The 258,597-nt window shown below is 37.4% G+C and overlaps 19 protein-coding genes and 1 long non-coding RNA gene across 43 annotated transcripts; 10 read left to right on the top strand and 10 right to left on the bottom strand.

Moving 5' to 3' along the window:
* Positions 1-1,744: 1,744 nt before the first annotated feature.
* Positions 1,745-11,905, bottom strand: LOC125279783 (GRAM domain-containing protein 2B). Of its 5 annotated transcripts, XM_048209796.1 has the most exons (15): positions 11,745-11,905; positions 8,264-8,383; positions 7,766-7,853; positions 7,378-7,447; positions 7,185-7,288; positions 5,838-5,939; positions 5,692-5,763; positions 5,551-5,610; positions 5,356-5,470; positions 3,542-3,649; positions 3,360-3,450; positions 3,178-3,279; positions 2,701-2,776; positions 1,947-2,028; positions 1,745-1,899 (listed from the first exon to the last, which is right to left on the bottom strand). In XM_048209796.1, the coding sequence occupies exons 1-14, from the start codon at positions 11,855-11,857 to the stop codon at positions 1,981-1,983; spliced, it is 1,269 nt and encodes a 422-aa protein (XP_048065753.1). In that variant the 5' UTR covers positions 11,858-11,905; the 3' UTR covers positions 1,745-1,899; positions 1,947-1,980. The 5 variants fall into 5 exon arrangements, 4 of the variants coding, with proteins under 4 accessions (XP_048065753.1, XP_048065752.1, XP_048065754.1 ...); XR_007187450.1 differs by lacking the exon at positions 2,701-2,776; XM_048209795.1 differs by having other exon boundaries at positions 1,745-2,028.
* Positions 11,906-23,840: 11,935 nt separating this feature from the next.
* LOC125279782 (polyunsaturated fatty acid 5-lipoxygenase-like) lies at positions 23,841-45,688 on the top strand. The gene is made up of 15 exons (XM_048209793.1): positions 23,841-24,041; positions 26,527-26,725; positions 26,837-26,918; positions 35,538-35,660; positions 35,846-35,952; positions 37,472-37,644; positions 38,214-38,360; positions 38,469-38,678; positions 39,248-39,334; positions 39,532-39,701; positions 40,215-40,336; positions 42,089-42,189; positions 42,267-42,437; positions 42,523-43,429; positions 45,289-45,688. Exons 1-14 carry the CDS (start codon positions 23,892-23,894, stop codon positions 42,700-42,702), a joined length of 2,022 nt encoding a protein of 673 aa, XP_048065750.1. The 5' UTR covers positions 23,841-23,891; the 3' UTR covers positions 42,703-43,429; positions 45,289-45,688.
* Positions 45,438-47,816, bottom strand: LOC125279784. The gene is made up of 5 exons (XR_007187451.1): positions 47,728-47,816; positions 46,373-46,476; positions 45,813-45,908; positions 45,661-45,732; positions 45,438-45,579 (listed from the first exon to the last, which is right to left on the bottom strand). It is a non-coding gene; the product is annotated as an uncharacterized LOC125279784 (long non-coding RNA).
* Positions 47,817-57,844: 10,028 nt separating this feature from the next.
* LOC125279367 (polyunsaturated fatty acid 5-lipoxygenase-like) lies at positions 57,845-78,261 on the top strand. Its single transcript, XM_048208972.1, has 14 exons — positions 57,845-64,773; positions 65,760-65,958; positions 66,046-66,127; positions 66,538-66,660; positions 66,820-66,926; positions 67,014-67,186; positions 67,538-67,684; positions 67,793-68,002; positions 69,013-69,099; positions 70,792-70,961; positions 71,093-71,202; positions 73,018-73,118; positions 73,196-73,366; positions 77,586-78,261. Exons 1-14 carry the CDS (start codon positions 64,624-64,626, stop codon positions 77,763-77,765), a joined length of 2,010 nt encoding a protein of 669 aa, XP_048064929.1. The 5' UTR covers positions 57,845-64,623; the 3' UTR covers positions 77,766-78,261.
* Positions 78,262-78,361: 100 nt separating this feature from the next.
* On the top strand, positions 78,362-86,086 carry nudt12 (nudix (nucleoside diphosphate linked moiety X)-type motif 12). The gene is made up of 7 exons (XM_048208968.1): positions 78,362-78,492; positions 80,239-80,447; positions 80,546-81,099; positions 83,568-83,735; positions 83,820-83,933; positions 85,387-85,586; positions 85,657-86,086. The coding sequence occupies exons 2-7, from the start codon at positions 80,239-80,241 to the stop codon at positions 85,765-85,767; spliced, it is 1,356 nt and encodes a 451-aa protein (XP_048064925.1). The 5' UTR covers positions 78,362-78,492; the 3' UTR covers positions 85,768-86,086.
* LOC125279361 (interleukin-31 receptor subunit alpha) lies at positions 85,852-102,968 on the bottom strand. 7 transcript variants are annotated; one of them, XM_048208960.1, is made up of 21 exons: positions 102,548-102,968; positions 102,393-102,464; positions 102,113-102,252; positions 96,551-96,660; positions 96,363-96,422; positions 96,217-96,243; positions 96,035-96,145; positions 95,849-95,963; positions 95,367-95,497; positions 95,129-95,265; positions 92,379-92,529; positions 92,125-92,207; positions 91,944-92,051; positions 91,043-91,151; positions 90,595-90,777; positions 89,307-89,405; positions 89,081-89,221; positions 88,865-89,005; positions 88,190-88,274; positions 88,025-88,106; positions 85,852-87,098 (listed from the first exon to the last, which is right to left on the bottom strand). In XM_048208960.1, the coding sequence occupies exons 5-21, from the start codon at positions 96,412-96,414 to the stop codon at positions 86,811-86,813; spliced, it is 2,043 nt and encodes a 680-aa protein (XP_048064917.1). In that variant the 5' UTR covers positions 96,415-96,422; positions 96,551-96,660; positions 102,113-102,252; positions 102,393-102,464; positions 102,548-102,968; the 3' UTR covers positions 85,852-86,810. The 7 variants fall into 7 exon arrangements, with proteins under 7 accessions (XP_048064917.1, XP_048064918.1, XP_048064920.1 ...); XM_048208961.1 differs by having other exon boundaries at positions 102,113-102,228; XM_048208963.1 differs by having other exon boundaries at positions 102,113-102,199.
* Positions 102,969-103,085: 117 nt separating this feature from the next.
* Positions 103,086-106,913, bottom strand: zgc:101664 (uncharacterized protein LOC450064 homolog). The gene is made up of 2 exons (XM_048208969.1): positions 106,634-106,913; positions 103,086-103,823 (listed from the first exon to the last, which is right to left on the bottom strand). Exons 1-2 carry the CDS (start codon positions 106,649-106,651, stop codon positions 103,206-103,208), a joined length of 636 nt encoding a protein of 211 aa, XP_048064926.1. The 5' UTR covers positions 106,652-106,913; the 3' UTR covers positions 103,086-103,205.
* On the top strand, positions 106,761-109,701 carry srp19 (signal recognition particle 19). The gene is made up of 5 exons (XM_048208970.1): positions 106,761-106,946; positions 108,166-108,241; positions 108,326-108,397; positions 108,469-108,577; positions 109,151-109,701. The coding sequence occupies exons 1-5, from the start codon at positions 106,909-106,911 to the stop codon at positions 109,279-109,281; spliced, it is 426 nt and encodes a 141-aa protein (XP_048064927.1). The 5' UTR covers positions 106,761-106,908; the 3' UTR covers positions 109,282-109,701.
* A 1-nt stretch (position 109,702) lies between these two features.
* On the bottom strand, positions 109,703-113,680 carry LOC125279366 (protein FAM240B). The gene is made up of 3 exons (XM_048208971.1): positions 112,918-113,680; positions 112,716-112,840; positions 109,703-109,845 (listed from the first exon to the last, which is right to left on the bottom strand). Exons 2-3 carry the CDS (start codon positions 112,835-112,837, stop codon positions 109,752-109,754), a joined length of 216 nt encoding a protein of 71 aa, XP_048064928.1. The 5' UTR covers positions 112,838-112,840; positions 112,918-113,680; the 3' UTR covers positions 109,703-109,751.
* A 6,419-nt stretch (positions 113,681-120,099) lies between these two features.
* Positions 120,100-128,669, top strand: lrrc2 (leucine rich repeat containing 2). The gene is made up of 10 exons (XM_048209790.1): positions 120,100-120,353; positions 122,439-122,582; positions 124,106-124,233; positions 126,510-126,565; positions 126,642-126,798; positions 126,885-127,021; positions 127,140-127,285; positions 127,362-127,514; positions 127,611-127,735; positions 128,091-128,669. Exons 2-10 carry the CDS (start codon positions 122,443-122,445, stop codon positions 128,138-128,140), a joined length of 1,092 nt encoding a protein of 363 aa, XP_048065747.1. The 5' UTR covers positions 120,100-120,353; positions 122,439-122,442; the 3' UTR covers positions 128,141-128,669.
* Positions 128,670-131,344: 2,675 nt separating this feature from the next.
* On the bottom strand, positions 131,345-138,744 carry mfsd14bb (major facilitator superfamily domain containing 14Bb). 2 transcript variants are annotated; one of them, XM_048210777.1, is made up of 12 exons: positions 138,566-138,744; positions 138,151-138,246; positions 137,908-137,970; positions 137,686-137,813; positions 135,194-135,308; positions 134,892-135,110; positions 134,627-134,740; positions 134,383-134,454; positions 132,296-132,408; positions 132,034-132,131; positions 131,804-131,949; positions 131,345-131,727 (listed from the first exon to the last, which is right to left on the bottom strand). In XM_048210777.1, the coding sequence occupies exons 1-12, from the start codon at positions 138,584-138,586 to the stop codon at positions 131,506-131,508; spliced, it is 1,407 nt and encodes a 468-aa protein (XP_048066734.1). In that variant the 5' UTR covers positions 138,587-138,744; the 3' UTR covers positions 131,345-131,505. The 2 variants fall into 2 exon arrangements, with proteins under 2 accessions (XP_048066734.1, XP_048066735.1); XM_048210778.1 differs by having other exon boundaries at positions 138,151-138,243; positions 138,566-138,743.
* Positions 138,745-139,989: 1,245 nt separating this feature from the next.
* On the top strand, positions 139,990-143,861 carry spinb (spindlin b). The gene is made up of 5 exons (XM_048210783.1): positions 139,990-140,148; positions 141,579-141,644; positions 141,727-141,778; positions 141,856-142,340; positions 143,345-143,861. The coding sequence occupies exons 2-5, from the start codon at positions 141,605-141,607 to the stop codon at positions 143,530-143,532; spliced, it is 765 nt and encodes a 254-aa protein (XP_048066740.1). The 5' UTR covers positions 139,990-140,148; positions 141,579-141,604; the 3' UTR covers positions 143,533-143,861.
* Positions 143,862-146,082: 2,221 nt separating this feature from the next.
* On the top strand, positions 146,083-152,522 carry csgalnact1b (chondroitin sulfate N-acetylgalactosaminyltransferase 1b). 2 transcript variants are annotated; one of them, XM_048210776.1, is made up of 8 exons: positions 146,083-146,450; positions 147,335-148,025; positions 148,269-148,485; positions 148,554-148,655; positions 150,796-150,974; positions 151,074-151,162; positions 151,266-151,347; positions 151,702-152,522. In XM_048210776.1, exons 2-8 carry the CDS (start codon positions 147,473-147,475, stop codon positions 151,971-151,973), a joined length of 1,494 nt encoding a protein of 497 aa, XP_048066733.1. In that variant the 5' UTR covers positions 146,083-146,450; positions 147,335-147,472; the 3' UTR covers positions 151,974-152,522. The 2 variants fall into 2 exon arrangements, with proteins under 2 accessions (XP_048066733.1, XP_048066732.1); XM_048210775.1 differs by having other exon boundaries at positions 147,330-148,025.
* A 161-nt stretch (positions 152,523-152,683) lies between these two features.
* Positions 152,684-161,106, top strand: LOC125280319 (phospholipid phosphatase 1). Its single transcript, XM_048210781.1, has 6 exons — positions 152,684-153,038; positions 156,390-156,541; positions 156,770-157,041; positions 160,034-160,091; positions 160,312-160,488; positions 160,591-161,106. Exons 1-6 carry the CDS (start codon positions 152,924-152,926, stop codon positions 160,708-160,710), a joined length of 894 nt encoding a protein of 297 aa, XP_048066738.1. The 5' UTR covers positions 152,684-152,923; the 3' UTR covers positions 160,711-161,106.
* Positions 161,107-161,577: 471 nt separating this feature from the next.
* On the top strand, positions 161,578-176,888 carry rnf165b (ring finger protein 165b). 3 transcript variants are annotated; one of them, XM_048210780.1, is made up of 8 exons: positions 161,578-163,745; positions 170,114-170,423; positions 172,511-172,642; positions 172,720-172,843; positions 173,137-173,241; positions 173,329-173,424; positions 173,539-173,642; positions 173,727-176,888. In XM_048210780.1, exons 1-8 carry the CDS (start codon positions 163,685-163,687, stop codon positions 173,842-173,844), a joined length of 1,050 nt encoding a protein of 349 aa, XP_048066737.1. In that variant the 5' UTR covers positions 161,578-163,684; the 3' UTR covers positions 173,845-176,888. The 3 variants fall into 3 exon arrangements, 2 of the variants coding, with proteins under 2 accessions (XP_048066737.1, XP_048066736.1); XM_048210779.1 differs by having other exon boundaries at positions 172,508-172,642; XR_007187579.1 differs by lacking the exons at positions 170,114-170,423; positions 172,511-172,642; positions 172,720-172,843; ... (2 more) ...; positions 173,539-173,642; positions 173,727-176,888 and adding an exon at positions 164,505-166,701.
* Positions 176,889-178,543: 1,655 nt separating this feature from the next.
* loxhd1b (lipoxygenase homology PLAT domains 1b) lies at positions 178,544-257,111 on the bottom strand. Of its 6 annotated transcripts, none has more exons than XM_048209097.1 (45): positions 256,709-257,111; positions 215,243-215,380; positions 214,727-214,818; positions 212,181-212,971; positions 210,171-210,285; positions 209,998-210,009; positions 208,082-208,162; positions 207,815-207,999; positions 207,607-207,705; positions 205,192-205,340; positions 204,558-204,681; positions 204,062-204,312; positions 203,838-203,973; positions 203,611-203,771; positions 201,420-201,506; positions 201,205-201,340; positions 200,856-201,010; positions 199,258-199,418; positions 199,102-199,178; positions 197,778-197,974; positions 197,445-197,637; positions 197,006-197,166; positions 195,397-195,718; positions 195,169-195,320; positions 194,544-194,674; positions 194,281-194,426; positions 191,887-191,991; positions 191,652-191,780; positions 189,697-189,861; positions 189,166-189,347; positions 188,712-188,828; positions 188,287-188,449; positions 186,963-187,117; positions 186,632-186,841; positions 185,359-185,488; positions 185,069-185,277; positions 184,813-184,998; positions 184,496-184,623; positions 182,598-182,715; positions 182,303-182,480; positions 182,011-182,196; positions 181,771-181,941; positions 181,558-181,693; positions 180,052-180,204; positions 178,544-179,971 (listed from the first exon to the last, which is right to left on the bottom strand). In XM_048209097.1, the coding sequence occupies exons 4-45, from the start codon at positions 212,806-212,808 to the stop codon at positions 179,491-179,493; spliced, it is 7,161 nt and encodes a 2,386-aa protein (XP_048065054.1). In that variant the 5' UTR covers positions 212,809-212,971; positions 214,727-214,818; positions 215,243-215,380; positions 256,709-257,111; the 3' UTR covers positions 178,544-179,490. The 6 variants fall into 6 exon arrangements, with proteins under 6 accessions (XP_048065054.1, XP_048065055.1, XP_048065052.1 ...); XM_048209098.1 differs by having other exon boundaries at positions 215,276-215,380; XM_048209095.1 differs by lacking the exon at positions 256,709-257,111 and adding an exon at positions 216,660-216,950.
* ptger4a (prostaglandin E receptor 4 (subtype EP4) a) lies at positions 220,677-224,991 on the bottom strand. Its single transcript, XM_048209105.1, has 2 exons — positions 223,770-224,991; positions 220,677-221,357 (listed from the first exon to the last, which is right to left on the bottom strand). The coding sequence occupies exons 1-2, from the start codon at positions 224,574-224,576 to the stop codon at positions 220,884-220,886; spliced, it is 1,281 nt and encodes a 426-aa protein (XP_048065062.1). The 5' UTR covers positions 224,577-224,991; the 3' UTR covers positions 220,677-220,883.
* On the bottom strand, positions 230,657-240,718 carry mrps27 (mitochondrial ribosomal protein S27). Of its 3 annotated transcripts, none has more exons than XM_048209106.1 (11): positions 240,574-240,718; positions 238,795-238,872; positions 238,611-238,681; positions 237,942-238,000; positions 234,864-234,978; positions 234,705-234,783; positions 234,505-234,620; positions 234,233-234,347; positions 234,002-234,144; positions 233,049-233,180; positions 230,657-231,041 (listed from the first exon to the last, which is right to left on the bottom strand). In XM_048209106.1, exons 1-11 carry the CDS (start codon positions 240,662-240,664, stop codon positions 230,814-230,816), a joined length of 1,227 nt encoding a protein of 408 aa, XP_048065063.1. In that variant the 5' UTR covers positions 240,665-240,718; the 3' UTR covers positions 230,657-230,813. The 3 variants fall into 3 exon arrangements, with proteins under 3 accessions (XP_048065063.1, XP_048065065.1, XP_048065064.1); XM_048209108.1 differs by having other exon boundaries at positions 234,233-234,335; positions 240,574-240,717; XM_048209107.1 differs by lacking the exon at positions 240,574-240,718 and adding an exon at positions 240,469-240,513.
* On the bottom strand, positions 245,436-253,604 carry znf366 (zinc finger protein 366). Of its 3 annotated transcripts, none has more exons than XM_048209103.1 (5): positions 253,492-253,604; positions 250,883-251,951; positions 249,583-249,774; positions 246,506-246,680; positions 245,436-246,225 (listed from the first exon to the last, which is right to left on the bottom strand). In XM_048209103.1, exons 2-5 carry the CDS (start codon positions 251,891-251,893, stop codon positions 245,918-245,920), a joined length of 1,686 nt encoding a protein of 561 aa, XP_048065060.1. In that variant the 5' UTR covers positions 251,894-251,951; positions 253,492-253,604; the 3' UTR covers positions 245,436-245,917. The 3 variants fall into 3 exon arrangements, with proteins under 3 accessions (XP_048065060.1, XP_048065061.1, XP_048065059.1); XM_048209104.1 differs by lacking the exon at positions 253,492-253,604 and adding an exon at positions 252,835-253,214 and having other exon boundaries at positions 246,506-246,615; XM_048209102.1 differs by lacking the exon at positions 253,492-253,604 and adding an exon at positions 252,835-253,209.
* On the top strand, positions 254,655-257,914 carry LOC125279436 (isotocin-neurophysin IT 2-like). The gene is made up of 4 exons (XM_048209109.1): positions 254,655-255,167; positions 255,245-255,364; positions 257,277-257,481; positions 257,607-257,914. Exons 2-4 carry the CDS (start codon positions 255,245-255,247, stop codon positions 257,705-257,707), a joined length of 426 nt encoding a protein of 141 aa, XP_048065066.1. The 5' UTR covers positions 254,655-255,167; the 3' UTR covers positions 257,708-257,914.
* Positions 257,915-258,597: the final 683 nt, after the last annotated feature.

The raw sequence follows: 258,597 nt of genomic DNA, 5'->3' as shown, positions 1-258,597 counted from the left end.
TATTCATTAAACATATTAATAAATATTAATTTCCAGCATTTGGGTTCATTTTAAGCAAGAAATACAGTAATTTTTAAACAATAGTTGAGTTAAATAAAACTACCCAGCAGGTTGAGCAAACATTTAACCCAACCGCTGGGCAAAACAACCCAATTGCTTGGTTTGTCTGTTTTCAACCCAACTCGAGCTGTTTTTAGAGCATTTATATTATGGAATATTTGTTATATTAAAAAAAAAAAAAAAAATAGTGCAAAAAGTGATTAAAAAGAACATTTTGAAAATGTGCACTTCTCATTCACATTAAAACCTAAAATGTTCACATTGGTCAAATTAAAAGTGAACTCTATGTCAAGTATTTCAGGATGTTTGGAGCTGAAAACCTCAAACTCCCCCGTGAGCTCGACACTCGTCCTCATTCCAGCTCAGAGAAACAAAAGCGTTCTGTGAGAGCAGAGATGACATTCAGTCACATTAGCATACAACACAACACACTCTTTCAGCGTCCACTCTTTACAATGCCGAACTGAAAGAGATCCTTCGCAAACCACCACCCGCACAAGAACATTGTGTTTAACGATTAAGAAAACGTTTTGTCCTTCTTTTCTTATATGGGGATTATAATGCATGTCTCAGCCGCATTAGTTTCACATAAATAAAAGCAACAAGGTTCTTGTTTCTCTGTGAAAGTCTGCAGGTTGTTGTAGATTTGTGCGACATCTAAATCACAATCATCACGACAAGCATCAAGACAAACTTTATTCACTTCAACTGAAATTAATGCACAGTCTTTCATTCATATCTTACTTACAGATCTAATGAGATTCAGCAAGTGATTCCCAGCTAACAGGGAACGTTCTCAGAATGTTCTGGTAAGGTTATGAACAAACGTTCTTCATTATTTATCGTTTTATATATATAACTAATTATATCTGGTCTTAAATAATGTAAATGTCACTTTTGGTCACAACTGTAAATCGTTCATGGAACGTTTTGTCTGACACATTTTTGTTGGACGTTCGTTTAACGTTTGTATCAGAACATTCAAAAGTAACGTTCCCATAATGTTTGAAGAATGATTAAATACACTCTGGGTTAAAAACAACCCAAGCTGGCTTGAAAATGGACAAACTCAGCGATTGGATTGTTTTAACCCAGCGATTCCCTTAATGTTTTCTCTAACGTTTGCATAACCAAGAAAAAACTTTTTAAAAACATTTAAAAAACTGGACATTCAGAGAACTATCAGGGAAAAAAAACATTTTGTGGGAACGTTCTTAGAACATGTTTTTGTTAGCTGGGTTACTGCACTGCAAAAAACGCTGTTCTTAATTTTTTGTCTTGTTTCCAGTCCAAATATCTAAAAATTCTTATATCAAGAAGCATTTTCTAGACAAGTAAAAATTATTTTCTTGATTTCAAAAAGCAAGAAAATAATCTTTCTTAAAACAAGCAAAATAATCTTAATCCAAAACTGAAAACAAGATTATGTATCTTATTTTTGGTTTGATATAAGATTATTTTGCTTACCCCACTGGCAGATTATTTTGCTTGTTTTAAGGAAAAACTCACTTAATTTTTACTTATTTTTTCTGAAAACAAAAAATAATTTTTACTTGTCTAGAAAATGCTTCTTGATTTAAGAAATGTAATATATTTTGACTAGAAACAAGACAAAAACTCAAAGTAAGAACAGCATTTTTTGCAGTGTGTACAGTCTATTCATACAAAGCATCAAATATCTGTATAGTTTATCTTATACTCTTTATTAAACATATCATCAGTCAAATGAGTGAGAAAACACTGGCTCAGCTGATGTTTATTTTATGTTTGACCATTACTGAGATCAGTTCTAATGTTTGCATAAAACGGCAACTAGTTCTACTTATGATGATGATTTTTTTTCACAGTTCTTAAACAAGAAACACATTGAAATCATGACGATGACTGTGGTTTTCCACTTCTCTGAGAGAAGAACGTCCGTCAGGCGTCAGTCACGCTCTCCATCAGTCTCTGCAGGTTTCTGTGAATCTGGAAAAGCATGATTGTGTTGTTCAGAAGAGCTCATAATCAATAATCACTCATGATCATAATCGCTGTGAAATGAGCTAACAGGGAACGTTATGGCAAGGTTCTCTCAAAGTTATGAACAAACGTTCTTCCAGTTCAAAGTTAAATTTGTGAACGTTCGCGTGAACAAGAAAAAACTTTTGCAAAGTGTTCTTAGAACATATTTATGTTAGCTGAGATTTAAAATGTTATTATTTAATCTGACATTTAACCGCTGATTCGACACACTGATTCATAACGCTCCGAAGCTTCCTGAAGCAGTGTTTTGAAATCGGCCATCACTATATAAGTCGTTATTTAGTTTTTTTGGCGCACCAAAAATATTCTCGTGGCTTTATAATATTAATATTGAACCACTGTACTCACATGAACTGATTTAAATATGTTTTTAGTACATTAATGGATCTTGAGAGAGGAAATGTCATTGCTCCCTATGCAGGCCTCACTGAGCCATCGGATTTCATCAAAAATATCTTAATTTGTGTTCTGAAGATGAACGAAGGTCTTACAGGTGTGGAACGACATGAGGGAGAGTAATAAACCCCGAATAAACACCTGCTTTCTGGTACATCAGATGAGTAACTACAAATGTTTGATCAAGATTTGAGTTTGGGTCTGTTCATGCAGACAAACCTTTTCCAGCTTCAGAAGACTTGCAGAAAGAACCGAGTAGATCTCAGCTGTGTCTCCAGCGTACAGATATTCATCTCTGGAATCATAAACACACGCACAGCGTTTGGCCATGTGACATCTACATTGATCGCAAGACAAACAGATTATATGAAGCATGAAATATTAGAATTTATTCAAAGACTTGATGATCAACTGGAGTCTGGAGTGTTTCATTCACGGGAAAAAAAATCTTATTCTTCAAACATTATGGGAACGTTACTTTTGAATGTTCTCTTAACGTTCTAAAACAAGTACTGATACACGTTAGATAAACGTCCAACGTTCCATGAACGATGTATAAATAATGATTTTATGTTTTGAGAATGTTATTAAAGATCACTTTCAACGTTCCCTGTTAGCTGGTGCTTGACCAAATAACTAAAATAATGCAATCTAATCAAAGATGAATGAAAGCCATTAAATAATTTTCATCTTTACCTTTTATGAGGAAACTCCAGTGACACAAGAGACGTCAGACGTTCCTCCAGAGACACAATCTTGAAGGCCATGTAACAGGAGGACAACAGCAGGACACAAACCCTGAGAGATCAAGAGCAAATGAAGCTCAGATCTGAGTCTGGAGTGATGAATAAACGTGCTGAGATGATGATCAGACTCACAGAGACAGATAGATCAACACCAGAGCGTTCAGAGAGAGAGACACCGGCCTCAGGGTTTTCATGAACTCCACCTCCGCCGATCCTGGAGGTCCTGAAACACACGGCAGAGATCACTGAGAGACTCCAGATCTGTGTGTGTGCGAGTGTGTGTGTGTGTGTGTGAGTGTGTGTGTGTGTTTTACCAGTGTACGGTAAGTTTGTTGTAGCCTGGATTTCTTGTTGCGGATGAGAATCCAGTTCACCGTCTCGTTTAGTCACTTCAATAAAAGCTTGGGATCGTTTCGGAAATTCTGTGGAAGAATCACATGTAGACAAAAAAAAATCACTTTTTAATTGTGCATTTAATTGTATAACTAAGTGCAGCTAATTGTATCTAGTGTACTTCAAATCTTAAAAGTATATTATTTAAAATCCACTTGGAGATACTATATTATTAATTAAGTCAACTTAAAGAGTTAGGGTTAGGGTTAACCCATATAAAGATATACTTAAACTCCTACTAACTGCACTGAATATACATTTAAATATAGCTGTGAGCATCAATTATCGGGGTTCAAGCGTTTAAGGCCTTTAAAGTACATGCGCAAAAAGATATTATGTTTTAATGAGCATCTCGATCATAGATGGAAAAGACCATTTACAGCCAATACAGGCAATTTACCATAGAAAATATATGGTTTATAAAGCTTTTTACAGTTATGGAGGTTGAGCCAAAAACCTAGGACTATACTGCCCTCCAAAAGTTTGGAAACGCTCTAGAAAAGTGGGGTTTTGGACAATATTGGCATGAATCCTTTTTAATTTGAGATAATTTTGCACTGATAAGGGACAACACAAACATATTTTATTATATAAACAGTTTATACATAGAAAAAACTTAAATTTTCGATTCATCAAAATATCCAGTATTAGCAGCTATCTGACCTAAACTGGGTTCTGATTGGTTCATTGTATTCTAAACTTAATTGGCAATCAATTGTTGAAGCTATTAAGGTGTGCTGACCCAAACATCTTTTACAAACCTGGACCAAGTTTAATCCAGTAACCAGCATCACAGCATGTCTGACTTTGACATGTATATATTGCCATTATTATGTAATCAAAAAGAAAATTATTATTGCTGGTCTTCAATGATAATGTCAAGTTACTGTAATGTATTTGCACCAAAAAATGATAAGGATTTATGCTGATATTGTCCAAAACCACACTTTGCCAGGCGTGTTTCCAAACTTTTGGAGGGCAGTGTAGTTCGCCAAAGTTTTTTTTTTTTTTTTAAATAATATCCAATATTTAACGAATGATTCGGTGGACAGAGGCAGTCCTAGAGGCAAAGTCGTGGGTGAATGTCGTGGGCACTGAAGACACTGCATGCAAATTTTCAAGTCAGTTAGACAATCGGTATAGTAGTTATAGCCATTTTCAGTTTTTTTCCCTGTTATAGCGCCACCAAGTGGCCAGTCGCCCTGTCCTTTTTCACATGACCACAGAATGAGCTCTTACATAGGTGTGCCAAGTTTGGCGAAAATATCTCATTCCGTTCACGAGTTATAGACATTTTAGTAAAAGTGGCTCCGCCCACTTCTAACATTTTGGTGGCCCTTAGAGACCCTTAGAGTCAAGTTTTTTTGAAGAAAAAGAATCTCAAAGATTCTCGCTGCACTGGTTTGGTTACGATCGGGTCAAAATCCTAAGACTAGTTCACAAAAGTAGGTTTTTCAAAAAATCCAAAATACCCAAAAATTTCGCCTGATTGACGAGTGAATCCGAGGCATCCATTTTGTTTGTCTTGAGGATTCCAACGACACTTGAGTCTACGCCTAACAGTTCAGGAGTTATGAGCCATTTCATACTTCCGATCGCTGTATGCTTGGAAAATTTAACAATTACAATAGAGTTTCAGCACTTGAACCCCTAAATACATTTGAATTTAAGTGTAAATAACATGCAGTTCTTTTCACAGGGGATGTGAACAGCAGAACTTCATTGAAATACACACTCGGTGGTTTCACGAAGGTCGGCGACTCTGGACAGTCGGAGCTGCTGCTGTCGTCCACATGCTGAACTGTCGGTCTGACCGGAGCATCCAGATCGGACAGATCCACAGGGAAGTCCTGTGCACAGACATCATGAATGTATCTGAATGTAACGCAGGAAAACTGATCGATGACGGGATGAGCTGAAACGGTCTTACCGTGGGCAGAGACGCCGGATGAGCTCCCAGAATCTTCTGACTGTTTCCAAGACTCTTCTCCTGCAGTCGGGACACATTCATTCATCAGAAACTATACGATTCAGCTGAACTGAAATAAACGTGTGTGACTGAAGAACTTACAACCAGATGAGGGCACACGGACATCAAAACTTTGAAAGTCGTGTCTCGAGACAGAAACGACACAAACACATGCTGTGAAAATCACAATAACAGCGATTAGTAAAACAGACACGATCACAAGCCGATTCACAGGAAAACCAAATTACTTTTACCCGCTCGTGTGCTGTAGAAATCACCAGTGCGTTTGGCACCAAGATGGCCGTCTTCGTTTTCTTGATGACGGTCACTGAAGACACTGGAATCGCAATCTGAAGGAAAAATAATCACTGAAGACTGGAGTAATGATGCTGAAAAATCAGCTTTGATCACAGGAATAAATTTCATTTTACTATATATTCACATAGAAAACAGCTGTTTTAAATTGTAATAATATTTTGTGATTTTTACTGTATTTTTGATCAAATAGATTCAGCTTTGATCACAGGAATAAATTACATTTTACTATATATTCACATAGAAAACAGCTGTTTTAAATTGTAATAATATTTTGTGATTTTTACTGTATTTTTGATCAAATAAATTCAGCTTTGATTACAGGAATAAATTACATTTTACTATATATTCATATAGAAAACAGCTGTTTTAAATTGTAATAATATTTTGTGATTTTTACTGTATTTTTGATCAAATAGATTCAGCTTTGATCACAGGAATAAATTACATTTTACTATATATTCACATAGAAAACAGCTGTTTTAAATTGTAATAATATTTTGTGATTTTTACTGTATTTTTGATCAAATAAATTCAGCTTTGATTACAGGAATAAATTACATTTTACTATATATTCATATAGAAAACAGCTGTTTTAAATTGTAATAATATTTTGTGATTTTTACTGTATTTTTGATCAAATAAATTCAGCTTTGATCACAGGAATAAATTACATTTTACTATATATTCACATAGAAAACAGCTGTTTTAAATTGTAATAATATTTTGTGATTTTTACTGTATTTGTGATCAAATAAATTCAGCTTTGATCACAGGAATAAATTACATTTTACAATATATTCACATAGAAAACAGCTGTTTTAAATTGTAATAATATTTTGTGATTTTTACTGTATTTTTTATCAAATAAATTCAGCCTTGATCACAGGACTAAATTACATTTTACTATATATTCCCAAAGAAAACAGCTGTTTTAAATTGTAATAATATTTTGTCATTTTTACTGTATTTTTGATCAAATAAATTCAGCTTTGATCACAGGAATAAATTACATTTTACTATATATTCACATAGAAAACAGCTGTTTTAAATTGTAATAATATTTTGTGATTTTTACTGTATTTTTGATCAAATAAATTCAGCTTTGATCACAGGAATAAATTATATTTGACTATATATTTACATAAAAACAGCTATTATAAATTGTAATAATATTTCACTGTTTTTACTGTACTTTCAATCCTTGGTGAGCAGAAGAGACTCTTTCAAAAACATTAAATATCTTACAGAGCCCACACTTGTGTAGGTTCAAGTTTTACCTTTGTGTCTTTTCCAAACACTTTTGAATGGAAACAAATCCAGTTGTCGGACACAAACAGCCTCCCCTGGTACAGTATGTCCTTCTGCAGGGCGCAGGTGTAACCTGTCACACGGACGCAGGGATACACAAATCAAAGTGTGTTCATTAAAAGTGAAATAATTATTGGCAAACATCAAACTGAGAATACGTACTCTGTCTCAGATGCTCATCTTCACTTATGTCTTTAAAAACTTTGTGGTACTGGGAATTAGTGCGCAGAGACTGAAACACAACATGATGGATATTCAGTCAATGTGTTCTAAAGGTTCTTTATAAGCAGAAATGTTGCATAATATTTTCATGTTTAACAGGTTATTTGATAAAGTAAGTTTACAAGCTGCATATTCATGAAATGGAACCCCTGAAAGGTTCTATATATGAAGCGCCTGATGAACCCTTTAAGGTTCCATATAGAACCTTTTCTTCTATAAGAGTGGATTAAAAATCACAATTAAGATAGTAAATAAAATCTATTTTTATCCAGCTAATCTGTGTTCAACATCCCTCACAGGAGGAGAAACACTGGAGCGACGGACGCACCTGACAGGACTGCGGTTTCCTGCGTTCACACTTTGATTCAGAGTCACTCTGGACTTGCAGAAGAAGTGAAGGATCAAATGTTTTGGATCTGAATTAAAAGGAGCGCAGACACATCTGGAGTAAAGCTGCTGTGTGAATGCGATTTTAACTACATCAACACCGCAAAAAAATGATGTTCTTCCTCAGTGTTTCTGACAAACATCTAAACATTCTTAAATCAAGACACATTTACTGGAGAAGAGCAATGACTGAAGATATTATCTGCCAATGGAGTCAGAAAAATAATCTTGTTTTCTCTTTGAATTAAGTTTATTTTTCCGACTCCATTGGCAGATATTTGTTCTTGTTTTAAGCACAAACTCATTTAATTTTGATTCATTTTTCAGTCTCAATATCTTCAGTCATTTCTCTTCTCCAGTAAATGTATCTTGATTTAAGAATGTTTAGATATTTGTGCTGGAAAACAAGACAGAAACACTGAGGAAGAGCATCTCTCACCTAACGAGGGTTGGTTTTCTTCTTCTTGCAGAGACGTCAGCTTCAGCGTCCAGCGAGATGAAAGCGTCAGGCCTCGTCATTTTGTTTCCTTCCTCCTCGTCTCCGTTTTCAGCATAGTGACTGTGAAAACATGTCCATACAGAAACATGAATGCGTTTTGTCAAACATGAGTTTACGGCAGGGGAAGTAAATAACCAGGTAAACACCAGCAGAACAGAACTGAGAAACATCTCATGTTACCTTAAACAGTTCAGATCCTCTGATGATCCCTCAAGCTTTAAACATCTTCTAGAAAACTCTTATTATAGCACTTGTTACCATTCTTGAGGACTGGTTAATTTAACCAGCATGTTTTACTAGAGAAACACTTGTTCTGTCGTACACCTGCTCTAGTCGTGTCCGCTGCAGTTACGTCACGCGTCATTTAACCCGACCCGTCTCTTCAGTTACGCTAGAACATTCAGCCTGTGGTTTAGTGTTACTGAAATAAGAGTCTTTCAAGAAAACTCAATCTCATGGAGTAAAGCTCAGTTCTTCTGAATGATGAAGGTGTTTCATTCAGGAACATGTTACTATCTAAAAATGCTGGGTTAAACAACCTAAGTTGGGTTAAAAAAATGGACAAACCCAGCAAGTGAGTTATTTTAACCCAGCGATTGGGTTGTTATAACCCAGCGATTGGGATGTTTTAACCCAGCGTTTGGGCTGTTTTAACCCAGCGATTTATTTTAACCCAGCGATTGGGTTGTTTTAACCCAGCGATTGGGATGTTTTAACCCAGCATTTGGGTTGTTTTAACCCAGCGAATGGGATGTTTTAACCCAGCATTTGGGTTGTTTTAACCCAGCAATTGTGTTGTTTTAACCCAGCATTTGGGTTGTTTTAACCCAGCGATTGGGATGTTTTAACCCAGCGATTGGGATGTTTTAACCCAGCATTTGGGTCGTTTTAACCCAGCGATTGGGTTGTTTTAACCCAGCAATTGGGATGTTTTAACCCAGCATTTGGGTTGTTTTAACCCAGCGATTGGGATGTTTTAACCCAGCATTTGGGTTGTTTTAACCCAGCGATTGGGATGTTTTAACCCAGCATTTGGGTTGTTTTAACCCAGCGATTGGGATGTTTTAACCCAGCGTTTGGGTTGGTTTAACCCAGCGAATGGGATGTTTTAACCCAGTGATTGGGTTGTTTTAACCCAGCATTTGGGTTGTTTTAACCCAGCGATTGGGTTGTTTTAACCCAGCATTTGGGTTGTTTTAACCCAGCGATTGGGTTGTTTTAACCCAGCAATTGGGATGTTTTAACCCAGCATTTGGGTTGTTTTAACCCAGCGATTGGGATGTTTTAACCCAGCATTTGGGTTGTTTTAACCCAGCGATTGGGATGTTTTAACCCAGCATTTGGGTTGTTTTAACCCAGCGATTGGGATGTTTTAACCCAGCGTTTGGGTTGGTTTAACCCAGCGAATGGGATGTTTTAACCCAGCGATTTATTTTAACCCAGCGATTGGGTTGTTTTAACCCAGCGATTGGGATGTTTTAACCCAGCGATTGGGTTGTTTTAACCCAGCGATTGGGATGTTTTAATGCAGCGATTGGGTTGTTTTAACCCAGCGATTGGGTTGTTTTAACCCAGCGATTGGGATGTTTTAACCCAGCGATTGGGATGTTTTAACCCAGCGATTGGGTTGTTTTAACCCAGCGATTGGGATGTTTTAACCCAGCATTTGGGTTGTTTTAACCCAGCGATTGGGATGTTTTAACCCAGCATTTGGGTTGTTTTAACCCAGCGATTGGGTTGTTTTAACCCAGCGATTGGGTTGTTTTAAACCAGCGATTGAGATGTTTTAAACCAGCAATTGGGATGTTTTAACCCAGCAAATGGGTTATTTTAAACCAGTGAATGGGTTGTTTTAACCCATCGATTGGGATGTTTTAACCCGCTGGGTTGTTTTAACCCAGCGATTGGGTTGTTTTAACCCAGCGATTGGGATGTTTTAACCCAGCGATTGGGATGTTTTAACCCAGCGATTGGGTTGTTTTAACCCAGCGATTGGGATGTTTTAACCCAGCATTTGGGTTGTTTTAACCCAGCGATTGGGATGTTTTAACCCAGCATTTGGGTTGTTTTAAACCAGCGATTGGGTTGTTTTAACCCAGCGATTGGGTTGTTTTAAACCAGCGATTGAGATGTTTTAAACCAGCAATTGGGATGTTTTAACCCAGCAAATGGGTTATTTTAAACCAGTGAATGGGTTGTTTTAACCCAGCGATTGGGATGTTTTAACCCAGCGATTGGGTTGTTTTAATGCAGCGATTGGGGTTGTTTTAAACCAGCAATTGGGATGTTTTAACCCAGCAAATGGGTTATTTTAAACCAGTGAATGGGTTGTTTTAACCCATCGATTGGGTTGTTTTAACTCAGCGATTGGGATGTTTTAACCCAGTGATTTTTTGTGCAATGGAAAAGTCTAAAGAAAAGCAGTGTATAAAAAAAAGAAAAAAGATTAAAGTAAGTAAACAAATAATTGTAATTAATATAAACAATGTATTAAAATAAATAAATACAGTTTTAATTAATACATTAGATTAAAATAAATTAAGTAAATAATTATATTAAATAAATAAAATAAATTAAATAAATACATTTTGATTTAAATAAAAAATAAATAACTACATAAAAACATTTGATGAAAATAAATAAAATTTGACAAATAAATAATACATTAACATATTAAAATCAATTCATTCAAATAAATAAATACATTTTGATTTAAATAACTACATAAATAAAACATTTGATGAAAATAAATAAAATGATTAATATAAACACATTTGATAAAACTAAACAAATAAAACTTGATTTAAATAAGTAAAAACAAAATAAAGCTAAATGATTAAATGAACAAATGAATAAATAAACAAAATTTGATTTAAATAAATAAGTTAATGTGATTAAAATAAATTGATAAAAATAAATAAATGAATAAATACATCTGACTAAACTAAATAGTTTACATATTTATAATATTAATATTTCATAGTATTAATTTGGGTCTTTATATATGAAAATATGTATGTCTTCTAAATGTTAAGGATGTCTGTACAAGATTGATAAACTTTTTCCACTGTAAAGAACTTTTTGTGCAGTGGAAATGTTCCACGGATGTTAAAGGTAAAAATAAAAGAAGCTTTATTTGTGCGAATCTGTTGTGATTGACTGAAAGTTCACCATCATGTTTAGTGTTTGTCAATACAGACTCAAGACAAAGTCCTTCTGTTCACATAAAGTCAACAAACTCTGAGCTCTGTTCCAACATGACATTTCACAATTATAGGACATATGAATATTTAAAATTGAACTTGGATTCATAACACTCAAAACGACATCATGCATCATTCATGACCATAAAACAATGATCATGCATTTCACATTATTCTGTAAAACATGCTGATTAAAGACAGAAGATGCTTGATCGTACCGTATCGACACACATTCGTTCATCTGCTGATGAGGAGGAACGGAGCACATGGGTCGGCCTGCATCACTCCTGCACTGAAGCGTTGAGTCTTCAGAAACGGACTGTTTCTCCATCAGGATCAGAGTTTCTGCAGCTCTGTTCGGCTGGAGGAGCTTCTGACCCTCAAACAGCAAATAGTTAATCAGTGATTTGCTGTTTTGCTGACTAATGCAGATTTAAAGCTGAACAAAAACTCACTGTGGCAAAAGATGATTAAATTCCATCCCACATTTAGGGCAATGATGACTAAACAAATGTAAAAATCTATATAGTCACATATATTTATATGCATATGGCAAAAGATTGAACATTTATAGTCATTCTGAATTATGTCTGTTTTGCAAATGTTAGAAGATCTAATAGTAAAGTGAAAAATATGTGTAGTTCTGGCATGTGCTGCTTTTCTTCAATATCCACTCCAACTTTTAAATGAAAAACTACAATTTTTTTTGTTTGGTTTTGTAAAAAAAAAAAATTGTATAGATATAATTTATGTTTGTCTACAAAATTAATGATTAATTATTAATTATTTCAGCAGAAACCAGTAGAATAAATTATTTTTTTTATTATGAAACGATTAAATTCAGTCCAAACTTTTTGTCTGCTGCTCTGCATGTTGTAATGACCGCTTCTCTCCACTAAGTGTCACGCTTGCACAGAAAAATGACTCATACACTTCAGTGCATCATAACTCAGCGACAGACAAACACTTTACAAAACATCCAGTGAAATGTCAGAATCTGAATAAGAAGCTGCTTATCCAATCAAATTAGTGGACTGGAACTCAAATGTATAATTAAGAATGTACGGAGCCCCTATGGGGACATGTTGAAGAAAAAAAATTGAGATGTGAAAAAAAATAAGAAGTCAAGGCTTTTGCATTTTCTCTCAAATGTTTTGCATTCCCCCAAGAAACTTAGCATTCACAAAAGAAAAAAAGTTTAGCGAGTGAATGCAAAATTTCTCAGGGAACGCAAAACATTTGCGAGAGAACGCAAAAGCTAAGAAAAATCCCACCATACTACTTCCTTCTTCTTCTTTTGTTTAATGGCGATTTGGATAGCCTAATTAGTGCATATCGCCACCTATTTGGTGGCTGTGCAATCATTTTTTCAAACTTTTCATTTAATATTGAATCTTTAATCACTGAATAATAAATATATTGTTTGTTTGATGCTAATTATATAATAAGACATACGTATTTCATTATAAAAAAACATAGCACAGAAAAGGTCCCATTGCAAAAAGGAAAAAAACAAAAAAACATTTGAATGCAGATCAGATGACAATAAAATAAATATTATATTAGAATTAAATAAATATTTAACTTGCTATGATAGTGCTATATATATATATATATATATATATATATATATATATATATATATATATAGGGCTGGGACAATACTATCGATGCATCACGATTCATGGATCATTTCTGATATTTTCCAAATCCAAATCGATTCTGAGCTTAGTTTTTAACAGCAGATGGCGCTCTATGCTATTTTCTAACCACATGCTCAAATGCTCATGAAGAAGAGCGCTCGTGCATTCGGCTGAGTCTGACAATGTATTTGCACCTCAGAATGCTTTTATGACGTGAGATTAATGTAAACAGCCCACTGCACACACACTTGTAATTCACTTCAACCTTTTTTGAACTTTATGAATGATTATTTTATAGAAGGTTCAAGTGGTGTGTGTGAGGAACTGGAAGGAAGCAGAGTACAGTTGTTTCTAAAGCACACAGCGCCATCTGCTGTTGAAAACTAAGCTCAGAATCGACTCGAGAAAGAATCACAGTACATACAGAAAATATCAGAATGCATTGATGTAGTCCCAGCCCTAATATATATATATTATACATCTCTGAAGTAAACTAACCCTGGATCATGAGCTGCTCTGGAGCAGGTTATGTTCAGAGAGTAAGCTGCTATGGCTACTTACATACCCTGAAAGTTACCTCCATTTTTGGAACCGAAAGTTAAAGTTATCTGCTTTCTTACTCTTAAACATACCCAGGTATGTCGCATAACATGCTTTCTGGAATACCCCCTGGCATCAGTACCAGCAACGGCCAAGAATGTGTTTACTTTTAGTGTATGAAGAGGAAACCACACAATTTCTGAGCGCTGACGTGATGTTTCTTTAAAATTTACTGAGCAAAAGATATGGGTCACGTTGCATTCAAGTAGTTATGTGTGGGAGAGCTTGCAAGCTATTCAATATATATTTTTTGGGCTGTTAGAAACTTAGAAAACTTGTTGATAACTTTAAGGAAACTCATCATCTGCACATTTTCATTGGGCAAATGTGTAAACCCAGATGAACAGCTTCTATCAATTGCTCAGAAATTCATTACATTACCCAAATATCCTAAACCATAATGTTATTTTCCAAAAGAAAGACTTAATTATAAACACTATTTATATTTTTTTCCCTTTAACTTTAATCACAAAGTCAGCAGTTTCCACCATGTGATCATGCTGAAAGCTCTACCATCACAATGACATCACACAATCCTCTTGAACACTAATAATGGAAAATAAAGCATCAACAGGTGCAGACATCTCCCAACAGTACAGCTGTAATGACTCTGATGAATAAATTAATTTCTTTACTTACAAGATTGATACGAACTGTCTACCACAGTATCGCATCAGACATCGTGCAACTGTTTAACTTTTTAAATAATCTAAATCAGTTCCCAACCACATGCCTGCAGGCCCCCCAACACTATATATTTTGTATCTCTCCTTTGTCTGACACACCCATTTCAGGTCTTGGAGTCTCTACTAATGAGCTGATGAGTTGAATCAGGTGTGTTTGATTAAGGAGAAATGCAAAATGTGCGGTGTTTGGAGGGCCTCCAGGAATGAGGTTGGGATACACTGATCTAAATCAACAACATGTACGCGTATGTTAGACCCTTTACCAACTGAGCTACTGAAAGAGATGCTTCCAGAAGATATAGATCCTCTTCTTAATATCGTTAATTCATCGTTGTCATTAGGATACTTACTGAAAACATTCAAGGTGGCTATTATTAAGCCTCTCATTAAAAAAAACACAACTCAGTGCTAGTAAAATTAATTACAGACTGATCTTGAATTTCCCTTTCCTGTCAAAAACACTAGGAATGGCAGTATCCTCACAACTATGTTCCTACTTAGAAAGATATGGTATCTGCGAGGATTTCCAGTCAGGGTTTAGACCGTATAAATTAGCTTTTATCATCAGATCGTGGTTGTATCTCTCTGTTAGTGTTACTGGATCTCAGTGCTGAATTTGATACTAACGACCACAACATTCTTTAGAACAGAGTCAAAAATTATGTTGGCATTAGTGGAATTGCACTGGCATGGCTCAAATCAAGTAAATGATGAGGCGTCATATCGATCGCAAGTTAAGTGTGGAGTACCACAAGGCTCAGTACTAGGACCGTTTCTTTTTCACTGTTATGCTGATGATACTGTGATGGAATGTTTAATTAATCATAACTAACGTTTCTTTTTGTCTGATTATAATATAAGGGGAAATGACACTAGATGTGTCTAGTTTCATAAACTCATGACTTTTTGGCGTGTTTGCACTGCAGGAACTGGGAATGATTTTAGTTATAGGAATGCATTTGGGGGAACTTAATTAGCTCCTACTTCAGAATAGGGTGTGACCCAGCACAATATGAACTACCAGTGACGTAAGTGTATGTTGATTGGCCGAACACATACTGTGCAAAATATCGGCACCCAACATTTTTTAAAAGCCGTGTAAACACACAGTTTGCATATACTAAATATACAGCAAAAAGACAAACATACAGAAACCTAAAGTTTACGACATTTACCTGTCGCCTTTGTCTGTGGAGTTGTGTTCTTTTCTCAGCCTCGATGATATGTAGCACTGCAAGTTGTCCTAGGAGATTTCTTTTCTTATGCTGTGTTCCAGATGAGGTTGGAGGTTGGGAATATCGTAAATTAAATGTTGAGTTCCAGGCAATCAGATGTCACATTCACATGTTGACCACATGATTTCACCATAACTAAATGAGAGCATATTGTGTTTTTGTGTCAATCATGGCAAAAACATAATAAAAACATAAAATTGCTTTGAAAACAGCTGGCAAAAAGCAAAAATTAAAGTATTATTACATAAACTTAATGTTAAAGTTTGTTTTTACATTTAGGTTCACTGGAAGCAGGACTTGTCAACATCTTGGCAAGTCGGGCGGCTTGCGTCACTTCAGAGGAAAAATGGCCCTAGGGGAACATTTAGTTCTTGGGGGACTGCCCTGGTAGCTAGTTCCTATAACTGAGTTCTTATAACTACCCAGTGCAAAAGTCTGTAAAGATTCACTGGTGTCCTTGTGTTTCAAAGGCTAACAGCACTGGTGGAATTGCAGTTGTGGAAGTGATACAAAAGGCCATGAAGACTTTAACCTATAGGTCCTTGTGCTTCCCAGAGGCCATGAAAGCTCGAGGAGTGGAAGATCTGCCCAACTACTACTACAGAGACAATGGCATGATGGTCTGGGAGGCAGTGAAAAAGTAGCACAAAAATGTACAGATGTTCAGATGCTAATGGTTCAAATGCTTTGAAAAACAAAGAACAAATTAATCAAACATTTGACATCAAGATTAGTTTTTGAATTTGCTGATTTATCATTTATCTTCCTCCAGTTTTGTTTCTGATGTGGTGAAGATCTGCTATGGCAGTGATGAGATCGTTCAGGAAGACAAGGAGATTCAAGCATTTGTTAAGGATGTTTGCTTTGGTGTGAAGAATTGTCCAAAGAATTGTGGTGAGTATTGGATAATTTTACTAAAATGTAAGTGTGTTCATGTATGTGCAAGCATGCATGTAAGTGTGAGTGTGTTACCCCCTCCCTGATCCACAGAGAGGTCCTGGGTTCAAATCCCGGACGAGCCCCCAATTCTCACATGCTTCCCTAGTCTAGGGTTAGGGAGGGGGTAACAAGGGATCTTATGAACAAAAAGAATAATAAAAAAAACTTAACAGACAACCAAGAGCTCTCCTCTCCTGTTCCAGAACTCCACATTGTACACCAACAGCTAGAAGATAAACACCAGTGATGGCGCTTTCTAAATATGCTGTGAAGCTTCAATTCGGATTTCAGTAAACAAGGCTTTGTTATGCCATAACGCCTGATTCACACTGTCTGAAGCTTGGTGCTGACACAATCGTCCTAGTGACAACAGCCAATCACATTACTTTACTGGTGTTGCATGAACTCAAAGGCAATCTGATTTGTTGACGCCTGCATTGGTGCTAGAAAAGTTGAAAATTTCTCAACTTCTGCCGCAAACAACGCAAGGCAACAGAACCCACAATTCAGTTCGGCAACTGAATGTTTGCTACTAGGGGGCAACGTTCTCTGTGAACCCATTAACCAGCATCTACAGGTGCATCTCAATAAATTAGAATGTCATGGAAAAGTTCATTTATTTCAGTAATTCAACTCAAATTGTGGAACTCGTGTATTAAATAAATTCAATGAACACAGACTGAAGTACTTTAAGTCTTTGGTTCTTTTAATTGTGATGATTTGGGCTCACATTTAACAAAAACCCACCAATTCACTAACTCAATAAATTAGAATACTTCATAAGATCAATAAAAAATGGATATTTTAAACAGAAATGTCAGGCTTCTGAGAAGTATGTTCATTTCTATGCACTCAATATTTGGTTGGGCCTCCTTTTGCATGAATTACTGCATCAATGCAGCGTGGCATGGAGTTGATCAGTCTGTGGCACTGCTCAGGTGTAATGGAAGCCCAGGTTGCTTTGATAGCGGCCTTCAGGTCATCTGCATTGTTGGGTCTGGTGTCTCTCATCTTCCTCTTGACAATACCCCATAGATTCTCTATGGGGTTCAGGTCAGGTGAGTTCGCTGGCCAATCAAGCACAGTAACACAATGGTCATTGAACCAGCCTTTGGCAGTGTGGGCAGGTGACAAATCCTGCTGGAAAAAATTAAATCAGCATCTCCATAAAGCTTGTCAGCAGAAGGAAGCATGAAGTGCTCTAAAATGTCCTAGTATACGGCTGCGTTGACTGTAGACTTCAGAAAACACAGTGGACCAACACCAGCAGATGACATGGCAGCCCAAATCATCACTGACTGTGGAAACTTCACACTGGACTTCAAGCAACATGGTTTCTGTGCCTCTCCACTCTTCCTCCAGACTCTAGGACCTTGATTTCCAAATGAAATGCAAAATTTACTTTCATCTGAAAAGAGGACCTTGGACCACTGAGCAACAGTCCAGTTCTTCTTCTCCTTAGCCCAGGTAAGACGCTTCTGATGTTGTCTTTGGTTCAGAAGTGGTTTGGTACGTGAATGTGACAGTTGTAGCTCATTTCCTGAAGACGTCTGTGTGTGGTGGCTCTTGATGCACTGACTCCAGCTTCGGTCCACTCCTTCTGAAGCTCTCCTAAGTTCTTAAATCGGCTTCACCTGACAATCTTCTCAAGCCTGCGCGGTCATTCCTTTCACTTGTACACCTTTTCCTACCACACTTTTTCCTTCCAGTCAACTTTCCATGAATATGTTTTGGCACAGCCCTCTGCGAACAGCTCTTTCAGCAGTGACCCTCTGTGGCTTACCCTCATTGTAGAGGGTATTCTCACAGTTTGATTGTGATCTGATCAATCATTTTGTCCGACAAGCAAACCAGACAGTTAGCAGACCATGTTTCATGTTTATTTCATGCCATAACTAGTAGTAAAGAGGAAGAGACGATCTGTTCATGAGCTGCTTGAACTGAGGCGCTACAGTGATCTGTCACCACACATAACAGACAAAATGGTATTTATTCTTTGAATTTCTTAAAAAATTACAAAATTTGAAAGCTTTCATACCAAAAGTAACCTGCTCTGTCTCATCTGTTGGCATGTTTTTAGGATGTAACAAATGTTTGTATGCTTTAAATGCACCCTTAAATGCATACACAAGGTAAACACGTAGCCAATGTTCACAGAGTTTCCGGATTCCCTGAAAACTCGGGAGCAGTTAGTTGGACTGTTGTGATTTTTACAGCTTCAGCACAACCAGGGGCGCCGTTGACACGGGGGACAGGGGGGTCAGGACCCCCGCAGTTTTGAAAAGATAGAAGTCGACCCCCGCACTTTTGATAAGGGCTGCTTCAATTAGTCACACTATATCATCTTTTAGCTTAGGATATTTTCTTTCAAATCATGCCCGAACGTTAGCGTCTGTCAATCAAGCCAAACCGTCCATTCAGAAACCAAGCTCGCTTGACTGAAGTTTTCGTGAGGATTTATAGTTTATGGACTGTTTTGATTTCGGTAATAACATCTTGAAAGGCAAAAGCATTGATGGCATCTATAAAAGAGATATCTGAAATAGAAATGAAAGTGATATTGCCTCATCCAGTGGAGGACGCACGAGAGGAGATCTGTGCGTTTAACTGGTATGTGTATACTGTAATACTTAATTTACAATGCTTATCAGTGGCGTGCACTTTGATCGTGAAACTGCCTTTTGCGGTCGCATCGCGGTGCTCCCGTGTTCCCGATGTGAACGTGAGCTCCAGTCCATTACAATTTAGAGCGCCCGTTGTCATAAGAACCATCCGCCCCCCTCGGAGCAGTTTGGGCCCTCAGTCGGTTCCAGGACAAAGAGGTTTGATGACCGATTCTACAGAACTAGTTTGAATATACGTGCTTCCTACAAATTCTTTGATACGTTGTTTTGATTTGTGCATATCTTCTCCAGCTGTTTAGGAGAGTATCCAGATAAGTACTTCACTGAACAACCGGTCATGGAAGCCATTGAGACTTTCTGCAAGAAATTAGCCGAAGTGACCAACATCATTATAATCATTAGTCAATCACGTAATTGTCATTTGATTTATCATGTATTCATTTTATTACATAATTTGTGTCATTATGTCCCGGTTTCACAGACAGGGCTTAGCCTAAGCCAGGATTAGGCCGTAGTTTAATTAGGATATTTAAGTAGCTTTTATAAACGTTCACTAGAAAAACACATTATTGGTGAGCATCTTGAGACAAAACAATGCCACTTACATATTTTAAGATATGCGTCAGAGCAAGTTACTTTCAGTTAAAACGGCTCAAACGTGCATTTTAGTCTAAGACTAGCTTAAACCTTGTTTGTGAAACTGGGGGTTTATGTTTTTACATTACTTATTTCCTTTCTGTTGTTGTTTAATCTTATGACCCTAGTGAAAAAAAAAGTATACTTTATTGTATTTTAAATATATTCCCTTTTTCTATAGTACACTGCAAATATACTAACAAAAAATGTACTATCGTTAAATATATAAAAAGTATATTAGTATCATATTTTCACAATACAACTTTTAACACACTTTAAAATAATTGTACTTTAGTATATTTTCTAAAAAAATATATTTTAGAAAAATATACTTGAAGTGTAAGTTCAGTTTATTTTTTAAAAGTGTATTTATTTGCACTTTATAAAAATATATTTGAGGTATATTTTAACAGTGTGCTGAAAATGATCATTGTAACAATGCACTGAAAGTATATTTAAAAAATACATTATTTAATATCCTGAAGTTGTAGTGTATCTAATATTAAATTTGAGTATATTTTTTAAGTTTACTTCTTCATCCTTGGAATTCATTATATTACTTGTGTTTATTTATTTCAGTATGAATGTATTAAAAGCCCATTTAATATATGCAGTGTAGTCTATACATAATATCGCGTTCATATCGCAGATGAATCGCCTTCGATAATGAACGCGATATTGCGTAGCTTGTCAGTGATCTACGGCTCTGTCTATTAAATGCCGCTCCATTTGAAAGCAGGTGATGCCGATTTAGCGGTAATCAGGGAACCGGCTTTACTGACGAAATGCGCGTGACAATCTCATGCGATATATCGCCCAGCCCTAGATCAAAATGACATTCAACAAAAATACTTTACAGCTACCTTTATCAGTCCATTTAAATGTTTCAAATACATATACAATATGGTGCGATAAACAAAACATAAATAAATAAACTAACATTAAACAAAGGGCGCAGCTTGCACAATCTACGCTTCCTTGATTGTCTCGTTAAGATGACGCAGAAGTGTCATTTTAGTTTAAACATTTTAGTTGGATGTTTATTTAACTTTTTTTTTATGTTACTACTTGTTTCAGAATGTTCAGAGAACATTCAAAAGGTTTTGCAGGATGATACAATGGAATGTTTTCTTAACATTCGCATAACCAAGAAAAAACGCTTATAAAACATTACAAAAAACTGGGTGTTTTGAACATTCAGAGAACATTCTGAAATAATGTTTTTATTATTTAATGGGAACGTTATGAACGTTCCTTTTTGTTAGCTGGGATGTTTGTTTATCTGTGATTCCTCATAATAGTGCTTTACAGCAAAGTGTATTAAATAAAACATTGTATTACATTTAAGTAAATTAACATTTTTGCTTTTATGATGAATGCTTTGTTGTATGTTCCTCGTTTATAAGTTATTTACATAATCTGCTAAATGAATGAATGTAAATGTGAATATAGATGTGCTCAACTCAGTTTTCTTGCTTTTGTCTTGCTTGTGACGATCTCTGGTTTTGGGAATTCTGTGTTTGGTAACTTTGCCCATGATTTACCTTTATTGGCAGTCCATTGGATGCACCTGTTGCTGTGCTTCAGTACTGAGCAAACTCTGCAAATGAGTGCAAAATGTAAAACACTTTGCAATAAAGAGTAAAGCAGATTTCTTAAGTAACATTCATTTTTTAGTGGATGTATTGTATACGTACAAACTTAAAGAATTTCAATGAGAATTTTAAAATGAATGAGAATTATATAATTGAAGTAATTGTTGAGTTTTATTTTTGAAACGTGTTTGAAAAGCAAACGTCAGATATATATACAGAATAACCCTTCATCGTTTTTAACTTTAACTTTGGTCAGCCTCTCTTGTCAGATCATGATCTAAAATGAATCTGCTGTCTTAAAGGGGCTACATGTAAGAATTTTCATGTATTCATTGCTTCTTTTCTTGCCAATGCGTACAGCTTGTAACGAAATGTAAAAAACGAGACATTCCCTGACTTCATAGATTGTCTATGAAACCTTCTTTTAACTTCTAAGTAAAAAGTGATATTTGCTTTGATACAATAGTTATATAAACAAGAATTACTAAACAGTAACTGACGTTTCAGACACAATATGACCAGCTCCACAAATAAAAATATTTCCAAAAGAAACCATGTGTTGAACATTGAGACAAAACATCCAGTGAAATGGTCCAGTAAAATATCAGAATCGGAATGAGCAAAATGCTGCTTTCAGATTAGTGGACTGCAACTCAACTTTATAATCAAGAATCAATATTAAATAATGAAATAATAAATAATATTGCAAAATCTGCAAATCAATCCAAAAGAATGGGGATTTCCAAATAAAAGACTCATTTCTATAATCACAGCAGTTTCCATCATGTGACCTTGATGAAAGTGTTAGCATTCAAAAACCACACAACCATCTCACCACAACATGACACAGTTCTCACCATTTGAGCACTAGTCAGCAAAACTTTTCACAAAATCAGCCAGAACTTGTATGAAAATAGCCACAGATGAGTCCATTGGATTTAGATACAAAAAAGTGCTCAAATTAAAAGAAAAGTACAAGTAAGAGAAGGTGGAGGAGGAAGATGATGGAGGATAAATTCACCTACACACACACCCTTTTGTCCAGTCTGTAGCCACATCAAAACTCTAAACACAATTATCACATCATCCGTCTGTTGTGGCCATATGCAGTCAGTCAACATGTTTCTAAAATGCTAGAAAACGAGATACCTTTTTTATAACGTGCTGCATTACCACACAAATTTAATTTGTCAAATAAACTGACCTGTATGTGTAACAAAGTTCAAGTTCAGGGAAGGAGGAGGCGGATTTTAAATGCAACGTTTATCGTAAAATAAACATAAACAACAAAACGGAAGGAGCGGCTCTCGGCTCTGCTTCACACCACAGTATAACTTTAATAAAACCTTAATACATTAAAAGATTCAAGAACATGATTTCTCGTCGGATTGCTTTCCATCGGCTGTGAAGATGAACTCCCATGATTCCACGCTCATTCACGGCATCATCAAACTACGCCTTTGTTATTCTTTTGAATAAGCGGGTAAACTTTCATACTGTGACTTTAATCACAGAGAGAATCCACATATAGTTTACTCAGAATAGGTGCATGGGCAAAGGTAACATGATTCAATTACATATTTTTTCTCTAATGGTTGGTTCTTTATATATGCAATTCGGCAAACCCCTACTCTGTTACAAAGCAAAAGCAAAATTGGATTTCTTAAGTAAAATATACCTTTTCAGAAAGCTGTCTAGTACTCATTTCCTCTTTCGTTATTACACTTTCACCTTGCTGTTTGAGCAAATACAGCACTTTGATATAGATAACCCAAATGTCAGCTGTATACAAACTGTTTTGTCCTTTATTTACGGTAACTGTACATTTATGGGGAAAATTGTAGTATTTTGTTGTATTCATTCACATATAGATGTATACACATCCAAAAGATTAGTTTTTCACAGTTTTTGCTGCTGTTTTCATGAGAATTTTAAAGGGGACTGAGGCAAATTCATGAAAAGATCACAATTTTTTTAGGGGGGCTGGGTTTTTACCATTAAGTTGCCATGGCATGTGGTTTCTCAATTGTGTTGCACAATATTTCTTTTTAAACTCTGCCTATGGCAATTAAGAATATTAGCGACCAGCACAAATGTGCACTTCTTTTATTTTCACACACATCAGAGTCCTTCAAATTAGAATAAAGAAAGTGATTGTTAATGGTGAATGATCACATCTGTGTGGATCAGACTTTAATTTAGAATGTAAAACTATTTAAAGAAAACATGAATATGAAGGAATTATAGATTGTTGGTGCCACCATTCCTTGATAAAGATCACACAGTTATCATCACGAGTTAGATTGATAGACCACACCCCAATTCAACAGACAAAGCAGGAAATGAATTTCATATAAATTAAAAAAGCCACAGGTGTGAGAGCAGAGAGTCTTCTCATCTGAGCAGAATGTTCACGTACACAGTGTCTGTCACCACTGGCAACCAGGAGTTTGCTGGGACGATTGATTACGTTTACCTGACGCTGGTGGGCACGGAGGGACGCAGTGACCGGACTCTGCTGGACAAATCATTCTTTGATCGTTTTGCAAGAGGAGCGGTAAGACTTGTTTTTTTCCCCTCACAAATGCAGCACAATTTCAGCAGTTACATCATGTATTGAATGAAGGAAATAACATAAAAATTGTATAGGTTTTCACTATTTAAACATGCAGTTATTTCATGCATCATGATTATCAGACATATATTGTCACTCTCATTTCATTGTGGGTGTCATCAAACACTTTTGTTTCCTCACAAAAAGTGAGAAGTCACTGTCTCGATTACATTAAACATGACTGTTGATTAATTGTAACTTTATTCAGAGCAATTTATCCCCATCTGACAGATAATTGAATTTTAAATATGTTTGTTGAAAATATGTTTAATAAAAGAAAACATTATTTGGTAACGCTTTAGATTACAGCCTGGAAAGTACTGCGTGATTACAACATATTTACAGCGTAGCTTGGAGTAATTATAGTGTACCTATAAAGTAAGTAAGTGTAAGTGTAGGGGAACAATTATGTAAAGTTTGGGGGAATGAAGGGGTAACAACCAGGAAAATAACAAATTATTTATACTGTAAGTATTTTAGAACTAAGGGGTACTTACACTGTTATGATAGACAACAATCTTACGTTTGGGAGCAATTTAGTGAGAACATACACTGCACAACTTTTTGTAATAAAAGTGTACAAATATATAAAGGCTTTTTTAAAACTTACGGGGTAGGCTACATATCAGTGCAATTACACAGAATTTAGTTTATATTGCAAAAGTGCACTGATTGAGTTGTTTCAAGGAAAGTGAAACTACAATATTGCAATGTTTTAATACTGGGGAAGTATACTCTTGTTTCATGTTACAGGGTAATACAATAAAAACACATGTATACACACAATCTGATATCACTTGAAAACCTTTATTTGAAAATCAACTTCTTTCAAAACACTTCTTATCCGTTTCTCTTGCTTGGCTTCCTCCATCTACTTTTTCGTTCTTTAAATTCTGTATGTATTATAAGAAAATACAGTACACCCAGAAATGTTCACCATTTACTCATCTTTTATCCTCATGCCATCCGAGGTGTATATGACTTTCCCTCTTCAGATGAACACAAATAAAGTTTTTTAGAAAAATAAATAATCTCTGCTTTATAATGCAGTGAAAATTTGGGTGGTATTTTTGATTCATTGACAACAAGTGCAACATGTTCATCAACATTGTTGTTGATCCTGGAAAAACATTCCAATCACCCAGATTTGAGGGTCAAGTTTACAGTTTATGTCAAGTTCAGGGTTACAACCAGGGTTAGGTGCTTCAACGTCAGTGTTATTTACCCATCATTTCCATCTGATTTTAGGGATAAGTTATGGTTAGGGTTATTGTAACAAAGTTAAAGGTTCAGGGAAGGAGGAGGCACGAACCAGCGAAGTTCAACAATACATTAATCAGAAAATATATAAACAACAAAACAAAAATAAAGTTGCTGCTCCCCACGGACGACTGCCACTTAAAGTAAAACAAAACAACAACATAAAGTCCCAGGCCTGGTCCTCTCTCATCCTTCACTGCCATCACTCCTTCCTTACTCCTTAGCAATCGTGCCACCAGCCTCATTCCGTTCCCACGGCTCTCGGCCCCGCCCTGATTGCCACATACCCCCATCACCCCTCAAAGGCCAGGGCTACCCCCCAGGCCGCAGCAGTGAACTCCTCCATGATGCCTGGCCGTTTTGCTGGATACCCCTCAATGGACGGCCCCCAACTCCTCCGACACCTGGTGGACGGCAACGGCTTGTCCGGCTTCGGGCAGCCGGCTGCATGTCCCCCTTTCCCTGCTGCTCTCCATCATGGCAGACGGCAGCAGGCTCTGGCCTCAGGCAAATGGTGGTGACTCCTCTGCTCTCTCTAGGATGGGATTTGCCCCTCCAGAACCCAGGCGGAAGGCAGCAATTTGTCCATCCAGCATCCATGGCGGCAGACTCTGCCCAGCCATGCTCGATTTCCGACAGCGGCGAGGGCTCTTTGACAGCATGTTCCTCCTTCCTCCCAGGTTTCAGCACCAATATATCAAAGTTAAAGGCTCAGGGAAGAAGGATAGGGGAACCGGACAAACTAAAGTAAAGTGGTAGCCCCTCACACACGACTGCCGCATAAAACGTAATAAAACAACATAAAGTCCCAGGACTGGTCCTCTCTCATCCTTTACTGCCGTCATTCCTCCTTTTATCCTCCTGGAGCTCCTCCGTGAGACTCAAGTCTGGTGTTGCACACAGGTGATGCATTAGCAATCGCACCATTGGCTTCGCTCCGCTCCCATGGCTCTCGGCCCCGCCCTGCTTGGCCCAGTTATGTTTAAGGGTAGTCATAGGGTTAGGACAAAGTTTCAGACAGGAATGTTGTTCCAGGATCAACAAGATATGTTGATCCAGAAACATGTCTTACTTGGCAAAATCACTGTGACCCTTCCCCAAACCCTGTTTAATTTTCTGCACATAACCTGTGTGATTCAGTTATGTCTAACAGAAGCTATTGTTAAAGGTGGTATCCGTTGATGTCAGTGTGAAGGAGACCCTTGGAGACATTCTGCTGGTGAAACTTGAGAAAGAGAAATTCTTGTTCAATGATCAGTGGTACTGTAGATGCATCAGTGTGAAGATACCTTCTGGATATGAAATTGAATTCCCCTGTTATCGCTGGATAGCAAACAAACAGGAAGTGGTTCTTCGAGATGGCAAGGGTGAGTCCTACTCTCTTCACTATCCAGTACTGAAAGAAGCATGTCACAAATACTGTCGTGTGTGTGTGTGTGTGTGTGTGTGTGTGTGTGTGTGTGTGTGTGTTCTTTTAGCTCGATTGCCTCAGGATGAAAAAAACAGTTTGCTAAAAGAGCACAGGCGCATGGAACTGGAATCCAGACAACAACTGTTCAGGTTTGATGCAACAGTTACAATCCTGGAAAATATTCAATCATTTGGTGGTGTAAATGTTGTATTTATATTCCCCCAGATGATTCAGTTGGCAGTTTGTTTGTTTTAGAGTTTAAATTTATCCCTGAGATAGACGGGATTGAGACATTGCGTCATTACCTGATGCTATGGCGAAATCCCTTTCTCAGAAAAACTGAAGCCTAATAGAATCATGTCTGTGCAACTGCACAGACAAATCGTGTTTTAACCAAGCGGCAACCTCCCCCAGTCTCTCGTGAAGCCAATACGGAAGTGACTTAAACTGCGATTCATCGACTGGCCGCTAGGGACAGGCTCCAAAAGAGAGCAGAATCTCATTGAGTTCCATTTCAAATTGGCCAAGTTTACAGCAGAAAAAAACATGTTTACAAGTTGGTTCAAATTGTGGTTTTGGTCTATACTGCTAATTTTGTCCTTCATGACAACTGTGAGGGGGGTGAATTTTTTTCTAACTCATTCTTTTAAATTATATTAAGCCTTAAAGTTCTGCATAATTAAGGGCGTGGTCACTTGAGTGACAGGTAGATGCCGCTGCTGTCTGTAAGCCGTCACTTTACCTCAGCTAATTCCAGCCGCTGAATTTGGCATCTCAGCCGTATTTGTGCTCGATTATTTTATACAATTATAAAATATGGCTTGCTGCATAATATTCGAGACTGATGTGCATCTGTGTAGATGTGCATGCATGCGGAAGAAACAGAACACACGTTGTTGGATCGTGGCATTGGCTAAAAGTTTTGTTTGTGAGATTTACTACAATGACAATACCAGGAGGATATACAACTCCGACAGCACTGCTTGGATATTATAACTAAAACTGCTGCACTATTTTGAAAAAATATACTTTGGACACGGGCTCATTTGTTTTTTAGATACGATTGTATACAGTTTTACAACATAAACGCTGCTCAGATTGCATTATTTCTTGAAGAACGATGACAGAGAGCATTCAGAAGAAATGTTATGCAAACAATGGATAATATATCAATATTTCATGGACAAAAAGTACTGTTTTTTGTTTTGCAATGGACATTTATATTTTACCCAAGTGCCACAGATTGGATTCATCTCGCGATCTCTATTATAAAGGTATGAAGTCCCATTTTAATTTTCCATGTTGTTATTTGCACACCCAACACAAATTACTGGTGTTGGAGCATCTATATCTTTAAAAAAAAAAACACCGTAGATTGACAGTAAACCTTTAGAACTTTCTGATGATAAAACTTATCTTCATTAATAATTTAGATAGTATCTAGATAGATAGCTCCTTTGCTTGCTAACATGGTCACGTCGAGCTAGGCGGGCGTGGTTTCAGCCGCAGTCACATCAGCTCAAACCACCTCCCCGCCTCTTTGCCCATTTTCAGTTATCCGGGAGTGACGTGCGGTGACGCGCAGCTAAGATGGCCGCAGCCTCATTTACGCGTCAAAACTGCTGTTCAGAAATCTATGGGTGACGTCACGGACACTACGTCCATATTTTTTTACAGTCTATGTGTTAGGGAATGAACACAGAGAGAGGATCCAAGTACAAGTAAAACCGGATTTATTGACAGAATACGCTGTACAATAACTTCACTCCAAAAAGGACAGTAGTTGCAGTCACAAAGACGAGCTGACGCCGTGATGTGTAGAAACAGAGGAATCAGGTGGCGCAGGGCTGCAATGGGTATCAGAAGCCAAGGGATAATCCAACCCAGACGCGGACACAAGACGGAGATCCAGAACCCCAGGATAACAGGAGGTGAAACACAGAAACACGACAGCGGGACAGCCTGCAACGAACTGACAAAGACACCATGTAGACACACACATTAAATAGCAAACACTGAACAAGACACGGCTGGCAGCACATCACAATCAGACAGGTGGGTGACGCCCACACAATCACTCACTCAGTGCAACACACACCACAACCACACGAGGGCGAGTAAGTGAACCCATGAACCGTGACAGCACCCCCTCTCCTACGAGCGCCTACTGGCGCTCCCAGGAGAGCCTACCTGTTGACGATATTCATCAATAAGAGAGTGATCCAGGATGTCCCTGGCAGGAACCCAACTCCTCTTCTCCGGACCGTAACCTTCCCAGTCCACCAAGTACTGGAATCCGCGTCCCCTTCGCCTAGCGTCCAAAATACGACGGACCGAATAAGCAGGTTCCCCATCTACGAGTCGCGGCGGGGGAGGAACCGGGGCTGGCGGATTAATGTTAGAATGAAAAACGGGTTTAATTTTGGGAACGTGAAAGACGGAATGAATTCTGCTGTACGCTGGTGGTAATTTGAGGCGGACAGTCACCGGGCTAAGAATCTTGATGACCGTGAACGGGCCAATGAATTTGGGTGCTAATTTGTTACTCACGGAGCGGAGCGGAATGTTCTTGGCCACACTCTTTGACCAACAACGTATACGGGAGGCTTCAGCCGGTGGCGATCGGCCTGGGCCTTGGTGCGCGCCCCCACCTGAAGGAGAGTCTCTCGGGCTCTTCTCCACGTGTGACGACACCTCTGGACGAAGGCGTGAGCGGAGGGGACCGCGACTTCGGATTCCAGACTGGGAAAGGCAGGTGGCTGGTAACCTAGACTACACTGAAAAGGCGACAGGCCCGTAGCTGACACTGGTAATGAGTTGTGCGCGTACTCCACCCAAGGAAGCTGCTGACTCCAGGAGGAAAGATTCTGAGCAACCCGACATCGCAACGTTATCTCCAAGTCCTGGTTGGCTCTCTCAGCTTGCCCGTTCGTCTGGGGATGGAACCCAGATGACAAACTAACCGTCGCCCCCAGTAAACGACAAAACTCCTTCCAGAATTTGGAGGTAAATTGGGATCCCCTGTCAGAAACCACGTCTACCTGGAGGCCATGGATATGGAAGACGTGATTAATGACCGTAACCGCTGTCTCCTTGGCAGTGGGTAATTTGGGCAAGGGGATGAAATGCGCCGCCTTCGAGAACCGGTCCACTACGGTCAAAATCACCGTATTGCCCTGTGAAGGAGGGAGGCCTGTGACGAAATCTAGCGCTATGTGGGACCAGGGTCTTGAAGGGACAGACAGCGGCTGAAGGAGTCCCTCAGGGGGACGATTAGAAGTCTTACCACGAGAGCAGACAGAGCAAGCCAAAACAAAATTGTGAACATCGCGAGCCATGCAGGGCCACCAAAATCGTTGTTTGACCAAAAAATTGGTGCGACTAACCCCTGGATGACAAGCCAGATTTGAATCGTGGCCCCATCGGATAACGTCTGAACGCAACCCCTCTGCCACAAATAACCGACTCGGTGGGCACCCGGGCGGAGGCGTTACCCCTTCTAAGGCAGTGCGGACCTTCGACTCGACCTCCCATGTGAGTGAAGAGACAATGAGTCTCTCAGGAAGAATATACTCGGGAGTGGACGGGCGCTCGGAGCGATCAAAAACGCGAGAAAGTGCATCGGGCTTGATGTTTTTGGACCCGGGACGGTAAGATAGGGAAAAATCAAAACGACCGAAAAAAAGAGCCCACCGAGCCTGCCTAGAGTTAAGTCGTTTAGCGGATCTAATATACTCAAGGTTCTTATGATCAGTCCAGATGATGAAAGGTACCCCCGAACCCTCCAACCAGTGACGCCACTCTTCCAAAGCTAATTTGACCGCCAGCAGCTCCCTGTTACCAATGTCGTAATTACGTTCGGCAACAGTTAAACGATGTGAAAAAAATGCGCAAGCATCTTATCGTCCGCTGCGGAGCGCTGGGATAGAACTGCACCTACCCCCACCTCTGACGCATCAACCTCCACCACAAACTGTGTTGCACGTGTTCCTGGAGAGAAGAAGAAAAAATCAATATGTCGTCCAGGTAGACATATATGAACTGATCGACCATATCTCTCAACACGTCATTGACGAGTGCTTGGAAGACGGCGGGCGAGTTGGAAAGCCCGAACGGCATAACCAAGTATTCAAAGTGCCCTCTAGGGGTGTTAAAAGCCGTCTTCCATTCATCCCCCTCCCTGATGTGGACCAAATGATAAGCGTTGCGCAGGTCCAATTTCGTGAACAGAGACGCGCCCTGCAGCCGCTCAAAGGCAGAAGACATCAACGGCAAAGGATAAGTATTCTTTACCGTGATGTTGTTCAGTCCTCTGTAATCAATGCACGGCCACAGAGAGCCATCCTTCTTACCCACGGAAAAAAAACCTGCCCCCGCGGGAGATGAAGAAGGGCGGGTGATCCCAGCTGCCAGAGAATCAGAAATATATTTCTCCATGACCTCCCTTTCCAGATTAGAAAGTGAATATAACTTGCCTTTGGGCGGAGAAGACCCTGGAACTAAATCTATAGCACAATCATAGGGACGATGCGGAGGAAGAGAAGCAGCCCGGGACTTACTGAACACTTCCTTCAGGTCATGGTACTCCTGGGGCACATTTGACAGGTTCACCGACTCCTCCTGCAACACAGAACGAGACACAGACGAACAAGCAGACAACAAACAAGACGCATGACAGTGTTGGCTCCACTCCACCACGGATCCCTGGCCCCACTCAATCCTGGGCTTGTGCTTCACCAGCCACGGATGTCCCAGGATGATAGGATGGTGAACGGATCTGGAGAGGTAAAATGACAATAGTTCAGTGTGATTACCGGAAATTATGGCAGTGACGGGTTCCGTGGCGTGTGTGATGGTGGGTAGTTTCTGTCCGTTGAGGGCAACAACAGATATGGCGTGATCCAACGGGCAAATGGGAATGTGCAACCGAGTGGCCAGCTCAAAGTCCATTATGCTTCCCTCCGCGCCCGAGTCGACCAGGGCCTGGCAGGTGTGATGTCCGGATACCCATTGCAGTCTCACCGGGAGGAGCGTCACAGACGAGGATTTATCTATGGCTAGACCGCCCGACAGTAACCTCGGTCCTACTGCCGGACTTTGCCTTTTACCGGGCAGTCCTTAAGAAAGTGTCCAGCTCCACCACAGTACAGACAGAGTCCTTTCTCCTTCCGGAGTGTCCTCTCCTCCCGGGAGAGCCGAGCTCTCCCCACCTGCATGGGCTCGTGATCGAACAGGGGACCAACTGTGTGCTCACCACTGACCCCCGCAGCATCCAGTTCTTCGAGACGCGCCACAGGCTTCCTGCGTTCAGCGCGTTCGTGCAAACGGCCATCCACTCACAGCGCGAGCTCAATCAGTCCGTTAAGAGTGGGAGGTAAATCCAGTGAGTAGATCTCCTGCTGCACACGGTCGGCCAGCCCATGCAGGAACACATCCCACTGCGCCTCCTCGTTCCACTTACACTCCGCTGCCAGGGTGTGGAACTCAATGGAGTAGTCGGAAACAGGTCGAACTCCCTGCCGCAGGTCCGTGAGCTTGCGAGCAGCCTCCCGTCCCACCACCGAACGGTCGAACACTCGCCTCATCTCCTGCGACAGGGACTGGAACGAGGAGCAGCAAGGATGATCGTTCTCCCACACCGCCGTTCCCCATAACGCCGCTCGTCCCGTCAATAACGTCATCACTAACGCGACTTTAGACTCCTCAGAAGAGAATGTGTTAGGTTGCAGAGAGAAATAAATAGAGCATTTAGACAGAAAAGCTCTACAAGCATCAGGTTCTCCGCCATACCTCTCTGGTGCAGGAATACGAGGCTCTTGTGGCGTGCTGGTCGATGAGTGGGGAACGGGCGGTGGGGCTGGCGCAGTGGGAGATGAAAGATGTTGTACCTGGGTCGAGAGCTCGGCCACCTGCGCCACCAACGTTTGCACGGCGCGAGCAGTGGCAATCACCTGCTCGTCCTGCTGATCCATCTGTTGAGCGCTCTTGCTCAAATACTCCTGAAGATCCGACGACCTTGCTGGATCCATCTTGGTCAGTTCGTTCTGTCAGGGAATAAACACAGAGAGAGGATCCAAGTGCAAGTAAAACCGGATTTATTGACAGAATACGCTGTACAATAACTTCACTCCAAAAAGGACAGTAGTTGCAGTCACAAAGACGAGCTGACGCCGTGATGTGTAGAAACAGAGGAATCGGGTGGCGCAGGGCTGCAATGGGTATCAGAAGCCAAGGGATAATCCAACCCAGACGCGGGCACAAGACGGAGATCCAGAACCCCAGGATAACAGGAGGTGAAACACAGAAACACGACAGCGGGACAGCCTGCAACGAACTGACAAAGACACCATGTAGACACACACATTAAATAGCAAACACTGAACAAGACACGGCTGGCAGCACATCACAATCAGACAGGTGGGTGACGCCCACACAATCACTCACTCAGTGCAACACACACCACAACCACACGAGGGCGAGTAAGTGAACCCATGAACCGTGACACTATGGTTTTAACACACCCAAATGGGCAGGCCCATTAGCCTATATATGCTGCCGCTAAAGTGCCATTTCGGCAGAATCTTTTGACTGAGGAAGCAGGCAAGTGACTGCTATCAGTACAAGCATAATAACATAGCAAGTGTACGCAATGTCTTATTCCCGTCTATCTCAGGGAACCAAGGTTATGCTAGTGGATTGGCACCTGGTATAAGGAAAACTTTGCAGGTGATGCTAATCACCTGCGAACCTCACAAGGGAAGCCACCTGGAAATGCACTAGGTTCGGGACAACAGACGCCAGAGTCATCATAGTTAAAGGATTAGTTCACATTCAAATGAAAATTTCCTGATAATTTACTCACCCCCATGTCATCCAAGATGTTCATGTCTTTCTTTCTTCAGTGGAAAAGAAATGAAGGTTTTTTATGAAAACATTCCAGGATTTTTCTCCATATAGTGGACTTCAATGGAGCCCAAATGGTTGAAGGTCAAAATTACAGTTTACAGCGATCCCAGACGAAAAAAAAAAAAAAAAAGAGTCTTATCTAGGGAAACCATCGCTCATTTTCTAAAAAAAAAAACTTCTATAAGTTTTAACAATAAATGCGCATTTTGAACTAGCTCTCTTCTTCTCTATTAGAATTCCAGCAGTGTAGACACTGCTAAGTGTATTACTGCCCTCCACAGGTCAAAGTTTGAACTAATTGTTATATACTTGCACTAGCATATTGAATATGACAATTTAGCTCAAACTTTGACCTGTGGAGGGCAGTAATACACTTAGCAGCGTCTACACTGCTGGAATTCTAATAGAGAAGAAAAGAGCTATCTCAAGATGAGCATTTATGGTTAAAACTTATAAAATTTAAAAAAAAATTACAAAATGATAAAAAAATATATATATAGATATAGATAATATAGATAAAAAAAAATATTTACAAAATGAGTGATGGTTTCTCTAGATAAGACTCTTATTCCTCGTATGGGATTGCTGTAAACTGTAATTTTGACCTTCAACCATTTGGGCTCCATTGAAGTCCACTATATGGAGAAAAATCCTGGAATGTTTTCATCAAAAACCTTAATTTCTTTTCGACTGAAGAAAGAAAGACATGAACATCTTGGATGACATGGAGGAGAGTAAATTATCAGGAAATTTTCATTTGAAAGTGAACTAATCCTTTAAGCATTGCCGTCCAGGAGGCATGATGTCCATAAACAGACTTGGTGGCATTAAACACGCCATAGTCTTGCCCTCAAACATACAGGATCCACCTCTGAAGTGTGGGGACATCCAGGTTATAGAATTTGGCAAATATCTGGCAGATGTCCCAAATAGACATCCCACTCGACCAAGCCCAGGAGGAGCCCATTCCCCTGGTGGAGTGGACCTTCACTCCAATAGGACATTGCAGGCCTAATGATGTCCAGGCCAGCACAAATCACATCCAATATCCAACAGGACAGTTTCTTCTTCGTAACTGGCAGCACTTTTGTGTGGCCTCTGAAGCACTCAAAGGCTGCTCCGATATACGCTCAATATACTGAACCAGACATAGCAAGAGTCAGGAAGAGCTAACAGGAGAGCACCTTAGGCACAAAACCATGCTTTAGCTTAAAGATGACCTTACAGTCATTTGGCACAAACTCAAGGCAGGATGATCTAATAGAAAGCACCTGCAGGTCACCAACTCACTAGCGCCAGCAATATGGCAGTTTTAAGTGAGAATGTCTATAATAGTCAATCCACTCTGGGACATCATGTCCGCACCCTGGTTAAGCCTGCCCGGCACGTGTACTGCTCTCGCTGATCGGAGGTTGTACTGTGCCAGTTTGTTCAGAGGGTGTGACCTCAGTCCTCCACAGTCACGTTGTCCGACCGGAGCAGGATGTGGTGGCCTCTCAGGTCTGGCAGAAAGAATTGAGTGCTAAGTGTACCACCATCATATCCAGACATTTGATTTGCCACCGGAACCACGAATCTGATCAGGTGTCGAACACCGGCCTGCCATTGCACAGGGTGCCCCAACCCGTGTTGGAGGCATCCATCGTGACCACTTTCCTTCTTAAGACTAGCCCCAAATCCACTGGTTCAATTTGGGGGGTGCTCCAAGGTGCCAGAGCCTTGATGCAGCTGTGGGTCACCCTGATGTTTAAGTGTCCCGTTCGCGAAGCACGTAATCAAAAGGGAGCTTTGTGTATAATATAGTACACCTAATATAATTCTCGGCCCAATAACGGAAAGATTAACATTGCCTTTTCTTGAAGGTGGAAGGAGTGGCACCCTGGTTTCCCCATGAACATAGATGCCGATTCAAGCAATGAACTTCCTCTGGACATTCAGTTTGAACTTGATAAATCTGTGGACTTCGATTTGAATTTCCTTACAGCGTAGGTTACACAGTTTGTGTTCATCTCTATATATATCCCTATAACAAATTTGATTATTACTGATTTCCTGTGACACTGTTTGACCATGAAATATCTTAAAATAAAAGGAGAAACTAGTGAATCTGCACTGAAAATCTGATTAAGAGCATTCAGCTGTATTTTTCTGGCTGTGATCTTCCCTTCAGGATTGAGAATCTTGGTCTTAACAAACTAATGAGCTTGTTCCAGTCCTCTTGGACCGATATTGCAGATTTTGGAAAAATATTTGTGAATATCAAGAACCACGTGTCAGGTTTGTTTCTTCCTTGTTTTAATTCTACTTCTTCTGCTTCTCTAATATAAAATTGAGCTGTCCACTGACTGAGTATAAATTTATTGTGGGAATGCAATAGGGGTGTAACGGTGCACAGAAATGATGGTTCGGTACATGCCTCGGTTTTGAAGTCACGATTCGGTACAGCAGAGTGAGAAAACTTTTTTTTATTAAACAGTTTTACTGAACAAACTGTATCTCTGTCTTTGAATTCATTCAATTATAATTACATTTTTCTTAAGTATAAAAAAATATATCTCTGCTAATGCTGTAAACTATATAGGGAGCCCTTACTTGCAAATTACTATATTAAAGGTTACAATTAATAAACTGACCACTGAATTTAACAGTTCAAACTGTTAAATTCAGTGGTCCCACTTTATATTAAGTGGCCTTAATTACTATGTACTTACATCAAAAAATAAGTACAATGTACTTATTGGGTTAATATTGAATTGCAAAACACTTTTGCTGCTATTGAGGTGGATACGGGTAAGGTTAGGGAAAGCTTTGGTGGTATGGGTAGGTTTAAAGGTAGGGGTAAGGTGTAAGGGATGGGTCAACAGTGTAATTATAAATTACAGAAATTAATTACATATGTAATTACATGCAGGTGTTTTTAAAATATAAGTACAATGTAAAAACATGTATGTACACAATAAGTGCATTGTATCAAATGATTAATTTAAATGTAAGTACATTGTAGGCCACTTAATATAAAGTGTGACCAATTCAGTTGCTATTTATTTTTAGATATAATCATCAATACTCAAATAATAAACATAACAAATTTGTATGTAATCATGTACATTTCACATGACGGATTTATTTAAACATATATTAAATAATTAAGACATCACTAACAGGTTAATTAAAATATAATTAATATAGTGCATATATTTAGCGAAACTAACAAACTGTGGACACAGAATGGCATTTCTGAGGTAAATGTAATACTACATGACATTGTTTACAAGCTGTTTTATTGACGTCTTTCCATGGTTGAAACACTGATTACACGCGATTACACAAGATATGATACGTTTCAGTAAGTTGTACTATATCTTTCAGCATACCTTCAGATGTTCATTCATGTTTTTTCTGTAACTAGTAATGAAGAGGACGAGATGATCTCGTTCACTCACATTCCATGCTGCCAACAAAGCGCCTGTTACAAAGAGCATCAAAATAGCATTTATTGTTTGAATTTCATGATAAAATCAACAGAATTTGAAAGATGACACTTTGTTTCTCATCAAAAGTAACAAAACACAGAGCTTATTATTGGTGCTGGTTAAAAGTGGTCAGTCCACAAGCATTACCGCTTGCACCCCCTTCTGGATTGGAGTGTGGATCGCCTGTGACCGACTGTATTCATCTAACTGCATGAACTGAACCGTGATGTCTTTGCCATATGTTTCGGGACAAATACATGTACCGTTACATCCCTAGTACCTCTAAACTCACTGGCAGCTGACTTTATTATTCCCTTTGACAGATTATGTGATGCAAAACTGGAATAAGGACTCCATGTTTGGCTATCAGTTCTTAAACGGCTCCAATCCTATGATGATCCGTAAGTGCATGAAACTTCCAGACAAGTTTGCAGTCACACAGGAGATGGTGAAGGGTTCCCTGGATAGAGGTCTCACACTACAGGAAGAATTAAAGGTCAGAAGAAAATAACAGTTACAACACACAAACAAATATAATAATAATAATACAGACATAAAATCAATAATATAAATAAACAATAATATAAAACTTGGGTCCATCCTGGCCCCACGCCAAATAACAACCAATTTAAAAAAATTCACCTCCAGATTTTGAGGGAGATCATTATTAAATGTGACCACGGTCTCCAAAAACATGCTTGTAGCCAGCCAGGCACATTTACAAGTCTGATTTGTCTTGGCAGTTTAAGAATTCAAATGATTTTAAACCATTCAATCACGATAAGATGCAAAAGAGAACTCAATCCTGTACTCGAGCGCTGTTTTCACACACATACACCCAAAGTGTGCACACAGAAAGCAGCATAATTGAAGCTTCTTGAGAACAGGGGTGATGTGGTCACAGAAACAGGAGTGAGTGATCAGGAGCATCCTCTTTGGATGTGCCATAAAGAATGCTGTTGCAGTGGTCAATTATGGACGTGAATAAATAAAGATGAATGAAATGAAATGAAATTTCTCCAGTGTCACTCTATGACTCCAACACTAAATACCCCTCTATTACAGGCAGGAAACATCTACATCGCAGACTATGCGATTCTGGAGGGAGTGCATGCCAATGCCACAGACCCGAATACCCAGCAGTATTTGGCTGCTCCCTTCTGCCTGCTGTACAAGAACAGCCAGAATGAAATTGTGCCGATTGCTATTCAGGTGCCTGTAGAAATAGTAATTTAGTAAAATATTACTTAAAAACAAAAAGTTAGTGCTTGGAGGTTTTACCAAAAATGTTGTTTTGGTTTATTTTGATATCTAAAACAGCTCAGTCGTCAGGCCACTGCTGGGGAGGGGAACACTGTCTTTCTCCCAAGCGATAATCAGTACGACTGGATGCTAGCCAAGATGTGGGTGAAATCCTCCGACTTTAACTTCCACCAGCTGGTCATACACATTCTCAGGACACATCTGACATCTGAAGTCTTTGCCATAGCCATGTACAGACAACTCGCTGCAGTCCATCCAGTATACAAGGTAGCTTTCACTGCTATGAGATTTAATGTAGTTATTCAGATTCAGGGCTACACTTGACTGAGAATGCAGAAGAAAAGAAAGCGGTTTGGTGGATATTGAGTGTAGATGAAGGGCTGCAGGATCCTGTCCTTCCAGGATCCAACTGTGGTTTTTGTGCCCTTGATTAACAAAACTGACAAAGTATCTCAAAGTATAAAAAAGGGTTTGACAAGAAACTCACATTTACCCTTTTCAGAGTTACTTCTAAATTCTGATTGGACGAAGCGGTTATAAAATGACTGTAAATGCAGCTTTCTGTAAAGAGCTAATAGTTTGTTTTGTGGTGAAAAAACTGTTTATTCTTCTTCTTATAATTGTTAATAATTTTAAGTACTTATTGTATACTTATATATCATGTTGCTGATGCTATAAAAGCAAAAAGGCATTTAAGGAAGGGAGTTACAGTGATTTTACCACATACGGCTAAGGGAGTTTTGGTACCTGTGGTACAAACACAGAAATGCGTGGCTTATTACGTTAATGAAGATCATTGTCTTGCAGTCATTGCAGCCTTTATTTTCTCCTCACAGTTACTGATACCTCATGTCCGTTTCACCGTTGCCATCAACACTGCGGGTCGTGAAAAACTCATCTGTGAATCTGGGCTCTTTGATAAGGTATCTTTGTCCCTGAATAAACAGTACCTTGTAAGGAACCACAACTTTTCTCTTCATATTTATCTCTGATATCTAACTTTGAGGTCTGAAAATGCATACAGTCTTAACCCATCTTTATGACTTGTCATCTAGCTCAGTGGTTCCCAAACCTCTACAAAATGTAGTCTGAGACTCAAAGATTCACTTGTGTTTCAAAGGCTAACAGCACTGGTGGAATTGCAATCGTGGAAGTGATTCAAAAGGCCATGAAGACTTTAACCTATAAGTCCCTGTGCTTGCCTGAGGCCATGAAGGCTCGAGGAGTGGAAGATCTGCCCAACTACTACTACAGAGACGATGGCATGATGGTCTGGGAGGCAGTGAAAAGGTAGCACAAAAATGTACAGATGTTCAAATGCTAATGGTGCAAAGAATGATTTAAGCTGGTACGATTTTGGCCACAATTTGGCCATCTGAGACAAATTTTGTGAATCCTAAAAGATTGCTCTAGGCCAAAATCTGAAGTCTTTGATCACTAGTTTATGTTCGCCAACAGCCGATTAATGACCGTCAAATTTTGGCAGTATCAGAAGTTGAGGCACAGTCCTGCAATGTGGCTTCTCCAACAACAGTCGAATCAACCGGATGACGAAATTAGCAAGACAACAACAAACTACCACTTGCACCACATTTCAATCATGCATGTAAACGCAGCTCACATCGCTAAATGTGTCTCGGATCGATGATGAAACTTCAGAACGAGTTTTCTCGCGTATGACCATTTTTGACTGCCGTACAGTTTGACATGAATAACAATGGAGATCCTACAGTGTGACATGGCTTACAGTGGAGATTTATTTTTGAATTTGCTGATACATCATTTAACTTGATCTTCCTCCAGTTTTGTTTCTGATGTGGTGAAGATCTACTATGGCAGTGATGAGAAAGTTCAGGAAGACAAGGAGATTCAAGCATTTGTTAAGGATGTTTGCGTTGGTATGAAGAATGGTCCCAAGAGTTGTGGTGAGTACAAGATCATTTTACTAAAACGTAAGTGTGTTCATGTATGTGCAAGCATGTATGTAAGTGTGAACGTGTTAACAGCTGAGTAGGTCCCCGGTTCAAATCCCGGACGAGCCCCCGATTCTCACATGCATCCCCAGTCTATGGAACAATATGTTGTACACCAAAAACAAGATAAACACACAACAGTAGCACACTCGCTAATGTCTAGGACAGGATAAAACCGCCTCAGCAGCTTGGGGACAAAAAGGCCTCCATAAACTTTCCAATCAGAGGAAACAAGCAGTAGATGGTAACTAGTAGGGGTGTGACAGGACACAAGATCGGGTTCACGAGAGCGAGACAAGATTTTTACACAGTATTTTTAATAAATCCGCAATGACAAAATTCATGACTGGAAAAATAGTCTGCAGGTGCATTTTGAAACGTTTTAACTAATCATTTTGCAATGAATGTCATTTCAGTTCTAATTTTGGAGTATGAATTATCATATGCATTGAAAGACAACAATATACAAGCACTGGGAAAGGTTTTACCACAAACTCAATTGACTGGCTTCTCTCCTGTATGATTTCACAAGAGCTTCCAGAACTTCTGTTCAGAACTTTTGGCTCTGTATGACCTCCTTAATTGAACTCTTCTCCAGAATTGAACATAGAAATAAAAACAGTATAAAGATCAAAAATAAATAAGTTTTTTCTTAGTCTTAAGTGCAAACAATAACTTCAACCATGATCAAAGTACTTTCTCAACATTCAAGGTGCCAACAGAGAGCTAAGAGGTGGTTACAACTACACATCCCATCCTAAGATAGGTTTGATAATGGGAGACAGGCTATTGCACGTAGCCTAATTTGTGCGCATCAGGGAGCTCGCGTTTTACTTTCGCTTTCGAATTTGCATGTACTCTGTGTTTAGGGAGCGGCTTCATATTTATCTCTGATATCTCTGGTGACTTTGAGGTCTGAAAATGCAGACTGTTTAGGGAGTGGCTTCAGCACTTATAGAATGCATGTACTGAGCATGCATTCTATAAGATAAGACATTTATCAGATGTTTAGGCTCTGTTGTACAACGAATCCTCTGCCATGGTCTTGTCAGTCGTCTCTCCTTACTCTCATCACATAATCAGTGAACTGTGATTCCTGCTGCACTGCATGCGACTCTGCAGCTCGTGCTGGATAAGACGTTTATAATAGTTTACAATTGATTGTTATCCAACTGAATTAAATGGTTTTTATTTCTATAAAAAAGCAAAATGACAGTGGACGCAGCGCTGCGGTGGGTAACGTAATGTAATGCAAACATTGCGGTAAAGTAATTCACCCTTCGCCAGGAATTTGATTGACAGTGTAACACTAGAGACAAGCGTTGAGAGAACCCAATTGCAGTTTTATTTACAAGGTCCAAACATGATCAAACATAAACCTGGCTTAACATGGCTTGGCTAAACAATAAACAAGAACATAATCTTACCCACAGTGGTACAGGGACAACACTAGACCAGCGACTGAAACAGCATTCCTTCTGATGTTCATTCATGTTTATTTGGTGCTATAACTGGTAGTAAAGAGGAAGAGACGATCTGTTCACGAACCGCTTGAACTGAGGCGCTACAGTGATCTGTCACCACACGTATAAAGAGAGACAAAACGTCCTGGGATGTAACAAGTGTTTGTATGCTTTCATATGCATTGTGTTTACATCACTCTTAAATGCACACACAATGTAAACACGTAGCCAATGTTCACAGAGTTTCCGGATTCCCTGAAAACTCAGGATCAGTTGGTCGAGCTCCTGACTGTTGTGATTTTCACAGCTTCAGCACAACACGCTGCAGTCAACTTTGGACAGGTGAGTTTACACACTCTTTTAAGGATGTATATAGACTATGTATGGGCTGATATCTGCGCGTCTGTCCTGTGTTTCAGTATGACTGGTACGCCTGGGTCCCAAACAGCCCTTCCACCATGCGGAAGCCCCCTCCTGCACAGAAGGGCCAGGTGGATATGAAGTACATCATGGAGAGTCTGCCGGACCGCGGACGTTCCTGTTGGCATCTCGGAGCAGTTTGGGCCCTCAGTCGGTTCCAGGACAAAGAGGTTTGATGACCGATTCTACAGAACTAGTTTTCCTACAAATTCTTTGCTAAGTTGTTTTGATTTGATTTGTGCATATCTTCTCCAGCTGTTTTTAGGAGACTATCCAGATAAGTACTTCACTGAACAACCGGTCATGAAAGCCATCGAGACTTTCCGCAAGAAATTAGCTGAAGTGACCAACATCATCAAGAGCCGAAATGAAAATCTGAAACTGCCCTATTGCTATCTGTCTCCGGACCAAATCCCCAACAGTGTGGCCATCTGAGAGTTTGCAAACCCTGTTTGCAGCTATTTTAGCCAGTTTATAGAGAAAAGGCAGAGAAAAACTTAACTGGCCTATTTCACAACATGACACAATCAACAAAATAATTGCTGTAGTAACTGTAAGGATTTTAGTGCAAATGCTAATCTGGATGAAAATAATACAAAGTTACATATATCAAGAAGTTAATGTCTACACAAAATAAAAATAATAATGATAATAATTGTGCAAGTATTCAATTTACATGACTTATTTCCTTTCTGTTGTCATTTAATCTTATGATTGTGGGGACTGTGTGTTTGTTTTAAAGGTTTTTAACATCACAGGATGAAGTTGTCTTGTTTTTTCATTGCTTGTGCTTTGGTATATTAACGCTTGCTGAAATTGTACTGGTCAGATGAAACATGCACAACTAAGATTATTCAATAAACCAAATCATTTTCACCATCACTTCATCGCCAGATATAATTTATATCCACCTACAAAATTAATTTCAAGTATTTAGACAGAAACCTGTTGATTTAATGGTTTTGAGGATTATGAAAAAAATAAATTCAGTCTGTCCAAACTTCACAATATGTTGTAATTACCACTTCTCTCCACTAAGTGTCGCGCTTGCGCAGGAAAATGTGTCTTCAGTGCGTCATAACAGAGCGACAGACGAGTTACAAAACATCAAAAACACTCTGAACTTCAACCCAACCTATGAAATCAATAAACAGTTTTTCTGGTGAGTAATTGTATTTTTTTCTGGCAATTTTAATAAATGATAAATGCATAAATACTATTGTTGTAATGCGGAGGAATGCCTGTCATAAAATATAACAATAATATACAATCATAGTTTATGGTGTCATTGGTAAAATTAGGTGTCATTACTGCTGATCATTCTTTAAAAAAGACGAAAATATCTTCAAATGAAAAATAATGACATGAGCTAGTCTTCATCATGAACTGTGAAATACAGAAAAATGTGGATAGAAGTACTATTTAAATATATTTCCATTATCTAATGTTGATCTAGTTTCAATATCTAGTTCATATTCCCAAATAAATGTGAAATAAAAAAGACAGAGGAAAATATATATAGTCTATAGAATTATGTCACCAATTATTGTGACAAAATCCATTTCTAATGTGGAAATGTATTGCTAATCAAGACTGATATGAATATGTTTATGTTCGTGGGAAGGTACAATAAAGAAAAGGTATTATTTCAAATTAAAAAGAATGTTGATGTGGAACTACTTCCATCCCAGTGAACGTTCTCAGAACGTTCTTCCAGTAACATTAATAGAACGTTCATTCAGAGTTATCTTTAATCATGTTCTCAAAACATGAGCACAAAAACATTATTTATGGGTCAAAGACATTTACAATAGAAATTTACAAAAGTGATTTTATGTACACAAAGCTACGGAAGAGGATTAGGGCCAAGCAATAATAAAAAAATAAAACCATCTCGAGATTAAAAAAAAAACTCGTTAAATTTCAAGAAAAAAGTCGAGATTATGTTGAGAATAAACATTACGAGAAAAAAGTCATTTGATTATGAGAACAAATTCATTAAATTATGAGAAAAAAAGTCATTTAATTTCGAGAAAAAAAGTCGAGATAAAATGTTGAGAATAAAGTCATTAAATTATGAGAAAAAAGTCGTTAAATTATGAGAACAAATTCGGAATAACGAGTAATAAAAGTCTACTAATACTCTAATGAGAGACAGAAAGTTATTTAGTTAGTATTTTTCTGACCCAATTGACACATATTTGTTCTCGTTTTTAAGAACAAACTCACCTCATTTTGTTTTTTCATTAAACAGGACTTAATATCTTCAGTCATTTCTCTTCTCCAGTAAATGAATCTTGATTTAAGAATGTTTAGATATTTGTGCTGGAAAACAAGACCATGGAAGCTTGTTTCCACCATGAAATAAATAAAAAATGTACTTGCAACTTTTTTTCTTGAAATTGTGAGATATAAAGTCAGAATTGCGAGTTGTAAAGTCAGAATTGCGTGATATAAAGTCAGAATTGTGAGATATAAAGTCAGAATTGCGAGATATAAAGTCAGAATTGCGTGATATAAAGTCAGAATTGTGAGATATAAAGTCAGAATTGCGTGATATAAAGTCAGAATTGCGAGATATAAAGTCAGAATTGCGAGATATAAAGTCAGAATTGTGAGATATAAAGTCAGAATTGCGAGATATAAAGTCAGAATTGTGAGATATAAAGTCAGAATTGCGAGATATAAAGTCAGAATTGTGAGATATAAAGTCAGAATTGCGAGATATAAAGTCAGAATTGCGAGATATATATTCAGATAGACAAAACTGATATTATTGTATAATATAGTAAAATAAACAGTAGGCAAACTTGTATTTAACAAACATTTCCATGGTTGACAGCTACTTACAGTTTATTGAATGTTAAGACATTTATTAAAAAATGAGCTAATGCGAGAAACACTGTGAATGCGTAACTATTGCTCTTTCTCATACTGAGGGTTAGTGATGTGAACTAACCATCCAGCATCCGTATATATAAATATAGTTTAAGTGTAAATAACATGCAGTTCTTTTCACAGGGGATGTGAACAGCAGAACTTCATTGAAATACACACTCGGTGTTTTCACGAAGGTCGGCGACTCTGGACAGTCGGAGCTGCTGCTGTCGTCCACATGCTGAACTGTCGGTCTGACCGGAGCATCCAGATCGGACAGATCCACAGGGAAATCCTGTGCACAGACATCATGAATGTATCTGAATGTAACGCAGGAAAACTGATCGATGACGGGATGAGCTGAAACGGTCTTACCGTGGGCAGAGACGCCGGATGAGCTCCCAGAATCTTCTGACTGTTTCCAAGACTCTTCTCCTGCAGTCGGGACACATTCATTCATCAGAAACTATACGATTCAGCTGAACTGAAATAAACGTGTGTGACTGAAGAACTTACAACCAGATGAGGGCACACGGACATCAAAACTTTGAAAGTCGTGTCTCGAGACAGAAACGACACAAACACATGCTGTGAAAATCACAATAACAGCGATTAGTAAAACAGACACGATCACAAGCCGATTCACAGGAAAACCAAATTACTTTTACCCGCTCGTGTGCTGTAGAAATCACCAGTGCGTTTGGCACCAAGATGGCCGTCTTCGTTTTCTTGATGACAGTCACTGAAGACACTGGAATCGCAATCTGAAGGAAAAATAAACACTGAAGACTGGAGTAATGATGCTGAAAAATCAGCTTTGATCACAGGAATAAATTACATTTTACTATATATTCACATAGAAAACAGCTGTTTTAAATTGTAATAATATTTTGTGATTTTTACTGTATTTTTGATCAAATAGATTCAGCTTTGATCACAGGAATAAATTACATTTTACTATATATTCACATAGAAAACAGCTGTTTTAAATTGTAATAATATTTTGTGATTTTTACAGTATTTTTGATCAAATAAATTCAGCTTTGATCACAGGAATAAATTACATTTTACTATATATTCACATAGAAAACAGCTGATTTACATTGGAATAATATTTCACTGTTTTTACTCTACTTTTGATCAAAAAATACAGCTGGTGAGCAGAAGAGACTCTTTCAAAACATTAAATATCTTACAGAGCCCAAACTTGTGTAGGTTCAGGTTTTACCTTTGTGTCTTTTCCAAACACTTTTGAATGGAAACAAATCCAGTTGTCGGACACAAACAGCCTCCCCTGGTACAGTATGTCCTTCTTGAGGGCGCAGGTGTAACCTGTCACACGGACGCAGGGATACACAAATCAAAGTGTGTTCATTAAAAGTGAAATAATTATTGGCAAATATCAAACTGAGTGTAAGCCCTAGTGGGAAAAAAAAGTATACTTTATTTATTTTAAATATAAAAATATAAAAAAATATATATTTTAGAAAAATATACTTTAAGTGTAAGTTTAGTTTATTTTTAAAAGTGTATTTATTTGCACTTTATAAAAATATATTTGAGGTATATTTTAACAGTGTGCTGAAAATGATCATTGTAACAATGCACTGAAAGTATATTTAAAAAATACATTATTTAATATCCTGAAGTTGTAGTGTATCTAAAGTTAAATTTGAGTATATTTTATAAGTTTACTTATTCATCCTTGGAATTCATTATATTACTTGTGCTATTTATTTCAGTATGAATGCATTACAAGCCCATTTAGTATATGCAGTGTAGCCTATACAATTTCCAAATATGTGTAAATGTTTATTAAGTTTACACTGGCAGAATCATTTTACAATCGTACACACAAATCTATATTAAACAACACACCAGCAGCACAAGTAATGCGAAAAAATATGTCGAGTGGTTAAACTTATCGGAATTCAAATGTCTCTTCAACTTGGTCTGTGACCAATCAGATTTTGTTGCTCACTGCCTTCAGCCAATCAGAGCTGCTGACGTCACGGTCCTCCTCTGAATCCCCTCGCTCAGGTGAAGTATATTGTCGCAATGTATAATTTATTTAATAAAACACTGAAAGCGCAATACATCGCTCAATCTTGGGGATTCTGACCAGTTCAATCAAGTGACATCGCAGCCTGACCGTGATGGCGACGACAACCGGCTAATCTAATGGCCTACGCGATCCTGAAAGAACCGGAGAAAAGTGCTGCTATTGGGAGGTGAGTTGTAGTCTACCAGTTAACAAACTTTATTTTATTTTCTTTAACAAACGGAGAGCGATATTTCGGCTTGATATCTCCTTTTTGAGTTTGTGTGTGGTGGTTTATGGCACATGTTTGTATGCAGCACCAAAACATTCATATGATTGGTCAAATCGGCCCGTATTCTGTACAATATTAATTCATAAAGTGTTTTATGCTTGACTATGTACCGAAAACAACATCGACATGCCATTCTGATACAGTTCCCTGCTGCTAATCCTCATTTACTGTTCAAAAATATTATTGGTTCAATGTAGGATTTAGACAGACTATTGTAAACGTGAATAAAAAGTTGAACATGCTGTCTGACCTTATATCTCGTGTATGTTCTGTTAACAGATGCTGCTCTTCACGAGTCTCTGCGGTCACTGCCTCTGTGTAAGCGGCTGTTACGCCTGAGAATAAATGGAGAAAGATCACGACACATAATGAGTGATGTTTTCCATTGATGGCGTTTACTCGAATATTTTCATGTTAAACACACACGACTCATGTTAACATTCAAGTTGATCACAGTAATATATATCTACTATACACATTAACTTGTAACCATAACGCACAAAGTTCTCTAAACATTTCTCATTCTTTTCCTCGAAGTGCGATTAGAGAATTGAGATGTCCTTCAAGATGGCTGAGCTCGATTGTTTTCCGGGTCATAGGATGGAGGACGGAAGAGCGAGGAGACGAGGAGGGATATTGAGAAGCACCCATAGAGTAGCCCAGGGATGACGTGTTTTTGTAGGCCAACCCGAAAGTTAGCGGCGCACGGGTTCCCTCGGTTGAAAGCCTATGCATTTTTCCCGTAGACTTTTGGAAAATCGCAGAAAATAAGCTCTGTGTTTAACAAAGGGTTATGACACTTACACGTTTTGTCTATCAAGATAATCTTTACAAGTTAACACAACATTTATAGAAGCCTAAATAAAGTCGTCAGATATAAAAGGCTAACAGTAGGCTATAAACGGAAGGAGGCTGAATCCAGCTTGTTATTCGCAGCTTCTTATTGACGCTATCCGGTCCACCTTAAAAGACGCAACGTTTGTAGCTTCTTATTCACGCTCAACTTAGGGACAGTGCGGTTTTTCTCTTTTTCGCGCTTTTTTGAGGTATTGTGTTGCTTTTAGGGTCTATTTTCAGAATTAAAGGAAAATAAACTATTTTGAAATGCAAATAACACTGATATATCAGCGAAAATAGGCTGCAAAAATATAAAGGCACTTAAAATATAGTATTCTTTGTTTATTGAATGTGTCATCAGCTCAACTTGAAGGACCGTGTGGTTTTTCTCTTTTCACGCTTTTTATTCTATATTATCTATTTTTAGAAAAAAATAATAAACTATTCTGAAATGTAAATAACACCGAAATATCAGTGAAAATTACTGTAAAATTACAAAGGTAGGCTATATAAAAAACAATTACATCATTATTTTTGCACGTCATCATTTGAATGCATTAATGAATTAACGGAATAAAAAAATTAATTCAAGCAAATATTACAGATTTCAATGTCACAAGGTAACTAGAGACTATCAGCTCCAGCTCCATCTCCAGATTGGATCCAGCCTGTTATGAAGACTTCAGATAAAGGACTCCAGAACATCAAACATGGATGATTAAACAAAATAATCATGTTATCATTGTTTTGCATGCACACTACTTTTGCTTAAAAGAAGTAATATCTTATAACTGTACGTTCTGATATCATCTCATAAAAGAAGACTATTCCGTTTTTGCTACAAGTGAATGTGAAATAAATTACCTTTGAGTGTGCTGCGTTAAAAGTTGCACTGGGGCCTTATTCCCAATGTACTTGACTGTCACCATGCACATTTTCAGACATTTTTACTGTAGCATTTTAAAGTTATGGACCCATGAATTTGACAGATGTGGCAATACAGTTACAGGAGAAATTGCATTATTAGCCCAATTGGAGGCGCTATATCTCAGCTGCCTTTGAGGGTGCGTTAAAAGTTGCACTGGGACCTGATTCCAAGTGCAGCTGACTGTCACCATGCAACATTATGAGCAATTTTACTGTAGCATTTTAAAGTAATGGACCCATGAATTTGACAAATGTGACAAAAGTTTCATGAGAAATTGCATTTTTTGCCCAATTGGAGGCGCTATATCTCAGCTGTTTTTGAGGGTGCGTTAAAAGTTGTACTGGGGCCTTATTCCTAATGTACTTGAGTGTCACTATACACATTTTCAGACATTTTTACTGTAGCATTTTAAAGTTATGGACCCATGAATTTGACAAATGTAACAATACAGTTACAGGAGAAATTGCACTATTAGCCCAATTGGAGGCGCTATATCTCAGCTGCCTTTGAGGGTGCGTTAAAAGTTGCACTAGAGCCTTATTCCCAATGTACTTGACTATCAACATGCACATTATGAGACATTTTTACTGTAGCATTTTAAAGTTATGGACCCATGAATTTGACAGATGTGGCAATACAGTTACAGGAGAAATTGCACTATTAGCCCAATTGGAGGCGCTATATCTCAGCTGCCTTTGAGGGTGCGTTAAAAGTTGCACTAGAGCCTTATTCCCAATGTACTTGACTATCAACATGCACATTATGAGACATTTTTACTGTAGCATTTTAAAGTTATGGACCCATGAATTTGACAGATGTGGCAATACAGTTACAGGAGAAATTGCACTATTAGCCCAATTGGAGGCGCTATATCTCAGCTGCCTTTGAGGGTGCGTTAAAAGTTGCACTGGGGCCTGATTCCAAGTGCACCTGACTGTCACCATGCAACATTATGAGCAATTTTACTGTAGCATTTTAAAGTAATGGACCCATGAATTTGACAAATGTGATAAAAGTTTCATGAGAAATTGCATTTTTTGCCCAATTGGAGGCGCTATATCTCAGCTGTTTTTGAGGGTGCGTTAAAAGTTGCACTAGAGCCTTATTCCCAATGTACTTGACTGTCACCATATACACTTTCAAACATTTTTACTGTAGCATTTTAAAGTTATGGACCCATGAATTTGACAGATGTGGCAATACAGTTACAGGAGAAATTGCATTATTAGCCCAATTGGAGGCGCTATATCTCAGCTGCCTTTGAGGGTGCGTTAAAAGTTGCACTGGGGCCTGATTCCAAGTGCACCTGACTGTCACCATGCAACATTATGAGCAATTTTACTGTAGCATTTTAAAGTAATGGACCCATGAATTTGACAAATGTGATAAAAGTTTCATGAGAAATTGCATTTTTTGCCCAATTGGAGGCGCTATATCTCAGCTGTTTTTGAGGGTGCGTTAAAAGTTGCACTAGAGCCTTATTCCCAATGTACTCGACTGTCACCATGCACATTCTCAGACATTTTTACTGTAGCATTTTAAAGTTATGGACCCATGAATTTGACAGATGTGGCAATACAGTTACAGGAGAAATTGCACTATTAGCCCAATTGGAGGCGCTATATCTCAGCTGCCTTTGAGGGTGCGTTAAAAGTTGCACTAGAGCCTTATTCCCAATGTACTTGACTATCAACATGCACATTATGAGACATTTTTACTGTAGCATTTTAAAGTTATGGACCCATGAATTTGACAGATGTGATAATACACTTACAGGAGAAATTGCATTATTGGCCCAATTGGAGGTGCTATGTCTCAGCTGCCTTTGAGGGTGCGTTAAAAGTTTTACTGGGGCCTTATTCCCAATGTACTCGGCTGTCACCATGCACATTTTCAAACATTTTTACTGTAGCATTTTAAAGTTATGGACCCATGAATTTGACAAACGTGACAATACAGTCACAGGAGAAATTGCATTATTGGAGGTGCTATATCTCAGCTGCCTTTGAGGGTATGTTAAAAGTTGTACTAGAGCGTTATTCCCAATGTACTCGACTGTCACCATGCACATTTTCAGACATTTTTACTGTAGAATTTTAAAGTTATGGACCCATAAATTTGACAAATGTGACAATACTGTCACAGGAGAAATTGCATTATTAGCCCATTTAGATTCACTATATCTCAGCTGCTTTTGGTGTTAAGTTGCTTTTCTCAAATTCATGGATCCATAACTTTAAATGCTACAGTAAAAATGTTGAAAATGTGCATGGTGACAGTCAAGTGCATTGGGAATAAGTCCCCGGTGCAACTGTTAACGCACCCTCAAAGGCAGCTGAGATATAGCGCCTCCAATTGGGCCAATAATGCAATTTTATCTTCTGTGACTGTATTGTCACATTTGTCAAATTCATGGGTCCATAACTTTAAAATGCTACAGTTAAAATCTCTGAAAATGTGCATGGTGACAGTCAAGTGCATTGGGAATAAGTCCCCGGTGCAACTGTTAACGCACCCTCAAAGGCAGCTGAGATATAGCGCCTCCAATTGGGCCAATAGCGCAATTTCTCTGGTAACTGTATTGTCACATTTGTCAAATTCATGGGTCCATAACTTTAAAATGCTACAGTAAAAATGTCTGAAAATGTGCATGGTGACAGTCGAGTACATTGGGAATAAGGCTCTAGTGCAACTTTTAACGCACCCTCAAAGGCAGCTGAGATATAGCGCCTCCAATTGGGCCAATAGTGCAATTTCCCCTGTAAGTGTATTGTCACATCTGTCAAATTCATGGGTCCATAACTTTAAAATTCTACAGTAAAAATGTCTGAAAATGTTGCATGGTGACAGTCGAGTACATTGGGAATAAGGCTCTAGTGCAACTTTTAACGCACCCTCAAAGGCAGCTGAGATATAGCGCCTCCAATTGGGCCAATAGTGCAATTTCCCCTGTAAGTGTATTGTCACATCTGTCAAATTCATGGGTCCATAACTTTAAAATTCTACAGTAAAAATGTCTGAAAATGTTGCATGGTGACAGTCGAGTACATTGGGAATAAGGCTCTAGTACAACTTTTAACGCACCCTCAAAGGCAGCTGAGATATAGCGCCTCCAATTGGGCCAATAGTGCAATTTCCCCTGTAAGTGTATTGTCACATCTGTCAAATTCATGGGTCCATAACTTTAAAATTCTACAGTAAAAATGTCTGAAAATGTTGCATGGTGACAGTCGAGTACATTGGGAATAAGGCTCTAGTGCAACTTTTAACGCACCCTCAAAGGCAGCTGAGATATAGCGCCTCCAATTGGGCCAATAGTGCAATTTCCCCTGTAAGTGTATTGTCACATCTGTCAAATTCATGGGTCCATAACTTTAAAATTCTACAGTAAAAATGTCTGAAAATGTTGCATGGTGACAGTCGAGTACATTGGGAATAAGGCTCTAGTGCAACTTTTAACGCACCCTCAAAGGCAGCTGAGATATAGCGCCTCCAATAATGCAATTTCTCCTGTGACTGTATTGTCACGTTTGTCAAATTCATGGGTCCATAACTTTAAAATGCTACAGTAAAAATGTCTGAAAATGTGCATGGTGACAGTCGAGTACATTGGGAATAAGGCTCTAGTGCAACTTTTAACGCACCCTCAAAGGCAGCTGAGATATAGCGCCTCCAATTGGGCCAGTAATGCAATTTCTCCTGTGACTGTTTTGTCACATTTGTCAAATTCATGGGTCCATAACTTTAAAATGCTACAGTAAAAATGTCTGAAAATGTGCATGGTGATAGTCGAGTACATTGGGAATAAGGCCCCAGTAAAACTTTTAACGCACCCTCAAAGGCAGCTGAGATATAGCGCCTCCAATTGGGCCAGTAATGCAATTTCTCCTGTGACTGTTTTGTCACATCTGTCAAATTCATGGGTCCATAACTTTAAAATTCTACAGTAAAAATGTCTGAAAATGTTGCATGGTGACAGTCGAGTACATTGGGAATAAGGCTCTAGTGCAACTTTTAACGCACCCTCAAAGGCAGCTGAGATATAGCGCCTCCAATTGGGCCAATAGTGCAATTTCCCCTGTAAGTGTATTGTCACATCTGTCAAATTCATGGGTCCATAACTTTAAAATTCTACAGTAAAAATGTCTGAAAATGTTGCATGGTGACAGTCGAGTACATTGGGAATAAGGCTCTAGTGCAACTTTTAACGCACCCTCAAAGGCAGCGGAGATATAGCACCTCCAATAATGCAATTTCTCCTGTGACTGTATTGTCACGTTTGTCAAATTCATGGGTCCATAACTTTAAAATGCTACAGTAAAAATGTCTGAAAATGTGCATGGTGACAGTCGAGTACATTGGGAATAAGGCTCTAGTGCAACTTTTAACGCACCCTCAAAGGCAGCTGAGATATAGCGCCTCCAATTGGGCCAGTAATGCAATTTCTCCTGTGACTGTTTTGTCACATTTGTCAAATTCATGGGTCCATAACTTTAAAATTCTACAGTAAAAATGTCTGAAAATGTTGCATGGTGACAGTCGAGTACATTGGGAATAAGGCTCTAGTGCAACTTTTAACGCACCCTCAAAGGCAGCTGAGATATAGCGCCTCCAATTGGGCCAATAGTGCAATTTCCCCTGTAAGTGTATTGTCACATCTGTCAAATTCATGGGTCCATAACTTTAAAATTCTACAGTAAAAATGTCTGAAAATGTTGCATGGTGACAGTCGAGTACATTGGGAATAAGGCTCTAGTGCAACTTTTAACGCACCCTCAAAGGCAGCGGAGATATAGCACCTCCAATAATGCAATTTCTCCTGTGACTGTATTGTCACGTTTGTCAAATTCATGGGTCCATAACTTTAAAATGCTACAGTAAAAATGTCTGAAAATGTGCATGGTGACAGTCGAGTACATTGGGAATAAGGCTCTAGTGCAACTTTTAACGCACCCTCAAAGGCAGCTGAGATATAGCGCCTCCAATTGGGCCAGTAATGCAATTTCTCCTGTGACTGTTTTGTCACATCTGTCAAATTCATGGGTCCATAACTTTAAAATTCTACAGTAAAAATGTCTGAAAATGTTGCATGGTGACAGTCGAGTACATTGGGAATAAGGCTCTAGTGCAACTTTTAACGCACCCTCAAAGGCAGCTGAGATATAGCGCCTCCAATTGGGCCAATAGTGCAATTTCCCCTGTAAGTGTATTGTCACATCTGTCAAATTCATGGGTCCATAACTTTAAAATTCTACAGTAAAAATGTCTGAAAATGTTGCATGGTGACAGTCGAGTACATTGGGAATAAGGCTCTAGTGCAACTTTTAACGCACCCTCAAAGGCAGCGGAGATATAGCACCTCCAATAATGCAATTTCTCCTGTGACTGTATTGTCACGTTTGTCAAATTCATGGGTCCATAACTTTAAAATGCTACAGTAAAAATGTCTGAAAATGTGCATGGTGACAGTCGAGTACATTGGGAATAAGGCTCTAGTGCAACTTTTAACGCACCCTCAAAGGCAGCTGAGATATAGCGCCTCCAATTGGGCCAGTAATGCAATTTCTCCTGTGACTGTTTTGTCACATTTGTCAAATTCATGGGTCCATAACTTTAAAATGCTACAGTAAAAATGTCTGAAAATGTGCATGGTGATAGTCGAGTACATTGGGAATAAGGCCCCAGTAAAACTTTTAACGCACCCTCAAAGGCAGCTGAGATATAGCGCCTCCAATTGGGCCAGTAATGCAATTTCTCCTGTGACTGTTTTGTCACATTTGTCAAATTCATGGGTCCATAACTTTAAAATGCTACAGTAAAAATGTCTGAAAATGTGCATGGTGATAGTCGAGTACATTGGGAATAAGGCCCCAGTAAAACTTTTAACGCACCCTCAAAGGCAGCTGAGATATAGCGCCTCCAATTGGGCCAGTAATGCAATTTCTCCTGTGACTGTTTTGTCACATTTGTCAAATTCATGGGTCCATAACTTTAAAATTCTACAGTAAAAATGTCTGAAAATGTGCATGGTGACAGTCGAGTACCTTGGGAATAAGGCTCTAGTGCAACTTTTAACGCACCCTCAAAGGTAATTTAATTCACATTCACTTGTATAGCGCTTTTCACTATACATATTTCAAAAGAAGCTTTACAGCAAATTCATGTTTCTATGTGACAAAAACACAACAGTCTTCTTTTATGAGATGATATCAGAACGTACAGTTGTAAGATATACAAATTGTAGTATTTACTTCTTTTAAGCAAAAGTAGTGTGCATGCAAAGCAATGATAACATGATCATTTTGTATAATCATCCATGTTTGATGTTCTGGAGTCCTTCATCTGAAGTCTTCATAACAGGCTGGATCCAAGCTGGAGCTGGAGCTGGTATAGTCTCTACCTTGTGATATTGAAATCTGTAATATTTGCTTGAATTATTTTTTATTCAATTGATTCATTAATGCTTTTAAATGATGACGTGCAAAAAGAATGATGTAATTGTTTTTTATATAGCCTGCCTTTGTAATTATACAGTATTTTTCACAGATATCTCGGTGTTAATTACATTTCAGAATAGTTTATTATTTTTTTTCTGAAAATAGACAATAATAGCATAAAATGCGTGAATAAGAGAAAAACTACAGGGTCCTTCATGTTGAGCTGATGACACGTTCAATAAACAAAGAATACTAATTATATTTTATGTGCCTTTATATTTTTGCAGCCTATTTTCGCTGATATATCAGTGTTATTTGCATTTCAAAATAGTTTCTGAAAATAGACGCAAAAAAGAGAAAAACCGCACTGTTCCTAAATTGAGCGTGAATAAGAAGCTACAAACGCGGAAGCGTCGCGTCTTTTAAGGTGGACCGGATAGCGTCAATAAGAAGCTGCGAATAAGAAGCTGGATTCAGCCTCGTATAAACGGACTACAGCACACCATGGTCGCGGATCAACGTCACCACCAAGCTTCCTCAAACTTTATTTAGAAAACAACTCTATTTATAAACATGCTCGCTGATTATGATCTGTGCTGTTATGAATACTTTTCCATGAGAAATGCTGTCCAAATGTCCCGTTTTTAATGATGATGTCTAAAGACCCCGCCAAAGGAAGTAGTCCCTTTTAGCAACTTGTTAGCAACCGCCGATTTTAAGACACAGTAAAAGTTTAAAAAATCACAAGTGGGTTATAACTGGTGTGTTTTATATCATAGATCAAAACGTGAAAGTATTTAGAGGCTTTGTTAACCACAGACCTTATTTCAGGTGATTTAGCAAAAACCCATTCAAAAAACCCATAGACTTTACAGCGTTGGAACCGGAAGTCCTAAAATGCTAACTCGCTTCCGGGTTTTGCCTACAAAAATGCGTCATCCCTGAGGCACTCTATTATATTGTATTAAAATACAGTAGGCTATGTGAGCACGGATTAGGAGAGGAAAAACTTTAGGCAGGCAGAATGCAGCCGACGTGATGACATCATAAATATGCTAATTTACGCATGACGTAATCTAGCGACATTTAGCGACTTTTTGGGCAGGCTTTAGCTACTTTCCTTTGAAAATAGTTGGCAACAGTGATGAGCAATCGATCTCAGATAAACGGACCATGAAAAAGCGCGATTCCACAGCAATAACGGACGGATTAACTATAGCGATATATATCTGTATTATGTAATATACGTTGCCTTAATAAAAATGTTCATGAACTTCAGCATTGCGTGATACTATTTCAAAGTGATTTCCATCATTTTTATAGATAATAAATTGTATTTACCTGTGAAAACAAACCTGGAAAGAGACGTGAGGCTTTGAGGAGAAAACGAGAGATTCTTTGTGCATTCCAGTGAATTATTAATGGGATATATCATAAATTATATCGGGAGAACAGACCACAAATGTGCAGTATATGTTGTCCTTTTTCATACTATTACAGCGGTATGCAAAGGGACAAAAGAATCACGCGGATAGAAAGCAGCGACTGAAAAGAGCTCTTAGATATTCTTATAACATGTTATGTTAAAATACCAAGCGTTACGTTATTCTCATGATGTCTGAAAATAAAACATGAAAGAAACATTGACAGCTCATTCAGTCAAACTGACGGATAGACTTTATTTGTTGGGCAACCTTATGATTTGAAACGATTCGTTTCAGTCTTTTTGAATGGAAGTTCCCCAAACCGGAAGTGCAACCCATAATTCGAAACGCAGTAGGCTAGTCAAGAATAAGGTCAATAATAAAGATAAATCGATTTCAGACTAACGGCTCTATTATAAACATTACAAAATAAAACAATAAATGATGTTAAACCAAAATTACTTTATGAACAGAACTATAACTGTATCAACTCAGTATTAATGTCTGTGATGATGAATAATATGAATACTACCCATTACACGGCCATCAGACACAATAATGAGAAGCTCTTCAGAAAATGGAAAACAATGTCTAATTTGAGGGTCACCATTGGTCCAATAAGTTTTTTTTTCTTTAATGAAAAACATGGTAAGTTTTGCTGAATATAAAAACCATTGGATTTGTCAATGAAATATGTCTCTTCATTAGTGATGTTGTTACATTTTATTTATTAACTTTTTGTGTTAAAAAATTTACAAAAATTATATCATGAGAATATACAACATGAATTCATTTTCCAAACCGTGTTTTTGTCTTACCCTGAATCTTTATGATTCCCTTGTCCCATCATGGGGGTTCTTAAGCCCGTCTGATCTGCAATGAGGTCATCTGCTCCGCCGTGGTTCTCAAGCCTGTCTGACCTGCTATGGTGGTCATCTACTCCGCCGTGGGGATTCTCAAGCCCGTCTACCTGGCCGTCTATCCAGTCATCTTTGTTCTGGCCATCTGCCCCACTCCAATCTTTGGGTCACCTTCCTTTCCATGGACCTGGCCCTCCATCCCGCGCCCTGTTCCGCCTCCGTTCCACCTCCCTACAAGATTTAGGAGTGTCTGGAAGCCACTCCTTGGGGGGGCTTCCAGACAATAAGTGTCACGCTTGCGCAGAAAAATGACTTATACGCTTCAGTGCATTATAACTGAACGACAGACAAACAAACGCGTTACAAAACATTGAGACAAAACATCCAGTGAAATGTCAGAATCTGAATAAGAATGTTGCTCCATCCCAAGCTCCTCCTCTCTTCAGTCAGGATTGGCCTTATGATTCCCCTGAATCAAACTAATTCTTGAAATATGTGTACATGTTAAATTATTGACATTAATTATATCTGCATATGTTGGTTCTGTTCTGTTTACCCTTGGGTTATTGCTGCTCTCCCTGCTCTTATCCATGCATGGATGTGCAAGGAGTTCTTGCCCACAATATAACCATACCGCCAATACAAACTCTATGCAATTATCAATCATATTGACGATAGTGGTCCTAACAGAATAAGAATTATATTGTTTGTTTGATGCTAATTATATAATAACATATTATTTCATTATATAATGACATATGTATTTCATTATAAAAGAAAACATAGCACAGAAAATGTCCATTGCAATAAGGAAAAAAAACATTTGAATGCAGATCAGATGATAATAAAATAAATAATCTATTTAAAAATTACATTGTTATTGTCAGACTCAGACGGGAACAAGAGGGGTAACCAGATAACGACCAGATGGGGGCGACGACGACGGGGTCTACCTCGACCCCGAGGAGCAGGGCAGTCCAGATGGCCGGTATGAAACTGGGTTAGAAGTGTGGGGTTGAGGATGTCATGACGGTTGACCCAGGAACATTCCTCTGGGCCGTAGTCCTCCCAGTCTACAAGGTATTCCAGCATTGGACCCTGTTGTCTAGAGTCGAGAATCGCCCACACCCGGTAGATGTTTTCCTCCTCAGTGATGTCATGAGGAGGAGGTACCACATCATCACTGGGATCTGTGGAGGGAGGAGACAAGGGTTCAGTGTGAAGCTTTAAGAGTGAGATTTGAAATGAAGGTGAGATGCGATACTGAGGTGATAAGTTGTTTACATGACTTGGAGAACCGATCCACAATCACGAAGACACAAGTGTAGTGGTTTGAGGTAAGTTGAGCCAGTAGGTTACTTCATTGAGCTGCCTCTGGATGGTGAATGGACCTATGTACCAGGGACTCAGTTTGGGGCAAGGCAGTCGGAGACGGATGTCCCGCGTCGAGAGCCACACCTTCTAGCCAGGTTGGTAATGTGGAGTAAGGCCTCTTCTGGCATCCACTTGCTCCGAACTGCCTGCTGGAGGTGTAGATGAGCCGAGTCCCACACTCTCTCGCTCTGCTGGAACCAGTGGTTGACAGCTGGAACCTCGAAGGGCTCACCCGATCAGAGGAAGAGAGGAGGTTGGAAGCCCAGGATGCACTGAAACGGGGTGAGCGCTGTGGTGGTCTGCTGGAGGGAATTCTGGGCATACTCCACCCAGGGCAGGAACTGGCTCCAGCTGTCCTGGTTCCGGTGGCAATACAACCGCAGGTACCTCCCGATCTCCTGAATCTTCCGCTCAGTCTGGCCATTGGTCTGTGGATGGTATCCAGAAGACAGGCTGACGGACACTCCTAGGAGCTTGAAGAAGGTTTGCCAGACTCTGGATATAAACTGAGGACCCCGATCCGAGACAATGTCTTCTGGAATGCCAAAATGGCGAAACATGTTATGGAACAAATCTTCTGCTGCTTCTAGAGCTGTGGGTATACCCTTGAGGGGAATTAGCTTACATGACTTGGAGAACCGATCCACAATCACAAAGACACAAGTGTAGTGGTTTGAAGGTTGGAGGTCAGTTATAAAGTCAATCCCGAGGTGAGTCCATGGTCATGTGGTATGGGCAGTGGGAGGAGTTTACCCTCTGGGAGCCTCCTAGGAGTGTCGGCAACGGCACAGACTGAGCATCCTTTGATGTGTCGGGACACATCCTGGGTCATGGATGGCCACCAATATTGTTGCCGCAGAAGTGAGAGGGTACGTGTACTGCCTGGATGTCCAGAGTCCGGAGAGGAGTGAGCTAAGTCCATGAGGGGCTGACAATGGGTCGGTGGAACGTAGAGGAGCCCCTCAGGACCTCCCACGGAGCAGGCTCGGAGGAATTAGCCTCGTAGATTTGTTGGTTGATGGTCCATTAAATGGGGCTCACTATCATGGCTGAAGGGAGGATGGTCTTGGGGTCTGAGTTCTCGGGTTCAGGCTGGAACAGATGAGAGAGAGCATCAGCTTTGCAGTTCTTATTTCACGGATGGTAGGTGACTGAGAAATTAAACCTTGTGAAGAATAAGAAGGGGCCAGTTGAGGATGGTTTCCACCTTCCTCTGGTCCATTTGGATGCCATGTTGATCTATGATGTAACCAAGGAAGTGAATGGAGGTGGTATGGAACTCGCACTTCTCCAGCTTGAGGTACAGGTGATGGTCGGCCAGGTTCCGGGAGTAGATGAGGATATCATCGATGTAGACAATCACGAACTGATGGAGGAACTCCCGGAACACCTCATTCATATAATTCTGGAACATGGAGCGAGAGTTGGACAGGCCATACGGCATTACCCGGTACTTGTAGTGGCCTGAATGGTGTTACGAAGGCAGTCTTCCACTCATCCCCTCGGCGAATATGAATGAGGTTGTACGCACTCCGCAGGTCCAGTTTGGAGAAGATGCAAGCTCCCCGTAGCTGTTCCACAGCAGCTAGGACCAAAGGAAGGGGATAGCTGAACTTTACAGTCTGGGAGTTTAGGTGACAGTACTCAATGCACGGCCTCAAGCCTCCATCCTTCTTGGCCACGAAGAAGAAGCTTGAAGCGGCAGGGATGTCGCTCCATTTCAGGATCTCACCATTGTTCCATTGAATATGTGGTTGATGTTGTGTTAACCAGGGGTGTCCCAGGATTACATCAGTAGTAGATCCTTCCAGCACTATGATCGTGATTTCCTCTGAATGCAGGCAGCCGATGCGGAGCGTCAGCGTGGGAGAGAAGTGTTTGATGCGACCATGACCCAACGGCTTTCCTTGAATGGTTTGGATCCCGAGATCTTGTTGACATTGTTTTCGGCGTACATTCAATTTCTGAAGAACTTGGGTTCTGATGAAGTTTCCCACTGAACCAGAGTCTAGGAGGGCTTGCACTGAAAAACGGACGTGAGAGTTTAACAGTTGGACAGTAGTTCTTGTAAGAGGTGCAATACGGGCTGGAACATGAATGGTACTCACCGCTGGGTGTGGTGGTCGGATGGGACAGACCGCAATGACATGGCCTTCTCCCCCACAGTAGAGACAGAGCCGATATTGAATTCTTCTTTGACGCTCCGCTCGGGTAAGGCGAAAGGAATCCACCTGCATCTGTTCAGGTGCTGGAAGGGCGACAGATGGTGAGGTAGGCTTTCCTGTAGCTCAGTGGTTAGAGCATGGCACTAACAATGCCAAGGTCATGGGTTCGATCCCAGGGATTGCACATACTCAGACACAAATGTATAGTATAATGCAATGTAAGTCGCTTTGGATAAAAGCGTCTGCCAAATGCATAAATGTATATATAGGGCTGGGACAATACTATCGATGCATCACGATTCATGGATCATTTCTGATATTTTCCAAATACATGGCAAATCAATTCTGAGCTTAGTTTTTATCAGCAGATGGCGCTCTATGCTATTTTCTAACCGCATGCTCAAATGCTTATGAAGAAGAGCGCTCGTGCATTCGGCTGAGTCTGACAATGTATTTGCTTTTATGACGTGAGATTAATGTAAACAGCCCACTGCACACACACTTGTAATTCACTTCAACCTTTTCGAACTTTATGAATGATTATTTTATAGAAGGTTCAAGTGGTGTGTGTGAGGAACTGGAAGGAAGCAGAGTACAATTGTTTCTAAAGCACGCAGTGCCATCTGCTGTTGAAAACTAAGCTCAGAATCGATTCGAGAGAGAATCGCGATACATACAGAAAATATCAGAATGCATCAATGTAGTCCCAGCCCTAATATATATTATACATCTCTGAAGTAAACCAACCCTGGATCATGAGCTGCTCTGGAGCAGGTTATGTTCAGAGAGTAAGCTGCTATGGCTACTTACATACCCTGAAAGTTACCTCCATTTTTGGAACTGAAAGTTGATGTTATCTGCTTACTTACTCTTAAACATACCCAGGTATGTCGCATAACCTGCTTTCTGGAATACCCCCTGGCATCAGTACCAGCAACGGCCAAGAATATGTTTCCTTTTAGCGTATTAAGAGGAAACAACATCATTTCCGTGCGGAAAGTTTTTTGATGATGTTTCATGATGATGTTTCATGATGTTTTTTAAAATTGACTGAGCAAAAGATGACGGGTCTCATTGCATTTAAATAATTTGATCCCCCTTGTTATGTGTGGGAGAGCTTGTGAGCTATTCAATATATTTTTGGGTTGTTAGAAACTTGTTTTCATTGGGCACAGAATACTTGAAGGAAATTCATCCCCTGCGCATTTTCATTGGGTAAATGTGTATGTACAAACCCAGATTTACAGTTTCTATCAATTACTCAGACACTAAAATTCATTATATTAGCCAAATATCCTAAAACAAAAAGACTAATTTCTCTAAATTATAAACACTATTTATATTTTTTTCCAAACTTTAAACACAAAGTCAAAGTCATGCTGAAAGTCAATGACATCACACAATCCTCTTGAACACTAATAACAGAAAATAAAGCATCAACAAGTGCAGACATTTCCCAACAGTACAGCTGTAATGACTCTGATGAATAAATTAATTTCTTTACTTACAAGATTGATACTAACTGTCTACCACAGTATCGCATCAGACATCGTGCTGCAGACCCCCTGAGGAACAATTCCATTCATTTGTTGCTATAGGAGAGGAAGAACTGTTTAAATGTTTAAATCTAAATCAACAACATGTACACGTATGTTAGACCCTATACTGACTAAGCTACTGAAAGAGATGCTTCCAGAAGTCAGAAATCCCATTCTTAATATCATTAATTCATCTTTGTCATTAGGATACATAGCGCAAACTTTCAAGGTGGCTATTATTAAGCCTCTCATTGAAAAAACACAACTTACTCCTAGTAAAATTAATTACAGACTGATCTCAAATCTCCCTTTCCTGTCAAAAACTCTAAAAATGGCAGTTTCCTCACAACTATGTTCCTTCTTAGAAAGAAATGGTATCTGTGAGGATTTCCAGTCAGGGTTTAGACTGTATAAATGATTTGCTCTTATCATCAGATCGTGGTTGTATCTCTCTGTTAGTGTTACTGGATCTCAGTGCTGCATTTGATACTAATGACCACCACAAATTATGTTGGCATTAGTGGAATTGCATTGGCATGGTTCAAATCAAGTAAATGTAGCAGTAAATGATGAGGCGTCATATCGATCGCAAGTTAAGTGTTTATATGCCTTAGAAACCTAAATGTCCCCTACTCTTTGGCCAAAACCACAGTGTGTTTGAATCATGTCCGAATATAACAAAAGGGGAAATGACACTATAGATAGTTGTTGTCTAGTTCCATAAACTCATGACTTCGAGTAACAAAGTGAAGAAATCAAGAAAACCAGATTTGCTTTTAGAAGGGTTTGCTGAATTACACAGATTAAGAACTAAACACAAGTAGAAAAATGATGTAATGAATCATGTCACATTTGCCATGCTACTATTCTATAAAAACTGTTGTATTCTTTTTGCTGGTGGGATTTTCTATGAAATTGGTCTGAGATCCTCCCCATCCATACTGATTGCTTGTCTGGAGTCTTGTCTGATTAGGTTAGTGAAACACTAAAGATCTTAATCCCAAGTGTTAGTGTTCAAAGGGGGGCAAGACGTCATCCGACTCAAAGCAAGTTGTCGCCAGTAGACCATTAGAGTTTGTAAGTGTCGATTAAGAGACACTACACTTAGTTTAACTTAAGTCAGGTGCATAGGGAAATTTCTTCCACAACACTCAGCTTTATATTTCTTTGACGGAATGCATAGTTGATATAAAAAAAGGGATGACTATTAACTTCCTACTCATTTACGATGAACTCAAAGTAGCAAAAAAAACAAACAAAAAAACACTCAAGCAATGCAAGTTGTCATGGCATGTGGCATCCAAATTGTGGAAAGGCTGCTCACTTAAGAGCCAGTGGGTAGAGTTTGATGGTCTAACCACACCCTAAGCCTGCCCATAACTCCACGCATTAGGTGACGTCATTTGGCTCTGCAAATTTTTAACAACCAGCACAAACATGTTGATGCCACTATCTCTTGATAAAGATCACTCATTTATCATCAAAAGTTAGAAAGACCACACCCCAAACTTATTTAAAAACTTTAAAAAGCCACAGGTGTGAGAGCGGAGAACCTGTTGTACTTTTCCTTCCATACAAGCAGAATGTTCACGTACACAGTGTCTGTCGCCACTGGCAACCAGGATTTTGCTGGGACAATTGATTATGTTTACCTGACGCTGGTGGGTACGGAGAGATGCAATGACCAGACTCTACTAGACAAATCTTATTTTGATCGTTTTGCAAGAGGATCGGTAAGAATGTTTTTTTTCCCCTCACAATTTCAAACCAAATTCGATGGAAAGAGTAATTTTTATGTATTAAAAGAATGAAATTTACCACATAAAAAAACAGAATAAGTTTTTCACTATTTAAACATGCACGTATTTATTGATATCTCATGATTACAAGACACTATTATATTACACTGGTTTACGATTTTTTTTAAAGTCGTCTGCTTTAGCAATAAAATGTGCTATTTATTATGTATTTTGATGTGTTACATTTTACATCTATGCATAGTACCTTTGACCTGTCCTGTTTATGTAACACTTTATAAAGCAGCAAAAGGGTTATATAAATTAAATTTAGTATGAAACAAAAGGCAAAAAACTATTATGTACATATTTTAGTCCTATTCAGTGTCTAGGAATCTAGGAATTACATTATGCAATACCACCAGCTTCAGGTTGCATCATTCATTGTTTTGTCTAAAAAGCAAGTATACTGTCATAGATTTCTTCATAGATCCAGTCAAAGATGATTTTAGTCATTTCTGGTTTAAATTGAGATCCCTTACCTTTATTACTCACTTATCCTCCGCCATTCCCAAGTCAAGGGTCGTATAGACTGACCCAATAGGATATCTGGAAAACTAGAGACAATCAACATTCATAAGAGAATATAGTTAAGCAATACCACATGATTCCTGAATATCAGCACAATTACAAATGTGATATTGATTTTATACAACATTTCAATAACATACATTTTAGACTCAGAATATTGTTTTTGCTCTATTTTGCCAACGGAAATATCTCCAAAGAAATCTCAGAGCAGCACAGTGATGTTTGGATCAGCCTTTTTGAACAAATAGTTTGACTGAATGATTCAATGACTCACTCGTTATGACAGTGATTGCTGTTTCATATTTAAAAGTATAATTTATAAAAGTATAATCCGACTGTTTCTTTGAACGGGGCTCCAAATTGGTAATGTCTAACAGAAGCTGTTGTTAAAGGTCATGTCCTTTGATGTCAGTGTGAAGGAGACCCTTGGACATATTGTGCTGGTGAAACTTGAGAAGAAGAAATTCATGTTCAATAATCAGTGGTACTGTAAATATATCAATGTGACATCACCCTCTGGAGACAGCTTTGAATTCCCCTGTTATCGCTGGATAGGGAATGAAAAGGAAGTTTCTCTCCGAGAAGGCATAGGTGAGTCCTGTCCCAACTCCGTTCACTATCTTGTCCTGAGTGAAGCTTGTCACAAATACTGACATTTCTGTGTTTTTGTTCCTGTAGCTCGATTGCCTCAGGATGATCAAACCAGTTCGCTAAAAGAGCACAGGCACTCAGAACTGGAATCCAGACAACAACTGTTCAGGTTTGATTCCACAGTTACAATCCTGGAAAATATTCAGTCATTTGGTGGTGTAAATGTTGTCTTTATTTACCTCCAGATTTTTTGTTGTTGTTGTTGATTTGTTTTACAGTGTGCATTTACAGTTTAAAGGGATCCTATAATGCCTCTTTCACAAGATGTAATATAGTCTCTGGTGTCTCCAGAATGTGTCTGAAGTTTCAGCTCAAAATCCCCCACAGATCATTTATTATAGCTTGTTAAATTTGCCCCTATTTGGGTGTGAGCAAAAACACGCCGTTTTTGTGTGTGTCCCTTTAAATGCAAATGAGCTGCTGTTATTTGACACATGCTGTCATTTAATTTATACTAAAGGGAAAACTTTGAGTATCACCAAATATAATTCTCAGTCCGATGACTGCGTTTTCTTGAAGGTGGAATGAGTGGCGCCCTGGTTTCCCCATGAGCATAGATGTCAACTCAAGCAATGAACTTCCTTCGGACATTCAGTTTGAAGCAGCAAAAACTGTGGACTTCAATTCGAATTTCATTATAGCGTAGGTTACACTGTCTGTGTTCATCCCTTTGCATGCATCCCTAACAAATATGCATGTTATGTGACACTGTTTGACCAGGAAATATTTCAAAATAAATGGAGAAACAAGTGAACCAGACACTGAAAATCTGAGCATCCGGCTGTATTTTTCCTCTTTCAGGATCACGAATCTTGGTCTTAATAAACTAATGAGCTTGTTCCAGTCCTCTTGGAAGGATATTGCAGATTTTGGAAAAATATTTTTGAATATCAAGAACCACGTGTCAGGTTTGTAAAAATGAGCTGTCCACTGACACACATTGTTTGCATACCTCTAAACTCACTGGCAGCTGACTTTATTATTCCCTTTGACAGAATATGTGATGCAGAACTGGAATAAGGACTCCATGTTTGGCTATCAGTTCTTAAACGGCTGCAATCCTGTGATGATCCGTAAGTGCATGAAACTTCCAGACAATTTCGCAGTCACGCAGGAGATGGTGAAGGGCTCCCTGGATAGAGGTCTCACACTACAGGAAGAATTAAAGGTCAGAAAATAATACTCGGTCCTGAGTGGTGTAGACAGTAAATTGGCTACAAAGGAGCAGAGACTATGGGAAGACGTGTGGTGATGAAGCAGATCAGAGAGGTATGAGGCTTTGTTGGTGTGAAGAAGATCTTTAAAATGGATCCGTTGTAGGACAGAAAGCCAGTGAAGCTTCTGGGGGACAGGGATGATGTGGTAACAGGCGTGCAGCGGAGGTCCGGATGTGCTGGGGTTTATTTTGGGTTTTGGATGATGTGCCATAAAGAATGCTATATAAATGCCATAAATGAATGAAATAAAATTTCTCCAGTGTCACTCTATGACTCCAACACTAAATACCCCTCTATTACAGGCAGGAAACGTCTACATCACAGACTATGCGATTCTGGAGGGAGTTCAAGCCAATGCCACAGACCCGAATACCCAGCAGTATTTGGCTGCTCCCTTCTGCCTGCTGTACAAGAACAGCCAGAATGAAATTGTGCCGATTGCTATTCAGGTGCCTGTAGAAATAGTAATTTAGTAAAACATTACTTAAAAACAAAAAGTTAGTGCTTGATGTTTTTATCCAAATATTATATTGGGTTTTCCTTGATATGTGAAACAGCTCAGTCGTCAGGCCACTGCTGGGGAGGGGAACACTGTCTTTCTCCCAAGCGATAATCAGTATGACTGGATGCTAGCCAAGATGTGGGTGAAATCCTCCGACTTTAACTTCCACCAGCTGGTCACACACCTTTTCAGGACTCATCTGATATCTGAAGTTTTTGCCATAGCCATGTACAGACAACTCGCTGCGGTCCATCCGATATACAAGGTAGCTATCCTTTATAGACCCCCTGTGGTGAAAGTCAAGTTGTTAATGTTGTGTGTATGTCTATGTGGGGTTTTTTAATATTCTTTAGGACAACAACGTGCAAATTCAGTCAAGACCATGGCACCATTTCTTCTTAAAGGGTTAGTTCATCAAAAAATGAAACTTCTGTGATTAATTACTCACTCTTGTGTCGTTCCAAACTCGTAAGACCTTCATTAATCTTCGAAACACAAATTAAGATATTTTTGAATAAATGTATGGGCTTTTTTAGATCTTTCGATCTAATGGACAAAATAAGCTTGCAAAATTTGTATTTGAAGGCACCCAGAGACGACGGAAAAACATACGGAGAGCATCAGCTTTCGTTTTCGTTTCTTAGTACATTTTTCATCTTCAAACCAAACTTGGCTCTTCAGCTGACAGAGTTTAAATTCCATCTGGCTAGCATGCACTTTCCATAATGTTTACGCATTAGGACAGTTGGCGGAGAGTAGGCGGTCTTTATTGGCTGTTCAAACAGATTCAACTACACTATGAAAGCAATCCGGTCAGATGCATTTTCGACTACCTCTGGAAGTGGAGGAAAGTGGACAAGCTCAAAACATTTTAGACCCCATTTACACCTGTATTTAGCACTGTCCACTTGTGATCCAATCAACCAAAATACATCTTAAAACAGGGCCTTATGAGGGTGAGTAATTAATGACAGAAATTTCATTTTTTGGGTGAACTAACCCTCTAAAACCACAGTGTACCAAAGACAGATTCAAAAAAGCGATTTGGGTCCGCCCCTGTTTCATCACAAACACGTGACCAATCCCATCAGCAAGGGCCTTTTCCTGTCAGTCAATTATGATGAACTATATGCTTTTCTCTACTGACTTTCTATATTTTTCTAAGGGAGTTTTTGGTACACCTGTGGTACAAACACAGAAACATGTGGCCTAGAGTGGCTTATTGTTTATTGAAGGGCAGTGCCAGTCATTGCAGCCTGCATTTTCTCCTTACAGTTACTGATACCTCATGTCCGTTTCACCATTGCCATCAACACTGCAGCTCGTGAACAACTCATCAGTGAATCTGGGGTCTTTAACAAGGTATCTTTAAATCCTGAATAAACAACTTTTCATTTTCATCTCCGATATCTCTGGTTCTTTCACATGACTTTGAGGTCTGAAGGTGCATACAATCTTAACCCATCTTTATGACTTTTAGTCTGTGATATTCTTTCATCTAGCTTCTGTTTTGTAGACTTTACTGCACTTTTCTAAATATATGTCCACAAAATGTAGTCTGAGACAAAAAAGGGGCTTTCGCACCCGAAGAACGTTTTCACAGTTCCTTTAACTATTGCCGGAAGTACCCGCTTTTTGGCATGTTTGCACTGCAGGTACTAGGAATGATTTCAGTTAGAGGAATGCATTTGGGGGGACTTAATTAGCTCCTACTTCAGAATAGGGTGTGACCCAGCACCATAGGAAATACCAGTGACATAAGAATACGTTGATTGGCCGAACACATACAATGCGAAACATCTGCACCCAACATTTTTTAAAAGCTGTGTCAAGTCAAGTCACCTTTATTTATATAGCGCTTTTTACAATGCAGATTGTGTCAAAGCAGCTTTACATTGATAACTGGTACATAATTTTGGCTGCACAGCAGCTCTTAAAGAATAGTGTCAATGCAGGCAGATCAAAGCACTGTTGAATATCAAATGTCAAGTGTCCCCAACTAAGCAAGCCAAAGGCGACAGCGGCAAGGAACCCAAACTCCATCAGGTGACATCAGGTGGCAAACAAGTGGCAAACAGGTGTTAAAATGGAGAAAAAAAACCTTGGGAGAAACCAGGCTCAGTCGGGGGCCAGTTCTCCTCTGGCGAACAGTGCTTTGTTACGATGCAAGTAACTATCATAAGTCTGATAGGATCGCAACATTTAAAGTATTTATTCCAGTTCAATCCAGTTGAGGATCGTATTCATCACGCCGGTATGGACGGTTTGTTGAGGAACTGTGGCACTGGCTGTCGTGTCGATGAGGCCTTCACAGTGGATGATCTAGTTGACTCAATCTCTGCTGATACTTCAGGGCTGCATTGTGGTCGTGTCAAGGCGCAGGTCCTCAATCTCACCTGGATACGGCCCGGATTCGATTGACTACAGTAAACCTCGGGATAAACAGAAAGACTAATATTAGCATAAAATGCTAACTGTGTAAACACACAATTTACATATACTAAATAACTATACAGCAAAAAGAAAAACATACAGAGAAAGCTAAATTTATGACATTTACCTGTCGCTTTTGTCTGTGGAGCTGCGTTCTTTTCTCAGCCTCGATAATATGTAGAACTACAAGTTGTCCTAGAAGATTTTTTTTTCTTATGGGGCGTTCCAGATGAGGTTGGAGATGGGAACATCGCTAATTAAATGTCCCAATTCATACCTTGTTGAGTTCCATGCGAGAGCATATTGTGTTTTTGTGTCAATCATGGCAAAAACAGAATAAAAACATCAATTGCATAACTTATACGTCTACATTCCATCTCTGTTATCATGAAACTCACAACACACAACATAAACTCTGATCACGGCATCCTCCATCCCTCTAGTTGTTGAATGTCACGCTTAAATGGCATCTCTGTCAGCCGGCTTGCATCACTTCAGAGGAAAAATGGCCCTAGTGGAACATTTAGTTCCCGCCCTGGTAGCTAGTTCCTATAACTGAGTTCTTATAACTACCCAGTGCAAAAGTCTGTAAAGATTTACTGGTGTCGTTGTGTTTCAAAGTCTAATAGCGCTGGTGAACCTGCAATTGTGGAAGTGATTCAAAAGGCCATGAAGACTTTAACCTATAAGTCCCTGTGCTTGCCTGAGGCCATGAAAGCTCGAGGAGTGGAAGATCTGCCCAACTACTACTACAGAGACGATGGCATGATGGTCTGGGAGGCAATGAAAAAGTAGCACAAAAATGTACAGATGTTCAAATGCTCATGGTTCAAATGCTTTGCAAAACAAAGAACAAATTAGTCAAGCATTTGACACCAAGATTTGTTTTTGAATTTGCTGATTATTATTTATCTTCCTCCAGTTTTGTTTCTGATGTGGTGAAGATCTATTATGGCAGTGATGAGAACGTTCAGAAGGACAAGGAGATTCAAGCATTTGTTAAGGATGTTTGCTTTGGTATGAAGAATTGTGGTGAGTACAGGATAATTTTACTAAAATGTAAGTGTGTTCATGTATGTGCAAGCATGCATGTAAGTGTGTGTAAATGTGTTACCTCCTCCCTGATCCACAGAGAAGTCCCGGGTTCAAATCCCGGACGAGCCCCCAATTCTCACATGCTTCCCCAGTCTAGGGTTTGGGAGGGGGTAACAAGGGATCTTATGAACAAAAAGAATAATAAAAAAAACTTAACAGACAACCAAGATCTCTCCTCTCCTGTTCCAGAACTCCACAAAAATCACATAGATGTTGTACACCAACAGCTAGAAGATAAACACTAGTGGTGGCGCTTTCTAAATATGCTGTGAAGCTTCAAATCAGAGTGTGTATCAAACTGCTAAAGTCATGATTTCAGTAAACAAGGCTTTGTTATGCCATAACGGCTGATTCACACTGTGCTGACACGACCGTCCTAGTGACAACAGCCAATCACATTACTTTACTGGTGTTGCATGAACTCAAAGGCAATCTGATTGGCTGACACCTGCTTTGGTGGTAGAAAAGTTGAAAAATTCTCAACTTCTGCCGCAAACAACGCAAGGCAACGGAACCCACAATTCAGTTCGGCAACGCATGACGTCACCCATTAAAAGTAAAGGTGTCCTGTGTGAATTTCAATGGTTCGCCACTAGGGGGTGACGATCTCTGTGAACCCATTAACCAGCATCTATATATGATTCTTACCTAATATCGGATCGGTTTTATACATTTGTAGACATAAATGACAAAAATGAAGAGTTGTAGTTAAAAGTATCTTACTGGTCAGTTTAACCAAGCTCTCCATAAAACAAACAAAACAAGCCCTACAATTTAATAACATTTTTTTTATGCATGTTTGGGCTGACTTTCCACTGGAAAGACGAACTGTTGCTGTTTTGACCAGCAGGGTTCACCAGCAAGTGCCGTTTCGAGCGCTTAGAAAAGCAATTGGTTCAACTGATTTGAAATTTCAAAACACTTCATTTCTCCAATCACTACACAGGAGAAAACACGGACATTAACAAAAATGGCATCCAACTACCTACTGCTTCCAAAATAACAATCAAATTGTAAACAGTTTCAATTTAAATCCCACTTTAAAAGTGTCAGTGAACTTGATTAGCTACTTTAGTGAACAATGTGTACTCCAACAACAAGAAGATAAATACACAATAATAGCACACTTATTAACGTCTGGGCAGGAGTACACCCTCTCAGCAGCCTGGAGACAAAAAGGTCTGTTCAAACTGAGTTTCCTCTCCAGCTTCATCCACAAGCATCCAAACGGAAACAAGCAGTGGAAGAATCAGCTGGTCTCCATTAAGCTTTTCATTGAGAAGAGAGAAAGCAAGCAAAACACCAAAACATGGCACATAAAAAATTAATAAAAGTAATTCACCCTTTGCCAGGGGTTTGATTGTGATCTGATCAATCATTTTGTCCGACAAGCAAACCAGACAGGAGAGTTAGCAGATTAACATTGGTGGACTTGAAGCTAAACTCCTTCTGATATTCATTCATGTTTATTTCATGCTATAACTAGTAGTAAAGAGGAAGAGATGATTGGTTGAACTGAGGCGATACAGTGGTCTGTCACGACACATTAAAGAGACACAAAATGTTATCTATTCTTTGAATTTCTCAAAAAAATTACAAAATTTGAAAGCTTTCATGCCAAAAGTAACCTGCTCTATCTTGTCTGTTGGCATGTTTTTAGGATGTAACAAGTGTTTGTATGCTTTCATATGCATTGTGTTTACATCACTCTTAAATGCACACATAATGTAAACACGTAGCCAATGTTCACAGAGTTTCCGGATTCCCTGAAAACTCAGGATCAGTTGGTCGAGCTCCTGACTGTTGTGATTTTCACAGCTTCAGCACAACACGCTGCAGTCAACTTTGGACAGGTGAGTTTACACACTCTTTTCAGTGTGAATATAAACTATGTACGGGCTGATATCTGCGCATCTGTCCTGTGTTTCAGTATGACTGGTTCGCCTGGGTCCCAAACAGCCCTTCCACCATGCGGAAGCCCCCTCCTGCACAGAAGGGCCAGGTGGATATGAAGTACATCATGGAGAGTCTGCCGGACCGCGGACGTTCCTCTTGGCATCTCGGAGCAGTTTGGGCCCTCAGTCAGTTCCAGGACAAAGAGGTTTGATGACCGATTCTACAGAACTAGTTTGCATATTCTTGCTTCCTACAAATTCTAAGTTGTTTTGTTTTGATTTGTGCATATCTTCTCCAGCTGTTTTTAGGAGAGTATCCAGATAAGTACTTCACTGAACAACCGGTCATGAAAGCCATCGAGACTTTCCGCAAGAAATTAGCTGAAGTGACCAACATCATCAAGAGCCGAAATGAAAATCTGAAACTGCCCTATTGCTATCTGCCTCCAGACCAAATCCCCAACAGTGTGGCCATCTGAGAGTTTGCAAACCCTGTTTGCAGCTATTTTAGCCAGTTTATAGAGAAAAGGCAGAGAAAAACTTAACTGGCCTATTTCACAACGTGACACAATCAACAAAATAATTGCTGTAGTAACTGTAAGGATTTTAGTGCAAATGCTAATCTGGATGAAAATAATACAAAGTTACATATATCAAGAAGTTAATGTCTACACAAAATAAAAACAAATAAAGTTTTGTATTAAATTAAATTTTTATAATCAGTAGTCAATCATGTAGTTGTCATTTGATTTATTATGTATTCATTTTATTACATAATTTGTGTCATTATGTCCCGTTCACTAGAAAAACACATTATTGGTGAGCATCTTGAGACAAAACAATGCCACTTACATATTTTAAGATATGTCAGAGCAAGTTACAGTTAAAACAGCTCAAACATGCATTTTAGATGCACTAGCTTAAGCCTTGTCTGTGAAACCGGGGGTTTATGATTTTACATTACTTATTTCCTTTCTGTTGTTGTTTAATCTTATTATTGTGGGGATTTGTGTGTTTGTTTTCATGATTTCACGTTTTTTAACATCACAGGATGATGTTGTGAAGCAGTGTTGTGTTTTTTCATTGCTTGTGCTTTGGTATAATAACACTTGTTGAATTTGTACTGGTCAGACGAAACATGAACAACTAAGATTATTCAATAAACCAACTCATTTTCACCATCACTTCATCTCCTGCTTCTGCTCTTCTCTGGCTTTCTCAGTCAAACTCTCTGACTGATAGAAGATTGTTGATACAGTTACCAGATAAGATTTGCTGTTCACAGGTGTGACTGGTTTTGGATGCCAGACAAAACAGATATCTTCTGACAGGATTCTGTATTTGGACTATTTTGCACATGTTAGAATTGCTAATAGGAAAGTGAAAATGAGTGCAGAATGATCCGTGTGCTTGTTTTCCTTCTGTATCTACATTTTTTTGTTTGTTTTGTAAAATAAAACCTGTTGATTTAATGGTTTTGAGAATTATGAGAAAATTAAATTCAGTCTGTCCAAACTTCACACTATGTTGTACTGCTTCTCTCCACTACGTATTGCGCTTGTGCAGGAAAATATGTCTCAGAGACTTAGGCCCTGTCCCAAATGGCACCCTAAACACTCATGGGCTGAATCTGAAATCGCCCACTATACCCTCATTCACTATTCCCTACATTACTAATACAGTGCGCTTGAAGGAGTGACTGAAAACTAAATAAGATTAAAATTTATTTATAGAGCACTTTAAAACAACTGAAGTAGACCAAAGTGCTGTACAGAAAATATATAAAAACATAAAATACTCAACTCATACAAGACATAGAATACAAATAAAACAAATTAAGAAACAAATGTCAAAATCAAGTGTCAAAGGCCAAAGAGAAAAGGTGGGTTTTAAGAAGCGACTTAAAAGAAGACATTGAAGAGGCAGAGGCAGATCATTCCACAGTTTAGGAGCTGCTACAGCAAAGGCACGGTCCCCTCTGAGCTAGTTTTGTTTTGGGCACAATCAGGAGCAGTTGATCAGCTGACCTGAGAGAACGGGTGGGTCTATAAGGGTGTAGCAGCTCAGAAACGTAGAGTGGGGCAAGACAATTTAGAGATTTAAAAACAAATAAGAGAATTTTAAAAATGGATTCTGAAATGTATGGGCAGCCAGTGAAATGAGGCTAAAATAGGGGAAATGTGCTCGTATTCGCATGTTCCAGTTAACAGACGTGCTGCAGCATTTTGAACCATCTGCAGACGAGCAACAGAAGACCCACTAACCCCCACATACAGTGCGTTACAGTAATCCAGCCGAGTGCTGACAAAGCCGTGAATTACTATGTCAATGTGTTGCCTTGAAAGAAATGGCTTTATTTTGGCCTGCTGCCTCAAATGAAAAAAGCTAGATTTAACGACTGCCCTGATCTGACTGTCAAGCTTAAAGGTGCCCTAGAATCTAAGGTGTCCCCTGAATGTGTCTGTGAAGTTTCAGCTCAAAATACCCCATAGATTTTTTATTATTCAATTTTTTAACTGCCTATTTTGGGGCATCATTATAAATGCGCCGATTCAGCGCACGTCCCCTTTAAATCACGCACTCCCCGCCCCCGAGCTCTCGACTCTATATACAGTGCATAAACAAAGTTCACACGGATCTTTACAAAGTGTTCGTCATGCAGCATGTCTAATCGCGTAAGTATGATATTTATTTGGATGTTTACATTTGATTCTGAATGAGTTTGATTTATGAGATTTATAAAGAATGAAGTTGTGTTTATGAATTATACAGACTGCAAGTGTTTAATAATGAAAATAACGATGGCTCTCTTCTCTTCGTGAATACAGTAAGAAACGATGGTAACTTTAACCACATTTAACAGTACATTAGCAACATGCTAACGAAACATTTAGAAAGACAATTCACAAATATCACTAAAAATATCATGATATCATGGATCATGTCAGTAATTATTGCTCCATCTGCCATTTTTCGCTATTGTTCTTGCTTGCTTACCTAGTCTGATGATTCAGCTGTGCACAGATCCAGACGTTAATACTGGCTGCCCTTGTGTAATCCCTTGAACATGGGCTGGCATATGCAAATATTGGGGACGTACATATTAATGATCACAACTGTTACGTAACAATCTGTGTTATGTTGAGATTTGCCTGTTCTTCGGAGGTCTTTTAAACAAATGAGATTTATATAAGAAGGAGGAAACAATGGTGTTTGAGACTCACTGTATGTCATTTCCACGTACAGAACTTTAATTATTTAACTATGACGAGGTAAATTCAATTTTCAATTCTAGGGCACCTTTAAGGTTAGCGTCGATTTTAACCCCTAGGTTAGTAATGGTTGGTTTGTTGTACTGGGCCAAAGCCCCAAAATCAACAGAAGGGGTCCCAATGGTGCCACCAAAAACCATCACCTCTGTCTTTTTTACATTAAAACTTAAAAAGTTAAGAGACATCCAGGCCTGTATATCGTCAAGACACTCAAATAAACGTCTGACAGTGTCGTTCTTTTTAAGAGGCACATAAATCTGGCTATCGTCTGCGTAAAAATGGAAAGACGTGCCATGCTTCCTGATTATTGAACTTATCGGGAGCAAATACAGAGAGAATGACAAAAACACAAACATACAGAAAGTTTATGGCATTTACCTGTCGCCTTTGTCTGCGGAGTTGTTCTTTTCTCAGCCTTGATGATATGTAGCACTGCAAGTTGTCCTAGGAGATTTCGTTTCTTATGCTGTGTTCCAGATGAGGTTGGAGGTTGGGAATATCGCAAATTAAATGTTGAGTCCCAGCCAATCAGATGTCACATTCACATGTTGACCACATGATTTCACCATAACTAAACGAGAGCATATCGTGTTAAATCATGGCAAAAACAGAATAAAAACAAAAAATTGCTTTGAAAACAGATGACAAAAAGCAAAAATGAATGTATTATTACATAAACTTAATGTTAAAGTTTGTTTTTATATTTATGCTCACTGGAAGCAGGACTTGCCAACATCTTGGAAGTGATGTCAAATGAAGCATCTCGCTGGAGTTTGGGTTGATCAATGTTCACAGGTCAAATGTCTGACTTTGAGTGGCGTTCCAGACATTCTTTCCAAAAATAAGATGGGAAAAATCCAGAGATGAAGAGATGATCGCTTCATGAGCCGCTTGAACTGAGGCGCTGCATTGTCGTCGTGTTTAGGCACAGGTCCTCAACATTAAAGAGACACAAAACAGAAGGGCCAGGTGGATATGAAGTACATCATGGAGAGTCTGCCGGACCGCGGACGTTCCTGTTGGCATCTCAGAGCAGTTTGGGCCCTCAGTCGGTTCCAGGACAAAGAGGTTTGATGACCGATTCTACAGAACTAGTTTTCCTACAAATTCTTTGCTAAGTTGTTTTGATTTGATTTGTGCATATCTTCTCCAGCTGTTTTTAGGAGAGTATCCAGATAAGTACTTCACTGAACAACCGGTCATGAAAGCCATCGAGACTTTCCGCAAGAAATTAGCTGAAGTGACCAACATCATCAAGAGCCGAAATGAAAATCTGAAACTGCCCTATTGCTATCTGTCTCCGGACCAAATCCCCAACAGTGTGGCCATCTGAGAGTTTGCAAACCCTGTTTGCAGCTATTTTAGCCAGTTTATAGAGAAAAGGCAGAGAAAAACTTAACTGGCCTATTTCACAACATGACACAATCAACAAAATAATTGCTGTAGTAACTGTAAGGATTTTAGTGCAAATGCTAATCTGGATGAAAATAATACAAAGTTACATATATCAAGAAGTTAATGTCTACACAAAATAAAAATAATAATGATAATAATTGTGCAAGTATTCAATTTACATGACTTATTTCCTTTCTGTTGTCATTTAATCTTATGATTGTGGGGACTGTGTGTTTGTTTTAAAGGTTTTTAACATCACAGGATGAAGTTGTCTTGTTTTTTCATTGCTTGTGCTTTGGTATATTAACGCTTGCTGAAATTGTACTGGTCAGATGAAACATGCACAACTAAGATTATTCAATAAACCAAATCATTTTCACCATCACTTCATCGCCAGATATAATTTATATCCGCTTACAAAATTAATTTCAAGTATTTAGACCGAAACCTGTTGATTTAATGGTTTTGAGGATTATGAAAAAAATAAATTCAGTCTGTCCAAACTTCACAATATGTTGTAATTACCGCTTCTCTCCACTAAGTGTCGCGCTTGCGCAGGAAAATGTGTCTTCAGTGCGTCATAACAGAGCGACAGACGAGTTACAAAACATCAAAAACACTCTGAACTTCAACCCAACCTATGAAATCAATAAACAGTTTTTCTGGTGAGTAATTGTATTTTTTTCTGGCAATTTTAATAAATGATAAATGCATAAATACTATTGTTGTAATGCGGAGGAATGCCTGTCATAAAATATAACAATAATATACAATCATAGTTTATGGTGTCATTGGTAAAATTAGGTGTCATTACTGCTGATCATTCTTTAAAAAAGACGAAAATATCTTCAAATGAAAAATAATGACATGAGCTAGTCTTCATCATGAACTGTGAAATACAGAAAAATGTGGATAGAAATACTATTTAAATATATTTCCATTAATGTTGATCTAGTTTCAATATCTAGTTCATATTCCCAAATAAATGTGAAATAAAAAAGACATAAGAAAATATATATAGTCTATAGAATTATGTCACCAATTATTGTGACAAAATCCATTTCTAATGTGGAAATGTATTGCTAATCAAGACTGATATGAATATGTTTATGTTCGTGGGAAGGTACAATAAAGAAAAGGTATTATTTAAAATTAAAAAGAATGTTGATGCGGAACTACTTCCATACCAGTGAACGTTCTCAGAACGTTCTTCCAGTAACATTAATAGAACGTTCATTCAGAGTTATCTTTAATCATGTTCTCAAAACATGAGCACAAAAACATTATTTATGGGTCAAAGACATTTACAATAGAAATTTACAAAAGTAATTTTATATACACAGAAAGCACATTAAATCCAAGTGAAACGTCTACTTTTAAGGTTTCAAATAAGTTTTGGGAGAATAAAAAGTCAAAATGTGTGTGAAATAATGTTCCATTGTCATTCATTGAAACTCTTATATTTATGTAACACTTATTCTGATCTGTACGCATTAAAATATATAAAAGATTAAGCGAGCATATACATTTTATTGCATTTTAAATGAGTAAAATGACGAAAGGGCAAAACCTAGGATAGTGGCAAAGTTTAAAATGTAAAATTACAAGTAATTAGCGTTTGGGGTAAAAGTAATTAGTGTTTAATATGGCATAAATAGATTTTTGTTGTAAATATTCCTGACGAGATTGAATGATATTTTAGTGGGTATCTTCTGTAAATCATGGTAAAAATCTATATTTAATTTTTGCACAGAAAAAAACCCCAAACAAATTAAAAACAACAACAACAATTCAAAGCTGTATTACCCTTCTCCTCTTTGACCCACATACATCATTTAGCTGGACGTTTTTTAAATGTTACTTCTTGTTTCAAAACGTTCAAAACTAACGTTCCCATAATGTTTGAAGAATGATACAATGGAATGTTCCTTTAACGTTCATATAACCAAGAAAAAACGTTTGTTTTTGTTTTTTAATGGATGTTTTGAACATTCAGAGAACATTTAGAAATAACATTCAGCAAATGTTCTTGCTTATATGGTCACACTTTATTTTAGGATCCAATTCTAATTATTAACTATGACTTTTCCCTCAATAAACCCCTAATTACTGCTTATTAATAGTTAGTAAGGTAGTTGTTTAGGATTAAGGGATGTAGAATATGATCATGCAGAATAAGAAATTAATATGTGCTTTATTAGTTCTAATAAACAGCCAATATCCTAGTAATAAGCATGATAATAAGCAACTAGTTAATAGTGAGAACTAAAGTGTTACCAATATACCTTAAAAGTGTTGGTTACACTTTACACTAAGGTTTCATTTGTTAACATTAGTAAATGCATTAATAATGATCACTGATGGGACCTTTCAAAGCTGTGCTGTGTCCATTTGTCATCTGTCTCTTTCAGATGATGAGCAGCATCCAGATGAGTGGCAGAGACGAGCTGCTCGAGCGCTTTCTGGACGCCTCGTCTAGAGGAGACGTGGAGACGGTGTCGGTCCTGACGTCTCAGTCCAGAGAGCTGCTGAACCGGCGGGGAGATCAGGGCTGGACCGCGTTAATGCTGGCCGCCAGAAACGGACACTACGAGGTGGCCAAAGTCTTACTGTCCAACGGGTGAGAGACCAACACCTGCCTGAAGAAGCTGAAAACATCATTAATCCATATTACACTTGCATGTTTTGCTGTACTCTCACCCTCTTCACCTGTTACAGATGCGACACTAGCGTCACAAACCGCTCGGGTCAGACGGCTGCGGATGTGGCTCAGTTCTGGGGTCACCGACACGTCGCCCGTCTGTTGGCCGGCGGCTGCGATCACACTCGAGACCTCCGTCATCTTCTGCCCAGCAGAGCCGCGGAAGAGCCGGACACTTACTTCAACAGAGAGCTTCTCGACAGAAAGAGCGACAGACGGAGCGACTCGGAGTGGCTCGCCGCCAAACAAGCTTCTCCAGAGACGGTGTTCCTTCTCTTCCACCAGCTGAATCCTCTGGTGTCGTCCAGAGCGGAGGATGCGGAGGACGGTCGGCCCGACACGAGGCTCTGTAAGCTCCGAGCGCCGGCGGTGCAGGAGCTGCTGAAGAACAGCGACACGGTGGTTGTTTTCTTAGGAGTGGAGAAGCAGGAGACGGGCGACGGGCTGCTGGCGTGGTTTGCTCTCGGTACTGAAGACGATCCTACAGAACTCCTGAAAGCAGAAGATCCCGGTCGTTTTTTCCTTCCGGGAGCGATGCCGGGACTCTTGAGGCTGAGTGACGATGATGCAGGTGTTTTTCTCAATCGCTTTTGCTCAATGAGGCCTACGATCAATCTGATCTGAGCTGGCAAAAAGATTGATGCTTGAAGCTTGTTTCCGTCATATAATATGAAATAAAAAATGTACTTGCAACTTTTTTTCTTGAAATTGCAAGTTATAAAGTCGGAATTGCGAGATATAAAGTCAGAATTGCAAGTTATAAAGTCGGAATTGCGAGATATAAAGTCAGAATTGCGAGTTATAAAGTCGGAATTGCGAGATATAAAGTCAGAATTGTGAGATATAAAGTCGGAATTGCGAGATAAATCAGAATTGCAAGTTATAAAGTCAGAATTGCGAGATATAAAGTCGGAATTGCAAGATAAAGTCAGAATTGCAAGTTATAAAGTCAGAATTGCGAGATATAAAGTCAGAATTGCGAGTTATAAAGTCAGAATTGCAAGATATAAAGTCGGAATTGTGAGATAAAGTCAGAATTGCAAGTTATAAAGTCAGAATTGTGAGATATAAAGTCAGAATTGCGTGATATAAAGTCGGAATTGCGAGATATAAAGTCAGAATTGCGAGATATAAAGTCGGAATTGTGAGATAAATCAGAATTGCAAGTTATAAAGTCAGAATTGCGAGATATAAAGTCGGAATTGCAAGATAAAGTCAGAATTGCAAGTTATAAAGTCAGAATTGCGAGATATAAAGTCGGAATTCAAGATATAAAGTCAGAATTGTATAAAGTCAGAATTGCAAGATATAAAGTCGGAATTGTGAGATAAAGTCAGAATTGCAAGTTTATAAAGTCGGAATTGCAAGATATAAAGTCAGAATTGCAAGTTATAAAGTCGGAATTGTGAGATAAAGTCAGAATTGCAAGTTATAAAGTCAGAATTGCGAGATATAAAGTCGGAATTGCGAGATATAAAGTCAGAATTGCGAGATAAATCAGAATTGCAAGTTATAAAGTCAGAATTGCGAGATATAAAGTCGGAATTGCAAGATAAAGTCAGAATTGCAAGTTATAAAGTCAGAATTGCGAGATATAAAGTCGGAATTCAAGATATAAAGTCAGAATTGTATAAAGTCAGAATTGCAAGATATAAAGTCGGAATTGTGAGATAAAGTCAGAATTGCAAGTTATAAAGTCAGAATTGTGAGATATAAAGTCAGAATTGCGTGATATAAAGTCGGAATTGCGAGATATAAAGTCAGAATTGCGAGATATAAAGTCGGAATTGTGAGATATAAAGTCAGAATTGCGTGATATAAAGTCAGAATTGCGTGATATAAAGTCGGAATTGCGAGATATAAAGTCAGAATTGCGAGATATAAAGTCAGAATTGCGAGATATAAAGTCAGAATTGTGAGATATAAAGTCAGAATTGCGAGATATAAAGTCGGAATTGTGAGATATAAAGTCAGAATTGCGAGATATAAAGTCAGAATTGCGAGATATAAAGTCAGAATTGCGAGATATAAAGTCAGAATTGCGAGATATAAAGTCGGAATTGTGAGATATAAAGTCAGAATTGCGAGATATAAAGTCAGAATTGCGAGATATAAAGTCGGAATTGCGAGATATAAAGTCGGAATTGTGAGATATAAAGTCAGAATTGCGAGATATAAAGTCGGAATTGTGAGATATAAAGTCAGAATTGCGAGATATAAAGTCGGAATTGCGAGATATAAAGTCGGAATTGTGAGATATAAAGTCAGAATTGCGAGATATAAAGTCAGAATTGCGAGATATAAAGTCGGAATTGCGAGATATAAAGTCAGAATTGTGAGATATAAAGTCAGAATTGCGAGATATAAAGTCAGAATTGCGAGATATAAAGTCGGAATTGTGAGATATAAAGTCAGAATTGCGAGATATAAAGTCAGAATTGTGAGATATAAAGTCAGAATTGCGAGATATAAAGTCGGAATTGTGAGATATAAAGTCAGAATTGCGAGATATAAAGTCAGAATTGCGAGATATAAAGTCAGAATTGCGAGATATAAAGTCAGAATTGCGAGATATAAAGTCGGAATTGTGAGATATAAAGTCAGAATTGCGAGATATAAAGTCGGAATTGTGAGATATAAAGTCAGAATTGCGTGATATAAAGTCAGAATTGCGAGATATAAAGTCGGAATTGAGAGATATAAAGTCAGAATTGCGAGATAAATCGGAATTGCAAGTTATAAAGTCAGAATTGCGAGATATATATTCAGATAGACAAAACTGATATTATTGTATAATATAGTAAAATAAATAGTAGGCAAACTTGTATTTAATAAACATTTCCATGGTTGACTGCTACTTACAGTTTATTGAATGTTAAGACATTTTTTAAAAGCTAAAGCGAGAAACACTGTGAATGCGTAACTATTGCTCTTTCTCACACTGAGGGTTAGTGATGTGAACTAACCATCCAGCATCCGTATATATAAATATAGTTTGTTCTGTGAGATGTGCTTCATCGATCATCGTCTCGCACACAGGTGTCGTGGCTCAGGCCCGATCCGTTCTGGCGTGGCACAGCCGATACCGCTTCTGCCCGACCTGCGGGAGCAGCACTAAAGTAGAAGACGGCGGCTACAAGAGGACCTGTTTGAGAGCAGGCTGCAGAAGTCTCCAGGGCGTCCACAACACCTGCTATCCCAGAGTTGGCAAGTACACTCCCAATTACGGCTCAGCCGGAGCTCGGGGAATATGATCTTTCACACGTCTGTCTTGTCCATCTGCACTTCTAGATCCGGTGGTGATCATGTTAGTCCTTCATCCCGATGGGAATCAATGTCTGCTGGGACGCAAGAAGATCTTTCCTCCAGGAATGTTCTCGTGCCTCGCCGGGTTCGTAGAGCCAGGTATCTGAAACCCAAGCGCCGCTACGGGCCTCTGGATAAAGGGTTCCTGAAAAGTCTTGATCAAATTTAAGCCCATAAAAAGTATGGAAGCTTTTTTAACCACTTTTTATCTCACAATTCTGACATTTTTTTAGAGAATTTTATAGTAGAAAAGTCTGAATTGTGAGAAAAAAACCTATACAAAATTGCAAGATGTACATTTGTAATTATTACAAGTTTAAAAATGTAATTGGGACTTTTTATCTCACCAATTCTGACTTTTTCAAAAGAATTTTCTGTGAAGAAACAGAATTGTGAGACAAAAAGTATTTTTTATTCTGAGAAATTAAATCAAAATTGTGACGTGAACTCCATACTTTTCTTATACAACTTAAGATATTTAAGACTTTTTGTGGCATTAAATTTGATAAAAACAGACTTTCTTTTGCGAGTTTACAAGTTTAAAAAGGTATTTGCTACTTTTTTATCTCAGAATTTAGACTTTTATTCAGAGAATTTTTTTCAGAATTGTGAGATTTGAACTCGCAATTGTAAAAAAACAAAAAGAGTCGTAATTGTAAGATATAAATTCGCAAGTGTGAGATAAAAAGTCATAATTACTTTTAAAACGATATGTACTGTGAAAAACGCTATACAAATAAATGTGATTTCGGAGATTCCGGCAGAATTATTACAAATATAATCAAAATTGCAAGATGTATATTTGTAATTACAAGTTTAAAAATGTAATTGTGACTTTTTATCTTACCAATTACACCTTTTTCTGGACAATTTTCTGTGAAAAAACTGAATAGTCACATAAAAGTTGCACTTACCTTTTTTGTTTTTTATTTCATGGTGGGGAAAAAATATTCTGAGAAATTAAATCAAAATTGCTTTATGTAAAGTCCATACTTTTCTTATACCACTTAAGATATTTAAGACATTTTATGGCCTTAAATTTGATACATTTTACGAGTTAAAAAAGGTAATTGCTACTTTCTCAGAATTTAGACTAACTTTAGAATTTTGTGAGATTTAAATTCACAATTGTAAAAAAAAGAAAAAATGTAATTTAATTTGATTCTGAGCGCTGCATGTTTCAAAGTAAAAACACGGCGCTGTTTCTCATTCTACAGACTCGCTCTGATTTACCGCAGATTTATGCCAAGTGACTGCTGATGATGTACTATTGATGATTTATGATGACGCTTACTCTATGGTGTTTATATCATACATGCAAACTCATCGCTCTAATAAGTGCAGCTGTTTTGTATACAGGGTTTACCAGGGTAACCGCTATATTTCTGCTGTTCCAATATATTATCATAAGTTCTATAAATATAATCATTTATAATTTTGACATCCCTTTTCTTATGAAATGGTTTAATGGCTGCAATATGAGGTTTGTCATTTTATAAAATCTGCATTATTTGAAGTGTAAAGTTGTTTAAATCACCATCATGCCGCTCAGGGGAGGCGCTGGAGGCGGCGGTGAGGCGGGAGGTGCTGGAGGAGAGCGGCGTTCAGGTGGGACCCGTGCAGTACGTGTCGAGCCAGGCCTGGCCGATGCCCTCCTGCCTGATGATTGGCTGCCACTGCGTCGCTCTGACCACAGACATCAAAGTGGACGAGAGCGAGATCGAAGAGGCGCGCTGGTTCACGCGGCAGCAGGTGCGACGCTCACACGCCGAGTTATTAAACAGAGTTATTCGAGTTTCTAACGCTTTTCTCTGCCGCTCAGGTGATCGACGCTCTTGTGAAAGACAAACGGGCGGTTTTCAGCATGCCGCCCAGACAAGCCATCGCTCACCACCTGCTCAAACACTGGACTGGATTTAACGCAAACCTCTGAACTGTGCTTCCTTTATGATGGATATGAAAAGATCTATTAATCAAATTGATTTAATGAGCTTTGAACTGAATCAATCATCTGTTCTTTCTAGATTACAGAAGTGAAATTTATTTAAAATCATGACGAAACAGCAGAAAATGTTTTATATCCTTATATTGTAATCATTACAAGCACTGAGTACATGACATCACCGTATGAACGTTACATTGACACACTCATCTGACTGATACTGTAACACTCAAACTAACATGTTCTGCTTTGAAACTATATGCATTCTGAAGAGTGCGATACAAATAAACTTCAATCCTTTAACGATTTACCATGAGAAAAGCTTGAAGTCAAACATTGAAATTCATGTGCATTTGAGGTTTTAACGTACATTTGTTGCTTCATACATGATTCATACATGATTTAAACTGTTGCAAGCAGGAAGCACCATGACTATGTGACATTACACAACACTGTAACTGTGAAATACATATATTTCATCACACATCTCCTTCTAGAATTCAGCAGTTTCATTATTTAGAGCTTTACATCATGTTTCTGAAATGGTTCTCAACCTGTTTGTCCACAACAATTTTCAAAGACCCCGTGACTTTTTACTGGACAGGGATCAAGGATGGATTTTTATAATACTTTTACTCTCAATTTCTACCTGATAAAAGATTTTAGACCTTGGCATAACTAGAAAAATGTGAATTCATTTTAAAAATGCCCATTTTATTCATTTCCATGTCAAGAAATCACACTTTTAAAATGAGGCTTCCTTGAATAAAGACCATTGGGAATCATGGTTCTCAAAAAAGTAATTAAAATAAGGGTTTTTTTGCTATATAGTCTTATTTTAAATGTTTTTAATGCCCTCTAGTTGAGAACCGCTGCTTCTGTCGACACACGGTTTAAATATTATTTATTATACCGCTGCAAATGCAAAGTGAACCCAGTGAAAGTTGAGTGAGATTCTTCTGATACTAACCAGAAACTGCAGTCGCCTCAATTCAGACGAGACTGAAAGTTTCACTAGTCAGAAAATGCAGATTTCAGTCTGATGTTTGAGCTACAGAAGAAATTTGTCCAGTTTGAACATAATCAGAATTATCGGCTAATAAGGGTAAATCGACGTACTCCGGCAGACTGGAGGGGGCGAGAGCATCTGAGCTGGGTTTCCACAGAGTCGTACCTTCACCGGTTGTAGAGATCTTTGATGGAATCACCTCCTCATGTTCTGATATCAAAGACACGCGACGTTCAACCTGTATGAAGTTGTTCTCCTGCTGGTCGAACTGGAACGAACTCTCCAGCTTCAGCACACAAATCTTGCCGCTGCCCTGTTAACATCACACACATCATCTAGAGAAGCTGCCTTATATTAAACTTGATTGTGCACGAGACATACTGTATTTACTTTGGTAACAAAAGTGCCTCTATTGTCTTATTTGGTCTGCAAAGATCAAAGTTCAGATAAATGGAGTTTTTGTCTCCTAAAAGAATCGATTCTGAACTGAAACGAATCAACAGTAATTCCAGTCTCACTTCCTGCTCGTAGGTTTGTAACTAATTTGCATAATGCCCGCCTCTGGTCTTGAATGGCTGAACAGCGTCTCTTTGCCCCGCCCGTCTTATTGACCATTTTACGACGTCTTCAGTTTGAAGACAGAAGAACAATCTATTATTTTATTTAATTTAATTTAAGTGCATCTGTTTTGTAAACAGGCTTTACCAGGGTAACCGCTATATTTCTGCTGTTCCAATTTATAATCATATATGTTAAAGTACTATAAATATAATCATTTATATCATCATTTATATCTTGATTGGCTGAACAGTGTCTCTTTGCCCCGCCCTCAATCACTGTAGATGTATTTGAGACTGGAAGAGTTTGGTTCGTGTTGATCATGTCGAGAAGACGCTGTTTTCTGCTGCCAAAGCAAATCCACTTTGATGAGATTGAAACAGTAAAACCGACGCCTGTTCGTATCACTGTGAATCAAGAGCTGAGATTCAGATATGATAATGAGCGTTTGATTTCTGACCAATCAGAGCAGCTCTCAGAAAGGCGGGGTTTAGAGAGACTGAATCTTTGAACGAAGCGTTTCAGACACTGAGCTGATGCTGCAGTGGATATTATGAGAAAATTATTGTGTTTTTTGATCTTGGATGAGTGTAAACCTGCTGTAGGAGACCATAAAAATAGCATAATAGAGGCACTTTTATATAAAACTAATGATTGTCAAAGCAAAGGGGAAAAAAAGACCTTAAGATGTGGGTTGAGAAGCCAGCGTCCGATCAGACTGTACCTCGGATTGGCGACGATAGGGAAGAAATATTCCCTGAATCTGTGTGTAAACATGACAGAGGCATTAATGGAGCCGAAATAAACACAAGAGATTGATGTTCACTTCTTGAGATCAGCGCTTACATGGTCTTTGATGAAACAGAGAATATCCCAAAGACGAGAAGCAGGAGAACCACTGGAACTGCAAACCTCATCATCTCATCATAATCTGAAACATGAAGGAGGAATCGTGAAATGATTTACGAATTATGTTTCCAGTAACATCTTCCTCATCTGTCGTGTCTTTTGTACCGTTTCTAAAAGCAACATAAACAACATCTGCAAAGTTACGACACTCAAAGTTCAATGCAAAGAGAGATTTTCTTTCTACAATGACTACAATGAGCTTCTTCCCGGGTTGGTGACATCACTAACCCTAAAATGTACATAAACCCCGCCCCCGAGAACACACAACAAAGGGGGCGGGGCCATGTTGGGCTGCTTTAGAGAAGAGGAAGAGTTGTTGTAGTCGAGTGTTGTTCATTTTACGCCGGACTGCTTCACAAACGAGGGTCAATTCAACACAAAGATGAACATGACGGCACATGCTAGTGGATGAGTTGAATCAACTCCACAGCAACTACATCAATTTATCCACTAACCATTCAGAAACGTCTAAAAGTTGTAACTTCTTCCTGAGTCTCTCCATCAGTGTCGACTCCGGTTTGAACAATGTAAGGCTGAACACTTTCATCATTTTGGCTGCGTGAGATTCTCCAGCTTTGTTGTTGTTGAGCGAAGCGTGAGCTGTTATATTACCTATCAGTGGTGTGTTGACGTCCAGACTGGCCTTTGAGAAGTTCCCGGTTGTAGTTTCTTCTTGTATGTAGACTGAGTATTTGGCGTTTGCACGAAGCTGGTCGAACGTGTGCTGCTGTTTATCTGGAAAGACTGAGAGAGCTGAGAGAGAACAGAGTCAGAGTGAGCGATTAAACACGAGTACAGGACGAGCAGATTCACTCTGAACTGACTTACACTCGCTTCCATGCGCTCCTTCCAACACCAGCCTGTACTGACGCATGCTTACTCGCGGCTTCGCCTCCTTCCACGTCCACTGAACCGCCAGAGACGACTGTGTCACGTTCACAAGACGAAACCGGGCCAGATCCAACAGAGCTGGAGCAAAATAAACCAGAACGCAGGATATAACTCAACATCCGTCAACAGCTTGTGAAGTTTTCATAATGTCATCGTCATTTACCGCCATGTTGTAGATCGGCAGAGATGGAGGTCGGAGGCCCACAGAGAGAGTCATAGACGGGATACACGCTGATGGTGTAGGTCTCGTCCGGCTCGATGCCTTTGAGTTTAGGAATTTGAAAATATAAAACAACAATAATAAATAAATAATAAAGATAATAAAAATAATAATTTATATATTTTTTGACAAATGAACATTATTGTAAAGTGTTATCAAAATATTAATGCTCTAAAATAAAAAGAGAATTAATAAAAAATTAAATTTAAAAATTAAAATTAAAATATAAAATTAAATAAAATAATAAAATTAAAATAAACAATGAAAAATAATAAAAATAATAAAAAAGCATTTAATTTAAAAATATAAAAAACAAATAAATAAATAATAAATAAATAAAATTAAATAATTAAAATAAAAAATAATAAAGATAATAAATATAAAAAATAAATAAGTAAATATTTTTTTTAATAAATAATGTTATTTAGGTTAACAAATGAAACCTTATTGTAAAGTGTTATCAAAATATTAATGCTCTAAAATATAAAGAGAATTAATAAAAAAATCTAATTTAAAAATTAAAATTAAAATATTAAATTAAATAAAAATAAAATAATAAAATTAAAATAAAATAAACAATGAAAAATAATAAAAATAATAAAAAGCATTTAATTAAAAAATATAAAAAACAAATAATAAATAAATAAATAAATAAAATTAAAGAATTAAAATAAAAAATAATAAATAAAGATAATAAAAATAATAAAAAATAAAAATAAATAAATATATTTTTAATAAATTATGTTATTTAGGTTAACAAATGAAACCTTATTGCAAAGTGTTTTCAAAATATTAATGCTCTAAAATATAAAGAGAATTAATAAAAAAATCAAATTTAAAAATTAAAATATAAAATTAAATAAAAGTAAAATAATATAATTAAAATAAACAATGAAAAATAATAAAAATAATAAAAAGCATTTAATTAAAAAATATAAAAAAACAAATAAATAATAAATAAATAAAATTAAAGAATTAAAATAAAAAATAATAAATAAAGATAATAAAAATAATAAAAAAATAAAAATAAATAAATATTTTTTTAATAAATAATGTTATTTAGGTTAACAAATGAAACCTTATTGTAAAGTGTTATCAAAATATTACTGGTTTTATCAAAGTCAAAATGTTTACTTATTTCGATTGATGGTTTAAATATGTGGCAGACATGTTGAGCTCATTAATATTGTTGTATGTATTCATGTTTTATAACCCCAGATGAGCCGCTGACCTGTCAGACGGGTTGTGAACGTGGATCCGTCGACTCTCTGCCAGTGTTTCCGGATGGGGTTTGTCTCGGCGCTCCATTCGATGGCAAACTCACTGACGTTTACAGCACTGAAGTCACGTTCCCAGCGGATCCGCAGAGAAGAGCCGTCAGAATAAACCCAGAGACCCTTCACTGACCGCACATCTGATGGACATGAGACACAACTCAAGTGTTTCATCTTATTTATGTAATTCTTATTTGTTATTAATGCTTTTTAAATCCAATATTCTTTTTAAATTTGATCTCTTATGCATCATTTTTGATTAATTATGATTATTTTTAAATCCTTTTTATGTAAAGCACTTTGAACTACTTTTGTGAATGAAATGTGCTTCATAAATAAGCTTGCCTTGCCTATCAAGTATGTACTACAGATTAAGCACACTAATGAGAAAGGACAGCCGCTCACCGTGAGAAAGAGACGCATCGACCCGGAGCCGGCGGGGAGGCGAGCGTCCGGCGCTGTTATTGGCCCAAACGGTCACCTCATATTCCTCTGCCGTTACCCGAACAACTGCCTTCAGAAACAACACCATTCTTTCCTTTATTCATTCAACAAAACCTGAAAATCTTAACATAAAAATAATAATAAAATAAAAAAGATTAAATAGAAAAAAATAAATAAATATAGAAAGAAAAATTTATATTAAATGAAACAAAATGAATAAAATAAAATCAAATTATAAAATTAAAATATAAAATAAAATAAAATAAAAAATAAACAATGAAAAATACAAAATACAAAATAGATAATAAAAATAAAATTTAAAATTCAAATATTAAAAATAAAATAAAAACACATGTAAAAATTAAAATTAAATTAAATTACAAAATTTAAATAAAAAATAAACAAAAATAAAATAAAAAAATAAAATATAAAATTAAATGAAATACAATAAAAAATAAACAATGAAAAAGAATAAAAATAAAATAAATAAAAATAGAATGAAAAATTAACAATAATAAAAAATAAAATAAAAAAAAATTACAAAATTAAATAAAAAGGTTAATAAAATACATTAAATTAAAAAAAATTAAATATAAAATGAAATTAAAGTAACAATAAAAAAATGAAAAAGAATAAAAAAATAAAATAAATAAATAATAAATAACAAATAAAAAATTAAATAAAATTTCATTTTAAAATATATATATGATATATAATAAATAAATAATAAAAAATAAAAAATATTAAAATAAAAAATAAATATTTTTTAAAATAAAAACAAAATTTTTTCTTTAAAAATATAAAAAATTAAAATTAAGATATAAAATAAAAAAATAAATAAAATGAAATAAACAGAATCTACCTTGAGGTCAGCGGTGTTGAAGGTTTTCTTCAGAGAGGGCTGTTTGGTGGGCATGTAGGACACGTCATAGCCTCGAATGAGCCCTCGAGCATCTGTGACGTCCAGAGCCTTCAGAAACACACACGACTGAAGACTGACAGCATGTGAGAGACGATTCACAAACACACATGAAGAATATTACCTTCCAGAGAAGCAGCAGCTGCCGACCCCCGGAGTCTCCATCCGAAGCCACGTGATAACTGAGCGAGAGAGACGCAGACGGCGCTGCGAACACAAGAGAAAGACGTTGTGTGTTAATGGAAAAGAACATGACAGCAGGTCATTATAGGATTAGATTCTAACATATTAGGAAACTTCAGTCTGTGTGAATGACTGTCATTAAAGCAGATTCAGACACTGAACAACATTCAGCATCAGTTCAGCTGCGGCGCTCACGGCTCTCTGACGTCTTCACTCGCGTCTCGTCGCTCCAGTCGCTCCACCGCCTGTTTCCATACAAGCAGGAGACGCTCAGACGATACTCGCTGAAGGCCTGTAAACCCTCGATCACGAACATAGACTCGTCTGAGACTGGGAAATCTGCAGTCTGATGTGGAAACAGAAGAGCAGCTCTGAACATCATCAGCCAGATTCACTGTTGCACAGATCCAACAGATAACTGTGTGAATTCTGCCGGGTAGACATTTCTCCACTTAAAGGGTTCGTTCACCCAAAAATGAAAATTCTGTCATTTATTCCTCACCCTCATGTCGTTCCACACCCGTAAGACCTTCGTTAATCTTCAGAACACAAATTAAGATATTTTTGATGAAATCCGATGGTTCAGTGAGGCCTGCATAGCCAGCAATGACATTTCCTCTCTCAAGATCCATTAATGTATTAAAAACATATTTAAATCAGTTCATGTGAGTACAGTGGTTCAATATTAATATTATAAAGCGGCGAGAATATTTTTGGTGCTCCAAAAAAACAAAACAACGACTTATATAGTGATGGCCGATTTCAAAACACTGCTTCATGAAGCTTCGGAGCGTTATGAATCTTTTGTGTTGAATCATGATTCGGATCGCGTGTCAAACTGCTGAAATCACGTGACTTTGGCGCTCCGAGCCGCTGATTCGACACACTGATTCATAACGCTCCGAAGCTTCCTGAAGCAGTGTTTTGAAATCGGCCATCACTATATAAGTCGTTGTTTTGTTTTTTTGGAGCACCAAAAATATTCTCGTGGCTTTATAATATTAATATTGAACCACTGTACTCACATGACCTGATTTAAATACAAACCCGATTCCAAAAAAGTTGGGACACTGTACAAATTGTGAATAAAAACAGAATGCAATGATGCAGAAGATTCAAATTTCAATATTTTATTCAGAATGCAACATAGATGACATATCAAATGTTTAAACTGAGAAAATGTATCATTTTAAGGGAAAAATAAGTTGATTTTAAATTTCACGGCATCAACACATCTCAGAAAAGTTGGGACAAGGCCATGTTTCCCACTGTGTGGCATCCCCTCTTCTTTTTATAACAAACGTCTGGGGACTGAGGAGACAAGTTGCTCAAGTTTAGGAATAGGAATGTTGTCCCATTCTTGTCTAATACAGGCTTCTAGTTGCTCAACTCTCTTAGGTCTTCTTTGTCGCATCTTCCTCTTTATGATGCGCCAAATGTTTTCTATGGGTGAAAGATCTGGACTGCAGGCTGGTCATTTCAGTACCCGGATCCTTCTTCTATGCAGCCATGATGTTGTAATTGATGCAGTATGTGGTCTGGCATTGCCATGTTGGAAAATGCAAGGTCTTCCCTGAAAGACGTCTGGATGGGAGCATATGTTGTTCTAGAACTTGGATATACCTTTCAGCATTGATGGTGCCTTTCCAGATGTGTAAGCTGCCCATGCCACACACACTCATGCAACCCCATACCATCAGAGATGCAGGCTTCTGAACTGAGCGCTGATAACAACTTGGGTTGTCCTTGTCCTCTTTAGTCCGGATGACATGGCGTCCCAGTTTTCCAAAAAGAACTTCAAATTTTGATTCGTCTGACCACAGAACAGTTTTCCACTTTGCCACAGTCCATTTTAAATGAGCCTTGGCCCAGAGAAAACGCCTGCGCTTCTGGATCATGTTTAGATATGGCTTCTTTTTTGACCTATAGAGTTTTAGCCGGCGACGGCGAATGGCACGGTGGATTGTGTTCACCGACAATGTTTTCTGGAAGTATTCCTGAGCCCATGTTGTGATTTCCATTACAGTAGCATTCCTGTATGTGATGCAGTGCCGTCTAAGTGCCCGAAGATCACGGGCATCCAGTATGGTTTCCGGCCTTGACCCTTACGCACAGAGATTGTTCCAGATTCTCTGAATCTTTGGATGATATTATGCACTGTAGATGATGATAACTTCAAACTCTTTGCAATTGTTCTCTGAGAAACTCCTTTCTGATATTGCTCCACTGTTTTTGGCCGCAGCATTGGGGGAATTGGTGATCCTCTGCCCATCTTGACTTCTGAGAGACACTGCCACTCTGAGAGGCTCTTTTTATACCCAATCATGTTGCCAATTGACCTAATAAGTTGCAAATTGGTCCTCCAGCTGTTCCTTATATGTACATTTAACTTTTCCGGCCTCTTATTGCTACCTGTCCCAACTTTTTTGGAATGTGTAGCTCTCATGAAATCCAAAATGAGCCAATATTTGGCATGACATTTCAAAATGTCTCACTTTCAACATTTGATATGTTATCTATATTCTATTGTGAATAAAATATAAGTTTATGAGATTTGTAAATTATTGCATTCCTTTTTTATTCACAATTTGTACAGTTTCCCAACTTTTTTGTAATCGGGTTTGTATGTTTTTAGTACATTAATGGATCTTGAGAGAGGAAATGTCATTGCTGGCTATGTGGAACGACATGAGGGAGAGTAATAAATGACAGAATTTTCATTTTTGGGTGAACTAACCCTTTCTTAAACATTTTCTGACCTCTGTTCTAATAATTAATTATACAAATCTTGTTTTAGTATATATGAATTATAGATTATTATAAATCTTAGCATTCACCTATGTTATATATAGCCCACTAACATTTAACTTGTAAACTTTAAATATAATGCACTATAAGCACACACACAACTAAAACACTTTCAAGCGATTTCTGTCATTTCTGACCTCTGTCCACGACTCTGTGTTGAGATGTTTGTAGCGGATTCTGCATTTAGTGACTTGTATTTTCCCGCCGTTCCACGTGACGTTGACTGATGAGTCTGTGACGTTAACAGACGTGATCACCGGCCGAGGAGCCTGAACTACAACATTCAGATACATCACATGACACTGAATCACATCAAAACATCACAACACAACACATCAAAAGTACTTTCTGCACCCTGCTGTTATCTAATCTTACCGATTTCCTTAATGATCACTGGATAGACTTCAGAGAACTGCTCTTTCTGGCTGACACTCTTTGATTTGATTATTAAATTGAAACGTGAATTGTAATTTAAAATGGCAGGACAGTAGTCGACGTCATCAGCTCTATAAAACAAAAACGATATTAACATGTCAGTTCATATCGTTTATTTTCAGCTGGTCAGATGAAGGTTTCCACCACGGAATAAAAAAAAAACTTTTTATATCACACTTCTGATTTCTGATTGTGAGATATAAAGTTTATATACGTTTATATCTTGCACTTCTGTCGATTTCTCAGAACTGCTAGTTTATATCTCACAGTTCTCAGAACTGCGACTTTGTTTTGCTGAATTGCAACATTATAATTTGCAATTGTGAGTTTATATCTTGCAATTTAGAGGGGAAGAATTGTGAGAAAGCTTTCTGATGCATGTGACACTAAAGCATGCCATACTGATGAAATGAAACTTGTACCTCCTGAAAATAAAGGTGTTGACGGTTTCCGTTCGGACGTCGCTCATCTGAATCCATCTGCAGGTGAACGACTCCTCATACTCCAGAGAGTGGCATGACACATTCACAAAGCTCTCTAGAGGAAAAAGACTGAAATTAAATCAAAACCAGCTGCAGATATGAGTGTAAACTGAGTCAGACTCGTACCAGGTGTTGCTGTGAGAACATCTGATGCTGCGAGACAGTCATCGCTGGACGTCACGCACACCTTCTTCTGCTTCCCACAACCCTTCAGGTCTTTCCCGGTCACCGTGAGCTCTGCAGAACAGTCTCATTCACTCACACGCTTCAGGCATTAGTATGTTTTCAGTGTTTGTTTTAATGCTTACCTTGAACATGCTTTCTCTTCGAAGCACCTGCAAATCAAAATTGAGTTATTGAACTGAAGTGAGTTTGTGCTTCAAAGCAAGAACAAATATCTGCCAATGGAGTCAGAAAAACGACTAAAGAGATATAAATGATGAAGGAGACTTACAACAGAAGCTGAACACACAGATCAACACACACAGAGATCCTCCGCCGCTCATTTTCTCATCTGTGAAGAACAAATGTGAAGTGGTTTTAAGAACCTCAACGGTTCATTTGTGGTTCTGACACACACACTGATTTACACACAAAATCCACAAGCAAAAGCACACGATTTGCCAGCCTGAAATCACTCACATGCTGTTTGAGACGCTGGGAAAGAGCAGAAGATCCGTCTGGCTGCTGTGGTTTCTTTCTCTTACGGTTTCTCGCAGGTTTAGAGGAACACTGATAACATCGAAGTGATGCTGCAGAAAAACACTTCCTTTGACTCTTTCCTTCCATTTACAGCCAAACTGAAGCAGTCAACACCTCAAGAGGAGCTTTCATGTGTATTTTATCTGTCATCTATGTGTGAAAAGGGCCTGTTCAGAAGAACTGCAACATTTGATCTTTGACGTATTAGAAAATGTTGAGATTAACATGAACTACGACAAATAAATCTTTTCGACTTGATAAGAGTTTAGTCGAGTGATTCTGTTCAAGGAAAGCAAGAGAATCAAGTGCTGGAAAAAGAGATTTGAAGATTTGAACACTTACTAAGAAACTGTTGATGAACAAGATATGAACGAAAGTCACGAAAGTTGCAACATTTTTAAAATTAAGCAGCAGCAGGTTATAATAAAATTCATATACTTTGAATCTGCTGGAGGACAGAAACTATCACAGAAATAAAGCAAATTAAAGCTGCAAGCAGCGATGAAAGGGCCCTCGCACCCGGGCTCACCGCCACCCGTTGGCCTCAGGAAAACAGTGAACAGTGGGCGACATGCATGTAAGCGAGTGAATACAGGAGAATTATACCAAAGTCATTTCAAAATGCCACACTTCCTGCTATCAATAGGTGGCGCTTTGACCGTAACTGAATATTGCTATGTTGATCTCTTCAGGCCAGGACTTTTATTGAACATGTGAAGTTTGGTGCAGATCGGACATTGTATGCCTGAGTTACAACAACTTCCTGTTTCTTTCGTGGCGTTAATCGCATACATTAGCACTCAGCCAAGTGTTGCATGATTTAACGTGTTTCTAGCATGTCTGGTACTTCGTGGCATAATGAAATGTGAATCTGGTAGTGAATTACAGTGTAAAGCATACCATTTCCTGTTGCCAGCAGGTGGTGCTATGACTAACTGAATATTATCATATAGACGTCTTTAGGTTAGGACTCTTATCACACATGTGAAGTTTGGAGCAGATCAGACATAGTATGCTTGAGTTACAACAGCTTCATCATTCATGGCGAAACATCAGACTTTGTCGGTCACCACGGACACGCCCTTCAGCGAAAACTCAAGATCTTTGATATTTAACATCTCAAAGGCCTTAAGATTAGACTGACAACATATGATGTGCTTCTGCTTTAATCTCTATGAGAAGTTAATCACAGTGTAAAACATGTCATTTCCTGTTGCCCCCAGGTGGCGCTATGACTGTAACTGAATATTGTCATAGAGATGTCTTCAGGTCAGGACTCTAATAAAACATGTGAAGTTTGGGGCAGATCAGACATTGTATGCCCGAGTTACAACAACTTCCTGTTTCATGGCGAAACATCGAACTTTGCCAGGCCGCCACGGACACGCCCTTCAGTGAAAACTCTAGATCTTCGCAATTTAACGTCACAAAGGCCTTTAGATTAGACTGACCAAAAATGACATTGATCTGATAAAAGCTCTAGGAGGAGTTCATTAAAGTACAACGTCTGGAAATGGCAAAAACTGCAAAAAATTTTGCAAAGAAAATTCTAAATATCTCACTTCTAGTTGTTTTTCAGATTTCACTCCAAGAGACTTTTTTGTAGGTATTGGGCTGTTAGATGTGTGTACCAAATTTCATACCTGTACGTGAAATGTAGTGTCAGGGGCACTTCGTTGAAATTTTTTAGGTGGCGCTATCGAGCCATTTTGCCACACTTAATTCTGAAACCCACATTAGACATAAATTTTCACCACTTCTGACGTATCTGCAAAGTTTCATGAGTTTTTGAGTATGTTTCGGCCCTCAAAAAAGTGATTCACCTTACATGGCGAAACATCAGACTTTGTCGGTCACCACAGACACTCCCTTCAACGAAAACTCAAGATCTTTGCGATTTAACATCTCAAAGGCCTTAAGATTAGACTGGACATATATGATGTGCTTCTGGTTTAATCTCTATGAGGAGTTTATCACAGTGTAAAACATGTCATTTCCTGTTGCCCCCAGGTGGCGCTATGACTGTAACTGAATATTGTCATATAGATGTCTTCAGGTCAGGACTCTAATAAAACATGTGAAGTTTGGGGCAGATCAGACATTGTATGCCCGAGTTACAACAACTTCCTGTTTCATGGCGAAACATCGAACTTTGCCAGGCCGCCACGGACACACCTTTCAGCAAAAACTCTAGATCTTTGCAATTTAACGTCACAAAGGCCTTTAGATTAGACTGACCAAATATGATGTTGATCTGATTAAAGCTCTAGGAGGAGTTCGTTAAAGTACAACATGTGGAAATGGCAAAAACTGCCAAAATTTTGTAGAGAAAATTCAAAATATCTCACTTCCTGTTGGGTTTACAATCTTTGCACCTGGGGCTTTTTTGTAGGTATTGGGCTGTTACATCTGTCTACCGAATTTCATAACTGTACGTGAAACGTAGCACGAAGGGCGCTTAATTGAAATTTTGTAGGTGGCGCTATCGAGCCATTTTGCCACACCTAATTCTGGAACCCATATCAGATGTAAATTTTCACCACTTCTGAGGCGTGTGCAAAGTTTCATGAGTTTTTGAGAACGTTTAGGCCCTCAAAAATGAGATTCATTTTGGAGAAGAAGAATAATTGGCTGAGCAATTCCAATAGGGTCCTCACACCATCGGTGCTCGGGCCCTAAATATAGCTGCAAGCAGCAATGCGGGGCCATGCACCGAAGGCATTGAAAATAAGAAATAATGAGAAAAATGTCTGGGTTGTAGCGCAACGCTGAGCAGGAAGAGAAAAAAAAGACAAACAGATGCAAGGTCACATTCAGAAACAAATATTTCGGGAACGGTAGCGAATATCAAAAAAACGTTCAATCATTTCTGTGCAGTTCGGTACAAAGATCTTCTGAGCCGATTCTGGACAAAATTGAACACAATTTGTGGGAGGAGTAGCGAAAAAAAACTGTTTTTCATATACTTCAATATGGTGGACAGGTACATTTAAGGAAAATGACAAACGACACATCATCAGAATTGGCATTAGCCAGGAAATAAAACACATTTTGGATAATGTTTTCAAAAGTTATGTGTTTTTGCAAAATTCGTTAAATCTCTGGAACACTAGGTGGCGTTGAGTTCAAACTTCTCAGGTACCTTCAGGATATTCTGATGATTATATGTACCATTTTTTGTGAAGATATGTCAAATTGTTTAAAAGTTATTGCAATTTATGACAAAATTCAAAAAGTTCGGACACGTGTTTCATCCGATGTTGACAAATTCGATATCCTCAGATTCAGCAGAAGGAATCCTTAGACACCAAGATCATGATTTTCTGACAAACTGTTCAAAACTTATTGGCCATTTTCCAGATCTCATGAACTGTAGGTGGCGCTGTTCCCATATTGGGTACGGACCCTCAGATCCTGGTTCCGATGAAGCGTACCAATTTTTGTTTCGATTGCTCAAAGTTTGGCTGATATTCAGCCTCTGAACCAATTTTGGGTCGACCTCGTTAAGTTTATGACATCATAACTTTTGAACAAAGATGAATAAAAAAAATCTGTAGGGTCATTTCTGTGCGGCTTGGTCCAAAGATCATGTGACCAAAGTTTGGACAAAATTGGAGAAAATCTGAAGTAGTGAAAAAATGGAATACTAACAGAATACTTCGGTGCTCGGCCCCTAATGACCCATCAGTGCAAAAACTGTTCAAATAGTGTTCAGTCGCACAATCAACACAAACAGATGAAAAACACTCCATGATCTCCACTGAGATTCACCATGAGAACCAATCAATCAATCAATCAATCAATCCATCAATCAATCAATCCATCAATCAATCTCATATTCATGTTCATTTTATCAAGTTCACAGATGATTCGCTCGTTCGTTCATGTGCTCGCCGGATGATTTCTGCTCTCACCAACACCAGACGCATGATTCACTTTGGCATGAAATTGGGTCAGGGGTGAAAAAGGTGAGAAGGATATTACCCCTCATGGGGGGTCCGGGGGCATGCTCCCCCAGAAGAAAAATTTAAATATTCCATATTTTAAAGCATCAATCTGATGCATTTTGAGATGCTTTTTTTGCCAACCTGGGGAGAGCTGGAGAAACTTAACTTCAGCCATGAGTCAAAAATTATTATGGCCTCCTTACTAAGTATTATGAAGGGGGATCGAGCGGGAATCTTTATTGGTGTCGATTTTCAGTCTCTTTTTAATGATAGGCTTTACGCATCTGTCAATCATCCCCACTTGCTATTTGGGGGAAAAACCTAGCGCTATGACTGGTCGAACTCTTCTTCTTTTGCTGTTGCTTGATTTGAGGACTGCGCGTGCACAGAGGCGTCACCAGGTTTTTGCGTAGTTTAGAGTGACAAATCGTACCAGCGTACTTTGAAGTCAAAATGCGTATCCGCTACGCAAACAGGTTAGCATTTCTGCTTATTGATAGAACGGTGGACCACTTTACCTTCTGCCTTGTCAGTCCCCTCACTTCAAAATCTACCTCCTCAAAAACAGTAGCGTTAGCTAATAATTTTCCACCAGAGCTTTAGCTAGCTGGCTAACGTTGCGTTCTCTCCTGCTGTGTTCAATGACTCCATTCATCAAGCTGTAGCTAACGTTAGCTAAATCTATGTCAACAGAGCTCCTTTGATATACTTATCTACTTAGATATACCAGAATATATTAAAATTATTGAAACCATCCAGGGCTGGATTGGGACTCATTTGTAATTATAATGTAATTAAAACCTCAGTATATAAGTCTGCAATAGTGCACTGTTCTCTACAACCTTGTAAATGACTGTATTTTTCAAAAATATCTTCAAATACCCATGATAATACAAATGATAGTACAAAAAATGCTAAAATTTGATATAAAGTTATTTTTATAGTTATAATAATGATTTTATAATGTGAACCATTGATTAATTCTCTAGCCATCTAGTGGCTGTAGTTAAAAATTCATGTTATTTTAATTTTAATTTAATTAAGTGTTTGCTTTCCAGTAGATGGCGGTAATCGTCCACTAAACCCAGGCACATTTTTCATGTCTATCACTATGAATGAAATTTAGAAATGTAGATCTTTATTAAAGTGAATTTAACATAAAATTTTGCTATTTTATATAAATGTATATACTTAAATTATTACAAATTGGTGAAAATAAATAAAACAAAATACCATAAATCCTACAAAATTGCTCAACTTTACAGTAAAATATTAAAGTAGGCTATTACGTGTGTTTAAAAAAAAAAGTTACATGTTACAAAATCACATTTTACTCTCTGGTTAAGCTAGTTGGACAGAAAAATGAATATTGTTGGCCAATGTGTCATAGCATAGCAAGCAACATAACATAAATGATAGGCCATATATTTTATTATTTGCCTACTATTATTACAATATGAGTAATAGCTGCTTTATCTTTTGCATGTTTTCCCCTGCTTTTTATTTATTAACGTTACTTAAATCGGCCTCCGGTGGCTTAGACCTTTTGCCTTACCATAATTTAGCGTTCATTTAGAACTTGTCCCGCTGTCCCTTGTCCCGCCCTGGGCCGTCCAGGCCCTTCGCCAAGGCCATGGGTCACCTATTTTGGTTTCAAAACGGCGAATTTCGCTGAAAGGTGAGGGATTTTCATGCCTGTGAATTTGTTTTTTGAATTATTTAAATTCTTAACAAACATATTGAAGCATCAGTATGAGTGAAACTGGTTAACACTCGAGTCCAGTGGAAGTTGAATCACAATCTTAAATTAAAAACATCTCACAGTAATCTCATACCTTCTGAGTGAGTGTCTCCTCTTGATCAGGTGAAAGTGTGTGTGATCACATGATCTGAGGAATCATTCAGGTCTGGAACACAAACAGTGCAGAATGACACACACACAGTGAAAACTGTTCAGTATGATTTTTTAAGCTATTTGGTAGGAAATTACCTCATAAACCACCTTTACATTTTACCCACGTCATGAACTACATATGCCAGATCACACTCAGACACACACCTACGCAGACACACAAACACACACACACACACACTTTAATACTTAGCAGGTCTGCACTGCAAAAAACATGATGTTCTTCCTCAGTGTTTCTGTCTTGTTTTCCAGCACAAATATCTGAACATTCTTAAATCAAGATACATTTACTGGAGAAGAGAAATGACTGAAGATATTAAGACTGAAAAATGAAGTGAGTTTGTGCTTAAAACAAGAACAAATATCTGCCAATGAAAAATAAACTGAATTCAAAGAGGAAAAAAGACTCCATTGACAGATATTTTGACAATTTTTTCACATTTTTAAATATCTTTTTTATCTTAATATCATTTCTCTTCTCAGTAAATGTATCTTGATTTAAGAATGTTTAGATATTTGTGCTGGAAAACAAGACAGAAACACTGATGTTTCAGTGTAATCGGTGTGAGTTTCAGTTTCAGATGAAGATTCTCATGAAGCACGACAGAGTCAGATGTGAAACACACAGAACATTTTAATACGGGTGTAAAATTCATGTCATATAAAAACAAACAATTCATTTATGCCTAATTATAAATATATTTTCACCCTGTTTCATTGCAGAAAACTCAAACACTTATAACTTAATTATGTCTCCAAGTTTATGCGCAGTGAGCGTGATCTGCCCTGAGAGCTGGAACTCCTGCTTCAAGAAGTTCCCGATGTATTCGCAGTAGAAGACGTCACAGTACAGCCAGATCTGAGCCAGCGCTCTCTGGAAGTTGGCGTTGCAGGTGGGCAGTCGTGAGCGTCGGATGGCTCGGTTCAGCTGCAGCCAGAGCTCCTCCACGCCGAGAGCGCCGCAGTTACGCTCGCACACCACCCACTTCACCCTCTGATGGAGATCCAGCCCGTGCTTCTCAATGCTCTTACGGAAGAGCCGCGAGAACGAGTGCGTGATCTTGAGCGGTGCAGTCCTGTCTGTGATCACGCACCACGAGCGCTTGAACCTCTTGGGTTCAGGCTCCAGTTTCCTCTCGGCATCTGAAGCGTCCTGATGTTCCTCCCGCGGCTCCTCGGAGGAGATCAGAGGAGGAGGTTTCTGGGGTCTGATGGGCTTCCGGGTGTCCGATGCAGACGGGTACCAGGGTCTGAATTCAGGCAGGATTGTGCTGGGAAACTCCTGCAGGACTCTGCGTGTGAGGAACACCACATCTCGGACGTCCAGCGGCGGCCGGAAATACACACTCACATCCTTCAACACAATCACAGTCACTGACGGGTTATGAAGGAGTCGCTTGATCAAAAATACTGTATAAAATGTGAAATATTTTTGTAATGTGAAATCAGCTGTTTTCTATGGAAGCCTGTTTCCACCACTAAATAAAAAAATAAAAAGAGTAATTGTGACTTTATATCTCAGAATTCTGACTTTTTATCTCACAACTGCGAGTTATAAAGTCAGAACTGTGATATATAAAGTTGGAATTGTGAGATATAAAGTCGGAACTGCGAGATATAAAGTTGGAATTGCGTGATATAAAGTCGGAGTTGCGAGATATAAAGTCGGAATTGCGAGATATAAAGTCGAATTGCGAGATATAAAGTCCGAATTGCGAGATATAAAGTCGAATTGCGAGATATAAAGTCCGAATTGCGAGATATAAAGTCGAATTGCGAGATATAAAGTCCGAATTGCGAGATATAAAGTCCAAATTGCGAGATATAAAGTCAGAATTGCGAGATATAAAGTCGAATTGCGAGATATAAAGTCGAATTGTGAGATATAAAGTCGGAATTGCGAGATATAAAGTCGAATTGCGAGATATAAAGTCCGAATTGCGAGATATAAAGTCCGAATTGCGTGATATAAAGTCGGAATTGCGAGATATAAAGTCGAATTGCGAGATATAAAGTCCGAATTGCGAGATATAAAGTCGAATTGCGAGATATAAAGTCCGAATTGCGAGATATAAAGTCGAATTGCGAGATATAAAGTCGAATTGCGAGATATAAAGTCCGAATTGCGAGATATAAAGTCCAAATTGCGAGATATAAAGTCCGAATTGCGAGATATAAAGTCGAATTGCGAGATATAAAGTCGGAATTGCGAGATATAAAGTCGGAATTGCGAGATATAAAGTCCGAATTGCGAGATATAAAGTCCAAATTGCGAGATATAAAGTCCGAATTGCGAGATATAAAGTCGAATTGCGAGATATAAAGTCGAATTGTGAGATATAAAGTCGGAATTGCGAGATATAAAGTCGAATTGCGAGATATAAAGTCCGAATTGCGAGATATAAAGTCCGAATTGCGAGATATAAAGTCGGAATTGCGAGATATAAAGTCCGAATTGCGAGATATAAAGTCGAATTGCGAGATATAAAGTCCGAATTGCGAGATATAAAGTCCGAATTGCGAGATATAAAGTCGAATTGCGAGATATAAAGTCGGAATTGCGAGATATAAAGTCGGAATTGCGAGATATAAAGTCCGAATTGCGAGATATAAAGTCCAAATTGCGAGATATAAAGTCCGAATTGCGAGATATAAAGTCGAATTGCGAGATATAAAGTCGAATTGCGAGATATAAAGTCGGAATTGCGAGATATAAAGTCGGAATTGCGAGATATAAAGTCGGAATTGCGAGATATAAAGTCAGAATTGCGAGATATAAAGTCGGAATTGCGAGATATAAAGTCGGAATTGCGTGATATAAAGTCGGAATTGCGAGATATAAAGTCGGAATTGCGAGATATAAAGTCGGAATTGCGAGATATAAAGTTGGAATTGCGTGATATAAAGTCGGAATTGCGAGATATAAAGTCGGAATTGCGAGATATAAAGTTGGAATTGCGTGATATAAAGTCGGAATTGCGAGATATAAAGTCGGAATTGCGAGACAAAGTCGGAATTGCGAGACATAAAGTCGGAATTGCGAGACATAAAGTCGGAATTGCGTGATATAAAGTCGGAATTGCGAGATATAAAGTCGGAATTGCGCGATATAAAGTCGGAATTGCGAGATATAAAGTCGAATTGCGAGATATAAAGTCGGAATTGCGAGATATAAAGTCAGAATTGACTATTTAGACCAGTCTTCAGTGTCACATGATCCTTCAGAAATCATTCTGATATGATTATTTGCTGCTCAAGAAACATTTATGATTATTATTAATGTTGAAAATAGTTCATGTTTTTGTGGAAACTGATATATATTTTATTTTTCAGGATTCTTTGATGAATATAAAGCTCAAAAGAACAACATTTATTTGAAATAGAATCTTCTGTAACATTATAAATGTCTTTTGATCAATTTAATGCATCCTTGATTAATAAAAGTATTAATTTGGGGTATTAATTAAAAAAATATGAACTGTTTTCAACATTGATAATAATCATAAATGTTTCTTGAGCAGCAAATCATAATTTTTAAGCTTAAAATAAAAAGTGAAAATAATTGATATACTGTATCTTGCATCTGACATCAATGAAATATACACGCAGTTCAACAATATGGGGTCATGTGATTTTATTAAAGAAAATAATACTTTTATTCATCAAGGACGCATTAAATTAATCAAAAGTGACATTTATAATATTACAAAAGTATAAAAAAAAATTATTTCAAATAAATGCTGTACTTTTCAACTTTCTATTAATCAAAGAATCCTGAAAAATAAAATGCATCAGTTTCCACAGAAATATAAACTGTTTTCAACACTGATAATAATCATGAATGTTTCTTGAGCAGCAAATAATCATATCAGAATGATTTCTGAAGGATCATGTGACACTGAAGACTGGAGTAATGATGCTGAAAATTCAGCTTTGATCACAGGATATAAATTACACTTTACTAGATATTCACATAGAAAACAGCTGATTTACATTACAAAAATATTTCACGGTTTTTATTGTATTTTTGATCATTTTTGATACATGATATATAAAATAGGTGTAAACATCATAACGTAAACAAACACAATTAGGCAAGGTAATAGGGAAATATTGTCTGCATGTTTGTAAATCGATCTAACAATCGCTTCCTCTCTCACTCACCTTCACTTCCTGTGACATATTTCATGATCTTTATGAACATGTTATCGAGTTTTGTGGTCGCGTTGAAAGTAAACATGCTACATGCTAACTGCAGCTAACGCGCTCTGGCCGACAGGCGGCGCTGTGAGGGACGCCGCACCGGAAACAGCCGGAGAACACGCCCACTGCCGGATGTGTCGTGTACACAGAACCGACACTCGTCAGCGGTTCACTTCCAGTCGTTTGTAATTAAACGTGTACTTTTAAAACACGGATTTAACAGAGAATCGGGAGAAATGGCGCATTTAACGACAAACCCAGCGGATAAAGAGCGGTCAGTGACACACACACGTATTACACTACTGTATCTGTACATCTGTGAAATACCATAATAATCACTCTGTGTGTGTGTGTGTATATATATATATATATATATATATTACACACAATTACTATGAGATTTTCTAGTACAGGTTTTCAAACTGGGGTCCGGAGAAAAGTGTGAAAAAAAAAAAAAAAGTAAAAATAAATAAATAAAAATAATATTGATCAAAAGTTAAAAACATTTTTTAAAAATAAATAATGCATATGATTAAAATAAATAAAAACATATGATAGCAATAAGAATTTTAGAAGAAAAATAAATAAAACTCGATTTAAATAATTAATCTGAAATAAATAAACATTTAATAATAAAAAGTTGAATTAATACATTTTAAGTTAATCTAAAAAAAATTGATTTAAAAAATATCTAAAACATTTGATTAAAATAATAAAATAAATAAAACATTGTTTAAATAAAAACAAAAACGAAAAGCAGTGTAAAAATAAGATTAAACTTAGTAAATACATTTATTAAAATAAATGAAATTTATTTAAAATAAAATTTATATATGCGATTAAAATAAAACATGACAACTGAAACAAAAAATAACTACATAAATCATTTGATTAATTTTAAAAAAAATTGTTAAAATAAAAAAAATAGGAAAAGCAGTGTAAAAGATTACATTTAGTAAATAAATTAAAATGAAATTTATTTTAAAAATAAAATGAATACATGCGATTTAAAATAAACATGATAGCAATAAATAAGAAACTTTTAAAATAAAACTTCATTTAAATTAATACATCTGATTAAATTTTATAACAATAAAAATAATTTAAAATGCAATCTTTTTAAAATAATGAATACATTGGATTTAAATATGTTAATTTAAATGAAATTAGATTAAAACAAAAAATTAATAATTTTTTTATATATTGAAATAGGAACGGCAGTGTGAAAATAAAATTAAACAGCAAATACACTTATTTTAAAAAATAAATAATAAATTAATACAAGTTAATAACTAGAGAGTAAAAGGCACAAAAATGTAAAAATAAATATTTTTCAAATTTATAGTAATTTTTCACAGTATTAATGGGTTATTTATACGTAAAATTATATAACTGCTTTTTAAATTTTAGGATGGATCATATTTTAGTTCTAAAAGATTGAAAAGCCGTGATCTAGTGTGTTTAAACGACTCTGTTTTGATCTTCATCACCAGGTTTTTGTGCATTTATCCAGCGTACATCAACAGTAAGAAGACATTAGCAGAAGGAAGAAGAATCCCTGCGGAGAAGGTGTGTGTGTGTGTGTGTGTGTGTGTGTGTGTGTGTGTGTGTGTGTGTGTCTGACTGATCTGTGTCTGATCTGTGTGTGCTCAGGCTGTGGAGAACCCGTCGTGTGCCGAGATCCGGGATGTTCTGACCGCCGCTGGACTCAACGTTCTCCTGGAGGTGTGGCTCTTGAGTTACTCGTGCAGCGATTCTCCTGTTTACGTGAAATCATGACAGTGTCTCTCTCGCAGAACAAGATGTACCCGCGGGAATGGAACAGAGACGTCCAGTTCAGAGGACGAGTCCGCATCCAGCTCAAACTCGAGGATGGAAGTTTGTGCCAAGACAAGTTTTCATCTAGTAATTCATTTTCCTCTCAGATAAAACATTTCTTAAAGGGACAGTTCACCCAAAAAAAGAAAAAATTGTGTCAGTCACTCACCCTCAAGTTGTTCCAAACCTGTAAGAGTTTCTTTGCTCTTCTGAAGACAAAAGAAGATATTTTGAAGAATGTTTGTAACCAAACAGGTGTTGGTCCCCATTGACTTCTATAGTATGGAAAAAATACAATGTAAGTCAATGGGGACCAACAACTTAAAGGCGAGTAAGTGGCAGAATTTTCATTTTTGAGTGAACTACCCCTTTAAGGCAAGACAGCACAGGTGAATAGGGTAAAACAATGTAAATAATACTTCCCTAGCTGATTGACTACATTAAATATTGCGTACATTTGCAGAACTGCTGAAGTGGAGATTTCGTCTTGGATTGAGATTGAAATTTATATATGCACAACATAAGATAAATGTGTATTTGGGATGTTTTCTTTCAGCTAGTCTGAAAAAAGACATTATTGAGGCACTTCAGTGCATGAAAAACATAAAATGTGGCGTATAATGAGAGGAAATGACATCACTCGTCTCTCTTCGCCTTCAGGAAAAGATGTGATGTTTTATGCGGCCGAGATGATCCCGAAGCTCAAGAGCCGAACGCAGAAGAGCGGAGGAGCCGACGCCGGATCGCAGGCGGGAGAAGGAGGGAAGAAGGGAAAGAAGAAGAAGAAGTAGATGATTGGTTGTTTTGGCTCCTCGTTGATGGTTTTTGTTGGACTCCAAACGTTTATTTTCATTGGCACCTGATAGACTTTCGTTCAAGCATCAGATCGTTCTTTCGTTTTTAATATTTCTCTTTCAGGAGCTGCACGGAGAAGGTGTTTTTTGTTAATTCATGATGGATTGAGTTTAAATGAACGCTGACAGAGCTCGAAATACATTGGCTGCTCGTGTGACGGCATCTCTCAGCACGTTTGTCTAGGTGTGTTTGTGAGGATCAGTGTTTGGACACGGCCGTAACAGGCTGTGAAATGCCAGCGCTCGCGTCCTTCAGCGCACCTGTTCGCCGCTGACACATACGGACGGAGCGACCGCTGTAGCCTGAACGTTTCCATCTGCCGTTTGTGAGTGTGAAATAAAGAGAATCGAACACAAGTCAGAAGCTCGTGTGTTTATTGTGGCATCGGATCAGCGTGATCTGTCCGTTATGCGGTCGCTGAATTTGCCCCGTGGTTGTCGCCAAAATTCTTCAGATGTTTCGTCCGAGTCTCCAGTCTCAAGAGCCACTCGTCACGCAGCCTGAAATCACACAGTTACAGGTTTTCAGGCTTTTGCACTGCAGGATTATCATGTTAACAGACATGTTTCATTTATTTCAGGCATATTCACTAGTGCTCAAGAGTTTGGGGTCGGTAGGATTTTTTAAATGTTTTTGTAAAGAAGAGTCTCTTCTGTTCATCAAGGCTGCATTTATTTGATCAAAAATACAGTAAAAATAGTGAAATATTATTCCAGTGTAAATCAGCTGTTTTCTATGTGAATATATAGTAAAGTGTAATTTATTCCTGTGATCAAAGCTGAATTTTCAGCATCATTACTCCAGTCTTCAGTATGGAAGAGGATTGGGGCCAATAATAAAAGATAAAACCATCTTGAGATTAATCTCATTAAAATGTTGTGAATAAAGTTGAAAAAAGGTTGAAATACAATGTTGAGAACTTGTTAAATTTCAAGAATTAAGTTGTTTTGAGAAAAAAGCTGAAATAAAGTGTTAAGAATAAATATTAAATTGAGAATAAAGTTGTGTTTCGAGAAAAAAGTTGAAATACAATATCGAGAATAAAATCATTAAATTTCGAAAAGTCGTGTTTTGAGAAAAAAAGTCAATAAAATGTCAAGAATAAACATTAATTTGAGAATAAAGTGTTTCAAGAAAAATGAAATAAAATGTTGAGTATAAACAAAATTGAGAATAAAGTCTTGTTTTGAGAAAAAAATAGTTAAATTTCAAGAAAAAAAGTCAAAATACAATGTTGAGAATGAAATCATTAAATTTCGAGAATAAAGTTGTTTGGAGAAAAACTTGTTAAATTTCAAGAAAAAAGCCGAAATGAGAATTAAGTTGTGTTTTGGAAAAAAAAAAAAAAGTTAAATTTTGAGAAAAAAATTGAAATACAATTTGAAAATTTTGAAAATAAAGTCATGTTTTAAGAAAAAAAAACGAAATGTAATACCGATAATGAAATTGAGAATAAAGTCTTGTTTTGAGAAAAAAAAGTTAAATTTAAAGAAAAAAAAAGTCAAAATACAATGTTGAGAATTAAATCATTAAATTTCGAGAATAAAGTTGTTTCGAGAAAAACTTGTTAAATTTCAAGAAAAAAGCCGAAATGAGAATTAAGTTGTGTTTTGGGGGAAAAAAACTTTACATTTTGAGAAAAAAGTTGAAATACAATTTGAAAATTTTGAAAATAAAATCATGTTTTGAGAAAAAAAAAGTTGAAATAAAATGTCAAGAATAAACATTAAATTGAAAATAAAGTCATGTTTTAAGAAATAAAACAAAATAAAATGTCGAGAATAAAACTGAGAATAAAGTCTTTTTTGAGAAAAAACTAGTTAAATTTTAAGAAAAGTCAAAATACAATTTTGAGAATAAAGTCTTGTTTTCAGAAGAGTTGAAATACAATGTTGAGAAAAACTTGTTAAATTGAGAAAATCGTTTCAAGAGAAAAAGTCAGAATAAAATATCTAGAATAAACACATTGGATCAGTGCTCACTGCTGACAGAGTTGGATCACTTAAGCTTTATTTTAGGCTTTCTTTCAATAATGATTCTCGATTCCAGCTTTTGTCGTACTTTTATGTGTATTTGTCCGTTCAAGCTCAAGAAGAGTAGGTCTGTTCCTGCGCTACGGATGAAGCGTCATATCCTCACACCAGACTCAAGTGAATCTAATCATCATGAAGCCAAAACGTTCACTTCAAGAATGGAAAAAGTGGCATTGATGCGTTTTACTGTAAATGCGCAAACGAAAACAGAAAGGACACTCTATATTATAACTCTACATTAGCACAGACTTTATGAAATATACACACTCGTCCAGCCTATCCTTATCTGCACACAATATGGTTTATTAATAAGGTGTGTACAGAATTTGATCCTTTAATAATAAGCGTTTGAGAATGTCATGTTTTAGGCCTATGTCGAGCAAATTTCTTTCTTCTAAAAAGACCCAGCCGCTTGCAAATTCTCTTTAAAGTTCATTATTGGGTTATAATTAGCTAAAGCTGTATTTCTTTGTTACTGAAAGAAAGCCTGAAATATTCTAGCTTGACTAAGTGATCCAACTCTGTCATAATCTAGGATCAGCATGATCGAATCCATGTTTATTCTCCTTTTATTTAGACTTTTCTCGAAATTTAATGATTTTTTTTCTCAAAACAACAATTTTATTCTCAAAATTTAACGATTTTATTATCGCTTGGCCCTAATCCTCTTCCGTACTTCAGTGTCACATGATCCTTCAGAAATCATTCTAATATGATGATTTGCTGCTCAACAAACATTTATGATTATTATCAATGTTGATTTTTTTGTGGAAACTGTGATATATTTTATTTTTCAGGATTCTTTGATGAATAGAAAGTTCTAAAGAACGGCATTTATCTGAAATATAATCTTTTGTAACATTATAAATGTCACTTTTGATCAATTTAATGCGTCCTTGATGAATAAAACCAACCCCACATTTTTGAACTGCGTGTATATTTCATTGATGTTAGATGCTAGATACAGTATATTAATTATTTTAAGCTCAAGAAGTATCTTTAATAATTCTAATCAATAAACTCACTGTATGTGGGAAATATGATATTTATATGAATGTATTTGCACACCTGTCATGGATTATTGAATTTGAGGGCTGTACTCTGATAATCTTCTGGATATTAAATATCAGCTCAAAACACACACCGAATGTCCCTTCACACTCGCTCGATGGTGCAATCAAACAGAATAAATACAACAGAATATTGGGTGTTTTTGCTCTAAATTCTGTCTTATATTACTCAGTCCAGCACTTTAATATGTGCAGAAATGTCTATATTAAGAAAAATATCACCTCTACATGAATAAAAGCTTTTGTTGATCAAACAGTGTGACTCACTTTGTGAGAGCGCTCTTCTTCATTCTGTCGTCTTCAACTTCTCTCATGAGATTGTGATTGACGATCTTCTGCTCCCAGAATGTCTTGATGAAGAGTTTGTCATGAATGAGAGCGGAACTCATCTCCTGTGGAGAGACGATATCTGCTGACAGTAAAGCAGATTAATCAATCACACACACATGTGAATCATCTCTGTAGTTACCTGATTCTGCTAAAGTGAAAGATCAGCAGTTCAGTAGATCTTCATCGTCCACACGTGTTGGACTGAGCTCAGAGATCCGCTGCGTCTTTATTCAAGTATGACTGAAGTGTCATCAGCGCCTCTAATGATGCTTCTGAGCTCCTCCTCGGGTTTATTTCAGATCTCAGAGGCTTTTCTCTGTTCCTGCTGCGGATGATCATTGGACAAACGCTGCAAACTAATGAACTTATTACTGCAAACGCCTGATGACAGTATCATGTTCACATCAACAGCCTCGACAACAGTGAATATATTTGCTCCTGACGCTGAGGTCGCAGCCATCACACACAAACGGTGTCGGGGGCAGTTTTCACACCTGATATCCGCCTGCCTCCATTACATAAAGAATGTATTTTTAAGGTGGAAAGCATCCTGCATATGTTGTAAAGGACCATCGCATCCAAAATAACCCCTCTAATCATCAAGTGACAGACACATTAAAACACGTGTCTCGGAGCTCAATCTGCACTTACGCGTTCAGAGGAACATCTCTCACATCTGTCTGTCCATGAGCACAGAAATATTAAAGTCACCATCAAATCAAAACAGACAATTCTTATTTTTTTTGTTATGGAACATTGCGGTGTTTATTCTAAATGATTTATCGGTGCACATCCATATTGTGTTAAATTCATGTTCCTTGTAATCTTGAATCAGAATCTCTTCTCTTCTCTGATGATGAGGGCGGGGCAACCTGTCACTCACATGAGATCCACCAATAGCAAACCACAACCATCCAATCAATTCCTCACAGACAAAATCAAGCCCCGCCCTACATTTCTACGTTTATAAGACGTAAATAAATAAATGCGTTCATGACGTAAAATGTATGCAAACATAAAGATTTTAGATATACAAAGATGGTGCATTCATATATGAATGGGAGGAAGTGCAACGCGCAATATGGCGGAACAAGTCCCGCCTTCTAAATAAAATCACTTTGGAGAATTTTATGTTTCCCCATTCAAAGAGATACGTATGGAAGCTTGTTTCCGCCACTAAATAAAAAAATAAAAAAAGGTAATTGCAAGATATAAAGTCAGAGTTGCGAGATATAAAGTCGGAATTGCGAGATATAAAGTCGGAATTGTGAGTTATAAAGTCGGAATTGCAAGATTTAAAGTCGGAATTGCAAGTTATAAAGTCAGAATTGCGAGTTATAAAGTCGGAATTGCGAGTTATAAAGTCAGAATTGCGAGTTATAAAGTCAGAATTGCGAGTTTAAAAAAGTCAGAATTGCGAGATATAAAGTCAGAATTGCGAGTTATAAAGTCGGAATTGCGAGATATAAAGTCGGAATTGCGAGATATAATGTCGGAATTGCGAGTTATAAAGTCGGAATTGCGAGTTATAAAGTCGGAATTGCGAGATAGATATAAAGTCGGAATTGCGAGATATAAAGTCGGAATTGCGAGATAGATATAAAGTCGGAATTGCGAGATAGATATAAAGTCGGAATTGCGAGTTATAAAGTCGGAATTGCGAGTTATAAAGTCGGAATTGCGAGATATAAAGTCGGAATTGCGAGATATAAAGTCGGAATTGCGAGATATAAAGTCGGAATTGCGAGATATAATGTCGGAATTGCGAGTTATAAAGTCGGAATTGCGAGTTATAAAGTCGGAATTGCGAGATAGATATAAAGTCGGAATTGCGAGATATAAAGTCGGAATTGCGAGATAGATATAAAGTCGGAATTGCGAGATAGATATAAAGTCGGAATTGCGAGATATAAAGTCGGAATTGCGAGTTATAAAGTCGGAATTGCGAGATAGATATAAAGTCGGAATTGCGAGATATAAAGTCGGAATTGCGAGATATAAAGTCGGAATTGCGAGATAGATATAAAGTCGGAATTGCGAGATAGATATAAAGTCGGAATTGCGAGATATAAAGTCGGAATTGCGAGTTATAAAGTCGGAATTGCGAGATATAAAGTCGGAATTGCGAGATATAAAGTCGGAATTGCGAGATATAAAGTCGGAATTGTGAGATATAATGTCGGAATTGCGAGATATAAAGTCGGAATTGCGAGATATAAAGTCAGAATTGCGAGATATAAAGTCGGAATTGCGAGATTTAAAGTCGGAATTGCGAGATATAAAGTCGGAATTGCGAGATATAAAGTCGGAATTGTGAGATATAATGTCGGAATTGCGAGATATAAAGTCAGAATTGCGAGATATAAAGTCGGAATTGCGAGATATAAAGTCAGAATTGCGAGATATAAAGTCGGAATTGCGAGATATAAAGTCGGAATTGCGAGATAAAGTCGGAATTGCGAGTTATAAAGTCAGAATTGCGAGATAAAGTCGGAATTGCGAGATATAAAGTCGGAATTGCGAGATATAAAGTCAGAATTGCGAGATATAAAGTCGGAATTGCGAGATATAAAGTCGGAATTGCGAGATTTAAAGTCGGAATTGCGAGATTTAAAGTCGGAATTGCGAGATATAAAGTCGGAATTGCGAGATATAAAGTCGGAATTGCGAGATATAAAGTCAGAATTGCAAGAAATAAAGTCAGAATTGTGAGATATAATGTCGGAATTGCGAGATATAAAGTCGGAATTGCGAGATATAAAGTCGGAATTGCGAGATATAAAGTCGGAATTGCGAGATAAAGTCAGAATTGCGAGTTATAAAGTCAGAATTGCGAGTTATAAAGTCAGAATTGCGAGATAAAGTCGGAATTGTGAGTTATAAAGTCAGAATTGCGAGATATAATGTCGGAATTGCGAGATATAAAGTCGGAATTGTAAGTTATAAAGTCAGAATTGCGAGATATAATGTCGGAATTGCGAGATATAAAGTCGGAATTGCGAGTTATAAAGTCGGAATTGCGTGATATAAAGTCAGAGTTGCGAGATATAAAGTCAGAATTGCCAGATATAATTTCGGAATTGCAAAATATGAAGTCAGAATTGCGAGATATAATGTCGGAATTGCGAGTTATAAAGTCGGAATTGCGAGATATAAAGTCAGAATTGCAAGTTATAAAGTCAGAATTGCGAGTTATAAAGTCGGAATTGCGAGATATAAAATCAGAATTGCGCGTTATAACACAATTCTGATTTTATAATAATAATTCTGACATGAACAAGGTATTTTTGAATCAGCGTTTGCAGCTTCCAGTTCAATATAGCCATTATAAACTGATTATTTCTTATGTTCTCTGAATTATCAAAATGTTTAGTTTTTAATTATTTTTTGTCGTTGGTCATGTGATAGTTAAGGGAAACATTCTATTCCATCATTCCTCAAACATTATTGGAATGTTACTCTTGAATGTTCTGAAACAAGTAGCAACATTTAAAAAGCGTTAGATGAACGTATAACTAAAACGTTTCCATGCATAACATTGTTGGGCTGATTTTTTGAGACATCAAAACGTTTGTTCAGAACTTTGAGAGAACTTTGCCAGAATGTTCCCTGTTCTCTGCTAAATGAATAGATGTAAACGGCTCCGTCTGCGCAGCTGCGATCTCGAGCTCATCTATTGTTCAGTCGCATTACGGCACATTAACACCTGCTCATTTTCTTGCCCTTTTACACAAGGCCAAATGTATCTGGAAAATCTGGGTGTGATACAAAGCCGATCACACAAGTGTGACATTTCATGTCTTCTGGGCGTGATTCGTCCTGATCTCGAGGTCTTAACCACCGGCGTGAGCTCTATTTTAGTCTCGGCAGCGTGTAATTATGATATAAGACACTAATGCTGCTTAAGACATCAGTCACAGCTGCACAGGCGGCGTGAGTCATTGTTTTAAAATAAACTTTGCTGTATGGCTGTTTTTTGAACCTGCATTGATGATATTAAACCCAAACATGTGATGTAATCTCAGAGCCTTATCTTACAGTGATGTAAACGTCTTCACCACATTAACCCTTGAGACCCTTCCGCCTCTTAAACTGCTTATAAATCTCTGGTTATGCTTTATTATCACCAAATATTGGACTCGATCTTTTTGCGAACTTGTTTTCTTTCAATTAGCACACGTTTTGTGTTTCTTTTTGAGTAAATAAGTCAATAAATTTACATAATTGTGCTGGAAAATAAGATAAAAAAAAAAAAACTTAAAAATACAACGGTTCATTGTGAGTAAATTGTAGAGTTTAGAGAAAAGACGCTGTTGAAGGATGAATTTTGCTCTGTTTTTGGCTCTTGGCCTGATGCTGAAGCCACTGACATGGAGATGAGATGAACAACAGACAAACACAGACGCTGCCAGCTTTAGCAGGTTAAGCAGATATCAGACGAAGTGACGGCGGATCTGCTTTCAGCTGCGGTGACATTTACTCAGATCATTGTGTTTCAGAGAGAGAACGGACCTCTAGTGGACGAGCTGCTGTCCTCTGACTGTACGGACGATCGTTTTATTCCATCAATTAAACATACTTTATATCACTAGAAAAAAATAACCTATTAAACATGAAAGTATTATGCAGTCATTTTTCCTTATTTAGAAGCTTATCACGGTCGATGCAGGGAGGAGGAGAGGCTGCAAACGAAAGGTGATCCATACAAGAGAGAAAGAAAGCAAACATGAACATGATGAAAAACCACAACTGACTGAAACATCAGAGAAGCTGATGAGATTAGATAAGACACACCAGCAATCAAGAGAAAACAATGATCAAAAGAACTGTGAACAGACACAGGAAACTGAGGCAAGAAACACAATAAAAGTCCTTAAAGGATTAGTTCAGTTCAGAATTAAAATTTCCTGATGATTTACAAGATGTTCATGTCTTTCTTTCTTCAGTGGAGGTTTTTGAGGAAAACATTCCAGGATTTTCTCCATATAGTGGACTTCACTGGGGTTCAACGGGTTGAAGGTCCAAATGTCAGTTTCAGTGCAGCTTCAAAGAGCTCTACATGATCCCAGACGAGGAATAAGAGTCTTATCTAGAGAAACCATCGGCCATTTTATAAAAAAATAAACATTATATACTTTTTAACCACAAATGTTCGTCTTGCACTGCTCTGATCTGATTCAGAGCGTTATGAAACTGCCAAAGTCACGTGAAGCATTGAAATGTCGAAAAACTTATGACATAACGAAGCCTCGTTTACTGAAATCATGTGATTTTGGCGCTCTGAATCTCTGATTTGAAACAAAAGATTCGTGTTTTGAAATCACTAGATATCGTTGAATAAAGTCGTTATTTTTGTTTTGTTTTTGTGCACAAAAAGTATTCTCGTCTTCTCTTCATAACATTAAGGTTGAACCACTGCAGTCACATGACTGTTTTAACGATGTCTTTAGTTCCTTTCTGGACCTTGAAAGTGTCGATTATATTGCTGTCTATGGACGAGTCTTGGATTTCATCAAAAATATCTTCATTTGTGTTCTGAAGATGAACGAAGGTCTTACGGGTGTGGAACGACATTTGTGGCCCTGGAAACAATTAATTTGATGTATTTCACTTAAAGATCAACCGTGAGCTCAAAAGCTCTTTTAAATGTCAATCATAACAGCATTAAACACTAACAGGTCTTTCCCTTCACGAAAAACACATAAAATTACACTTAAGTTCAATATTTATTTTTTACAGTCATATGCAGAAAAACATGCTGGGAACTAGAAAACCATTGACCATTTTTTTTTAGTTATCAAGACAATATCATCAAGTTACTACAACTTAATAATAATAATAATAATTAAAAAAAATCAACTAACCCAGAAATTTCAGTTTTAATTACACACAATATTAAGTTGATGTAATGATCAGTGTTATTTTTGTATAACTGAGATAGCATTAGTTTTTTAATATTTTGAATTTTAGTTTTTTCATTTTAGTTTTAGTAATTTTGTTGTGTTTTTGTCATTTTATTTATTTATTTATTTTTTTTAAGTTAAGTACATCAAGTTAAACTAAATGAAATAAAAAAAAAAATTCCTTTGGCAACTAGCTGAAATAAAAATACATTTTCTATATATTTTATTTTATTATATTCTATTTCCAGTAACAAAAATGTTTTTTAATGGTTTTAGTTTTAACTATAATAATCCTGGTAATGATCAAAATTATGTCAACAGAACTTGAACCAAAGAACAAAAGAACTACAAACAGACACAGGAAACTGAGGCATGAAACAAAATAAAAGTCCTTAAACACAAAACAGGGCGATCGAGATGTTTAATTTCAACATTTATTTTTAGACATATGCAAAAAAACGTGCCGGAAACTAGAAAACCACTGACCATTTTTTAAATCATCAAGATCATCAATATCATCAAGTTACTACAACATAATAATAATAATAATAATAATAATAATAATAAAAAATCCACTACCCCAGAAATATCAGTATTATTTTAGTATAAATGAGATACCATTCAGTTTTTTTTTAATATTTAGAATTTTAGTTTTTAATTTTAGGTTTTAATAATTTTGTTGTGTTTTTGTCATTTTATTAGTTATTTAAGTACATCAAGTTAAACTAAATGAAAATTTTAAAAATTGTTTTGGCAACTAGCTGAAATTTCTCACATTATTCTCAAAATATTCCATTTCCAGTAACAAAAATGTTTTTTAATGGTTTTAGTTTTATTTAACTATAGTAATCCTGGTAATGATCAAAATTAAGTCAACAGAACTTGAAAAGAAGGTTTAATTAAATCAATAAATTACATTTGAACCGCTTAACTTGATCAATACTGCCGTCTGCTGGCCAGTCCTTCTGTTATTTAATGTTTTATTGCGTTCCTTCTTTCTCTTTATCATTTTTATTTGATCATTTGATCATATAGGGGCATGTTGTCACATTATATGTGAACCTCCCATTAAACAGCCTATATTTTATGCTTTTCAGATAAATGTCACAATTATATAATATTATATAATAAACTGTATAAAATGACAGCAAATAAAACACACATGCTCAAAAATTCAGTTTGGAGGACAGAATTCAGAAAGAAAAGTTTTGAATTCTGACCTCCAAAAATCACTGCTAGAGAACAAGCTTTAATAACTCAAAACTGGCCGTGTGACAACTAGCCCCGGTCTCCTGTGTGTGTGATCTGATGTCATGCTCTACAGCTGCATCACAGGATCATGTGACGACTCCAGCGGGTGATAAATAATGGGAAAGAAGGTCAACATGTCAAACATTTCAGAGGAACACAAAGGTTCAAGGACACAAGCTACATATCTAAATATGTAAATACAGGTGTGTGTGACATCATCAGTGTCTGCAGACAGGTCTGAGTGTCAATCACGGATCAGAATGTGTTAAAGTGTGGACATGTGAAGGAGTCCAGAGACTGACACACGAGGAATCAAATCACACGCTGTAAAAATAGCAGCATGTTCACACAGACGTCTAAATACAGACACGCGGTAAACAAGCAGCTCAACCGGACAGAAGCGCAGAGGAGCTGCTCGCAGGTACAGACACACTTATTCATGCATTTATTAGGCGTGACCTTATTAATGACCTTTCAATGAAGACTAACAGGGCAGCGTATAACGTCCAGGCCATCATGTGTGTGTGTGCTGTTAATCTGAGCGACTCTTCATGGGTTAGAGGTCAAATCGACTGCTGCTGAGTCATAATCGCAACACAAACATGATTAGACAACCATCAGCATGATCCATAAACACCTCGCAGATTCCTGGAGAACTAAATCATGTTTTAAGAACGTTTTGCTAATGTTTCCGTTAAGTTATGAAAATGTTTTCTGAATATTTTCTGAAAATGTCCAGTTTTTTTAGATTTAAAAAAAAAAAAAAAAAATCTTGTATGTGTGAATGTTCCATTTTATCTTTATCTTTTATTTTATTTTCTAACATTATGGGAACGTTACTTTTGAATGTTCTCTGAATGTTCTGAAACAAGTAGTAACATTTAAAAAAATGTTAGATGAACGTTCAACTAAAATGTTTCCAGCGTAACATTGTTGTTCTAATGTTCTGAGAACATTATTAAAGACCAGATAACTCTGACCGAACGTTCTATTAACGTTACTGGAAGAACGTTTGTTCATAACGCTGAGAGAACCTTGAGAAAACGTTCTGAGAACATTATTAAAGACCAGATAACTCTGACCGAACGTTCTATTAACGTTACTGGAAGAACGTTTGTTCATAACGTTGAGAGAACCTTGAGAAAACGTTCTGAGATCATTATTAAAGACCAGATAACTCTGACCGAACGTTCTATTAACGTTACTGGAAGAACGTTTGTTCATAACGCTGAGAGAACCTTGAGAAAACGTTCTGAGATCATTATTAAAGACCAGATAACTCTGACCGAACGTTCTATTAACGTTACTGGAAGAGTGTTTGTTCATAACGTTGAGAGAACCTTGAGAAAACGTTCTGAGAACATTATTAAAGACCAGATAACTCTGACCGAACGTTCTATTAACGTTACTGGAAGAACGTTTGTTCATAACGTTGAGAGAACCTTGAGAAAACGTTCTGAGATCATTATTAAAGACCAGATAACTCTGACCGAACGTTCTATTAACGTTACTGGAAGAACGTTTGTTCATAACGCTGAGAGAACCTTGAGAAAACGTTCTGAGATCATTATTAAAGACCAGATAACTCTGACCGAACGTTCTATTAACGTTACTGGAAGAGTGTTTGTTCATAACGTTGAGAGAACCTTGAGAAAACGTTCTGAGAACATTATTAAAGACCAGATAACTCTGAATTAACGTTCCATTAACGTTACTGGAAGAACGTTTGTTCATAACGTTGAGAGAACCTTGAGAAAACGTTCTGAGATCATTATTAAAGACCAGATAACTCTGAATTAACGTTCTATTAACGTTACTGGAAGAGTGTTTGTTCATAACGTTGAGAGAACCTTGAGAGAACGTTGAGAGAACGTTCTGAGAACGTTCACTGGGAAAGTTTTACATTAACTTCATTATCATCACACAACTTAATAAACCTGATTAAGGCGTGTAAAATGGTATTTTGGAGGCGTGTTATCACAGATTTACAGTTTCTATTTTACCACACTGCAAAAAATTACGTTCTTACACAGTATTTTATTTACACAGTGTTTTCTAGCACAGATAAATGTACTAAATTATATGAGATATTAAGTCTTATTATCTGAAAAATGTATCAAAATTAAGGTGTTTTGCTGAAAACAATAAAATTATTTGAAGGTTTAAGATATTTGTTCTTGTTTTAAGCACAAAGTCACTTAATTTCAATGCATTTTTTCATTAAATAAGACTTAATATCTTCAGTAAATGTATTTTGATTTAAGAATGTTTAGATGTTATTAATAGAAAACAAGACAGAAACACTGAGGAAGAACATGATTATTTGCAGTGAATCTGCTGGTTTTTAGCAACATATTTTCAGTTATTTTAACACGGTGCATTGAAATGAATTGTAATATTAAAGTGTTCATGGGATGCAACTTCAGTCGTGTGTGTGTGTGTGTGTGTGCATCTGTACAATCACATGTGTGTGTGTTTTCTCTCTCACGGTGTGTCTGTTGTTCAGCATCATGAAGGCAGACCGGGTCGGCGTTGACATTCCCGTGTACGATCTCTCACTGATCCGAGATCTGTGGGAGGGACGAGTGAAGAAATACAAACAGCGGCAGAAGAAGGAGGAAGAACGCATCAGTAAAAGTGCTCTGGCCCGGTGAGAACAGATCAGATTCAGTTCCAACCACAATCAAACAGAACCTGCTGTTCAGACTTGATTATTACAGGCAGGCGTGTTTGATTAGGAACTGATCTCAGGTCAGGTCATGAAAAGTGTTTCTGTCTTGTTTTCCAGCACAAATATCTAAACATTTTCAAATCAAGATACATTTACTGCAGAAGAGAAATGACTGAAGATGATGTAACTTTTGACCCTCTAGTGGTTAAAAACAAAACTGCATGCATTTTGCGGAAGAACATTGTTTTGGTCGTGCTTCGGCTCTGTGCGGATGAATATAGTTCTCTCTCAAAACTAAAAAAGTGAGAGAAATTATCCTACTGTTCATAAAACATTCACTAGTCTTCAGAGACATAACCAGTGTAGATGGAAAGATTTCAATCTGACTAGATGAAGACGTTACTGTAGCTTCATTTTTACCCGATAATTTACATTTTTTGAAAATAATTTCCAGCACAGCACAACCAACAATAACCACAGTGAAACTATCTTCACAATAGATAATGCTTTACAGTGAACTCTGTTAGAGATACATTTGGCCATTTATCTGTTCGATACCTGCTGAGTGATAAAAACACCATCATCATCAACGCTTTTACAACATTACAAACCTCTCGCCATTTAGGTCTAAAATATAGACTTACCATAGTGAATCAGGGTAAGAAAAAACACATTTGGAAGAATCATTTGATGATGTATTGACTTAATATTTACATTTTGTTCATTTTAAACAAAAAACATAACATAGTGTATCTTTAAAACAAGAGCAAATCTGCCAATGGGGTCAGAAAGGGAAAGGAAAACTTACTTTTTCATTAAACAATACTTAATATTTTTAACAGGACAAAAATAATGAGTGAGAAAATCATTTTTTGCTGTGTCACGTTCAGAAACAGAATTAAAGGGTTAGTTCACCCAAAAATGAAAATAATGTCATTAATTACTCACCCTCATGTCGTTCCACACCCGTAAGACCTTTGTTAATCTTCAGAACGCAAATTGAGATATTTTTGATGAAATCCGATGGCTCAGTGAGGCCTGCATAGCCAGCAATGACATTTCCTCTCTCAAGATCCATTAATGTACTAAAAACATATTTAAATCAGGTCATGTGAGTACAGTGGTTCAATATTAATATTATAAAGCCACGAGAATATTTTTGATGCGCCAAAAAAACAAAATAACAACTTAAATAGTGATGGCCGATTTCAAAACACTGCTTCAGGAAGCTTCAGAGTGTTATGAATCAGTGTGTCGAATCAGCGATTCATTGCTGAAATGTCATTGCTGGCTATGCAGGCCTCACTGAGCCATCGGATTTCATCAAAAATATCTTAATTTGTGTTCTGAAGATGAATGAAGGTCTTACAGGTGTGGAACGACATGAGGGTGAGTAATTAATGACAGAATTTTCATTTTTGGGTGAACTAACCCTTTAAATAGAGCATCACGTGTGTCCATCAGCATATTTTGCAGATTAATTTTATCTGGTTTGTTTGCAGGGTCAATCAGCAGTGGCAGTATCGCATCGCGTGCAGGAAGCTGAAGAGCGCGGAGGTCACGGCACTGCAGTGTTACCTCGACAGATCCACGAACAGCGAACTTCACATTCTACACAACGATAATAACGGTATCGGTTCTACACAACCATAAAAACAGCACTGCGAAATGCAAACAAACCCAACTAACAGAAATATGTTCGAAGAACATTTTGCTGACGTTCCCATTAAGTTATGAAATCGTTATTTCTGAAAGTTCTCAGAACGTAACGTTTTTGTAAAACGTTTTTAGTTTATGTGAATGTTGGAGAAAACATTTTCTCTACTGTGTCATTCTTCAACAATTATAGGAACGTTACTTTTGAATTCTCTGAACGGTCTGAAACAAGTAGTAACATTTAAAAAATGTTAGACGAACGTCCAACTAAAACGTTTCAGAAACACATATGTATAAATAATGCTAATGATGTTTTGAGAACATTATTAAAGACTTTGAACAAATGTTCAGAGAACGTTCTGTTAGCTGGGCAAATAATAATACTATTTTAGTACTTCTAAACCTGATAAAAATGGATATTCAAATAAATTCTTTAATAATTCTAGCATGCATCTTAGATGATGTTTTAGAATATATGATAGATTTCCTTGTTTTTTATTGTTTATTTGATCAATGTGTGTTTAATTTTCATTTGCCAAAACCAGGGTTATTTTAGTATCATTGAGACACTATTATATTTTTAATTTTGAACCGATTTTTATTTGTATATTTTCCATTTTCATTTTAGTTAAAAGTGTAGTGTTTGTTGTGTTTTTAGCATTTTTAGCAGTTTTTAAAAAAAATATGTTTAAATGTGTTTCAGTTTGTTAACTATAATAACCCTGGCCTAAACCTCACCAATATTCACTTCTTTTTAAGTAGGGATGCACGATATATCTGCCAACATATCGGTATCAGCCGATATATGTTCGTTTCTAATGTTATGGTTATCAGCTCAGTAAGAATGATGAAACTTTTGTCTTTGTAATCAGGCTTTAAAAATTATATAACAATTTTGATTCAGATTTATAGACCAATATATCGGTTATCGGCTTTCAAATATCGGTTAATATTGGTTAGTGGCTTTCAAATATCGGTTAATATCGGTTAGCGGCCTTCAAATATCAGTTAATATCGGTTATTGGCTTTCAAATATCAGTTAATATCGGTTATCGGCCTTCAAGTATCGGTTAATATCGGTTAGCGGCTTTCAAATATCGGTTAATATCGGGTATCGGCTTTCAAATATCGGTTAATATCGGTTAGCGGCCTTCAAATATCGGTTAATATCGGTTATTGGCTTTCAAATATCAGTTAATATCGGTTAGCAGCCTTCAAATATCGGTTAATATCGGTTATCGGCTTTCAAATATCGGTTAGCGGCCTTCAAATATTGGTTAATATCGGTTAGCGGCTTTCAAATATCGGTTAGCGGCTTTCAAATATCGGTTAATATCGGTTAGCCGCTTTCAAATATCAGTTAATATCAGTTAGCGGCTTTCAAATATCGGTTAATATCGGGTATCGGCTTTCAAATATCGGTTAATATCGGTTAGCGGCCTTCAAATATCGGTTAATATCGGTTATTGGCTTTCAAATATCAGTTAATATCGGTTAGCAGCCTTCAAATATCGGTTAATATCGGTTATCGGCTTTCAAATATCGGTTAGCGGCCTTCAAATATCGGTTAATATCGGTTAGCGGCTTTCAAATATCGGTTAATATCGGTTAGCGGCCTTCAAATATCGGTTAATATCAGTTATCGGCTTTCAAATATCGATTAATATCGGTTAGCTGCTTTCAAATATAGGTTAATATCAGTTAGCGGCTTTCAAATATCGGTTAATATCGGTTAGCGGCTTTCAAATATCGGTTAATATCTGTTAGCGGCTTTCAAATATTGGTTAATATCGGTTAGCGGCTTTCAAATATCGGTTAATATCGGGTATCGGCTTTCAAATATCGATTAATATCGGTTAGCGGCTTTGAAATATAGGTTAATATTGGTTAGCGGCTTTCAAATATCGGTTAATATCGGTTAGCTGCTTTCAAATATAGGTTAATATCAGTTAGCGGCTTTCAAATATCGGTTAATATCGGTTAGCGGCTTTCAAATATCGGTTAATATCTGTTAGCGGCTTTCAAATATTGGTTAATATCGGTTAGCGGCTTTCAAATATCGGTTAATATCGGGTATCGGCTTTCAAATATCGATTAATATCGGTTAGCGGCTTTTAAATATAGGTTAATATCGGTTAGCGGCTTTCAAATATCGGTTAATATCTGTTAGCGGCTTTCAAATATCGGTTAATATCGGTGCATCCCTACTTTTGATACAAACTCTGACCTCTGACTGTCCGTCTCATCCAGACAATGACTCTGAGAACAAGAAGTTCATTTTTGAGCTGAATGGAGACAAATGGATGGTAACTATCTGAAAAAGCTTTTGTTTTTCAAATGTATTTGTACCGTTTGTGACTCTACTATGATTCTGATTTGCAGAAATTACCTGAAGATCTTCAGTTTATGACGTATCTCAAGGAATGGCACATCCACGGAACAAAGATCCGCGAGATTCCCACATACATCGAGGCCTTCGTGGATCTGCGTGTGCTGGATGTCCCTAAAAACGGGCTGACGAAGCTTCCCGTGGAAATCGGTGCGGGTCACCAAACCTCAGACTGAAATACTCCAGTCATTGTTCCACACGTTAGAAATCAAATGCAAACGTCTCATCTTTCACAGGAAAGCTGATCAGCCTGAGGGAATTAAATGTGAATTATAATAAACTGATGAGCATTCCAGCTGAACTCGGGGAATGTGAGAATCTAGAGCGATTAGAGATGACGGCAAACAGAAACCTGTCCGAGCTTCCCTTTGAGGTACGACACGATGATCTACTCAATCCTTCTGGAGACAAACATAAATTGTTCTTGTGAATTCAATTTTAAAACTTAATGTGAAGTTGTTCGGTTAGCTGGGATATGATTCTTTTTTCAGCTGAGTAATCTCAAAAAACTGAAGCACTTGGACATCGCAGAAAATCAGTTTGCCACAATCCCGATCTGCGTCCTTCGCATGGAAAGCCTGAAGTGTTTGGACATCAGCAACAACAGACTCAAAGACCTGCCTGAAGACATTGACAGGTGTGTGTGAGTGTGTGTTTCTGTAGAAATCACACACACATCACGAGTCTGACACTTTGAATCTGCCCTCCTTTAGACTCGAGGCTTTAGAGACGCTGTTCCTTCACAAAAACGACGTGAGATACGTGCCGATGAGCATGACGAACCTCGTCCATCTGAAGATGATGGTCATCAGCGCAGACGAGCTTTACAGCATCCCGTCTCAGTTAGTCGACAGTCCGGACATCAAGTAAGAAAGACAGAAATATCTTTCATAAATCTAGTCCTTCTGTTGATTCTGTAAGATGGAGAATTGATCCACACTCTCTTGATCTTTCTATTCCAGATTAATCCGACTATACGACAATCCAATAAATGTTCCGGATGAAGACATGAACATGGACGCAGAAGCTCAGGACGAACATGAGAAAGAGTTCATGAAAACATACATCGAGACTCTTCAGGACCGAGGTGATGAATGATGTCATATGAGTTTACATTTAACGAAGTAAAATTTATGTATATTTTTTGTCCCTTTAAATGCAAATGAGCTGCTGCTCCTGCCCCCTTTCCAGAAGAGGGCGGAGCTTTAACAGCTCAACAACAAAAAAGCTGGAGAATCTCACGCAGCCAAAATGAGGATTGTCAGTAACCGTGTTCAGCCTTACATTGTTCAAACCAGAGTCGACACTGATGGAATTTAAAGAACGTTTTATCTTAACCTTTACAAAACATTACTGAACATTGTGGGAACGTTTTCTTTTTGCTAGAGCAGCAGTTTGTTAATTATTTGCAGATATTGAGCTTCAAATGTTCCTCGTTTCAGACACTCAGCCGATGTACACCACCAAAGTGTCCTTGAGCTGCCTGCTGTAGATGAAGAACCCACACCTTCATCATCATCATCATCTCCTCCGGAGTGACACCAGATATCCGTGTGATCCGTTTATTAGTTCTCTCATTCCCAGTGTAATCCACATTCACATGCAGGTTATACTGTTGATAAGCTGTTAGTATCTAAAGGGTTTGGATTTCTTGTGTACTTTTACTAAGAAAAAATGATGTCCTTTCTCAATGTTTTTGTCTTGTTTTCCAACACAAATATTCTTAAATCATGATAAAATGTAGATATTTGTGCTGGAAAACACTTTTGCAGTGCAAATCAACTAGTAGGGTTAAAGTTAATGTTTAATTTTGATTGCATTTATCATTCGTACAATTTAAAATGCAGATGCCAAACCCATTTTGATCTGGTTTTCGGTGAAGATCTCCGTTGTTTAGTTTGTTTTGATGTGACCAAATGTTTCACAGCATGATTATGATCCTGATGTCTGATAGAAGTCAATGTTTTATAAGATATGTTAAGTGCCATTTCAATGTATTACAATTAAAATTCTCTCATCTATTTTGTGTTCTGCCATAAATATAACATGCAAACACCTGGATGTTATCCCACACTGCAAATAATAATACTAATTTTGTACTTTAGTTCATTTTCTTTTGCCCAAACCAGGGTTATTTTAGTATCGAGACACCATTATATTTTTCTTTTTATTTGTATATTTTCCATTTTCATTTTAGTTAAAAGTTTAGTGTTTGTTGTGTTTTTAGCATTTTTAGTAGTTTTAAAAACAAAATATGTTTAAAGGGATGCATGATATACCTGCCAACATATCGGTATCAGCCGATATATGTTCATTTCTAATGTTATGGTTATCAGCTCAGTAAGAATGGTGAAACTTTTGTCTTTGTAATCAGGCTTTAAAAATTATATAACAATTTTGATTCAGATTTATAGGCCAATATATTGGTTATCGGCTTTCAAATATCGGTTAAATATCGGTTATCGGCTTTCAAATATCGGTTAATATTGGTTATTGGCTTTCAAATATGGGTTAATATCAGTTATCGGCTTTCAAATATCAGTCAATATCGGTTAGCGGCCTTCAAATATCAGTTAATATCGGTTAGCGGCCTTCAAATATGGGTTAATATGGGTTATCGGCCTTCAAATATGGGTTAATATGGGTTATCGGCTTTCAAATATGGGTTAATATCGGTTATCGGCCTTCAAATATCGGTTAATATCGGTTAGCGGCCTTCAAATATCGATTAATATCAGTTATCGGTATCCGCCATAAATATAACATGCAAATACCTGGATGTTATCCCACACTGCAAAACTGATGTTCTTCCTCAGTGTTTCTGTCTTGTTTCCCAAGACAAAAATATTTAAACATTTTTAAATCAAGATTTCAGATATCAAGTCTGAAAAATGAATCAAAATGAAGCGAGTTTGTGCTTAAAACAAGAACAAATATCTGCTAATGGAGTCAGAAAAATAATGTTTTCACTTTAAATGTAAGCTTATTTTTCTGACTCTATTGGCAGATATTCTTGTTTTAAGCACAAACTCACTTCATTTTTCAGTCCATCCAGTAAATGTATCTTGATTTAAGAATATTTAGATATTTGTGCTGGAAAACAAGACAAAAACACTTTTGCTAAAGCCGTCAATGGAGTTAATAGGGAGAAAAACACACTCAATTCTGGAATATGAAGTGGTTTATTGAAACATTGATCAACGAATAGCTTGTAACAAATGTCTGGTTGCAGTCATCAGCAAACGAATGCTTAATGTGCACGATAAAATCTCTTCAGAAGGCATCTACAAACCAACGAGCATCAAGTCTGCATAGACATGAAGAATGGCACCTGTAGCCGAAATATCATTAAAAAACAAAGTGCAGTTCATTGAAAAACATCTAAAATGACTTTAGTGGGGCTACAAGTTTGTCAATGCGCGGCGATCAGCACCAATTGCATAAATACAGTCACGTCTACACTTCATTTTCAAGTATGCATAATAATAATAATAATAATAATAATCAGGTCCCCAAGATTGGCAATTGAAAAGTTTGCTTCTCTCTGTGCTGCTAAAACACATCTGTAACGCTACACACATTCAATCGTGCTTGATAACGTCATGGATTCAGGCGTGTAGTCCACATGTTATTGCTGCAGTATGTTTCATGATATCAGCGAATGACGTAATCAAACTGAAATTTGTCTATAACATGCTAAAAAGACACTTTAATTAAATAATCACATAAAAGAGTCTGTTCTGTTAAGAAGCAACGATAAATCAGTAAAGCTGTTTTAAAAATGATATTTTTCAGGACATCTGCAACACAAACATCAATGTATTAAATCAAGCAGATGTTTAATCGTGAGGTAGCAGCTCCGTGTCGAATAGCTGGTGCTTGTATATGAGTATAGATTGAATTTACTTCTTAATAATTAATCTATCAAAGCTGCATCTGACCTAAAGACAATGATTATGTCTGTTTTGTGCCGTTTATTGACTTCTGATAAAAGACGCCACGCTCTCGCTGTACGTGCAACTGCATCACTGCAAAACTGATGTTCTTCCTCAGTGTTTCTGTCTTGTTTTCCAGCACAAACATCTAAACATTCTTAAATCAAGATACATTTACTGGAGAAGAGAAATGACTGAAGTTTTTGCTTAAAACGAGAACAAATATCTGCCAATGGAAAATAATCTTGTTTCCCCTTTGAATTCAGTTTATTTTTCTGACTCCAGATATTTGTTTTTGTTTTAACCACAAACTCACTTCATTTTGTCTTAATGTCTTCAGTCATTTCTCTTCTCCAGTAAATGTATCTTGATTTAAGAATGTTTAGATATTTGTGCTGGAAAACAAGACTGAAACACTGAGGAAGAACATGATTTTAAATGCTTCCTGCTGTCAGATGAAATCTTTGTGTCGACATCATTATTGCAGTCTGTACAAGTTTAGCGCAGAGGTTAAAGTTCATCAGTAATATATTAAAGGACATTGGCTTGACTACATTTACATTCAGATACACGGCAGCACATGAACTATATGCCAAAATATGAAGAAGGCACATTCTCTTTCAAAGACAAAAGGATAAGAAATAAGACGCTTTAAAATAAGGTTTCATTAGTTAATATGAACTAACAATAAAACAGCATTTATTAATCTTAGTTCAAGTTAATTTCATGATATATTAATGCATTTAAAATCAAACTCACAATTTTTTTTATTTTTCTGTTTTTATTAACTAACATTGATAAAGATTAATGAATGCTGCACAGAATGTGTTAACTAATGAGACCTTATTGTAAAGAGTTGCCAAAAAGACGTTTAGACGTTCCATAAAAAGCTTTTTCCGACACACCGCTGGAATTCAGTCGTCTATAAGCTGCTGTCCTGTAAAAGAGGCTCGTTGTCTTCGTCGCTCACAGGAACGGAGCTGTTCTCCGGGCCGCCGCCGCCGCTCACGGCCTCCGTCAGGACCCGCGTGCTGCACGTCTTCACGGCCGGAGCGTGTTGAGCCGGAATGAAAACCGCCACCAGCAGCGCCAGAACCACCGTACATGCGCCGAACAGGAAGGGAGGACCTGGAATAGCAGACTTCTGAAAGAGAAAAGACACTAGGAATATTGTACGGAAACAAATAACACTGAAAACATCATTCAGCAGCATCTCTGACCTCTTCGGTGCCGGGTGTGATGGGGTCCGGGACGGGGTTCATCTCCTTCAGTTCCACATTGAAGAGGAAGAATATGAATCCAAACATAGCCGGACCGAGTCCGTTACACAGACCTCGAATCCCTGTGATCATCCCCTGAACCGCTCCTAAAACACACACAGAGTTCATGAAGAGAGACACTGACAGGCCTTTTGACGGCCATGTTGTTGTTGTTGTGGTTTGTGTGATACCCTGCTGGTCGTGATCCGTGCAGCGAGACACCAGCGCGCTCACGGCCGGAAAGGTGATACTGGACATGGCAGCGACGGTTCCGGCCGCCCACATCATCCTGCGGTCCAGAAACACAAGCGCTATTTTAAACCCAGCGAGAGACACACCGGTAATCCCTTCACAATAGAGCTGACGTCACATGCTCAATCTCTTTTCCATTACAAACAGTGCCAGAATGTACCGATCAACAGAGAAAAAACTCAGATTGGAGATCCAGCTCACCATGGTTCTGACCCGAAGCCGTACCAGGCCAGCTGGAACAGCTGAAATCCGAGTCCCAGAAGCACTGTGCTTTTATTTCCAATTCTCTTCATTAGAACACTTAAAAGTAACGTCTGCAAAAACACAATCGATATCAGATGATTGTTTAAAAGCATCAGGTCTGATTTAGGCTTTTACTCACATATAAACATTGATCGGCGAAAAACTACAGAAGGTCAAACGTGATGCGTAACACGAGAATGAACCTCATTGGTTCTCGCATGTGAGTTGATAAATAAAAGCCTAAATTCAAATTCTCTTCATGAACTTCTTTAAGTGTCAAAGTGTTAATTGCGTGAACTGTCAATGGACAATTTTCCTTAATGCTGAATTTACCTCAGGAAAGTGTTCACAGTTCATTAGTTAGCTATACAAACACACTAGAGAGGAGCTGTTAAATATACAAACCCGATTCCAAAAAAGTTGGGACACTGTACAAATTGTGAATAAAAAAGGAATGCAATAATTTACAAATCTCATAAACTTATATTTTATTCACAATAGAATATAGATAACATATCAAATGTTGAAAGTGAGACATTTTGAAATGTCATGCCAAATATTGGCTCATTTTGGATTTCAGGAGAGCTACACATTCCAAAAAAGTTGGGACAGGTAGCAATAAGAGGCCGGAAAAGTTAAATGTACATATAAGGAACAGCTGGAGGACCAATTTGCAACTTATTAGGTCAATTGGCAACATGATTGGGTATAAAAAGAGCCTCTCAGAGTGGCAGTGTCTCTCAGAAGTCAAGATGGGCAGAGGATCACCAATTCCCCCAATGCTGCGGCCAAAAATAGTGGAGCAATATCAGAAAGGAGTTTCTCAGAGAAAAACTGCAAAGAGTTTGAAGTTATCATCATCTACTGTGCATAATATCATCCAAAGATTCAGAGAATCTGGAACAATCTCTGTGCGTAAGGGTCAAGGCCGGAAAACCATACTGGATGCCCGTGATCTTCGGGACCTTAGACGGCACTGCATCACATACAGGAATGCTACTGTAATGGAAATCACAACATGGGCTCAGGAATACTTCCAGAAAACATTGTCGGTGAACACAATCCACCGTGCCATTCGCCGCTGCCGGCTAAAACTCTATAGGTCAAAAAAGAAGCCATATCTAAACATGATCCAGAAGCACAGGCGTTTTCTCTGGGCCAAGGCTCATTTAAAATGGACTGTGGCAAAGTGGAAAACTGTTCTGTGGTCAGACGAATCAAAATTTGAAGTTCTTTTTGGAAAACTGGGACGCCACGTCATCCGGACTAAAGAGGACAAGGACAACCCAAGTTGTTATCAGCGCTCGGTTCAGAAGCCTGCATCTCTGATGGTATGGGGTTGCATGAGTGCGTGTGGCATGGGCAGCTTACACATCTGGAAAGGCACCATCAATGCTGAAAGGTATATCCAAGTTCTAGAACAACATATGCTCCCATCCAGACGTCGTCTCTTTCAGGGAAGACCTTGCATTTTCCAACATGACAATGCATCAATTACAACATCATGGCTGCGTAGAAGGAGGATCCGGGTACTGAAATGGCCAGCCTGCAGTCCAGATCTTTCACCCATAGAAAACATTTGGCGCATCATAAAGAGGAAGATGCGACAAAGAAGACCTAAGACAGTTGAGCAACTAGAAGCCTGTATTAGACAAGAATGGGACAACATTCCTATTCCTAAACTTGAGCAACTTGTCTCCTCAGTCCCCAGACGTTTGCAGACTGTTATAAAAAGAAGAGGGGATGCCACACAGTGGTAAACATGACCTTGTCCCAACTTTTCTGAGATGTGTTGATGCCATGAAATTTAAAATCAACTTATTTTTTCCTTAAAATGATACATTTTCTCAGTTTAAACATTTGATATGTCATCTATGTTGTATTCTGAATAAAATATTGAAATTTGAAACTTCCACATCATTGCATTCTGATTTTATTCACAATTTGTACAGTGTCCCAACTTTTTTGGAATCGGGTTTGTACATGCATGTTTGAATACATTTGTCATGAAGACAAGGGTTTGTGTGCAAGATGAAGGTCTTTACCTGTGCAATGATGGACAGGATTCCCACCATCGCAATAAACCCTGCAATCGCTTCTGACGAGAAGTTAATGACCTGAAACATCAACACACGGTTTCTAACGTTTGTGCTCGAAGAGAAAATGAACACAAATTCATAAGAATGTTTACTTTCACATCAAAATGTATTTATGTCTTGATCAATATCCACATTGCAGAAGCAAACAGGGTTGTGAACACCATTTTTTGACTGGAAAACAGTTACGCACCTGTCCCAGGTAGAGGAAGAAGCTGGAATACTGTCCGGCCTCCGGCAGATACGACAGGAACACTGTGACGCAGATGAGCAGCACTGTGGAGTCTTTACCGACCTTCCTCAGAGACTGAAACACAGAGATTCACAAGAACTAAAACCTCAGAGGATGTTCTGCATTATTTGAGATGAAGATTTCTACAATAAATCAATCAGAGAATCTTGAACATCAAAACTGAAGGCACCCTATAGTATATTAAAACATCAAATGTGTAACTTACAGCGAAAGGATCCGCCTGCTCCCAGGAAATGGGAAAACCCCATGATGACAGTCTCATTTTGTCCGGCAGAGACTCGGGCACCACCAGCAGGACGAACAGAATATCAGCCACCGCGATGATAGTGGCGAGCAGAACCACCAGACTGTCTCCGTACTGGACGGACAGGAACGCTCCTATAGCCGGACTCGTCACTAAACTCGCTGCGAAAGTCGCAGAAACCTGAAACCAAAGAGCAACAGGACAGTCCTGAAACACACACACTACTGATCAATGCATCATATGATGGAGACAGATGTTCTCACCAGTCCATACGCTGTGCTTCTTTCATGCTCTTCTGTAATATCAGCCACATATGCAAATATCACCGAAAACGTAACAGAGAAAAGTCCAGAAACTGACATCAGAGCGAAAAACCACCTAATGAAGAGAGACAAACACATTACAGGATTAATCAGAATTAAAATGTCCTGATAATTTACTCACCTCCATGATTTTTCATGGTTTTTGATGAAAACATTCCAGGATTTTTCTCCATATAGTGGACTTCACTGGGGTTCAACGGGTTGAAGGTCCAAATGTCAGTTTCAGTGCAGCTTCAAAGAGCTCTACATGATCCCAGACGAGGAATAAGAGTCTAATCTAGAGAAACCATCGGACATTTTCTAAAAAAAATAAACATTATATACTTTTTAACCACAAATGCTCGTCTTGCACTGCTCTGTGATGCTCCACGCATGACGTCATCATGTTGGAAAGCTCACGCGGAGGAAGTACCGCGGTAAAGCAAAAAACTCCATCTCATTTTCGCCTTCGACTTCAAAATCGTCCGACATCGTTGTTTTGCCTTTTTTTGTAAAGGTCGTTTGACTAACGGTGCGTTCACACCAGACGCGAATGAAGCGTGAAGCGCGAGTGATTTACATGTTAAGTCAAGACACAAGACATCCTGTGCCGCGATTCGCGAAAATAATGGGGCGTTCACACCAGACGCGACTTGCGCGTAGTTGGACGCTTGAACATTTTGAGTTTACTCGCTTCATTCGCGCGTGAAATTCACTTCACAACAGACGCGAATTCATGTCATGAGGGGCTTCGTCTCGTTTCTGCACACTTCCTCTGAATAAACGCATCAACTCGTCAGCGGGAAAGTAGTTGTAAAATACGGCGAATAAGCTCAATTTACCGGCTTTAGCTTGTAGTCTCAATATCTATATCTGTATATATATATTTTATATATACATAGCTCAAATTTCGTTTTTTACAACTTACCAGATTGTCCGTCCTCCTCACTCACTTTCTTCCAAGATCCATTTTATTCCTGTTTCTATAAAAGTACAAAGATGTTTCGTACAGCGACGATGATTTTGTCCTCCATTGTTTCGGATTTCTGCCTCCGCTTGCTACGTCGTAATCACGTCACTTCTAGAGCAAGCTCCTGATTGGTTAACGTGGCACGAATATCCGCCAAAGTTCAGATTTTTCAACTTGCGCGAATCACACGTCAAACGGCAGAAACGATCAATTCGCGCGAATCGCGCCGCAAGATGTCTATCGCGTCTTTGCATTGACTTAACATGTAAATCACTCGCGCTTAATGCTTCATTCGCGTCTGGTGTGAACGTACCGTAAGGCGGCGCGAATGACGAGATTTGCGCGAATCGAGCGTTTGACGCGCATAACGCGTGATTCATGCTAATCGCGCAAATTGAAAAATCTGAACTTTGGCGAATATTCGCGCCGCGTTAACCAATCAGGAGCTTGCTCTAGAAGTGATGTGATTACAATGTAGCGAGCGGAGGCAGAAATCCGAAACAACAACAATGGAGGACAAAATCATCGTCGCTGTACGAAACATCTTCATACTTTTATAGAAACAGGAATAAAAAGGATCTTGGAAGAAAGTGAGTGAGGAGGACGGACAGTCTGGTAAGTTGTAAAAAACGAAATTTGAGCTATATATATATTAAGACTACAAGCTAGCTAAAGCCGGTAAATTGAGCTTATTCGCCGTATTTTACAACTACTTTCCCGCTGACGAGTTGATGCGTTTATTCAGAGGAAGTGTGCAGAAACGAGACGAAGCCCCTCTCATGACATGAATTCGCGTCTGTTGTGAAGTGAATTTCACGCGCGAATGAAGCGAGTAAACTCAAAATGTTCAAGCGTCCAACTACGCACGAATAGCGTGATTTATTCGCGCAAGTCGCCATTTCTCTTTGCATGTTCGCTTTGTAAACACTGGATTGGTACTTCCTCCTACGTCATGTGTGATCTTTCCAACATGATGACGTCATGCGTGGAGCATCACAGAGCAGTGCAAGATGAGCATTTGTGGTTAAAAAGTATATAATTTTTATTTTTTTAGAAAATGTCCGATGGTTTCTCTAGATCAGACTCTTATTCCTCGTCTGGGATCATGTAGAGCTCTTTGAAGCTGCACTGAAACTGACATTTGGACCTTCAACCCGTTGAACCCCAGTGAAGTCCACTATATGGAGAAAAATCCTGGAATGTTTTCCTTCATTTCTTTTCCACTGAAGAAAGAAAGACATGAACATCTTGGATGACATGGAGGAGTGTAAATTATCAGGACATTTTCATTCTGAAGTTCATTTCAACAACAGAAACATCATCAGGTCTCAGTGACAGTCAGTCTGTGAATCAGTGGATTACAGAGGGGTTCGTCTCTCATGCAGAATGTGACTTTAACACAGCCGAAGAGCTTTAGTCACTTGAGAGTCATGTGATGGAGCTCTCACACACACACACACACACACACACACACACACAGTACCATGGGCTGATCCTCATTAGTGGGATGGGGGCGCAGGTGAAAAACACTGTGAGCAGCAGGAAGCTTTTTCTGCCCCAAACATCAGACAAGGCACCGATCAGAGGAGCGCTCATGAACGACAGCAAGCCCTGCAGACACATGCGGCACAGTAATCACACCAGAGCGGTTAATGTTCAGCCTACGGTCACATGTCATCACTACAGTCGCGTGCAAACCGCTCACCTTGACGCCCTGAATGAGGCCGTTCATGAGGAACGTGTGCTGTGGGAAGGTTTCATGCAGGACCTGCAATGAAGAAAACATCAGAGACGCTTTCACTCCAGCGGCAGAAGAGAAACTGAAAGTGATGCTCGTGTGATAAAGATAAATGTAAATACACATATGTTATGCTCCTACAGACTGCAGGTGATATTCTGTCCCTGTTCAATGGACTATAACAACAAATCTTGACAGTGAATGACTGACCGTCAGCATCGGTGTGGTCAGGAGACCCCAGGCGAAGAACTCCATGAAGATCACCACCACTGCATGAGCCACCTTCGCCCGGCCGACACTGCGCTGCTGGAGGAGAACACACACACACACACACACACACACACACACACACTGCTGAGAAACATGACAGCAACATCAGCTGGACACATGACAGGTCATACAGGTGTTTCTCATCACTCACACGTGTGTCCAGTCGATTCATGTACGTTTCTTTTGTTTTAAGAGAGTTTAAGGGTTAAATACACAAACCCCAAATTCATGATCGTTATAGAGCCATCTGAACCACGTGACACACTTGAACACTCCACACAAAGACATTTATCGTCCGATTATCATCCTTCCACTCAGTCACAGTAAAACACTGAGGCGCGGTGACGTCACTCACTCTGATGTGTTTGATCAGCATGATGTTTTCTCACATTCTGCTCGAGATCTTCATCATCCTGCTCGGATTTAATCAATCAAGCTGTTTTTAAGCTCGTCGACGCTCTTCTCTTCCACTTTCTAACATCAACATTCCTGAGCATCGACTTCCGGCTTCCGTCTCTGCGCCCGTCTGAGGCAACTTCAAAATAAAAGTAAAAAAAAACAAAAAAAAACCTAAATATTAATTATGACATAAATAATTATGAGATAAAAATGTGACGTAAATTATGGCATACTAAGTCATAATTATGTTAATTATCAGATTAAAAAGTTGACATTATGACATAAAACATCGAAATTATGATTTTTATTTAAAAAAAATAATTTTTTTTATACCATAATTATGAATTTAAATCAAAATTTCGATTTAGTATATCACAATTTCGACTTTTTATGTCATAATGACTTTTTAAGTTAAAATTTCGACTTTTATAGGAAACTTCAAAATAAAAGTTATTTTAAAAAAGTTTGATTTTTTTTTTTTTTTTTTTTTTTTTTTAAATTAGAAAACTAAATCATAAATCTGAAAGTAGGTGTGGATGGAAGATCACTTCCGCCACATAAGAAAAAATGCTTTCGTAAATATTAATTAATATTATTATTATTATTATGAGATAAAAATGTGACGTAAATTATGAAATTATGGCATACTAAGTCATAATTATGTCAATTATCAGATTTAAAAAAATCGACATTACGACATAAAACATCGAAATTATGACTTTTATGTCAAAATTTCAATTTTTTTTATACAATAGTTATGAATTTAAATCAAAATTTCGATTTAGTATATCACAATTTCGACTTTTTATGTCATAATGACTTTTTAAGTTAAAATTTCGACTTTTATAGGCAACTTTTATTTAAAAAAATTATTTTAAAAAAATGTGTTTGTTTTTTTAATTAGAAAACTAAATCGTAAATCTGAAAGTAGGTGTGGATGGAAGATCATGTTCGCCACATAAGAAAAAAATGCTTTCGTAAATATTAATTATGACATAAATAATTATGATATAAAAATGTGACGTAAATTATGGCATACTAAGTCATAATTATGTCAATTATCTGATTAAAAATTCGACATTATGACATAAAACATCTAAATTATGAATTTCAATCAAAATTTAGTATATCACAATTTCGACTTATGTCATGACTTTTTAAGTTAAAATTTTGACTTCAAAATAAAAGTTTTTATTTAAAAAAGCATATTTTTTGTTTGTTTTTTTAATTAGAAAACTAAATTAACTGAATTAACTTTTTATTTTATTCGACACGAGCACATGAGTGAAATAAAACCGATCGAAATAAACACCTTTGTGTTTTTATTGAAAAAATAAAGTCCCTTTCAAACTCGTCTTCTGTGCCGCGTGCGTCTGATTGTGTTGTATTGTGCGCGCTCCCGTCAGCTGCTCGTGCCCGCGCTGTGCAGAGGAAACACGCGCTCGGGAATCTGTTCACTGTTTGTTTGTTTGTATTGGAAGATAAAGTGTGAAGAAGAGCGACAGCAGCTAAAGTTTGCAATGAAACCCGGACTGTGAGGTGTGTATGTCTGAGGTGTGTGTGAGTGTGTGTGTGTTTACGGTGTGTGTTGTTGGAGTAAAAGCAGTTTTTCCACTTCATTCCCACCTTTAAGTTAATGCAATGCCTCATACATTAATTTACTGATTCTTATGAACATTAGTACGTACTTTAGAAACATTACTTTAAAGTAGAAGTACATGTTTTAAAAAATACCATGGTACACGTCCCAAAATCCCGGTTTTACCATGGTACATAGTGCTTTTTTTGTTAGTGCATGCTCAAAAATGCTGCCTAGGTAGGGAGCTCAGGTAGTGTTACACAATAAGGCTGTTTGTTTACATTAGTTAACATGAACTAACAATGAAAAATAATTCTGTTTATGTTATTTGATGCAGGAGAGAGAAATATGACGAGAGATCCCTATTTTACATGTATAAAGAAACAATTTGTACTGTGAAAAATTAACATTATAATTATGTGTTAAGTAAATGTGAAATTATTTTGTTTCTATTATGTTACAGTATTAAATTCTTTGTACTCACTATAGTACTGTTAGATGCATTTATTATTTTTAATAATTAAAAAAATGTAAACTATATCAGATTTATATTATTTTTATATATTATATATTATATTTTTGTTTAAATATATTATTATTTTAATCTATTTTATTTTTCACTTTTTTACACATTTTATATATAAATCAATTTGATATTTTTATTTTTTTATTTATTTAAAATATATATTCTTATTTTAATCACATTTATTATTTTAAATATTTTACATATGTTTTATATATATATATATATTAATATTTAAATATGTATATTATATATTATATTTTTATTTATTTTAAATATATAATTCTTATTTAATCTATTTTTTTTACTTTAACATATATATTTAATTTATATTATTTTTTATATTATATATTATATTTTTGTTTATTTTAAATATATATTCTTATTTTAATCAAATTATTTTCACTTTTTTACACATTTATGTATAAATCACATTTATATTATTTTTTATTTAAAATATATATTATATCAATTTTATTATTTTATTTTATTTATATATATTATATATTTATTTTAAATATATATTCTTATTTTAATCTAATTTATTTATTATTAATTTATTTACATATATTGTAAATATTTAAAATTTTTTTTACATATTTTATATATATATATATATATATATATATATATATATATATATATATATATATATATATATATATAACTCTAATTTATATAATTTTATATTATATATTTTTATTTATTTTAAATATATTATTATTGAATCTAATTTTTTATTTATTTTTTTACAAAAAAAAATACATTTTTTAATTTTAAAAAATATTTTTATAAATTTAAATAAATAAAAATATTATTTCAATAAATGTTCTTATTATTTTAATCAAATGTATTTATTTATTTTAGGGTCCTCAGTGATTTAACAGCAGCGGATGGAGTGTCCGTACAGAAGCCGCTCCAAACACACTGCAGGTCAGTCGTCCCCTATATAGTGTTCAAAATAACCTGCAGTGAATGAATTACCAACTGTGATGCGTTCTTGTGTTCTGCTCAGCTGGCGGCGTGTCGAGCAGCCGGTCCGTCATGAAGAAGAAGAGCTCGCACAGGTGAGTGTCGCTGGAGTGTGTGTGTGTGTGTGTGTATATGAGCAGTGAAGCTGACGCGGTCAGTCATGTGTTCACAGGCACAAACACACGCATCACGCCGGTCAGGCTGCGTCTCACACAGAAAGCATCGTCGGCTGTCGAATCCAGCACGGGTGGAAGGAGGACGTCTTCAGCCCGGTGTCTCGGTGGTCGGGGACGGTGTTAGTCCAGGTGCCGGTCAACCCCTCTCTCTACCTCATCAAGTACGACGGTGTGGACTGCGTCTACGGCCTGGAGATCTTCAAAGACCAGCGGGTTCAGAATCTGGAGGTTCTGCCCGGGGAAATCGCCTCGTTTCGGGTCAGTGACACTCGTCTTGCGGACAGGCTGCTGGGACGGCCCGTGGTCCACATGTTCGAAACGGACGACGGCTCCAAGGACGACTGGAGGGGTCTGGTGCTGTCCAGAGCTCCCAGCATGCCTGCGTGGTTCTTCATCACGTATGAGAAAGACCCCATGCTGTACATGTACCAGCTGATGCAGGATTATAAAGACGGAGACCTGCGGATACTTCCAGAGTCAGGTGTGTATATATATATGTAAACTAGGGCTGGGTAAAAAAATATTGATTTCTCGATTTTACGAACCGATATTGATTCTTAAATCCCAAGAATCGATTAGTCTAGTCTGTTTTCAGTTGATGAATGAGCAGAATATGTAGCTCCTCCCATCCAATAAATCACAATAATCTGTTACTTTTGATATGAAGCAAAGTCTCAGATTTCAAATGACGTCCATCTTATTATGAGATTCAGAAAATAAATACTGTTTAATGTGGCGTGACGGATCGCTTTAGCGCCTCAGTTAAAGAGAAGCATGTGATCATCCTCTCCTCCGCTTTAATACCAGTTACAGCGAAATAAACATGAACATCTGAAGGTATGTTAAAATATACAGTACAACTTACTGAAATCCGTATCATGTCTCGTGTAATCGCTCAATCAGTGCTTCAACCTCGGAAAGACTCAATAAAACAGCTTCAATGTCACGTGACGTCACATTTACCTCAGAAAAACATATTCAGTGACCATAAACTCATTAGTCAGCTAGAAAAGTGAACTCTAGAAAGATAAATATAGCTATGCACCGTTACATATTCATTATAATCTTTAATGTTCTTCAATATTTAATGCATGTTTGAATAAATCAGCCGTGATTTAAATGTTTATATTTCAAAAAAACGAATTGGAGTAGAAATATGATTATTTAATTCTAAACTTTATTTATAATAAAAACATGATTGAGTGTAATTGAAGTGTTTGTATATAAATAAGTTAATTTAACCTTCAGTATTATTACAGTAGCACCAGCTGACTCTCACGTGTAGTTTACAGCATTTTTTTCCTCTAGAAAATTTGCCAAATTTGCCAAATTTGCCGTGCTGAAACTGAAATACTACATCCAAAATAATCGAATTGTGAAAATTGTGTCAATACCCAGCCCTAATATAAATATAATGATTCAGATGTGTGATTCTGCATGAATAAGATGACTGGTGTTGTTATTAAAAGCTTTCCTCTCCATCAGGTCCGGAGTTCAGAGAGCCGGGAGAAGTGAGCGACTCTCTGGTCGGGAAGCAGGTGGAGTGTCTGAATAAGGAAGGAGCTCAGAGGATGGGCACGATCATCCAGCAGGTTCAGGCCAAACCCTCCGTCTACTTCATCAAGTTTGATGATGACTATCACATCTACGTCTATGACATGGTTGGATCTTAATCATCACACGTTCCATCTGTTCGTTATATAGAAGCATCCGATGCCTTTTCCAGTGTTTTTGATGCGTCTGTTTCCTGCTGAAAGTTTGAGAATAAAACAATCTTTTACAGCACAGGGTTAGTTCAGAATGTCAGATATTCAAGAGTCTTTGGTTTCTTGTATTGTAAATACTCTCTCTCTCTCTCTCTCTCTCTCTCTCTTTATGTTGTGTATTAATTAAAAACATTTATCATTAACATAAGGAGTGCTAACTCTTCACATCACTGTGTTCCTCGTTTTGTGTTCGTCTCCACTAAAGATTAAATACTCGAGTATTTGACTAAACCAACTTGTCCATTTATTGAGATGCATTACATTAGAACAGGAAGAACTTGTTTTTCTAGCTGGAAAATGTTTGCTCCTTTTTATTAACGACGTGGTTGATTATGATTTGACTTTTTAACTTTAGTTAGTGTGTAATGTTGCTGTTTGATCATAAACAACATCTGCAAAGTTACGACGCTCAAAGTTCAATGCAAAGAGAGATATTTTCTTTTACAGAAATCACTTTTTAAGGACTACAACAAGCTTCTTCCCGGGTTAGTGACATCACAAACCCTAAAATTTACATAAACCCCGCCCCCGAGAACACACAACAAAGGGGGCGGGGCCATGTTGGGCTGCTTTAGAGAAGAGGAAGAGTTGTTTTTGTAAATGCCGTCATTTTACGCCGGACTGCTTCACAAACGAGGGTCAATTCAACACAAAAGATGAACATGACGGCACATGCTAGTGGATGAGTTGAATCAACTCCACAGCAACTACATCAATTTATCCACTAACCATTCAGAAACGTCTAAAAGTTGTAACTTCTTCCTGAGTCTCTCCATCAGTGTCGACTCCGGTTTGAACAATGTAAGGCTGAACACCGTTACTGACAATCCTCATTTTGGCTGCGTGAGATTCTCCAGCTTTGTTGTTGTTGAGCTGTTAAAGCTCCGCCCTCTTCTGGAGCAGCAGCTCATTTGCATTTAAAGGGACACACACAAAAACGGCGTGTTTTTGCTCACACCCAAATAGGGGCAAATTTGACAAGCTATAATAAATGATCTGTGGGGGATTTTGAGCTGAAACTTCACACACACATTCTGGGAGACTTATATTACATCTTGTGAAATGGGTGTTATAGGTTATATTTTTGCACTGGAAAATCACAAAACTGAGAAAAACACTTTTTTTGCAGTGTGATCAGAAGGTACAGTAAAGTTATTTCCATATTTTAGTGCTTGAAAGCAGAGCTTTTTTTTTTTTTCTTGTAAAATGAATTAAAAAGTAATGGAGATCTGTTGGAAATTGTGTTTTCAAACTTTGAAATGTTACTAATACAACTCATTGTGTGCTTCAATTTATTCCTTAATGTTTCTTTAATTGGTCTTAAATTTACCTTCATGAAACCTGTTAGTCGTCTTCTTCTGAGTCTATAGCAGCTCATAGAGCCATATGGTAAAAAGTTGTGAAATTTGGCTGAACATTAACCGCAGCAATTTGAGTCTCTACATCAATCCCTCTAGCGCCACCAACTGTCCAAATTTGCAATCATGTTTATGCTAATAACTTTTGAAGCATAATGGCTAGAAACAAAATATTTTTTTATTCGATTGCACTCTTTGAAGTCATGACAAAATGTTTCCAGGAAAAAAGTACTTTTTGAACTTCTCCTAGACCCAGTGTTGGGGGTAACACATTACATTACTTTTTTTTTTTTTAACTAACTAGTAAAGTAATGCATTACTTTTAAATTTACAACAAAATATCTTAATCTTAATCTTAATTTTTTTTTTTTTTTTTTTTTTTAAAGTAATGCAAGTTACTTGTTTTTCCATTTATAGACCTCTCTCATCCCCATGTTGAGAGTAATCAGGAGTAAGTTTGCATTTCCTTCAGTCTGAGGTTTAGTCATTTCGCATTTGGTGTGAAAGGGCCTTTACATTTGCCAAAAATAGACATTTTATTTATTTTTTTGTTAAAAATCAAACAAGCAAGCCCAGCCCAGGTGAGAAAAAGTAAGACAAAAGTAACATAACGCATTACTTTTCAATATTGCGTTATTCCCCAAAAAAGTAACTAATTGCATTACTTAGTTACTTTTTTGGGGAATAACGCAATATGTAACACATTACTTTTAAAAGTAACTTTCCCCTACACATCCTGGACCATTGCTCCAATTTTCACGAAAACTGAACCAGATCATCTTCACGTCACGCCGGCAAAATGTTATGTTGATATACCAAACCGTTAATCGTTTTACAAATCAACAAAATTGATGGCATGATGCCAAAACGACTGTGCAATGCTTTGTCATATTGTGTCACCTCGCATCATCAATCTGGTCAAAAGTAATAAGCAATTAAGATTTTTTTCAACCATTTCAACTAAAATCATCTAATCGCTCAATGTTGCAGTTGGTCTGACGCTTTTCAAGCCTTTTTGAGCTTGACCCCTTCATCGCTGCTTGCAGCTATATTTAGTTTTAGTTCTTTCATTACAAAAAGTTAAAGAAATTTTCCTTTGGCAACTAGCTGAAATAAAGACGAGAATAAAACAATATTTTATTTCAGTTAAAGTGTATTTGATTTAAAGCAATGAAAATGTTTATGGTGTTAGTTAACTATAATAACTCTTGCAGGAGTGATTCTGACAGGCTGCTGCATTTATAAAAACACTTTCCTGCTTGATTTTTTCAAGGTTTGTATAATTGAACTTGCAGAACAAGCGGTCTTTGAGAGTGTGGATGGGAGGAGTCGCCTGAGGCCCAACAGAGCATCTCTGAATTACCCATACTGCCCTACAGAGGGGCCGTTCAGAGACCCGTCCCGCCGGTACAAGGCAAACATGCAGGATAAACATCTCTGAGCCGAACCTTCACCTGAGCAGAAACCGTGAGTAGACCTTTGATTTGACCGTTAATGCTGCTCAAATTATTTGGTTAATGTTAACTATTAACTATTAAATATAACATTATATTCGCTGCAAAACATGATGTTCTTCCTCAGTGTTTCTGTCTTGTTTTCCAGCACAAATATCTAAACATTCATAAATCAAGATACATTTACTGGAGAAGAGAAATGACTGAAGATATTAAGACTTGCATCAGAATTAAGTGATTTTATGCTTAATATCTGCCATTTGGGTCAGAAAAATAATCTTGTTTTCCCTTTGAATTATTAAGATAATTTTTCTGACTGATATTGTAGTTTTAAGCATGAGCTCACTTAATTTTTCAGTAAATAATTTTATATTCACGTTTTAGTAATTTTAGTGTTTTTTGTCTGTATTATTTTTTATATGTCTGTATTTTTTATTTTTTTTTATAAATTTTTAGTTTTAGGTATTTTAGTATTTCAACTTAAACTCAACTAAAACAAGAAATGCTGAGCAACTAACTGAAATAAAATGTGCAAAATTTCAAGAAACAAAAATGTTTTTATGGTTTTAGTTTTATGATAATAACTGCTTAACAGTAAAAGATCAAAGTAAATAAAGATTATTGAAGTATATTTTACAAGAGAATTTTCTACTTCAAAAGTTCATGTTTAATTCAATGTGTTACTTCACATTTTATTTGCAAAATTAAGCAGTTTCTGAGTGAAATTGTTTCAAAGTAAATCCAACAGTGTTCAGATTTATCTCATTTTTATAATTGGTGATTAAATATTGGTTTATTAGTGCAGTATGTGTTGATGTAGCCACATCTCATCGAAAAATCACGCTGACATCTGTTTTTTTGTGTGATTTCATGTGCACTTTATGAAATCAAGAACAGAAATCATGTTCTGACATCAGGAGTTCTCAAGCAATGGATGAAATCACTTGATGCTGAAACGGTTCTTCATTAATTCCAAGTCCAAAACTGCAGAAGTCTGTATCGCCTCGTGTCTCTTCAGTCTCCCAGCGGTCAGTCATGTTGAAGAGACCCGTCAGGCCGGTCACCGCCGCTGCGCTGCTGTTCTGCTTCGCTCTGCTGCTGTACCGTCTGTCCTGCGGGACTCGAACCCGGACCCGCTCAGAGAGGCCAGCGGGTGAAGACGCGTATGAGGCTTTACTGCAGCAGCACGAGCGCCAGTATCTGCTCTACACCGCCAACCTCACCAAACAAATCTGGCAGCTGAAGAAAGACCTGAAGCAGAGGTCAGTGATCTTCCCACCGGACCTGGAGGAAAGAAGCCGCTCAGAGCTGGAAGAGTTCATGCAGAACCAGCTGAGACGGGCCGAGGTCGGCTCAGGAGAACAGCTGGAGAACGAGTTCGCAGTGCTGCCGTTCGACAGCTTCACCCTCCGCAGGGTTTATCAGCTGGAGACCGGCCTCACGGGACACCCTGTGGAAACGCCGCTCCGCCGGGACCGCAGGAACGAGCTGAACGGAGCGTTAGAAGCCGCGCTGCATCTGCTGAACCAACCGCAGCCTGGAGACTCGCGGAACCGGAGGACTTACTCTCCACAACACTTCTATGAAGGTGAGTTTCTTAACCAGTGAACAACTTCAAAGTTCCTCCAGTAACGTCAATAGAAGGTTCTTTCGGAGTCTTTAATAATGTTCTCAGAAACATCATTCATGGAACGTTTTTACCTGAAACGTTTAGTTGGACGTTCATCTAACGTTATTTCAGTGTTTGAGAAGAACATTCACGTTCCCATAATGTTTGAAGAATGATTCAATGGAGTGTTTCCCGTTAGAGGTTCTTTCTCTTTGGTGGCAGGAATCTTTCGCACCGAGAGGGACAAAGGAACATTATATGATCTTGCCTTCAGAGAAAACAGCGTTCCAGACTTCAGGAGGCTCGTCTTCTTCCGTCCGTTTGCACCGCTGATGAAGGTCAAAGAGGAATTCATGGACACGTCCCAGATCCTCATCAATATAATCGTGCCGCTGGCCGGGAGAGTGGACGCCTTCAGACGATTCATGCACCGTTTCAGGTGAAACTGGTTTTCTTTCTTTGGTCTGTCAGTGTCATGTGATGCTTCATTTTCTCCTCGTGTCTCAGTGAAGTTTGCATCGGTCAGGATGGAAGGACGCATCTCACCGTCGTGTTCTTTGGGTCCGAGAAGATGGATGAAGTGAAAGGAATTCTGGATGTAATGTCAAGGTAGAGTAAACACCTGCTCACGAATGCAGTCATGCCAAATAAACTCATCACCACAGAAGCTCATTTCTGCCACATTACAAACAATTCATGCTTTTGTGAATCATAATTATGACATACAAACTTGAAATTATGACATACTAAGTCATATTTATGAGATGAAAAGTCAAAATTATTAAACAATGACATAAAAGCCAAAATTATGACATAAAAACATGAAATTATAACTTTAATTATAATTAACAAAGTTGAAATAACGACAGTCATATTTATGAAAAAGTCTAAATTATGACATACTAAGACTTATGACAAAAAGTTGAAATTTTGACAGTCATATTTATGATGAAAAGTTGAAATCATGACAAATTGAGATGAAATTATGACATACTAAGTCGAAATAATGATGTAAAGTCTAAATTATGACAAACTAAAAGAAATTATTACATAAAAACGTATAACTTTAATTGTAATAATGACCAAAAGTTGAAATTGAGTCATATTTATAAGTCTAAATTATGACAAACTAAAAGAAATTATTACATAAAAACGTATAACTTTAATTGTAATAATGACCAAAAGTTGAAATTATGAGTCATATTTATAAGTCTAAATTATGACAAACTAAAATGAAATTATGACATAAAAAGTTATGAAAAAAATGACGTATTTATGAGATGAAAAGTTGAAATTATGACAAACTGAGCCAATTATGAAAAAATTCGAAACTATGACATACTAAGTCAAAATAATGAGATGTAAAGTCAAAATTATGACATAAAAATGTGATATTACAAATCATATTATGACATAGTATAAATTATGAAAGTCATATTTATGATACGAAAAGTTGAAATTATGGCTGCCAATGACGGCAAAAAGTCACAATTATGACAAAAAGTTGAAATTTTAACTTTAATCATAATTATGACAAAAAAATTGAAATTAGTACAGTCATATTTATGAGGGAAAAGTCTAAATTATGACAAACTAAGATGAAATTATGACAAAAAGTTGAAATTATATCTTGCCTTAATTATGACAAAAAGTTGAAATTGTCATATTTAAGAGATGAAAAGTTGAAATCATGACAAATTGAGATGAAATTATGACAAAGTTATGAAAAAAAGACAAGATGGAAAGTTGAAATTATGACAAAATTCAAAATTATAACATACTACGTCAAAATAATGAGATGTAAAGTCAAAATTATGACAAATATTTGATGACAAATCGTAATTATGACAAAAACTTTAAATTATGACAGTCATATTTATGAGATGAAAAGTTGAAATCATGACAAATTGAGATGAAATTATGACAGTCGTTTATGACAAAATTTGAAATTATGACAAACTGAGCCAATTATGAAAAAATTCAAAACTATTACAAACCAAGTCAAAATAATGAGATGTAAAGTCAAAATTATGACATAAAAATGTGATATTACAAATCATATTATGACAAAGTATAAATTATAAAAGTCATATTTATGATACGAAAAGTTGAAATTATGGCTGTCAATGATGGCAAAAAGTCACAATTATGACATAAAAAGTTGAAATTTTAACTTTAATCATAATTATGACAAAAAATTGAAATTATGACAGTCATATTTATGAGGGAAAAGTCTAAATTATGACAAACTAAGATGAAATTATGACAAAAAGTTGAAATTGTCATATTTATGAGATGAAAAGTTGAAATCATGACAAATTGAGATGAAATTATGACAAAGTTATGAAAAAAAGACAAGATGGAAAGTTGAAATTATGACAAAATTCAAAATTATAACATACTACGTCAAAATAATGAGATGTAAAGTCAAAATTATGACAAAAATTTGATGACAAATCGTAATTATGACAAAAACTTTAAATTATGACAGTCATATTTATGAGATGAAAAGTTGAAATTATGACATTTTAAAATTGATGACAGAAAGTCATGATTTCAATTTATCTCATAATTTGACTTTTTAAATCTTATTTTTCCTTAGTATGTCATGATTTTGACTTTTTATCTCATAATTATGACTTAGTATGTCATATAATTGACTTTTTATGTCAAGGCATATTTTTCTCATGTGGCAGAAATGCACTGTAATCATTATGATTGTGAGATGAGACGAGTGTCTGTCCTGCAGGAGAATGAAGTACAGGAACGTGACTCTGATCCGTCTGAACGAAGCGTTCTCCAGAGCTCGAGGGCTGGACGTCGGCGCTCGCGCCTGGAAGCGGAGCAACGTCCTGCTGTTCTTCTGTGATGTGAACGTTCACTTCACCGCAGACTTCCTGAACTCCTGCCGCATGAACGCACAACCAGGTATAGAGAGAAAGACGGAGAAACTCCAAAGTCTTGAGTTTAGGTCTATATGCTGATATTGATCTGCTCGTGTTCTCGTCAACACGCGTGTTCTCACAGGTGAAAAGGTGTTTTATCCAGTGATGTTCAGCCAGTATAATCCAGAGATCATCTATGGTCATCATCTCCCTTCTGCTGAAGATCAGCTGGTCAGATCTCTTTCATTCAACATTTGTATATATAACTTCACAAAGACATCATGACAATGATTATATATATATATACACATGTGTGTGTGCATTTCATTGGCAGGTGATCAGGAAAGATTTTGGATTCTGGAAGGACTTTGATTTTGGGATGACGTGCCAGTACAGATCAGATTTCATGAACATAGGTAATAAAATGACATTCTTCTGAAATGATGTTCTTCCTCAGTGTTTCTGTCTTGTTTTCCAACTCCACAGCAACTGCTCACACCCAAATAGAGGCAGATTTGAAAAGCTATAATAAATTATCTGTGGGGGATTTTGAGCTGAAACTTCACACACACATTCTGGAGACACCAGAGACTGATATAACATCTTGTGAAAGAAGCGTTATAGGATCCCTTTATTATCTTTTTAACACTTTACATTAACATTTCTCTTCTCCAGTAAATGTTTCTTGATTTAAGAATGTTTAGATATTTGTGCTGGAAAACAAGACTGAGGAAGAACATCACTTGTTTATTTTCTTCATGTTCTCAAAGGTGGATTTGACGCGTCTGTGAAAGGAAGCGCTACAGAAGACGTGCGTCTCTACAGGAAGTTCCTGCGCAGCAGTCTGCTGGTGGTTCGAGCGCCGTCGCGTGGCCTGTTTCACGTGTGGCATCAGACTCTCTGTCATGCTCATTTATCCACCGAGACTTTTAAACTGTGCTTGCAGTCTAAAGCTCTGAACGAAGCGTCTCACAGTCAGCTGGGACTGATGATCTTCAGCCAGCAGATCAACAATCATCTGCTCAAACACAAGCAGTCATGAGGAACAGATCTGAGAACTATTCAAAGACAGTTATCAACTATGAGCTTATACTGATATAGACCCAACTAACAGGGAACGTTCTGTCAACGTTCTCTCAAAGTTCTGACAGTAACGTTCATTCAAAGTTATCTGGTCTTTAATAATGTTCTCAAAGATATTATTTATACATCATTCATGGAACGTTTTACCTGAAACATTTTAGTTGGATGTTAGTTTGTTTTTTAAAATGTACAGAAAATATTCAAAAGTACATTAAGGGAATGTTTTCTCTATTTTATCATTTTGCAAGTATGACAGGATACTTTTGAATGTAACAATCATAAAACATTTAAAAACCTGTATGTTTTGAACATTGTGCAAACATTCAGAAATAATGTTTTCATAACTTAAGGGGAACATTAACAAATTTCTGTTAGATACATTGCAACACTGATTCTGTTATTTCCCTTTTTTATTAATGTGAAGCTGCTTTGAAACAATCTGTATTGCATAAAGTGCTATTTAAATAAACCTGACTTGTATAGTATATGCATATATTATATTATATTATGTTATATTATATTATATTATATTATATTATATTATATTATATTATATTATATTATATTATATATGACCTCTGTTTGTCTATTTAACTTAAAGTGAATGAGGATGCAGAATCTCTGCTGAGGAAGAGGAAACGGTGGGCGGGGCTTGTAGATGATTGACAAGTGGAAGGATTGACCTCACCATCATGCGATATGAAGTAACCGGAGATGTAACGGCGACATTCACCGGAACACTGCCATAAAACTCATTGATTCTCGCTCGTTAATAACGATAAAGACGGAAAAACTCATCCGGGTGTTTTTTTCGCTCGATGATCAGATTATCCGCAGCTTAACTCATGTGTTCCTGTTAACAAGTTAAAAGCTTCGCACATCTTTCATTGCTTTATCTGATGTAAATCAATGTTCAACTGTAAGCTCTCCAAAGACTCGAGCAGAAGTGTTTTTGAGGATCTGAGAATGTTCGAGACTAAAGGACTCTTGAGTATTTGTGTGGACGTCAGCTGTCTGCTGCTCGGTAAGAGTTCATTCACATTCACTCAAACTCCCTCAGTCTGTTTGTCTATTAAACTTGCTTTAGTAACTGATTGTGTTGATTTGACCGCGTAATTGATGGAACTGTTTCAGATTCTGATATGAATGTTACAATGTTTCACTGTCGCGAACTCGCAGCTCCGCGCATTGAATATTAATGAGGCGTTAAAAACGTTCACATCCATATTCAACATGTTCATACTCGATATATTCATGTCAATCCACATGTACATTAAAATGCAACACAAAGATTCACTATTATACTCAGCTTGTACAGAGATACAGTTCTTTTATGAGATGAGATAAGAGTAAATGATCACAGATAAGAGTGTTTACATTCACACATTCAGAGATGTTTAGTAAAACTTTAGCTAACGTTCTGACAAGGTTCTGAACAAACGTTCTTACAGTAAAGTTAGTAGAAAGTTATAATGTTCTCAAATCATTAGCACAACAACATTATTCATACATCTTTCATGGAGTGTTTTTGTCTGACATTATTTAAAACGTTTTGGATGTTCCCATAATGTTTGAAGAATGAGAAAATGGAATGTTCGCATAACCAAGAAAAAAATGTTTTACAGCATTTTGAACGTTCAGAAAACATTCAGAAATAACATTTTCATAACTTAATGAGAACATTAGAAAAATATTTTTGTTAGATTGCACTCTAAAAAATAACCCAAGTTCAGTTAAATATGGACAAAACCCAGCGAATGGTTTGTTTTAACCCAGCTATTAGGATGTTTTAACCCAGCGATTGGGTTGTTTTAACCCAGCGAATAGGTTTCTTTAACCCAGCGATTGGGTTGTTTTAACCCAGCTATTAGGATGTTTTAACCCAGTGAATGGGATGTTTTAACCCAGCGATTGGGTTGTTTTAACCCAGCGATTGGGTTGTTTTAACCCAGCTATTAGGATGTTTTAACCCAGCGATTGGGTTGTTTTAACCCAGCGAATAGGTTTCTTTAACCCAGCGATTGGGTTGTTTTAACCCAGCTATTAGGATGTTTTAACCCAGTGAATGGGATGTTTTAACCCAGCGATTGGGTTGTTTTAACCCAGCGATTGGGTTGTTTTAACCCAGCTATTAGGATGTTTTAACCCAGCGATTGGGTTGTTTTAACCCAGCGAATAGGTTTCTTTAACCCAGCGATTGGGTTGTTTTAACCCAGCTATTAGGATGTTTTAACCCAGCGATTGGGTTGTTTTAACCCAGCGAATAGGTTTCTTTAACCCAGCGATTGGGTTGTTTTAACCCAGCTATTAGGATGTTTTAACCCAGCCATTGGGTTGTTTTAACCCAGCGAATAGGTTTCTTTAACCCAGCGATTGGGTTGTTTTAACCCAGCTATTAGGATGTTTTAACCCAGCGATTGGGTTGTTTTAACCCAGCGAATGGGTTGTTTTAACCCAGCTATTAGGATGTTTTAACCCAGCGATTGGGTTGTTTTAACCCAGCTATTAGGATGTTTTAACCCAGCGATTGGGTTGTTTTAACCCAGCGAATAGGTTTCTTTAACCCAGCGATTGGGTTGTTTTAACCCAGCTATTAGGATGTTTTAACCCAGCGATTGGGTTGTTTTAACCCAGCGAATAGGTTTCTTTAACCCAGCGATTGGGTTGTTTTAACCCAACGAATGGGATGTTTTAACCCAGCGATTGGGTTGTTTTAACCCAGCGAATGGTTTGTTTTAACCCAGCTATTAGGATGTTTTAACCCAGTGAATGGGTTGTTTTAACCCAGCAAATGGGTTGTTTTAACCCAGCGAATGGGATGTTTTAACCCAGCGAATGGGATGTTTTAACCCAGCGATTGGGATGCTTTAATCCTGTGATTGGATTATAATCCATATAGTAATTTTTAATCAATAGTTGAGTTAAATAAAACAACCCAATCGCTGGATTTGTCCATATTTAACCCAACTTGGGCTGTTTTTAACCCAGTGAATAGGTTTCTTTAACCCAGCGATTGGGGTGTTTTAACCCAGTGAATTGGTTGTTTTAACCCAGCAAATTGGTTGTTTTAACCTAGCAAATGGGTTGTTTTAACCCAGCGAATGGGATGTTTTAACCTAGCAAATGGGTTGTTTTAACCCAGCGAATGGGATGTTTTAACCTAGCAAATGGGTTGTTTTAACCCAGCGAATGGGATGTTTTAACCCAGCGAATGGGATGTTTTAACCCAGCGATTGGGATGCTTTAATCCTGTGATTGGATTATAATCCATATAGTAATTTTTAATCAATAGTTGAGTTAAATAAAACAACCCAATCGCTGGATTTGTCCATATTTAACCCAACTTGGGCTGTTTTTAACCCAGTGAATAGGTTTCTTTAACCCAGCGATTGGGGTGTTTTAACCCAGTGAATTGGTTGTTTTAACCCAGCAAATGGGTTGTTTTAACCCAGCGAATGGGATGTTTTAACCCAGCGAATGGGATGTTTTAACCCAGCGATTGGGATGCTTTAATCCTGTGATTGGATTATAATCCATATAGTAATTTTTAATCAATAGTTGAGTTAAATAAAACAACCCAATCGCTGGATTTGTCCATATTTAACCCAACTTGGGCTGTTTTTAACCCAGTGAATAGGTTTCTTTAACCCAGCGATTGGGGTGTTTTAACCCAGTGAATTGGTTGTTTTAACCCAGCAAATTGGTTGTTTTAACCTAGCAAATGGGTTGTTTTAACCCAGCGAATGGGATGTTTTAACCCAGCAAATGGGTTGTTTTAACCCAGCGATTGGGATGCTTTAATCCTGTGATTGGGATGCTTTAATCCTGTGATTGGATTATAATCCATATAGTAATTTTTAATCAATAGTTGAGTTAAATAAAACAACCCAATCGCTGGATTTGTCCACATTTAACCCAGCTTGGGCTGTTTTTAACCCAGCATTGTTTTAGAGTGTAGTTTCAGCTTCACTATTAGCTGAATGTTATATACATAATTAGATCTTGAATAGAAATGCTCAGAATGTTTGTGCGTGAGGAAATTCCTCAATGGAAAGACTGTGATTCCTAATTAAAGTTAATGGCCACAGTGAGGAATTCACCGGATTGGATACGAATGCCGGAATAATAAGACTTGTCTGGTGAGCCTTTGTTTAACCTCTATTGTTGAACTATTGATTTCAATAATGTGAAGTTATTTAAGCATAATGGTGAATGTTCTTCTCTATTCCTCTCTAATTATATACTACTACCAACAACATATCTATCAAAAAATAAAATCACCAATGAAGGGCCATTTAATACTCCATCGATTATGCTGGTTTTGCTGTATTTCTTCTTTTCCATGTTTCAGCAATTTCTTTGCCATTTCTTTTAGCTGGACTTCCGTTCGCGGTGTTGAATATTCAGCACACGCCCTTCAAAAGAGGCTTTTTTTGCAGCGACGACACCATCAAGTACCCTTTCAAAGAAGACACCATATCTTACCAGTTACTGATGGGAATACTGATTCCATTCGCTCTGCTGCTGGTAAGCGTTCAGGTGCTTTCTTAACCAGTATTGCATTATTTTGCTACAACTGAACTTCATACAATACAAATGAACATGCTCAGTTATAGTCATTTGTATGGAAGCTCGCCATGGAATAAAAAAGGAAAATGGGACTTTTTATCTCACAACTCAGTCTGAATTGTACGATATAAAGTTTTTGTTGGAAACAAGCTTCTGTACGTTTGACATTTGTTCTCTTCACCACAGATCATCTTCGGCGAGTGTTTTTCGATATATCTGAGGTCCAGAGCTTCTTTCAGTTGTGAATATATCGTGTGTGTGTACAAGGCCGTGGGATCGTTTGTGTTCGGAGCGGCGCTGAGCCAGTCGCTGACCGACATCGCCAAATACACCATCGGCCGGCTGCGGCCACACTTCCTGACCGTCTGCAAACCGCACTGGAGCCTGATTGACTGTAAATCAGGTTATATTGAGAACTTCACCTGCACTGGAGATCCAACTCTCACCAATGAGGGCCGGTGAGCGAAACGCTGACAATCATTACTTTATGCTGGCTGGAGAAAGTTATTTAAACGTATTCTTCTTTCTGACTCTGTCTCATCCGAGAACCACCAAACTCAACTCAGACCTTCAGACTGTCTGACTCGCGTTATATCTTTTCTAACTGATCGGAACAGTTTTCCTAAAAATGACGATCAAAATCCCACAGACTTACATTGACATAATGTTCAAATGAGCCAATAGCTCATGAATGAATTGACTCATTTGAACATTCTGTCAATGCAAGTCTATTCATGCTAGAAACATGATAAAACATGTTAGCAAAATGCTAGTAACATGCTAATTCATGCTAGCAATGTGTTAAACCTGCTAACATGTTCATTCACGTTAACTATGTGATAAAATTTGCAAACAATGTGATATTTCATGATAACATGATAAACAAATGTTAATCCCTGCTAGCAACATGTTAATTCATGTTATAAATGTTTTAAAACATGCTAATTAATGCTAGCAATGTGTTAATTCATGCTAGCAGCATGTTAAAATACGCTAACAACGTGTTAAAACATGTTAGCAACAACTATTTAACGTTCTATCTAACTATCTATCTATATCGTAATGACTAGCTAACCTAGGACATGCTAACGTGTTAAATCATGCTAAAAACATATTAAAACATGTAAGCAATATGTTAAAACATGTTAATTCATGTTAGCAATGTGTTAAAACATGTTAGCAACAACTATGTATCGTTCTATCTATCGTAAAACATGTTTCCGACATGTTAAATCACACCAACAATGTGCTAATTCATGCTAACAGCATGCTAAAATACGCTAACAACGTGTTAAAACATGTTAGCAACAACTATTTAACGTTCTAACTATCTATCTATATCGCAATGACTAGCTAACCTAGGACATGCTAATGTGTTAAATCATGTTAAAAACGTGCTAAAACATGTTAGCAACGACTATCTATCTATCTATCTATTAATCTATCTATCTATCTATCTATCTATCTATCTCTATCGCAATGACTAGCTAACCTAGGACATGCTAATGTGTTAAATCATGTTAAAAACGTGCTAAAACATGTTAGCAAAAACAACTATGTATCGTTCTATCTATCTGTCCATCTATCTATCTATCTATCTATCTATTAATCTATCTATCTATCACAATGACTAGCTAACCTAGGGACATGCTAATGTGTTAAATCATGTTAAAAACGTGTTAAAACATGTTAGCAAAAACAACTATGTATCGTTCTATCTATCTGTCCATCTATCTATCTATCTGTCCATCTATCTATCTATCTATCTATCTATCTATCTATCTATCTATCTATCTGTCTGTCTGTCTATCTATCTATATCTATCGCAATGACTAGCTAACCTAGGACATGCTAATGTGTTAAATCATGTTAAAAACGTGTTAAAACATGTCAGCAACAACTATGTATCGTTCTATCTATCTGTCCATCTATCTATCTATCTATCTATATCTATCGCAATGACTAGCTAACCTAGGACATGCTAATGTGTTAAATCATGTTAAAAACGTGTTAAAAAATGTTAGCAACAACTATGTATCGTTCTATCTATCTGTCCATCTATCTATCTATCTATCTATCTATCTATATCTATCGCAATGACTAGCTAACCTAGGACATGCTAATGTGTTAAATCATGTTAAAAACGTGTTAAAAAATGTTAGCAACAACTATGTATCGTTCTATCTATCTGTCCATCTATCTATCTATCTATCTATCTATCTATCTATCTCTATCGCAATGACTAGCTAACCTAGGACATGCTAATGTGTTAAATCATGTTAAAAACGTGCTAAAACATGTTAGCAAAAACAACTATGTATCGTTCTATCTATCTGTCCATCTATCTATCTATCTATCTATCTATTAATCTATCTATCTATCACAATGACTAGCTAACCTAGGGACATGCTAATGTGTTAAATCATGTTAAAAACGTGTTAAAACATGTTAGCAAAAACAACTATGTATCGTTCTATCTATCTGTCCATCTATCTATCTATCTGTCCATCTATCTATCTATCTATCTATCTATCTATCTATCTATCTGTCTGTCTGTCTATCTATCTATATCTATCGCAATGACTAGCTAACCTAGGACATGCTAATGTGTTAAATCATGTTAAAAACGTGTTAAAACATGTCAGCAACAACTATGTATCGTTCTATCTATCTGTCCATCTATCTATCTATCTATCTATATCTATCGCAATGACTAGCTTACCTAGGACATGCTAATGTGTTAAATCATGTTAAAAACGTGCTAAAACATGTTAGCAATGTGTTAAAACATGTTAGCAAAATGCTAAATCATGCCATCAATGTGATAAAACATGTTAATTCATGCTAACAACATACTAAAACATGCTAGCAACATCTTAATTCATGCTAGCAATGTGATATTTCATGTAAGCAACATGATAAAATCTAATTCATGCTAGCAATGTGCTAATTCCTGCTAGCAACATGCTAATAATGTGGTAAAACATGTTAGCAACATGTTAAAACATGCTAGCAATGTGTTAATTCATGCTAACAATGTGCTAAAACATGTTACCAACATGTTAAATCACATTAGTGATATGCTAATTCATGGTAGAAACATGCTAGCAACGTGCTAAATCATGTTAGCAGAATGCTAAAACACGCAATGTGTTAATACTGTTTTTCTTTCTAATCTATTTAGATTCTAATCAATTTATCTTTCTATCTATCTATCTGTATCTATCTGTATGTTTTCTGATAGACTGTATTGCCTTCAAACTTTCTGGTCAGGCTTTCTCAAAGTTTGTCTTGATGAACTTCATCTAGTTTTGATGCTGAGGTGTATTGATTGAACTCTCACATTCAGAAAGCAAAATTCATTTGTTTGTTTTATCAAATGCATTGTTTGATTTATAAAATAACACAATTAATAATAACTAATAATGATGTTTAATCTTCTACTGACAGGCTTTCCTTTTATTCTGGTCACTCATCGTTCTCCATGTACTGTATGATGTTCCTCGCTGTAAGTGACAATATTTCATCTGTTTCATCAATTTAAGGTGAGACACTACAGGCTGTTTGAGTCAGAAATCACACATTTCTATATTCTGACGGCCTGTTCATATATCATTCACCTGATTTTACTCCTAAAAACATGGTAAAATGCCTTTTGTTTTACCTTATGAGAATTTTATTATATATATATGTGTATATTTTTATGCTAATATATTTCCTCTTTAAAGCTGTATCTCCAGTCTAGACTGAGGGCACGATGGGCACGACTGGTGCGGCCGACTCTCCAGTTCTCGTTTATCGCTGCTTCTCTGTATGTGGGTCTGTCCCGCGTCTCTGATTACAAACACCACTGGAGTGACGTTCTCACCGGACTCCTGCAGGGAGCCGTCGTGGCGCTGTTCACTGTAAGTCATTTAATGAACGTGTGCCGTACGGCGGCTGTAAGGCCTTTAATATATAACCAGCACAAACGGAAAGTTTAATCATATTTTACGTTCACGACGCAGGTGTTCTTTGTGTCGGATCTCTTCAACGCTAAGTGCGCGTCAGATAAAGATGAGGAGATCTCCCACACGAGCCTTCAGGACACGTCAGATTCACCGAATCACTACGGCAGCACACAGTGAGACAAAACCTGCTGCACACGGACGGAGTCGCAGCAGGTTTTACATTCGAGTAACATGCAAATCTTTTCTGCAACATACGCAAAAACATTCCACTCAAACACAAGCAAAAAAGCTGAGTGTCAGTTTTCATAATGTAGGAACAAACAGTGGAGATATTTAGAATAGAAGAACCATTTTTGGTACCTTTCGATGAACAGTTCTTACAAGAACCACTTTTTCATTGCATGAATAACATTTTAAGAATATAAAGATCTTTTTCACTGTAAAGAACCTTTAGTGCAATGGAAAGGTTCTGTGGATGTTAAAGGGTTAGTTCACCCAAAAATTAAAATTCTGTTATTTATTACTCACCCTCATGCCGTTCCACACCCGTAAGACCTTCGTTGATCTTCAGAACACAAATTAAGATATTTTTGATGAAATCCGATGGCTCAGTGAGGCCTGCATAGCCAGCAATGACATTTCCTCTCTCAAGATCCATTAATGTACTAAAAACATATTTAAATCAGTTCATGTGAGTACAGTGGTTCAATATTAATATTATAAAGCCACGAGAATATTTTTGGTGCACCAAAAAAAACAAAATAATTACTTATTTAGTGATGGTCGATATCAAAACACTGCTTCAGGAAGCTTCGGAGCGTTATGAATCAGCGTATCGAATCAGCGGTTCGGAGCTCCAAAAATATTCTCATGGCTTTATAATATTAATATTGAACCACTGTACTCACATTAACTGATTTAAATATGTTTTTAGTACATTAATGGATCTTGAGAGAGGAAATGTCATTGCTGGCTATGCAGGCCTCACAGAGCCATCGGATTTCATCAAAAATATCTTAATTTGTGTTCTGAAGATGAATGAAGGTCTTACGGGTGTGGAACGACATGAGGGAGAGTAATAAATGACATTTTCATTTTTGGGTGAACTAACCCTTTAAAGGTTCTTCATGGAACCATCAATGCCAATAAAGAAGCTTTATTTTTAAGTGTACGTGCAACTACAGGTTACTTCCCTGAGTTTATGTGGCGTCAAAGAACGCTGCGAATATCATTGGGAACGGTACGGCATAACAACATGAACAAATCACTCCTGTCATGCCACTAAAAGTTACGAAAATGTCAAACTTTTGCTGCAACGCAATGACACACTCTTTCAACCTCCTCAAAACTGAGCCTTTGCATCTCTATCTGTCAAACGCTCCAAACAATCCAACATTTCAATCTGATAATAGCAGTGCAGTAACCAACATGAGCAACAGTGTTATATTTCCTCAGATGTGAAATGAAGACTGCTACAACAGTTTTGCATTATACACTTGACTGTAGGACACTTTCTTTGTGTGCTTTATTTAAAGCCTGTTCACACCAAGAACAATAACTATAACGATAACTATATTAGTGTTCACACCAGCGGACGACATCATTCTGTTTATTATACGCGCTGCAGTTTTGTCGTCAGTTGCTTTAAAGGTGCAATATAATATCCATAACTATGTTTTCAGTGGTGTATAAAGACCTTACATAATGAACCGTTATGTTTTTATTACTTTAGAATGAGTCATTTCTGTCTTCATACACTGCGGGTCCCCTTACACGAAAGTCGCCATTTTGCGCCGCTATGTTTCTACAGTAGCCCTAAACGGACAAACTGCTCTACAGATTAATGGCTGTTATGTTAAATAAAGTTTACTAATTACAGCAAAGCAGGTAAGTGTACTTTACCTGTGCATGCCGTTGTCTCGTCTCCCCTCAGATTTGCTGTAATGGCAATCCTGCGCGTAATTCTCAAAACACCCACAAGATGGCGGCGTTTATCTGTAAATCTGATATTACAAAACCGATATCCGATTATGGTAAAATGCTTAAATATCGGGGAAAATATCGGTAAATCGATATATCGGTCAGTCTCTAGAAGCGACCTCAAATAACATGATATTTAACCCCTGGAAAGCGAATTTTACCAGGGGAACCCCGCCAAAAATGCGGATTTTACCCCCCGGAACACGATTTTTACCGCGATTGGACTAGTTTTGAGTAGCAGTTGTCTATTCAATATTGTTCCTCTGCGTCATTATCGTTATAGTTGTGGTGTGGGCTCAATATTTAATAATTTGTAAAACTATATCTTTATAGTTATCGTCCTTGGTGTAAACGAACCTGACAATTTTTTTTGTCAAACTGTCATAAGAAAAAGTAAAGCACGTATGGGCCAAATATGAATAACCAAAGTGTCTATTGCATTAAATTCAATTAATTGTGTGTATATATTTTATTCTTTTTTATTGTTTTTAATGCAAACGGTAAGACCACAAGCTGTAAATATCAAAGCACTTGTATAACAGTTTTTAGCTTTTTGTTGAATAGCGCTATTTGTAACTTATCCTTTTTTGCTGTTTACATTCTAACTCATTGGTGACCATGTTATTGTGAACCAATGAAACATGGTACAGGAGTACTGTAAAAGATTTTTTGCAATTAAAGCTCAGCTAGACCAACTGTGTTGTAGTTATTAATCATCCTAATCATTTTGTCCTCACATGCACTCTTTGTGTGATGCACATGTAACTGCGAACTGGATTGCAATGTTTAGGGGTTTGTATAAACAGATTCATTCATACAAGCGAAAATGAGTGCATGTAAATTCACCTACTGTACTGATGACAGTGGCGCCTCTAGTGGTCAGATAATGTCATCGCTCCAACAGCAATCTGCTGCTTTCGAGCTTTGGACAGTGCGATTCATTCCAAACGAACACGATTTGCGGATTCGTGTGAGAGATACAAATGCTTTGTGCATCGGTTCGATCGAATCATTCAGAAGAACCGATTCAGTAGAACGACTTGTTGGCGAATCGAACACCGCCGCCACTCTTCTTTGTCCTCGCGGTGACTGACTGTATATGATCCCGCTGAATGTACATTATTTATTCATCCGTTTACACTCTGTATTCATCAAACAGAAGATCTGAAGGATGGTGTTAGTTCATGTCGGATATTTGGTTCTTCCCGTCTTTGGCTCAGTGAGAAATAGAGGTATTTATAACACATTATTTCACGATCAGATCACATCTAAGGCCTTTTGCTTGTTTAATGCATGATTATTAAACCCCATGATTGATCTATATGCTGCTGTAGGTCCATACTGAGAGGATATTCATTAAAAACAGGTGATTTGGTAACGTTATTTATTTAGCGAATCAGTGAGGTTTGATTCGGATCTGAGGTAATCTGTTAGCTAGCTGACTGAAGGACGCTTCCCGCTTCAGATTTCACTTTAAAATATATTTAAAATCAATTGATTGGCCTTTATGAGGGATATTCGGTATATTTGATAGATTTTCGATTCGTTTTATCGTGTACTTGAGCGCTGTATGTATTTATAGAGGTTTATTTGTGAGGTTTGGTTTTTACCTCAGAAAGCTAACGATGCTAATTCAGGCCTGAGCTTAACGGGCAACAAATAAAATCACTTCAATAATTTAATAGAGTTATTTAATGCTCATTTAATTAAAAAGTAAGTGTATAACGCGAGTTTGTGTTGAAGCCTCAGAATGACAGCATTTCATCATGCAAAAGCTGATTTGTTTAAAACAGTCGATTATTTTTTGATCAATTAACAGCTACACCTCATTAACTTAATCATTTACACTGATATGCTGAGGAAAACCACGAAACTAGCAACTTTACCTCCATCACTGATTTCATGAAGCTTTTTTGATTTCTGTTTCTGATCTTCTGTCTCATAGTTTGATTTCATGTGCTTTATTTCTGTTCTTATCTCCTGTCTCATAGTCTATGGAGGCTGAATCTACATTCTGCATTATCAGATCATTGTGTTTTAATGATCATCTGTGTTCTGATCCCTCCTCATTTCCTATTTCCATCAGAAGACGACAAACATCTCAGATCTGCTCCCTTCCTGAGAACAAACACACTAAAACCAGAGCTAACACATTTAGAGCGTAAACTACTGTCTGTATGTCAAGTGCTGTAGTTTAACCCACATCAGTAGCTCTAGAAGAGTGACTCATGTATGTCCCATCCAGCTTTGATAGTCAACATGTATGTAAATTCCTGTAAAATGGATGCATTTTGTGCTTGGATGATCACCAAACCCACACACCTATAGCCGTCACCTATGGAAGCTTGTTTCCGCCACGGAGCGGAAAAATAAAAAGGGTAATTGCGCTTTATATCTCGCAATGCTGACTTTTATTTTTACCCCGGTGCGACGCTCGGTGCTATTTTTATGTATTGCCTTTTTTTTTTTTTCATTTTACATATTTTAGTAATCCTCATAGGTTAGGTATCATTCGAAAGCTTACGAACTTGAGATTCATCTTGTGAAAACTGTTTTGAAATCGGGTGTTGCGTTACCATGGTACTTTAATTTCTTTTAGCAAGCTCCTCCCCTAGTGGGTGGTGTCAGGTTTCATATATTTATTTTCAAAGCATATAGTCAGAAAGGTCAATTTGCATAAAAATAATTCAGTAGAATGTTGGTGACACCCAGTGGCTATTTTTGGTACAGTGCATAAAAATCTTGCAATAACTTCAATTTTTGTGACCTCAACTTAAAATTTGGAACACAACTTGGTTAGGCATATGGCTTTCACTTGATAGCAATTTTAGTAAAATATATTTGATAAATGAAAATAAAAATGTTTAGTATCGTACATTTGATTAAGCCCTCCAGTGCGACGCTCAGCGCCATTTTTATTTATTGCTTTTTTTCATATCACATATTTTAGTAATTATCATAAATTAGGTATCATTTGAAAGCTTATGAACTCAAGATTCAGCTTCTGAAAACTGTTTTGAAATTGCATGTTGCGTTACCATGGAAACGGTACTTTAATTTCTTTTAGCGAGCTCCTCCCCTAGTGGGTGGTGTCAGGTTTCATATTACAATATTTATTTTCGCTATTTTATAGTCAAAATCTTGACAAAACATTGTCGATTTGTAACAGGAGAATGTCGGTGACACCCGGTGGCTATTTGTGGTACAGCGGCAAAAACAAAATCTCACAGGAACTTCAATTTTTGTGATATCAACATCAAATTTGGAATACAACTTGGTTAGGCATATGGCTGTTTTAGAGTAAAATATATTTGATAAAATTTAAATTTTATATAAAATAAGTTTAGTTCCGTACATTTGATTTACAGTAAATTTGAACTTCCATAACTTTTTCATACTTTTAATTTTTGCTGGGTGTCTTCTTAAAAAAAAAAATAGGTCTGTACTCAATTATAATCATTTACGTTTGGATAGTACATTTTTTTAGTACATGTCTATTGTCAAAATGGGGGTGACACTTAATGGGTTAAAAAAAGTTATGGCTGAATTGCAATCGCGAGAAAAAAAAGTCAGAATTGTCCGATTTAAAAAGTCTCAATGACCTTTTCTGTTTTTTATTCCGTGGCGGAAACAAGCTTCCATAGTCACCTGCATAACGTGTGCTTCATTCATCGCCTTCTGATTTTACACAATCATTCACAATCATGTTTAGAGGATAAGCAGAAGACAATTGAAAACGATTGGCTCGTTGCATCGAAATTGTCCAAATTGACATTGTCCAAAATGCCATCCATTTGGCAGGGATGTTGATTTCCTGCACTGCTACTGAGATCCTCTATTAGAGCAATGCAAATGTCTATTGTTTGGTTGTGGTTTCTCTACCTTTTGTTCTGGTAATAGACTTTTAAGTGCATGAATCACATTATTATTATTCATTTTATTTTGATTCTACATTGAATAGACTCCAATGTAATCTTTCTGTAGTAAAGATGTACCCTGCTGTACTGTAATGTGCTGTAGCCGATGCATCTGCTCATTGGATGTTGCTTTTGTTCTGTTAACCCTGTACTGAGCATGGTGGGCCTTGCTATTGGTCAATGTTGTTTTATTTGTTGCATGGACTTATTATTATGACACAAATCCACATATACTAATATTTTTCAATAAAGAATATAGTATTTTTCCTAACCTCCAGTGTGCTTCTTGCTGATTTCCATTTATTGTCTCCCCCCTCCACCTCCTCCCTCTGCTGTGACCGATAGACTGATTTCCTCGCTTTTTCATCATGAGACCTCAATGAGTTGATCTGTGGTCATTTACGCTCATCATCGAGGCACTTGAAGGTGCAGTGTGCATTCCCGACGGTGAACAAATTAGATCCATTTGCAATAATACGAAAAAAGGACATAACGCTGCACCTTCAAGTCTTCTCACAGTAAATGATCCGGATGCAATGTAAACGTGGCCCTTTCTCTGTGGTGTGTCCAGGTATATCCACACATTTCATCTCCGTTACTGAATATCCCACGAACACACTGAGCGGTGGGCACGTCCCATTTCTCTGTGTGATCAAGAGCACATTATACATGATTTCGTCTGGTGATTTGGGCTTATGTGTTTAATTCCTTCATTCTGAAGTAGAGTGGAGTAGTTCTGCTTTTCTGTTTCTCATTTTTGTCCACGTCTACTATAACTATTTTGTTAATTTGGAGTTTTCTTTCTCATAATGAATACTGAAGTATTCTCATGTTTTTTAACCCATAAAATGGTGCGTTGATTCATTCACCCGTTCGCTTGTTGTCTTGTAAGTGGCCAGCAGATGCCTACATCACAACACAGCAAACTCATGTTTCAAGCATTCACCAGTCCAGTGAAATATTAAATCTCAGACTGTTGTACTTCTGAATGAAGGGCATTTAGCCTATTTAATGCATGGTTAGTCTTTTGTAATATGAGTTATGTCTTTTTTTTTTTTGTCCTGACATTTCAGGAAAGGAGATTATATTTAGTGTAATTGTTGCTCTGTCGATAAATATTCACGCAAAGTCATACACTCTTAAAAATGCTGGATTAAAAACAACCCAAGTTGGGTTGAAAATGGACAAGCCCAGCCATTGGGTTAAATTTTTGTCCAACGTGCTGGGCAGTTTTATTTAACTCAACTATTGCTTAAAAATGACTATATGGCTGTCTTAAAATGAACCCAAAATAGGTTGGAAATTAAAAGAGGCAACAATAATAATCAAAAGGTGAACATTTATTAATAAGCAATTTAATACATGCTTATTGTTTTAAATATTATTCATTCCAACATACTTTGGGCTTATTTTAAGCAAGCAAAACAACAACTTTTAAACAATAATTGAGTTAAATAAAACTGCCCAGCAGGTTAGGCAAACATTTAACCCAATCGCTGGGTTTGTCCATTTTCAACCCAACTTGGGTTGTTTTTAACCCAGCATTTTTTAGAGTGTAATAAAGCATGCAAACTGCATATCTTGCACCATCAAAAGCCTTTTGGGTTCCTGCGATTTTCTGATGTAATTTCTGCTCTATGGACCAAGTTGAAGGGTTAATCTACATCTACAGAGATGTTGATCTTGGATAAATCACTGTAAACACGTTCCTTAAGATCCCCATCAACCAATCAGATTTTAGACTTAAGAGCTTCAACAACGTTCTTAACCCGCAGTGATTTTGAGCTTGGGATAATTGATTGTTTTTCCAGTACCAATAGAGGATGTTGATTCAGGAAGACGTCCTACTCTGTCCAAATCACTTCACGTCCATAGAGACGTCATTGGCTTTGAGATTTCGTTTTAAAAGAGACCATGTTTCCAGCACATGGATAATAGTTTGGGAAATGGTTCCCACACACTTATCCAAAGTTCTGTCATTAGAAAACGCAAAGCCCTTCATTGATAATGCGTGACAGGCTAACAGCTCGCATAAAAATACATCTAAATCCAGACGTTTACTGCATGCTCAGACATTTGGCTGAGAACTTGAAGCAGCTGTGGATTCCTTCAGCTGTCCAGGAGCTCCGTCTCACAGACTCTTGTGTGCTTTTAATGTTCACTAAATAACGGTAGACTGTTCACGAGGACGAGGTGAGGAGACACTTCTGTTCACACAGCTGTAGAATATGGTTGGCCATTCTGTTTGGAGCACTCGATTATTTTCTCCTAACCAGTTAATTTCATTGGTTAACTCAATCAAGAAAGAATAATAGATGGATCTGATCATGAGAAACAGTTGTGCTGTCTACACTGGGAAAAAAATTGGTGTAGGATTTACTTTGCAACAACTTTCATTCAGAAATTTTAAGTAAATTTCACAATTACAAGGAAACACAATTGAATTAAACCTGATATTTTTTTAAGTACAACAGTAATCTTATTTTATTTACAAATTTACAACTGCATCTGGATGTTCTACCAATGCTACACTAAGGGTAAGTTTAGGGTTAGTGGTTAGTATTTGTTTTAGTGCTGCACTTTGATTAACATGACCAATTAAATCCGGTTTCACACGTGATAGATGATTCACACTCAGTTTGGTTCCAAAAGAAAACAACCGTATTCTACAATGAATGTGACTACCAGAAAAGTTCAGTGGCCGGACGGATAAACTGCTTAGAATAATTAGTCATCAAATTTTTTTCTGTAAGACCAGTCCTGACTTTAAGCTACTTACATAAAAAGGTACATTGGCCTAATTTGAATTAAAGTAGGACTGATTGATTACCCATTGGCTAACTGGTAGTTGGTCAGACTAGTTCTTAAGACACAGTCTTGACATATTGGATGTGTTTATGCAACTGGCCACAGGACTAGAGAACGATGCCATTTCAACTAGACTTGTCAAACTATTTAAGATGGAAGAAAGCGTTGTGTTATTGTAGAGCAGGATTGGGCAACCTATGGCACTCGGAGGGTTAATCACTGACACGTGACGATAGCTAAAGATTTTAAGATAGCTCATTTAAATAAAGTCCCTCAAACTTGCATATAGACGAACATTTTGAGGTAATCATTCCTCACAGTCACAGCCTGTTTTATTAAGTTAGGTACTATTAAAGTGAGATTTTAACCCACACCAGCATGCAGATCCCACAAACCACTGCTCCAGTGATTATCCGTCCATGTGCCATGAGAACGTTTTTGGTAAGAGGGAAAAACAAAAAAACTAAACTGGACAAAATGAAACCAAAGTTTTAACCACAAACTGATGAGGTCGAACTAAAGTTGCAAGTCTTGATATTTACTCATTTATCAATATGGTTTACTCATGAGAATAGTTAAAGCTTCAAAACTTCACTTACCTGTTCATGTGTATCTGACAGTAAATTCGATTTACAATCCCAAACACTGACTGTATGAATACAGCGACCCAAACCAAACCACATTCACTGCTAACAGACTAACGCAAACATGCTGTTCGAACACAATTCACTCACCTTCACTCTTCATTTCCCATCACACCCCACTGCTGACGATTAATTTCTTCTGGAAGTTCATGCAGGAGAGGATGAAGGCCGAGCCTCCAGCAGCGGTTTAATCCCCACTCGTAATTTGCTGTGATGTCATTGTTCTTGCAGGATCTCATTTTAACAGGCATCAGCACAGTCATGCTACCTCTTGCCGGCATTTCCACGTAGGCCCGCAGGCCCAGATCCCTGTTGATTTCCCAATGCCCCATCCAGGACAATCTCAGACGGGAATGAGCCATCACCTCGGCCCCGCGCACCAGCCAGCTGCGGCGTTGCATCCCCCTCTCAACCACATACCAGCGCCACCGTTCCAGGACATCCCGGCCCCGCCCTTCCTACCTCAGGCTTTACACCAGCAATACCTCATCCAGCAGCAGATCCTGGAGGCCCAGCACAGGAGGATACTTCCACAGCCCAGGTGTGTTTTAACGAGAAAGCAAAGTCGATTGGTTGATTGCATGGTTGTGGTTTGCTATTGGTGGATGTCATGTGAGTGACAGGTTGCCCCGCCCTCGTCAACAGAGAAGAGGGAGGGACAGTTATTTTGGTTCAATATTATGAGGCACATTCATTTAAAACAATAATGAGGTGCACAGATAAATAATTTACAATAATGCTAAAAAATAAGAATCGTCAATTTGGGTTATTTTGGCTTTTCATGACTTTCTGAAGATTAAGAAAACATCCATAATACACAATTAAGTGTTTATTTTATTGCACTTTATCTATTTGCATTTGTAGATTTCAATTACATTACATATCTTTTCTCAAAATGAGTTTTTTTCTCCACTTCAGCATCACTGGCATACACCAAACTTTACAATTATATTCCTAACTATATTCTAAAGGATTTTACTGAGGGGTTTGTTCATATATCATTTGACTGATTATATAACATTTTATTCCTAAAAACATGGTGAAAATGTATTTATTTTGTTGCTGTTGACTTTTTTTTTATTTTTATTATTATTCATGGAGTGATAAAAAGAGAAATCCAAAATTCCCTCTGTAAAAACATTTAATTGTAATATGTAAGCAAAATAAAACAACCTGGTTTTTGTTCTGGACATTTATGTAAATTAGTGCATATTTAAATTAGTTACATTTTTACCTTATTCACTGAGGTGTCTTGCCTTAATTCATTCCATGTCTTATCGTTAAGGATTCTTCAGTGGTTATTTTTGTATCACCTAATCAAGCAATCAAAGCTGCATTTTACTTTTCAGGAATATTTTAAAGCATTAGTTCACTTCAGAATACAAATGTCCTGATAATTTACTCACCCTCATGTCATCCAGGATGTTCTTCAGTTGAAAAGAAATGAAGGTTTTTGAGGAAAACATTCCAGGATTTTTCTCCATATAGTGGACTTCACTGGGGTTCAACGGGCTGAAGGTCCAAATGTCAGTTTCAGTGCAGCTTCAAAGAGCTCTACATGATCCCAGACGAGGAATAAGAGTCTTATCTAGAGAAACCATCGCAATCGTAATCACGTTGGAAAGGTCACGCATGACGTAGGTGGAAGAACCGATCCAGTGTCTACAAAATGAACGTCCAAAGACTAATGGTGCGTTCACACCGGACGCGAATGAAGCGGTAAGCGCGAGTGATTTACATGTTAAGTCAATGCAAAGACGCGAATTGACATGAAGCGGCGCGAATGACGCGGCGCGAATTGAGCGATTCGCGCAAATCGCGCAAGTTGAAAAATCTGAACTTTGGCGAATTTCCGCGCCACGTTAACCAATCAGGAGCTTGCTCTAGTAGTGACGTGACATAGCGAGCTGAGGCAGAAATTCGAAACAACAATGGAGGACAAAATCATCGTCGCTATACATCTTCATACATTCATAGAAACAGAAATAAAAAGGATCGTGTTTGAAAGAAAGTGAGTGAGGAGGTCGGACAATATGATAAGTTGTAAAAAACGGACTTTACTCAATTTTAGATATATATAGATACATATTAAGACTATAAGCCAACTAAAGACGACCAATTGAGCTTATTCGCTGTAATTTACAATTATTTCCCCACTGACAAGTAGTGTTTATTCAGAGGAAGTGTGCAGAAAGCAGTGGGAGAGTCTGGGACACATAAAGGAGCGGGAGAGCCCCTCTCATGACGCGAATTCGCGTCTGTTGTGAAGGGATTTTCACGCGCGAATGAAGCGAGTAAACTCAAAATGTTCAAGCGTCCAACTACGCGCGAATAGCGCGATTTATTCCAGTCGCGTCTGATGTGAACGCAGCATTAGTCAAATGACATTTGGACCTTCAACCCGTTGAACCCCAGTGAAGTCCACTATATGGAGAAAAACCCTGGAATGTTTTCCTCAAAAACCTTCATTTCTTTTCAAAAGACATGAACATCTTGGATGACATGGGGGTGAGTAAATTATCAGGAAATTTTAATTCTATAGTGAACTAATCCTATTTTAATACCAGATCTCTGTTGTGATTTGTTTGAGGCTCAAACTTTTCTTTTCGTTCTGATTTTTCCCAGCAGACACGCTCCAGACAGAACCCTTCCCCATCCACAGACGCTGCGGCCGCCGTATGAATACCCACCATCCTTTCACATTCCCCCACCGCCGCCGGTCCCGCAGCAGCCGCGCTACCTTGCTGAAGGAACAGACTGGTACGTCTGTATTCAGTTACTTGATAGTACTCCGTTTGGCTTTGATCAGCTGACATCTGTCCTGTGTTTGCGTTCAGGGATCTGAGTGTGGATCCAGGCCTGCCGCAGTACCACGTCTCTCCCCTCACTCAGCATTATCAGCATTACCTGACCTCTCCACGACTGCATCACTTCCCCAGGAACACCACCTCGGCACAAGTGGTCAGTCTGCGCCTTTGTACCTTCAGCAATCCCACTTACATTAATGCATTTGGGAGACACCACTTAGGCCAATTGTGGCCTAATGGTTAGAGAGTCCGACGTGTAACCACGTATGTGATACCATACTTGGCTACAAGTCACGTCCCTATCATGCATTCCCTGGGAATCAAACCCATGACCTTGGTATTGCCACTGTTTAAGACTCAATTTATCTCTCACATGCTCTTCTAAAAGTGTCAAAATGTAGTTGTTCATTGATGTTGTATGTTAATGAATGATGTTGTCCTGCACAGGTTGTCCATGAGATCAGAAATTACCCATATCCTCAGTTACACCTTCTGGCTCTTCAAGGCCTCAGTCCGTCTCGCCACGCGTCTGCGGTGCGGGAGAGTTACGAGGTACCGTCACTCACCTCAGCTGAGGTACTTCATCACACATGCTCTCGTCGACTTTCATGCAATATTTCCATGTGGTTTTGATTCCAGGAGCTCCTGCAGTTGGAGGACAGACTGGGCAATGTGAACAGAGGGGCTGTGCAGACCACCATCGAGAGGTTCACCTTTCCTCACAAGTATAAAAAGGTAAGTAGAATTACTGGACCTTTTATACGTTTTTAATATTTGTATACTTGGTTGAACCTGTACTTTATTAAGTGCAAGTTCGGTTCGATTAATGTCTGACCGTGTGATCCATAGAGAAGACCTCTAGAGCTGAAGATCGGCATGGATGAAGAGGAGCTCGACACGGATGAGAAATGCACAATATGCCTCTCGATGCTTGAAGACGGAGAGGACGTCAGGTAGTTTGACGCTCTGTTGCACTTAATCTCTTAATGGGAAAATGGTGGCGATAATCTTTCATTTTGGGTTTTCTGTTTTCTCAGGAGATTACCCTGCATGCACCTCTTCCATCAGGCTTGTGTTGACCAGTGGCTGGCCACCAATAAGAAGTGTCCCATCTGCAGGGTAGACATTGAGACGCAGTTGTCCCCCGATAGCTGATGTCTCGTGTAGCACTAGCGAAAAGTCCTGTTGTCGTTCTTCGTCCCCTCGTGGGCACTTTGCCAAATGTGTGTCATCTCCATCACCACTCTCACCTCTGACCTTTGCCTTCTGAGCCAACTGATGACGTGCGCCGAAGTGGAACCGAGAGCACACGGAGAAGAGCGAGTCTGTGGATGAAGATGGTGCTCTGTACGTGTGTGTGTTTAGGAGGCGAACGAACGGTGATCTCCGATGAAGACCAACCAAATGTTCTCAGTGGGTCACGGATGAAGCATGTCACAGCATATCACATGTGGTTGGTCATGAACTTTAAACGAATCATTTGTGAAAAAAAAAAACACCCACACATCAGCGAATGAGAGAAGTGTTCAAAAAAGCTCCGTCGTCGTGTCTGTAATTATCGGAGGTGATGCTTGACGTCCGTATGTAATTGTGAGGCCAGGCTTGATATGAACTGTGACAGTCCGCATTTTGTCCAACGCTTAGAAACGTATCCACTAAATGCATGTTGAAGCGAGAGGCCGGGGTTCTTCTGGGAAACGCGACGAGAGGTCGAGGCGACATTCTACTAATCCTGAAGACACTGTGTTCTCGAAGAGTCACCACGAGTGAAACATGTACCTTAATGCCTGTAGCACAAGCACACGTCGAATAGTAACGGCATAACTCTGTGTTTCCATTGGCTCTGTGACTCGTGGTCTCGCTTGTAGAGTCATAATGTGCATGAAACCTGTTTGCTGCCATTTCTAGAGGACATGACAAGGGAGTAAAGCCATTTGTTTTATAGAAACCAAACATAACTTTTCTAAATCACTCTTTCTCGTTTTATTTCTTCTGTTGCCAACCTGTGTGCGGGGCTGGTACAGCTTCTCAACATAAGTAGCTGCGATGCTGGAAAAAAAACAAACAAACAAACAAGTTATTTATTGTCGTCTTAATGTAGTTAGTGGTTATTTTTGTAAATGCACTCACTTTTTTCCTGATGAGGTCGTGTGGTCCCTGCTTTTGCATTTGCACTCAGTAAGCTGTTTCCTTGCGTATCGTGCACTCCATCCCAAAAAAAATGACAAAAAAACAAGGGAGCAGACTTTTTAACAGCACAGTTTCTTCTTCGCGTAACGATAGTTGTTGCCTCACTGACCACTTTCAATGTACGTGACTGTTTTTTCCGTAGCATTTCAGATGTCGTCGTTTGCTTTTGCAACTTTTCCCGAATTCAAGCGTTCAGCTGCTTGGAGCGGAAGCCAGGAAGTTGGAAGCATTTTCAGTCATCGTCGTGTAGCGCGTCAGTGATCTTTTCTCATCGTCCGTCTGCGTTTTATAGTTTACACATGATATTGTGCGTCGAAATGCCTTAAGTATTTAACAATCATAATTTATGACTAACTTTACCTACTATGGGTGCGTATTTAAGTTCCGAACTAGTATCGCAATGTAACCGATTGGTTTATTTATTTACGTCAGCATAACGTGTGTATAAATACCTCATTGTGCTATACTTTAATGGGAGTGCTTTGCATGCGGTTAAGTAAGTGTCAAAACAAGCTAAAAAACCCCAGCAGGGCGTGCTGAAATGTGCTAGTATGTGGTGCTGTAGTTTTTTGGTTACATTCCATTAATGCGATTTCAAAGAGTCGTTCGGCTGTGAGCTCGTAGACAAACTGGACTTGTTTTGCATGTCTCTCCTGTTTTTTGCACTCTCAGCTTTGCTGCCCTCTCACTGGCATCCTGCGAACATCGTCCGCTCGTCGCGTCGCTGGCGATCCAGGCCGCCGTGAATCTGTTTTCAGTCGTGAGGAGTGAGTTCAGCGCTTACTGTGATTGATTATAGCTGCTTGTCTTGTGCCCATCTGGCTTTAACTTTTGATTTTTGATCCGAGACTTAAAGTGATGCTTATTTTATTCCCATTAGTAGCAGTTTTCGTTTGCCTTTCAATCGGTACTTCATATAAGGGGCTTTAAATGTCTGAATGCAGGTCGTGTTGTGGTGTAGCTGCCGTATACGTTTGTCACATTTCACCATTTTACCACGTCAGGTTATTTAGCTTCAATCCCCCAAACAATCTGCCAGCATGGCAGTAGTGTAAAACATTGATACGGCAGATAACTCTTATTTCCAGTGAAATAATTGTTTTTCCTGCCAGCACCTCCTGGAATACTCATTACTTTCTACACCTGTAGAAATCGTTTCCTATACGCGAAAAAGAAACAATGGCTTTATATTGTATGATTTGTGTTTCTAGCCTGTGTAGCCTTAAAGTCTCTTGATTTGATCCATCTCTCCAGCAGATTTTGGACATAAGCAATAGTAGTGTCATGTTTCGCTAACAGACTGAACCGTAGATCCTAAAGCACAAGCTCTGTAATGCATGTCTTTCTCAGGTTTTAATATGCGTATGAGAATGGATACATATGTTAAAATATTTTACCATAAATATTTCTGATGTTTTTCTGCTGCTGACATAAAAAGAAAAAAGAAAAAAAAAAATAGTTGAATAACCTGCCAGTGAAAGGGAAGTGGCTCTTTGTACAAGACACTGCTGTGTGCTGTTACTGCGCAATGTTTTCTGACATGAATATTTTATAGCTCAAGTAGAAAAATATGTATTGACAATATTTAAGCAATAGCTTGGTGATTATAATGTATGATAACTAGATAAGTGTATATTGCGTAAAAAAAAAAAAAGAAGAAAATCTTAGATTCACTTTTGGTGGATTTTGTACTGTATTTATTACTAATGATGATGCAAAAAGTTGCATAGCTTAACCCAAATTTTTCTTTCTTTTTTAATTTCTTGTCTTGTATATGACCCTTTTTGTATGTGTTTTTTCAAATAAAATGTTGAAAATGCCTCCAAAAAAATGAAGCATATCCCATAATTCATCATGTTCGGGAACTTGAAGCTCCAAAGTCGCAAGATGTCAAGGTAAAAAGTTACAGTGCAAGTTAAATGAATTGGATACAATCTAATTCATATTAAAAGGCAACACGTTTAAAATGGATTAAAGGGTTAGTTCACCCAAATGTGAAATGTGAATTAATCTTCAGAGCACAAATTAAGATATTTTTGATGAAATCCGATGGCTCAGTGAGGCCTGCATAGCCAGCAATGACATTTCCTCTCTCAAGATCCATTAATGTACTAAAAACATATTTAAATCAGGTCATGTGAGTACAGTGGTTCAATATTAATATTATAAAGCCACGAGAATATTTTTGGTGCTCCAAAAAAACAAAATAACGACTTATATAGTGATGGCCGATTTCAAAACACTGCTTCAGGAAGCTTCGGAGCGTTATGAATCAGTGTGTCGAATCAGCGGTTTGGAGTGCCAAAGTCACGTGATTTCAGCAGTTTGGCGGTTTGACACACGAATAGATGTCACTAAATAAGTCGTTTTTTTGTTTTTTGGCGCGCCAAAAATATTCTCGTCGCTTTATAATATTAATATTGAACCACTGTACTCACATAAACTGATTTAAATATGTTTTTAGTACATTAATGGATCTCGAGAGAGGAAATGTCATTGCTGGCTATGCAGGCCTCACTGAGCCATCGGATTTCATCAAAAATATCTTAATTTGTGTTCTGAAAATTAACGAAGGTCTTACGGGTGTGGAACGGCATGAGGGTGAGGAATTAATGACAGAATTTTCATTTTTGGGTGAACTAACCCTTTAAGAATAATTGTTGTAGAGTATTGAGGATCAAAGTAAACAACCTATATTTTACATTGCACCACAATTAAACTTACCATATGGTTGGTGAAGTGTAAAATATAAGTTATAAGTGAGAAGTACAGAAAATCAAAATGTGTAGGCCTAAATAAAGTTCTGGGCCAATAATGTAACAGTCCTAAAGGTGTTTAGGGGAATAAAGAAAACAAAACAGGCAAATCACGTAATTGAAAAAGGCTGTTTTCAATTAAAACAGAGTAATATGACAAATCAAAATAGAATATTTTGCATCACTGTATATTACTGTGGGTCGTTCAACATTTGCATCGCAAAATAGTTGTTAAATATTAAAAGTTTCGCTACTTACATTTTACCTCACACTCGACCACCGTTAATGCGGAAGCGTCATGCTGAAGTTCGCGCCCGGATTCTGAACACTGAAGCCCCGCCCTCTTTGATTTGATTGGCCATCTCATATAACTTGACATTGACGAGTGCTGTTAAACCGCTGAGGCAGACCAAATGTATTTTTAAACTTTTTAGTCAACAAACAGAGTTACGTTTACGTTTCATTTATCAATAGAGAGTTTTTTTCCCGATGTGGTTTGGTGGTATGGTTTTAAGTGTTCATTTTTTTTTTACTGTATAGCCTAATTATTAAGAAATAACATAGGCTAAAAGAACATTTTCAGTCGATTAAAACATGGCTTATATGGTTGTTGTAAATTTCACGAGCCAGCAGATGGCGATTTTGAATGTGGGAATCCTAAAATCTCATAAACTGCTTGGCAAGCTCAAAATTAAATAACATTTCAAATCAGCAACGAAATCTGACATGAAGGAACTGCCTCACAAATGTTGTTTCTATGCTCAAATAGCGTTAAAAAAGCTTATTTTTCAGGCTAGATGAGCCAATGCGCATGTGCAGTCTAGGTTTCTATGGGAACAAGAGCTTCTAACGGTAGCTGCAGTGATGCAAGGACTTTATCAATCAGCGATTGGCTCTTTTACTTAGAAGGCGGGACTTATTCCGCCATTTTGCGCATTGCAGTTTCTTTTACTAAAAGGAGCAAACAGTGTTTCTATATCTATAGCATTTGCTTTAGAATATTTTTGTGGCACCATCAACGAAAAACCTCAGAGCTTCACGAGGCTTCATTTCCATTTTGTTATATTAAAGTAGGCGCGGTGTTCATAAAAGTTAAATTGAGAGGAAAACAAGACGGAGAAACGCTTCAAAAGAAACTGGTTTCTCAAAAGAAAGGTGTTGTGAGATAAAACACACACTAGATGCCTAACTGAGGCCTAAAGTAATAGAAAAGTAAATAATGACATTTTCTATTGGACAATGACAGACAATTAAATTACAATACATTTTTACCACAAGAAAATATTATCAGACTTTGTCTGTTTCCGAATAAAAAATAACACATGACTTGAAACAATTTCTAGGCAAATGGGCTTTAGAGAACCAAGATCATTTAATGATTTCTCTGTATAAATGGAGTCATAAATAAATGGGGGGAAAAAATGACATTTATAAATTGACTTCCATCAAATGTTTCAACACACTAAAAGCTAATAATTATTCATAAATAATAAAAATATCAAATTAAAAACACTTACTAAAGGATGAAATATTTCATTTGTTTAGCTGCATGTCATGTGATCATTAAATGACATCAGAGAACCAGAAACGTGAATGTTGATAAGTCATTGAAGTATTAAAATCACAGGGGAACATATTTTTGCTTAAAACTGCTTTGACTACATTATGAAAATATGTAATCGGAGACATCTCAGTTTTTGGCAGCTGACAAACTTTGCAGGTTCGATACCTTGAGAATGTGACCAGATTTAAAGACAACAACATCGTCTCAGTACAAAGGAAGTTTATTTGAATTTCTTTAAAAAAGTACAAATAAGTCCTACTGGATTGTCCCAAAGTTCAAAATCATCAGCGTTTAATATTTAGGATACAGCACTCTCTGAGTTTGTCCATCGGCTTTATTTTTGTCCAACCACTTTCCACAAACGAAGATGGTGGTCACCCAGTTGGCGGTGTTGGTGACCTCCACACACTCCAGGAACCAGCCGGCCGACGTGCTCGTGTTGTCGTGCTCCACTCTGATCCGCAAGAGTTCCCCCAAATCCAGCATCTCCAGCAGGAATCGGTCCGTCTGACCGCGTTCAAACAGGTTCCTGAACTTCTGCTTGAGCGCTCGCTTCCCTGAGTCTCCGTTGACGCCGTAGAGCGTGATGAAGACGTTGGCGTCGGTGGCGGCTTCCTTCACGTCTCCGGTGATGACGATTATTTCGTATTTGACGGGAACCAAACTGCGGACTTTGCTGGCGAAACTCTCCACGGTTTTGGTGCACTCGAACGTCATGAACTCGTCTTTCTTGGCTGCCAGAGGAATCCGTGCGTCACACGTGAAGTAGAATCTACGGAGGAGGAACAGGGAGAATAACGCTCGGATCTGCTCACCGCAGTATTTCAGATGAACATGGTGACGTGAACTCACTTGTTTCTCAGCTCTTTCTCCGTGATCACCACCTCCTGCACGTGCCAGAAAGACTCGTTCTTGACTTTTTTCTCCTTCGTTATATGGCCCAAACAAATACCGACGATCTCTCCCACATTTTTAGAGGAAAACTCGAATGAATCAGTGGCACCACTGGAACAGAGTCAGATTATGATGCATTAGTAGTCATGCGTTCAGTAATTTATTAGAGATGCACCAATGTATCAGCCAATAAAAGCGGTTATTTTCACTAATCGGACATCGGACGATTGTTTAAAAACAGCCAATGATCCAATGATCAGGGCCGATGACATCCTGTCAATCAAAAGAGGGTGGAAAGCTTCAAGCAGCAGCTTGGAGCACGAGTCTTTTATTCTAATATATAGCTTATAGTTGTAGCACGAAAAAACATCCATGAACATCAAAAGGTATGTTTATAGCCTGTTATATTAGACATGCAAACTCTCTTAGTGTTTTTAAAGTTTCTCTTAAAACGTATTTTTTTAGACTTGCTTATATGTAATTTGTATTTTTTTTTTTTTTTACTATTTCGTATCTATTTATCTTTCTATTTACTATTTTTACTATTTATCTATCTTCTTTATTGTGTATTGACTGTTTATTTCTTTGTACTATGTGTAAAGCGCTTTGAGAATACCCTTTTAAAGGCGCTATATAAAATAAAGTTTATTATTATTATTATTATTATTATTATAGGTTACCTATAACGCTCCTTTCACAAGATGTAATATAAGTCTCTGGTGTCTCCAGAACACCGTTTTTGTGTGTGTCCCTTTAAATGCAAATGAGCTGCTGCTCCCGCCCCCTTTCCAGAAGAGGGCGGAGCTTTAATAATGCAGGTTTGAACAATGTAAGGCTGAACACCGTTACTGACAATCCACATTTTGGCTGCGTGAGATTCTCCAGCTTTGTTGTTGTTGAGCTGTTAAAGCTCCGCCCTCTTCTGGAAAGGGGGCGGGATCAGCAGCTCATTTGCATTTAAAGGGACACACATAAAATAACTTTTTTTCTTAGTGTGAATCTAAAGAACCTTTTTCCACTATTAAGAACCTTTCGTCCAGTGAAAATATTCCATGGACGTTAAAGGTTCTTTATGGAACAGTCAATGCCAATAAAGAAACTTTATTTTAAAAATTAAAGTCTGTAAATTGTTTAATGTTGATGTTTGTGAATGAATATGAATATGAATAATCTGCTGCAGTCAACATTCAAGTTGCTATTATAGTTTTTATTAGAGGTACACTATGCAACTTTTTTTTGTTCAAAACTAACAAAATTTAAATAATGAGTGAATGCATCATCAATCCTTTGTGTTCTGATTCTCTCTGTTAAGTGTTTATATTTTAGACCTGTCCGATGGTTTTCGTGGGAAATTGCGTACACATGTCACTCGGCCGTGCGTGTCTCGTCATGTTTGTAAATACTAAAAAGAGACTTGAATAGTATTAGTGGCTAAAATGTTTGTGCGTGTAACCAGCTACATACCGCAAAAACTTCTTCTTCTTGGGGTTCTCCATCATAAACTCCTTCGAACGTCCCTTTTTCCCCTCCAGCACGATCCAGACGTTCTCCTTCGTCTCAGCGTCATCAGAGCCGGCTGTCGTGATCTCGATTTCATACTCTGGGAAGACGTTACAGCGCAAATTCAATAAATACACCGTACGAGGGTTACAAACCTAAGAAAACGCTCTTTCTTACTGGTCTTGTCACTGAGGTCCAGAATATCGTTATTGGCACATGCCAGTTCTCTCATGATCTGACCGTCGTCCTCGCTTTTGGCCAGCCATCGGTCGCACGGGAAGCGGAAGGTCTGATCGAGCAGGTCGTCCTTCACGTCGATGTATTCCAGGTGCCATCCGGGAGCCGGACCTGATCACAGGAACATGAGAATCCGCTCCACACGACAGCTTCAGCAAACACTGAGAGGACGTTTCTCACCCTTGTTGTCGTGCCACACTCGGACCTTGGACAGCTCGCCCAGACTGAGGACGTCCAAGAAGCGGAAAACGTCCACCTGTTTGCGTTCGAACTTGTTCCTGTTGCTGCTCTCCTTCAGTGCCAGCGTTCCCGTGTCGCCGTTCTCCCCGAACACAATCAGAAACACGTTGGCGTCAGTACCAGCGGCTGCAAAACAAATTTTTACCTCAAAATTCTGACTTTGAGTTTATATCTTGCATTTCTGAAAAAAAGTCCCATAAAGTCACATGTGCGTCATGTAAACTCCACCTACCAGCAACGTCACTGGTTTTAACCTGAATGATGTACGTGGTTTTCTCCACCATCTCCTCGTCGTCCACCACGGCAGGAAGTTCACAGACCTTCGTCCTCTTGGGTCCTTTGGTCTTGGAGAGCCATTCCTCGTAGGTGAAAACGTACACCTCCTCCGTGGTCAGGTTTCTCATGATCATCTGGGTCATGTGACAGGAACAAGCAGAATGTTTATAGTCATTCACTTTGTCGTGATCAACCTGATAACCTGATTAAAAAGACTTGAGTTTCATGAGATGCTCGTATCACAGACTGACCTTGTCGAGGAACCAATCAGGACGACTTCCTGTCCCGTCGATGCGGACGCGGAGCTTTTTCAGGGGCGCGATGTCATCGATCTCCAGGTTAAATGTGTCTTCCTGGCCTCTTTCAAACCTACGACAAACCCACATGACGTGTGTTTAAAAAGGGTTTTATTAACGGTTTACAATTTAAATGATTAGAATGTCAATTAATATTCAGTTATCAATTGACTGCACTGACACTATCAGACGAGAACAAAACCTGAACTGATCTGAATAATGACACCATTATTGTTTCATAATTGATGAATTTTGCTACTTTAACTGTTACTAAAGTGAATTCAATCAACATTGAATCAATATGAACAATGAATTATGACACTATTTACTTCTGTTGAGCTGCTTTTCTAGTTGAATTTATTTCATAATTGATTAATTTTGCAACATTGACACTATTGAACTAAACTGAATCAACAATGAACTGAATTGAATTTTTCATAATTAATGAATTTTGCAACATTGACACCGTTATTGAACTGAATTGAATTTGTTTCACAACTGATTAATTTTGCAACATAGACACTATTGAACTAAACTGAATCAACAATGAACTGAATTGAATTTTTCATAATTAATGAATTTTGCAACATTTACACTGTTATTGAACTGAACTGAATTTGTTTCACAACTGATTAATTTTGGAACATTGACACTATTGAAGTAAATTGAATCAATAATGAAATGAACTGAATTTTTCATAATTAATGAATTTTGCAACATTTACACTGTTATTGAACTGAATCAATATTGAACTGAAATGAATTATGACTATTTACTTCTGTTGAGCTGCTTTTCTAGTTGAAATTATTTCATAATTGATTAATTTTGCAACTTTTACACTATTGAACTAAATTGCATTTTTCATAATTTATCAATTTTGCAACACTGACACCATTATTGAACTGAATTGAATTTGTTTCATAATTGATTAAATTTGCAACATTGACACTATTGAACTAAACTGAATCAACAATGAACTGAATTGAATTTTTCATAATTAATGAATTTTGCAACATTGACACCGTTATTGAACTGAATTGAATTTGTTTCATAATTGATTAAATTTGCAACATTGACACTATTGAACTAAACTGAATCAACAATGAACTGAATTGAATTTTTCATAATTAATGAATTTTGCAACATTGACACCGTTATTGAACTGAATTGAATTTGTTTCATAATTGATTAAATTTGCGACATTGACACTATTGAACTAAATTGAAACAACATTGAACTGAATTGAATTTTTCATAATTAATGAATTTTGCAACATTGACACCGTTATTGAACTGAATTGAATTTGTTTCATAATTGATTAAATTTGCGACATTGACACTATTGAACTAAACTGAATCAACAATGAACTGAATTGAATTTTTCATAATTAATGAATTTTGCAACACTGACATCATTATTGAACTGAATTGAATTTGTTTCATAATTGATTAATTTTTTCAAGATCACTGTTACTGAACTGAATTGAATAAACATTTAATGAATTGAATAAATATTGAACTGAATTGAATTTGTTTCATAATTGAACTTTTCAACACTTACACTGTTATTGAACTGAACTGAATCAACATTGAACTGAATTGACCTGCATTATGGCCCTATATTCTTCTGTAGAGCTGCTTTACAGTGGAAATTTTCAGAATTGATGAATTTCGGAGCATTGACCCTGTTATTAAACTGATTTGAATTAATTTCAGAATTGATTAATTTTTTAACATTAACATAGTCATTTTCCTGTTTATTAATGTGAAGCTGCTGTATTGTATAGAGTGCTGTAGAAATAACTTGTTTTGAGCGTTTGAGAACTAATAATCCAGATGATGGTGAATCAGTACCTGTCCTCGTTCTTCAGAAGGAGCATCTCCTCCGAGCTCCCATTGGCCCCGAACACAGTTATGAAAATGTTGGTGTCGGTTCCTGCATTCTGAGTGTCACCCGTGACGACCGTCACCTCGTAAACCACCTGAACAACAGCCCATAATAAACAAAATCAATTCAAATGCTCTATAACACTCTATAAACTTTATGAGCCCAAACAACAAACCCAAAATGCTTATAATACACATTAAATCATCCCAATCCCAAGAACAGAGTCGTGTTCCGTACACACGGGTCGATAATTTAAACGTGACCCAAGAGCCGCACACCGAACCTTTCGAATGATGCTGATGGTCGTGGCGTCCAGTATGTTGAAGACTCTGGCCGTCAGACCGTCTCCTCTGTCTTTGGCCAGCCAGCACTTGCACAGGAAGTTGTACTGAATGCCTTTGGTGGGAACGGCCACAGACAGCTCATCCACCAGCCAGCAGCTCTCCGGAGTCGCTCCATTATGACCCAGCTGAGGAGAGAAGACATCTTCAGTTCACTAACGGCTCGTCTTTATTCGCGAATGTTCCTCCGAGTCTCACCTCGACTCTCTTGATCTCGCCCACATCCAGTCCGTAGCACATGAAATGCTCCATTCCTCCCGCAGCGAAGCACTTCTTCCCGTCGGGCAGATCCAGCCAGAGCCGCTCCGTCTCCAGATCGTTGGGCCCCATGATGATGACGTAGACTCGGCTGCTGGTGCTGGCGTCACGATCGTCTCCCGTCGACACGGTGAAGTGGTACGGGATCACTGTCAAAACAACCACAATCACCCGTGTGAGAGCTACGGATGAGCTACGGATGGACACAAGCAGATGAAGCATCGACTCACTCGGCCCCTCCTCCATAATAACAGCCTTCTTCTTCTTCTTCTTCTTCTTGTTCATGTTGCTGTCCAGACCCGCTTTAGAGTTCTGCAGGCTCTTCTTTGCGTTCTGAGGGTTCCTCTCGCCCTCGTATCCCTGATTACACAGCAGGACACACAACAGTCACATGCTTTGGATGCACAGGTACAGGCTGACTCTTTTGTCTTTTAAATTGTAGTTTTCTTTTATGCATTTAATCATTTCTTTTTCAATTATACATTTGTTTTTATGCATCATATATGTATCTTTGGTAACACTTTACACTAAGGTTTCGTTAGTTAACATTCACTAATAATCATTAATAATCTTAATGTTAATTTAAACATTTACTAAAACATTATTTTAAAAAGTTGTTAACTGTTACTATTATACAAGTAACTAAAATAATATTATAGTCAATTATAGTTTAATATTTTGATTAGTTTTTTATAATTATATAAGTATTTATTTATATTCATATTCTTACTTTTGCCATATATATAAATAATTTAAAACGTTTACAGTTTTTTTATTAATATTTGATTACTTTTTATATTTATTTTATATTATTTTTTACATTCATATATTTTATGAATATTTATTTATATTTTTAATTTTAGTTAAAGGGTTACTAATTTCATTGTGACATTTTGACATTTTTATTAGCTTTTGATTTTAATGTCTCTTTATTAATAATTTGATTAGTTTTATATTTATATATTTATTTTTATATTTTATATTTATATTAATATTTATTTATATTTTTTATTTTAGTTAAAGCTTTGATAATTTTGTTGTGTGTTTTTGATATTTGTATTAGTTTTGTTTTTTTAAACACGTTTTTATTCATTTTTATTTTTTTTTGTTATTTTAGGGCATTAAGTTAAACTAAATGAAAATAAGAAATCTTGTCTTGGCAACTAGCTGAAATAAAATATGATATATTTTTTGTATATTTTATTTTATTTCAGTTAAAGTTTTTTTTATTATTTCAAGTAATGAAAAGGTTTTTTATGGTTTTGGATTTAGTTAACAATAAAAACAGTGAACAGTTTTTTATTTCTTTATTAACTAACGTCAACAAAGATGAATAAATGCTGTAACATATTAACTGATCATTAATTAATGTTAATGCATTAACTAATGAGACCTTCTTATTAAGTGTTACACATTATTTGTGGTTTTGTTAGTTTGTTTGGTATCTGTACACTCATCCTGTGTAATTATTAATGTGTTTATTAACAGGCAGATTCGCGTCACCTTGACGAAGAAGGTCCTCTCGATGCGCTTGTCCTCCTTCTTCTTGGAGAGCCAGCGTTCACACAGGAACATGTACACCTCTTCTGTCTCCACGTCCACCACCTCCACCTGATCCAGGTACCAGTCGGCTCCAGCCTGGGAATCGTCGTGTCGTATCCGGATCTTAAACACCTGACCGAGGTCCACGGCTTCGATGCTGAACTTGTCCACCTGCACAAACAACAGCTTTCAGTCTCCATATGTCCATATGATGTCAAAATCAAATCATCACAGATAAACCAATCGACTCAACACGTTTTCAGTGATATCTGAATGATGTCATGTGACTGACCGCTCCTCTCTCAAACTTGTTACTGCTGCTCTCAGATTTGCGGAGCTTTCGTTCTCCCGTGTCTCCCAGATCTCCGTAGATGGTCAGGAAGACGTTGGCATCAGTGCCGGCTCCGTTCATGTCGCCCGTCCTCACCGACACCTTATATGTGTGAGCTGAAACATCACATGACATCATCAGCGCTGGAGCTCCAACAACAGCTAATTCACAGCTGAATATTCTGATATAACGGAAAACTGGACGAGCGTGTTGTTATTGTTCAAGTGTGTTTCTCATTTATTTCTACTTCTACAGAGATTCATACAAGAAGCAGATTTACAGTGAAAAAACAGTGTTAATATTGCCAAGTTCATTAATTATGAAACAAAATTAATTATTGTAAAACAATTCAGATCAAGTTTTGTTCCCGTCTGATAGTGTCAGCACAGATCAATAATATTACTGCATACTAAGTGTCTTTTTAACCTATTAAAAATTGTTTTTGTTTACTGAAATAAAGTTGAAATTAAATATAAATAGTTAATTAAATATTTAACCTAAAAATATAAAAATATATATAAACTACAAATATTAAAATTGTTTTCATTTTATTGAAATATGGCTGAAAAAAAAAAAAATTATATATATATATATATATATATATATATATATATATATATATATATATATATATATATATATATATATATATATATTTTTTTTTTTTTTTTTTACCTAAAAAATGAATATTAGAAAAATAAACAACTATTAAAAATCGATTTTGTTTATTGAAATAAAGCTGAAATAATATATGAAGTCAATTCAAAACTTAACCTAAAAAACAATTATTAGAACATTAAACTACATGTTAAAAATTGTTTTAATTTGTTGAAATTTATTGAAATAAGGCTGAAATATAAATATGAATAGTCAATGAAAATAACCTAAATATCATGAATTTTATAAAATTAAACTAGAACTGTTAAAAAACGTTATCATTTGATTGAAATAAGGCTGAAATATAAAACACGAAAAACATGAAAATTAAAAAAAAAATGAAAATTAGAAATAAAACAACTAAAACTGCAATAAAAATGACTAAAACAAAATGAAAACTGAAAACATAAAAATTAAAGCTAATATTAATAAAACTAACACTTTAGTGAACTACATTAATGAACATGACCAGCATTAATGATGTCAGTTCCTGTCAATCTCACATAATTCAAATCAGAAGTTGTGTGTGTTAATATCAGGTCATGCGCTGTGAACAAACATGAACATCAGCATTTACATTAACAAAGATTAATAAACGCTGTAAGATCATAATAAAGCTATAACGTACTCTCCAGAGCGTCCTCCACCTCGATCTCTTGGTGTTTGAGCGTCCCGTCTCTCAGCAGCTTCTCCGTGATGATGTCGGACGGCACCAGCTCTCTCACCGTCTCTCCGTCGTCCTCAGAGCGGGCCAGCCAGCGCTCGCAGGGGAAGATGGTGGTCTCCGAACCCTGAGAGACACGCCGTCAGAACACTGATTTAATCTGAAGTCACTCCAGTTGTGTTCCCATTCATTTAACTTGGAATATTGCATAAAACGTTTGCAAATAAATCAACATTTCCATCCGGTGTGTTCAAGAGAACAAAATCATCACTTCCTGGGAAATTGGTGCAAAATACACCACCGTTCAACATAATGTAAAATATCTGTTTTCTATGTGAATATAGAGTAAACTGTGATTTATTTTCAATAGGTGAATGTAAACAAGTTACCTTTCCTTTTCTTAAAAGTCTTCTGATTTCCACTCTGTCCAGATGCCAGCCGGGATTCGTCCCTTTGTTATCGTGTCCGATCCGGATCTTCTCTATGATGTCACCGATGTCTTCCAGCTTCGCAGAGAGAGACAAAACAACACCGCTGACTATGAAATCATAATAGTTTTTATGGAATATTGTAAATGATTTATCATTATTGTGTTAAATTCATGTTCCTCATAATCTTGAATCAGAATCTCTTCTCTGATGATGAGGGCGGGGCAACCTGTCACTCACATGAGATCCACCAATAGCAAACCACCACCATCCAATCAATTCCCCACAGACAAAATCAAGCCCCGCCCTACATTTGTTCTTGTTTGCGAAGCGTTTCACAGATATACGGCACAATAGGGACAAAAAGAAGAGGTCATCTCCTCTTTGAGCTGCAGTAATGATGGCAGACGCTCACCTCCACGATGAACATGTCTTCTGCTGATCTCTCGAAGTACAAGCGTCGTTCTCTCTTGTTGACGCACAGGTACTTCTGCTGCGTACACAAGCCCTTCTGACCGTACAGGACGATGAACACGTTCGCGTCCGTCCCCGCGGCGAACACGTCGCTCGTGAAGGTGGTGATCTCATAGGGAACGACTACAGGAGGAAGACAAAGATCTCGTTATATTCTCATAAAGCTTCATGTGAGGAGTTTGAGTTACGATTCTTCATCTGTGATGCTGTTCTGTCCTGTTTAAATATCTAAATATTCCTAAATCAAGAGAAGAAAACTGACTGAAGATATTAAGACTAGAAAATGAATCAAAATGAAGTGAGAACAAAATCTGCCAATGGAGAAAAATAAACTTAATGTTTCTTGGGTCTGAACAGAGCTTGTACTTTGTGCTGGAAAACAAGACAGAAACACTGAGGAAGAACATCATTTTTGTGTTCAATGGAAGGAAACGATGAATAAATGAATGTCTTTCTAATCCTAGTCTCTCACATGGTGTGTAAAGTTCAGTCTGCAGCTCGGCAGGATACAGATCTCTGACGACGGCTCCATCGTCCTCTCCTCGGTCCAGCCAGCGGCCGCATGGGAAGCGAAGCCTCTGTCCTTGAGAAGGAGCATCAATCTCCACCCAGTCCAAGAACCAACCCGCCGACCCTCCTGAAACACACACAGATCCATCAGACTGACTGACAGCGCCATGAAAATGAAAGCCATCCAAGAGGAATGTTTTATTGCTCAGACGTTCCTCAGGAACGCACTTCATTTACATTAAAGCGGTGGTTGATTATGATTTAACTTTAGTTAGTGTGTAATGTTGCTGTTTGATCATAAACAACATCTGCGAAGTCACGACACTCAAAGTTCAATGCAAAGAGAGATATTTTCTTTTACAGAAATCGCTTTTTAAGGACTACAACGAGCTTCTTCCCAGGTTAGTGACATCACAAACCCTAAAATTTACATAAACCCCGCCCCCGAGATCACACAACAAAGGGGGCGGGGCCATGTTGGGCTGCTTTAGAGAAGAGGAAGAGTTGTTTTTGTAAATGCCGTCATTTTACGCCGGACTGCTTCACAAACGAGGGTCAATTCAACACAAAAGATGAACATGACGGCACATGCTAGTGGATGAGTTGAATCAACTCCACAGCAACTACATCAATTTATCCACTAACCATTCAGAAACGTCTAAAAGTTGTAACTTCTTCCTGAGTCTCTCCATCAGTGTCGACTCCGGTTTGAACAATGTAAGGCTGAACACCGTTACTGACAATCCTCATTTTGGCTGCATGAGATTCTCCAGCTTTGTTGTTGTTGAGCTGTTAAAGCTCCGCCCTCTTCTGGAGCAGCAGCTCATTTGCATTTAAAGGGACACACACAAAAACGGCGTGTTTTTGCTCACACCCAAATAGGGGCAAATTTGACAAGCTATAATAAATGATCTGTGGGGGATTTTGAGCTGAAACTTCACAGACGCATTCTGGAGACACCAGAGACTGATATTACATCTTGAGAAAGATCTTGTGATCTCTAACCCTTCTCCAGTAAATGTATCTTGATTTAAGAATGTGTAGATATTTGTGCTGGAAAATAAGACAGAAATACTGACGAAGAAATTTTTTTTTATCTCAATTTGATCTCAGTTTAACCTCACGGCTGTCTGGGAAAGTTAGAGCTTCATTTGTGATGTATTTCCTATGTGTTGATGTATTACTCGAGAACAACAGTGTCCATTAAGAGCAATGTGATTGGACCGTTTCTGTAAAGTTGCCAGGCAAACTAATACCAGACGGGTCACTAACCGCTCGCAAGCAGCTTTTAGAGGCAGTCGAGCGAATCCTGTCTGAACAAAGCCTGATTCAATCCCTGCTGTCACTCAAGTCCTGCTGGGAAGTTCATATTTACTTGGGATGCACCGATATAAAAATTTTGACCAAATACCGATAACCGATATTAACCGATATTTGAAAGCCGATAACCGATATATTTGCCGATAAATCTAAATCCAAATTTTTATATAATATTTGAGAGCCTGATTACAAAAACAAAAGTCTCACCATTAAAAGCCATGTCCCAAACACGCAATTATGATATTCTCATTATAATATTATGTAGTCCATATAACAGACTTGCGCTGCACATGTTGAGCTTAACTGTATTTTCCTTTTTGAAGTGATTTCAATCATATTTCAAGCAATTCAAAACCATCATGGTGATCAGTGTGAATCTGACGGAAATAATCTATTAATAATCGAAATAATAATCATTTATCAGCTTTAATATATCGGCCAAATTTTCTTATCGGACCGATATGGTGGCCGATATATCATGCATCCCTAGTATTTACGAGTTGGGAAGTCGGAGCAAGATGGCGGTGCACGTGCGTTTAACTCGTAAACATGATCTTTCCGACACGACTTGAACGCGTTCGCTCACATTTCACTCACCCGAGTCGTCATGGCCGATTCTCAGTTTCTGAAGTTCTCCGAGATCGACGGCCTCCACGGTGAACTCGTCGATCATTCCCTTCTCAAACTTGTTTTTGTGAGATTTAGAGGCTTTCAGGTTGATGATTCCTGTTCGTTTAATGGCCGTTTTGTGTGAAGAAACCAAGAACAGTCACATGAATGATCAGTGGACGCTGTGAAGAACACTCAGTATTTAACAGAAGTGTGTTTTCACCTGTGTCGTCAATCTCTCCGTACAGGATCGCAAAGATATTGGCGTCTGTTCCAGCGTGCTTCTTTTCTCCGGTCTTGATCCTCAGGGTGTATGTTGTCGACATCGCTACACACAAAAAAAATAATGAGAAATCAAATACATGAGAGAGAAAACTGCTCACAATTAATTGGGGGTTCAAGATCGTAGTGCTATTGTAATTGTAAGGATTTTTATTATTTTTCTTCTGCTGTAAAACTGATCATGCAGACCAAACCGTAAGGCCTAGAGACTTGAAACTTGGCCAGATGATAGGTCTCAATTTGGGTAGGGGTTGACAAGGTATGTCCCCGATTGGCCAATTGGTGGCGCTCCAGCGATCAAAGACGTGAAACTGCACATAACTCCTAGAACTTTTGACATACTTTTGCAAACTAGTCCTAGGTTTTTCACCCGATCGGAACCAAACCAGTGCAGAAATGTTCTCCGGAGTCTGAATATCAAAAGAAAAAAAAAAAAGTTGAAATTTTTATTCACGGTCACTAAGGGGCGCCAAAACTTTCAAAATGGGCGGGGCTACTTTTACAGAAATGGCTATAACTCTTGAACGGAATGAGATATATTCACCAAACTTGGTACAGATGTGTAGGGGCGCAATCTGTGGTCAAAATTAAAAAAATTGCAGCGATTAGACACTAGGTGGCGCTATAACATGAAAAAAACATAAATCATAAGCTATAACTATGCAACCGTTAGTCTGATTAACTTGAAAATTGGTACGATCCTCAACTGGATGGAACTGAAATAAATACTTTGAATGTTGCGATCCTATCAGACTTATGATAGCAACCTGAATCGTAACAAAGCACTGTTCGCCAGAGGAGAACTGGCCCCCCGACTAAGCCTGGTTTCTCCCAAGGTTTTTTTCTCCATTTAACACCTATTTTCCACTTGTTTGTCACCTGATGTCACCTGTTGGAGTTTGGGTTCCCTGCCGTTGTCGCCTTTGGCTTGCTTAGTTGGGGACACTTGACATTTGACTTGACATTTGATATTCAACAGTGCTTTGATCTGCCTGCATTGACACTATTCTTTAAGAGCTGCTGTGCAGCCAAAATAATGTACCAGTTATCACTGTAAAGCTGCTTTGACACAATCTGCATTGTAAAAAGCGCTATATAAATAAAGGTGACTTGACTTGACTTTGAATTGGTATGCAGTGTCTTGGTCCAAGGGGGCATGACAGCCTATGAAGACATTGGTTTATCTCAAAAAACATGGCCACCGTCAGCCAATGAAGTTACCCAATTTAACCTATTAGACAAGGTTAACTGAAGCTGGTCGAAAGGAAACTCGATATGCATGTTCGACTCATTGGCCTAGAGGTCTGTAAGAATTTTGAAAGAAATCGGCCACTAGGTGGCGCTAACGAGTTTTATGCCTCTGTAATCACATGGTGTTTCACGCATACACACAATATTCATATAATTTGATAGATCTCCACATTCTGAACAACTTTGCCTCAAGAACCACTGCTGTCAATCAAATCGTTAATTAAATATTCGTGATTATGTAAAAAAACTACTTTTCTGAACCAGTCCTAGGTTATTTGCCCGATCTGAACCAAACCAGTGCAATTCTCAATAATTATCAAAAAAAAAGTTGAACTTTACCCTTTGGATCGGTATAACAGGGTGATTTAGAAAATGGGTGTGGCAAAAAAATACTCAAAAGCCTAAACTAAAGCTCAGAACTTCACGAAAATAGGTGAGCACATGTGACATAAGATTCTAAACAAGCATGCAAACCTTTATGGAGATCGAACCATAGGTGGCGCTATAACTGTTAAAAAGCTTTAAAACCATATGGTAAATTCCCTGGATTGGCTGTAAATGGTGTTTTCCTTCAATGATTTAACTGGTTTCATTCTTGCTAAATAAAACACTTTTTTTACGCATGTGCTTAAAGGGCTTAAAATGCTTGAACCCCGATAACTGTTGCTCGCAGCTATACTTATATTTGCAGTTGTCTGATTTAGACTGAAATTAGAAGTAAATACGATTATGTTCTTCCTCAGTATTTTTGTCTCGTTTTCCAACGAGTTTTCTTCCGGGAACAAAAACATCACGATACTCCTCATTTAAATAATTCATACGCAGAATAAAGGGGCGGGGCCTGGTTGAGTTAGTTAGTAGTGTGTTAAAACTGGCGGTTATGGTAAGGGGCGGGACATTTCCCAAACACCAATCACAACACACTGCTCCAGCCGACCAATCAGAGCACATTGTGCTTTTCAGAAGGAGGGGCTTCATAGAGACAGGAACTAAACAGAGCGTTACTGACAGACTGGGAAGAGAGGAGCTGAACAATGGAGAATATGAGGAGAATAATCAACATTCGAGCCCAAGTTTCTTTCACCTTTCTGCTCCAATCCCAGCGTGGCCCCAGACTCCTCCTCATCCTCGTCCTTCCTCATGAAGGCTTCATCCACAGGAACGAGCTCTCGGGCAATCTGACCATCGTCTTCATCGACTGCTAACCAGCGATTACAGGGGAAGTAATACCTGCAGCGTAAGCCGATATGAGACGCGTTCGTTCTGCGTATCGTGACGGTACGTGTAAGCGCTTCAACAATAGACTCGTGAATAAATCGCCGGATTCCCGGCTCCGACTGAACTCACGTGGTGTCGTCTTTAGTGTCCACGATCTCCACCCGGTCCAGGTACCAGGCCGACTGATGGCTGTTGTCGTGACGGATCCTCAGTTTCTTCAGAGGCCCCAGTTCCACGGCGGTGATGGAGAACGTGTCCTCCTGTGAGTCACCAGCAGGAGCTGAAGTTAGTTAAAGCAACAGATAAACATCGATCCCAAACACTCTTTTCATTTACGCTCATGAATGTGTTTTGGACAGGCGGTGCAATCTTTTGTTTTGGGGTCAAAATGACCAGCCAAACCATTCTAATATGTGATTTGATGCTCAAGAAACATTTCCGACTATTATCAGTGTTGAAAAATGATGACAGAATTTTCATTTTTGGGTGAACTGTCCCTTTAAGAGATTTTGAAAGGAAACTGCTCTTTTTCTAAGAGTTTAGTGTCAGTTTTTTGCATGGAAACACCCAGTTTTTGAGCTGATGTGCTAAACGTGGGATCAGGTCTGTGACGGTGGCCTTGATTCAGAGGAGCATATTCGATGTGTGCGCTGAATAATGGATGGGCTCACATTAACAGATGAGTAAGACTATACGACTACATCTACTGTGAATAACATGAGGGATGGTGTCAGATTGCCGCTCTTCATCTCACCTGTCCGCGCTCGAACTTGTTCAGATGGTTGGACTTCCTCAGCCGTCGCTCCCCGGTGTCTCCGTTCTCCCCGTAGATGTTGATGAAGACGTTGGCGTCGCTTCCGGCCCCCATCATGTTTCCCGTGAAGACGCTGACCTCATACGTGTTTTCTGAGGCAGACGGGATGATGAATTATTAAAACGAGCTTTGAGGAGCAGGATTTACCCTGATTTGCTGATCTCGTACCCTCCAGCTCCTCGCTGTCCTCCAGCAGAAGCTCCACCACCATCTCTCCGTCCTCCTCGTCAGACGCCAGCCAGCGGTCGCAGGGGAACAAGTAGGACTGGACCACCTCACGCAGCTCTTCCTCACCGCCCTCCTCATCCTCGTCCTCCTCCGCCTTCTTCTTCTTCTTCTTTTTCTTCTTGTCTTCTTTCTTCTCTTTGGGCACCATGGCCATGATCAGACGCTTGATCTCCACCCGGTCCAGGTACCATCCCGCTCCGATGCCCGTCTCGTCATTGCTAATGCGGATCTTGAAGATCTTCCCCACGTCTTTAGCTTCAACCTGCCGCACAGATCAACACGTGATGATGATGATGGTTAGACATTAATATTAAATCATAAAAACAAAGTTAAAATCATTTTAAAATAAAAATATTAATTAAACGTAAATGTTTAATTAAACTAAATTAAACACTTACTAAAATAAATAAATAAATAAATAAATACATATCAATATGAATTTAAATACATTTTTTAAAAATACATTAAAATGAAACACTTGCTATAAATAAATAAAATCATAAAAATGTAAAATTAAAATAAGTAATATTAAAATAATACAATTTAAATGCTTATTAAAATTAAATAATCAAAAATTATATAAAAAATAAATAAAAAAAACTTTAAAATAGACAATAAAAATAAAATCATAAAAATGTAAAATTATTATTTTTTTAAATAAAAATCTAAATTAAACATTTACTAAAAAATTTAAATAAATCATACCAATATGAAATTTAATTTAATAAACCATTTTTAAAACATTAAAATAAAATACTTACTAAAAATAAATTAAATTATAAAAATGTAAAATAAATTTTAAAATGAAAAAATCTAAATAAAACACTTATTAAAATTAATTAAACATAACAATTAAAAGTTAAAATAAATAATTTAAAAATAAATAATTCAAATAAAACCCTTACTGAAAATTAAATGTAAAAATAAAATAAATAAAAATAACTTTAAAATAAAACACTAAAAATTGAATGAAATTGTAAAATTGTAAAATTTAAATAAATAATTTTAAAATAAAAACAAACTAAAAAGCTTATTAAAGTTAATCAAATCATAAGAATTGTGAAATAAATCATTTTAAAATAAAAATCAATCAAAATGAAAGGCTTACCAAAAATTAATCAAATCATAAAAATAAATGTAAAATAAAATAAATTAAAATAAAAAAAAAACTTACTAAAAATTAATTAAATCAAAAGCATAAAATTAAAATTAAATTTTTTTATTTAATTAATTCAATTTCAAACTCTTACTAAAAAAAAAATAAAAATAAAAAATACTTACTAAAAAATGAGTTAAATCATAAAAACATAAAATACAATATAATTAAAATATAAAATATAAAATTAAAATAAACAATTGTAAAATAATAACTAAATAAAAAAAAGATTAATATTTTATTTGTTTACTTGCATGTTTTCAACATTCGGGAATCCCTGATCTATCATTTAATTAGATTATATATATGACTAGATGTGTGTCTTTAACATCCAGCAGTGAAAAGCATCATGTGACACACTGAGCGAGTGATGATGTCAGACGTGAACATCACCTTGAAGATCTCTGTTGTTCCTCGTTCAAAGTTATTGGATCTGCTGCCGAGGTTCAGCACCTCCGTCTTCCCCTGATCTCCGTATATCTGGATGAAGACATTGGCATTGGTGCCTCCGGCGAACACGTCCCCCGTCACCACCGTCACCTCGTAGTTGATCACTGGAGAGAGGCGCATAATTAATTAAACATGAACATGAATCATTACAATAAAATAAAAAAATTATGAAACATTAAACTAATAAAAACAATCAAAATAGAATGTATAAAATGTTACATTTGTATAATAAACAATTTTAAAATCAAAATCAAAATTAATCAATTACTACAAAAAAAAATTATTTAAATTAAAACACTTACTAAAAATTAATTTAAAAAACATGTAAATTTGAAAAAGTCAAAATAAGATGGATTAAATGCTAAAAATGTGAAGCGTTTACATTGTTCAACGTCCAGTATTTCACTGGGGTAAATCTCCACCTCCGTCTTCCCATCAGCCTCTTCTCGGCACAGCCAGCGGTGACTGGGGAACATGTAGTGTCTTCCGTGATTGGGAACCATGATCTGAACGCTGTCCAGGAACCAGCCGGCGCGCATGCCTTCGTTAGTGTGACCAATCAGGAGCCGGTTGATCTGCATTCAGGAAGAACATCACGAGAGATTTAAAGTGTGTTATGATGATGATGATGATGATGATGATGGCGTCTCCTTCAACAGCAGCTTCAGCTCTGAAACGCTTCGATCAGAGACTCGGTCTCTCAGGAGACACTCACCTGGCCGATGTCGGCGGTGTCGACGGTGAACACGTCCACCCGTCCCGTCTCGAAGTAGTTGCGCAGGTTGTTGTCGGACACGGCGAGCATCATCCTGCTGGTGTCGCCCTTCTCGCCGTAGAACTTCACGAACACTTTAGAGTCGGAGCTTCCTCCGCTGACGTTCCCCGTCTTCACGGCGATGTGATAGCTGACGTCTGAAAACAGACCGATCATGTGACCACACAAATCTGAGCTTTGTGCTGAACTCTGGGATTACTCTCCATCACAGGGTTCCCAAACTGTGTTTATAATAATGAATTAAATCATAAAAATGTCAAAATTTAAATGAATCCTTTTAAAACAAAATGAGCCAGAATAAGACACTTAATAAAAATTAATGAAATCATAAAAATTAAAAATTAAAATTTTTTAAAAAAGCAAAAACACTAAAAGTGAACTAAATAAAAAAAATTAAAATAATTAAAAAATAACAATCATAATAAAACACTTACTAAAAATTAATTAGTCACAAAAAGTACATTTTAAAATAAAAACAATCAAAAAATAAAACACTTAATGAAAATGAATTAAATCATAAAAAAGTAAAATTGAAATAAATCATTTTAAAATAAAAAAAAATAAACCAGAATAAGACACTTACTAAAAATTAATGAAATCATAAAAATTGAAAATAAAAACTAATCAAAATATAAACCACTTTCTAAAAATAAAAATAAATAATTTTTTAAAAAAAACACTAAAATAAACTAAATAAAAAATCTGAATAAAATACAAAAAAATAAAATACAAAAATTACTTGAATCATAAAATAAATAAAATAAATTATAAAAGCAAAATTATAAAAATATAAAATTAAAATGAAGAATTTTAAAATAAAACAAACAATCATAAAACTTAATAAAAATGAACTAAATCACACAAAAAAAATGTCCAATTGAAATAAATCATTTTAAAATAAAACAAATCAAAATAAAACACTTACTAATTAAATACAAAAATAAATAAATTTGATTTGTAATTTTATTTTATAATTTTGTAATTTTAAATATAATGTTTATAATTTTATAAACAAATTATTAAAATATACAATTAAAATAAATAATTTTAAAATAAAAATAACCAAAATAAAATACTTACTAAAAATGTGTTAAACTTTAAAATAACAACGATCAAAACACTAAAAAACACTAAAAAGATGAATGTCATGTGACTGACATCAGAGAAGAGCCATGTGTTATATTATTGAAATAATAAATTCAAGAAAATATTCCCAACAGCTCAAAGTGGTTTGGGAATCTCTGATCTATGGGTTTAATCTCACTGTAAAGTCTCTGTCCGTCTGCGAACGGCACCAGCTCACGAACGATCTGCCCGTCGTCTTCATTACGGTCGAACCACCTGCACAGATGGAGGAGGATGTGAAGCGGTCGTGTGTGTGTGTGTGTGTGTGTGTGTGTGTGTGTGTGTGTGTTTTCACCTGTTACACGGGAACTCAACGGCCTGAGACTCGGCCTGTCCTTCCTCTCTGATCAGCACTTTATCCAGGAACCATCCGCATCCTCCGCCGCGGCCGTCGTGACCGATCCGCACCCGCCGCACCTGACCGATCGACACGGCCTCGATGATGAACTCATCCGCCTGCGAGGAAACACAGACTGAAAGACTGATCTTTCCTCATTAGTACTTCAATTAAGATACATTTACTGGAGAAGCAAAATTAATAAAGATATGAATCTTGTTTCCTGAAAAATGCATCAAAATTGAACAAATATCTGCCAATGGAGTCAGAAAAGAAATCTTAATTCAAAAAGGAAAACTTCATTGGCAGATTTGTTCTTCATTTTGATCAGTTTTTCATTTTCCAGTCTTAATATCTTCAGTCATTTCTCTTCTCCAGTAAATGTATCTTGATTTAAGAATGTTTAGATGTTTGTGCTGGAAAACAAGACAGAAACACTGAGGAAGAACATCATTATTGCAGTGCAGAGAGTCGGAAACACAGAAAAACTTCAGAAACTTTGTTCTTGCAGTTGATTAATAAAGTGTCTAAAAACTACTAAAAAATTAATTAAATCAGAAAAATGTAAAATTAAAAAATAAATATCTTTAAAATAAAAACAATCATAATAAAACACTTACTAAAAATGAACTAATTCATAAAAATTTAAAATTTAAACAAATAATTTAAAAATAAACTAAATCATAAAAATTTAACATTAAAATTCTAAATAAAACACTCAAAATTAACTAAATCATAAAAATTTAAAATATGTAAACAATTAATTTTAAAATAAAAACAATTCATAATAAAACACTTACTAAAAATTAACTATATCATAAAAAAAAATTAAAATAAAATAATTATAATAAAGCACTTACTAGAAATGAAATAAATTATAAAAATGTTAAAATTATTACAAATAATTTAAAAGTGAAAAATCTAAATAAAACACTAAGAATGAATTAAAGGTGTCATGACATGGATATTTTGTATTATTTTAATATGTTCCTTGAGGTTCACCTATTATGATATTAAAGTTTTTTTGCACAAAAAAAAAAAAAAAAAAAACCAGAAAAGATTTTTACCCTCATTAATCTGACCATCTGTCTGAAATGATCAGTTTTTAAGGCGCGGCTCCTTTAAGGCGTGTCAGTAAACGCCCACTGTTATGATTGGCTAACGTCACTGCATAGGAAACAGCATCAATGCTCACTCGCTATTGCATGTTTTGAAAACATTATCCTTAAAAAAACGAATCATTATGAAATCACGGTTTGTGAAATAAAATGCTCCGAACAAACATAATCCTCCGACGCGATCCTGGGCCTATGGTGCTAGTGGGCGGGGCCTATGATGTGGGCATATGTAAATGTATTTGCAAAAAACTGCTTTGTTTATAATGAGAAGGACGTTTTAAACTACGACACTTGCAGAATATTTTAATGGTACAAAGACCTCTTTTATGTCAACAGTGATTTCTCATCATGTCATGACCTCTTTAAATCATTAAAATCATTTTAAATGTGCAGAGAGCGAGTCGGACACTTCTAGATCTCCACAGGAACTGCACTAACGTTGCCCTTCTCGAACTTGTTGACGTTGTTCTTGCAGTTGATTAAAGCGCGGTCGCCCGTGTCGCCCTGATCTCCGATCAGACTCAGAAACACGTGTGCGTCTGTCCCGCCGCCGCTCACGTTCCCCGTGTACACCGTGACGCGATACTTGATAACTGCAGGAACACAAACATGAAGGTCATATTGAATACTGTTCTGATCACACTCACATAAATGACATTCATCTTATCGTAGAGAGTTAGCGAATATATTTTCTGACAGGAACGACACAATAATCAAACGTATGTGATAAACGAGTATGACGAACGAACCGAATCTAATAGATTACTTTACACTCAGACTGCAGTACCTGGCAGCGGCTCTGGGATCAGCTCTCCTGTGGCCGGAAGCTCCCGCACCACCTCGTTATCGTCCTCGTTAGTGTCCAGCCAGCGCTCGCACGGGAACTTGAAGGTTTCCTTCGTTAAAGTTTTCATTATGGAGATCTTTGGAGACATAAAGCAGAGTTATTCAGATCCCGTCTCGCTGTAACGCTGAGAAACGCTCAACATCTCCGGCTCTTACTCGACTCAGATGCCAGCCGGCGAAGGGGTTCCTCTTCTCGTGCCAAATCCTCAACTTCGTCAGCTTCCCGAGATCCGGCAGTTCCACCTGACAAAAGGGAGGATGAACAAATTATATGCAGATTTGACGGTTTGAAATGCATTAAGACGCATCGTCCTGTCCATCCCAAAATATTGTAAATCACATATTAAACATCATGAAATATATTTTGTAGTTTGGTCAGTTTTATCCAAAACACCAACTTTTACTCCAAAACAGCAGATTTACCAAGATCTTGTCCAGATGGGTTATTATAATTAACTAAAATAGTTCAATTAAAGCTAACTAAAACTGAATTATAGTTAAACAACATTTGGTTACTTGAAATAACATAAATGTTACCAGAAAATTACATAAAAATTATATAAATTATGAAATATATATATATATATTAATTTCAGCTAGTCGCCAAAGCAACCTTTCTCGTTTTCATTTAGTTAAATCTGATTTACTAAAATAACCAAAACTGAAATAAAACGTAATCAAAACAATAAATACATATTTTAAAAAACAATAACAAAGATTGTAAAGATTGTAGACAAACTTTGATGTTGGCTTGACAAAGCCAAGTCTGAAAGTTTAAAATAATTTTGAAAAGCTTGAAGTTTGAAGGTTTTTTTAAGACAAAGTAAAAAATTGCTACAATCATGATTTAACACATTGCTAACATTAATTAGCAGGTTGTTGCTAACATGATTAACACATTGCTAGCATGTCCTAAGCTAGTTGCTAGGCTTTGCCAGTGATAGATATGTAGTGGTACTTGGGCTGGTTGCTAGGGTGTTGCTGTGCGGTTGCTAGGGTACTCTACGTGGTTCCTAGGGTTTTGTTATGTGGTTGCTAGGGTACTTGGTGTGGTTGCTAGTATGTGTTGCCAAATTGCTAACATATTTTAACATGTTTTCACACAAAGCTAGAATGTTTTTAGCATTTTTAAGTATTAAGCTAACATGTTTTAGCATTAAGCTAACATGTTTTATCATGTTTTAACATTAAGCTCACAAGTTTTAACATGAAGCTAACAAGTTTAAGCATGAAGCTAACATGTTTTAACATGAAGTTGGCATGTTTTAACATGAAGCTAATAATTTTTAGCATGAAACTAGTATTTTTAACATTAAGCTAACATGTTTTAGCATGAACCTAACAACTTTTAACATGAAGCTAACATGTTTTAACATGAAGCTAGTATGATTAAGCACACTGCTAGTCTTTTTCTAGCATAAATTAGCACATTGCTGGCATTTTAACACACATTGTTAGCATGTCCTAAGCAAGTTGCTAGGCTTTGCCAGTGATAGATATGTAGTGGTACTTGGGCTGGTTGCTAGAGTGTTGCTGTACGGTTGCTAGGGTACTTGGGGTAGTCGCTAGTATGTGTTACCACATTGCTAACATGTTTCAACATGTTTTAACACAAGCTAATATGTTTTAACACAAAGCTAGCATGTTTTAGCATGTTTAAGATTTATGTTAACATGTTTTATCATGTTTTAACATTAGGCTCACAAGTTTTAACATGAAGCTTACAAGTTTAAGCATGAAGCTAGCATGTTTTAGCATTAAGTTGGCATTTTTTAACATGAAGCTAGCATGTTTTATCATGTTTTAACATTAAGCTTGCAAGTTTTAGCATGAAATTAGCATTTTTATCATGAAGCTAGTATGATTAAGCACACTGTTAGCCTGTTTCTAGCATAAATTAGCATATTGCTAGCATTTTAACACACATTGTTAGCATGTCCTAGGCAAGTTGCTAAGCTTAGCTAGTTATAGACGGAGTTTTAAATGTCATTTTGAGGAAAAACGTAAGTTGGATCAGTTAGAAAAGATACATCAGCATGAGTCAGAACAGTCTGAAGGTCTGAGCCGAGGTCGGCGGTTGTAGCTTTAAAGCTCCAGAAGGAGATACTGTTAAAATTTTGGCTCAGAAGAAGAATTTATCAAATTTTAAATTAAAATGTATCCATCCATGATAGTGTAAAAACAGCTTATAGAGACTAATAATATGAAATGTTAAAATGTTTAGATTAATATATATAAAAAGAGAGTTTACAGTCATTTTTATATATTTCAAAACACATTAAAACATTAAATAATATACCATTTTTGGCGTTTAGCACCAATTTTTACTCCAAAACAGCAGATTTACCATGAACTTGTCCAGCTGGCCCTGCTCGAAGTTGTCTGTTTTGTTGTCGAGTCTCATCTCGTCAGACTTGCCCTTCTCCCCGTATATCTGGAGTAAGACGGAGGCGTCTGTTCCTGCGCCTGCAAGATCCGACGTCCAAATCCAGAGGGACCAGGGGTGTTCTGAGGAGCAGGAGAACGTTTAACCTCACAAACCTCTTTCACGCTCGCGTCATGAGCGATACTCACTTTTCTGCCTCTTGTGTCTGAGCGAGACCATTTCATAGAGCTCTCTCTCGATGATCCCATCGCCCTCGTTCTCATCCAGCCATCTAGAGCAGGGGAACGTCTGTTCGATGCCGGTGAACGGACAGAAGACAACCACCTGCAACAGAACAGGTTCAGGCCTGAAGGTAAACATTCCAACTACTAGATTTCCCCAGTTTCTGAAATGATAATCAGCAAGGCTCGACCTTGTCGCAGTACCAGCCGGCACTGACCCCGCCGTTATCGTGACCGATGGTGACGCGACTGAGCGGACTGAGCAGCGCCGCGATCTCCACGTTGAAGATGTCGGTGAGGCCGCGCTCGAACTTCCCTCCCTCCAGGAAGATCTTGCCGCTGTTCTTCAGGCCTTTGGAGCCGTGCATGATCATGTGGATTTTGGAGTTGGTTCCGGCACCTCTGATGTTCCCCGTCACCACCTGAACGTTGTAGACGATCCCTGCGGAAACACAGTCCGGTCAGAGGAGCTTACGTATACGACCAGTTAAAGTCCTGATCATCAAAGAAGAGTCTCTACTGCAAGACTGGAGTAATGATGCTGAAAAATCACCGGATATAAATTACACTTTACTATATATTCACATAGAAAACAGCTGATTTACACTGGAATAATATTTCACATTTTTTACAGTATTTTTGGTGAGCAGATGTTGGTTTTTGGAGGTCGTATGAGGAGATGTTTACCCGTGGGTTGACTTCCTCCAACCAGAATATCTCTCTGAATCTTCCCATCATCTTCATCGATGGCAAACCAGCGGTTGATGGGAAACTCGTACACGGCTTTGTTTCCCAAATCATCCAGTATGACCTGAAATGAAAGCGAAGCGCCCGTCAGCAGCGCGGGTTTCATTCCAGTGATATATGGTGTCGGTGTGAACAATCTATGCGCATATCTATCTATCAGCAGGCTGCGGCTCTCATCAGAAGGAAAGCCAATCCTGTAGAGTAGTGTGGTGTTTCCTTTCAGCGTGGATAAGGTGACGAGAATGACCTCATCCTGAGAGATGCCATGCGAGGTGGAGCGGATGCAAATGATCCACTACAGCCCAAATCCCTCTGCATGTGTTCGCACGGCTGGGCTGACAACATCGACTGAAGTCTCGGCTTTCAAATCCTGTCAGTTTCATCATGAAGTTTAAGCAATAAATGTGTTTTGTGTCTCTTTAATGTGTAGAACCGGTCATCTCTAGTCACAGCACCAAATAAACATGAATGAACATCAGAAGGTACGTTTAAAGATAAAGTACAACTTATCCACGTTTTGATAAATACATACACTATATACACACACATTTATTATATATCACTGAGATTTTACCTTCTCCACGAACCATCCAGCCGAAGAGCCTCTGTTGTTGTGGCCGATGGTGATTTTCCGGATTCTGCCCAGATTTGGAGCTTCTATGGTGAACTTGTCTTCTGTTCCCCTCTCAAAGTTGTTTTTATCGTTGTCGAGTCTTCTCTCGCCTTTGGGAAACATAAACATCAGATCATAATGTGACAGGATATTAAACGCAAAACACATCAGGGATAAAGTGATGGACTTTCGGGTTCCGTGTCTTAGACACTTTAACCCAGTGTACAGGTCCTTCTCAAAAAATTAGCATATTGTGATAAAAGTTCATTATTTTCCATAATGTAATGATAAAAATTAAACTTTCATATATTTTAGATTCATTGCACACCAACTGAAATATTTCAGGTCTTTTATTGTTTTAATACTGATGATTTTGGCATACAGCTCATGAAAACCCAAAATTCCTATCTCAAAAAATTAGCATATCATGAAAAGGTTCTCTAAACGAGCTATTAACCTAATCATCTGAATCAACTAATTAACTCTAAACACCTGCAAAAGATTCCTGAGGCTTTTAAAAACTCCCAGCCTGGTTCATTACTCAAAACCGCAATCATGGGTAAGACTGCCGACCAGAAGGCCATCACTGACACCCTCAAGCGAGAGGGTAAGACACAGAAAGAAATTTCTGAACGAATAGGCTGTTCCAAGAGTGCTGTATCAAGGCACCTCAGTGGGAAGTCTGTGGGAAGGAAAAAGTGTGGCAAAAAACGCTGCACAACGAGAAGAGGTGACCGGACCCTGAGGAAGATTGTGGAGAAGGACCGATTCCAGACCTTGGGGGACCTGCGGAAGCAGTGGACTGAGTCTGGAGTACAAACATCCAGAGCCACCGTGCACAGGCGTGTGCAGGAAATGGGCTACAGGTGCCGCATTCCCCAGGTCAAGCCACTTTTGAACCAGAAACAGCGGCAGAAGCGCCTGACCTGGGCTACAGAGAAGCAGCACTGGACTGTTGCTCAGTTTTGCATGTCATTCGGAAATCAAGGTGCCAGAGTCTGGAGGAAGACTGGGGAGAAGGAAATGCCAAAATGCCTGAAGTCCAGTGTCAAGTACCCACAGTCAGTGATGGTCTGGGGTGCCATGTCAGCTGCTGGTGTTGGTCCACTGTGTTTTATCAAGGGCAGGGTCAATGCAGCTAGCTATCAGGAGATTTTGGAGCACTTCATGCTTCCATCTGCTGAAAAGCTTTATGGAGATGAAGATTTCGTTTTTCAGCACGACCTGGCACCTGCTCACAGTGCCAAAACCACTGGTAAATGGTTTACTGACCATGGTATTACTGTGCTCAATTGGCCTGCCAACTCTCCTGACCTGAACCCCATAGAGAATCTGTGGGATATTGTGAAGAGAAAGTTGAGAGACGCAAGACCCAACACTCTGGATGAGCTTAAGGCCGCTATCGAAGCATCCTGGGCCTCCATAACACCTCAGCAGTGCCACAGGCTGATTGCCTCCATGCCACGCCGCATTGAAGCAGTCATTTCTGCAAAAGGATTCCCGACCAAGTATTGAGTGCATAACTGAACATAATTATTTGAAGGTTGACTTTTTTTTGTATTAAAAACACTTTTCTTTTATTGGTCGGATGAAATATGCTAATTTTTTTAGATAGGAATTTGGGGTTTTCATGAGCTGTATGCCAAAATCATCAGTATTAAAACAATAAAAGACCTGAAATATTTCAGTTGGTGTGCAATGAATCTAAAATATATGAAAGTTTAATTTTTATCATTACATTATGGAAAATAATGAACTTTTATCACAATATGCTAATTTTTTGAGAAGGACCTGTATTTCTGAAACCATGAGACGTTACAATTCAATGTCCCCAGAATGTGTCTGTGAAGTTTCAGCTCAAAATCCCCCACAGATCATTTATTATAGCTTGTCAAATTTGCCTCTATTTGGGTGTGAGCAAAAACACGCCGTTTTTGTGTGTGTCCCTTTAAATGCAAATGAGCTGCTGCTCCAGAAGAGGGCGGAGCTTTAACAGCTCAACAACAACAAAGCTGGAGAATCTCACGCAGCCAAAATGACGACAGTGTTCAGCCTTACATTGTTCAAACCGGAGTCGACACTGATGGAGAGACTCAGGAAGAAGTTACAACTTTTAGACGTTTCTGAATGGTTAGTGGATAAATTGATGTAGTTGCTGTGGAGTTGATTCAACTCATCCACTAGCATGTGCCGTCATGTTCATCTTTTGTGTTGAATTGACCCTCGTTTGTGAAGCAGACCGGCGTAAAATGGCGGCATTCACAAAAACACTCTACTTAATGCTATATATATATATGTTTTTTTTATTTATATATTATTTCCACTTGTTGAGAATCACTTTTAAGGCTTAAACGGGACTGCTTCCATCCTACTTACCTGTATCTCCATTTTCACCAAAAATATTGAGGAAAACATCAGCATCCGTCCCACTTCCTTTCACATCAGGCGTGAACACACTCACGACATATTTATTATCTGCAAAAAAAGCACGACAAAGACTGAAATTCACTGAACTTGATATGAATCAGAGGAAACAAGATCATTTGACAGCGTGGTTCAGCACTCTTAAATGTAAAAGTCTCACATTTGGGCATGTCCATGGGATCCAGACTGCCCAGCAGGTCCCGGACGAACAGGCTGTCGCCCTCGGTCCTGCTCAGCCAGTTGTTGCAGGCGAAGTAGAAGCGTAAATGTGGCCTGTTCATGTCCGTGACCACGACCCGGTCCAGAAACCAGCTGGCGTTCAGACCCGTGTTATCGTGTTCAATCCTGACAGACGGCACAGACGCACTGACACCTCCATCCACACAGCACCGCTGACCTCAAATTACAGTAAAACTTGTCAACTTACCTAACTTTCTTCAGCGGGCCGACATTGTGTGTTTTTATCCGGAAGACATCAGTCTTGTTTTTTTCAAAAGCAGTTCGATTCCTGTAAGAAATATTAATGCAAATAATAACCGAATCGATCTTAATGTCTGGAAACGCAGAATTGTCTAACCTGATACAAAAGCTAAAGACCAACTTAAACCCTGAATCCCTTTAAACAATCACCAAAATAATATGAAACCATAATAATACACTAATAAAGTTTTATAATACTATGGTGTAAATCTAAATAACTAATAAAGAACAATCTTATCCATCATAAGACTTTAATAGTTCAAACCTTTGAGAAGAAATGCAATTTAAGAGCTCAATGGCTGTAAATGAACACAGTGTAAAAACACAGTATCTTCAGAAAGAAAACACTTCATCGTATTTTAAATATCCTTACTGTAAACGTAAAAACAGTCACGATACATTTCAGAAAATGCATGATATCTAGCACCCAATATATCATGTATTTGCTGATGGAACATTGTAAACACACATATTCTGTAAATGAGCTTTGGCTAATATTTCATGTGACATGAACTGCAAAAAATGTTTGTCTGCTCAGTGTTTCTGTCTTGTTTCCTATTAATAATATTTAAACAATCTTAAATCAAGATATATTTACTGGAGAAGAGAAATGACTGAAGATATTAAGACTGAAAAATGAATCAAAATGAAATGAGTTTGTGCTTAAAACAAGAACAAATATCTGACAATGGAGTCAGAAAAATAATCTTAATTCAAAGAGAAAACAAGACTCCATTGGCAGATATTTGTTCTTATTTTAACTCTCTGATGCTCATCGCGTGACGGCCAAAAATGGCAGAAAATTATTTTTTCAATAAAATCAATGTACTATATTTTAAAGGACTTTAAGGTACTACATTATATTTTATGTAGTATTTATTATCCATTTATTCAATTTTTGTTGAGCACAGACCTGAAAATAAAATTTCCAACGTAAACTTCAATGTTTTAGAGCAACAGTTTGTTCTCTTTTTAAAAAAAGTGAACTTTAAAAAGAGTTAGAGAAGTTTGCTGATATAAAGAAAATGCACAAAAATACTATTTTCAAATTTTATATGAAATATATATTTTCCGAAACACATTTTAATCTAAAACTGCGAGAAAAATCAAAGCCATAAATCTAAACAAGTTGTGTTCCAAATTTGAAGTTGAAATCTCAAGAAATGAGCTTTCAGTAAGATTTTGTTTGGGCGCAGTACCATACACTTCCACTAGGTGAAATTTGTTTCCAATGCACTCATTTTTGACCATGAAGTGTGACTATTTATTTTGTGTGTGTGTGTGTGTGTGTGTGTGTGTGTGTGTGTGTGTGTGTGTGTGTGTGTGTGTGTGTGTTCACAAAGCACATGTCGAAACCTTTACCAAGTCTCGTACCATTCTGATGAAATAAAAAAATTTGCTCAAAACGGCACCAAATTTTTATACATTGTTCAGAAAACAAGATTAATGCTTCTCCAGTAAATGTATCTTGATTTAAGGATGTTTAGATATTTGTACTTTAAAATCAGACAAAACTACTGAGTAATTAAACCATATTTGCAGTGTGAGTCAAGCTAGATTAGAGTAAATATCATTGTGAATGATGTGTGTCTGGAAACAGAATAGTAAAGTGCTGTGGTGTTTCTCTCTACAGCACAATGCTATACATTTCCACAGTCTGATCCACTCGAGTCCATCATAGTGATGTACAGCACATGTATATTGTAGCCCTTCATTATGAGGAGCAATAAACCTCCTGAGCCTTTCTGAACGCCGTTCGCCCAATCGGATCATGCAAATGAAATATTGGTCCTTGATGAAAGGTTCTAGAATATCATGTGCACAAGTTCAGAGTAAACGGCACAACAGCAGCGCCTCAAATACCTCTTCTCTGTGCTGTGGATTCAGGGAAAGACAGAGTGATGGTGTTAAATTTCATCAGAATACATAACCTTTAAACACAACAGTAAACAACGAGACTGCGGCTACCAGGCCATTCATTTATTATTAACAGAGATGATTATGAATCAAGTTTCAGGTCAGTAACATGGACTCACTTGCTGGCCAGGTGCAACTTGGGAGTGATGCCATAGTCACCAAACAGCGTGATAAAGACATTGGCGTCTGTACCTGCGCCGTTGACGTCTCCGGTGATGGTCACCACCTCATAGACTGTCATGTGATTGAGCACAGAATGCATCAGTGCATTATTAATGAGGAGGATATTCACACTTCAGTGAATAACTGTGTGAAACGCCCCGATGAACAATGACTACGGTCATGATCTGCTCAGGACGCCATATTAATACAAGTGTGAGAACACGAAAATGAGTCACAATAACCCGTATTAAAATCAGAATATGGATCACAGCAATATCAGGTGACCGCCCGGAAACCAGAGGTCAAAATATAACCGAAATCTCCCCAGCTAACAACAAGAACGCTTGCCAGTGATCCCATTAAAGTTTCTTCCTGGTTATGTGAACATTAAGGAAACATTCCATTGTATCGTTCTTCAAACATTACGGGAACGTTACTTTTGAATGTTCTATGAACGTTCTGAAACATTTAAAAAACGTTAGACGAACTAAAATGTTTAAAATAAATGCTCCATGAATGATATATAAATAATGTTTTTGTACTAATGTCTTGAGAACATTATTAAAGACCAGATAACTTTGAAAGAACGTTTTATTAATGTTACTGGAACAATGTTTGTTCATAACTTTTAGAGAACCTTGCCACAACGTTCTGAGAACATTAGCTCGGTCACTTCTTAATATCTATGAATTAAAAAAGGTTATAAAGCCAGAATTGAATTACTTTATAACTCGCAATTCTGACTTTATAACTCGCAATTCCGACTTTATATCTCGCAATCCCGACTTTATAACTTGCAATTCCGACTTTATATCTCGCAATTCCGACTTTATAACTTGCAATTCCGACTTTATAACTCGCAATTCTGACTTTATAACTCGCAATTCCGACTTTATAACTCGCAATTCTGACTTTATAACTCGCAATTCCGACTTTATAACTTGCAATTCCGACTTTATAACTTGCAATTCTGACTTTATAACTCGCAATTCCGACTTTATAACTTGCAATTCCGACTTTATAACTTGCAATTCCGACTTTATAACTCGCAATTCCGACTTTATGACTCGCAATTCCGACTTTATAACTCGCAATTCCGACTTTATGACTCGCAATTCTGACTTTATAACTCGCAATTCCGACTTTATAACTTGCAATTCCGACTTTATAACTTGCAATTCCGACTTTATAACTCGCAATTCCGACTTTATGACTCGCAATTCTGACTTTATAACTCGCAATTCCGACTTTATATCTCGCAATCCCGACTGTATCTCGCAATTCTGACTTTATAACTTGCAATTCCGACTTTATAACTCACAATTCTGACTTTATAACTCGCAATTCCGACTTTATATCTCGCAATCCCGACTTTATAACTTGCAATTCCGACTTTATATCTCGCAATCCCGACTGTATCTCGCAATTCCGACTTTATAAACTTGCAATTCCGACTTTATAACTCACAATTCTGACTTTATAACTTGCAATTCTGACTTTATAACTTGCAATTCCGACTTTATAAACTTGCAATTCCGACTTTATAACTCGCAATTCTGACTTTATAACTTGCAATTCTGACTTTATAACTCGCAATTCCGACTTTATAACTTGCAATTCCGACTTTATCTCGCAATTCTGACTTTAAAATACAATTTTGAGAAAAAAAGTCAGAATTTTGAACTAAAAAGTTAAATGCTACTAAATGTTACTAATTGTTCCGGAACATTCAGAGAACATTCAAAAGTAACATTCCCATAATGTTTAAAGAATGGAATGTTCACTTAACGTTCAAATAACCAAGAAATAATGTTTTTAAAACAATTTCTTTTTTAAATGGACATTCTGAGAACACTCAGTAAGTTTTAAAACCTTAAATGTTCATTAGTTGGATCAGTGCGCTGCTCAAACAGCAAATCCTCCCCGAGCAGAAGACACGGCCTTTAATAATGTTGGAGGCGTCTTACCTTTCTTCTTGTGGTACTCGTCCTCATAGTTCTCCACTTTTTCAGGCTCATAGTTCCTCAGTTCGTTCTCGTAGATCTCCACATAATCAACGTGTTTGGATTTCTTCTTCTTGCCTTTCCCCTTCTTGCCCTCGTCGTCACTGTCAGCGGTTCCTTTCTTGGACTTCTTCTTCTTCTTCTTCTGGGAGTCGTCGTCCTCCTCCTCTGGCTCCGTATCTTCTTTCTCGGCTTTCTTCTTCTTCTTCCCCTCGTCTTTGGACTTCTTGTCTTTGGATCCCATGATGCTCTTTTTCCTGTCTTTGTTCACTTGAACGACATCTGGAAGGTTTTGTTGTCTCTTCTTGTGTTTGTGTTCATCTTCACCGTCCTCGCTGCTGCTCTTCACCTCCTCCTCATCCTCCGGTTTAGAGCTTTTCTTCTTCTTGGTCCCTCTGCGGCTCTTCCTCACCTCGGATGCATCGCTGACCGTCTCTGTGTCCTCAGTGTGTTTCGGTTTCTTCTTTGTGGCACAATCTGGACCGCTGATCTTACCTTTCCTTCTCGACTTTGATTTCTTCTCCTCTCCGTCATCGTCCTCGTCTTCTTCGGTTTCCTGTGCCTGCCGTGTTTTTTTCTCCTTCGAGGGCATCTTTAATTTATTTACTACAGTGTAACTTTAACTGTTGACTGTGAGTGTCCAGGTGAAAGACGACGAGGCTGACCTGTGATGATCGCCGGAGCTGCCAGGAAGAGCCGGCTGCGGGTGAAGCTCTGGAGCCGCGCAGGGCTTCCCTTTCTCTGATGACCGCCGGCTGTTAAACATGACACACTCCATCATCATGTGACTGAGAGCAGAGTAAACAAGACAAACATGCGCTGAACTCTCTGAACAACATCCACAAACTGACTGCTGTAAATATGACAGACCTCAAACACATTTAGCTGCTTAACTGAAACACACTTTATTTTAGTGGCCAAATATTCAAAAGCTGAATTACTGACATCACTAGAACTAAAACTGAAATAACCCACACAACAAATTTACTAAAACTTAAAATAAATTTACTAAAATAAAACTTAACCTTAAAATAAAATAAATATCAAATAAATGAAATAAAATTAATGTATTCAGTTACAATTCTAATTTTCTTTTAGTTTAAGTTGTTGAATTACTAATAATTATAGAACTAAAGCTGAAAATAAAGCTAAACTAAAACTGAAATAAAAATAATAAAAACTATAAACTAAAAAACAACAACAAAATTACTCAAATTTAAATGGAAACAGAAAAAATAAAAGATAAAAACAAATTAAAAATATTAATAAATACCATAATTATACTAAAATAACACTCAGACACTTAAATTTAACTTCATATTCCTTATTTAAATAAAATAATAAAAGATATTTTATTTTACTTAAAGGCCACATTTATCATTTATGTTTAGTTTAAATAAATTACTAATATTACTAGAAATAAAGCTGAAATAAAAAAAATACTAAAACTTACACAACAAATTTACTAAAACTTAAAATAAATTTACCAAAATAAAACTTAAAATAAAATAAATATCAAATAAATTAAATTAAATTAATGTATTCAGTTACAATTCTAATTTTCTTTTAGTTTAAGTTGTTGAATTACTAATAATTATAGAACTAAAGCTGAAAATAAAGCTAAACTAAACTGAAATAAAAAAATTACTCAAATTTAAATGAAAACAAAATATAAAGATAAAAACGAATTAAAAATATTAATAAATACCATAATTATACTAAAATAACACTCAGACACTTAAATTTAACTTTATATTGCTTATTTAAATAAAATAATAAAAGATATTTTATTTTACTTAAAGGCCTCATTTATAATTTACATTTAGTTTAAATAAATTACTAATATTACTAGAAATAAAGCTGAAATAAAAAAAATACTAAAACTTACACAACAAATTTACTAAAACTTCAAACTAAAATAAAAATGAAGAAAAATTCAACACAAATTCAAAATATTAATAAATACCATAATGCTATAATAACTATACTAAAATAATACTCAAGTTTAAAAATATTTAAAAGCATGTATGTTAATTAAGATAAACAAATATTAAATAAATAAAATTAAATTAACATATTCGATTAGTTGCCAAGGGCACAATTCTCATTTTCGTTTAGTTTAAGTTGTACTAATATTTAAAGCTGAAAATAACTAAACTAAAATTAAAATAAAAATAATAAAACCTAAAAACTAAAAATAAACCACACAACAAAATTACTAAAAATGTAAATGAACAAAAAATATATAAACTAATTCAAAATATTAAGAAATACCAAATATTGATAAATACCATAATACCATGAACAGTAAAATACTAATATTACTATAAATAAAGCTAAAAAAACACAACATAAACTAAAATGAATATGAACATAGAGAATATAAAAACCTATTTAAAATACAATAATACTGTATTAATGGTATGAAAATAATTCTCAAGACTAACTTATTTACACAATGACAAGAAAATAAACAGGATGGAAATAAAGAAAATCATCTTGAAGCTGACTGTGAAATACTGATCTGTGATTCGACTTCACCAACATCACCGAATTCATCAAAACCAGCTCATGACATCACTTCCTGCGGGATGATGTCGTTCTGGAAGTTAAAAGACAAACAGGATGGAAGGTGATATTGAAGAAACAGCGAAAACATAAAATGATTAACAATAAGAGACGTGTTTAGTTTGAAACATTTTGTGTAGAAACAGAACATTATTTAATTTAAGAAGAAAAATAAGCATCGCCTCAAACCAAGAAAACAAACACGCACGTCTTGATTTATAATGATCTTTAAATACTGCAAGTTTAATATTTTATGCATATTATGATGTGATGAAAATGTGCTGCACAACAGGAATAACTCAAGGTATAAAATTACATTTAATCACAGAATAAAAACTAAAATCTTGAAAACTGCCTCATTTATGACATATTTACTGTACAGATGAAACGGTTTCTCCGTTTATGAACGAGAGCAGCACATGCAAACAATTTAATTCTTTATTTCATTCTAGCAATACTTGTTTGTGTCCAGATGATGGAGACACTCGTACAGGTAAGAGTCACATGACTGCAGCTCAAGAGAGTTTGTTTCGACGTTCATATCGGTCAGAGCGTTCATCTGAAGCAGCTTCAGTTATCTGGTGCATCAGGCTGTTCTGCATCATGTGAAAGACAAGAACATCAAATAAACCATAAACAACATCGTCTTCAAACGCCGCAGCTGCTCTTCAGACGATGGGAACGGCTTTTTTCCATTGACACTCATGATTATTTACTAAATTAATCCATCAGGATAATAATATAAACAGAGCTGATGATGAAGAGACTTTAAAAACAAACAGAGCATCAGAACCATTATAAGAACATGATAAACTCCACCAGCAGGACGAACACACACTGACAGGAGATGAAACTGAAAACCACAAAACATTAAATAAACATCTTAAAGGGTTTGTTCAGACAAAAATTTAAATTCTGTCATTAATTACTCTCCCTCAAAGTGGTTATTTTTGTTTTGTTTTTTCACACAAAAAGTATTCTCGTCTCTTCATAACATTAAGGTTGATCCACTGCAGTCACATGACTGTTTTAACGATGTCTTTAGTAGCTTTCTGGACCTTGAAAGTGTTGATTATATTGCTGTCTATGGACAGGTCTCTCAGATTTCATCAAAAATATCTTAATTTGTGTTCTGAAGATGAATGAAGGTCTTACGGGTGTGGAACGACATGAGGGAGAGTAATTAATGACAGAAATTTCATTTTTGGCTGAACTAACCCTTTAATCATTTTTAAAGTACAGTACATTAATGCTCCATCCTGATAATGACTCTATACATGTACATGAATGAAGGTTCAGTTTGATACCTGGAATTATGGAAATAATTAAACAAATGAAGAATTGCTTTAGCTGTATGGAAAAGGTCTCATATTTTTTGTCCATTTTTACTAAGTCAAGTGACTTCAATTCATTTCAACATTGTATTTTTATAGTTTAATTGCATCAAAAATCTGACCTTAGCAAACAAAATATGGACATCAACCTGAACACAGACATGTTATAAGAGATCTTTTTTTCAGTTTACTATGGTAATTAAAGGTGTTCCATGTAACTGTACGCCCTCTAGCGGTTAAAAAATAAAACTGCAGCATTTTGCGGAAGGTTGTGCTTCGGCTCTGCGTGACTGTGCGGATGAATATAGTTCTTTATCAGAACTAAAAACAGAAAGAGAGATTGTGCTACTGCTCATAAAACATTCACTGCTAGAGATATAACCAGTTTAGATGGAAGGATCTCAAGCTGACTAGATGAAGACATTATAGTTTTAATCATTAATAAACACAGCACTTCTTTGAAAATAAATTCCAGCACTGTTACAACAACCATACTGAAATACATTTGGCGATTTATCTGATCAATAAAACACTTACTCACCTGCTGAGTGATAAAAACACCATCATCTCTTCCATCGCTTTTACAACAGTTCAAACCCTCAGTTCCCGCCATCTCCGAAAAGCGAATTGATTCTTGTTTTATTACGATCTCTGTCTCGTTCTCTTTTCTCCAGCACTCTCCTCTGTTCAGCGTTTGTTTGAAACGGGTGATTCGCCGGAGATTTAGCGGCTCCATGTCAATCTTTCTCGCTCCCACACCAGACACGCGCAAAGTGACCGGAGCTACTTCTCTCTATTTACGGATATGACGAGACACACGCGCGAGTGACGCATGTGCGCAATTTCCCGCGAAAACCGTCCCGACAGGTCAAATATAAACACTTATAATAGACTTACCATAGTGAAACAGGGTAAGAGAAAAACACGTTTTGGAAGAAGGATTGATGATGTATTTAATTATTGTTTACATTTTGTTAATTTTGAACAAAAAAAGTGTATCTTTAAAAGAAAAAAGTACCAAAATATGTTCATCATGGTTATTGTTTTTCTTTACTTTCTGATTTGTGGGTTCAACGGGTTGAAGGTCCAAATGTCAGTTTCAGTGCAGCTTCAAAGAGCTCTACATGATCCCAGACGAGGAATAAGAGTCTCATCTAGAGAAACCATCGGACATTTTCTAAAAAAATATATACTTTACCGCGGTAAAGCAAAAAACTCATTTTCTCCTCCAACTTCAAAATCGTCCGACATCGTTGTTTTACCTTTTTTTGTAAAGGTCATTTGATTTAGTCTTTGACGTTCACTTTGTAAACACTGGATCGGTACTTCCGTCTACGTCACGCGTGACCTTTCCAACATGATTACGTCATGCGTGGAGCATCACAGAGCAGTGCAAGACGAGCATTTGTGGTTAAAAAGTATATAATTTTTTATTTTGTTTATAAAATGGCCGTTGAACCCCAGTGAAGTCCACTATATGGAGAAAAATCCTGGAATGTTTTCCTTCGATTGTTTTCCACTGAAGAAAGAAAGACATGAACATCTTGGATGACATGGAGGAGAGTAAATTATCAAGAAAATTTAATTCTGAAGTGAACTAATCCTTTAAATAGCTGATCTTGAAATAAATTGGCTTCATCTACCTTCAGATTATTAAAATGGTTCTTTTGAGAAGTGTTCACTGAGAGGTTCGTTTGGGAGCCAAAAATGTTTCTTCTAATTACGTTTTGTAACCTTTATTTTTAAATCTTGATCTTGTATATAAATCTTATGTAATCAATACTGTATATCTACTGTATTGTAATGAACACAGGAGAGCCGGACAGAGCAGTGGTCATATTTGCTTTATCTGCGTGATTGTAAACAAAGATTAAGTATAATTAGCAAACATTTCATGGGAACAGTTTCATCTCACGGGTTATGAAGCCTGTAAACGACATCCGTATCCTGAGTGTAAAGAATGTTTATTGAAGGATCAGAAGGACATGGAGGTTGGCAGATTCCTGGCCTGAAGCTCTCTCTCTGTGTGTGTGTGTGTGTGTGTGTGTGTGTGTGTGTGAGACAGACGTCTGCTGATTCTCACACTGAACTCAATCACATTCGATTAGAAGTCTTCTCTGTTATCTCACAGTCTGAGCCTAAAACAACGACGAGACCGAGTGGAAAAAGGGCCTGTAATGAGCACAGACATCGGTGTGTCATTATGACCAAAAACAACAAATCACAGAGCAGCTTCATAAATCAAAACCTCGCAGCTTTCTCAGAGGAATCGTTTCAGTCAGTGATGAGTCTGTGATTATGAACTAAACATTTCTGTTTTCTCAAACTCTAAAAGACATTTCTGCCACTAACAGGGAACATTCTGAGAATGTTGGACGTTCATCTAACGTTTTTTAAATGTTTCAGAATGTTTAAATGACATTCAAAGGTAACATTCGAAATGTTTCTATTTGCTACAGAATGTTTAACAATCAAAAGTAACATTTTCTTAATGTTTGATCAAATGGAATGTTTTCTTCAGATTCACATAAAAAAGAAACATTTTTGAAACGTTTTGAACGTGTCGAAAAGATTCAGAAGTAACGTTAATGTTATCTGGGATGTCTTCATATGATCAGGTGATGAAGTGTCTCTCGCTGTAATGCCGAGCCGCACACAGGACTTATTTATTTATCTGCTGTTTGGGAAGCAGGACACACTGAGAAACTGGAAAGGTTTTTATGAAAACATCGTAACTAGGTTATTTCCTGCAGGGCTCGATTTTTGTTGATCTTGATGTGACTGATTTGAACTCTTCTGGAAAAACAAACACATGTGTACTGCGTGCTGGCAGAGAGAGAGGTTTTACCGAACCGAACTGATCAAAACAATCCTTACAAATGAAGGTTCTGAGAGAGTTTCTGCTGCAATGCCAGAGAAGAACCAGTTTTCACCGCATACGCCCTTAAAATAAAGATTCTGTATTGGCATCCATACACTCTAAAAATGCTGGGTTAAAAACAACCCAAATAACCCAGCGATTGGGTTAAATGTTTGCTGGGCAGTTTTATTTAACTCAACTATTGATTAAAAATTACTGTATTTCTTGCTTAAAATGAACCTAAAATATGTTGGAAATTAAAAATCAGACACATAATTACTAGAGGCAACAATAATAATCAAAAGGTGAACATTTATTAATAAGCAACTTAATAAATGTTTATTGTTTAATTATTATTCATTACACTTACTGTTAATTTCCAACCTATTTTGGGTTCATTTCAAGCGAGCAATATAGCAATTTTTAAACAATAGCTGAGTTAAATAAAAACTACCCAGCATGTTAAGTTAAAACAACCCATTTGCTGGGTTAAAACATCCTAATCGCTGGGTTAAAACAACCCATTCGCTGGGTTAAAACATCCTAATTACTTAGTTAAAACATTGAAATCGCCGAGTTAAAACAACACAATCGCTGGGTTTATCTATTTTTAACCCATCTTGGGTTATTTTTAACCCAGCATTTTTTAGATTGTGGTTCCATGAAGAGCCTTTAACATTTTTAAAATGTTCGTCATACATCCTAAAAAATGCTGGGTTAAAAACAACACAAGTTGGGTTGAAAATGGACAAACGCAGCAATTGTGTTGTTTTAACTCAGCGATTTCAATGTTTTAACCGAGTAATTAGGATGTTTTAACCCAGCAAATGGGTTGTTTTAACCCAGCAAATGGGTTGTTTTAACCCAGCGATTAGGATGTTTTAACCCAGCAAATGGGTTGTTTTAACCCAGCGATTAGGATGTTTTAACCGAGTAATTAGGATGTTTTAACCCAGCAAATGGGTTGTTTTAACCCAGCGATTAGGATGTTTTAACCCAGCGATTAGGATGTTTTAACCCAGCAAATGGGTTGTTTTAACCCAGCGATTGGGTTGTTTTAACCCAGCGATTGGGTTGTTTTAACCCAGCGATTGGGATGTTTTAACCCAGCGATTGGGTTGTTTTAACCCAGCGATTAGGATGTTTTAACCCAGCGATTAGGATGTTTTAACCCAGCAAATGGGTTGTTTTAACCCAGCGATTGGGTTGTTTTAACCCAGCGATTGGGTTGTTTTAACCCAGCGATTGGGATGTTTTAACCCAGCGATTGGGTTGTTTTAACCCAGCGATTGGGATGTTATAACCCAGCGATTGGGTTGTTTTAACCCAGCGATTGGGATGTTTTAACCCAGCGATTGGGATGTTTTAACCCAGCGATTGGGTTGTTTTAACCCAGCGATTGGGATGTTTTAACCCAGCGATTGGGTTGTTTTAACCCAGCGATTGGGATGTTTTAACCCAGCGATTGGGTTGTTTTAACCCAGCGATTGGGATGTTTTAACCCAGCGATTGGGTTGTTTTAACCCAGCGATTGGGATGTTTTAACCCAGCAATTTCAATGTTTTATCCCAGTAATTGGGTTAAATGTTTGCACAACCTGCTTTATTTATCTCAACTATTATTTAAAAATGACAGTATTTCTGTATTGTATAAATTAACATTTTATTAAACATAAAGGTTCTTCATGGAACCATCAATGCCAATAAAGAACCTTTAATTTAAGAGACTTAAAGAGTAACTTGATAGCTGATAAACTGATGGTTTTCTCAAATAAATAAATAATCAGATTTAGTGAAAGAGTCACTCGTTTAGATTCACTGCACAGATCTGAAATCGACACTCGATCAAAGCACAGAAGGCAGAACGGAGAACCATGTTTGGTTGCAGAAGTGTCCACATCAGGAGTTAAATGCTCTTCTCTTGAAGGGTCTCATTGGTTATAGTCATTTGTAAGCTCTGCTCTTTTGACCGACCGTCTAAACTGTTCCGATCGGGCGATTCAGAAGAAGCTTCAGATAAGCACGGGTTTGACTGACAGGTGTCCGGGGCTTCAGGCGGATACAGAACCGTCAGCGAGGTGCTCGTGACCTCCTTCAGTTCTCCAGACACGGCGGACGGAGAGTCTCTGGAGATGATGGAGGAGACCTGCGCTCCGTCCATGAAGCTGCCCGGTCCCTGCGCTCTCTGAGACTCCAGCTTGCAGAAGAGACACTTGATGTTCTCGATGAGTTTGGAGAGCACCGCTTTACGCAGGAGGATGTAGATCCAGGGGTCCAGAATGGGGTTGGTGGAGGCAAAGCGGATTGCCAGCAGATCTGGGTTTCTGTCCAGCCTCTTCTCCACTGGCGTCTTATAAAGCTGGTTGAGAAACACCTGGACCTAAAAAACACATGAATTTTCAGTGTGCATTTGACAAACATAACATGAAAACATTCTGCAGTGGGACACACTGAACACTTAAACATAATAAACAAATTAAAGTTATGATTTAAGTAAACGTGATCATCAGTTTAGTAATAAATGTGCAATTAAACCATAAAACTTATTAAATATTCATCATTTTGGGAGACTTTATTTTTTTATAATGAAATATCAGGTCTGTTCTGGACATTAATTTTGTCAATTTTTACTGACGCTTCAAGGAATAAAACATCATGATTAAAAGGGAAGATCAAATTGTTTTCAACTTCATATTTTTATAGTTTCATTGAATCAAAAGCCTGAAATTAGAAATCGAAATACGAACATTAACCTGAACACAGACATATAATCTTTCATATAATTACAGATATAGATCTTTTTTCCTATTTAGTGCCATTTATAAAATCTAACAGAATATATGCTAATTATGGATCTTTTTTTTTACTTCGGGATTTGTGATTCACCAACAAGAAATGCTGAAGAAAATAAATAGCTTATCTTGATTTTTCCGCAGTGATTCCACAGAAGAAACATTTCAGTGATCAGATCTGAAAAGAACCATTTTTTCTTAGTGTGAAGAACATTTTATAATCTAAAGAAACTTTTTTCACTTTTAAAAAAAGTCTTTTGTGCAATGAAAAGGTTCATGCAAAAAAAAATGCTGGGTTGTTTCAACCCAAATTTGGGTCAAATATGGACAAATCCAGCCGATGGGTTACATTTTTTAATTACATTTTTAACTCAATGGTTGAGTTTGTCCATATTTGACCCAAATTTGGGTTGAAATAACCCAGCTTTTTTTTTTAGAGTGTTCACTCTAAAATATGTTGAAAATAGACAAACTCAACGACTGGGTTAAATGTCTGATGGGCAGTTTTATTTAACCCAACTATTGTTTAAAAATAACTATATGTCTGGCTTAAAATGAACCCAAAATAAGTTGGAAATTAAAAATCAGACACATAATAACAATAATAATCAAAAGGTGAACATTTATTAATAAACAATTTAATGCTATTGTTTAATTATTATTCATTAAATTTATTAATAAATGTTAATTTCCAACCTTTTGGGTTCATTTTAAGCAAGAAATACAGTAATTTTTAAACAATAGTTGGGTTAAATAAAACTACCAGCAGGTTGAGCAAACATTTAACCCAACCACTGGGTTAAAACAACCCAATCGCTGGGTTAAAACATCGCAATCGCTGCGTTAAAACAACCCAATCGCTGGGTTAAAACATTGCAATCGTTGGGTTAAAACATCACAATCGCTGGGTTAAAACAACCCAATCGCTGGGTTAAAACATCGCAATCGTTGGGTTAAAACAACCGAATCGCTGGGTTAAAACATCGCAATCGCTGGGTTAAAACAACCCAATCGTTGGGTTAAAACATTGCAATCGTTGGGTTAAAACATCACAATCGCTGGGTTAAAACAACCCAATCGCTGGGTTAAAACATCGCAATCGCTGCGTTAAAACAACCCAATCGCTGGGTTAAAACATTGCAATCGTTGGGTTAAAACATCACAATCGCTGGGTTAAAACAACCCAATCGCTGGGTTAAAACATCGCAATCGTTGGGTTAAAACAACCGAATCGCTGGGTTAAAACATCGCAATCGCTGGGTTAAAACAACCCAATCGCTGGGTTAAAACATCGCAATTGCTGGGTTAAAACAACCCAATCGCTGGGTTAAAACATTGCAATCGTTGGGTTAAAACAACCCAATCGCTGGGTTAAAACATCGCAATCGCTGGGTTAAAACAACCCAATTGCTGGGTTAAAACAACCCAATTGCTGGGTTAAAACATCACAATCGCTGGGTTAAAACATCCCAATCGCTGGGTTAAAAACAACCCAAACGCTGGGTTAGAACATTCCAGTTGCTGGGTTAACACATCGCAATCACTGGGTTAAAATATCCCAATTGCTGGGTTTGTCCATTTTCAGCTTGAGTTGTTTTTAACCCAGTATTTTTAGTGTTCTTGTAAGTAGTCTACTGATCACTGAAAGGTTCTTTGGGGAATCAAAAATGATTCCTCTTTTGCATCGCTGTGAAAACCACCTTTTGGACCTTTATTTTATCTTATGAAACCAGAGCTGAATCTACTGTATTTGAATATAGTGATACTGTGAGGTGACACTGTGACCTAAAGCTATTTCAGAGTATTTACGTCCCTTTAAGACTTTATCATCAGCCTCTGTGAGTCATTCTAATCTGCAGAACAATGTAGAAAAATGAAACTGAAGGAAAATCAGAAGCAGATCGTGAGAAAGTTGTTGTTTGGCAGATAAGAGGCTCATATCTGAGGCAGGCAGCAGAACTGGAGAGATAAAGCGGACACAATGCCGTCCGAGCGCTTACAACGAGCGGAATGGAGCAAATGAGCACGACCGCGGAGGTGGCGATGAGCAGAATGACCATCTGGATCTCAGCGCCAGCCAGGCGGCCGAAGCTGCGGGTCCTGCCGGGATCAGACGCTCTGCCCGGGTCAGTGCCGAGAGACGTGCGCCGGACGAACCTGCGGTGCATCCGGATGAGCGCGCCGCACACCAGCACGTTACAGATGACCGTCACCAGGATCAGCAGCGAGCTGCAGCCCGCGTACATGTACGAGAAGGCGGCGTGCGCGCTGACATTGGTCCTCCAGTCGATGAAGCACCAGGTTTGAGGGTACTGCATCTTCACCTCTCCGAAGCCCACGCTCGGGAGCGCGCAGAACAGGATGTTGGACGCGTAAATGGCGAGCAGCGTCACTCCCGCGAGTTTCTTGTCCGCGTAATCGTTGTATAGATACGCGTGGTTGATGGCGATGTATCTCTCGATGGACATGGCACAGATGATGCTCAGTCCTGCCAGGGAGAAGAAGAGCAGGACGAATCCGAAGTACTGGCACAGCGGGTCTCCATCGGGCCACGCGCCCTTGACGTAGGTGGCGATGGTCACCGGACTGGCGAGGACGGTGCCCAGAAGATCCGTGACCGCCAGCCCGCAGACCAGCGTGTAGAAGGTGGTCTCCTTCTGCTCCCGCCTGGACTTGCAGAGCACGACGATGGCGATCAGGTTACTGATGACCCCAAAAATGAACATGATCGCGGGAATGGTGGGGATCCTGGGCTCCATCCTGCGCGTCGCGCTGCTGTTCGTGTCCATGTTCAGCTGGGATTCCATTAAACTGTCAGCGCTTCTCTAGCTCTCATCTTCTTCCAGGAGTTGCAAGTCCTGCTGTGAGGGAATAAAGTCCTGACTGACTGAAGCGCCCCGCCTGCCTCATATCATCACACTCACAGCGGGACGCCCTTACCAAAAACACCAGAGACCCGCTGATACAAGTTATTAACATCCGCTTTAAACAAAATCCCATTCCCTTTATGGGGAAAAATGTCTTGCTTAGTTGGAGTTTAAAAGACACTTAATATTCAGAAAGATTATTGATTTGACTGACACTATCAGATTAAGCTTGAGCTGAGTTGCTCTATATCTCACTCTGGAAAATGCTGGGTTAAAAACAACTCAAATTACAAATCAAACACATAATTATTAGACGCAACAATAATAATCAAAAGGTGGACATTTATTAATAAGCCACTTAATAAATGTTTATTGTTTATTATTCATTACACTTATTAATAAATGTTTATTTCTCCAACATATTTTGGGTTCACTTTAAGCAAGAAATACAGTATTTTTAAATAATAGTTGAGTTAAATAAAAACTACCCAGCAGGTTGGGTCAAACATTTAACCCAACCACAGGAATAAAACATCCCATTCGCTGGGTTAAAACAACTCATTTGCTGGGTTAAAACATTGCAATTGTTGAGTTAAAACAACCCAATCGCTGGGTTAAAACATCCCAGTCACTGGGTTAAAACACCCCATTTGCTGGGTTAAAACAACCCAATTGTTGGATTAAAACACCCCATTTGTTGGGTTAAAACAACCCATTTGCTGGGTTAAAACAACTCATTTGCTGGGTTAAAACATTGCAATTGTTGAGTTAAAACAACCCAATCGCTGGGTTAAAACACCCCATTTGCTGGGTTAAAACAACCCAATCGCTGGGTTAAAACATTGCAATTGTTGAGTTAAAACAACCCAATCGCTGGGTTAAAACAACCCGTTCACTGGGTTAAAACATTGCAATTGTTGGGTTAAAACACCCCATTTGCTGCGTTAAAACAACCCAATCACTGGGTTAAAACATCCCATTCACTGGGTTAAAACATTGCATTCACTGGGTTTGTCAATTTTCAACTCGGGTTGTTTTTAACCCAGCATTTTTCACAATTGACGAATCAACATCTACACTGTTATTGAACCGTATTGATCTGAAAAGTGACTCTATTGTCTTCTGTTTTACAGCATGAAGTTTGCATCATTGTTTCTATTATTTTCCTGTTGATCTGTGAAAGTGATTTGAAACAGTCTGTACTGTAGAATAAAGCTGCTGGACTTGATTTAGCAGACACTTTTAAACACAACAGAGATTCATCATGAGGAAATAACACGTGCAAATCATACAAAGTTACAAACACTGTCTGGATGAGGAGAGAAATAAGAATGAGTGAGAGTCGACATCAACAGGATACGGTTAAACGCTCATGGAGAAGATTTCTGGTTTAACACAGCCTGGTTTGCTGTTTCAGTGGCACTTGCCAACTTTATTTAAACTGTTTTTATTGATGTTTTTCAAAAAAGACAAGAAAAAAAAATATTTCAACATGCTAACAGAGATATGAGGATGAGATCAGACAGAAGCATTTCTTATTGTCACAAAACAATCATGTATATGATCACACCAAGATAAACAGAAACAATAAGAGAGAAGAGGTAATGATGACAGAACATTCATTCTTGGGTCAGGTCATTTAAGACCATCTTTAAGACTACTGGTTTAATGAGGGTGTTTTTCCAGCACGGGTTTAATTTCTGAGAACAAATTCATAAATTAATCTATTTACAAAATATTTTGGTGTAAACAGTTGTAAAATAATTTAATACCTTTATACTTTAATTAATATCAAATGCAACTAAATTTCCGTGATATAGATATAAAATATCCATAAATGTCTATAATTCCTCAAACTGCAAATCAGTCAGAGTAACAGCTGACGAGTTTACATTACATATTAAAAATCATCTTTCAGATAATATTTAACAACATATTGATTCGGTTCTACTTCACTGAACCCCAGTCGCGTCAGGAACAGCAGGAACGCTTCACATGAGCACAAGTTTATACTCGCGTGCCCAAAAACATCCTCATCAAATCAACAGATCATCTACAGCTGTGGTGTGAAGAGAGTTTGAAGATCTTCACTGTAACTCTGAGGTTTGGCACACTGAGCTCTTCTCCTGCCGAAAGGCCTTTAGAAACATCAACCTGCGGTTCAAGAGCACATTACCACAGATCCACAGACGTGTGCGGACACGAGCGCTTCGGATCTGATTTATTCTGAGATTAGAAGAACATTCAAAGAGACGCAACATTACGATATTGACACAACATAAGCATAACAGACATAAAAGAGAAAAGAAAAGCATCTCTGGAAAAGAAAATACTATTTCAGTTTTTCTACTTCACAGTTTCACATTTCATTCAGTGTGTAACTTCTCATTTCTTTGTAATTATTTGTGAAATAAACTAGCAATTTCTGAGTGAAAAGTGTTTCAAAGTAAATCCTACAACATTCTTTTCTGGTGTAATGTGCTGGGAATTATGGAAGCTTGTGGAATAAAAAATAAAAAAGGTAATTGCGACTTTTTTTCAGAATTTCAAGTTTATATCTCACAATTGCAGGTTATTAAGTCTGAATCACGAGATATAAATGCGAGAAAAAAGTAAAAATTGTAAGATAAAACGTCGTAATTACTTAAACAAGCTTCCATAGGGATTTGACAGGAGTGTTGCAGCCTGAGGTCATGCATGTCCATCTGTGGTTCATATGATCTTTATATCTGATGGAGAACAGGATTTGTGATAACATCAGTTAAATAAGAGTGATGGTCTTAAACAAAGAGCGCTCAGTATTGTCTAGATGAGAGTAAACTGTTTATATTGGCAGCTGCTGATGTCTGACTCAATATCAGTCAAACTGAATCCAGAATGAGACTCAGTTCAGTCTTTGCATTAAAGCTTTTATGTTGGTGTAATGCAGTGCAGAAAAAAAATATATATATTTTACACTACAAATTTGGACTGTCGAATGCAGTTAAAATGCAGCTAAAAATCCAGATATGAGGGCAAAAATGAGTCTGTGTGGTTTTTGTCTTTTATTTATATGAAATATAGCAACACCACATGAGGAAGAGTGCCTTTTTTCACCCAAATATCTGCATGATTGCAAATGCGATATTGATTTGATATATTTTAGACACAATATTGTCAGTTTTTGCCCTAAATTCACCAATGAACAATGAAGCCAGAGCAGAACTGTTGTGTGATTCTGAACCAATCTGAGGTTTTTTACAATTCAAGTGAGTCATTGATTCAGTGAATCATTCATAAAGATGGCCATTTGCTCCTGAATGAATCATATGGTTGAATGAATGATTCAATGACTCACTCATTGAGACAGTGACTTGTCGCCACCTACTGGCGGTTTTATTTTCATATTTAGAGTATAATTTCATTTTTCATTCATATTCATGCACCTCTGAGCTGCAATAAACAGTCTGTGTAAAATAAACCTAAATGACACTTCAGATTCTACGTCTGATTCTGTTGAAAAGATTTCTTTATAAAACTACTTTTTGTAATGTCTATTCAATGATTTTCTCATGACTTCAAATGATCTTTTGAGGGGTAATTTCTCAAACATGTGCTATTGATTAGATTAATTGTCACATCATGTAATTGAATCGCTTGACAGCCCCAGTACAAATATATAAAGATTCTTAAAACAATTTACATTTACTTGTTCTCTGAAAAAATCAATAAATAGAATCATAATGAGTGAGTTTATGCTTAAAATAAGAAAACAAGATTATTTTTCAGAGCACATTGGCAGATATTTCTTTCCTGTCTCTCTTTTTCAGTAGTCATTTTGCTTCTCCAGTAAAAGTATCTTGATTTTTTGAAGTGGTATGGTTTATATATTGTTTCATTCTAACTAAATATTGTCATTTATCTAATTTAAAGCCAGAAATCGCATGTAACCGAGAATTTAAAAGCTCTTAATTGAAGGGCGAATGTAATCCGTTTTGACGTTATCAGTGTAAAAGCAGCGATGCATCTTAAAGTCTCGATTCATCGTGGTTCACGTAACGAGCTGATGCAGACAGACGAGGAGAAAAGCTTTAATCAGGATCCAAATGAGATTTCAGCTTCACATGATTACGATCATCCTCAGATTCATATCTCTTTCGGAGTTTCAGGTTACGTGCCGGAACAGGCCAAATAAATCATTTTCACATGAAAACCTAAACACAGCCGAGAGGAAACAGCCGCTTGATACCGAGAACCGCAATCCGATTAAAGCTCACTCTGTCCTCCGTCGTAATGAAATTAGTGCAGAAAACGGCCCAGAATACATCTGATTCATTCTGTACCTGTCACTGACCAGATGAGCCGTTTATTATGAGATGACACATGAAACCACTTCCTGTGGCGCATGTTTGACATCAAATCTGACACGTCACAAATTTCACAAATCAGATTTGGAGGAAAAATAACCTCCTGATGACCGGCCACTTCAGCCACAAAATATGACTGACATTATTTTTTAATGTATTAATTATTAACAAGACTAATGAACTGACAGGAGATCTGACACACACACACACACACACACACACACACACACACACACACACACACATCAAGATACTTTACTTTTTACTTTAGAAATAAAAAGACTTTCCTAATTCTGAAAAATGTATTTTTCTGACTCCATTGGCAGATATTTGTTCTTGTTTTAAGCATAATTTTTCAGTCTTAATATCTTCAGTCATTTCTCTTCTCCAGTAAATGTATCTTGATTTAAGGATATTTAGATATTTGTGCTGGAAAACAAGACAGAAACACTGAGGAAGAACATCATGTTTTGCAGCGAGGATGAGAAAAATCTTCCTGATTCTATAAACAGACTGATATCTCACTCATTTCAATGTCCTTCTTGTTTTATGCTGGGAAAGAGTTTCCCACAAATTACAGCTGCAGAAACTCCTCGAAATTCACTAGAAAGATTAATGAACTGGAACTAAAACAGTTTCAGATGACTGATTTTGGCCCTTTTGTCCGAATCTCCTGATAAGCTGCACCAGAATGTGTTTTGTCCGCTGGGATTGTGTGTGTTCAGAGGAAAGGGAACGCCACCGCCATGAAGAAACACTAAACATGAAGGTGCAGAATTACAGCAGGAGCGCCGGTGTGTTTGAGGTGGAAGAGGATCCGTGACAGTGTGTGTGACACTAGAGACAAAACAAACACACACACAACTGACGAGACGCTGCTGCTTTTCCATTCAATATGTGTGTGTATATTATCACTCAAAACTTCAGAATAATTAAGATTTTTAATGTTTCTGAAAGAGTCTCTTCTGCTCACCGAGACCGATCAAAAATACTGTAAAACAGTGAAATATTATTCCAGTGTAAATCAGCTGTTTTCTATGTGAATATATAGTAAAGTGTCATTTATTACTCCAGTCTTCAGTGTCACATGATCCTTCAGAAATCATTCTGATATGATGATTTGATGCTCAAGAAACATTTATGATTATTATCAGTGTTGAAAACAGTTTATATTTTTGTGGAAACTGATACATTTTATTTTTCAGGATTCTTTGATGAAGAACAACATTTATTTGGAAAATAATCTTTTGTAACATTATAAATGTCACTTTTGATCAGTTTAATGCATCCTTGATGAATAAAAGTATTAATTTTGTTTTTTAATTTTTTTTAAATCTTGCTCATCCTAAACTTTTAAATAGCTGTGTATCAGTTTCCATAAAATATGAACTATTTTCAATAATCATGAATGTTTCTTGAGCATCAAATCATCATATCAGAATGATTTCTGAAGGATCATGTGACACTGAAGACTGGAGTAATGATGCTGAAAATTCAGCTTTGATCACAGGATATAAATTACACTTTACTATATATTCACATAGAAAACAGCTGATTTACATTACAAAAATATTTCACATTTTTACTGTATTTGTGATCAGTCTTATTATTGGTTTGACTCTAGTGTAAATCCTGTTATTTCAGCACGTACAGTATGAAAGGACTGAGACTAAATAAGAGTATTTTCATCGTTTATTTATACTGTTCAGATTTACAGGGCGTTGAAAAAGAATCCAAATAATATTAACACACAAACCTTTTTCTCAATCTCCCCAACCAAAGACAATAAACATGACAAACAATGCCTCGTCCCGCTGTCTGGAGGACGCTGTCACTGGGCCTGTTTCTTCAGACGCTCCTTCAGGTTCTTCTCCTTCGTCTCTCTCTCTCTCCGAATGAGCTGCTGTCGTTCGGCCTCCCAGTCCCGAACCGTCCGCCGGTACTCCGACAGATCCGCGTCCTCGCAGACCGCCAGCGTCTGCCGGGTCAGAGCCGACACCAGCGACTCCAGGCTCCTCGGGTCCACCTTGTCCTGGGCCAGAAGCCGTTCCTTCAGCTCCTGCCGAAACATTGAGTTTGTGCTTAAAACAAGAGCAAATATCTGCCAAAATAAACTTTAATCAAAAGGGAAATCAAGGTTATTTTTCTGACTCCACAATTTTCATGAAAATCAAATCAGATCATCTTCAGACTGAAGTTATTGAACACTTTTTGATAAACCCAAACATTCTCGAATAACACGCACACAAATTCGAAGAAGAGCATGCCAAAATGGACGCAAGGCTACATCTCCGCAACGCTTTAGCAAATTCTGATTCACAAGCATGACCTGAGGCTACAATACAGCGCTTCAGCACAGCGCCTCCTACTGGTCTGGAGATAGCAAAAATGCTATTTTTGCTTATAATGGCCAAAAATTTAAACTAGTCTTGTTAGATTCAGGGCAGCATGCCGAGTTGAATGATATCCAATTTTACCATATCAGCCATCTTGTACCGTTAAAAAACTCAGTATGGGTCATCAGCACGATGCCCTGAAGGAGTCTGAGACGTTTTGAGATAGCGCCACCTTAGTGGTGAATTCAAATATTAATATGCTCTTAACTTTTGATGTGGTTGACTTATTTTCATGGGAGTCATCTCCTTAGATTCACGAATCATTGTCGAGTCCAACGATACCAAACATGCTAGGTTTCGCCTTAAGGTTTGTGCAACCATGTGATTTAGCGTTAGAACAACATTCGCGAATATCTTCGAAACCGTTAGTCCGATCGAGATGAAACCACCGTAGTCAATTCGGAAACAGGTCATTGGCTTAAAGTAAAAAATTTGATAGTAAGTGGCAAAAAATGCAATCAAAGTCAAGCATGGGTTATTTTTTATTTCAGACTGAAGTTATTGAACACTTTTTGATAAACCCAAACATTCTCGAATAACACGCACACAAATTCGAAGAAGAGCATGCCAAATTGGACGCAAGGCTACATCTCCACAGCGCTTTAGCAAATTCTGATTCACAAGCATGACCTGAGGCTACAATACAGCGCTTCAGCACAGCGCCACCTATTGGTCTGGAGATAGCAAAAATGCTATTTTTGCTTATAATGTCAGAATGGTTTGGCCAAAAATTAAAACTGATAAGATGAAAGATTCAGGGCAGCATGCCGAGTTGAATGATATCCAATTTTACCATATCGGCCATTTTGGGCGTTGGCCATTTTGTAGCAAAATGCTGTATTTTTTGAAAGCATTAGCATATCATTAGGAAACTCTGTATGGGTCATCAGCACGATCCCTGAAGGAGTCCGAGATGTTTTGAGATAGCGCCACCTAGTGGTGAAATCAAACATTCATATGCTCATAACTTTTGATGTGGTTGACTTATTTTCATGGGAGTCATCTTCTTAGATTCATGAATCATTGCCGAGTCCAACGATACCAAACATGCTAGGTTTCGCCTTAAGGTTTGTGCAACGTTGTGATTTAGCATTAAAACAACATTTGCAAATATCTTCGAAACCTTTAGTCCGATCGGGCCAAAACCAACATAGTCAATTTGAAAACTGGTCGTTGGCTTAAAGTCAAAATTTTGATAGTAAGTGGCAAAAAATGCAATCAAAGTCAAGCATGGGTTATTTTTTTATGTACTCATACATATACATGTCTATAACTCCTAAATTAAATTAGATATTTTCACCAAATTTGGCACACTTATTTATGGGCACACTCTGAGGACACATAAAAAATGTGATGGGACTGCGCCTGTTGCTGGCGCTATAACTGAACAAAATATTAAATTGCCATTAACTCTAACAAAGTACATGAAATAAAACGCTATATTTCACTGATGATTTTAGATCTTGCTTGTTTGTTTGTGCTTGGCCTCTTAATGGCTGCTTGCAGCTATATTTACACTCATGATTTCTCTAGTTAATAATGTCTGGATAACCAAATAAACATGTTTCAGCCCAGCTGAAATATTACTAACAATATCAAAGTTAATTTTATGTTTACTTGATAAAAATCTAGATTTGACAGCAGAAATGTTCAGGACTAGGGAAACTAACCTTGAAGCGGTTGATGTACTCTGGTAGTTTCAGTCTCTCCAGCTGATCTTCTTCATCCAGGAGTGTGTCTGTGTCGCTCTGTCTGTCAGAAATCTCCGACAGCTCCTGCAAGATCTTCTCCACATGATCCAGCTGAAACACAGAGACGCTTCGACCCTCAATAACATCACAAGGCATTACAAATGTTCGTTTTCAGAAGCGACTCTCTGTGCATTCCTGTTTAAATTTATCATGTGGCTGCAGTGAATTAGAACCCATTATTTTGGTTGCAAGCAGCAACATGCTCCACCAGTTTTGATGATGATGATGATGATGATGATGTTATTCCAAGGAACATTTTTACTAGAGGATCATAACTGACTTACTGTAACATTAAAGTGGCCATATACTGTATGACAACTCTTGATGTTGTTTTTGGGCTCTACTAGATTGAATGTTGATTATTTTCCTCATATTCTCCATTGTTGCAGCTCCTCTCTTCCCAGTCTGTCAGTAACGCTCCTGTCTCTATGAAGCTCCGCCTTCTGAAAAGCACAATGTGCTCTGATTGGTCGGCTGGAGCAGTGTGTTGTGATTAGTGTTTGGGAAATGTCCCGCCCCTTACCATAACCGCCAGTTTCGACACACTACTAACTAACTCAACCAGGCCCCGCCCCTTTATTCTGCGCATAAATTATTTAAATGAGGAATATTGTGAAGAAAACTGATGCTGGAGTTCAGAAACACTAATATAGAGAAGAACTATTTTTCATACTGAGGAAAGAAGTAAAAATCAGAATAGGTCATTTGGAGGTCATTTTGACTCCAGAAGAGTGTTTATGTTCAGTGATCTCAAACATTCACTTCAAAAACATCAGTTATGTGGATTCTCTTTAAACTTTTTCCCTCCGACAAGATAAATGTGCAGCACTAGCCCTCATTACAGTCATTTAGATATCTTTTCAGATCCTCACCACTTCCTCTGATAGCTTGACGTCTCTGAGGTCCGAACACACGGCGTCCATTACGGCGAGGGCTCGCCCGAGATAACCCGAGGTCCAGATCAGGGGCATCTGGTGAAACACGGCGTGGATTCCTCTGGACAGCTCCACTTTACCTGGGAGAGGAAGTGAGTAACTCACGTTCAGATTAAACACAAACACAGAAATACTGAGGAAGAACATCATTTCCTGCCGTACACACACCGATGAGAGCGTATCCCAGAAGCCGAGCGCTGAATCCGACAGAGTTCTCCTGCTTCAGTCCGACCAACATCAGAGACGCTCCCATGATCCTCTCCTCCTGCCACTGAACATTCACCACAAAAACACATACTAGATTCAACACCACATGATCATGCTCTTGTTTTCCAGCACAAATATCTAAACATTCTAAAATTAAGATGAGAAAAATGACAAGAACAAAACACTGAGGAAGAACATCATTTCTTTGCCGTCGGCCGTCCTGTTCTACTCACGCCGAGTTCAGGTTTGGTTGCCAGATGTTTGCTGAGAGCACTGAGCGACAGAATCTGTGTGGAGATTCGCTCAAACGACTCCTGAAGCATCACTTCCTCCACCACTGAACAGGCTCCTGGATTCAACACACAACATGTGATTCATGTGCCGAACAAATGAATTTACACGGGACTCACGTGCGAACAGCAGCAATACGAACCCTTGAAGTCGTTGTCTTTCATAAAGGAGTCGATCAGAAGGTTAAAGGTGAAGTCGTCAGGAAACATGCCGAACTGAACCTGCACCACAGCACCACATGATCAGCTACAAACACATTGTATTCAGACGGTCTCATTAGTAAAGCGAGAGCCTCCCACACCTTGTTCTTCAGCGTGTAAAGGGCTTTATCCCGCGCTCCGTACTTCAGACACTGCCGGAACCAGCTGTGAACGCTCCAGTCCCGAAGGTACCAGCAGTTCGGACTGTGACGGAACCTGAGGAGAACCAACACCCTCTTCAACTGATCCAACCGAGTCACACGGAAAACAGATCTTTGATTTCCTTTGAAACAATTTTCACTCAGAAACAGGCCTGTCATGTGATCACGGTTATTCCATCCAATCACTATAACTGAGCGGTTTAAATTCACGTTTTGCCAGAGAATATTAAAAACTCTGTTGTAAATACAAAGATCTTGCTTCATAAAAAAATGAAGATTTGTGGGTTTAATCAGACTGCATTATAATATTATATTATATTCAAGAGATCATTTCACTTTTTTAACTTTAGTTAGTGTGTAATGTTGCTGTTTGATCATAAACAACATCTGCAAAGTTACGACGCTCAAAGTTCAATGCAAAGAGAGATATTTTCTTTTACAGAAATCGCTTTTTAAGGACTACAACGAGCTTCTTCCTGGGTTAGTGACATCACAAACCCTAAAATTTACATAAACCCCGCCCCCGAGAACACGGAACAAAGGGGGCGGGGCCATGTTGGGCTGCTTTAGAGAAGAGGAAGAGTTGTTTTTGTAAATGCCGTCATTTTACGCCGGACTGCTTCACAAACGAGGGTCAATTCAACACAAAAGATGAACATGACGGCACATGCTAGTGGATGAGTTGAATCAACTCCACAGCAACTACATCAATTTATCCACTAACCATTCAGAAACGTCTAAAAGTTGTAACTTCTTCCTGAGTCTCTCCATCAGTGTCGACTCCGGTTTGAACAATGTAAGGCTGAACACTTTCGTCATTTTGGCTGCGTGAGATTCTCCAGCTTTGTTGTTGTTGAGCTGTTAAAGCTCCGCCCTCTTCTGGAGCAGCAGCTCATTTGCATTTAAAGGGACACACACAAAAAAGGCGTGTTTTTGCTCACACCCAAATAGAGGCAAATTTGACAAGCTATAATAAATGAACTGTGGGGGATTTTGAGCTGAAACTTCATAGACTATATTTTAGTTCGATAATGTTTTTTTATTTAATATTTTTATGGTACTACATTATGTTACCACTTTTTGAGCATAGACCTGAAAATGAAATTTCCAACTTAAATTGTCATAAATCTTAAATGTTTTGGAGCAAAATACTGAAGTTTGGTTTCTTTTTAAAAAAGACACTTGGTCGATTATTACTGAAGTGAAAAAAAATTTAAAAAGTGAACTTTAGAAATATAGAAATTTAAGTTTATTGTTATGAAATTTTTTAAATTTTTATATGATATACAGTACAGTCCAAAAGTTTGGAACCACTAAGATTTTTAATGTTTTTAAAAGAAGTTTCGTCTGCTCACCAAGGCTACATTTATTTAATTAAAAATACAGTAAAAAACAGTAATATTGTGAAATATTATTACAATTTAAAAATAACTGTTTTCTATTTGAATATATTTGACAAAGTAATTTATTCCTGTGATCAAAGCTGAATTTTCAGCATCATTACTCCAGTCTTCAGTGTCACATGATCCTTCAGAAATCATTCTGATATGCTGATCTGCTGCTCAAGAAACATTTAATGTGTACAATTGTACAAAATATTTGTGTACAATATTTTTTTTCAGGATTATTTGATGAATAGAAAGTTCAAAAGAACAGTGTTTATCTGAAATCTAATCTTTTGTAACATTATAAATGTCTTTACTGCCACTTTTGATTGATTTAATGCATCCTTGCTGAATAAAAGTATTCATTTCTTTAATTTCTTTTCAAAAAAATAAAAATAAAAATTCTTACTGACCCCAAACTTTTGAACGGTAGTGTATAATGCTACAGAAGCTTTGTATTTCAGATAAATGCTGTTCTTTTGAACTTTCTATTCATCAAGGAATCCTGAAAAAAAAGTACACAACTGTTTTCAACATTGAAAATAATCATAAATGTTTATTGAGCAGCAAATCAGCATATTAGAATGATTTCTGAAGGATCATGTGACACTGAAGACTGGAGTAATGATGCTGAAAATTCAGCTTTGATCACAGGAATAAATTACTTTGTCAAATATATTTAAATAGTACACAGTTATTTTAAATTGTAATAATATTTCACAATATTACTGTTTTTTACTGTATTTTTAATTAAATAAATGTAGCCTTGGTGAGCAGACGAAACTTCTTTTAAAAACATTAAAAATCTTAGTGGTTCCAAACTTTTGGACTGTACTGTATACAATATATATATTTTCTAAAACATGTTTTACTCTAAAACTGTGAGAAAATCAAAGCTATAAATCTATACAAGTTGTGTTCCAAATTTGAGTTTGATATCTCAAGAAATGAGCTTTCAGTAAGATTTAGTTTGGCTGCAGTACCCAACGCTTCCACTAGGTGAAATTCGTTTGACTGTGAGCAGTGTTTTTTTCCCCTTCATCAGAGTGATATGAGACTCGTAAAGGTTTTGGCACTTGCTTTGTGAACACAAAAAAATCATGGACATAATTCAAAAAGGTTAAATGGTCCTGAAAAAAATAGTCAGAACCATTTAACCATTTTTCCCATGATTTTTTGTGTGTGATTTTCCCGTATCACTCCGATGAAGGAAAAAAACAAAACGTAAAATTTTTCAGACAAAAATGACTGAACAGCACCAGAGGGTTAAAGATAATCATATCAGCCTGTTTTATTATAAGTTGTATTATATTACATATGATTCCAAGTAAAAAAAAAGTATTAAGCTTACACTATAACTGACGAACAAAACAGAATTAAACCGTTAATCGCCATTATTTGAATGACAATTAAGCGTCAGGACAAAATTCATGATCATGACAGGCCTACTGAGAAACTGCTAGTATTGAATTAAAAGTGAAATTTGCAAGTAAACAGACTGAAATAGTATTTGTGTAATACATAATCCAATAATCTTTGATTTATTTACATCGTAATGATTTTTTCAGTGCAGTGTTGAGCAAACAGTAACATATTCAAAGCTTTTATTAAAGGTTTGAGCGGTAATACTTACTTATAAAGGTAATATTCTGCTTGATCGACTTCCTCTCTTGACGATAAACTATCTATGAACTGAACAAGATGTGCACATGTTAAAACATTTACTTTATTTACAGCATCCCCATTTATTGTGAAAAAATGAATTCACACAAGAAAAATGGAGGAGCAGTTTAATAATTCTATTGGATTATTCTAAAATATATTAAATCATAAGCAAATTCATCCTCCAGACATTTACATGGCAGAAGAGTATAAAGATTATTGTCTTGTTTTCAATCCCCTTGTTTATGCGATTTATCTTCCTCCTTTTTTTTTTCAAGTTTTTATTTATTTTTGATAACGCTCTATTTAAGTTTACACACGTTACATGTACTTACTGTAGTAATAGTAACAGTAAATTATGCATAATTACATGCAACTAACCCTAAACCAAACCCTAATTCTAGCCCTAACCCTAAAGTAATTACATGTTATTAATTATTATTACTCAGGAGGTAAACATATAATTACACTGTAAGAATGACACCTTAAAATAAATTTTAACCTTGTGTTTTTTTATGTTGTTTAATCTCTGTTATTAATACTTATAAAAACATTATTGAGAAACTATAAGCAATTTCATATGCATACTCTGACTTTATAAAAGTCTAATATAAAATAAAATATTATCACATTATCTCACCCTGCCGATGACCAAAGAGCTGACGGGAAACTTCCTCTCATACGTTCTGTCCATCAGAGAGGCCAGCTGTCCTGAGACAGAAACACACACATCACATTTAAAACAGACGGTTATTAACAGCACTTTAATTAAGGACAGAAGGATGTGTTTAAAACACTGCAGCACAAACAGCAGTTTTCCTCACCGAGGTCCTGCGGATCCTTCTGTCTCTGCTCCCACAATGCAGTGTCCGTGTACGCCGACGACAGCAAACACCTCCTGGCTGAGAGAAACACAAACGCCAGAGCGAATCATTAATGTAGGGCTGTGTTAAGAATAATATTACTCTCAACTGATCTTCATTGTGATTAGCGATATACTGATATATCACTGATATTTGGCAAATCATTTTTCTGTTTGACCGAGGTGTCAGAAGCGGGACTTTTATTTTGACGGCCATCGGACGATATTTTAAAAACGCGAAATATTCAACAAGCATATTTTGACGGCAATATTCAATATAATCGGTTGTTATTTGGCGTTTTTAAAATACTGGCATTAGCCAATAATTTTTTTTTTTTGGGCTGATGTGTCGGAAGCAGGACTTTTAAATTATAGACCGATGCCGATATTTTATAAGCATCATATATCAGCAGATATATCGGCCTTGGTGATATTTGCCGTTTTTAAAATGTAAGCATTGGCCGATATTGTTTTTTTCTGTTTGGCCGATGTGTCGGAAGAGTGACTTTTATTTTGATGACACGCCGGACATTTATTACAACAGCGCTGAGAGCTTAAATCTGTCATGAAAACAAGACTATAATATGCTGTTATACTCCATATAAAAGCCAGAAACTAAGCTCTTTTTTTGCACAGGCCTATCTAAAGGGTTAATGGTGCCACCTGGTGATCAACAGTAAAAATTACAAATTTTACCTCTACCCAACAGGAAAAACCACCAACAATCAGAACGCATGGTTATATGGTGTCATGGCTTTGCAATCAAAAAATGTAGTTATAATGGAAGTCAATGGGGCAAAAACAGCCACGAACAGTAAATGAGGGAGAAAAAATTAAAATATGATGCTGCACAAAAACTAACAATGCATCAAATTCAATGTTGTTACTAAACTTTGACATGCCCAAAACTATGATAAAAGGTAAAAAAATATCCAGTCCACAATCACTTTTTATATTGAAAATAAGTCAAATCAGTGACATCATTAATGAACTTGGCAATTAAAGAGTTAAAATCCTGGATTTTTTTTAAACATTTAGTAGTTTTGATCAGGACTGAGGGTTGATTAATAGATTTACGCAAAAAAATTTATCTGATACATTTTTACAGCCGTTTAATTTAGTGGATGTTTTCATCCCGAACATAACGAAAGGGTAGTGAATTTGCCCACAGTGTACTTTTGAGGTTTTGAAAATTTTCAAAGCATTTTCCCAAAATATAAATCAAAATAAGATTTGTCACCAAAAATCATTCCATTTGCTGAAACACAGAGAAAGTTGTGGCCAAATTAAGACTCAAAAACACCCCATAGTGGATGAAAACATCCCCAACAACACATAAGGGTTAAATTCAATCATATATGATCAATAATGTAAGTGAAGCCACTCACTAAACATGTGGAAAATATAATTATTATATCTCACTGTGCTACAGAATTGTCAATGACAACATTCATACTGTTTATTTTATATAAAGCAATGTTAGAATCAAAGTTGATAAGTGAAAAACTACCTGTTTAATTTCACTTAAAACTCATATAGCATGCAATTAACAGTCCGAAATAAATTGCTTTTTATTTTAAATATAATGATCAACACTCAAATAAATCAATTGTGATCATGTGACATTCGCGTTCACCTCTCATTCTCCTCTTTAGGCGAGTATTAAAGATTAAAGCATATATTTCTGTGTCTATCTCTGTCTGCCTCAGTTTAATGATCATCCATTGATAGTGACACTCACCGATCGATCTGTAATCGACACATTTGGAAAAAGTTTGAACGGGACGCAGACAGCGCTGCAGGATGGAGGCCGCCATCTTGGACTGAACCATTCGGCACGAGCGAGGGGGAGAATCACAGAGAGTCACTGCGCATGCGCCTCAACATTATTATGACATAAATTATTGTAGATTTCACCAAAAAAAAAAAAAAACAGGAATTGTTATCTATATAAGAGACTTTAATATGAGAGATGTTAATAGCGACACTCAAACAATCCCGATTAAATCTTGAGGAAAGTGAAAGATTATTATTCCCACAGTGTGATTATAGAAGAGCCCGATAGATGGCGCTCTGATATTATAAAGCCAGCTGCTGATTTTTGATGTTATTTTATAGTCGTTAAATCAATTCTGAGAAAAGCTCATATAATTAAACTAAATAATGCATGAACCACAATGAGCAAAATATTCTTACATTATTTATTAATCTTTGCTAATATATGTAAATGATGTTAACAGATACAACTTTTGATCTGAAAAAGTGTAGAAATTAACATTAACTAAGATTAATTAGTTCACCATAACTTATTTTAACAAATTAAACCTTATTGTAAAGTGTTACCAACAGACCAGATGAAGTAAAATAGAGATATTTTTCCATCTAAAGTACAGAAAACGACAGAAGGAGAAAATAAAAGGAGGAATTGCAGCACAAACGTTTGGTCTAAACATCCTCAGAGGAACTGACCGCTTTTACAAATGACAGAAACCAAAGAAACACACAGTTTACATTATCTGACCGGACGGAAAGATCTGTGTATGAAAATCAAGAGCGAATGAAGAAGGTTTTCTGCAGTCAGATTTCTGAAGACAAGTGTGGGTCAAAGCAAAGGCCACATCAGTCTGTGGAGACTGTGATGGACACACGGGTCAGAAGTGTGGTGTTTTATCTGTTCTCAGCAGCCTGGCGTTTACAGACGCCTCTTTGTCCTGATTCATCCAGGACTTTCACTTCAGCAGAGACGTTTCACACTACCTGATTCTGTGTGTTTTCATAGGCTTCGGACCGAAACATTGAGGTGATTGGAAGACAGGAAGAGGATCTGAGCACTTCCTCTTTGCCTTCAGAGTTTCATCAGGACAAATACCCAGAAGGTGTGGTGCCTAAAAAAGGCCTGAGAGTTGAATATTCTGACACACACACACACACACACACACACACACACACACACACAGTAAACACTCAAAGTTATGAACCAATGTTCTTCCAGTAACGTTAATAGAACGTTCATTCAAAAGTAGCGTTTCCATAATGTTTGAAAAATGGAACGTTCCCCTAACGTACACATAACCAAGAAAAAAACGTTTTTAAAACATTGAAAAACTGAGAAATAATGTTTATGTAATGGGAACATATTTTTGTTCGCTGGTGTCACATGTGTGTTCTAGTGAACTGGAATTGTGGAACAACATTTTTGTTGTAGAATCTGATTAGTTTTTCTGCAACCAAACTGAACAATAGCCATCAACAATGAGAAGTGTGTTATCTTGTGTAAAGGGTTCGGACTCCCACCGCGCGTTTGATCAGAGTTATTCTCCAATACTTCCTTTTCTTTGTTGAGGAAGTGTGTTACAGTTTTTAAGGAAGAAAACCTGTCCAAAAGGTTGTAGAGTAAAAATAGTCTACATTTAAGTTTACTTTAGACTGCTTGTTTGGTTGGTTGGTCTGATATTATAAATACACAATATATGTTAGTCTTGAGTTTTGCAAAAAATGATGTTCTTCCTCAGTGTTTCTGTCTTCCAGCACAAATATCTAAACATTCTTAAATCAAGATACATTTACTGGAGAAGAGAAATGACTGAAGATATTAAGACTACAAATATCTGTCAATGGAGTCAGAAAAATAACGTTTGTTATTCCTTTGAATTAAATTTATTTTTCTGACTCCACTGACAGATATTTGTTCTTGTTTTAAGTACAAACTCACACATTTTCAGAAAATGTATTCATTTTGATTCTTTACTGTACACTATGGAAGCTTGTTTCTGTCATGAAGTAAAAAATAAAAAAGGTAATTGTGATTTTTTTCTTTATATCACGCAATTCTGACTTTGTAAATTCTGACTTTATATCTCACAATTCAGACTTTTTCTCAGAATTGTGATAGAAACTTTTTATAAAGCCAGAATTGACCCTTCGCAAAGACCCGCCCCCCTTAGATACTGTTGCTTTGTCCGACAAGCCATGGCGCTGTCACACCACACGCAGAGAAAAATACATCACGGAGCAAAGAGGACACTGACAACACGTCGACAGACAAGACAAAGCGGGTTACTTATGATCTTAAACAAAGTCCCAGCTTTCAAACTGTGTAGTTTTTTAATAAATTCAAACAATAAAAACCTGATTTGTGGCTCTTTAATGTGTTGTGACACCGATCATCTCTTCCTACTAGTTCATGTATAGCATCAAATAAGCATGAATGAACATCAGAAGGAATGTTGTTTCAAACGCGGAAAGACGTCAATATACACAATTTTTCAAGTTGAACTCTGCCGAGGTTAATCTTCTAACTACTGACTGCTTTGTCGGACAAAATGGCGGATTCGGCATTCTGATTTGTCAATCAAACTCCCTGTGAAGGGTCAATTGCATAATATAAAGTCAGAATTTATAAAGTCAGAATTGTGAGTTATAAAGTCAGAATTTATAAAGTCAGAATTTCAAGATATAAAGTCAGAATTTATAAAGTCAGAATTGCGTAATATAAAGCCAGAATTTATAAAGTCAGAATTGCAAGATATAAAGTCAGAATTTATAAAGTCAGAATTGCGTAATATAAAGCCAGAATTTATAAAGTCAAAATTGTGTGATATAATGGCAGAATTGCATAATATAAAGTCTGAATTTATAAAGTCAGAATTGCGAGTTATAAAGTCAGAATTTATAAAGTCAGAATTTATAAAGTCAGAATTGCATAATATAAAGTCAGAATTTATAAAGTCAGAATTGTGTGATATAAAGTAAGAATTGCATAATATAAAGTCAGAATTGCGAGTTATAAAGTCAGAATTTATAGTCAAAATTGCGTAATATAAAGTCAGAATTTATAAAGTCAGAATTGTGTGATAAAGTCAGAATTTATAGTCAGAATTGTGTGATATAAAGCCAGAATTTATAAAGTCAAAATTGTGTGATATAATGGCAGAATTGCATAATATAAAGTCAGAATTTATAAAGTCAGAATTGTGTGATATAAAGTCAGAATTTATAAAGTCAGAATTGCGTAATATAAAGTCAGAATTTATAAAGTCAGAATTGCGTAATATAAAGTCAGAATTTATAAAGTCAGAATTGTGTGATATAAAGTCAGAATTTATAAAGTCAGAATTGCGTAATATAAAGTCAGAATTTATAAAGTCAGAATTGCGTAATATAAAGTCAGAATTTATAAAGTCAGAATTGTGTGATATAAAGTCAGAATTTATAAAGTCAGAATTGCGTAATATAAAGTCAGAATTTATAAAGTCAGAATTGTGTGATATAAAGTCAGAATTGTGTGATATAAAGTCAGAATTTATAAAGTCAGAATTGTGTGATATAAAGTCAGAATTTATAAAGTCAGAATTGTGTAATATAAAGTCAGAATTTATAAAGTCAGAATTGTGTAATATAAAGTCAGAATTGTGTGATATAAAGTCAGAATTTATAAAGTCAGAATTGTGTGATATAAAGTCAGAATTGTGTGATATAAAGTAAGAATTGCATAATATAAATTCAGAATTGCGTAATATAAAGTCAGAATTTATAAAGTCAGAATTTTGTGATATAAAGTCAGAATTTATAAAGTCAGAATTTTGTGATATAAAGTCAGAATTGCAAGTTATAAAGTCAGAATTTATAAAGTCAAAATTGTGTGATAAAGTCAGAATTTATAAAGTCAGAATTGTGTGATATAAAGTCAGAATTGCATAATATAAAGTCAGAATTGCAAGTTATAAAGTCAGAATTTATAAAGTCAGAATTGTGTGATAAAGTCAGAATTGTGTGATATAAAGTCAGAATTTATAAAGTCAGAATTGTGTGATATAAAGTCAGAATTGCAAGTTATAAAGTCAGAATTTATAAAGTCAGAATTGTGTGATAAAGTCAGAATTGTGTGATATAAAGTCAGAATTGCATAATATAAAGTCAGAATTGCAAGTTATAAAGTCAGAATTGTGTGATAAAGTCAGAATTGTGTGATATAAAGTCAGAATTTATAAAGTCAGAATTGTGTGATATAAAGTCAGAATTGTGTGATATAAAGTCAGAATTGCAAGTTATAAAGTCAGAATTGTGTGATAAAGTCAGAATTGTGTGATATAAAGTCAGAATTTATAAAGTCAGAATTGTGTGATATAAAGTCAGAATTGTGTGATATAAAGTCAGAATTGCAAGTTATAAAGTCAGAATTTATAAAGTCAGAATTGTGTGATAAAGTCAGAATTGTGTGATATAAAGTCAGAATTTATAAAGTCAGAATTGTGTGATATAAAGTCAGAATTGTGTGATATAAAGTCAGAATTGTGTGATATAAAGTCAGAATTGCAAGTTATAAAGTCAGAATTGTGTGATAAAGTCAGAATTGTGTGATATAAAGTCAGAATTTATAAAGTCAGAATTGTGTGATATAAAGTCAGAATTGTGTGATATAAAGTCAGAATTGCAAGTTATAAAGTCAGAATTTATAAAGTCAGAATTGTGTGATAAAGTCAGAATTGTGTGATATAAAGTCAGAATTGTGTGATAAAGTCAGAATTGTGTGATATAAAGTCAGAATTGTGTGATATAAAGTCAGAATTTATAAAGTCAGAATTGCGTGATAAAAAGTCGCAATTACCTTTTTTAATATTTTTATTTAGTGGCGGAAACAAGCTTCCATAGTACACAGTTATATGTTCATTGAAATGTCAAAATAGTTTAATCTTTAAATGAATTTATTGTATACATAAATATTGATCAGCGCTCACACTGCGGTCGATTGAAATCATTTATGATCATCCATGCGTTTACACATTGCAAAAATACAAAACTGTCAAAAATCATGAAGCTGTCAGCACTGCGTCAACTCTCGTCATTAATTTATCAGAGCCGTTACACCTCCATTGAAGGCAATTAGCATTAATGCTCAGAAATATATCAGTTTTCTTCTCTCAATTATATTAATTTCATTGGACATTATGAAATATTATACCAAGTAGACTAAACATGCTACAATTCTTCTGAAAAATCAAGACACTTGCAAAGATTTCTGTACATTTTTCACATGAAAAAAATATTTGAAACATTATCATTCACAGCGTGTTTGTCAGTCTCTCTCAGAAATCGTCCTCTTTATCACTGTAGAACTGTGTGTCATCCGTTTTCTTCTTCTCATCCTCCTTTCTCTCCTCATCCTCCTCCTCATCTCTGGTCTCCAGCGCCGGGTTGTAGAGGTCAGGACTGTACTGGCTCATTCTGTACAGACTGTCCTCGTCTTCCTCCCGGCTGGAGCTCCCGCCGTCAGACGGAGACAGATGCATCTGCCCATGGTTCTTCTGGGACAGATCGAAGGGCTCGTCCTGACCGATGCGGGACAGGATCCGTAGAGGGCCAGAGAGACACAACCGTCCCCGCCGCCGGAAGACTGGGAAAATCCAGAGAGGGGGAGATGGAGAACATCATCATTATCATACAACTACTCCAGAAAAATATATAAAACATGAGTGTTTCTGTCTTGTTTTCCAGCACAAATATCTAAACATTCTTAAATCAAGATACATTTACTGGAGAAGAGAAATGATATTAAGACAAATTAAGACAAATCATTTTGCTTCACAGGTATCTTGATTTAAGAATTTTTTGATATTTTTAATAGAAAACAGGACAAAAATACTAAGCATGTATTGTCAGGTAATACTTCTCACCTCGAGCGTCCAGTCCCTGGTCCATGATCCCGTGCTTGACCTTCATATGGCGGGTCAGGTTTCCCTTCAGCGTGAACTTGCTGGCGCAGTAAAGACATTTGAAGGGTTTGCTGTCAGAATGCAAGTGCATGTGGCCCATCAGATTATGCATTCTGTTAAACTCCTTTCCACACAGCTGTAAAGAGAGTAACTATTCAGATATCTTTGACCTGGTCAAGCACTAGGAAAGCTTTAATTGCACACAAACGTGCTCTTCATTCTGATTTGAGAACTACCTGACGGATATTCAGAACAGCAGCGCGGCTGAACGTGTGGCACTGCTTTGATCGCTCATCAGGACGACACACTGAGATTTTCTAAACGTGTAGGTCACATTTTTATGGAAACTTGTTTCCACCACTAAATAAAAAAATAAAAAAGGTAATTCTGACTTTATATCTCGCAACTCTGACTTTATATCACGCAACTCTGACTTTATATCTCGCAGTTCTGACTTTATATCTCGCAACTCTGACTATATCTCGTAATTCTGACTTTATATCATGCAATTCTGACTTTATATCTCACAACTCTGACTTTATATCTCGCAACTCTGACTTTATATCACGCAACTCTGACTTTATATCTCGCAGTTCTGACTTTATATCTCGCAACTCTGACTATATCTCGTAATTCTGACTTTATATCACGCAACTCTGACTTTATATCTCACAACTCTGACTTTATATCACGCAACTCTGACTTCATATCTCACAACTCTGACTTCATATCTCGTAATTCTGACTTTATATCTCGCAACTGACTTTATATCACGCAACTCTGACTTTATATCACGCAACTCTGACTTTATATCACGCAACTCTGACTATATCTCGTAATTCTGACTTTATATCACGCAACTCTGACTATATCTCGTAATTCTGACTTTATATCACGCAACTCTGACTTTATATCACGCAATTCTGACTTTATATCACGCAATTCTGACTTTATATCTCGCAACTCTGACTTTATATCTCACAACTCTGACTTTATATCTCGTAATTCTGACTTTATATCTCGCAACTCTGACTTTATATCTCGCAACTCTGACTTTATATCTCGCAACTCTGACTTTATATCTCATAACTCTGACTTTATATCACGCAACTCTGACTTTATATCTCACAACTCTGACTTTATATCTCGCAACTCTGACCTTATATCACGTAATTCTGACTTTATATCTCACAACTCTGACTTTATATCTCACAACTCTTACTTCATATCTCGTAATTCTGACTTTATATCACGCAACTCTGACTATATCTCGTAATTCTGACTTTATATCACGCAACTCTGACTTTATATCACGCAATTCTGACTTTATATCACGCAATTCTGACTTTATATCTCACAACTCTGACTTTATATCACGCAACTCTGACTTTATATCTCGTAATTCTGACTTTATATCCTACAATTCTGACTTTATATCTCGCAACTGACTTTATATCACGCAACTCTGACTATATCTCGTAATTCTGACTTTATATCACGCAACTCTGACTTTATATCACGCAATTCTGACTTTATATCTCGCAACTCTGACTTCATATCTCGTAATTCTGACTTTATATCTCGCAACTGACTTTATATCACGCAACTCTGACTATATCTCGTAATTCTGACTTTATATCACGCAACTCTGACTTTATATCACGCAATTCTGACTTTATATCACGCAACTCTGACTTTATATCTCGCAACTCTGACTTTATATCTCGCAATTCTAAGAAAAAAAGTCAGAATTGTGAGATAAAAAGACTTTTTTATTTTTTATTTCATGGCAGAAACAAGCTTCCATACAATTTCGCATGAATTGAAAAAGTTCAGAAAAGTGCAGATTTTCGTTGCTCTGTGAAATTTTGTGGGTGAAATCCAGTCATTCCCAATAGAATTTTCATAGTTACGCTTTTGACTTTTTTTGCTCTTGAAATTTCACTAACGTGACCAAACCTTTACTCAGTATTTTTGTGTTGTTTTCCAGTACAGATATCTAAACATTCTTAAATCGAGATTTTTCTTGATTTTTTAAACATTTCTGACCCCTCTGGCAGATTTAATTTGGTTTTAAGCACAAACTCACTTCATTTTTCAGTCTAAATATCTTCAGTCGTTTCTCTTCTCCAGTAAATGTATCTTGATTTAAGAATGTTTAGATATTTGTGCTGGAAAACGAGACAGAAACACTGAGGAAGAGCATAAAGTTTATATTGAGTAACTGGCATTTCACACATAATATGCTCAGATATTTTGTTTATTGTTGCTCTATTAACATCATTTGGAATTCTCTGTAGAAATCATTGGTGTATTGTATTGATGGTCATTGTATAAAGGCGGAGCTTTAACCCAAGGTCACTATAATGCACAGCCTCTAAAGGAAAAAGAGAGATTTAATCGAGCATGAGAGTTTCTCAGAAACGTGAGAGTTTCTCAGACAGCGGAGGGCTGGACGGTTTCTCCTCTGCTGTCCTTCCTCTTCATTCTTTTTTTTTATTAGGGTGGTCCTTTCCTTTCCTTCAGGAGGATAGAGGGACTGTAAACTGTCCGAACGGACCGTGAGAAAACAGGAAGTGCTCCTGAGCACAAGAGAAAGCGAGATGAAATCTATTTGCGGGGCCTGTTCTCGGGGGACGAGAGAGCCATTGTTACACGGTCAGTTTGTGCAGCGATATCCTTCCTACAGACGAGGAGACACTCAACTGCCAAAAACGTATCTGGTCATCGTTTGGACGCGCGTCCGAGCCCGAGGTCACATGCTTTCTAAACAACCAAGAACCCCTGAAGGTTCATTGAAGAACTGATCCATCCCTCGACTTTAACCCGTGAGAGCATCAGAACCTTCTCTCAAACGTTCTTCCAGTAACGCTAATCTGATGTTTTGAACGTTCAGAGAACACAATTTTACATAACTTAAAAAAACATTAGCAAAACGTTCCTCATTTTTGTTTGCTGGGCAGCTTATGAAAGCAAAATCAGTTATGAAATTGCAATAACCATCTTTAGCTCCAGTTAAATGAGAAGCGGTGACGCACCTTGCATTTGTAGGGCTTGATGTCGGAGTGGACGATCATGTGCGCCTTGAGCGTCTGTTTCTGGACGAAGCTCTTGTAGCACAGGTGGCACTGATACGCCCGGATGTTGGTGTGAATCAGAACGTGGCGTTTCATGTTGGCCAGCAGCGTGAACTCACGGCCGCAGATGCGACACTTGTGCTCCTTCACTCCCTGGAACACACGGATCAGGATCAACATCCATGAGAAACCAAACCAGACTGTGAGATGCTCTTATAGATCAGATATTTATATATATTAGATGTAATGTAGTGGTTCACTTTAGCAGTTGTGACACAATCTCATCTTACAAAAGATACAAAATATTCTTGTTTTGTTACTTTTTTAGCTCAATTATCAGCCAGCTCTAGTATTGAGTTCCATAAAAAATATCTAAACATTCTTAAATCAAGATATTTTACTGGAGAAGAGAAATGACTGAAGATAATAAGTTTTGTTTTGTGAAAAAAAATCATTAAAATGAGTTTGTGCTTTAAACAAGAACAAATATCTGCCAGAAAAATAAACTTTTTAGACTTTTAATGAGATGATTTTTCTGACTCCATTGGCAGATATTTGTTCTTGTTTTAAGCATAAACTCACTTCATTTTTCAGTCTTAATATCTTCAGTCATTTCTCTTCTCCAGTAAATGAATCTTGATTTAAGAAGACAGAAATCATTTTATACACTTAAATTTGACTTAAAATCAAACCCTGAAAATGGTTGATGTTGGTCGTTTCCAAACGTCTCTCGTGCAAATAATTCACAGCACAAACCATTTTTCTCATATTTAACGCAGTCTGGGTCATATTTTTCTTATATATGCATCTTCAATAATGTTTTTTGCACGATAAGGGAGTTTCTTTTGCCTGTTTTGACTAGACGTCTACCATGTGACTAGAGTTTGATCGACACGCGACCTTTGACATCAGCAGCAGAAGAAATGGGAAGTGTTTTCTCCTTCCTTGTAAAAGTCGGTCTATCTTAACTAAGTTATGAATAATTGCATTGTATTATATTTAGTATTTTCACTGCCAGTTGATTTCAACTCTTGTTTTCCAGCACAAACATTCTCAAATCAAGAAACTAGAGAGGAAATATGACTGAAGATAAAACCAAATGTGAAGTGAGTTTATGCTTAAAACGAACAAAAATCAGTCAGATTGGCAGATTTTTGAGGTCGTTTTGCTTCTCCGGCTGATTTTTGTGCTGCAAAACAAGACAAAAACACTGAGCAAGAACATCATATTTTGCAGAATATTTAAAAATGTTATTTTTCACCTTGTGCGTCAGCGTGTGCTGCTTGAGATGGTGCGACTGGACGAACTCCATCCCGCACTCGCTGCAGATGAACGGCCGGATGTCCTTGTGCTTCATCATGTGATTCTGCAGCTGACTGGGATACTGGAAGCTCTTCCCGCACTCGCCGCAGTCGTACTGCACGGGCCCGCGGTGCGCCGTCAGGTGGCGTTTGAGCTGCGCCAGCGTGGGGAAGTCGAGGCCGCACTCCACGCACACGTTCTCCTGCCCCCTCTCGTGCTTGAGCTCGTGCGCGCGCAGCTCGCTGGGATAGGCGAAGCCGCGGCCGCAGACGCCGCAGCTGTAGGGCTTGACGTCGCTGTGCTGCATCATGTGCCTCTTCAGGTGGCTGGTCTGCGTGAAGGCCTTGTGGCACACCTGGCACTTGTGCGGCCGCGCGCCCTGGTGCGTCAGCATGTGCGTGTGCAGGTGGCTCAGCTGCTTGAAGAGCTTCCCGCAGAGGCTGCATCCGTGCGGCTTGATCCCGCTGTGGCCCAGGATGTGCGTGATCAGGTTGTATTTGGAGGTGTAGGACTTCTCGCACATGCGGCACTTCCAGCGCTTCTGATCGCCGCCCACGTCCACGTAGTAGCTGTCGTCCACGTGGACGTTCAGCTTCTCGGCGGCGGATCTGGCGGCCTCCGGACTCCTGCGGCGGAACCGCGGCGCTTCGCTCGGGTAGAAGGGGTTCGGGGAGAGGTGCGGGACGGAGCCGGGCAGGAGGAACGGGAACGGCACCAGGCTGGGATGAAAAGGATGGAAGTACGGCGGCGGAGAGCGCACGAGCAGCGCGGACGGAGGCCACAGCGGCAGCTCCTGTTTGACCTGGACCACGCGGTGCAGACGGAGCCGGTTGAGGTCGATCATGTCGGGGACGTATCTGTGGGGTTGGGGGATGACGGGATGAGGAAGAGGGTACGGAAGAAGGGAAAGATCGACGCTTCTGCAGGGCATCTCCTCCGCGCGCTTGCTCTCGCTCTCCTTTGAATCCATGCTGAAGGTCTTCTACACGTTCTTCAGATCTGGAGCGTGAAAACTGTCCATCACCCGCCTGTGGAAACGACAGAAGGATTTACAATCAGGGAATCGATGAGCTTTCAAAAAGTCAAACATTCTTAAATCAAGATATACGTTTACTGGAGAAGCATTTTATTAAGATATTTATACGAAAAATGCATCAAAATGAAGTGAGTTTGTTGATGGAGTCTGAAAAATAAGTTGATTTTTCTTGTTTTAAGGCGAAAACACTGTTTCTTCACACACACTGCCCTCCAAACGTTTGGAAACGCTCTAGAAAAGTGGGGTTTTGGACAATATTGGCATGAATCCTTTTTAATTTGTGATAATTTTGCACTGATAAGGGACAACACAAACATATTTTATTACATAAACAGTTTATACATAGAAAAAACTTCCTCAAAATATCCAGCATTAGCAGCTATCTGACCTAAACTGGGTTCTGATTGGTTGATTGTATTCTAAACTTAATTGGCAATCAATTGTTGAAGCGATTAAGGTGTGCTGACCCAAAGATCTTTTACAAACCTGGGCCAAGTTTAATCCAGTAACAGCATGTCTGACTTTGACATGTAGATATTGCCATTATTATGTAATCAAAATGAAAATGATTCAACGATAATGTCAAGTTATTTGCACCAAAAAATGATCAGGATTCATGCTGATATCGTCCAAACCACACTTTACCAGGCGTGTTTCCACACTTTTGGAGGGCAGTGTGTATAAATCAATTTTCAGAAGATACACTTATTGCACTTCATCTATTTGCGTCTGTAGATTTCAGTTACATATTTTTAAAGGACGTTTTCTCAAAATTAGTTTTTAGTCAAATCTCCACTTCAGCATCTACTTTTTATTAAAATCAAGTGTCATTTATTGAACCGATTGTAAACTACGACTATAAACCCCGTTGTTACCGTCACACACACACACACACTAGTTCAGATTTGTTGGACAGTGTGAAACGAACGTATCCGTCTCTTCCTCTCTGCTGTTCCCCTGTGTTTCACTTTCACTGCTTTATGACGGGAACTTCTCTTTTTCATCATAATCCATGATCCTGCGCTCTCATTCGAGAAGAATACAGCCAACATCTCAGAAGTCTGTCATAGCTGAACACTTCTGCTCCGCTCAGATGAATGACTGCAGGTGGGAAACGTCCTCGGATGAGGGAATCACATGCATAATCGTGTTTACAGAGCACCACATGACCTAAACGCATTTTATAGTGTCACAAAACATGATTATTTCACATGCATTTTGCATTACGAAAATATGCAGTTTACATGAAGCCTAAAGCTGCAGTGCATAAACACTCGAAATGAAGAAATTCTGCTTTTCAGGAAATATAAAGTATATTATGTGAAAAATGCTGTAATGGAGGTCCAATTTTTTTTTTTTGAGTCCAAGTCATTAAACTCTCTCTGCACATGATGATTTCAGCATCAGAACGGATTGCATGAACTTTTGAGCATTACAGAAGTCCAGATTGATTCAACACCTGCACCTGTGAGCGCATCAGCTGTGTGTGTGTGTGTGTGTGTGTGTGTGTGTGTGTGTGCTGCGTCTCTTACCTGTCTCCTGCTCTGCGCTCCTCACACTGAGCCTCCAGCCTCACCAACAGCATTTGAAGTGACTTAAGAAAGAGAACAGGAACAATCACTTTGTTCTCATTTTTCAGATGAGTACCTTCGCAGAGAAGGAAGGAAGGGAGGGAGAGGAAGTCAACAAGCCTGTGCTTTCCTGCCCAAAAATAAGGAAACACTAGATACACATCTCCATTCCTCTTCGAAACACTGCCGAGGATTGAAGCAGGCGTCATGTGTGCGCATTTACACCGAGAGCAGAGATTCGACCCATCTAACCCTCTGACTTCTACTGCACTGACCTTACGTACACACCACCCTGGGTGTTGACCTTTGACCCTCACCCATAATTCTACATGACTGTCCTGTTTATATGGCATTGTGCTTTTGATTTAGTACAACATCAGCATTATTGATTTCTTCACAGAATGCATGTTGACTCAAACAGAAACTGTTTTTTTCTGACCAAAATATATTATAAGAAATTGAGAAAAAATGGCTTATATAGGCTTTATAAATATATTGTAAATTATATTGTATATTGTAAATATGCACTGTGTCTGCAAATAAAAAATAAATAAATAAAAAGGGTACCTATTATGCCCCTTTTCACAGGATGCAATATAAAAAATAAAAATAAATAAACAAATATATTGTAGAAAAATTTATCTAAATTTTGTCCAAAATGTATACTAAGGTTATATTCACATAAATATATTTTCAATAAGTGTTAGCAATTTTTCTACTTATGTTTATATGTAAAAAAAAATTTTTTATATATATATATATATATATATATATATATATATATATATATATATATATATATATATATATATATATATATTTTTTTTTTTTTTTTTTTTTTTTAATGGCCCAAAAATGAGGAAATAAAAAGAACAAAAACTTATTAAACATATATTCATGTAAATATTAATATAGTCTTAGTACGCATTTTATGTAAATGCATAATTGTTTTTTATATATACCTCAGCAATATAAATAAATTTACAATGAAAAAAAATTATATATATATATATATGGCTAATATATATATGAAACTAAAACGTATTAAACATATGTTTATTTTTAGACCATTTTTGAACTATTTGAACTTTTTGAACAAAAAAATATGAAAAAATTATATTTTTTTTTTGCCGTATTGGCATCAAAACTTGAGATGTGAATCTGTAAAGCATTCTGCTGAGAATTTAGTAAATAAGATGCATATGCTGCAGAAGAGTAATCCTGTGATGTTCCTCTGGAAGGATCTAATTGAGCTCATCGTATGGAAGTGTGTGACGTCCTGTAGAGATGTGTGATTATAATCATCATTAATAAAGCATTATTAAAACAGTTAACCTCTAGACCCATTCAGACGTCAGAGAGTTGAGAAGTGAGACTCGATCTAATGATAGAAGAGCAGCTTTACCCTCCAGTGCCCTTCTGCGTTCCCCTTTCACACCGTGACCCCAGTTCATCGTCACGCTGCCAGCGAGGCCATCGTTAGATGTGTGTGACTCTATTAAAGTCTCTGATTAATTACGGTCTCATTAGTCTTAAGCAGTGAGGATGAAGTCGTGTCACTCTCTCCGTCCGTCAGGTGAGTATATAAAACTCAGACGATTCGCTCTCCTGATCCACTGATCGACACACTCCTCACAGTAAGTGTCCTTATGATCGTTTCTTTGTGAGTAACTGTGAGTGTTTCATTGCCATGTGATGCTGTGTGTGTTTGCAGATGTCTGGAAGCAGTGTGTGTGTTCCTCTGCTCTGTCTGCTGTACGTCTGCTCCGCCTGCTACATCTCCAACTGCCCTATAGGGGGCAAACGATCCCTCTCGGACGCTCCGTCCCGCAAGGTGAGGGGAAACTCAACCAGCGAAGAACAACAGGAAACAAGTCACGGGCTGCGTCTCAATGCGCGTACTATCCATGCTAAATAGTATGCGACACTAGTAATACTACTTAGGATGGATAGGGTGGATGGTGTGTACAGTGGGATGCAGGGAAAGCCCCTCTAAGACGAGTCATTTCACTCTGCGGCCATCTTTGAAACGCCTCTCGGGCAGCTCCTGTCTCTCTGAATGGGGAAACATCAAACTCTCCAAAGCTGTTCGCCAAGCTCTCGATTAAATTTCATATTTGAAATCACCAATGAAATCTGACAACAACTGTCTCATGAATTTTGTTTCTAAACGCTCGAATGACAAAAAACGGCTAATTCAAGCTAATGCGCATGCGCAGTCATATTAAGCGCGTCTGACTGTTTCTATAGAAACCGGAGCTTCTAACGGCCGCTGCAGTGACGCGATGACTTTACCAATCCGCGACTGACTCTTATTTAGAAGGCGGGACTTATTCCGCAATATTGACTTTCTCCAAAGACCATAGAATAACACAAGACGCGTCACTCGTATTGTTCTGAATGGGAGAAATATGGCGGAATAAGTCCCGCCTTCTAAATAAGACCCAATCGCCGATTGGTAAAGTCATCGCGTCACTGCAGCGGCCGTTAGAAGCTCTGGTTTCTATAGAAACAGTCAGACGCGCGCATCCGAAACGAAGCTGAAGAGACGCGCAGATAGGACTGCGCATGTGCATTAGCTTGATCCAGCTTTGGAACAGCTTTGGAGAATTAGATGTTTCCCCATTTAAAGAGATAGGAGCAGCACTTGCGCATGCCCGAGAGGCGTTTCAAAGATGGCTGCCGAGTGAAATGACTTAAAGGGACATGTTTTTTTTTTTGTTTTTTTTTGCATTTAAGTAATTATTCCCAACACATTAACTAAAACTAAAATCATTTAAAAGCTTACTTGAAATAAAACATTAACTAAAATATACAAATAAAGTAAAATATAAAATTTTTGTTTGGTTTAAATTTTAAACGCCCTCTAGCGGTTAAAAAATAAAACTGCAGCATTTTGCGGAAGGTTGTGCTTCGGCTCTGCGTGACTGTGCGGATGAATATAGTTCTTTATCAGAACTAAAAACAGAAAGAGAGATTGTGCTACTGCTCATAAAACATTCACTGCTAGAGATATAACCAGTTTAGATGGAAGGATCTCAAGCTGACTAGATGAAGACATTATAGTTTTAATCATTAATAAACACAGCGCTTCTTTGAAAATAAATTCCAGCACTGTTACAACAACCATACTGAAATACATTTGGCGATTTATCTGATCAATAAAACACTTACTCACCTGCTGAGTGATAAAAACACCATCATCTCTTTCATCGCTTTTACAACACTTCAAACCCTCAGTTCCCGCCATCTCCGAAAAGCGAATTGATTCTTGTTTTATTACGATCTGTGTCTCGTTCTCTTTTCTCCAGCACTCTCCTCTGTTCAGCGTTTGTTTAAAACGGGTGATTCGCCGGAGATTTAGCGGCTCCATGTCAATCTTTCTCGTTCCCACACCAGACACGCGCAAAGTGACCGGAGCTACTTCTCTCTATTTACGGATATGACGAGACACACGCGCGAGTGACGCATGTGCGCAATTTCCCGCGAAAACCGTCCTGACAGGTCAAATATAAACACTTATAATAGACTTACCATAGTGAAACAGGGTAAGAGAAAAACACGTTTTGGAAGAAGGATTGATGATGTATTTAATCATTATTTACATTTTGTTAATTTTGAACAAAAAAAGTTACATAAAATACCTTTACATTGAGTAAAATAACTAAAACTGAAATAAAAATGAATAAAATGAGAAAAATATTAATAAAACCCATGTGCTCGTGTGTGTGTGTGTGTGTGTGTAGTGTATGGCGTGTGGTCCGGGGAATAAGGGCCGTTGTTTCGGCCCCAGTATCTGCTGCGGAGCCGGTCTGGGTTGTCTGGTTGGATCTCCAGAGACGCTGACCTGCATGGAGGAGAATCTCCTGCCCGGCCCCTGTGAGACGGGCGGGACGTCCTGCGGAGCCGAAGGGGGCGTCTGCGCCGCTCCGGGCGTCTGCTGCGACTCGGGTGAGTTCACTGTGTCGCTGATAGCGGCGTCGGTTTATAGCGTCTCAGATACTGTGTTTATGACGCTGGTGTTGTGTAAGGAGAGTCTTTCACACGTGATGGTGTTGATTTCACGCTCTGAACAGAGAGCTGCAGCGCTGACCCGTCCTGTTCGGCTGAAGACGGGAACAGTGACGTCCTGATGAGGATCCTGCAGCTGCACGCCCACAGCACAGCCCACCAATGAGAGGAGCAGGAACACAGAGCTCCGCCTCTATGCAAATCATCTTCTGTTTTCTGTTCATGATTGTTGAATAAATCTAGACTGAATCAGATTGGCTGCTTCACATCATTGATTCTGACAACACATTAATAACTATTCCCAACACAGTTGTTATTGTTAACTAAAACATTTAAAACCATTTTAGATGATTTGAAATCAAATAAACATGAACTAAAATAGGCAAGGCAACATTTTTTATTTTTGTTTAGTTTAACTTGAAGTACTAAAAATTTTTGGTAAGGGTCAAAGGTCATCATGCTGGATCGGATGATACATTAAATCCCAATCAGGGTTATTATTAACTAAAAGTAATAAAGTAAAGATTAATAAAATACATTTTATTTTGTTTAGGCGACAAGGAAGGCAACATCTATTTCATTTAGTTTAACTTGAAGTACTAAAATAAATAAAACTGAATTAAAAATGACTAAAAACTAAGAATAATAAAAATGACAAAAACAACAAAATTACTAAAACTTTAACTAAAATCTAAAACTAATAACTAAAATCATTAAAAACCATTTTGGATTCTTGAAATAAAATAAAAAAAAAAAAATATATATATATATATAAAATGAAAACTTATTTTATATATCAGCAACATTTTTCATTTGTGATTCGTTTAACTTAAAGTACTAAAATATCCAAAACTGAAATAAAAATTAATAAAAACTGTATAGACATATTTTAAAAAAACTAATAAAACTGACAAAAACACAACAATATTGCTAAACCTCTAACTGAAATAATGAAAATATAAAAATAATAAAAATGAAAATGTCTATAATATAGATTACATATAATATAAAATATTTAAATACAGTGTTTTTTGTATGTTGTGTTTTGAGAGTTGC

Source organism: Megalobrama amblycephala, linkage group LG12 (genome assembly GCF_018812025.1).
Source record: "Megalobrama amblycephala isolate DHTTF-2021 linkage group LG12, ASM1881202v1, whole genome shotgun sequence".
Classification (NCBI taxonomy): Eukaryota; Metazoa; Chordata; class Actinopteri; order Cypriniformes; family Xenocyprididae; genus Megalobrama; species Megalobrama amblycephala.
Note: the sequence above shows the minus strand (reverse complement) of the source record. Positions and strands in the feature narration are given on the sequence as shown.

Excerpts from the sequence above, each read along its gene's own strand:
- loxhd1b (XM_048209097.1), bottom strand. The coding sequence starts at position 212,808 with ATGCCCTCGAAGGAGAAAAAAACACGGCAGGCACAGGAAACCGAAGAA. Across the intron at positions 185,278-185,358 it reads TATTATGGAGGAGGGGCCGA|TGATCCCGTACCACTTCACC; the intron begins GTGAGTCGATGC and ends TTGTTTTGACAG. Across the intron at positions 182,197-182,302 it reads TAAAACCAGTGACGTTGCTG|CCGCTGGTACTGACGCCAAC; the intron begins GTAGGTGGAGTT and ends TTTGTTTTGCAG.
- LOC125279361 (XM_048208964.1), bottom strand. The coding sequence starts at position 96,414 with ATGAGCGGCGGAGGATCTCTGTGTGTGTTGATCTGTGTGTTCAGCTTC. Across the intron at positions 96,146-96,216 it reads GAAGAGAAAGCATGTTCAAG|AGCTCACGGTGACCGGGAAA; the intron begins GTAAGCATTAAA and ends ACTGTTCTGCAG. Across the intron at positions 91,152-91,943 it reads TCAACACCGCTGACCTCAAG|GCAGTTGTTCGGGTAACGGC; the intron begins GTAGATTCTGTT and ends TTGTTTCTGAAG.
- LOC125279367 (XM_048208972.1), top strand. The coding sequence starts at position 64,624 with ATGTTCACGTACACAGTGTCTGTCGCCACTGGCAACCAGGATTTTGCT. Across the intron at positions 64,774-65,759 it reads ATCGTTTTGCAAGAGGATCG|GTCATGTCCTTTGATGTCAG; the intron begins GTAAGAATGTTT and ends CTGTTGTTAAAG. Across the intron at positions 67,685-67,792 it reads TTGTGCCGATTGCTATTCAG|CTCAGTCGTCAGGCCACTGC; the intron begins GTGCCTGTAGAA and ends TATGTGAAACAG.
- ptger4a (XM_048209105.1), bottom strand. The coding sequence starts at position 224,576 with ATGGAATCCCAGCTGAACATGGACACGAACAGCAGCGCGACGCGCAGG. Across the intron at positions 221,358-223,769 it reads TTTGCTCCATTCCGCTCGTT|GTCCAGGTGTTTCTCAACCA; the intron begins GTAAGCGCTCGG and ends TGTGTTTTTTAG.
- rnf165b (XM_048210779.1), top strand. The coding sequence starts at position 163,685 with ATGGTGTTAGTTCATGTCGGATATTTGGTTCTTCCCGTCTTTGGCTCA. Across the intron at positions 172,643-172,719 it reads CTTGCTGAAGGAACAGACTG|GGATCTGAGTGTGGATCCAG; the intron begins GTACGTCTGTAT and ends GTTTGCGTTCAG. Across the intron at positions 173,643-173,726 it reads GAAGACGGAGAGGACGTCAG|GAGATTACCCTGCATGCACC; the intron begins GTAGTTTGACGC and ends CTGTTTTCTCAG.
- mfsd14bb (XM_048210777.1), bottom strand. The coding sequence starts at position 138,586 with ATGCTGATCAAACACATCAGA. Across the intron at positions 137,814-137,907 it reads GCCTCATTCAGGGCGTCAAG|GGCTTGCTGTCGTTCATGAG; the intron begins GTGAGCGGTTTG and ends ATGTGTCTGCAG. Across the intron at positions 131,950-132,033 it reads CACGGATCACGACCAGCAGG|GAGCGGTTCAGGGGATGATC; the intron begins GTATCACACAAA and ends TGTGTGTTTTAG.
- mrps27 (XM_048209106.1), bottom strand. The coding sequence starts at position 240,664 with ATGGTTCAGTCCAAGATGGCGGCCTCCATCCTGCAGCGCTGTCTGCGT. Across the intron at positions 234,784-234,863 it reads TTTACACGCTGAAGAACAAG|GTTCAGTTCGGCATGTTTCC; the intron begins GTGTGGGAGGCT and ends GCTGTGGTGCAG. Across the intron at positions 234,348-234,504 it reads CAACCAAACCTGAACTCGGC|GTGAATGTTCAGTGGCAGGA; the intron begins GTGAGTAGAACA and ends TGTGTTTTTGTG.
- LOC125279366 (XM_048208971.1), bottom strand. The coding sequence starts at position 112,837 with ATGAGTTCCGCTCTCATTCATGACAAACTCTTCATCAAGACATTCTGG. Across the intron at positions 109,846-112,715 it reads AAGAAGAGCGCTCTCACAAA|GCTGCGTGACGAGTGGCTCT; the intron begins GTGAGTCACACT and ends GTGTGATTTCAG.
- lrrc2 (XM_048209790.1), top strand. The coding sequence starts at position 122,443 with ATGAAGGCAGACCGGGTCGGCGTTGACATTCCCGTGTACGATCTCTCA. Across the intron at positions 122,583-124,105 it reads AGTAAAAGTGCTCTGGCCCG|GGTCAATCAGCAGTGGCAGT; the intron begins GTGAGAACAGAT and ends GTTTGTTTGCAG. Across the intron at positions 127,515-127,610 it reads GTCGACAGTCCGGACATCAA|ATTAATCCGACTATACGACA; the intron begins GTAAGAAAGACA and ends TTTCTATTCCAG.
- LOC125279783 (XM_048209795.1), bottom strand. The coding sequence starts at position 11,857 with ATGGAGAAACAGTCCGTTTCTGAAGACTCAACGCTTCAGTGCAGGAGT. Across the intron at positions 8,384-11,744 it reads AACGAATGTGTGTCGATACG|TCACTATGCTGAAAACGGAG; the intron begins GTACGATCAAGC and ends ATGTTTTCACAG. Across the intron at positions 3,280-3,359 it reads GTGTTGATCTATCTGTCTCT|GGTTTGTGTCCTGCTGTTGT; the intron begins GTGAGTCTGATC and ends TTGATCTCTCAG.
- csgalnact1b (XM_048210776.1), top strand. The coding sequence starts at position 147,473 with ATGTTGAAGAGACCCGTCAGGCCGGTCACCGCCGCTGCGCTGCTGTTC. Across the intron at positions 148,026-148,268 it reads TCCACAACACTTCTATGAAG|GAATCTTTCGCACCGAGAGG; the intron begins GTGAGTTTCTTA and ends CTTTGGTGGCAG. Across the intron at positions 150,975-151,073 it reads CCGCATGAACGCACAACCAG|GTGAAAAGGTGTTTTATCCA; the intron begins GTATAGAGAGAA and ends GTGTTCTCACAG.
- LOC125280319 (XM_048210781.1), top strand. The coding sequence starts at position 152,924 with ATGTTCAACTGTAAGCTCTCCAAAGACTCGAGCAGAAGTGTTTTTGAG. Across the intron at positions 153,039-156,389 it reads CGTCAGCTGTCTGCTGCTCG|CTGGACTTCCGTTCGCGGTG; the intron begins GTAAGAGTTCAT and ends CATTTCTTTTAG. Across the intron at positions 156,542-156,769 it reads TTCCATTCGCTCTGCTGCTG|ATCATCTTCGGCGAGTGTTT; the intron begins GTAAGCGTTCAG and ends TCTTCACCACAG.
- LOC125279782 (XM_048209793.1), top strand. The coding sequence starts at position 23,892 with ATGTTCACGTACACAGTGTCTGTCACCACTGGCAACCAGGAGTTTGCT. Across the intron at positions 38,361-38,468 it reads TTGTGCCGATTGCTATTCAG|CTCAGTCGTCAGGCCACTGC; the intron begins GTGCCTGTAGAA and ends TATCTAAAACAG. Across the intron at positions 42,438-42,522 it reads GTCGGTTCCAGGACAAAGAG|CTGTTTTTAGGAGACTATCC; the intron begins GTTTGATGACCG and ends TATCTTCTCCAG.
- srp19 (XM_048208970.1), top strand. The coding sequence starts at position 106,909 with ATGGCGCATTTAACGACAAACCCAGCGGATAAAGAGCG. Across the intron at positions 106,947-108,165 it reads AACCCAGCGGATAAAGAGCG|GTTTTTGTGCATTTATCCAG; the intron begins GTCAGTGACACA and ends CTTCATCACCAG. Across the intron at positions 108,578-109,150 it reads CCAAGACAAGTTTTCATCTA|GAAAAGATGTGATGTTTTAT; the intron begins GTAATTCATTTT and ends CTTCGCCTTCAG.
- spinb (XM_048210783.1), top strand. The coding sequence starts at position 141,605 with ATGGAGTGTCCGTACAGAAGCCGCTCCAAACACACTGCAG. Across the intron at positions 141,779-141,855 it reads AAGAAGAAGAGCTCGCACAG|GCACAAACACACGCATCACG; the intron begins GTGAGTGTCGCT and ends ATGTGTTCACAG. Across the intron at positions 142,341-143,344 it reads GCGGATACTTCCAGAGTCAG|GTCCGGAGTTCAGAGAGCCG; the intron begins GTGTGTATATAT and ends CCTCTCCATCAG.
- LOC125279436 (XM_048209109.1), top strand. The coding sequence starts at position 255,245 with ATGTCTGGAAGCAGTGTGTGTGTTCCTCTGCTCTGTCTGCTGTACGTC. Across the intron at positions 255,365-257,276 it reads CGGACGCTCCGTCCCGCAAG|TGTATGGCGTGTGGTCCGGG; the intron begins GTGAGGGGAAAC and ends GTGTGTGTGTAG. Across the intron at positions 257,482-257,606 it reads GGGCGTCTGCTGCGACTCGG|AGAGCTGCAGCGCTGACCCG; the intron begins GTGAGTTCACTG and ends CGCTCTGAACAG.
- nudt12 (XM_048208968.1), top strand. The coding sequence starts at position 80,239 with ATGATGAGCAGCATCCAGATGAGTGGCAGAGACGAGCTGCTCGAGCGC. Across the intron at positions 81,100-83,567 it reads GCTGAGTGACGATGATGCAG|GTGTCGTGGCTCAGGCCCGA; the intron begins GTGTTTTTCTCA and ends TCTCGCACACAG. Across the intron at positions 85,587-85,656 it reads GCTGGTTCACGCGGCAGCAG|GTGATCGACGCTCTTGTGAA; the intron begins GTGCGACGCTCA and ends TCTGCCGCTCAG.
- znf366 (XM_048209103.1), bottom strand. The coding sequence starts at position 251,893 with ATGGATTCAAAGGAGAGCGAGAGCAAGCGCGCGGAGGAGATGCCCTGC. Across the intron at positions 249,775-250,882 it reads AGCACACGCTGACGCACAAG|GGAGTGAAGGAGCACAAGTG; the intron begins GTGAAAAATAAC and ends CGTGTGTTCCAG. Across the intron at positions 246,226-246,505 it reads CCAGGGACTGGACGCTCGAG|TCTTCCGGCGGCGGGGACGG; the intron begins GTGAGAAGTATT and ends GGATTTTCCCAG.